Below are 243,793 nucleotides of genomic sequence, written 5' to 3'. Positions count from 1 at the left end.
TCAAGGAGATTACTGTTTATGTTTTCTTCTAGGAGTTTTATGGTTTTAGGTCTTACATTCAAATCTTTAATCCATTTTGAGTTAATTTTTATGTATGGCATAAAATAATGGTCCAGACTCAGTCTCCTGCATGTGGCTGTCCAGTTTTTCAAACACCGTTTATTAAAGAGATTATCCTTTCCCCATTATATATTCTTGACTTCCTTGTCATAAATGGATTGACCATATATATGTGGGTTTATTTATGGATTGTCTATTCAGTTCCATTGATCTATTTTTATGCCAATACCATACTGTTTTGATTATTATAACTGTAATATAGTTTGAAATCAGGGAGCATGGTGCCTCCAGCTTTGTTCCTCTTTCTCAAGACTGATTTGATTATGTGGGTTTTTTTTGTGGTTCTACACAAATTTTAGGATTGTTTGTTCTATTTCTATGAAAAATGCCACTGGAATTTAGGGAAGGATTACATTGAATCTGTAGATTGCTTTGGGTTGTATGTGCATTTTAACAATATTAATTCTTCCAATCTATGAGTATGGAATCTTTTCCCATTTATTTGTGTCATCTTCAATTCCTTTCATCATTGTCTTATAGTTTTCAGGGAACAGGTCTTTCACCTCCTTAGTTAAATTTATTCCTAAGTATTATTTTCAAAAGGTATTTGATTCTTTTTGATGCAATTATAAATGAGATTTTTTCCTTATTAGTTTGTATTTATAACACAGTAAGTATTGGTAGATATCACCCACATAAACAAAAGTGCATTGGAGTTTTCCCAAGATTTGAGAACTGCTAACTTAAGGGAATGCTTACCATATAGGTTGACCTCATTTTCGTTCTTGCAGACAGTTAAATTACCAGCGTATCTTCCTGAACTCCTGGAAGCTTGGTTTTAGGATTTGTTGAACAGGTCTGTTTTGGTTTATTTTGGTCCAGAGGCTTAGTCTTTACTTCTGGGTTTTCCATCGAAGCCTCAGCTGTTCAGTGAACCCCTTTAACATGACTTGATCTCTGGCACGGACCTGCTGCTGAGCTATCTGTTGAGCTCTTTTTTTTTTTAAGATTTTATTTATTTATTTGACAGAGAGAGATCACAAGTAGGCAGAGAGAGAGAGAGAGGGAGAGAGAGAGAGAGAGGAAACAGGCTCCCTGCTGAGCAGAGAGCCCGATATGGGACTCGATTCCAGGACCCTGAGATCATGACCTGAGCCGAAGGCAGCGGCTTAACCCACTGAGCCACCCAGGCGCCCTCTGTTGAGCTCTTTTACCTTCAACTGTTCTTTTCCCACCTGGACTCTTTGGAAGTTGACTGTGCACATGTACAACTCAGGGGTCAGTTAAAAGATTTGAGAAAAATTTATCTGCAGATTCAGAGACTCCTTCACTATGGCTTTCTCTTCTCTCCCATGTTTCTCAGTTTCTAGTCTCTGTAGCCACCCTGCCTCTGTCCTCTGAATTTTCAGCCAAGACTATGGCTTTCTGCTTGAGTTCTATGTCCAGTTCATCAAGCAAATGGAAAGAGCCTCAGTGGTTTCCGAAGCTAAATATGGAGATCATTCAGTGTGTTTCCATTCTTCCAGGGTCCTATCTTCTCCAGTTTTTGCCTGCTTTTGACTGAGTTCCAGTGAATTCAAGCTACCTTTTTTTCTGGTTTTCCAGAGTTATAATTATCAGCAGGAGAGTTAGTATGATGTGAGCTCTTCCGCTGCTAAATGATGTGGAACCCCTGTCTCCTCCCATCTTTGAACCAAGATCAGCAAGGCCATGTCCTCATCTGTAGGAAGATAAGAGTCCATAGCCGGTCCTTGAAAATATGTTCTCCTCCACCTATGTGGTGTTCTAGAAACACTTTCTTCCCCCCAATCCACACAGTGAGTCTAATTTAACATCCTCTTACCTGGATGGTTCTGATGTTGGGCTAAGGGCCATCATCAGACACTCATTTTCTCATAGTCTTCCCCTTCGGTCTCAGCAGCTGGGCATTTGTCCAACATCTTGCACTCACACCTGCATTTTGTGATCAATTTTCATCATTACATATGCCATTTTGAAACACACTTTGTGGGTTTTTTTTTTACCATTTTATATCATTGTAGACTTGCGGCTCTAGTTGACATTAATCATGATCATATTTTTGGTGTTCAGATTGTTGGCACTTGGGCTTTAACCTACATCCTTATTGAGGAAGACGTTTTCCAATAACCCATGATGCCTCCTTTGTGCTCCTTTCCAATCAGTTTATTTCCTGACAGATGAAACTGCTGTTGTACTGGTTCCTGTCACTGTGGACAAGTTTTGCTTGTTAAAAAATTTCATGTGAAGGGAATTGTATAATATGTATACTCATTTGAGTCTGGCTTTTTCCCCTCAGGATGATAATTTTATATCATATCAGTATAGCACAGATCAGTAGTTTGTATATTTTTGTTTTGGGTAGTATGGCATCATGCCAGGTTAAACATTCTCCTGGGCAATTTACAGCAGAGTTAATGATGAATAAAGCTGCAATTGTGTATCTACATTTTCTTGTCTCTTGAAAACACACCTAGGAGTGGAATTGTTAGGTTTTCAGGAACTTACATGTTTAACTTTATAAGAAACTATCAGTTTTCCAAAATGGTTTCAGCATTTCACACTCCTACCAGCAGTGTAGGAGAGTTCCAGTCATTCTGTATCCTGCCAACACTTTCACTACTAGTCCTCCCCCCGCCACAAAGAGACTTTATTCATATGGGTTCTTTTTTCCCCCGGATATCAAACAGTTTTAGTTCCATGGTGTAATTTTTTTAACTTTTAATTTGAAATAATTTCAAACTTAGAGAAAAGTTTCATTAAGGGTTAAGAATTCCCAGGGCAACTGGGTGGCTCAGTCAGTTAAGCATCCAACTTTTAATAACTTTTAATTTCAGCTCAGGTCATGATCTTGGGGTTGTAAGATCAAGACCCACATTGGGCTCCATGCTGGGCATGGAGCCTGCTTAAGATTCCTTCTTCCTCTCCCTCTGCCCATTCCCCCTACTCATGCTCAATTGTTCTCTCTTTCTAAAAAAAAAAAAAAAAAAAAAAAAAAAAAAAAAAAAAAAGAGAGAGAGAGAGAGAGAGAGAAAAGAATTCTTGAATACTTGTTACCCAGATTCACTAATAACAATTTGCTACATTTGGGGTTTTTAAAATTTTTTTATTTGAGTATATTGGTCTTTTTTTTTTTTTTTTTTTTTTTTTTGTAACCACTCAAGGGGTATTTTCTGTGGTTTTCACTTTTCATTTCCCTGATGACTTCTTGTGCTTACTGGCTTTTCACATGTCTTCTTCATGAACTCTCCGATGAAATCTTCTGCTCATTTTTTTGTTGTTTGTATTTTTAATTGATTTTGAGGGATTCCTTCTTTATCTTTACCTTTAAGAAATATTACCTCAGTTACCTCTGAAAGTATTCTTATGTTGTGACAACAGCAAGCTGTCTCAGGCTCCCTTTTGAGTTTTCCTGCACCACACATGGAACTAACGACTCTCTAGGAAATCCTATTACCTTCTGGGATTCATGATGATTCCTGCATAAACTCTTCTAGACTCCAAGACAGGAAGAGACAAGTCCAGCACCTACTATGAACTCAGTTCTAGCCACATTTGAGGGATGGACCTGGCTCTTCCTGTCTTGAAGTCTAAGACAGGTTACACAGCAATCACCATGAGGGTCAGTCCTGGCACCAAAATAGGGGTACTCTGCAAATGGGGACTTCAGAACCCGCAAGCTTTATCCACGCCTCTTATTTTTATAATCCTTTAATTATAAGCATGAACATCTTGCCAATCTTCTAACTAGTCTTCTGTTGACATCTCATTCTCCTATTCTTTGAGTCAATCCCAGATCTTTCGGTGATGCCTTCTGGACCACCGCTCTTCCGCACAGATATTTCATAGGAAAATAACCTTCCTGTATCTTTGGTATGTTTATTTTCAAGACAATTCTAAGTAAATTCTTTTACTTAGAAAGTAAATGACTTTCCCTTGTATCATTTTTCATAGCTTATCAGTGTTCTTTTTTCCATTCCCCAGTATCTCTTATTTGAAAGGTAGTATTGATATCCTCCTCCTTCCCCACTTCTCTTTGATCTTTATTTAAATTCAATTAGTCAACATATAGTGCATCATTAGTTTCTGCTGTTGTGTTCAATAATTGATCAGTTGTATATAATACCCAGTGCTCATCACAACTCATGCTCTCCTTAATGCCCATCACCCAAATACCCCATCCTCCAGCCCCCTCCCCTCTAGGAACCCTCAGTTTGTGTTTTATAGTTAAGAGTCTGTCATGGTTTTTCCTTTCGTCTGATGACTTTCCATTCGGTTTTCCCTCCTTTCCCCTATGATCCTCTGTGCCATTATATTCCACATATGAGTAAAACCATATGATAACTGCCTTCCTCTGATTGACTTATTTTGCTCAGCATAATAACCTCCAGTTGCATACACATCAATGTAAACGGTAAGTATTCATTCTTTCTGATGGCTGAGTAATATTCCATTGTGTATACACACAAACACACACCACCATATCTTCTTTATCCATTCATCTGTCGGTGGACATCTCAGCTCTTTTTACAGTTGGCTATTGTGGATATTACTGCTATAAACAATGGGGTGCAGGTGTCCCTTTGGATCACTACATTTGTATCTTTGGGGTAAATACCCAGGAGTGCGATTGCTGTGTCATAGGGTAGCTCTATTTTCAACTTCTTAAGGAATCTTTAACCATTTCCAGCTTGCATTCCCGCTAACAGTGTAAGAGGGTTCCAATTTCTCTGCATCTTGGCCAACATTTGTGGTTTCCTGACTTGTTAATCTTAGCCATTCTGACTGGTGTGAGGAGGTCTCTCATTGTGGTTTTGATTTGTATCCCTGATGCCAAGTGATATGGAGCATTTTTTCATGTGTCTGTTTGTATGTCTTCTCTGGAGGAATATCTGCTCATGTCTTCTGCCCATTTCTTGACTGGATTATTTGTTTTTTGGGTATGGAGTTTGAAAAATTCTTTATAAGAAATGAACTTATTAAGGTTGGAACATATACAAGCTGAATATTTTACAGCCATATAGCAATTTTGCTTTTAACCATGATAAGGGACAGAATTTTCTAGCGATCATTCAGGTTTTAGAGTAAGAGAAACTGGGGTTCAAGTCCTGGTTCCCCATTTATAACTCGGACCCGCAGCAAGTTATGTAAGATCTGGAGATCATTTCCCCATCTGTAAAATGACAAAAGTTGTCTAAAAATGAAATTATGTATATGTAAAATATTTAGCTCAGAATCTGTGTTTCCAGAACAAAGGTTCTTATTAATATCGTTAAATGACATGGAATATGCTATGAGGAAAAGTGGGACTCAAAACTGCAGCCCAGTGTCCATTTTGTGAAAGAAAAAGTGTGAATATATGCATTTTTGAAACACTGGAAGGAAATACAACAAGTTGATGAAGTTGGAACAAAAAGTTCTTTATAGATCTTGGATACTAGTCCTTCATCTGATGTGTCATTTGCAAATATCTTCTATCACTCTGTAGGTTGCCTTTTGGTTTGTTGACTGTTTCCTTTGCTGTTCAGAAGGTTTTTATCTTGATGAAGTTCCAATAGTTCATTTTTGCTTTTGTTTCCCTTGCCTTTGCAGAAGTGCTTAGCAAGAAGTTGGTGCATCCAAGGTTGAAGAGATTACTGCCTGTGTTACCCTCTAGTATTTTGATGGATTCCTTTCTCACATTGAGGTCTTTCATCCACTTTGAGTTTATTTTTGTGCATGGTGAAAGAAAATGGTCCAGTACCATTCTCCTACATGTGGCTGTCCAGTTTTCCCAACACCATTTATTGAAGAGACTGTCCTCTTTCCATTGCATACTCTGTCCTGCTTTGTCGAAGATTAGTTGACCACAGAGTGAAGGGTCCATTTCTGGGTTCTCTGTTCTGTTCTGATCAATGTGTCTGTTTTTGTGCCAGTACCATACTCTTTTGATGATTACACCACTGTAATATAGCTTGAAGGCTGGCATTGTGACGTCACCAGCTTTGGTTTTCTTTTTCGGTGTTTCTCTGGCTATTCAGGGTCTTCTCTGGTTCCATACAAATTTTAGGATTATTTGTTCCAGCTCTGTAAATAATGTCTATGGTATTTTTATAGGCGTTGCATTGAATATGTAGATTGTTCTGGGTACATAGACATTTTAGCAATATTTATTCTTCCAATCCATGATCATGGAATATTTTTCAATGTCTTTGTGTCTTTCTCAATTTCTTTCATAAATGTTCTATAGTTTTTAGAGTACAGATTCCTTACCTCTTTGGTTAGATTTATTCCTAAGTATCTTATGGCTTTTGGTGCAATTATAAATGGGACCAATTCCTTCATTTCCCTTTCTTCAGTCTCATTATTAAGTTTAAAAGTGCCACTGATTTCTGTGCATTGATTTTATATCCTGTCACATTACTGAATTCCTGTATGAGTACTATCAATTTTGGAGTGGGGGCTTCTTTGTTTTCCAAATAAATATCATGTCATCTGTGAAGAGTGAGTTTGACTTCTTCTTTGCCAATTTGAATGCGTTTGTTGTTGTTTGATTGCCGAGGCTAGGACTTCTAGTACTATGTCAAACAAGTGGTGAGAGTGGGCATCCCTGCCATGTTCATGACCTTGGGGGAAATTTCTGTTTCCCTCAATGAGAATGATATTCATTGTGGACTTTACATAGATGGCTTTTATGATTTTGGTGAGTGTTCCCTCTATCTCTATAGTGTGGAGAGTTTCAACCCAGAAAGGATGCTGTATTTTGTTAAATGCTTTTTCTGCATCAGTTGAGAGGATCATATGGTTCTTATCCTTTCATTTATTAACATCATGTATCACATTGATTGATTCGTGGATCCAGTGAACCACCCTTGCAGCCCAGGAAGAAATTCCACTTGGTCATGGTGAATAATCCTTTTAATGTACTGTTGGATCCTACTGGCTACTATCTTGGTGAGAATTCTGGCATTCATGTTTGTCACGGATATTGGTAATTCTCTTTTATGATGTGGTCTTTGTCTGATTTTCAGCCCTCTATGATCAGTAAACTTGGTGAGAGCCAGTTGTTTGTGCTGGTCTTCTAGGAGAGGGGCTTGCTGTGCTGATTCTCTGGTGCACTTGCCCTAGTGGAAATGGGCCTCCAGTGCGCAGAGGCAGGGCTTGGTGTAAGTGGCTCCGGACTCCACTAGGTGGCACTGTTTTGTCCCAGAAGGCTTTCAGCCCTGATTTGGGGTGGGGTGGGAGGTATCAATATGGCTGTGCCCTACTCTCTAGCCCTGGAACTGAAAGTCCTTTCCCCCATCCTTTAGTGAGCCCTCACAGAAAAGCAGTCACTCTTGCCTCCCAAGTTTTGGTCAGAACTCTGTTCACCCAGCTTGTGACCAAGCATTTTTATCTCAAGCACACAACTGTTTTAAAACTCTAAATTTTATGGACTCTTCTGCACTCTTCCTCTCGGAAGAGGGAAGGAGTCTTGCTACACTTCTGCATTTTGCTGGGCCCCCACTAGAAGAGTGGTCCCCAGACCATGCAGCTGTTTAGTTTATGGCAACACAGAGCAGAAAGCTGGGCCTGGACTCGCTGTTTTCAGCCAGCTTCCCTGCTCTGATGCCTGGAAATTCTGCTGCATTCAGGCATCCCTGTTCTTCTTGTGCCTCCCCCCACCCCGGGGATCCTGAGACCAGGCTGTCCCACCTAGGATTCTGCCCTGCTTTTCCACCTGAACACCTCTAAGCCAGGCGCATCCTCCATTGTAGCAGACTTCTAAAAGTTCCCATTTTGCACTCCTCTGTTTACAATACTTCATGGTAGCCTTCTTAAGCAGGCCCCATCTCTCTGCCATATCTTCAGCTATATCACACTAGATTTAATCTCCTTATCTCCAACCTTCAAATGGTAATCACTTTTCTACTTGTAGACTTGCAACATTTTCTTTCTCATATCTCTGATTTCTCAGGTGTTCAGAATGATTTGATAACTATCTAGTTGTATTCAAGGGAAGAGACCAATTTAGGGTTCCCCTACCCCTCCACCATCTTAACTCCTCACTCCTCTGTTTCTTGTTGGTTCATGTTCTGGAAAATTATGTCTCTAGAAATTTATCCATTTTTTCCTAGGTTGTCCAATTTGTAAGCACATAAGTTTTTGTAATATTCTCTTATAATTCTTTATATTTCTGTGGTGTTTTTATTTCTCATCCTCCATTTCCCATTTTATTGGAGTCCTGTCTTTTTGATGAGTTTAGCTATAAATTTATCAATTTTGTTTATCTTTTCAAGGAACTAGCTCTTGGTTTCATTGAACATTTCTATTCTTGTTTTGTGTGTGTGTGTCTGTGTGTCTGTTTTATTTATTTCTCCTCTAATCTTTATTATTTCCTTCCTTTTACTAGCTTTGAGCTTTGCGTGTTTTTTTTCTAGTTCCTTTTGGTGTATAAGGTTTGTTTTTTTTAAATACCTTTTTTGGTTTTTTTTTTTTAAAAAGATTTTATTTATTTATTTGACAGAGAGAGAGATCACAGGTAGGCAGAGAGTCAGGCAGAGAGAGAGAGGGGAGAAAGCAGGCTCCCTGCTAAGCAGAGAGCCCGATGCGGGGCTCGATCCCAGGACTCTGAGACCATGACCTGAGCCAAAGGCAGAGGCTTAACCCACTGAGCCACCCAGGTGCCCCTAAAATACGTTTTTTTTTTTTTAATTGTGTTGTTAGTCACCATACAATACATCATTAGTTTTTGATGTGGTGTTGTTCCATGATCCATTGTTTGCATGTAACAGCCAGTGCTCCATGCAATATGTGCCCTCCTTAATACCCATCACCAGGCTCACCCATCACCCATCCCCCCCTCCCTTCTAAAACCCTCCAGTTATTTCATAGTCTCTCATGGTTCGTCTCCCACTCCCAATTTCTCCCCCTTCATTTTTCCCTTCTCCTAATGTCCTCCATGCTTGAATATTGTTTCTTGATATAGGCCCGAATCAGTATAAACATTCCTCTTAGAAGTGCTTTTTCTATGTCCTAAAGATTTTGGACTGTTTTCATTTTTATTTGTCTTTATGTATTTTTAAATTTTTTTATATGTCATAACTTGTTTAGTTGTTATTTTTTGGACTATTTTTTGGTCCACTTTTTCTAGTTTTTAAAATTGTAATTGATTTCTGGTTTTATATCATTGGGGTTAGAAAAGATGCTTTAGGTATTTCAGTATTCTTAAATTTCTTTAGACTTGTTTTGTGGCCCAACATGTAATTTATCCTGAAGAATGTTCCATGTGCTTAAAAAATAATGTGTATTCCGCTCTTTGTAGAGGGAATGTTCTATATGTAGCTGTTAGGTCCCGGTCTAATGTGCCATTCAAAGACAGTTTGGTTGTTGATTTTCTGTCTGGATAATCTATCCATTGATGTTAATGGGGTGTAAAAGTCCTTATTATTATTTTGTTACTTTCACTTTCTCCCTTTATGTCTATTAATATTTGCTTTATGTATTTAGGTGCTCCTATGTTTGGTGCATAGATGTTTACAATTGTTATATCCTTTTAATTGATCCTTTTATTGTTATGTAATGGCCTTTTTAATTTCCTGCTACAGTCTATTTAAAGTCTTTTTTGTGTGATATAAGTTACTTTAGCTTTTTTTTTTTTCTCCATTGGTATATTTTCTTCCATCCCTTTGCTTTTAGTCTGTATGTCTGTGACTCTCTTGGAGGCAGCATATAGATGGGTCTGGTTTTTCTACTTATTCAGTCACCCTCTATCTTTTGACTGGAGCATTGAGTTCATCTACATTTGATGTAATTATTGGTAAGTATTGCTAAGTACTTACTGCCATTTTGGAAAATTTTCTCTTGTTGCTTTTGTAGTTCTCTTCTGTTCCTTTCTTCTTTTGATGTCTTCCCCTGTGGTTTGATAGCTTGCTTTCATTTTTGCTTGGATTTAATTTTTTTGTGTGTGTTTACTATAGGTTTTTTATTTGTGGTTATCATTACATTCTCATAACATCCTATGTGTATAGTACTCTATAATAAACTGATGGTTATTTAAGTTTGAAATGATCTAAAAACACTTAATTTTTAATTCCCTCTCCCTGTTTTATGTACATATTTTATAACTTTTTATTTTTTATATCCCTTGACTAATTTTTGTAGATAAAATTTATTTTACTACTTTGTGTTTTAACTTCCACACTGGCTATTTATAAGTGATTAATCTGCCTTTTCCATCTGATTGCTTTTACCTGTGAAATTTTTTCCTTTTATATTTTTCATACTTCGAGGTATGGCCTTTTCTTTCCACTTAAAGAATTCTCCCTTCATTTCTTGTAAGGCTGGTTTAGGTTGAGGAACTCCTTTAATTTTTCTTGTCTGGGAAACTCTCTCTCCTGTTCTAAATGATAGCTATGCTGGCTAGAGTGTTCTTGGTTGTAGGTTTTTTTTTTTTTTTTTATCACTTTGAAGATGCCATGCCATTCCTTTCTGGCCTGCAAAGTTTTGCTGAAAAATCACCTGACAGCCTTACAGGATTTCTTTTGTATATAATTGTCTTCTCTTGCTGCTTTGAAATCTTTATCATTACTTTTGCCATTTTAATTATTATTAAAAGACAAACTTGAGTTTATCTTCCTAGGGACTCTCTAGGCTTCCTGGACCTGGCTGTCTGTTTCCTTCCCCAGCTATTATTTCTTCAAATAAATGTTCTGACTCCTCTCTCTCTCTTCTTCTTGTGGGACCCCTTTCATGTGAATGTTAGGACATTTGATGATGTCACAGAATCCCCTTAGCCTACTCTAACTTTTTTATTCTTTTCCCTTTTCAGCTTGGTTGCTATCTATTACCATTTTCCGGATTGCTGATCCATTTTTTTTTCCTACATTCTTTCATCTGCTATTGGTCCTTCTATGAATTTTTCATTTCATTTACTGAATTCTTCAGCTCTGACTGGTTCTTTTTTAAATTTCCTATCTCTTCATTAAGGTTCTTAGTCCATCCACTCTTTTCTCCAGTCCAATGAGTATCTTTATGGCCATTATTTAGAAGTTATTATCAATATTATCTCTGTTTTATTTAGTTCTTTTACTGTGATTTTGTCTTGTTCTTTCATTTGGGACACATTTCTCTGTCTCCACATTTTCTCCAACTCTGTGCCTCTGTGTATTTGGAAGGTCAGCCTTGTTTCCTGCTCTTCAAAGTAATGGCCTTGTGTAAAAGGTCCTGTGGTGCCCTATAACACAGTCCCACCTGGTCACCAGATTCAGGCTAGACTCTAGGGCGCCCCGTGTCATCTACGTACACTCTCCTTTTGTGACGGAGCCATGAATGTCTCCAGCCCGGCTGTCTGCAATAACTTGCTTTGCTTTGCCTGCTCTGAATGCATTGGGCAGTTTTACTCTCTGGGCTGTTGAGAGGTCTGGCTGTAGTCCCCCCAGGCTCCTTCATGGGCAAGGACGGTAGTCAGCCTAGCTGTCCGCAGTTAGCCTGATACAGCTGCAGGTGCACCAAAGGGCAGAGTGTGCCCCATGAACAGACAGCTGAAAGGTCTGGTTGCTGGAGCTGTGAGTGTGCTGGTGTGGGAGCAGCCATCACATTGCAGGGGCCGGTCCTGGCCAGGGCTGCCTGCCAACTGAGGCAGGGTTGCAGGTTGAACTGGGTGGTTGTACAGGAGATGGCCAGGTGGAAGCATGCTGTGCTAACAAGAGAGATGGACAGTGTTAGAGGTGGCTCCTATAAGCATCTGGCTGTCTGGGCTGGAAAAGAGGAAGAAAAAATGGTGCCCACCAGTACTTTTGTTCCCAGAGGAATTTGCAGATCTCTGACATGCATTCTAAGATTGGTTGATAAATCTCCATCATGGATGCCCTAGGTGCTTATCAAGCTGTTGCTTCCGTGCTGGGTCTTGGGCCATTATTTAGTATGCTGGCTCTTTAAGGACAGGAACTTGGTTTTCTATCACCCTTGGGCTCTTCCAGAGTGAAGCCCCAGTAGTTTCCATAGCCAGACATTATGGGAAGTATGTGGTGTGGGGTCTGGTTGTCTCCTCCATGTTTGTGATGTCCCTCCTCTTCACAGTTAGTTGTGCCAGGGGTCTGGTTCCCAACCATATCTCCACTCCTCTTACCTTTTGTGACATGGCCTTCTTTCTATGACCAGCTGTAGAAGATCTGTTGTGCCAGTCTTCAGGCAATTGTCAGAGTTCGTTTTATACGTGTAGCTGATGACTTGATGTGCCCATGGGATAAGGTGAGCGCAGATCCTTCTCCATCTTCCGAATGTCTGTTTGCTTTGATTCTAATAGTTCAACAGTTAGTAGTTAGGGAGATTTTTTTTTTTTTTTTGCCAGAAAGTAGTGCCATAGCACAAGTTCTTGGTTTCTCCTATGGGAACTGACTTGCTGCTAAGGTTCTGAGTGCACACATTAAAAATGTGTTAGCAGACTGGAGGTAAGTGTGTGTTTAGCACTTGTGGCTTTGGGCGTGGCCTGGTAGGACTATCTTCAAGGGGAGGGTCCCAGAACATGGAATTCCCGCATCAGGGTGACGATCCCTCTGTCTTTGCTGATCCTTCTGACCTCTGACTCATAACAGCGGTCACTGGGGAAAAACAAAAGGAGACAATTGGTGCTTCTTGTTTATGCTGTCAAAGTTAGTGATCAAAGGCTTACCTCTTTGATTTTTGGCTTGTTGCTGTCATGAGCTACTCTACCACCTGGAAGGTGAGTTAGGGCGCTCTCCCAGCTCAGCTGATGAAAGGAAGGACATTTTTCCATTCCTAAAACCACTGAGCCAAGTAGGGCTTGTGCTTAAAACAAAATAAGTTTTAGTAAATTTGCTCCAAAATATTTTATTGATATGTTTTATATAAAAAACAAAATAGAAGTAAGGTATGTGTTACACTGAATAACACACTGAAAGCATGTAGAAGGTTGTAGTTTCTAATTTCTCTAGAAAGTTGACCAGCCATGATTGGAAGAAGGAGAAAGAGTACCTATCATAGTCACCATTTCTGGGGAGTACACTTCAAAGTACAAAAAGCACCATGGTAATTTTTAAGTGCAAAGAAAGCTCATATTAAAATAGACTTTAAAAATTACAAATAAAAATCTGTACATCAAGAATATTTTTCTGGCCTTTCCATGTGCCTAGTACTGTGGAGAACGAAAGGAGGAACCACCAAGAGAGGAACCGTCACATCAGGTGTTACAGGTCTGGCCCATTTCAGCTTGCAGCGCCATCTCCTCTTTTCGCAAGGGGAAAGTGTCGATCAGGTTGAAGAGGGCCGCAGGCATCACCAGGGAGACATAGCGCTCCTTGTCCATGCCATGCTTATCCACGAGCACCATACTGAAGGAATAGAGTGGGATGCGCAGCAACAACCTAGGGCAGACAGAGAGAAGACTGTCAAACCGGACTCCCAAGCGTTCTGTTGGACCAGCCAGAGCCCTGTAGGGACACTGTGGGCAGAGGAAGGCTTACTACTGCACACTTACTCATCTAAAGACCCTTGCTACTCATAGTATGGTGTTTGGACTAACAGCATCACTGGAGAATCCCAGGCTCCACCCCAAATGTGCTGAAATAGATCTGAGTTATTAACATGATTCCCCCAAATGACTGGTATGCGCCTGCAAGGGTAAGTGGTACCGCTTTATACCCATCAGCAAGATCCTGGGCCTCCCTTGGTGTGCTGTGTGCCAACAGTTACTACAGGGTGTGTACAACAGTCCTAATAGGGTTTCTGCGTTAAATTGGAGTCAACCCAAATTTACAGACTAGGTCTGCACAACCAGGTACATACTAGAACTAAGTCCATGGTTAACAGGGGGGTGACTTTGCCCTCTAGGGAATATCTGGCCATGTCTGGACACATTTTTTTGTGGGCACAGTGAAGGGGTACTTCTAGCCTCTAGCGACACAGGGATGCTGCTTAATGTCTTCAGACCCACTGGAAAGCCTCCCCCTCAAAAGAATCAGCCAGCCCCCAAGGTCAATAGTACTAAGGTTGAAAAACTGTGAACTAGGCAAAGGTGATTGAAGTAAGCTTCCAAACATTGTAATTGTGGCCCATTCTGGCTCCTGCAGTAGCCAGCTCAGGACGGCAGTTAGAGGAGATTAAGCTTGGTCTATGCTCCAGGTCCAGTAACTTGGTTCATTCTAATTTGTACCTCAGATAATTCCCTCCCCAAAAAAGTCTGATTTTTTTTCCCCTACTCTATCACGCTAGAATTTATCTTGTGGAAAATAATGATTTTTGTAGCAACCAGAAGCATGTTTAGATGAAATCTGCCAGGGAAAGCAAACAAGTTGATCAGCTGAGCCCACTCAGTCTCTTCTCGGTTTTACTTTTGAATTTACTTAGCTAGCCCTTCTGTGTAAGGCAGACTATACACTGCCATCTGTATTTAAAGTGAAATATTTTTCCTCCCACCCAAAGATCAAGGGGAAAATATTTGCTACTCAAAATCCAAACTGACGATACTTGCTTCTGCCGTTTAAGAGTTTCGGGGAAGATGGGAATAATTTCTGTTTTACCTCAGTGGGAAGCTAAATTGCTAATCTGCTGCTAGTGACTAGAAGGAAAGAAAGACAACAGTTAAATCTCTCCACCAGGTCTCTTGAGACAGGAGAGAGCAGCTCAGGAGGAGCTGACTGAGAAATGCATGAACTGAGTGTTTGAAGTGGGTCAAAATGCAGATAAACTGCTCTGCATCTTTAAAAAGAGGAGTATTTAGGTTTTTCTAGAGGAGAGAGGGATGTCTTAATGCAGAATGGTCCCAGAGAACAAGAGTAAAAAAGAAAGCTGGTCTGGAGAGCGAAAAAGGCCACGTGTTGTGGCGGTTGGAGTCTGTGGGGAAAGGGCAACCACTGAGGAAACGTGGCATTTGATGCTCTAGTGCTTCTGAGGCTATGGTGGCAATCTCCCATGGTGCCACCATGTGCTGCCACACATGCTTTTCATGTGAGCCTTGTGCCTTGATGGACAGAATATAAAGAGGAAAAATGACCATGGGAAGAAATGAGTGTTCAAGTCAGCAAGCGATCAACAGTCACTGGAAATGTATCCCACCATGCCCGAGAGACCACAGAAATCTTGGAGACGGATGATGGGACACCCCACAGGCTGAGGCGTGTTGCCAGCAGTGTGTTGGAGTTACATAAATGCCCATAATGAGCTCTTTCTGGAGAGTCTTCTAGAAAACTCTGTAGACTCAAAATAATAATAATAATAATAATACGGGCTATTCTGTTTCAAGATGGCAATGGAAGATCCTGAAGTCACCTCCTCACCTGGACACAACAACTTTACAACTACATCTGGAACAGTTTCTTCTGAAAAAAAAGAAAAAGAAAAAAACCAAAAAACCTGAGACCAGGCAGAGCGTCTACTGCATTATCAGGAAATGAGAACAAAGCCACATCAAAGCAGGTATGAAAAGACGAAACACAATCTCAGCAAAGTAGCCACATGCCCAGCACAGTGATACCAATCATGAGGGAACTGAAAACCTGGAACTTTTCTTTGAGGATCAGAGTCTCTTCACCCCACGTAGGGAGCGCGTTCCCCCAAATGTCTAGCTTTGAAAACCAATAGGGCTGAAGCATAGGAGACGTGCAAGTCTGTGGTATATGGAGAAATGGTGCTTACAGGGCTCAACCTACAAACTCCCCCAAAGGGCAGCCCAGAAGGAGCCATTTGAAAAGCACCCAGACATCAGGTGAAAGAAGCTCCTTTGATCATTTTTAAGTGAGTGACTGAGCCTCAGGGACAGAGGCTGGTGGGTGCCGTTTTCACACTCCGTCTTGCTAAAGCCAGTGGCAGCCATCTCTTTCTTATTTTATTTTTGGCCTTTGGGCTCCTTCCTCACACTCCAGCCAGCAGGCGCCATCTTGGTGCTATCCTGCCTTCTAAAGCTGGTGGGCGCTGTCTCTCTCCATGCAGCTCTCCCTCTCCCTCTATCCCTCTCCATCCATCCCTTGCTCCCTGTAGTTCACACTCCAGCTCTTTTGTTCCTAACCTGCCCCTCAGGCTCGCTTTCCCCCCAGCTCTGTCCGTCCCGCTTCCCCCCCAGCTCTCACAAGCGCTCCGTCTCTGTCGCACTCATCTTCTCTCCACCTGTCCTTTGCACACTTATTTCCCATTTCTCTCTCCTTTCCCCTCTCCTCTCTGTATGCCTGTCCATCTCCTGCTTTGTCTGTGTCTCTCCTTTTCTCTCCTTTTTATCCTTCTCTTTCTCTCTCCCTCTGTTTCTGTCTCCCTTTCTCTGCATGTGTATCTCTGTGTTGGTGTCTTTCTACCTCTGTATCTCTCTCTTCCCATGTAGGTCCCAGTCTTTGTCTGTGTGCCCCAGCTTCCGCCCCTCTTCCTCCTCTTTCCCCCAGCCCCTCTGACCATCCCCCCGACTCTGTACGTCTCTCTCTCATTCTTCCCCCTCATATCCCTCTCCCCCCTCCATTTGTGTGTGTCTCTCTCTCCCTTGTTCCTCTCTCCCCCTTCCCTCTAACCATCTCCTTATGACTCTTCATGTCTTTGTCTCACTGTGTGTGTCTCTCTCCTTAACACTGCCCCCCCCCCATCTCTCTTTATCCCCGTTGCAGTGAGTACCACACTTGGCTTCACTCAAGCCGATGGGCCCTATCTTCACACACTCCATCTGCCTCCCTACAGCTCTGTAGTATTTTCCAGGAAGGAGTGCACACCTTCCCTGGCTCCCTGATACTTACCGATGATGCTGCCAGGACACTTGTACATCATCTGGCTCTTGAGCCCGTGTTGCTGACACCTACAGGTCCTACAAGCCAGTAACTAACAGGAAAAAGTCCTTAAACAGGAACCACCCCCAGGAGACTGCCATTCGTTCAGACCCAGGAGTTCAGCCTTTCTCTGAAAGAGGCCTATTCGTTTATCACCATAGCTACGGCACGAGGGGCGGACTTCTTAAATTGACCTCTGGGGACTGACTATAAACCCTTCCGAGACCTTGGAGGGGAGACGCTATCTTTGTACTGTGCCTCTGCTGCTCTCCAGAGTGCTAGCTAGCATCTACTGGAGGAGAGCTCACAGATGTCTGCTGCCCCAGTTTTTCATCTGGTAAAATGGATTTTGTGGATGCTACCCAGAGCATACCCCTTGATCACAGGTTCCAGAGGCCAAAAAGACTTGCATTCCGGGCTGCCATCAGACTGTATCAATCAAGAAGACAGTTCTTGGTAAGCTATCCCTGGCCTGGGGCACCTCATGGACAGATTAAAACAGATCCCATCTTCCTGTGAAAAATTCCCATTTGCTCATCCTGGAACCTCCTCCTGAGGGGCAGCCTTCAGCTTCGGCACACAGCTAGGAACCTACGGAGGGGCTCTCAGGAAACATAGTCCCAGGGATGCCATCTTGGTGCTGTCCCTTTGTCTCACTACAGCTCACCCATATGTCCCAGAAAGGAGCTTGTGCACTTGTCTGAGGTCCCAGGTTTTTGACTGCCACCCAGGGGACACCTCCCAATCATGCAGCTCAGATGACCAGTGGAGCTAACACTTACCAGTGGAGCTACAACACTGTATATATGTTTGTAACCTTAACAGCTGCTGGTTGGGGGGCTCGCTTCTAATGAGCCTGAATTGAAGTGCTAAGATTCTTACCTTTGGCACAATCTCAGATATTGGAAGCTACTGACAATAAAATAGTCTGCTTAGAGACTCAGAAAGGTTTGAGAGACCATCAAAAGCTACAGCAACAGATGACCAATAAGGATCATCTCCTATATAAGACCACCATTTCAACAGTGGGAGAAACGGCTGTTTCATCTAATACAACAGAAGAAGATGCTCCAAACAATGTAGCAAGATCAAACCTTGGAAAATAAACCTTAATAAAATGGAGAAAAGTAATTTACCTGATCAAGAATTCAAAGTAATGATCATAAAAATGCTCTCAGAACTTGGAAAAAGAATGGTCTAGTCCACTGAGAACTCCAAAAAAGAAAATATACAAAAGTATCAAACAGAAGTCACAGAGCTGAAGAATTCAACAACAAAATGTGAAAATATATGAATCTTGGAGCATTGAAAAAATGAAATTAAATTAAAAAAATTAGAACCATTATGCAAAAAATTTGTGTGTGTGTGTGTGTGTATGGAATTCAACAAGAAACTAGATGGAGAAATAATCAGTGAACTCAAAGGCAGGGCAGAAGAATTTAAAGTTCTTTTTTCTTTTTGCTGCTCTGAATGTATAAACAATTAAAATAGCTTTCAGAACATATGGAACAATGCCAAGCAGACTAACATTTGCATATATGATTCCATTATTTGTACACAAGAGGTCCCAGAGGGAGGAGAGAGATAAAGAGACTGAAAACTTCCCTGACATGGGAAAGCAACAGACAACCAGATCAAGGAGGCCCAGAGAATTCTAAGTAAGAAGAAACCAGAGATCTACACCAAAACACATTATAACTAAAATGTCAAAAGTTAAGACAAGGAGAGAACCTTAAAAGCAGCAAGAGAATAACAGTTTGTTACCTACAGGAAAACCCCAGAGGACTATCAGCATGTATTTTCAGCAGAAACCTTGCAGGCCAAAGGGAGTGGCATGATACATTGCAAGTGTTCAAAGAAAACAGCTTCCAACCAAGAATAGTCTATTCAAAAAAATTATTCAGAATTGAAGGAGACATAGTTTTGCAGACAAGCTATAGGAGTCCATCAGCACTAAAACAACCTTACAAGAAATGGTAAAGGGACTTCTTTATGCTGAAAAGGATGGGCACTGATGAGTAACAAGAAAACATAAGAAAGTATACATCTCATTGGTAGGGGTAAATATATAGAAAAGCTAGTGGATTCATCACATAAAGGTAGTATAAAAGGTTAAAGCATGTAAGTAGTAAGAACTGTAACTACAGTAAGTTAAGAGATACAAAAGATAAAAAGATGTAGTTGTGACATCAAAAACATAAAATGTATTGATTGGGTAAATACCTAGTAGGGCAATTGCTAGATAAGAGGGTAGCTCTAGGGCGCCTGGGTGGCTCAGTAGGTTGAGCCGCTGCCTTCGGCTCAGGTCATGATCTCAGAGTCCTGGGATCGAGTCCCGCATCGGGCTCTCTGCTCAGCGGGGAGCCTGCTTCCCTCTCTCTCTCTCTCTGCCTGCCTCTCCATCTACTTGTGATTTCTCTCTGTCAAATAAATAAATAAAATCTTTAAAAAAAAAAAAGAGGGTAGCTCTATTTTTAACTTTTTGATACTGTTTTCCACAGTGGTTACACCAGTTTGATTCCCAGCGACAGTGCACAAAGGTTCCCCTTTCTCCACATCCTCATCCATACCTGTTGTCTCTTATGTTGAGATCAGCCATTCTGCCAGGTGTGAGGTGATAGCTTAGTGTGGTTTTGATTTGCATTTCTCTGATGATGAGTGATGTTGGACATCTTCTCATGTGTCTCTTGGCCATCTGTAAGTTTTCTCCAGAAAATGTCTGTTGATGTCTTCTGCCCATTTTAAAATTAGATAATTTGTTGAGTGTTGAGTTGCATAAGTTCTATATGTATTTGAATACTAACTCTTTGTCAGCTATGTCATTTGCAGATATCTTCTCCCATTCAGTAGGCTGCCTTTCAGTTTTGCTGATGGTTTCCTTCACTGTGCAGAAGATTTTTATCTTGACGAGGTCCCAGTAGTTCATTTTTGTTTTTGTTTCCCTTGCTTCAAGAAACATATGTAGGGGCGCCTGGGTGGCCCAGTGGGTTAAAAACCTCTTCCTTCGGCTCAGGTCATGATCTTAGGGCCCTGGGATAGAGCCCCGCATTGGGCTCTCTGCTCAGCAGGGAGCCTGCTTCCCCCTCTCTCTCTGCCTGCCTCTCTGCCTACTTGTGATCTCTGTCAAATAAATAAATAATCTTAAAAAAAAGAAACATATGTAGAAGGAAGTTGCTGTGGCTGATGTCAAAGAGGTTATGGTCTGTGTTCTCTAGGATTGTTATGGGTTCATGAACCTTCAGGCAGACACCTAACGACTGAGCCACCCAGGTGCCCTGCAGTAATTTTTAAGGTATTATTGGATTCAGTATACTTGTATTTTGTTGAGGACATTTGTATCTAAGTTCATCAGAGAAATTGGCATGTACTTGTATTTTTTGTGGTGTCTTTTTCTGGTTTTGGTGTCAAGGTAATGCTGGCCTCATAGAATGAATTTGGAAGTTTTCCTTACTTTTCATTTTTTTTTTTGGAGTGTTTTGAGAAGAACAGGTACTAACTCTTCATTAAATGTTTAGTAGAATTTGCCTTTGAAGATATCTCGCCCTGGAGTTTTGTTTGTTGGCAGGTTTTTGATTCCTGGCTCAATTTCTTTGCTGGTAACCAGTCTATTCAAGTTTTTTCTTTCTTCTTATTTCAGCTTTGGTAGGTTATAGGTTTCTCAGTATTCATCCCTACCTTCTAGGTTGTGTTCCTGGTTTCACTTATCTATTCTATTGGTCTTTTAGTTTCTATACCATTTATTCTGATCTAAATCTTTATTATTTCCTTCCTTCTGCTGGTTTGGGGTTTTGTTTGTTCTTTTTCTAGCTCCTTTAGGTAAAACATTTGGTTTTTTTGAGACTTTTCATGCTTCTTGAGGTAGGCCTGTATTGCTATGAACTTCCCTTATAGAACTGGGTTTACTGCATTTCAAAGGTCTTCAACCATTGTTTTCATTCTCATTTGTTTCTTCTTTGATTTCCTGATTGACCCATTCATTGTTTAATAGCATGTTCTTTAACCTCCATGTATTTGTGGTCTTTCCTGATTTTTTTCTTGTGGTTGACTTCTAGCTTCATAGCATTGTGGCCAGAAAAGATGCATGCATGGTATGACTATCACTTTTTCAATTTGTTAAGGCATGCTTTGTGGCCTAATAGGTGATCTATTCTGGAGAATGTTTCGTGTGACTAGTGGCCTTTTAAAATATATAGTACTTTATGTGTTAGTTTGTTCTCTAGAAAAAAGTCAATAAAATTCTATTTATCAACAAAATAGTTTGAGACCAAAAAAATGAAATATACTAATACTCATAAAATGTAATAAAAACAGTTCTAAGAGGAAAATTGATAGTGATAAATGCCTACCTCAAGTAAGAGAATAAATCAAATAAATAATGTAACTTTACACCTCAACCAGCAAAGGAACAAGTAAAGACCAAAATAGAAGAACGGAAATAAAGTTCAGAGTGAAAATAAATAAAACAGATTAAAAAGACAATGGAAAAGATCAATGAAAGAAGAGCTAGCTTTTTGAAAAGATAGTAATATTGATAAATCTTTAGCTAGATTCACCAAGAATCTAGCTCAAATAAGGGCTCAAATTTGAGGGCTTAAATAAGTAAAATCAGAAATGAAAGAGATGTTACTAACACTGATAACGTAAGAATACAGAAAATCATACAGAAAACCATAGACTATTTATGAACAATTATATGCTAACAAATTAGACAACCCAGAAGAAATGTATATAATTCTAAAAACATAAAACTTTCCCAAACTGAATCATGAATGGAAATATCTGAACACACCAAATTCTAGTAAGGATACTGAATAAGTAATCAAAAAACTTCCAACCAGACAGAAGACCAGGTCCACACATCTTCAATGGTAAATTATAGCAAACAATAGTAACAATCCTTTCCAGATGGTTCCTAAAAATGGAAGAGGAGGGAACACTTCCAAACTTATTTTATGAGGCCAGCATTTCCCTAATACCAAAACCAGATGAAGACATTAGAAGGAAAGCCCAATATCCCTAATGAACATAGTTGCACATATCCTCAAGAAAACACTAGCATGCTGAATTCAACGATACATTAAATGGTTCATTCACCATGATCAAATGGGGCTTCTTTCAGGGATGCAAGGATGGTTCAACATCTGTTAACATGTTACAACACATTTGCAAAATGAAGGATAAAAAGAATAAGCTCATCAATAGATGCAGAAAAACTGTTTGCAAAACTCAATATTGTTTAGGATGAAAACTCTCAACAAAGTACAGAGGAAACAAACCTCAACATAACACAGGGTACATACGTCAAGCTCACACCTAATATCATACTTCGATTGAAAAGCTAAAGGTTTTCCAGTAAGGTCAGGAAGAAGACAAAGATGCCCACTCTCACCACTATTATTTAACAGAGTATTAGAAATCCTACCCACAGCAGTTAGGAATGGAAAATAAATCAAAGGCCTCCAATTGGGAAGGAAATACTACACGTGTCACTATTTGCAGAGGACATATTATATGTAGAAAGAGAAAACCCTTAAAGATTGCACTAATAAAGTGTAAATACCGGAATTCAGTAACATTACAGGATGCAAAAATCTTTTGCACTTCTATACAATAATAATGAAATATCAGAAAGAAAATAAGCACTTTCACAATTGCATGAAAATGAATAAAATACCTAGGAATAAATTCAAAGAGGTATGAGACCTGAACACTGAAATCTATAGGACACCGATGAATGAAATTGAAGAAAATACACAGGAAAAAAATAGACATTCCATGCTCATGAATTGGGATATTATTGAATGTCCATACTACCCAAAGGAATATACAGATTCTTCTAATTGTATTTTTTCACAGAAACAGAACAAAAATATCCTTAAAATTTGTATAGAAGCACAAAAGATGCTGAATAGCTAAAAAGTTTTGAGAAAGAACAACAAAGCTGGAGGCAGTGTGCTCCTTGGTTTCCAAATATATTACAAAGCCATAATAATTGAAACAGTATGGTACTGGCATAAAATCAGACCCATAGGACAGTAGAATACAATAGGGAGCCCAGAAATAAATCCATACACACATGGCCAATTAATTTATGATGAAAGAGCCAATAGCTTCCAATGGGGTAATACAATTTCTTCAATAAATATTATTGGGAAAACTGGGCCACTGTCATACACTGTATACAAAAATAAACTCATAATGCCTTAAAGACTTGAATGGAAGACCTGAAACCCTAACATACAGGAGAATACATAGTCAGTAAATCCATCTTCACCATGATGCTTTTTTTGGATTTGACACAAAAGTAAAGTCGACAAAAGCAAAAACAAACAAGAGGGAATATATCAAATTAAAAAGTTTCTGCAGAGGCCATTATCAACAAAATGAAAAAGCAACGTACTGAAATGGAGAAAATACTTGCAACTCATATCTGAGAAGAGACTAATACCCAAAACATATAAAAAGTACATACAACTCAGTAACAAAACAACAAACACAAAATTAAAAATGGGCAGAGGAATGGCATAGATGTTTTTCCACAGAAGACATACCCACGGCCATCAAATACATGAAAACAATCTCAACATCATTAATCAGCAGGGAAGTGGAAACCAAAACCACAGGGAAGTATTACGTCACTCCTGTTAGCACAGATACTATTGGAAAGATAGTAAGTGACAAATAGTAAGTGTTGGTGGGGTGTCTGGGTCGTACAGTCCATTGAGTATCCAAGTCAGTTTCAGCTCAGGTCGTGATCTCAGGGTCATGAGACTGAGCCCTGACTTATGTTCTGCACTCAGCTGGGAATCTGCTTAATGCTCTCTTTCCCTCCTCTTTTCCCTCTGTCCCCCTCCCCTCCCCATCTCAAATTAATAAATCTTGGAGGAAAAAGCATTAGTGAGGTTCTGGAGAAAAAGGAACATTTGGGCATTGTTGGTGACAATGTATAATGATGCAGCCACTTTGGAAAACAGTATGGATATTTTTCAAAAAATTAGTAACTATATAATGGCCCAATTCCACCTTTAGGGGTTTATCTGAAGAAAACTTTAAAAACTAACTTGAAAAGGTATATGCACCCTCATCTTTACTCCAGCAGTATGTACAAGAGCCAAGATATGGAAACAACATAAGTGTCCATTGATGGGCAAATGGATAAAGGAAATATGGTACACACACACACACACACAAGAAAATGTTGCCGTTTGTGACCATATGGATGGACCTTATGGAGATTATCCTAAGTGAAATAAATCAGAGGACAAATACCATGTGGCGTCACTTTTATGTGGAATCTAAAGCAACAAACAAAAAAAAAACCCTCATAGATACAAAGGACAGACTAGTGGGTGGGTAAGGTGTGAAGGGGGTCAAAAGGTAGAAACTTCTAGATCTAAAATAAGTCATGGGGATTAATGTAAGGCATGGCAGTTATAGTTGATAATACCATATTACGTGTTTGAAAGTAGCTAAGACTAAATCTTAAAATTTCACAAGGAAAAAAATGTAACTACATATGGTGCTGGTTGTTAACTAGACTTAGTCTGATGATCATTTTGCAATATATACAAATATTGAATCATTATGTTGTATACTCATATAGTGTCAATTATATCTCAAAAATAATATGCATATAAAAATAATGGCCTCCTTTTTCCCTATCACCCTTGCAATTGCTGGAAAGTTACTCTAGGGAACATGAGTTTGCCCAGACCTTCAGGTCTCCAAAACATCGGCGCTGGGGGCACCTGGGTGACTCAGTAGATTAAGCATCCAACTCTTGGTTTCGGCTCAGGTCATGATCTTAGGGTCCTGGGATCAAGCCCTGCATCCGGCTCCATGCTCAGTAAGGAGTCTGCTTGAGATTCTGTCCTTCTTCCTCTACCCCTCCACCCCTCTACATGCATGCTCCCACACATATGCACCCTCTAAAATAAATCTTTAAAGAAAAACACATGAGAGTGAGAAACAGGGAGGTGGGAACTTTGCAACACCAGGCATTGCTGCTGCCTGTCAATTGCTTCATGATGGCTTCAGTGCTATTGGAAAGTAGTATTCTACCCAGACAAGAGAATTTTTAGGTTCTCCAGGCATTCTGCATCTCCTCTTCTCTCATGCTTTCTATTCTTAGCCAAATTTGGCTCTTTTCATCTGCACTAGACCCTAGGGTGGAATTCAAAGGGAAAAAGATAAAGCATCTACCTGCCAAGTCCCTTATTCCTGATCGGTCTGATAACGGGAACATGTGTCCTGACACTGACTCCATTAGGTAATACCTGTGACAGATCCTCTCTGCGTGACATCTACCTGGACTATCTCCGGCTCCCCAGTCATGATTAACCCTCTTTTTACAGGCTGCTTTGCAAAATTTCCACTTCAAAGTTGTAAAGCCATGAGGCCCGTGGTTCTCAGGATGTGAGCCCCAGAGCAGCGGCTTCGCCCACGCTTGGGAACATGCTCAAAGTGCCAATCCTCCGGCCCTATCCTAGACCTACTGAAGCAAAGACTCTGGGCATGCGGCCCCATTCTATGCTTTAGCAGAGTTCCAAGTGATTCAGAGGCTGCTTCAATTTGAGAAGCACTACATAATCCATGTATGCACTTTCTTGTTGCTTTGGCCGTCCCCAGCCCACAGAGCTCTAGAGTCATCCTAACGTCTACGACTTAAATCAGATTTTTCTGTTCTTCAAATTCTAGTCGTTTAAAATCACATCAGAATTTTACCGAGATTCCCTCTCTCTGTATATCTGCAATCCACAGAGTAACATCTAGCAGATTCTGTGACAGGTTTGTAAAAAAATCATGAGCACAGGGTGTGAGCCAGTAGTTCTAAATTACCAACAGCTTCCAACACATACTTTGGGATTTTTTGTTATACATTTTCAGATGTCAACATAGTCCTCTCCCTAGGTTGATGGTTTTCAACTTGAAAGAGAACTCCAAGTACACTCTGAGAAGCTCTGCTCACCCCTGGAAATAGTAACTTTAACTTTGTCTTAGTTTTGAGTCATTTGCTCCAGTTACTTAGCTCCAACAGGGTTCCAAGCACTGTGCTAGGTACTGGATAGCAAATGTTGAGGGGATCTTGGGGTGACCTCGTAAGTGTCACCTTTGGAGAGGTGTTAGCTGATGCAGCAGGACAAAAAAAAAAAAAGTATATCCCAAAGGTTCTGAGTATACCCCACCTTCTCCCTCTTTCAGCCAACTAAAGATAATTCAGATATCTTCATTTCTTTTTCCCTCCCTTGCCCTCTGAGTTTTTGATCTTAGTATGGATGGGGTGCTCTTTCTGGGGGGAGAGAGAGAAATCAAACATGGAGGGGGGTTGCCAAAAATCAGATGGAAAACAGACATGTTAAATAATCTGTTGTGTCACTGGCTAAGGATGTATTTCTCTCCTACACTCTCCCAAGGGAACTCTGTGAATCTCTTGGAACATCTAAGCTGGGACTCAAGTCCTCTTTCATTTTCTTCTTCTGGGAATATGGAAAGGCTGCATTGTCCAGCCTGCCTTGAAGTTTGGTTGCAATCATGGGATGGATTCTAGCCAATGGACTTGGAGAGAATAATCTTATGCTTCCATGAGGAAGCATGGAAGAGGGATAGGGTTTGTTGTCCTCTCTCCCAACCCCTTTGCAAAAACCTGGAATTCCTGTGTTCTAAATGTTGACTCTACAGGGTGGTGGGACCATCACCAGCCTTGGCCCCGAAGGACTTTGAAGAGTAGTGACTGTGGACTATGAACACGTAGCCCTCCTTGCACTGTGGGAGAAAAAGGATGGGTGAGAAAGGAAGATTTTGAGCAGTTTTGCTTTAGCCTAATTATCCTTTTCACAGTAGTCAAGAGAGGCAAGTAAATATTTGGGAGTGTTCTGAAATTACCTTTTGGCTGTTGAGTTCTGCTTTTTGAAGGCACCATGACTCCGAGCCTGAGCACCATGATTCTAGCTTTGTTAAGTGTTACCAAAGGAAAATATAGTTGTTAAAATGGGGATATTGATAAGTACCCTGGAAGCACGGAGGTAAAAGAGGCCAAGCCTGGAAAAGCTAACCGGATGCCTGCTCTCCTAATAGCACGAAGGATTGCGTAAGTCCTTTTCATAGCCTTTTCCCTACCCACGCCAACCCCACCCAGCAGAAAGAAAGACAAAGCAAAGACAAAGCATAGCCCCTTGGTTAAAGGGGGAAGAAGACAACACGGGAAATTATCCACCACCTGATAAATACGCACGCGCAGCACCATGCCAGTTAGCATGGTCCTAGAACACTCAGACTACAAGCAACTCAACATTGAAGGTTACATGGAATTAATACTGAGTAGCAAGAAATCAGGGAACATGATCCCAAAAAAAGTACATTGTAAGGGTACAATTTAAGGCCAGGACTTCCACCTACCTGAGCTGCAGGGCTAGGGCTGGAGGCATGATCTTTGCTCCTATCCTGCCGATGAGAGTCGGGAACACACCTACAAGCTCCACCACCGTGATGTGTCGAAGATCCAGGCTACACTGCGCTTGCTGAAAAAAACAAAACAAAACAAAAATGCAACAACAAAGGGAGAAGTGTGAGCATGAAGAAAGACTTCCAGGTCAAACTGCAGAGTGCCAGCAACAACAGTGTTTTGCTCTGGGTAGTTTATTTGCCTGCTCCAAACATTCTTGAAAACAGTGGAGAAATTGGGGTTCAACCAGTGGTTATAAAACCTAAATACCCTCATAGAGAGACCACTTGGAGATGGCTTAGCAATCAGATTTTGAAAACCTAAGCAAGTTGGCAGTCTGTGTTTTTCCAGAAGGGGTGAGACTTTGCATGAGCTGAAGATCCTAGAAGGTATCCAAAACTACCCCCCAGAGAATTCAAATTTGTTTTCAAGGACAGAATAGTATTGCCAGAGTCCCTTATCTGCCCTTGCTTCTCCCCCAATCCCTCGTCCCAAGCTCCTCACACCCAAACACAGTAAGAAAAGACACAGTAATCAAAGGCTTCAGTCTTTGTCTGGTGCCCTAGTTTTGACATCTGGGGACCTATTATGCCTGCTGCCCATAGGACACCCTTTGAGAGCCTGACACTAGAGGCTGGGCATAGGGAGGAGAGAGCTTGCATTTCTGGGTCCCAAGGGACCATAAAAATTGGAGACAGAGTTATTGGAGAAGTACAATTCCTACAGCACAGCAGAGAGGAAGACTGAAATACACCAGCAGTCTTTCTTTTGAGATTTTCTTTGAGAGAGAGCATGTGAGCTCTCTCACAAGTCGGTGGGGGTGGGGAGCAGAGGGAGAAGGAGAAGCAGACTCCTCTGCCGAGCAGGGAGCCCGACATGGGACTTGATCCCAGGACCTCAGGACCATGACCTGAACCTTTAGGCAGACACTGAACTGACTGAGCCCTGCCCCCCACCCAGGCACCCCAGAATGGGACCTGCCTGCTTGTCCAGGAGGTTTGGCCTAAGAGGCAGGCTTCCAGATTGGCATGCATCTAGGGGCCTCCAGAGGTGCCCTCAGGGAGTGGCGACCAGGGGATGCAATCTTCGGGATCTAGCTCTGCCTCATTCTACTTCACGGTTATCTTCCAGAAAGGAGCTTATTTCTTTGTCTGGTAACTTGATTTTTATGGCTGCCACCCGGGAACCCATCCCTATCACCCGACTGTGGTGTCTCGTGGGGCTTCGGCTAGTGGTCCTCCAGGCCAGAACCAAAAGAGAGAGGGTTCCTCACTAGCTACCACCTTAGGGCACAGCAAGGGGTGCCAGACCCAGTAGCTCAGTCATATGTGAAAGAGGCCTGTGAGCTTATCAGCACAGCTGCCTCTCATTAAATACACCTCAAAGGACAGCCTGCAACCCTTCCCTTGGACGGCAGACCCTGTCCCTTCATGCTCTCCCTTGTTCACACTCCAGAGCGACAGCATCTACCAGAGGGGAGCTGTGTAAAAACTGGTGCCCCAGTTTTTAATGTCTGGTGCCTGGATTTTTGTGGCTGCCACTCACAAAATGCCCCGTGATGGCCTGGCTCTGGTGGCTAGAAGGGCCTGCATTCCTGGGTCCTATGGGATGGGAACAGTCAGAGTCCCTGGAAGGCTCCCACCCCCAGGGAACTGGACAGCCAACTGAGGTACAACCCTGGTATGGCTGTGAAAGAAGCCTGTTTGTCCTGGATCTTTGGCCAAACAGGCGGACTTCAGGCTTGGCGCACATCTAGAGGCCTGCAGAGATGCTCAGGGAACACTGGCCAGGGGACACCATCTTTGTTTGCTCTTGCTCTCCCCCCCACCCTCGAGGTTTTCTGGGCTATGCCCAGGCAGCACAATTCACTCACTGCCCCACCCATGATGGGTCGAGACTCACAGCCACTCCTGACCAGGGAGCCTCTTTGGGCAAATCTGCGAGTTGCCATAAGTGAACCCTTCCAGTCCTGCCAAGAGAGGAGCATGAGTCATGGCCCTACCGGCTGTGGAATATGGCTTCTATCCACCTCCCTCTGACAGGGAGGATTGGTAAGAACACCAGGGCACTACCTAACCGGACCACTCCCAAGTTGGGAGGTAGGTGGGCAGAGCTGATTACCACCAGAGTAAACACAGTAGTCCTGTTCGGACATGAACTTGAGGCTTGGCTTGACTGGAGTCAAGACCAGAAATGAAGAGCATTAGCAACCTTGGAGCTGCTGCTCCCACTGAACCCAACAGGGAAACCAAGGCACCACCCACTCATTTGTCACCTGACTGCTGAGGACAGCTTCCCGACTGCCCGACCAGGGTGTCTTCCCACAGCACAAGGGCTGCTAGGTGGCCTGTGTGACAACCCTGCTTAGAGTGGCACTTGAACAGAGGGTAGGGTCCATGACTCTTCCTGTCTGCAGAGCAAAACTGGCAGCGTCACCTGACCGTGACATTCAGTGCCTGCTTTTGCCTCATTCAGGTCCATGAACAGTGAGCTGTGCAGGCCCTGTGTTTCATCCTGCGCCCTGCCCTCGCCAGAGCCAGGAAGCTGTCATAGCTCTACTCCTGCTGAGGATAGTAGCCAGTCCTGACTAATAAGCCTGACCTGAGAATCCAGCCCATCCTACAACTTCACTTAGGTAAGAAAGCAAGCCAGCTGTCCTATCCAGCTCTTCTCAGTAGTGGTCCACACACCCCATCCCCCAACCACCGGCCTTAGAACTCGAACAGTTCTAAGGTCTAAATAGGTCTAAAATATACCCTAAGAGGAGGACCCACATGCCCAAAGACACTACCAGCAGACACAGCCAAAACACCAAAACTGAGCTGGTTGCAGAGGAACTATCTTCCCCAGAGCGAAACTGAAAAGTCTGGAAGAGAACACTTACTCACATGTGTACAGACCAACATAAGGAATCGAGGATCATAAACAATCAGCAAAGGAAACCCATCAATGGCAGTTCCAAAGGGAACTAATAAAGCTCTAATAACTGATGCTAAAGAAATGGAAATCTATGAATGGTCAGAGAATTCAGAATAATTCTAGGTTTAGTGAACTACAAGAATGCATAGACAACAAAATTAGGAAAGCAATGCATGAACAAAACAAGAAGTTCAAAAGTTCAACAAAGAAAGAGCAACAATTAAAAAAAAAAAAAACAGGGACACCTGGGTGGCTCAGTTGATTAAGCATCTGCCTTTGGCTCAGGTCATGATCTCAGGGTCTTGGGATCAAGCGCTGCATCAGGCTCCCTGCTCAATGTGGAGCCTGCTTCTCCCTCACCCTCTGCCATTTCCCCTGTTTTGTGCTCTGTCAAATAAATAAAATCTTTTAAAAAATAAATTGAAAAAAAAATCCTAGAGTTAAAGCGTATAGTAACTCAACTGAAGAATTCCATACAGAGCATCCAAAGCAGTCTTGGCTATGCAGAAGGGAAAAAAAAAATCAGCGACCTGGCAGATGCAGCATTTGAAACTATTCAGAGGATAAAAAAGAATAAGGAATGAAAAAGAAGGAATAAAGCCTAAAGGACTTATGGGACAGAATGGAAAGAAACAATATTCACATTATGGGAATTCCAGAAGGAGGAAAAAAGGGGAAAAAGGGGCAGAAAGTGTACTTAAAACAATAATCACTGAAAATTTCCCAAACCTGGAGAGAGAAATAGAGATTCAGATCAAAGATGCCCAGATGATCTCAAATAGGGCTATACTGAGACACACCACAAGTAAATTGTCAAAAGTCAAAGATCGAACAAGAATTTGAGAAATAGCAAAAGAAGAGAGAAGTTACTTACAAGGGAAGCCCATAAAATAATTAGTGCATTTTTCAACAGAAACTTTTCAGGCCATAAGATAATGGGTTGGCATATTCAAAATGTTGAAAGAAAAAGAAAACTGTCAGCTAAGCAAAATATACCAGGTGAAGGGGTTCTTCAGAAACGGGGAGATTAAGATTTTCCTGATCAAACCAAAGTTGAGGGAATTCATCTCCATTAGACCTGCATTACAAGAAGTGCTAAACAGAGTTCATTAAGTAGAAATAAAATAATACTTAGCTGACATCATAAGAAGGCAATATAAAAGTCACTGTTGATGGTAAAGTATATGATCAAAATTGGATGGTAAGGATGATGCTTAATTCACTTACAACTCTAGTTTTAAAGTTAAAAAATGGAGTAAAAATGACTCAAACTACAATCATCTGTTATTAGTTACACAATATAAAAACATATGAACGAAAACATCAATAACCTAAAATGTGAAAGGGAGGAGAAGTAGAAGTATAAAGCTTAGGAATTCTATTGAAGTTAAGTTGATATTGGTTTAAAATAGAGTGTTACAATTTTAAGATATTTTACTTAAGCCTCATGGTAACCACAAGGGAAAAACCTGTAGTAATTGTACATAAGAACATGATGAAGTCAAAGCATATTGAAACCATAAGACATCAAACACACACTCAAAAAGACAGAAGGTAAAGATATAAGAAACAATAGATCTACGAAACCATAAAGAAAACAAATAACAAAATAGAAGGTACATTCTTCTCAATAATTATTTTAAATGTAAACACATGAAATTCTTTAATCAAAAGAATACGTGAATGGATTTTTTTTTTTAAAAGAGATCTAACTATACGCTGCCTACAAGAGACTCACATTAGCCTTTAACACACAGAGGCTCAGAGTGTGTGGATGAAAAAGAATATTTCGAGTAAATGGGAACCACAAAAAGGAGAAGTAGCTATACTTGTACAATACAAAACACTTTAACCTAAAAATGATAAAAAGAAACAAGGGGCACCTGGATGGCTCAGTTATTTAAGCGTCTGCCTTCAGCTCAAGTCATGATCTCAGGGTAGGGTCCTGGGAATGAGCCCCGTGTTCAGCCCCCTGATCCTCACTGAGTCTGCTTCTCTCTCTCCCTCTCTCCCTGTGCCCCGCCCTGTACTCATATGTGCACTCTGTCTCAAATAAATAAATAAAATCTTAAAAGAGATGAAGATGTTCATTATGTAATGATAAAGGGATCAATACATCGGGAAGATATAAAAATTGAAAACATTGATGTACCCAACATCAGAGCAACTAAATATATAAAGCAAAAGCAGAGCTAAAAGGACAAATAAACAGCAATAACACTTGTGGACTTTAATATCCCTCCATCAACAACGGAGAGATCATACACTCTCCAAAGATAGCCAATAAGGAAACGGTGGATTTGAACAATACTATAGACCAAATGGACCTAAATAACATACAAAGAACTTTCTATTTGAGAACAGCAGAGCACACATTCTTCAAATACTCATGGAACATCTCCTAGGATAGACCATATATTAGGCCACAAACCAAGTCTTAGTTCAGTAAGCATAAAATCCTACCAAGTATCTTCCTTGAATATAATGATATAAAACTAGAAATCCGTAACAAGAGGAAAGTAGAAATGCCCAGATATACGGAAATCAAACACTTCCCTGAACAGCCACTGTATTGGAGAAGAAATCAAAGGGGATATAAAAAAAGTATCTTGAGACAAATGAAAATGAAAACACAACATATCAAAATGTAAGGGATACAGCAAAAGCAGTTCTGAGAAGGAAGTTCATAGCAATAAAAGCCTATATTGGGGTGCCTTGGTAGCTCAGTCATTAAGTGGCTGCCTTCAGCTCAGGTCATGATCCCAGGGTCCCGGGATCAAGGCCCACATCGGGCTCTCTGCTCAGAGGGAAGCCTGTTTGTCCCTCTCCCACTCCCTCTGCTGTATTCCCTCTCACTCTCTCTCTCTCTCTGTCAACTAAATAAAAAAAATTTTTTAAAAGCCTGTATTAAGAAATTTCCCAAATAAACAACCTAATTTTATGCCTTAAGTAACTAGAAAAAGAAAAACAAACTGAGCCAGAAGTTAGTAGAAGGAAGGAAATAAGATTAGGGTAGGAATAAACTAAACATAGAACAGGAAAATGGGAAAAAAATTAACGAAACTAAGAGTTGTTTGTTTGAAAGATAAGCAAAATTGACATAACTAGACTGACTAAAGTAAAAAAGGTTCCAAATCAACAAAATTATGAATGAAAAAGGAGATGTCACAGCTGATATCACAGAAATATAAAGAATCACAAGAGGCTACTATGAACACATACATGCACAAAACTGGACAACCTAGAAGAAATAGAAAACTTCTTAAAAACATAGAAACTACCAATACTAAATTAAGAAAAAGTTAAAAATGTGAATAATCTGGGGTGCCTGGGAGGCTCAATTAGATAAGCATCTGCCTATGGCTCAGGTCATGAAACCAGAGTCCTGGGATTGAGCCCCATGTCGGGCTCCTGCTCAGCAGGAAGTCTGCTTCTCCCTGTGCCTCTCACCCCACTCATGCCCTTTCTCTCAAATAAATAAATAAATAAAATCTTTAAGAAAATGTGAATCGTCTAAATACTAGTAAGGAGACTGAATCAGTAATCTAAAACCTCACAACAAAAAAATGCCCAGGACAAGATGATTTCACTGGTGAGTTTTACCAAATTCATCCTTCTCAAATTCTTCCCAAAAGGTGAAAAGGAGGGAATTCTTCCAAATTCATCTTATGAGGCCACCATTACCCCAAAACCACAGCCAGAAAAGGATAAACCAACATCCCTGATGTTGATATTGGCTCAGTCGGTAGTGTCTGACTTTTGATTTCAGCCCAGGTTGTGACCTCAGGGTCCTGGGATTGAGCCCCACATCGGGCTCTGTGCTCAGTGCGGAGTCCACTTGGTCCTCTTCCTTTGCTCCTCCCTGGCTTGTATTCTTACTCTTTCTCTCAAATAAATAAATAAAATTAAAAAACAAAACAAAACAAAACAGGGACGCCTGGGTGGCTCAGTTGGTTAAGAGGCTGCCTTCGGCTCAGGTCATGATCCCAGCATCCTGGGATCGAGTCCCACGTCGGGCTCCTTGCTCAGCAGGAAGCCTGCTTCTCCCTCTGCCTCTGCCTGCCTCTCTGTCTGCCTGTGCTCACTCTCTCTGACAAATAAATAAATAAAATGTTTAAAACATAAAGCAGAAAATGCTTAGGAATAAACTAACCAAGGAGGTGAAAGATCTCTACTCAGAACTACAAGGCAGTGATGTCAAAGAAAACACAATTAAATGAAAAGGTATCCTGTATTCATAAATTGAAAGAATACTGTTTAACTGCATACTACCAAAAGCCATCTATAGATTCAATGCAATCACTATCAAAATTGCAATGGATTTTTTTTTTTACAGAAGTAAAAAAAAGAAATCCTAAAATTTTTATGGAACCACAGAAGAACACAAATATCCAAAGCAATCCTGAAAAGAACAAAATAGGAATCATTACACTTCCTGATTTCAAGCTATGCTACAAAGCAGCTATAGAATCAAAAGACTGTTCTACTGGCATAAAAAGAGACACACAGATCGATGAAACAGACTTGAGAGTTCAGAAGTAAACCCAAGTATATGCAGACAACTAGTATTTGACAAGGGATGCAGGAATACTCAATGGAGAAAAGACAGTCTCATCAATAAATGGTGCTGGGGAAATTGAATATTCACATGTAAAAAAAAGGAAATTAGACCTGTATCTTATACCCACAAAAATTAACTTGGCATGATAAGAGACTTAAACATCAGACCTGAAACCATGAAATTCTTAGAAGGTAAATTAAGGAAAAAGCCCATTGACAGGAGTCTTGGCATTGATTTGGATATGCACCTAAAGCACAAATAATAAAACAAAATGGGACTAATCAAACTAAAAAGCTTCTGTACAGCAATAGAAACAAAAAATAGTGAAAATAAAACTTACAGAATGGGAAAAATATTTGTAAGCCATATATCTAGTAAGGGTTTATAGTCCAAAATATATAAAGAACTCTTACAGCTCAATAGCAAAACAGAACAATGGAATATTACTCAGGCATCAGAAAGGATGAATATTAACCATTTACACCATTGTGGAGAGAACTGGAGGGTATTATGCTGAGCAAAATAAGTCAAACAGAGGAAGACAATTATTGTGTGGTTTTACTCATACGTGGAATATAGAAAGAACACAGAGGATCATAGGAGAAGGGAAAGAAAACTGAATGGGAAGTCATCAGGGACAAAAACCATGAGAGACTCTTAACTCTAGGAAACAAACTGAGTGTTGCTGGAGGGGAGGTGGGTGGGGGGATGGAGTATCTGGGTGATGGGCATTAATGAGGGCATGTGATGTGACTGATGAGCATTGGGTGTTATATGTAACTGATAAAACATTGAAGACTACATCTGAAAATTATTATATATTATATGTTGGCTAATTGAATTTAAATAATTAAAAAAACTCACAAAAATTCCCACAAATAATCTAATTTAAAAATGGGAAATATCAGAATAGAAATTTCTCCAAAGAAGATACACAAAAAGTCAGCAGGCAAATGAAAAGATGTTCAACGTCACAACTCATCGGGGAAATGCAAATCAAAATCATGAGATAGCCTCATCCTGTTAGAATGCCATCAGCAAAAAGACAAAAGATAACAAGTCCTGGTAAGGATGTGGAGAAAAGGGAACCCTTGTGCGCTGCTGGTGGGAATGTAAATTGGTGCTGTCATTATGGAAAATAATATGGTGGTACCCCCCAGATTAAAAATAGAACCTTCATATGACAGCAATTTCATTTCTGGATAGTTATCCAAAGGAAACAAGAACACTCACTAGAAGAGTGTTCAGTGCAGAGTTGTTTACAAGAGCCAAGACAAAGAAACAACCTCAGTGTCCATTGATGAATGAATGGATTAAGGAAATAGGAGAGGGGCGCCTGGGTGGCTCAGTGGGTTAAGCCTCTACCTTTGGCTCAGGTCATGATCTCAGGGTCCTGAGATCCAGTCCCACATTGGGTTCTCTGCTCGGTGGAAAGCCTGTTCTCCCCACCGCCCGCCTGCCTCTCTGCCTACTTGCGATCTCTCTCTGTCAAATAAATAAGTATTTTAAATAAGTATTTTAAAGAATACTTAAAAAAAAAGAAAATAGGAGATACACACAATGAAATATTACTCAGCCAAAAGAGAATAAAACCTTGTCGTTAGCAACACCATGAATGGACCATGAAGACACTATCTTAAGGGAAATAAGTTAAAGAAAGGCAAATAACATTTGATCTCACTTATATGTGAAATGCCAACAACAACAAAACACCAAATTCTTGGAAAAAGCTATCTTTTGATTTTGGGGAGTTGGGAGGGAGGGGGAATTGGAGAAAGGTGGTCAAAAGGTAGAAACTTCGTTACAAAATAAATATATCCTAAGGATATAATGTGAACCACAATGAGTACAGCTAGCACTGCTGTAGGATATGTATGGAAGTTGTTAGGAGAGAACAACCTGAGAGTTTACATCTCAAGGAAAAAATTTTTTCTTTTTGATTTCCAGTTTTATTGTATATACATGAGCTGATGGATGCCAACTTAACTTACATATATTGTGAAGTGATCACCACAGTAGGTCAAATCATTATGCTGTACACCTTAAACTCATACAATGATGGAGGTCGATTATATCTGAAAATACTTGGAGAGAAAAGACCCAGAGAGAAGCAAATGTGGCAATGGCATATAGTAGATTCTTAATAACTGGGAAGTCAGTTCTATAAAAAAGATACAATGAAATGATGGAGATATGTGACTTACTTGATAAGCAGTTCAAAGTAATGGTCATAAAGATGCTCACTGAACTTGGGGAGAAGAAAGAATGAGCAGAGTAAGAACTTCAAATCATAGATTTAAAAAAATGTAAGAGTAGTTAAAGATCAGACTAGATGACGCAGAAGAAAGGATCAATGAACTTGAACACAGGGCAGTGGAACCCAATCAACAATAAAAAGGAAAAAAAAAGAAAACAGTAAAAATAGCTTAATAGACTTATGGGACATTAACTGGAGTAACATTCACCTTGTAGGGACCTCAGAAGGAGAAGAGAGAGAAAGGGGCAGAAAACTTAATTGGGGAGGGTATGTGTTTTGGTGAGTGCTGTGAAGTGTGTAAACCTGGTGATTCACAGACCTGTACCCCTGGGGATAAAAATATATGTTTATAAAAAATAAAAAGTTTAAAAAAAAATAAATAAATAAATAAATAAATAAATAAAACTGCTGTAGGATCTAAAAAAAAAAAAAAAAAAAGAAAACTTAATTGATGAAGTAATGGCTAAACCCATCTCTAATCTGAAGAAGAACACAGACATCCATCCAGATCCAGGAAACACAGAGAGTTCAAATAAGAGAAACCCAAGGAGAGGCACATATCAAGACACAGCATAATTAAAATTTCAAAGGTTAAAGTCAAGAAGAGAATCTTAAAGCAGCAAAGGAGAACTATCTTTTTAAGTGCAAAGGGAACCCCCATGAGCCCTCTTAAGATTTTTCAGCAGGAACTTTTCAGGCCAGAGGGAGAGGCACAATACATTCAAAGTGCTGGGGAAAAAAACACAAAAAACGAAAACAATGAAAAAAAAAACTCCCAACCAAGAAGACTAACCAGTAAAAGTTATCATGCAGAATACAAAGAGATAAAGATTTTTACAGACAAATAAAAGTTAAAGGAATTCATTACCACTAAACCAACCTTACAAAAAACTGTTAAAGACAATTCTTGAAGCTGAAATGAAAGGGCAGTAATTCATAACAGAAAGACTCACTGGTAAAGGTAAATATATAGTAAAATTGGTGGATTGATCACATAAAGCTAGTATGAAGGTTTAAAGACAAGAGTACTAAAAATACATTAAAGGATAAACAAGATAAAAGATGTCCACTATGGGAGGAGGGGCAAGATGGTGGAGAAGTAGGAGACCCTGTTTCAACTGGTCCCTTAAAGTGAGCTAAATAGCTACCAGAACCCTCTGAACACCCATGAAATCAGGCTGAGATGTAGGATTATACACTGCTGGATCTCTACAGGGGCAGATGGCGACAGTGGACAGGTTAAGCGTACTGGGAACGCACAGACTAATATCAGAGGATAAACAGAAGGGGGAGAGAGCCACCAGAAGTGACCCATGGGAAAGTAATACCCCAATACGCAAGTGCCCTGTGATTGGAGACCAGCATTGACTTGGAGTCTGGTTAAAAGCACTCACAAAGAGCAAAAGATCTTCAGGGGCAACTGATGGAATTTGGTGGTCACGGGCCTGGGCCTAAGCCCATGGACCCAGGACAGCCACAACTGATGACCACCCATGCCAGAGAGAGTGTGGCAGCACAGCCTCCAGTTCCTGGTCCTGGAGCCCCCAGGGTTGCACAGCTTGAGGTAGTCTGGTGGACGCTCTCTAGAACCACAGCCTTTTGTGCTCTGCACACACTGTGCAATTGGAATCTGAACCACACTCCCCACCTGCACCTGAGAGAGCTCCATGCAGGTGCTAGCTGGCAGTCTCTAGGACCGGCCAAGGGTCAGGATGCTCCCAGCCCGGGCCTGAAGGAACTCAGCTCGATCTCTGGAAGGGATCCCTTGGAGGCAGAAGCAGATGTGGGGTAGCCAAGTGAATGAGCACACCTGGCCTGGTCCTCAGACAGCAGTCCCGGAAAGGGCAGCCCCCAGAAGTGGGCTCCCTGGACCATTATCGCTCATGGTTTTGGTACGGGGGTGCAGGGACAGGCAGGCACTTGGGCAACCCCTGAGACGGTGGCTGGGGATGTGCACTGCCTATGGGAGTTGCATGGTTCAGTGGAGACTGCAGAGAGGGATTCTGTGTGCTCTGGACCAACCAGAAGGGAGCTGACTGAGGCTTCTCTGAGACAGAGGTCTGGGTGCAGTTTGCTTTCCTCTAAATCTCTGAAAAGCTGCAAAAAGCACCAAAGAACAAGAACCTCCAGAGAACAAAAGCCTGAAAAACTGATTTCCACCGAGCCCAGCCCCCTGATATGGGGCAGGAGGACTCAACCCAAGCGAGAATGACTGAAAAACAACATGGCAGGCCCCTCCCCCAGAAAGCCAGCAGATAGAAGGAGAGGACACCACCATAGGGTCCCCATAAAACTGTAAAGCCCCAATATCAGAAGAAAACAATATATTAAGCTCCCAGTATTTCCCTAAAACCTATTTCATAGATACAGCTTTTTAAAAAATTCATTCTCACGATTCTTATTCTTTCTTTAACTTACCTACCATTACAACTAGAAGTTTAATACAACATATTCCATAATAACCTTTTAACGTGAACTTTTTTCATATGTATACTTGTATTTTCTTTTTCTTTTCTACTTTTTAAAATATACGTACAGATATAAGCTTCAAGGTAATCCTCTTTCCCTAACCAATACTACCCCTATATATAAACCAGTTTTAATTTCCCTTTATCTCTAGAAAGTTGAGTCCTTCAACAAAGATATCAAGATACACCCAGGAAGAACCAAAATAACCTTCCTCGCCCACATCCAGGATTTATAACCACCCTCCCATCTTCTTCTGTCAGTGTTTTGTGTATTTGTTTTTCTTCTGGTATTATATAAATCTTATTCTTGGGGTTCATTTTGGCGAGTTCTTTTTTTTTCCTTGTCATTTACTTTTGTCAGTCTTTTTGTTTGTCTGTTTTTGTTTATATACCTTATAAATCTTACTTTCGGGGTTCATTCTGGCTGGGTTTTCTTTTTCCCCTATCTTTTTTCTTTCTTTTTGGTGGCAACTTCTGATTGCTTAGAAGCATTCCAGGGTGCACCTTGCAGGATCGTGGTTGATACATTCAACTATACATTCCCTCAACCACCTCTCACCAAAATGACTAGGAGAAGGAACACCCAACAGAGGAAAAATTCAGAGACTGTGCCCTCTCCATCAGAACTACAGGATATGGACATAAACAGTATGTCAGAAAGGGAGTCAGGGTTAACAATTATCCAGGCAATGGCTAGGATGGAGAAAACCATTAGTGACAACATAGAATCTTTAAGGGCAAAAGGGAGACCCGACTTGGCAGAAGTTAAAAATGCTACCAATGAGATCAATTCTAATCTAAATACTCTAACAGCTAGGGTAACCAAGACAGAAGATAGAACTAGTGATCTACAGGACAAAATGGTAGAGAAAAAGGATCAGAAGGAGGCATGGAACAAACATCTTAGAAGCCATGAAAACATGGCTATGAAATAAATGATGCTATGAAATGTTCCAATGTCAGAATTATTGGGATCCCTGATGGGGTGGAGAAAGAGAGAAGACTAGAAGATATAGTTGAACAAATTCTGGATGAACATTTTCCCAGTCTGGGGAAAGGAACAAGCCTTCGGGTCCTAGGGGCAAAAAGAACAGCCATCAAAATCCACAAATCTAGAAAGACCTCAAGGGACTTAATTGTGAGGCTCACAAATCATAGTTTTAGACAGGAGCTGCTGAGGGCAGCTAGGGGTAAGAGTCCTTATGTACAGAAGAAGGTCCATTAGAATAATGCCAGATTTGTCCACAGAAACCTGGCAAGCCAGAAAGGGCTGGCAAGACATATTTCAGGCACTAAATGGGAAGAACATGCAGCCAAGAATACTTTACTCAGCAAGGCTGACATTCAAAATGGATGGAGAGATAAAGAGCTTCTAAGACTGGCAAGGTTTAAGAGTATGTGACTACCAAGCTGGCACTACAACATATATTAAGGGGGGGGGGTATAGAAGAAAAAAGAACCCAAGAGTGACATAGAACAGAAATTGACAGACAATCTATAGAAACAAGGACTTCACAGGCAACATGATGTCAATAAAAACGTATCTTTCTATAATCACTGTCAACGTGAATGGCCTAAACGCTCCCATAAAATGGCATAGAGCTACATACCGGATAAAACAACAGGACCCATCCATATGCTGTCTACAAGAGACCCATTTGGAACCTAAAGATACATCCAGACAGAAAGTGAAGGGATGGAGAAGCATCTTTTATGCCAATGGGCCTCAAAAGAAAGCTGGGGTAGTGATTCTCATATCAAATAAATTAGATTTTAAACTAAAGACTGTAGTCAGATAAAGAAATATACTACCTCATTCTTAAAGGGTCTATCCACCAAGAAGATCTAATAATTTTAAATATTTATGCCCCCAATATGGGAGCAGCCAACTACATAAGCCAACTGTTAATAAAAATAGAGTCCTATTGATATGAATACTTTAATAGTAGGGGAACTTAACATGCCACTCTCAGTAAGAGACAAATCATCCCAGCAGGAAACCAGTAAAGAAACAAGAACTTTGAATGACACGTTGGACCAGATGGACCTCACAGATATATACAGAACATTATACCCTAAAACAGAAAACTCATTCTCCTCAAGGGCACATGCAACTTTCTCCAGAATAGACCATATACTGGGTCAAAAATAAGGGTTCAACCGATACCAAAAGATCGACATTATTCCCTGCATATGCTCAGACCACAATGCTTTGAAACTGGAACTCAACCACAAGAGGTTTGGAAGGAATTCAAACACTTGGAAGCTAAAGACCACCCTGCTTAAAAATGTTTGGATCAACCAGGAAATCAAGGAAGAACTTAAACAATTCATGGAAACCAATGAGAATGAAGATACATCAGTCCAAAACCTTTGAGATACAGCAAAGGCAGACCTAAGGGAGAAATACATAGCCATCCAAGCTTCCCTCAAAAAAACTGAAAAATCCAGAATAAATCAGCTCTCTTTACACCTTAAAGAACTGGAAAAGCAACAACAAATTACGCCAATCCCATGCACAAGAAGGAAAATAATCAAGATTAGAGCAGAGATCAATGAGATAGAAACTAGAGATACAGTAGAACACATCAACAAAACGAGAAGCTGGTTCTTGAAAGAATCATTAAGATTGATAAAACTAATCCAAAAGAAGAGAGAGAGGGCCCAAATTAATAAAATAATGAATGAAAGGGGGAGAGGTCAAGACTAACACCAAGGAAATAGAAAAAATCATCAGAAATTATTATAAACAGTTAAATGCCAATAAGTTAAGCAACCTAGAAGAAAGGTATGCATTCCTGGAAACCTATAAACTGAATTAGGAAGAAATTGACAACCTGAATAGACCAATATCTAGTAATGAGATTGAAGCAGTGATCAAAAACCTCCAAAAAAAAAAAAAAAAAAAAGCACCTGGGACCTGATGGATTCCCTGGGGAATTCTACCAAACATTCAAAGAAATAAGATTTATTCTTCCGAAGATGTTTCAAAGAATTGAAGCAGAAGGAAAACTTCCAGACTCTTTCTATGAAGCCAGCATTACCCTGATCCCCAAACCAGGCAAAGGCCCAAGAAAAAGGAAAATTTCAGAGCAATATCCCTGATAAATATGGATGCTAAGATTCTCAACATGATCCTAGCTAATAGGATCCAACATTACATTAAAAATATTATCTCACAGTACATTAAAAAGATTATCCACCAGGACCAAGGGGATTTATTCCTGGGATGCAAGGTGGTTCAACATTCACAAATCAATCAATGTGATAGAAGAAATCTATAAGAGATGAGTGAAGAACCACATGGTCCTCACAATTGATGCATAAAAAGCATTTGACAAGATACAGCATCCATTCCTGATTAAAATGCTTCAAAGTATAGGGATAGAGGGAACATTCCTCAGCTTCATAAAATCTATCTATGAAAAACCCGCAGCAAATATCCTCAATGGGGAAAAGCTGACAGTCTTCCCTTTGGGATCAGGAACACAAGGATAGTCACTCTTACCACCATTGTTCAACATAGTACTAGAAGTCCTAGCAACAGCAATCAGACAACAAAAAGAAATATAAGGTATTTAAATTGGCAAAGAAGAAGTCAAACTCTTTCTTCGCAGATGACATGATACTTTATATGGAAAACCCAAAGACTTCACCCCCAAACTACTAGAACTCATACAACAATTCAGTAATGTGGCAGGACACAAAATCAATGTAGAGAAATCAGTTGATTTCTTATACACTAACAATGAAAATAAATAAATGGAAATTAGAGAAATCAATTCCATTTATTATATAGCACCAAAAACCATAAGATTCCTGGGAATAAACCTAACCAAAAAGGTAAAGGATCTCTATTTGAGGAACTACAGAACACTCATGAAAGAAATTGAAGATACAAAAAGATGGAAAAGCATTCCATGCTCATGGATTGGAAGAATAAACACTGCTAAAATATCTATACTGCCTATAGCAGTCTATGCTTTCAATGTCATCCCAATCAAAATTCCACAAGAGTTTTTCAAAGTGCTGGGACAAACAATGCTAAACTTTGTATGGAACCAGGAGACCCTGGATTGCTAAGGGAATGTTGAAAAAGAAAAACAAAACTGGGGGCATCACATTGCCTGGTTTCAAGCTTTACTACAAAGCTGTGATCACCAAGACAGCATGGTACCGGTACAAAGACACATAGACCAGTGGAACAGAGTAGAGAGCCCAGATATGGACCCACAATTCTATGGTCAACTAATCTTCGACCAAGCAGGAAAAAATATCCAGTGGGAAAAAGACAGTTTCTTCAATAAATGGTGCCGGGAAAATTGGACAGCTATGTATAGAAGAATGAAACTTGACCATTCTCTTACACCATTCACAAAGATACACTCAAAATGAATAAAAGACCTCAACATGAGGCCTGAATCTATCAAAGTCCTAGAGGAGAACATAGGCAGTAACCTCTTTGACATCAGCCACAGCAACTTCTTTCAAGACATGTCTCCAAAGGCAAAGGAAAAAGAAGTGAAAATAAACTTTTGGGATTTTATCAAGATCAAGAGCTTCTGCACAGCAAAGGAAACAGTCAATAAAACAAAGAGGCAACCCACGGAATGGGAGAAGATATTTGCAAATGACACTACAGACAAAGGGCGGATATCCAAGATCTATAAAGAACTCCTCAAACTCAACACACACAAAACAGATAATCATGTCAAAAAATGGGCAGAAGACATGAACAGACACTTCTCCAAAGAAGACATACAAATGGCTAACAGACACATGAAAAATTGTTCATCATCATTAGCCATCAGGGAGATTCAACTCAAAACCACATTGAGATACCACCTTACACCAGTTAGAATGGCCAAAATCAACAAGACAGTAAACAATATGTGTTGGAGAGGATGTGGAAAAAGGGGATCCCTCTTACACTGTTGGTGGGAATGCAAGTTGGTGAAGCCACTTTGGAAAACAGTGTCGAGATTCCTTAAGAAATTAAATATAGAGCTACCCTATGACTCTGCAATTGCACTACTGGGTATTTACCACAAAGATACAGAGGTAGTGAAAGGAAGGGCCATCTGTACCCCAAAGTTCATAGCAATGACCATAGTTGCCAAACTGTGGAAAGAGCTAAGATGCCCTTCAACAGACAAATGGATAAAGAAGATGCGGTCCATAATATATAATGGAGTTTTATGCCTCCATCAGAAAGGATGAATACCCAACTTTTCTTTCAACATGGATGGGACTGGAGGAGATTATGCTGAGTGAAATAAGTCAAGCAGAGAGAGTCAATTATCATCTGGTTTCACTTACTTCTGGGGCATAAGGAATAGCATGGAGGACATTAGGAGAAGGAAAAGTGAATTGGGGGAAATCGGAGGGGGAGATGAACCATAAGAAACTGTAAACTTTGAGAAACAAACTGAAGGTTTTAGACAGGAGGGGGGGATGGGTGAGCCTGGTGGGTATTAAGGAGGGCATGTCTTTCATGGAGCACTGGGTATGGTACATAAACAATGAATCTTGAAATACCGAAAAATAAGATAAATAAATAAATAAATAAATAATCAGTGGTCTCAGATGCAGGAGAGCCTGAAGGCTACAGGAAACTGAGTCCCTGCCCTTAAAGGGGCAGCATAACAGAAAGCCCTGCTGAGATACAGCACAGATGCAGCAGTTTGAAAAATGTTTGGGCCATATGGAGAAAAGATCTGTTTATTCATCTCAGAGTGTATACTGGAGAGGCAGTGATCTTGGGAGAGATTTCTCTAAGAACAGAAGAGCTATAGGGCCTCTTACTCGACCCCTCCAATGTAGATACATGGACACCAACAGGACCAGTGCAGCACCAGCACTCTTCACCTATCTGGCTAACAGTGGGCCCTGGCACCTTGCTGGCACTCTACACTACCTCCCTCCATTCTCCTCCAATACACCCTTGGCAGGAATCCATCCAAGGTTGCGCTCCAAGTGCAGCAGTGTGTAAGCAACCCCAACAGGGGCTAGCACCTTTCCCAAAGTGTCTCCTGCCCTGGGGAAAGGGGAAAAAACCCACACATATCAATTCGACTTTGGCCCCAGCAGTGAACCGGGAGCAAACTCCTGGTCTGAGTGCAAGAGCCACCCACCAATGAAAGCTTCTGGGGTCCAACGCATGGAAAGGACCCTTCAGTTTGGTGCTACTATACTTCTGGCCCAGCGACAACACAGGGACCAAACCCTGCTCAGAACAGGCAAACAGGTTCTGATGAACAGGATACATTGCTCTTCAGGGCACTACAGAAAGAGAAGGAGATGTATCTGACATTCTTAACACATAAACAGACACAGAAAGTTAGGCAAAATGAGGAGACAGAATATGTCCCAAATTAAAGAATTGGGGGGGGGATCACAGCAAGAGCACTAAAATAAATGGAGATAAGTAATATATCTGATAGAGAATTTTAAGTAATGGTCATAAAGGTACTCACTGGACTTGAGAAAAGAGTGGAGGACCTCAGTAAGACTCTCAACAAAGAGAAGGAAAACATAAAAAAAAAAAGAATCAGAGATGAGGAACTCAACTGAAATTAACAACATGCTTGATGGAATAAATAGACTAGAGGAAGCAGAAAAACAGATCAGCAACCTGGAGGACAGGGTAATGGAAAGCAATCAAGCTGAATGGTAGAGTAAAAAGAATAAAAAATTAAAATATACTAAGGAAACTCAGTGACACCATCAAGCATAATAATATTTGCATTATAGGGATTCCAGAAGAAGAAAGGGGGACAGAAAATTTATTTGAAGAAGTAATAGCTGAAAACTCTCTGAATCTGCAGAAGGAAACAGAAATCCAAATCCAGGAGGCACAGAGAGCACCCCAACAAATTCAGCCCAAGGAAGTCCACACCAAGAAACACAGGAATTAAAATGGCAAAAAGCACTGATAAAGAATTTTAAAAGCAGCAAGAGAAAAGAAAACCATTACATACCAGGAAAACCCTACAAGGCTGGCAGCTGCTTTTTCAGCAGATAACTTGCAGGCCAGAAGGAAGTGGCAGGACATATTCAAAGTGCTGAAGGAGAAAAACCTACAACCAAGGATTTCTGTCCAGTGAGGCTATCATTCAGAATAGAAGGAGAGATAAAGTTCCTGGACAAGCAGAGGTTAAAGGAATTCATCACCACTACATCAGTCTTTTGTAAGAAATGTTACAGAGGAGTGTTGGAGTGAAAAGGAAAGACCATAAGCAGGAATAAGAAAAGTAGGAAGCACAAAAGTATTAAATATATCTATAAAAATCAGTCAAGGGACTCACAAAATAAAAGGATGTAAAGTTTGACACCCCATACCTAAAACTGGGGTTGGGGATGGAGCAGAGTAAACCTTTAGGGCTTTTAGAATGGATTCAAACTTAAGTTAAAGCAAACTTTAACTTAATATGCAGAGATGTTATATATTAAACCCAGTGGCAACCACAAATAACAAAACAGTAATATATATGCAAAAAATAAAGAGAAAGGAATCCAAGGACATCACTAAAGAAAGCCAACATATCATAAGAGAAGAAAGCAAAGAAGAAAGGAACAGAGAAGAATGACAAAAACAGCCATAAAACCAGTAACAAGGTGGCAATAAGTACATCCCTATCAGTATGAACTTTGAATTGTGAATGGACTAACCATTCCAATCAAGACATAGGATGTAAGAATGGATAAAAAAAAATAAAAATCCACCTATGTCCCCCCTACCAGAGACTCATGTCAGACCTAAAGACACATGCAGATTGAAACTGAAGGGATGGAAAAATTTTTGTCATGCAAATGGAAGTAGAAAAAACAAGCCATGGTAGCAATACTTAGGTCAGATAAAACAGACATTAAAACAAAGAATGTAATGAGAGACAAAAAAGGACACTGTATAATTATAAAGGGGATAATCAAGAAGATTTAATAACTGTAAATATTTATGCATCCAAGGTGGGAGCACCCAAATACATAAAGCAGCTAATAAACATAAAGGAAGTAATCGATAGGAATACAGTAATGGTAGGGGGCTTTCACACTCCATTACATCAATGGCTAATTCAATGAGAAAAATCAACAAGGTAAAAGCAGCTTCCAGTGACACACTGGGGGCCATATATACCAACAGATATATTCAGAACATTCCATCCCAAACCAGCAGAACACCCATTCTTTTAAAATGCACATGGTACATTCCTCCAGAGTAGATCACATGTTAGACCACAAAACAAAGTCTTACAGAGATTGTACCGTATATCGGTTTTGACTATAACATTTTGAAACTTAAAATTAACTAAAAGAAAAAAATCTGGAAAGAAACAAATACATGGAGGTTAAATGACATGTTACTAAACAATATATGGGTCAAGGAAGAAATAAAAGAAGAAATTACAAAATAATGGGTGACATATGAAAAGGAAAACACAATGGTCCAATGTCTTTGGGATGCAGCAAAAGCTGTTCTAAGAGGGAAGTATATAGCAGTACAGGCCTACCTCAAGAAGCAAGAAAAATCTCAAACAATTTCACTTACCACTAAAGAACCAGAAAGAAGAAATAAAAAAAAAAAAAAAAAACAGTAGAAGGAAGGAAGTAATGAAGATTAGAGCAAAAACAAATGAAATACAACAACAACAGCAAAAATAGAACAGATCGGTGAAACCAGGAGCTGATTCTTTAAAAAGATCAATAAAATTTATAAATCTTTAGCCAGACTAATCAAAAACAAAAACAAAAATACAAAGGTGAGAGACTCTAAAACAAAATCATGGAGGAGAAATAAGAACCAACACCACAGAAAAACAATCATGAAGAGAATATTATGAAAAACTAAATGCCAACAAATTAGACAACCTAGAAGGAGAAATTCCTAGAAACATGTAACCTCCCAAAAGTGAATCTAAAAGAAACCGAGGGCTTCTAGAGTAGACAGGGGGTTGGGGGGGATGGGGTGGCTGGGTGATGGACATTGGTGGGGGGTATGTGCTATGGTGAGCACTGTGTATTGTTTAAGATTGATGAATCACAAACCTGTACCCCTGAAACAAACACTACACTATATGTTAATTAAAAAATAAAGCAGCAAAAAAAGAAGAAATGTAACATTAAAACAGACAGATCAGCAATAAAACTGAATCGGTAATAAAAGAATTCCTAAGAAACCAAAGTCCAGGACCAGATGGGTTCAGAGGTGAATCCTACCAAGCATTTGAAGAAGAGTTAATACGGGTGGCTCAGTCGGTTAAGCACCTGCCTTTGGCTCAGATCATAATCCCAGGGTCCTGGGATGGAGTCCTGCATCATGATCCTTGTTCAGCAAGAAGCCTGCTGCTTCTCCCTCTGCCTGCCACTCCCTCTGCTGTGCTCTGTCTCTCTCTTGGTCTCAGGTAAAAATAAAATCTTAAAACAGATAAAGAGTTAATACGTGTTCTTCTCAAAATATTCCAAAAATTATAAATGGTGGGAAAGCTTTCAAATGCATTCTATGAGGCCAGCATTACCATGATGCCTAAACCAGATAAAGATACCACAAAAAAAAGAGAACTACGGGCCAGTATTTCTAATGAACATGGATGTAACAATTCTCAACAAAATATTAGCGAATCAAATCCAAGGATACATTAAAAAAAATCATTCACCATGAGCAAGTGAGATTTATTCATGGGATGCAAGGATGGTTCAGTACTCACAAGTCAATGTTATGCATTACGTCAATAAGAGAAAGGACTAAAACCATATGATTATCTCCACAGATGGAGAAAAAACATTTGACAAAGTACAACAGCCACTCATGATAAAAAAAAAAACTCTCAACAAAGTGAGTTTAGTGGGAACCCACCTCAACATAATAAAGGCCATATATGAACACCCCACAGCTAACATCATACTCAATGGTGAAAAATAGAGCATTTCCCCTAAGCTCAGGAACAAAAGAAGTAGGTCTAATAATCACCACTTTTATGAGACATAGTATTAGAAGTCCTAGCCACAGCAATCAGACAACAACAACAAAGTCATCCAAATTGGTATGGAAAAGCTAAAATTTTCACTATTTACAGATGACATGACATTACATATAGAAAACCATAAGGACCCCAACAAAGGCCTAGTAGAACTAATAAATGAAGTCAGTAAGAGCAGAAGATACAAAATCAGTACAGAAACCCTTTGTATTTCTATACACTAATAATCAAGTGGCAGAAAGGGAACTTAAGAAAACAGTCGCATTTATAAATTTAATCAAAACAGTGAAATACCTAGGAATCAACTCAACCAAGGAGGTCAAAGATGTGTATTCCGAAAATTATAGAACACTGATGAAAGAAATTAAAGACGACACAAAGAAATGCAAAAATATTCCATGCTTATGGATTGGGAGAACAATTATTATTAATTTGTCTACACTACCCAAAGCAATCTACAGATTTAGTGCAATTTCTATCAAAACACCAACACCATTTTTCAAAAAACTAAAAGAGACAATCCTAAAATTTATATGGAACCACAAAAGAATGCAAATAGCCAAAGCAAACTTGAAAAAGAACAAAATTAGTGGTATCACAATTCCAGATTTCAAGATAAACTAAAAAGCTGTAGATGGGCACCTGGGCGGCTCAGTTGGCTAAGTGTCTCGTCTTTGGCTCAGGTAATGTTCTCTGGGTCCTGGGATTGAACCCCGCATCGGGCTCTCTGCTCAGAGAGCAGTCTCCTTCTCCCTCTCCCTCTGCTTCTCCCCCTGCTTGTGCTCTCTCTCTGTCAAATAAATAAAATCTTTTTTAAAAAAGCTGTAGTAATCTAAACAGTATGGTACAAGCACAAAAACAGACACATAAATAAATGAAACAGAATAGAGAGCCCAGAAATAAACCCACAATTATATGGTCAATTAATCCTTGACAAAGGAGGCAAGACTATGCAATGGGAAAATAGTCTCTTCAACAAGTGGTGTTGGGAAAACTGGACAGCCACATGCAAAAGAATGAAATTGGACCTCTTTCTTAAACCATATAGGAAAATACATTCAAAATGGATGAAAGACCTAAATGGGAGACCTGAAACCATAAAAATCCTGGAAGAGAACACAGGCAGTAATTTCTCTAACACTGGCCATAACACCATCTTTCTAGATAGGTCTCCCAAGGCAAGGGAAACAAAAGTGAAAATAAACTATTGGGACTACACCAAAATAAAAAAGCTTCTACTGGACAGCAAAGGAAACCATCACCAAAACAAAAAGGCAACCTACAGAACGTCATTGGCAAATGACATAGCCAATACAGGCTCAGTAGTCAAAATATGTAAAGAACTTATAGAACTCGACTCTCAAAAAACCAAATAGTCCAATTAAAATGGGTGGAAGAGATGAACAGAAATTTTTCCAAAGAAGAAATACAGATGGCCAAGAGACACATGAAAAGATGCTCAACATCACTCATCTGGGAAATACAAATTAAAACCACAATGCGATACCACTTTATACTTGTCAGAATGGCTAAAATCAAAAACACAAAAAGGAAAAAGTATTGGTGAGGATGTAGAGAAGAAGGAACCCTTGTGCACTGTTGGTAGTGACGCACACTGGTACAGCCACTGTGGAAAACAGTGTTTTCTCGAAAAGTTAAAAACAGAACTACCATACAATCCAGTAATTCCACTACCAGGTATTTACCTAAGGAATATGAAAATGCTAATTCAAAAGGATATATGCACTCCCATGTCTACTGCAGCATTATATACAATGGCCAAACTCTGGAAGCACACCAGGTGTCCATCAATACATGAATGCAAAGTAAAGATGTGGTACACACACACACGCGCGTGCGTGCGCGCACACACACACACACACACACACACACACACAATGGGATATTACTCAGCCATAAAAAAGAATGAAATCTTGCCATTTGTGACAACATGGATGAACCTAAAGGGTATAATCCTTGAGGTGAAATAAGTCAGAGAGTGACAAATACCATGTGATTTCACTTATATGTGAATTTAAGAACAAAAACAAAGAAAAAAGAGACAAACCAAGAAACAGATGCTTAACTACAGAGAAGTGATGGTTATAGGGCTTGGTGGGAGGCCGGGGGAGGTAGGTGAGTAGGGGGACAGGTAAAATAGTTGATGGGGATTAAAGGAGACCCTTATCTAGATGAGCACTGAGTAATGTATATAATTGTTAAATCACTATTTTGTACACCTAAAACATGACACCATATGCTAATTATACTATAATTAAAAATTTTAAAAAGGAAACAAAAACAAAAACTAGTAAGAATATGTCAAACCAAAAAGCTCTGCACAGCAAAGGAGTCCATCCACAAAATGAACATGGAACTTACTGAATGAGAGAAAATACTTACAAATCATTTATCTGATTGGGGTTAATATCCAAAATATATAAAGAGCTCATACAACTCAATAACAAAACAACAAAAATCCAACTGAAAAATGAGCAGAAGACATGAACAGATGTTTTCCCAAGGAAGTCATCGGATGGCCAACAGGTACATGAAGGTACATGAAGATGCTCAACATCACTGATCATCAGGGAAATGCAAATCAAAACCACAATGAGATAACACCTCACACCTGTCAGAATGGCCAAAATCAAAAATGCAAGAAACAAGTGTTGGCAAGGATGTGGAGGAAGGGGAACCCTTGTGCACTGTTGGTGGGAATGTGGTGCAGGTACTGTGGAAAACAGTAAGGAGGTTCCTCAAAAAGCTAAAAATAGAATTGCCACCTGATCTATCAATTCCAATTCTGGATATTTGTCTGAAGAAAACGAAACCCTATCAAAAGATATCTGCACCTCCATGTTCACCGTAGCATTATTTACAATATCCAAGACCTGGAAACAACGTAATTTTCCATCAATGGATGAGTGGATAAAGAAAATGTGGTATATGCACACAATGGAATATTGCAGAGTCATAGAAAAGAATGAGATCTTCCCATTTCCAACGGCATGGATAGTCATTGAGGTCATTACATTTAGTGAAATAAATCAGACAGAAAAACATAAATACCGTATGATCTTACTTCTATGTGGAATCTCCAAGAACTGAAAAAGACGATAAAAAAATAAAAAGCGATCTCCTGTGTATAGCAAACAGACTGGTGTTTTCATGAGGCGGGGGTGGGAAGATGGGTGAAGTGGGTAAAGAGGGCCGAAAGGTACAAGCTTCAAATTATAAAATAAAAAGTCCCGAGCACATAATGTACAGCAGAGAGACTGTCGTTAATGATACTTTATCATCTATTAGAAAGTAGGAAAGTAGATCTTGAAAGTTCTCATAAAAAAATTTATATCGAGGTTTGGTGACAGATGTTAACTGGGATATTGTGACGATCATTTTGTAATCTATATCAATATTGACTCGTGGTGCCATATAACTAGTTACAGGTCAATGATACTTCAATTTATTTATTTTAAGATTTTTTTTTAAAGATTTTATTTATTTATTTGACAGAGAGAAATCACAAGTAGATGGAGAGGCAGGCAGAGAGAGAGAGGGAAGCGGGCTCCCTGCCGAGCAGAGAGCCCGATGCGGGGCTCGATCCCAGGACCCTGAGATCATGACCTGAGCCGAAGGCAGCGGCTTAACCCACTGAGCCACCCGGGCGCCCCTTATTTTAAGATTTTATTTATTTATTTGACAGACAGAGATCACAAATAGGCAGAGAGGCAGGCAGAGAGAGAGAGAGGAGGAAGCAGGTTCTCTGCTGAGCAGAGAGCCCAATGCGGGGCTCGATCCCAAGACCCTGAGATCATGACCTGAGCACAAGGCAGAGGCTTAACCCTCTGAGCCACCCAGGTGCCCCTTATTTTTTTATTTTAAAGATTTTATCTTAGAGAGAGAGAGAGAGCATGAGCCAGTGAGTGGGAGCAGAGAAGGAGAGAATCTCGGACCCTGTGCTGACTGTGGAGCTCAGTGCAGGGCTCGATCTCAGAACCCGGAGATCATGACCTGAGCTGAAACCAAGAGTCAGACGCCTAACGGACTCAGCCACCCAGGCGCCCCAGTGATACCTCAATTTAAAAAGAGAAAAAAGAAAGTTCCAGCCCTGTGAATCAGCCCTTGGCAAGAGGCTTGGGAATGTGGTCTCCTCAGCCACATGCCAGGAGGTCACATTGGGAAGAGCAATGGCAGTTGGTAACAGCAAAGTAATATAAGATGAATCTGGCCTATTGAGGAAAGAAAATTTAAACTCCTGAGTTACTGTAACACCAAGTATTTTACTACCGTTCCACTGAAGCAGCCCTCCAGAAGGCGATGGAATTGGTAAGGATAGAAATACGTATTTTTATTATTCTAACTGAATGTCCTACGTCAATCAAACCGTCCCTTGAAGGCTCTGGTTAGAACACCAGTGTAAATATGCTGGGTGGGCAGGGGGTCACATATAAACACCTGGATAGCAGGTAGCTTCTCCGACTGAGCTAGGCAAACTGAAGGACTCCATGAAAATCTGCTTTTTGCTCCTTTTCCTACTCCTACTCTTGCATCCCTGCTTTACACGTGCCTTATAATGCAAGCAGCGTAGGTCCTCCTTGTAAAGGACAAGGTGTTAATGACTTCTTTCAAACAGATGACATCTAAGGACCAGGTGAGAATGACCCGAGGAAGTCATCAGATGCACATTCCAGACCGAGGACACTAGGCCTCTTCAAAACCAAACACCTCCCTCGGCCCCCGCCAGCTCTAAGGACTGACATGCGGGTCCTCGTCTTCATTCTAACTGGTTCCCAGATGCCTGAGAGGACATGTACCCCAGACCACGATCCTCAATAACATCGCAGACCTTGAACAAAGGCACTCTCTCCTTCCCTTTCGGAGTTTCCCCGGGCGCTCTCTACCTGAATTCTCTCCACACCTTCCATCAACTCCACTTTCACTGCTGGCTTGCATCTGATTTCTATCCTGGTGCACACAGGGACCCTCGTGGCTAGTCCTCAGGGACCCCATTCTGAGCCTTTGGACTCTGCCTACCAACATCAGCATGATTTAATTTGTAACTTAGCAAGTACCCGAAAAGATGGGATAGACTAGGGCAGGGGACAGCACACATTTTTTGGTAAGGAGCCAGGGAGTGACTATTTTAGGCTTCCCGGGGTTGGATAGTCTCCTTCCTACCTAGTCAGCTGTACTGCTGGAGCGCAAGACCAGCCACAGACCACACGCAAATGAATGTGTAGGGCCGTGTTCCCATCAAATTTCACTTCCAAAAGCACAGAGGATAAGCAACACAGAGGAAAAGCTTGCCAACAGAGGAAAAGCAAGTTGCCTGGGTTATTCATTTTTCTACAAAATGAAGAAGAAATGAGGAAACATATGCTTGTGTAGCCTTCGAGGCCAATCTCCCCCACAGTGGAGTCGTACAGCCCTGGGACACCCGAAGAGAAGTCCCAGCTGGGACAGGGCGATACAGAGATGGAGGGAGGCAGGGAAGGTGGCAGGGATTGGGAGTAAAAATGTAATAAACTGAGTTTCTGTCGAAGGGAAAAAAATAAAAACTTTACATGGTTCTTCTGAGTTTATGGGCACCTTTCGAGTACATGGGGAGAAGGAAGAAAGACTAATCCTTATTCATCGTATAAATGCTGAGATGAGAAGTAAAACTGTAAACTATTAAACCAAAATTGGGTTTGGTTTTTTTTTTTTTTAGATTTTATTGAGAGCGAGCGAGCAAGCTAGTGAGAGCACATGAACAGGGGAAGGGGACGAGGAGGAGAATCCCCAGCAGACCCTGCATGGAGCCCAACTCAGGGTTCAAAGTGGGGCTGGATCTCACAGCCCTGAGATCATGACACGAGCTGAAAGCATCAGACACTCAACGGACTGAGCCACCCAGGTGCCCATCAACCAAGACTGTCTGAACACTTAGTCTTATTTTTGTTCACTGTAGTAAGGAGAGGAGAAGGGAGTTGAGGGAAATTGGAGGGGACGTGAACCATGAGAGACTATGGACTCTGAAAAACAATCTGAGGGTTTTGAAGGGGCGGGGGGGGGTGTGGGAGGTTGGGGTACCAGGTGGTGGGTATTAGAGAGGGCACGGATTGCATGGAGCACTGGGTGTGGTGCAAAAACAATGAATACTATCATGCTGAAAAGAAAAAAAAAAGGTTAATAAAGGGGGAAAAATAGCAAAAAAAAAAAAAAAAAAAGGTGCATCACAGTGCCCACGACCCGGCAGAACATCCTGACTCTTACGCATTCAGTCATGGTCAGCTGCTGTTATCCCAAACCAGCTTCTGGACAAAATCTAACAAGCTCTAGTTTGATCCTTTCTGTTTCTAATTTCTCCCCCAAAAGACTCTGGTTGCCTCGTTTTGTAGTTATAAAATGTACACAGCTCAGAAGGGCACATTTCCTAGAAAAGTGTGCTTCAAACGTTCAGTTGCTCAGGAATCACCCGGAGGTCTTGTTAAAAAGTAAATTAGACCCCATCGGTCTGAGATGGGGGAGACTTTGCATTTCTAACAAGCTCCCAGGTGATGATGATGACCACACTCTGAGAACCACTGTTCTTACAGACAGCTGTCACTCTGAGAGGACCTGGCGGGGCGGAGGAGGGGGGTTGTGGTGAGGGAAGCTCCCTGGGGCAGGATCTGGGGCCTGAAGGCCCCTGGACTCCCCTCATCCCTTGAGCCAGCCTCTTGGGCAAACAACAGAATGACGGCCTCCAGCATAGGCATTTCCCGGACAGGTCCACCAAAGAAGACTCTTCTTTGTCGATTGGGCTTACCGGTCAAGACAAAGAAACCCTATTAGTTGCACAACAACTAGGTTAGCTCTGGGGACTCAATGTTCATCAGGTTATGCCCCAGAGCCAGAAATGAACGGCGGCAGGCCTAAAGCGCCAGTTCCCGGAGGTCCTGGAAAATAGCCAAGGCCCTGAATCTGACCTTGGCCTTTAATGAAATCACCAGGCCCTTCCTGGGAGAGCTCTACCCCCCCCCCCCGCCCCTCCGCACCTGGGCCCGGCTGGCCGTAAGGACTCACCTGCAGCATTCCCAACTGCAGCCTGTAGAGAAGGTTCCGGGCTGTGGGGGCGGACACAATGAGGAGTCTCCTTTTCTCGTAAAACTGATCCAGAAGTGCCGCTGCTGTTCTGACGCCCACGTTGACATTCATGGCTGGGATTAGAAAGGGCCAGATGGATGAGAAACCCCCTACTTATTCTGGCTCAGCATGGCCTGGATGACACCCAGACCATACACAAACGCGCAAGTAAACCCCAATACAAAGTTCCAGTTGTTTTTTTTTTTTTAAAGAATTTGAGAGAGAGCCTGTGCTCATGCCAGTGGGGCGAAGAGGCAAAAGGAGAGGTGGGGGGCGGTGACAGAGAGACTCTCAGGAGGACTTCTCACTGAGCACAGAGTCCGAGGCGGGGCTCGATCCCACGACCATGAGATAATGACCGGTGGTGAAATCAAGAGTAGGCCATGGAACCGACGAGCCACCCAGGCACCCCAGTTGTAAGTGGTTTATTTGGGAGATGGTCCCAAGTAGCACTGGGTTGGGGAATGGGGAGCTATACTGGTTTACTCTTGCTGCTCTCCCAGATCACGATAAATTTAGGGGCTTAACAGGCACAAATTCTCCTACAGCCCCGGCAGTCAGAAGTTTCAAATGGGTTTCACTGGGCCGAAGTCAAAATGTTGCTCCCCACCCCCTGAGGCTCTAGGGAAGAATCTGTTTCCTTGCAGTTTGCAACATTCACAGGTCACCTCCATCTCCCGGGGTGAGGCCTTTCTTGGCATCTTCGAAGTCAGTAGTCTGGCATCTTTGCCTCCCTCTCTCTCTCCCCCTCTGCCTCCCTTTTATAAGGACACTTGTGCAAACACTGGGCCCACCTGGAGAATCCAAGATGGCCTCCGCATCTCAAGATTCTTTCTTAATTTCCTCTGCAAAGTCCCTTTTGCCATGTCAGGTAATATATTCATGGGTTCCAGGGATTAGGATGTGTACATCTTGGCTGGGGGGTGAGGTGGTGGGGGGATGGGCATTACTTTCCCTGCCTCAGGAAGTGAGACAGGGAAAGAAAGAGGTATGTTCTTTCTACTTTAAGATATGAAACTGAAGAACCTTGGGCATTTAGCTGATGGTCTACACGTGTGTGTGTCTCTCTCTCTCTTGCTCAATCCTGCATGGCTGGGTTTAAAGGAAAGCATAAAGATGAGAAAGTACCCCGAAATAAGGAGGAAAGCAGAGTATATAAATAAAAGATATGTCCACAATTTTCTGACTAGTCCCAATTTCACACCATGATCACTACGCAGCCCAATTTATGTTTCCTTGATAATAAGAGTGGACGTGCACTGAGTGCCTGCCCCAGGCCAGGCACTGCTCTATCCCACTGTTCAGTGGATATAACCTCATTTAACCCTTACAACAACTCAAGTAGTAGGTATTATCTTGCTCATTTGGCATTAGGAGGAAAAGTCCCGAATGCCCAAGGTCTGCGTGACTTTCAAACCAGTGCTGCAAAGTGGGAATTATATTGTCCATACGTAGTAGTGTCCTGGCTTTGCGTAAAATAATAATAAAAAAAAGACCCTTCCATTTGTAGAAGGGAAGAACACAGGTACCTAAAGCAGACTCTCCTGATTCACACAGTCGCGAACAGTGGGCCCTGGGCTCCCACCTCCAGCTTCTTCCTTAGAGGACGTGAAAGAGAAACTCAAAGATGGACAGAAGCCAAGGAGGAGGGTGGGTGAGACAGCTGCCCTCGAAATCTGAGGACCGTGTTCACCCGTCCGATGAAGAGGGGTGGCACTGAACCTCTCGATGTGTATGGAGTGAAATCCTCCCTCCCTCTACTGGAATCCAGAACCCAAGGGTCTTTAGGTTCAGCTGCTGGCGGGAGAGAGGGCTGCACGCGTACCTGCACACGTGGGCTCTGTGCCAGACCAGGCCAGGTTGGACTGACAGACTCGGGCAGGGCTGCCCTGCAGCTCATAGCCACCGATGCAGGAGAACTCACAGGTCGCCCCGTAATTGTCGCCATCACTGGAGCACTTCATGTAACCATTCTCCGGGGCGTTGAGTTTGCCACAGCGTCGGACTGTAGGGACACAAGGCCAGGGGGCGCTCAGTGCCGAGCTCCCCTCCACAGAGGCCCAGCCCATACCAGCCTGTGAATGAGTGAGGGGGCATAGGACTCTCTGGCCAGTGGGTGGGCCTTGGAATGGTCACCGTTCATGGCAACGAGACCACTAAAATCAAGCGCACTAGCCTCCTGTGTTACAGAGGAGGCTGAGCCCAGAAGAGTAAAGAGGGTTCGTCATTAGCTGCCCAAACCATGAGGCATAAAATAAATCTTCAAAGTATTTTTTTCAGGGAGAATAAATGTTCTGGAACACCAAGAACATGGACTCCTGGTGGCCCAAATTAGGGGGCTCTCAACTTCCTTTACAGAAGGACTTTCAGGCTTTAGATCACCCAAGCCCATGGAGGAAAATGTTATCAAAATAATATTCTTCTGGGATAGCCAGCTGTGGGCTCATGCGAGACTAGCTTACTGCTCTCTCGGGCCTCAAATAATCGGCCAGCACTGAACCTCATTCGGATTTGTATTGTGAAATTCCGGCTTTAAGATGGCACCCTTCTCCTCGCCTCATCATCAGAGGCTAATCCGAAGCTGGCAAGTATCCCCGTGGAAGTGGGCACTCACAAAGGTTTCCTGCTGGAGGGCCGATTTCGTTTTGCTCTTGTAAAGAGAGGAAAAAGCCAAGAAGCAGTAATCTTACCTCGTACTTTAACTCGAAATTTGCAAGTGCCCTTGTTCTCAGCTCTGTCATAGACTGTGTACTGGATCTTGTGGTCTCCTTCTGGAAAATTCGAGCCTGGGGGGAGGCCTTTTAGAATAACACTTAAAAGGGGAGAAAAAACAGGAACACCAAAGATGGTCATTAAAGGCCTAACAACAATTGGGTCATCATAGGCACTAACTGGATGTGGAGATACTGAGGGGCAGCCTTTAGGTCAGGTTTGACTAGAACAAAGATTTCTTTTTTTTTTTTTAATATTTTATTTATTCATTTATTTGAGAGAGAGAGAGCACAAGCAAGCAGAGAGAGAGAGGAGGAAAAAGGCTCCCCACTGAGCAGAGAGCCCGACGCGGGGCTCGATCCCAGGACCCTGAGACCATGACCTGAGCCGAAGGCAGAGGCTTTAACCCACTGAGCCACCCAGGCGCCCCTAGAACAAAGATTTCTTGAAGAACACAGCTTTTCCTGAGCTTTATTCTGCTTTGGAAGAGCAGTCTAAGACCAGAATATGGAAGTCCCCAATTCCTGGAAAGTATGGATCCATTTTTCTCACTGGAGGATAGAAGAGAAGATGGCAGAGACTGAGAAGCCAGGGCCCCAAGTCTTCTTCCCGTCCCAACTTTGTTCCAAGGAGAACCGTAAACTGCCTCACTTTGGGAAGGATGAACAAATTCTCTGTGAGGAAAACCATTTGAGGGTATAGTCCAAGCAGCCATTGGCGATTTGGGTTTACAGGAGGGTGCTAGAATTAGCTCTAGTTTTTTTTTCTCTCTGGCCCAGTGTGGAGATCTTTCCTGAGCAAAAGGCAAGTTTATTGTGATTCCTTGATTATCCTAATGTAGTAGTAGTAGTATTAGTAATAGTTCTTTGCATGTACATAAACACTATATACACATTTTAGGCATGGTTCTAGGTATTTTACACATACTGGTTTCTTTAATCCTCCACACAATCCCATGAGATAGGAATTATTATTTCCATTTCACAGAGAAATTGAGGCACCAAAAGCTTAGGAAACTTGCCCAAGATCACACGGCTAGGGTGACTAGCATCTTTCTTCTTGGCTGTCTGATGAGAGCACCAGTAGTTTCAGACAGCATGATCGAATACCAGGCTGATGGGTTGGTTTCCCAACAGATACTTAATTTGCCTTCTCACTACAGTTCTTAGCAACGATGAGAATATTTGCTAAGAACGCAAGTGTGCCAGAGCCTTCCACAGAGGTGGTAGGGTGTGTGCTTGTAAGGTATGAACTGAAGCATGGTTAAAATGCAGATAACCCTGAGAGGAATCAGGCTTCAAATATGGGTGGTTGCTGACTTCTCGGAGACTCTGTTTTCATCAGTGGCCTGCACATAACAGCCATGAGGAGTAACTAAGGGAACTCACAGGAAGCACCTGCTTTGGAGACGCACTTGCTCTCCAGAACCTTCCCTCTCAGAAGGGGATCATAGAACAGTAGCTTGTACGAGAGACAGGCCGGAGAAGCAAGGAGCCCAAGTGAGAGCTGAAAAGGTGACGAGACAGCCTTCTCAGAATTCCTCGTTCTGTCTGGAGTGTGTTCCCCGCAGCCTCCTGCTCCAAGCCTCTGCTGGTTCGGGCTATAGAAGTCTAGAAGCAGACAGCTGCTTGGAACGGAAGGCTGGGGGCTACTAAGATAGTCTTTGAAACAGTCACGTTTCTAACCATAACACACAGGCAACCCATAAAGATGCCAAGGTCTATATCCGTGCTAGACAAACACAGTCATCTGGTGACCCATTACTTGGTGTTTATTATGCAGGATTTCAAGAGCAACTGTAGTTGTCAAGATCTCAGAACCTATTATGGGCTAGGGCATAGACCAGGCATTGTTCTAGACCCCAAAGTTCCAAGATCAATAAAAACCAACCCCTGTTTATATCAACTGTGACTTACTCTTTAATCCCAATTGCCTAAAATTTCTCCTTAGAGGTTTGTGACATGTAGATATGACAGCAAGTATATAATTTTCTTAATACTCAAGGAGTAACTTGTAGCTTGTAACTCCTTTAAGCAGTTACAAGGAGGCACACAGTCAGTAAGATTATTTAAGCTAAATGGTGTACTGGGAGAAATGATCAGGATGTAGGAACAAAATGTCTTGCTCGGGGTGAAAGATTCAACATCTTCCCTGTAAAAGATGTTTTCTTATTGCCCATAATTGCCTGGGTTGGATTCTAACAAGGGCTGCCTTGCTGTGTAGTTCAGAGGGGTGGAGAATCAGAGGTATCTTGTCTGCAGGTGCACACTCAGTGGGTTGGTCTGACAGGGCCATGAACTTGAAGGCAGGGATGTGAACATGCCGACATGAAATAGTGGCCTCTAGGGACAATGAAGGCCAAGCAGATCGCTGCAGGGGTACAGGCCCAGGTGCTAGATTAGAACAATATTTAGCCAAACTTTCACAAAGGGAATCATGCATTTTTAAAAGCATTCTGGAGGTATGTCAAACTATTCACCCAGCTATTCGTGGGGCATGGCGTTGGGGTAGAGAAGAAGGTAGAAGCAAGCTTCTCTTTTTTCTTATAAGCTTTCTCTGTAAGTGTTTAATGTAGTCACAAGTTTAAAGATTTATTTATTTACTTTAGAGAGAGTGGGCAGGGGGAGGTGAGGAGGGAGAGAGGGTCTCAGGCAGTCTCCCCACTGAGCACGGAGCATGTGGGCTCGATCCCGTGACCTGAGCCAAAACCAAGAGTTGAATGCTCAGCTGACTGTGCCACCCAGGAACCCCTATTGTAGTCCCAAGTTTAAAAAATAGACTAAAAATCAAGTTTTTTAAAAAGCAGTTGCAAAAAACAAGGGCTAGAAAGGTCTGCCTTAAACCATATTCACAGAACACCAGGGAGGTAGGTGATGGCTTAGTAAGGACTGGGGGCTACAGTAGGAGCACCCTGGGCAGGCAGTGGGGGTGGTTCTATCCCAGAGTGAACCAGTTGGTTTCCTCTTCCTCCTCCCGTCCCTCTTCTTCCCACCACCCCTTCTTCCCTTCTCTCCCTTGACAAATACTGACCGAGTCCCAGCTCTGTGCTCAGCATGGTTCTGGGCATTCAGGGTCTGGCAGTAAACGTGCTATGGTGGAGACAGGCAAGACACGAGGACAGAAGTGAAATATACAGGAGGTCAGGTGCTGAATATGACGAGGGAGAAAAAAGCAGCCCGAATGAGGGACCTGCTGGAGGAGCGCCACAGTGACTCTGTGCGCATCAATGGACCTGCACGGATACACTTTCCCACTCTGGCTCATTAAATGTCTCTCAGAAAAGAAGCAACAGCCTCCTCACTGCCAAGTTGTACTTACTCAGTTAGGATGCCATCCGCTGTGTCTCTTCCTTCCGGGGTGTCCCAGGACACCCGGACCGTCAGCTTATTGGGTTCAGCGATGCGTTCCTTCACACTCGGGCACTTGATTCTAGGAGGTTCCATATCTGAAAATATAACCAGAAGATTCTCACCATCATCAAGAAATATCTTGTCCACGGGGGGTACAACACCCAGCATCTGACATGCCCACAGCTCTAGGCGCTCCCCATTTTTGAAGGGTTTAGTTCACCCCACTGTATTTTTCTTCCCGCCATTCATCCTGCCCCTTCTCTCATCCTGAGTTCAGAAGATGGCTGGAGAACTCCTACATGCACGGCTAAACCTGGCCGTGCAAGGCAGCTTTCGGGGTAATTCATTAGCTCTGGCAACTTCTCCCTGGACTTCTAGACTTCGCTTACTGACTTCACAGCACTTCAGCCCTCCGAGTTAGAAGTCATTCAGGCACAGGGAATCCCTCTTCCTTTAAAGGCAGCATCAGAGATGATCAGAAAAGGGAACCTTAGCTGTCTTCTACTTTGATTCAGCTCAAGGCAACACAACTCTACTGAAGGCTGCCTATCCAAGGCATCATTCCAACTGCTGTGTCATGGACTGCTCAAGCGTTTACGGTCTATTGGGGTGGACTATTGTCACCATACACAAAATATAACATGAGGCAAATGAACAGCATGGCCCCAGGTGAGGTAAAAGTAAATGGGATGGAAGTTTCAAGGAAAAACCCAATGCTCTGTTTTACAGATGTGGAAACTGAGGCTCAGAAAGTTTAAGTGATTTATTTAAGGCCAGGTATGTAGACAGTGATAGTGTGGATTATAACCCAAGCCCAAGCCTTTACTCCTGGAACAAGCTCTCTCTCTCTCTCCTCTGGCGATGTCCATTCCCAACTGCTTGGTATCTTACAACAAACAGTGGTCTGTCTGGATCCACTGTGCCCTCCACCTGCCACAGGACCACACCTATGGTTTTGTTTCTGGGGATAGCAGTTTTGCCTTGGCTCTGGCCCTCCAAAGGGCCCCCGAGTAGCTTCTCGAGTAGTGGCTCTACCTGGTAAAAGATCTTCTGCTTCCTCATTATCAGGGATGGGTTGATAATGAGGGCTAGAAGTAAATGAGATGTCAATCCTCACTGGGTTGGATTTCATTTTGTTATAGCTAAAGTGAAGTCACAAGAAGGCGAGGGAGCTTCAGACTTTTGTAAATTCCACTTGATTCCGAACAGGTAGAGAATGTATTTAAAGATGGCCTAGGAGGCGCCCAGGTGGCCCAGTTTGTTCAACACCTGCCTTCAGCTCAGATCACGATCTCAGAGTCCTGGGATCGAGCCCCCTGTCAGTCTCCCTGCTCAGCGGGGAGTCTGCCTCTCCCTCTACCCCTCCCTCCAACTCATGTGTACTCTCTCCCTCTCTCTCAAATAAATAAATAAATCTTAAAAAAAAAAGATGGCCTAGCAAGTCAACATTTAGATACACATTGCTTTCCATGTAAACTGGTAATTATTTAAATGCCGTTATGCTACAATCTGAATGAAAATAAAAGATCATTTGGTTCTGAATCACAAACAACTTTGAGAGATGAAAACACCACGTAATCTTCATACTTTCTCCTACATCTTGTTGAAAAACTTCTCATTTTATTTAGGGTCTGAAATTTTGAATAATTTGCTAAATGGTTTTGTCTTCAGCTATCCAAATTCAGATGCATTCTATGCCATGCATCGAGAGAGTGTGAATTTACAAACCTTGATACACTAATCCCCAATCGATTCACTACCATATACTATGGCATCTAAGTTAAAATCCATTGTGAGATGTGTCCCAATTTCAGGGGTATTAAAACATACCATGATATGCCTCTCAAAATTGATAAAGTACACACATGTTCTGATGAAATGGAACACGCTTTAAATGCATTCAACGTGTCTATTTTCATTTGCTAAGTTTAAAAAAAAAATCCGGGGCATCTGGGTGGCTCAGTGGGTCAAAGCCTCTGCCTTTGGCTCAGGTCAGGATCCCAGAGTCCTGGGATCGAGCCCCACATCAGGCTCTTTGCTCCCCTGGGAGCTTGCTTCCCCCCGCCCCCGCCTGCCTCTCTGCCTACTTGTGACCTCTCTCTGTCAAATAAACAAAATCTTTAAAAAAAATACAAAATAATCCTTTTGTTTTTGTGACAAGAGGGGACATTAGACATACACATATAATTGAGATGACTGTTTCACAGCTGTGTGTGAATCACAAAGATGAGTATACGACACCTGCCCCCTGCTGGTCAATTCTAGCTGGCTCGCTCATCATGGAAAGCATATATATATATATATATATATATATATATATATATATATTTTATTTTATTTAAAATAAAAGGGGAGAGGTTGAGGGCAGGAGACAGATTTCAATGCAAAATTACAGTCTTCCCATATTTTCTTGGGGTGACATCGTCCAAGCGAAGAGATACTCCTACTCTCTGCGTCATGCAGCTAAACATCTGAATCATGTACTGGGTTTTCTCTATCCAACCACGCGTGCGGACATTGTGAGCTAACATGCTCCAAATCAGGTTATCTGGGTGAAGGCTCTCAGAGCTTCCCAAAGCCAGCTTGGGTCCGCCTAACAATGATCAGCCGAAACTGGCCTAGTTTTTCAGAATCCATGCTCTTCCAAAGTAGAAACAAGGAGAAAAAAAACCCAATCATTAGAAATAACAGCTAAGGGGCGCCTGGGTGGCTCAGTGGGTTAAAGCCTCTGCCTTCGGCTCAGGTCATGATACCAGGGTCCTGGGATCAAGCCCCGCATCGGGCTCTCTGCTCAGCAGGGAGCCTGCTTCCTCCTCTCTCTCTGCCTGCCTCTCTGCCTACTTGTGACCTCTGTCTGTTAAATAAATAAAATCTTTAAAAAAAAAAAAGAAAGAAAGAACAACTAATATATGCTGCACCATCCCGCCTGCCTGCCCCAGGCTGAGTACTCGGCCTGCACTATTTCGTTCTCCCGTCTGCCCATTGATGGAGTGTTGTTAGGACCATCCTCATTTGTACCCTGGGAAGTGTTTCCTCTTGTGGAATTTCTCGTGGTCTGGGATTTTAAGATATGATCACATGTTTTTTTTTAATTTTCGTACTAAGCCGAACACTTCTGTGTGTCTGCCTGCCAATGACCTCATAGTGTCCTCCAACACGGACATTCTTTTCAGGTCACCTGCTACAGCTGTGCCCTGAATCCAAGAAAAGCAGGTTCAGTTGCACCCTCACTTTCAGCCGACGAGACCAGCTGGCCTGCCCTTCTTCAGCAGATGTTCCAGAAACCTAAGCCTATTTTTACCCAGCCATGGCCATCATTGCTTTTTATAAGTGATCATAAATTTCCATCAATGAATTGAATAAAGTTACTATAGAAACATAATTATAATTCCCTGCTGAGTCAGGATGCCCACAGAGCCAGTTATTGTGTAGAAACCCTGGCCTCTGCATTCAGGGGAGACATCTCACCAACTGTGTCCCTCCCCTGTGCTCTAGTCACCTCTCTGCATATGCAATACTGGAAACAAGGGGCGCTTGTGTGGCTCAGTCTGTTAAGCATCTGCCTTCAGCTCTGGTCATGGTCCCCGAGTCCTGGGATCTAGCCCCTTGTGGGCCTCCCTGCTCAGTGGGGAGTCCGCTTCTCCCTCTCCCTCTGCCCCTCATCCCCCCACTCCTGCTTTCTCTCCAATTCTTTATATATAAATATAGATACAGATATCAGAAACAAATATATTTCACTCTATCAACTACTGTTTATCTGGCAAGCTTGGGAATCCTCAAAACATCTCACCAGGTGGGCAGTAGAAATAAGAAAGAAGTTCAAAAGGGTAATGTCCTGGCCAACAGGTAACAAGAAAAAAAATAGCCTTTTAAACTAAGGCTATAAATTAACTGCGTGGTAAAACGTTTCCTCAAAGAGTGGAAGATTTCCACTGGAGATCTGTGTTTGGAGATGACTGCTAGATGTGTGATTAACAGGTGCTTCACAATAGGCCAGTTACTGGTATCTGAGACTGCATGACCTGGGGGTGGGGGGGTGTCTTCTTTCTGCCTCATTCTAAGGCAGGATGCTATTCTTACCCCAAGTCAAGGGCTGCCCCACTCCTCACAAGGCGCAGACTCCATTCAGTGTCCATTTCCTGACTTCCTACATACCCCAAGCAAACTGGCTTTCTACCTGCTGCTACTCTCATTTCTTCTATCCCTTGACCTGTCACGCCAACTTGGTCTCACCCTCTACAGTCAATGGGGCAGGGACTTGGTGGTGGATCCCCCAGTCTCTGATCCCTCTTCTTTAATAGCAAAAGAACTGCCTGGACCTTTCATCTTCCGGAATATAAAGACTACATTTCCCAGCCGCCCTTGAAGTTAGGCGTGGCCATGTGATGCGTTCCACCAATGGGCTGTGAGGAAAAGTGACATGGGCAGTTTCTGGGCTGTGCTGTTAAAAGGGGTGGGCGGAGCATACCCTTTCCTTTTTTCCTGCGTCCTCTAGTCCTCTACCCTGGTTTGAAAGTGGATGTGTGGGAGAGCGAGAGCAGTCATCTTAGCCTGAACAGCAAGTGAGGGATTGGGCCTATGACATGGCCCAGGGCTGCTTAAGCACAAATATTTATATAAGAATAGAACTGCTGGCTCATTTGAAGCATTATGATTTTGGCCTTGTTAATAGTACCTGAACTGGTATATGAACAATCACGCCAGTTTTTTTCAAACTACTCTGTAGAGCATCTTGTATGGCATCTTCAAGATGTATTTCATTAATGACTTCCAAGCACTGATTTTGAACAAAGGATATTGTGGTGAATTTCGTGCAAAGGTGGCTCATAATCCCCTTATATACATGCAGCACCTCCTAACAAGAGGTTGAGTCGAATTTTCATCCCTTTGAATCTGTGCCAGCCTCGTGACTCACTTTGACTAACAGAACATGAAGTAACGCTACGCCCGTCCCCAGTCTGGGCCCTTCAAGAGTCTGGCACCTTCCACTTTTGCTGTCTTCTAAGGAAGACAGCTGACATCTATGGAAATCCAATTATCTTATTGGAGAGGCCATGTGAGGAGAATAAGAAATTATGAAAGGAGAGATAGACTCAGCCAAACCCCAGCCAGCAGAGCCAACTGAGGTTCCAGACTTGTGAATGAAGCCATCTTGGATCCTCTGACCCCAACCATCATCTCAGCCATTAGCATGTGGAACAGAGTTGAGCTGTCTCCACTGAGCTCTGCCCAAATTTCTGACCCAAAAACCAGGAGCAAAAGAACATGGTCATTTGGAGCCACTGGATTTTGGGCTGTCCGTTATACAGCAATAGCTTACTGATACAGATACAAAATAGTTTGAGGTTGGTGACAGAGGAAGCCACTTCATGGGACACAGGAAGACACTGACTGCCAAAGGCAAAACAAACCTGGACGCTGAGAACTTGCCCAACTGTTTGCTTCCCCCAGCCAGAGTATAATCTTTGTGGATGTCTCTGGGAAGTGGTTCCGATTCTTTGGTATCGTGGAAAGTATCAGAAGATTTTCCCCAATGGACGCAAGAGGCAAGCAATGACTTCCACAGTGAAAAGTCACCATCCTCACCAGAGAGACGCCCAACCGAAGAGTGGCTGGTGGTGTGTTTCTATTAGAGATGGCCACCAGAAGGTTACATGTTCACTTTGTACTAAGAAATCAGGCCAGGGAAAAAGTGCACCACTATCTCCATCAGCCCAGCTGTTTCGAAGCTGACATTAGCTTCCTGAAAGTTTGCAGAAGGATGTGTATTTGTTGACCCAGGAGATATTTGGCATAATTTAAGATCCACAACGACACACTGATAGGTTCATTCTTAGCCCCATAATGTTTGTATCTTCAAGGAATCTCTGGAAATAAGGCAGGGCAGCCCAGCAAACTTCCCTGTGCGTCAGCGGGTGAGCCCAGCTGTCAGACAGTTGAGAAGCCAGTAGAACATTCCATCACTGTGCATGCGTATCTGCAATCTCAGAGAATTTTTTATTCCAGAATCTCATCTGTGCTAACTCTCTTGATCTATTCTACTCTGGAGGCAGCACAAAACAAGCAGGGAGCAGTTCCAGAAACCTACTCAGTTTGTATGCGGTCCTTTGTTAATACAGCTAACTGGGGCTCTTTGCATGTCAAAAGACACCCGCTGGGTTCTCATTATCTGTGGTTTTTAGACTTTCTTTAATGTTTTCCTCTTTTGGCCCAGGAACTAGGGTTGGTCTACAGGAGAAATCACGTGTCAACTCAAAATCTGGTTTCTAGATGAGGACTTATAATTCTCACTGTCCATTGTTCTATCTAACTGCCAGTGCAACCCAAAATAACTACAAATGGAAAGAAAGAAAAAACATCCCCTAAAACAATAGCTGTTTCATTCCAAGGCTTTCTTTTTATATATATCAATGGCGGTTGTGGCTCTTCAAATACTTTACCCTCCTGCGACTGCAATACAACTCTTCCCCTGCCCTGACTTCTTTCTATATCTGTTTCGGAAATAACCATGGGTTTGAATCCAGTGCCAGCGTGTGGTCTGCAGGAGAGAATTAATTTTAACTGCTGGCACTTTTGAATTAGCCAGACCACAGGACTGACCGCCTCAGCATCAAAAGAGAGCTGAGGGTTCGCTCTTCCCTCTGGGTCTGGAGGAGAGTTGGGATGATTTTCTCAGCACTCAGCAAAGCTCTGGCCAAGATGCAGTGCTAGAAGTTGTGTGGAAATTTGGGAACTACTCAGCCACCATGTGTCAGCATCTAAAATAGGCTGAGGCTCTGGTTTATGCTCAAGGACCCCCTAGCCTTGCCAACACACCCACAAAGTGATTAAACTAATGTCATGCATTTAAAGCCAAAAGAGTCGAGGACATCCCTGGTGTCACGTTCACTGGGGATGGCCTCCAGCTTATTGTTGTCTTACTGGGAAAGAACTGCCTGCTTGCACTGTCCCTTTGTCTCCTTTTCCTGGGAACTCTATGCGCTCCTGTGGCTCACGGGTCCCCCCTTTTCTCCCTCCCCGACCCCCACTGTAGGCACAAGATCCTCTCCCACCTCTGCAGCATGCCTGAGACTTGCTCTGGCAAACTCTAAGATAAATCCCCGGAAATTGGGGTTCGTTGCTTCGTTCTTTCTCCCTCTGGGAAGGTTCCAGCCCCATCTGGTCCAGCTTAAGCCATGCCTGTTGCTTTTTGAGAACAATCAGCACGTTCTTTCCACGACTGCACACGATCTGGACACCTGAACAGTGTGATCCCAAGAGGAGTCGTTACCAATGCTTGCCTCCAGAAAGATTCCCAAGCATCCCTTCTCCTCCTGTCCACCTCTGCCCTTTCCCACGCGAGAGAGGAGAGCTGAGAAAATCTGAGTGGTGGTTCTGAGGCGCTAGCTTGCACACGCACCAAGTCACGGGGGAGACACTGAAAGTGACATCTGGGAGGGGCCCTTGACCCGAACCTCTGGCCTTGGGCCCCATTCTCCCTGCGCCGCATGAGTAGGACTGCGTGGCCCTCTGCCCACTGAGAACTATGGTGAGTCCAGGCCAGGGGCCAAAGCCTCAGAGAAAAAGTTACTGAGGCCAACAATCCCTTGGTGTTTAGGTTTTCGATAATCAACCCGTTCCTGCCCGCACTGAAAGTCTCAAAATTCTATTTCCCAGACTCCTCCTGCCAGCTGGGTGCCAGGCAGGTTTGCCCACAGGAGGCACCATCCTGGGAACGGAAGGCCATTATGCTTCTGGTGCGAGCTTCTGAGAGGGCTTCCTGGGCTCCCGAGCCATCGGCCAATGTTTGCTTCTCCAGCCCTCAGTCGGCACGGCTTTCTGCTGTAACTCATCTCGGGTAATAGTGTTTTTCCTCTTTTGTTCCTCTGGCTCTTTTTAGATTTTTTTTTTAACCCATTCTCTATAGGAAATTCTCCTCTGTTCGGAGTACCTAGTGTGGTATCTGTTTTCCCAATTACCCACCAAGACAAACTCCTACCTACATCCTAGAGAGAGAGAAGCCTTGAGTAAACCTGAGTCAGCAATCGGAGTTTCTTTGAACGGGTTGCTTGCGTCAAACGGATACTAGGTGAGGTCCAGGCTGTAGCTCGGACAGAACGGGGTTTTCTGTCACACCCTGGGCAAGGTCCCTTGGCTACAGCTCTGTCCCCATGTAACTGCAGAGAGAAAAAGGCTGCCAGGGAGGACCGCAGACAGCAGCGTTCTCACAACGACACCGCTGGGACTGACCTAGAGGAGTTGCTGTTGCCCTAGAGGAGTTCTGCCCCCAGGAGGCATCAATCTCCGTCCCCCACCCCAAAGCATATGCCCCCAAACAATGAGCACTCAGAAAGGAGTCCTTGGGGTAAAGCACATCGGCAGACTGAGCTGAACGGTTCTCAGGAGGATGGTCAGATCCCAGCAGCACAGGAGCCAGCCTCATAGGGCCTGTGGCCTTAGCTTAGTGCCAGAGCTGTCTCTGGATTCAGGGACTTTGGGCCCGAGAGCCTGGAGCCACAGGCTTGGTTCTATGCAACCTTGAGTAAGACAGGTGACCTCTTATCCCTCATCTGTAGACTAGAGGAAGGGAGTAGAATGTTCTGGAAGGCTGGGTCCTGGCAGCTCTAAAAATTTATGAGTAAACTATCCTCTGGCATGGTAGTTCTCAACCACGTGGAGGGAGGTTTGGAAAAATACCAGAGCCCCAGTGATTCAGATTTAAATAGAAGCCAGAGTTGAAAACCACTGTCCTAGAGCAGTCTCCCTCAGTGTTTAAAGGGCACAGGAATCCCCCAGGGAGCTTATTAAAATGTGGATTTTGATCTGCCAGGTTTGGGATGGGTCACACCATGCGATATTTCTAATAAGCCTCCTGCTGGTGCTAATGCTGCTGGTCCAAGGGCACAATTTGGAGAACGAAGGTATTAAAGTTCTGCCCAAATTTGATATTCTAAGGCAGGCTCTCAAACTGCAGAGCATCAGAATCCCCTGGAGGGCCTGAGAAAATGCCAGTTGCTAGACCCCACTTTGGACCTGCTGAATCTGCATTTTCACCAGCGTTTCCAGGTGATTTGATGCACTTTAAAGTTTGAGAAGTACTGTCTTCTATCAGTGGCTCTCTTGAAGCCCTCTCAGAATGCCCAGAATGCGTGGGGGTGGGGTGCTCCTTGAAGCACACAGCCCTGGGCCCCTTCCCCAGAGCCTCTGATTCAGCAGATCTGTAATGAGGCTAAGAATTTGTATTTCTAAAGGGTTCTCAAGGCTGCTGCACGCTCCCAGGACCACACCGTAAGAACCATTTCTCAACAAACCCTGAGTCAGGTAACATTTCCAAATCCCAGCTTAGCGCACAGAGTGCTTGCTGACCACAATCATCGACAACAAATAAACTCCAGCTGTCAGCTGAAAGGCACATAGGTGTTCTCTGCGGGGCGGTCTGGCAAATGTCAATGACTCTGCTCAGTGCCACAGGCAGATCCCTGGACGGAGGCAGCCCTCTGCCAGTCTGCAGAGGCCTCATTAGCAAACCGAGAAAGAAACAAAAGTCAGACGAAGCCACGGGCTATCAGGTCTGCTCCAAGTTACAGACTGATGTTAGGTCTGGGCTAAAGGCCTGAGAAGTAGGAAGGAAGAGAGCTTCAGAAATCAAATCTGGGGGGGGCACCTGGGTGGCTCAGTGGGTTAAGCCTCTGCCTTCGGCTCGGGTCATGATCTCAGGGTCCTGGGATCGAGTCCCATATCGGGCTCTCTGCTCAGCGGGGAGCCTGCTTCCCCCCTTCTCTCTCTCTGCCTCTCTGCCTACTTGTGATTTCTCTGTCAAATGAATAAATAAAATCTTTAAAAAAAAAAAAAGAAATCAAAGCTGGGTCATCCGGGGTGTTGATGCTTCCTTTAAAATCCACTACACACGCACACACACCTTGCTCCTCCCAAAGTATGTGCCCCCTAATGAATGGTATTTTCTTACCAACACAGGAGGCTGGGCGGCCACTCCAGGCCTTGTTGTCCATACACGTGACCGTCCGCTCCCCTTTCAACGTGTACCCTGGCGAGCAGTAGTACTCACACCGGGAGTTAAAGTAGGCGCCATCTACGCACTTAAACCCTCCATTCGCCGGCATGGCCAGGGTGGGACACCGCTTTTCTGAAAAAGAGAAAACCGGATACTCAGAGCTTCTTAGTTTTTGTCCGTAGTCTTTCAGAGTCCAGAAATGCTGAAAACACAGTGAGTGCCAAGTCAACTGAAAGACAATGGACAGAATCCGAGATACAAAGGGGTGGCTGCGTGCCACACAGAAGGGGCCCACTGTTTCCTATGGGACCTGCTTGGTTTGGCATCCCAGCTGAGCCACTGTTTTAGGTTGGGTCCCTCAGAAGCAGACCCTGAGATGTGGATTTGTGTGCAAGTGATTTAGTTAGAAAGGGCTCCCAAGGGAGACCAGTGAGGGATGAAGAAGATAGGACAGGGGAGGGAAGGTGCCCCGGCAGGGGAAGTCCCAGAGTTTGGCCTGCCTCCAGGCAAGGAAACTAGGCTTCCCTAACCCTTTACCAGTCAATCCTGGGCAGCTACGGGCCCAGTGGGGATGCTCTCTCTCTGCCTCAAAAAAGGCCCAGTCCTGTAGGAGCAGGGCCTCAGAGTCTACTATATATTCACAGTTACTGTGCATAGTACACATGGGCTGAGACACATGGCTGCCGTATCGGCCCCCCGTCAGTAGACTTGTTGCAAAAACTGGACACAGGGCAGATGCTTGGCATACAATACGTGCTCAATAAATGGTGTCTGTTTTGAATCACAATGGCATCTCATAGGTGCTTCAACAATGCTGGGCCTCTTGGAGTGGCCTGAATGAGAGGTGATTTTTCCTCAAGCTGGATGTCCACCCCTGAAATGCTCTCCTAGTCTTCTTTGTCCTCCGAGGCACAGTTGCTTTCCCAGGTTAGTGTTCTGCAGTCACTCGCCCTGCCTCCTGAAGCTCCATCCCTCGGGAGAACACTACCAGACTGTCCCTAGGGACACAAGTTGGTGACTTCTCCCTTCCTGGTGCTTCTGGTGCGATGTGTGTCTCTCCCCTGCTCTCTGCTGCTACTCGGAGACCTTTGACAGCAGAGCATGTGTGTGTTTTGTTTCTAGATCCCCAGTACACTTCCAGGGGCTGGCTAGCATGTCCTGAACAAACACAACCTTTGTACTCGCCCCGTTGCCCAAACAGTCCATCACACTTTCTGGTCTGAAAGGTGTCATCACTCTTCCAACCACATCTTCCAAACCCACTGGCATCTGCCCACTGTGTGTGTGTGGGGGGGGTGTTCTCATCAGAGACCATGCAACCTTCAGCTTTTTAACAACAACAAAAAAAGCCTAATCTCAGAGCACAAGAACTTCGGTCCTGATTGGGCCGGGCTACTCACGCTTGCAGATGACCTTGTCGGACCACCGCTTGTTTGACTGGCACACCAGCTGGGGAGAGCCGTGCAGCTCGTAGCCCTTCCGGCAGCGAATGTCGCACCTAGTCCCCAGGGCTGTTTTGTAGTATCCTCCTTGAGGGGCCCTGCAGTACACATCCCCATACTTCACCTTGATGGGGGAGCACCATGGGGTATCTGCAGGTGGCAGAAACAAAGGTGGGGAGAGATAGGACAGCACAACTTTAGAAAATGGGTCTCCTCTTTCTCCAAGTCCCTGGCTGGCTTTGCCCCAGGTTTTGGAATCTTTTAAGGAGTGTTTAAGGTGGGGACACCTGGGTGGCTCAGTTGGTGAAGGGTCTGCCTTGGGCTCAGGTCATGACCCCAGAGTCCTGGGATCAAGCCCTACACTGGGCTCCCGGCTCAGCAGGGAGCCTGCTTCTCCCTCTCCCTCTGCCCCTCTGCTCATGTTCCCTCTCTCTCTATCTCTCTCAAATAAATAAATAAAATCTTTTAAAAAGGAGTCTTTAAGGTGTCTCTGGGTGGGGAGGTTATGATTATACGACTAGGTATCAGACATATCTGACTACAGACCCAGGTTCTTCCATTACTAACTGTGTGGTCTTGGACAAGTTACTTAACCTTTCTGGGTCAATACCTATACTTCTGTCACAGGGGCACTAAGAAGAACAAACAGAACCCATTAATGCATATTAAGCACCTAGCACAGCACCCAGCACATAGCACTTACTCAATAAATGCTTGCTCCTTTTCCTTTACCCCTGAAGGAGGTAACAGAATTCTTTGGAGGGCAACTGGTATCATTGTGAATCCTAACCCCAAACATCTGTGCATAGTGGCAGGGGAGTCAATAATTGGGTAGAGTTTTCCCAAATCTGCATGCATATTCTCTGTAAAAATTTGAAATACTATTTTACTTCCTGTGAATGAAGCTGCGATTTCTAGGGTTTTGCCGTGGGATAGCATTTTGGCTTAAAATCACAGAACACTTGCTCCTCAGAGGGAAGCAACCCCCTTTTCAGATGTCCCCAGTGATGCCCCCTCTTTAGGAACATGGCAAAGTTCCCAAATGGCAGAATACCGGGGTGACTTGATTTGGGGCTAGGAGTTGCCCAGAGCACAGATAGGATCACACTGATAAATCAGAACCTCTCTCTGGTGCCTTTGGAAGGTGCTCGCTGAAAGCTGTAACATTGTTAGGGCAAGGCTAGCTCCCCGGTGGGCAAGTTTCCACAGTGCCCACCGCACAATCGATGGGGACCAGGGCCAGGCTCCCTCAAGCCAGCCGGTGGCGGTCTCACGGATGCCAGGTGTAGGAGCCCCCCTCCCTCCAGCTGCCTGGCTCTCCCCGCCTCTCGGGCCCCTGAGCTGTCCGCGAGCAGGGTGCGTGCGCCATCATGTGGCCGAAAAGGAGGACACCTTGTCTGACTGTCCAGGGAATTTTCTGACGGTGTGTTTCTGACTGCTTCTCAGTCCTGAAGACCAGGACCCATGCCCAGGGCTTGTGCACAGACGGCTTTTTCACTTTTGCGCCTTCACAACTCCTTTGGCTAATACTTTCATCCTATAATATTTGTGGAGACTGTGGCCACACGGGGCCTACAGTCAGGACTCAAGCACAGAAGGCGTGTCCTGTGGGCTCGACCCTGTGGGAGCAGACTTAGAGGAGTTTGCCCCAGGCCTGCAGACCTTCCTTGAACCAAGTTTCATTCCTCTGGATTTTACACACACAGTCTGTGCTAACAGTTTTACATGAGAACCATCTGGACCCCAAAGTCAAGTACAAAACAGCATACATGTCTCCATTATTTTCTTTAAGTATAAAAGAATCTTGAACCAGTTTTAAATACCCTGGTTCCTTCTTTGGTGATGGCTCCAGGTAAGCCATGAAAGTAGATTTCAAGATCACAGGTAAATGAGAAGCCCTTGGGGTGTGTTTGCTTAGCATGCCAAGCTGTGGATATTTCTTCTGTCACCAAAAGATCTTAAGATAAAGTTTGGAAAAATCCACAGATGCCTACTACTCAAACAGAAGTGAGATCTGGACCCTACTGACTTCTGTGACTACTGGAAGTGAGGTATATTTCTCTCTCCCTCTCTCCTTCTCTCTGCCTTTCTTTTCCAACTGTAATAGGCAAGATCACCTACAAGGAAACTCCATTATACACCAGTTGTTTGGGGTCTCAGAGAAGCATTTTTTTATAGTTCGGCAGAGGACTTCCGTGGTATTAAAAAAATCTTTAAAATCACCTGTATCTTCCCCACCCCTCCTCCTTAACCTCCCCACTGCCTCGTTTCCTCTTACTTTCCCTGCGTGTCTTGTTCTTCTAGAACAAGCAAGGCTTCTGTGCCTCCTCCTTTTGCTGGCTGGGTCCCCCTTCCTGCCTCTCTCTCCAGAGAAAGTTAAGCCCCTGCTGGGGGTGGGGGAAGGGTGGCGAGGGAGGGGTGAATACCGGGGACAAAGAGAGAGGGAGGAGGAAAACGTACTGAGCTGGCAGGGTATGGTGCATGCAAGACCAGGCAGAGGCAAAAGCCCCGGGGGGCATCCGTTCCAACTCTGTCATCTCCTAGCAGCCCTGAACAAGTCACTCAATCTTTCAGGGAATCAGATTCCTCATCTAGAAGTGACAGGAGTGGATTAAGTTCTTTTCGTTCAAAGTGCCATCATCCGGCTTGAAAGCTGTAGGATTCAAACTCTGCCTTACCCCTTGCCAACCCCTACGCTTGCCTGTCTCCTTCCTCCCTCTTCTGGCTGATAACGGAGTAGACTCTGGTAACCCTTCCAGCCCAGGGCAAATCCTTTGTGCATTCTGTGTCCTGATCACAACTCCACCGATGGAAACCCGGGAAGCGTGTCCAATTTTCAGCCTGTCCTTCACTCGCATGTTGAAAATGCTCACATTCTCCAGCTCCTGGACTTTTTCAGGAGGGACACGATTCTCGAAGAAGCTACCAGGAAGCAGCATACCTTCCCTTGAGCACACATGTTACGGTTGGCTTTTCCACACATGTACCCAGGACAAATATTGAAGGCTGGCATTTCCGGGAGAGGATGACCTGGGTATACATGTATCACGAGTTCATCTAGTTCGAGATATTTTCAATGCAATTGAAAATTGCAGGAATATGTCCCATATTCTGAGTCCTCAAATCCTCCCGGAAGTGTTGACTGTACCTCCAAAGGGTGCGCCATTGTCAACATGTGGGAAAAAAATCTTGTTCTCATTTACTCGCAAAAGGAATTCCTTTTGGATTGCTTTCCAAGAGAAATCTCTAGAAGATATTTTGACAGTTTAACAGCCCTGCAGTAATAATAATTAAAATGGTAGTGAGTGACTTGAATCGGAAGTGCACCAAAGCACCATGAGTTGAAGTGCAGGAGCAAAACATTTACCACAGAGGTTCAGCGAAAGAAAGCTCTTACACTGCTTCCGTTAAGACAGGGTTTATTTTGGAAGAAATCTAAACTGATTATTCGGGAAAGTTTTTTCGGCCCCCTAGGCTGAAGTGGTAAGCACCCCAGTTAACTGGAGCTCCTGGGATAGACAGTGTCTTACAGCAGACAAGTGAGGAGCCACTAGCAAACTCTGGCCATTGAGTTAAAACAGCTGGATTTCAGACCTCAATGCAATATGGCTAGCTGTGTGACTCTGGGCAAGTCACCTACCCTCTCTGATCAGTGGTTCCTTCATCTGCATAAGAAATAATGATATATATTCCACATGCCTTCCCCCTTCCCTCAGTTGGTGTGATCATATGATGGCATTCCATGCAAGAGAATCGAAAAAGCAATGCCTGCCACATTCTGGGGCCACCGGAAACACTGATTCCCTCTCACTTTCTTCTTCTCTTTAACTCAAGAACACTTATTGAGTAAGTGCCCTGTGCCAGACACCATGCAGGGACCCGAGGAGCTAGAGCTAAATTAAACCCTCTGCTTACAATGGTTTGCATCAAAGTATTAAAACTTAAAAAAAGAAAACTGGGGTGCCTAGCTGGCTCAGTCAGAAGACGGTATAATTCCTGATCTCGGGGTTGTGAGTGTGAGCCCCTGGTTGGGTACAGAGGTTACTAAACAACAGCAACAACAACAACAAAAACAAACAATTGAAAAAAACTGACAATAAAAACAATTTCCTAAGACAGTTTTATTCCTAAAACTCTAGGACAGGCACTAGCTATCTGGTCTACCTCCCACACTCACACTGCTGTGAGGTGAGGGCTAACATTAGGAACAATGAGCTGAGGGCACTAGACAACTTCTACTGTACAAGTGAATGTCCATATGTGCATGCATGTGTTTTAGGAAGATTTTTCAACAAGGAACTCACAGAAAAAAAATTTTTAAGCCCTCAGTTAGGGCACCTGGGTGGCTCAGTCGGTTAAGCGTCTGCCTTCGGCTCAGGTCATAACGGGATCCCAGGATGGAGCCCCGCACTGGGCTCCCGGCTCAGTGGGGAGTCTTCTTCTCCCTCTCCCTCTGCCCCTCCTCCCTGCTCGTGCTCTCTCTTGCTAGCTCTCTCTCAAGTAAGTAAATAAAAAATTTTTTTAAAAAATTCCCAGTTAATTAAGAAGCATGCGGAATCACAATATCTCCTTCCTCCAAACATCTAATTAATAAGCTTGTCCTTTACTTGATTGGTTAATTCCTGAGGCAATTAATGTAGAGGTTGTGTGTAAGAATGAGGGTCTGTCTGCATTCACAGAGTATACGAAAATGTGGAATATGGTGGGAAATACACCTGGACATAGGCACCAGTCATTATATTAGATTGTTTACATCAATCCAATGGACTCTAATGCTATTTCCTAATGGAAAACAGCTAATGGACTCTCTATGACCAAAGGCTGACCAGTACTATCCCGACTCTCCCACAGCTTAGACATGTCGCCACAGAACAGGGCAGTGTCCTCTTGCTAGACTGTGGGCAAGTTTCCTGGGCGAGACGCCACAACAGAACTTTATTAACCAATTCTTCCTCAGTTTCAATCTGAATTTACCTTCCCTTTACCAAGGGCTCCTTAAGCTTCAAAGAAACGACTCACCAGTAGAAACACTTGTGGACATACTTACCTGAGCCTGTACAGAAGCTTCTTGATTAGGCTTTTTATACCTGGTGGGGGGGTGGATGGCCGGATGTGTGTAGAGATGGAGTTCTTTATCATGAGTTTAAAGCTTCACTGGACAACACACTTTACTTAATCATTTCAGGAGTCAAGCTGGACTCAGAGCACCGTGAAATGAGCTTATGAAAATCAAGTTTTCTCATTCCCCATTCATCTCAGTACATTAGCAGCATGGGGTCCAGATCTGACCTTGGGTGGTCTACTCTGGACCATTCTAGCTGTAATGTATGAATCAGGCAGAATTCATGGCTTGATTTTCACTTTCATCAGCTAGAGCTTGGCTTTGCAGAGGTGAAGACAGTAAAGAAACTTAGGAGAATAAAATGACCACCGGGTGCTGAAGGACAGCACTTCAGAAAATTCTAAATGCTTTTTCTTTTTTCCTTTTTATTTTTTTTAAATGGGAGCATAAGCTTATTTATTTTTCAATATATTTCGCACTTAAATGTGTTGGTTGTCTGGTCACTTTATTATAGTTTGCTCTGCAAGGCAAAAAGGAAAGTTCTCCTGGCACCAGCAAGTCCCTCATTAGCACACAAGCAAAGCATTCACCTTTATATCTAGCGTGTGAATACCCGACTTCATCATCTTCTAGCGGTGAGTCTCCAGATCCTACAATAAAAAAGAACAGAAACTGCAGCAAGAAAAGCCACCTGATATGGACGACTATTTTGAAGCATTGCTTTGGCACAGTCATGCGAGAGGGGCAATTAGAACGCAGAGCCGAGAGTGAAAGCTTCCATGGCCATTCATGAAGGGACAGGGGACCTCTCAGAGTGAACCTGGCTGGGTGGAGATTGCCAGAGCCAATCAAAATGAGTCTCCAACTGTTTTTGGAATCACCGTGTGCCAACTGAAATTCTGGACTCAGAATAGAAAGTCAGCTTCACTCTGAGAAGACGCCAACGTATATGACTCTCACGCCAGGGGACACGCAGTAAAATGTGTGTGACTCAGACATGGCCTACATTTTCTCCAGCAGTCAGAGAAAACTCAGTCGAACTGAGTGTTTGTGGTATCTGAAAGTCCATCTGTCTTGTGAAATGAATTTAGGTGGAGGATAAGGAGGAAAATCAAATCTCTTATCTTAATGGCAGAAGAACTACAAGGCTACTTTGGTATACTTGTAGGAAATGAAGGCCGAAATCAACAATCTGGATGTTTATTTAGAGCCTCTCACCACAGCATCGCTGAAGTAAAGTTTCTTAATGAATCTTGCTGTCCTTGAAAACCACAGCCTCCAAGAGAAAATCTGTATTTAATTTTAAGATTTAAACTCATTTGGAAGTTGGAACTGAATCATGTTTAGAATATTAAATATTGGATTCCAGTAAGTGGTAGGTTCTTCGTCTTTAAAGTAGTACCAGGGCCCAAACTTCAAAACTGGAGTCTTAAATTTACATATCATATCTTTCCCTGTAGACTTCCTGGTCTGATAACTGACCACGGAGTTGGCACCATCTTGGTCCCATGTTTACCTACAGGGGCCTGCAAGCATAACAGACAAGCGCAAGGAGGGCATTCTCTACTATGAGATTTTTTCAAATCCCCATACAGGAGAAGGAAAGGAGTAATGGTCCTTGCTCCACATGTATTCCGGATGAGAGATAGAGTGGAAATTCAAAGTCGGAACTTGAGGAAGCCTGGACCATGTCCATTTGAAAAAGGCCCCAACTCCCCAACCAGACAAGCCCAGTTCCATGGTCTCCTTTGCTCCAGGGTTCTTCACTAGCTCTCTGGCCATCAAGACAGGTACAAAGTTACACAAACTGTTCCTTTCTCAATATCAAAAAGTGAACATGAAAACCAGTATTACCCTTCAGGAAAGCAATCTAACAAAATAAATCAAAAGCCCATGTTCAAACCCCATTATCCAGTCATTCCACTCTTGGGAATCTATCCCAAGGAAAGAATATTAAATATTGGAAAAAAATTTACACACCAAGACTTTCTTGCGATATCACTTATAATAGCAGAAGATTACACACAGACCAAGTAGTCAATCACATGGTTAAATAAACCATAGTACATTCATTGGATTCATTGGATTGTAATGTCATGTAGCCATTAAAAATAATGTTTATAAAAAGATACAATAGTGTGGAAAAAACTTATGTTATCACATTAAGTGAACAATGTGTCACAGCAAAATTATACGAATGGTGTGATTTATAACAATGTAAAACAATCAAATTCAAAATAATGTATCAAAGAGCCTATGATAATTGGATGTTTTTCTTCCTTCTCATTTAAATTTTCTACTATAAACATGTATTACTTTCACAATGGAAAATAAACTTTATTATGCATGTAACTCAAAGAAATTTAGTTTCTAAAATACATTCTGAATATATTAAAAGTGTTTCAGAATCTGCTGTCCCACCCCTCCCACCCTGTCTCCATTTCTCTCCACATTCAGAGCTGGACTGGAATTCTCTAAGAACTGTTGCATTCTTCATCTCCGTATGGCCTATCTCCCAGTAAGGGTCAAGGGATCTAGCTCATTAAGAGCACTTCCCTTTTCCCCCCTGTCATCCTGGCCTCCAGACAATCTATCTAGGCAGTAAGAGACTCTGGACTTATTCCTGATTCAAAGCAAAGAGGACAACTGTCACAGGTTGGATTCTTTGGAAAGTAGCTTTGGGGATGGAGTTTGGGGCACAGGAAATTTATTAGGGATCATCAACACCTGTGAAAGGGATATGAAGGAAGCAAGTTTGGAGAGAAGAGGTCAAGTTTTGATGGCAGCCCAATGACAGCCTTTCAAGCTGGGCGGAAATGGTAGGGCCTGTGTTGGAAGGATGTGAACATGGGTCAAGCATTTCCAACAACGGAGGCTGTCTCTGAAGGGGCTGAAAGCTGATGACTGGCCAAGACCAGCACTGCCTCCAGCTGAGACCACTGGTCCTTCCTTGAAGGAACGTCTGATCCAGGCATCTCTGGGACCACCATGACACTCACTCATGGATAAACAGCTCGAGATGTGTAATTGCAAGGGGGCGGGGGTACCTTCCATAGAGAAGGGAAGGGACCTATTGGAGAGGCGGGTGTACAGCCCCATCCTGCTGGTCCATCAGCATTCTAAGACACCTTCTTCATATATTATTTACTATAGGGAAAATTTAATAGGGGAATGAGCAAACAAATTATCCTCTATCAACAAGCTATTATATATTCACTAATCAAGTTTGGAATAGGGAAATGTACATGAAATACAACTAAGCAGAAAAGCAAATATTGTAAACTACATACAGAATGAAGTATAAAGCTACACACACGTGCACGCGCACACACACATAATATAACACTGACACACATATGTCAAACTGGAATACAATAAGGCAGGATTGTTATCAGCAGGGGGAATGGTCCATAAATATGCTAGGATTAAATGGATATGCACATACAAAAAAAAAATAAGTCCTATTTCGCACCATACCAAAAAAATAATTTCCAGAGAGTTTATAGGCCCACGTTTGAAAGCCAAACATTTGGGGGGAAATTCAGACCATCTGCATGGTCACGAGTTAGGGAAAGACTATTAAATCAAACATACAAACCGTCACTTATAAAGGAAAATACTGCTACACTTCACACTAAAATGTAAAACTTTGGTGCAATAAGAAACACATAAGCAACGTTTAAAGACACGTGCCAGGCTGGGAGAAAATATTTGCCATGCAGATGACAGAAATACTAACCAGGATAAATAAAGGAAAGAGTCCCCTGGGCGGGGGGGAAGGATACATACGCACAAAGCTCCTGGATTTGGAGCCACAACATGTTAATATCAAAGAATCCTCAACCTCGCTGGTCATCAGGGCGCAATAGAACAAGATTCCAATTCACACTCATCAGATCGGCACAAACCTCACCGGCAAGGATTTTGTGACAGTGGAATTCTCAAGATCAGCCAGTGGAGTAGAGCTGGTACAGTGAGGTTGAAGATATCCTGGGTACTGCACGTGAAACTACCCTTCAAATCAGCCCTCCCACTTTTATTTTATTTTATTTTAAAAAATATTTTATTTATTTATTTGACACAGAGAGAGAGAGAGAGAGAACACAAGTAGGCAGAATGGCAGGCAAGGGAAGAGGGAGAAGCAGGCTCTCCACTGAGCAGAGAGCCCGATGCAGGCTCGATCCCAGGACACTGGGACAATGACCTGAGCCAAAGGAAGAGCCACCCAGGCGTCCCAGCCCTCCCACTGTTAGACGATGGCCTCAGGAACTCCCACATAATGCAAAGACAGTCATGCGCTAGAATGCTCAGGGCAGCACTGCCTCTAGTAACAACAACTATATAAACCCATTTCTAGAAGGAAACGGGGAGGTGAGGGGGTGGGTGTTCAAATGATAGACAGCTGTCACCGCTCAAATGGCTGAATTCCATCTACATGAAACAAGGTGGAATCACATACACAATCATGGACAGAGAATAAAAGCAAGTTGCATAATAAATAGTGTGACGTCAATTATGTCACATCTTAAAATGCAAAAATCACTAATATATGTTTCCCATAGATATGCAGGAAACTGACAATGGGTTGGAAAAATATACACCAACTTCAGATTAGTGGTTTCCTCTGGGCAGAGAGGATGCTATACATGCTATACATGGGGGCCACTGACATCTTATATCTTAGCAAAAAAAAAAAAAACAAACCTGAAGAAAATATGAATATCAGTTGAGTCTACAGGGTGAATCATTTACTTATACTTGAATTACTTCCTTATTTAAAAAAAGCAAGAGAGGAAAGGAGGGAGAAAAGGAAAGAAATGGGGAAGATGGCTGGAACAACATACCAGAAGCCTCCATGCTCGAGCAGAACTCATGGGTGAAAATTTCCCCCTTTATTCTCTGCTTTTCAGGTTTTCTCCATTGAGCCTATCATTACTTTGAAATTTCTAAAAACGTACTGAACAATTGTGAAAGACTGCACCTGGCGGACTGTGGTATTTAATATTTCTGGTTCATTCCCCACCGCCAAGTCTTCACATCCCAAAGCCTTGATGCGCGTCTAAAAGGACTGCCACACAAGCAAGTGTAGGACCAGTTGCCAGAAGCTGAACTTCTACACTCTGGGTAGATCCCCTTCACCTGCGCCCGCGTAACTCCCACTGTGAGCTCCAACCCTGCTCCTTGCCTCCAGGGCCGTTAGGAGTACGCTCCGTGTGTGGTCACACCACGAGCTCAAGTCAAAAGCACGAGCTCCACTCAAGTGTCATGGGGAAAGTGGGAGATGTTTGGCCAAGAGAGGAAACCTCTAGGTTACACTGTGACGAGGGTCTTTATAATGAGCCAGAAGGGGAGACAAGCATTCTCACTGTTGCTTTTACTAAACTTAGAGACTGCGAGGCAGACAATGCAGATCACCTCAATTCAGAATCTTGGCAGAGGTTACCCTGATGAGCAAATTGATTAGCCGCAGCTCACAGACACGGGTCCACCCACCTCCGCTTAGATCCCAACCCACTAGCATGGCTTTCCCTAGCACTGACAGCCCAACAGCAAATGGCCTTCTCGTGGTCCAACGGCAGGCATGCCAAGGAAGGTGGGACCCCCAAAGCAAGACCAATCTGGGTGTACCAAAAGCTGTGGATTGGCGGCCTGGCAGCCATTCTCTTTTCTCTTGCTAAAAGACCAGCAATGTCCTATTCGGCAGCAATGTGCCCTTCCCTAGGAGATGAGTGACCATGACTTTAAACCACAAATCGCCAATGACCGTTGCCAGGGTAGGCATGAAGCTCAGGATTGGCCAGTGACAAGAAAGAAGTCCAATTTGGGGGGAATATGGGAAAGATTTTCTCTCTGATGAAAAGAGAAAACTGCCCAGGGAGAAAACTCTTCTTCCCTCTTTCCTCGATTCCTGCTTTGAAGCTACTGTGTAAAGGTAAATGCCAGAAGCTATGGCAGCCCTTTTGCAACCATGAGATAAGACGTTGGGACTTCTAAAGATTTTCAGCTGTGGACCACACCGTGGAAGGATAACAAGAACTTGGGGTCTGTGATATACCTTATTGGGCTACTAAATCAGGCTCAGACATCTTACCTCCAGACTTCTTGTTAGGTCAACAAGAAATGTCCTTTTGATTTAGGCTTTTGTAAAGAATGTTGCTTATTACTTGTAACTGATTGTATCCAAACCGATACACAAATGAATGGGAAATTAACTGCCTATTACTGACAGGGGATAAAAGAGGGAAAAAGAAAATAAATGAATACTAGCCATCCCTCTCTGAAAGTGTCCAGTTTATATTCAGCCTAAACTCACGCACTGACTTCTATAAAAAATAATAACCAGTCTACAAAATGGACATAGGGAAGGATGCCATCAGACTAAAGACTAACTTACGTGTAGCAGATTTTACTTACTAAAGTTTAATAAGTACTAAAAGAGATTCATACATATCGGGGATGTTCCACAGGTTTGCAGTGAAAAGAAAGGAAGGAAGAAAAAGAGAGGGTGGTGGGGAGGACAGAGGAAGGGTCCTTAACATGTTCTTCTTGATTTATGAAAAGTCTATCCCTCTAGAATTCTGGTTAACTAAGGTCTCATTATGACAACCATTAATCAGTCCTCATATGGTTCGGATTACCACTCTTTGGAAAGAATGCTTCAGTGCTTCTTCCACACAAACACAAATTCAACATTGGCTCAGAAATCAGAAACTCGGTGCCATGAAGGCTTCTGTCCCTCAGCCCTACCTGGAGCCAGTTCCATTTATAATTCTGCTCTCCTTGCAGAAACTTCATCTACGTCAACAGATTTCCAAAGAAACAGCCACTCCTCTCCTCCAAAGTTCAAATATGGGTCTTTCTGGTCAACTGAAACCCACCTTATCATTCTGAACGTCCACGTATCATTGGGGCACCAAATCGCTCTTAAGAAATATCTATTATATGTATTAGAATTACATCAGGAACTTCAGTTTTAGAAGGCTAGGAGAATACTTCTTCCGTCACCCAAACGTGTTCTCAAGGTGGGTGGGGGGAAGCATTGGAGACTAATGAAAATACAGCCAATTTCCTAAAACTCTATATTTCTTTATTGATTGTGACACATGATCCAAATGGACAGATCTGCCGGTTCTATGTTATATTTTTAACTCAAAGGGCTGGGCTTATTTTTTAGTTATTTTGAAGAGAGCTCTGCATTCTTAGTTTTTGGTAGGAAATTTCTATTTTTCCCTTCATCCTCATTATTCTAAATATACTCTTATTATTATCAAAAGTCATTGTGTTAAATAGCAAACTGCATCATCAATTTTATCCCAAAAGCCAATAGAAAAATAAAATTCCCTTTACAGTAGAGATTCTTAATCTGAGTCCCCAGCATCCTAGAGGATCAGCGGAAAGGCTCTGTGCGCAAAGTGCATGAACCCCTGTAATCGGGTATGCCTTTTGCTACATAAATACACTTTCCAGGGGAAAAAGCTGCTAACCTTCAGTAGATTTTTTTAAAGTTTATTTTCTTTTATAAGATTTTATTTTATTTATTTGACAGGCAGAGATCCCAAGTAGGCAGAGAGGCTGGCAGAGAGAGAGGGGGAAGCAGGCTCCCCGCTGAGCAGAGAACCCAACTCGGGGCTCGATCCCAGGACTCTGGGATCATGACCCGAGCTGAAGGCAGAGGCTTTAACCCACTGAGCCACCCAGGTGCCCCCCCTTCAGTAGATTTTTTTTTAAAGCCCTTCATTAGATTTTTAATAAGGGTCTGTGATCCAGAAAGTATTAAGAACCACAGTTTTATATCATTCTTTTTTTAAAATTTTTTAAATTATTATGTTCAATTAGCCAACATTCTTTATTTTAAAGGATGTTTGAATGTTTACTGAGGACACATGCAGTATCTCCTTGATATCTGACTCATTTCGGTACAGAAGAGGAGAGAAAAATATATTTAAAGCAGAGATAAATGTTTGCCTTTACTAGATCTTATTGTTTTTTCCCTAGATTTTGATGTCGATAGAAGGTTTCTGCAATGATGGAAATGTTTTCTATTTGTGCTGGCCAACAGGGTAGCCCCTAGCCATATGTGGTCAATTAAGCGCTTGAAATATATGGCTAGTACAACAGGAAAACAGAGTGGGTTTATGTCATTTCATTTAAATTTGAATAGCCACATGTGGCTAGTAGCTACCATACTAGACAGCATAGTAGTCTAGACTTAATTCAAGAAGAAAACTATGAAGATAAATTATGTCTCTAAATAGCACAGTGGTGAGAACCACATCTAATATGTCTTGTATATCTAACATAGGATTCAGGATTGGTAGTCAACAAATGTTGGAAGGAAAGAGAAAAATTCCCTTAAGTTTCTTATGACACATAAATCATGTGTCCTTATGCTCCTGTGTCTGCAATGGTTTATCCTGCTTGGTGCAGCTTCAGTACATGAAGATGAAATGTGACAATCCTGGCGAGATCTGGATGTTTAGAAAAACGTATTTTAAGATTGTATTTATTTTGGGGTGCCTGGGTGGCTCAGTGAGTTAAAGCCTCTGTCTTCGGCTCAGGTCATGATCTTAGGGTCCAGGGATCGAGCCCCGCATTGGGCTCTCTGCTTAGTGGGGAACCTTACTTCCCCCTCTCTCTCCGCCTGCCTCCCTGCCTACTTGTGATTTCTGTCTGTAAGATAAATAAACAAAATCTTAAAAAAAAAGTCTCCATGATTGGGCACCTGGGTGCCTCACTGGGTTAAAGCCTCTGCCTTCAGCTCAGGTCATGATCACAGGGTCCTGGGGATCAAGTCCCGCGTCGGGCTCTCTGCTCAGCAGGGAGCCTGCTTCCCTTCCTCTCTCTCTGCCTGCTCTACTTGTGATCTCTGTCTCTGTCAACAAATAAATAAATAAAATCTTTTTTAAAAATTTATTTATTTTATTTTATTTTTCAGGCGGGGGAGGGGCAGAGGGAGAGGGAAAGAGAATCTGAATCTCCACACTGGGCATAGAACCCAATGCAGGGCTCAATCTCATGACCCTGGATCAAGACCTGAGCCAAAACCAAGAGCTGGATGTTTAACTGACTGTGCCACCCAGGCACCCCAGAAAAATGTATTGTGACTATTGGAAGCCATAGGGTATTTGTGGGAACCAGATAATTTAGTGCTAGCAAATGATTTGCCAAAGGGTTTACACTGCAGTCATAATAAAGTATAAAGGACATTTGGATGGCTTATGAACAAAGATCAAATCCGGGGCACTGCCAGGAAAACACAGTCTAAAGATGAAGCCAAAGATATGACTGTCAAATTCTTGGTTAAATCAAGATGGCGACTCAGAATCCCTTCAGTGATACAATAGGCCCCTGAAAGAGATTAAGGATGTGTCTCATAGATCCTCTCAATCAAACAGAAAAGAATCTATATCTCTAAAATGTATGGGTATGGCTTTTGTCTAGTTGAAGGAACTCCAAGAAGATTCACAGGAGACCCACAGCGTTCTTAATAAGTTACACATGCAGAAATACCCCTGGCATGACTGTAAAAACATTACAGTCAAGAAGCAGGCTCACAAGACTGCTTAGCTGTCAACAGGTGTGACCTTTCATGAGAAAAGAGAGCATGCTCAGAGGGTGGAATCAAAAGCCAAGAGGGTAGGAAAAATCGTAAAGAATCTTCTTTATGCCTGGGTGGCTCAATCGGTTGAGCGTCTGCCTGTGGCTCAGGTCATGATCCCAGGCTCCTGGGATCAAGCCCAAGTGGGGCTCCCTGCTCAGCGGGGAGCCTGCTTCTCCCTCTGCTTGCTGCTCCCCCTGCTTGTGTGCTCTCTCTTGCTCTTGCTCGCTCTCTCTCAAATAAATAAATAAAATCCTAAAAAAAAAAAAAAGAAAGAAAGAAAAGAATTCTTTCTAGACTGTGAGGCATGACCAAGTAACTACCAAAATTTGGGCAGATTTCAGAATTTCTATAGAATAGTGACTACTGTGTGCCCCCAATTTAACCTCATTTTTTAAAATGATGGGGGCAGGAGGGCAATCCTGCAGAATACAAGTTTTTGAGTATCTTCTGGCTAGACTTGACCTGAGACCGGTCTCACTTGGCTCTCGTTTGCTCCTCTCCATCACTTATAGGTTTTCCCTGAGAACAGTCTGTCAACAAGCCACAGGCTCAGCTTCCCGGGAACCAAGTTAAGACAGCCATTGAATCTCCCTAAAACTCAAACACCCCAATTGGCCATGCCTCATAGGGTTGCTGGAAAGGCTAAATGTCATATGTATATGTTTTCAAAATACCATACTAAATTAAAATAGTTTCTACCATCCTTGGTTTGTTTTAGAGGCTTCTTATTTGATGGTTCATAATCACATCTTCTATTTAATTAGGCTTCTAGTGCCCTGAGACACTGTGCATGTCAATGAGCTTCTGGTAAAACTATTAAAATGTGACAAACTTTTATCTGGCCTGATAAGTTTTTCAAGAATTTTTTTTTATTTATATATATATTTTTTTGGTATTTCAGAGTACTATTTATTTTTACATGATTTTTACAAGTACCTTTTTTTTTTTAATGCATTAAGCATTGTCAGGAGCGTTAGTGCTACCAAAGTTTTCTCTGTGTGTTTTCAAATTCCTCCATCTAAACCATCTTGTATGGGTGTGTGTGTGTGTGTGTGTGTGTGTGTAAATACCAGGAAAGGTCATGTACTCAACCCTCTGTAGTAAAATAAACTATTGTCAAATTTAGTCAATGGATTCAGATGATCAGATGATAAAATTTATTTAGGAAAAGGTGACTTTCAGGTTCAATATGTTACCATAGCATATCCTTTGAGGCTGGAAAATCTCTGTGTTCCCCTATATGCCTTCATAATCTCAAGATCTTTACAAAGTGGGAACCTACAGAAAGTTATTTTATTGCTGTGAAGTATTATTCCCAAGTCTCTCATTTTGTGGCTCTTGGTAGCACATGTATGAGTGTTCAAACATTTTGGGGGACCCCGAAGGAGGTGAGACAGAAGGGAAAGTGGTAACCCTTTTCTCCTCCATGGGTAACTTTACAAATGTTTCTTAACACTGAGGAGGGGCAGGAGTGAGTCCCACGTGCCTGACCGGCAGGCAAGATCTGCTCTGTTAGGTCTTGGCAAAGTTCTGAGACAGACGAGCAATGTCCAGACGCTGTGTATAAATGTGTGTGTTTAAAGGAGCACAGCAGAGACAACACTTTAGCTCTACAAGACCATCGGCTTCAACTTCAAGATGCAGGCCCAGAAAAAGTACACAAAGGGCCAGAAACTATAAATGAGCCACTTGTCCTTGGAAGCCTTACTGCTCTAAATCAATGGCAGGCTAACAGATGAAAGCCCAAAGCTAAGAAAAAGGGTGCGGGTAGGGGTGGGAGGGAGCAAGTACACCAGGAGGAGACGTGCTCCAAGTGGAACACATGGATTCCAGAAAGATCGATCTAAACCTTTTGCGAATCATGAGGAATAGATGGAAGGAAATGTTTGTTACCAGTGTCTTTCTTGGGGGAGCACATTTATCAAAATGTTCAGAAGTGACAAGTTTATAGTACATCTCAGACATTCACTTCACCATATGCCCCCTCTTTTTCTTTCTCCATCATCATCCCAAGCCCCTCACATGTACCAACAATCAACTAGAGTTGCGTGTTGCAAACTTTCAACCCAATTTAATGGGTCATATGGTACTTTTGTAGGGAAATAGAATTGAAAATGTCAAGATTTTCAAGTGTCCATGGATAGATAATGGTTAAAAGAAGGTGTGGTGTGGCTGTGGGTGTGTTTATATATATATATAGATAGATAGAGAGAGAGAGAGAGAGGAAGAGAAGATATGGTATATATGTATGTATATGGCATATAAAGAAAATGTGGGGGCACCTGGGTGGCTCAGTGGGTTAAAGCCTCTGCCTTCCGCTCAGGTCATGATCCCAGGGTCCTGGGATCAAGCCCCGCGTCAGGCTCTCTGCTCAGCAGGGAGCCTGCTTCCTCCTCTCTCTCTGCTTGCCTCTCTGCCTACATGTGATCTCTGTCAAATAAATAAATAAAATCTTAAAAAAAAGAAAATGTGGTACATATATATGTACACATTATATATTATATTATATATGTAATTCTATATTACAGACTAATATCGCACCTTGCCATAAAGGATGAGGTCTTGCCGTTTGCAACAACATGCATAGACCTAGACAACATTATGTTAAATGGAGTAAGTCAGATAGAGACAAATACCACAGATCTCATTTATATGCACAATCAAAAAATTAAAACAAACAAAAAGCAGAAATAGACCCATAAATGCAGAGACTAAACTGATTGTTGCCAGAAGGGGGGATGAGCAAAATGCGTGAAGGGGAGTGGGAGGTACAGGCTTGCAGGCTTCTAGTTAAATCAATATGTCATACGGATGACAGGCCAGCATAGAGAGCATAGGGAATACAGTCAATGGTGTTGTAATTAACATTGGTGACAGGTGGCAGTTACCTCTGTGCTGAGCACAGATTCACGTATAGACGCGTATGGACTCGTCTAATGACTACATCCTGGCCTTGAGACTAATGTAATGTTGCGTGTTAACAATACTTCAATTTTAAAAAAGAAAATATCACACCTTGTTACATATATTAAAGATGAATACTACTTTGTGCAACTTTGTTTCAGTTACATGGGTGTGTATGTGGTAGGGTGTCCCTGGTTTGCAAGAGATAGTCCCATTTCGCGTCTGTTGTCCCAGCATTATCAACAGCACTGCTTTTCACACTCAGAAGTGGACAATTAATAACACATTCACCCTAATGATAGGCCACTGTAGAATATATGTCTTCCTATGCATAGAACATATGCCTTTTGGAAAAACAGTGATTCTGAATATTTTGAAAACGCATAAAGAATGGCCTTGTCCTGTTCATTCTGTGTGTCTTCCCTCCAAATGAAGGCAGCCATCTAAGAAAGGCTTCTAACAGTGACAGAAGCCGCTGCTTTCCCCCTGATTTGTTCGGGACACAAATGTCCCATGCCATGAGAAGTCAAGCAGGTCCTGAGTTTCTTCAACCTCCCGTCGCCATCCTGGCTGGCCGCATGCAATTGGAAGAGCCCTGGGATCAAGTTCTAGCTCCTCTACTACCTGTATGTTCTCGACTGGGGAAGCCACTTTCCTTCCCTGAGCCTCAGTTTGCTCATCTGTAAAAGGGAGCGACTGTACAGTACACTACGTGCTTTCGAATTAGGTTCACCTTCAACCTGGACTTGGGCTCGCTGTAGTCCAGCAAATCAGCTTGCCCTTCTCCTTCCCCTCCAACTAGTCATAACCAATCAGTCTGGCACAGCAGTAAACTTCACCAGCCTCTCTCTCTCACTGGCATTGCCTCTTCAGATCCTCGGCGCCACCCCAAGAAGGAGTGACGACCCAGGGACTAGGACGTAAAGCTGGCAGGGCAGCAGCTCTTTGCCACCTTGCTCTTGACTGTAGTCTGCGCTCCGGGAATGAAGTGAGTGTCGATTTTAAGAGGAAAAAGGACTGAACTCTTCTGACCTTAAGTCTTGTGCAATTTCACAACCACTGGTCTCTGGTGTTCATGCCTCCTTCACACAGCCAGCCTGAAAAGCCCTTCCTCTCCTTAGTCCCTTGCCTGTTTTCAAAGCTATTTCAAAGCCTGGTTCCTCTAGTTTGTCTTTTCTAATCTTTACTATTTTTTAAAAATATTTTATTTATTTATTTGACACGGGGGGCGGGTCACAAATAGGCAGAGAAGCAGGCTAAGAGAGGGAGGGAAGCAGGCTCCCTGCTGAGCAGAGAGCCCGATGCAGGGCTCAATCCCAGGAACCTGAGATCATGATCTGAGCTGAAGGCAGAGGCTTTAACCCACTGAGCTACTACTATTTTTTTAAGATTTTATTTATTTGAGAAAGAGAGAAAACGTGAGAAAGAGAGAGTGTGAGCAGCAGCGGGGAGGGGTGGGGGGAGGGGAGCGGTACAGAGGGAGAAGCAGGTTCCCCGCTGAGCAGGGAGTCTGATGTGGGACTCGATCCCAGGACCCCAGGATCGTGCCCTAAGCCAAAGGCAGATGGTTAACCAACTGAGCCACCCAGGCGCCCCTCTAATCTTTACTTTAAATCCTCTTCACACTGATATGTTCTGTTTACATTTTTCAGTTAGGGCTGATCTTATATTGCTTTGGATTTTCTGAAGTCATTTCAGATGTGTGTCCCCACACCACCCATGTGGTTCGTCTGTCTTCCCAGCTAAATATCAGACTCCTCAAGGAATATGGTGGGGTTTCATTTCCTCTTTCTGCCCCAGTGAAATTAACAAAGTACCCCTCCACCAAGAGGCCCTAGAAAGGGTTCTTCCCCTCAAGCCTTTATAGACTACTGATCTGTTCGAGCTGTCCCACCAGTGTCAAATGAGACACCCACCTCCCCTTAGTGAAGGCTGTACTTACAGAAACAGATACTGTATTTAAGATTCAAGAAAGCTGCCCAAATACAGTGGCAACTGGTACATCATTCTTGGCACTAAACCAGTGGTATAGTTTACAAAATTCTGGCACATCATGGCAAAACTGAGAATAGCAGGCTTCAGGGAAGATACTACAAAAATAAAATAAAAGTGTAGCAATGTGTACTGAGCATGCTAGATGGGGCGCCTGGTGGGGGGCACAGTCATTTGGGCATCCAACTCTTGGTTTCTGCTCAGGTCATGATCTCAGGGTCCTGGCATCAAACCCAGTGCTCAGTGCAGAGTCTGCTTCAGACCCCCTCTCTCCCTCTCCTTCCACCCCTCCCCTCCCTGCTCCGTCTCTCAAATAAACAAGTAAAACCTTTAAAAAAGATAAATGCACAGTTAGTGATATTTTAATATAGATTAAATGGCAGATAGAGAAAGACAGAAGGAGGGAGGAGGTTGAAGAAAGACACTTTCGGCAAACAGCCCTGACATGAACAGCGGGAGAATGTCTACAAGGGACATGCCACAGCCTGCTCAGCTAAAACCTGAGGCTTTGTCCTTCGGCAACATTCTCTGGTTCCCTGGCAGAGGATGGAGCTCAAGCACCCCAGGATGAAAACCTGGACTAAGTCTGAAGCCTTCATGCATGATTTATTTAACCAGCTCTGCCCGTGACAGGAGGTAGAATGGCTTCCTTTGGGGTAGCTTCTCTCCTTGATTGTGCAAGCATCCATTTTTTGTCCAGTGCCCTTGAACTGACAGTCACACACTGGCTGTTGTCAGTTACTATTATCTTCACTGGGAGACCCGCGCTCTAGGGAAAAAAGGAAGGCGGAGCTGAGCCAACAGCCATTTTGGTTTTCAGAATTATCATCTTCAGGCTTTGCATAATACTCATTGGGGGAGGCTAAGCCCAAGGACACGAAGCCCGGTGCTACCCCCTGTCTAGGTGTGAGGGGCATCTATGGCATCCTTCTGGGTGAAATGAGCCTCCTCCCTTTGAAGAATTACATCATTGTCCATGCCACCCACGTGGTTCTCATGCAGATGGCTTTATCCTAGCCCCTGACCACAGGGACAATCAGATCCTCCAGAGGATCCTCCTCTGGAGGAAAAAAAAAAAAAAGAAAAAAGAAGGAAGATATGAGCCCTGTAGTTGTCAATGACAAATGTTAAGTCTCAAAGAAAATGCCAGTCCGTGAGAATGAAAAGACCAGAGAAAAGCAGAGACAAAGGGGAAAGAGGGAGATAAAGAGAGAGTCCACGGTGTTTGAGTATTTGAGTCCTTAGCTCCGGTATTCTTGAGCCCACCAGCACACCCCTGCCTTTACATGAAACGATAAAATCTCCTTTTTGCCATGGCTAGTTCAAGACGGGTTTCTGTTACTTGCCAGCAAAAGTTCTGACTTAAACAGTAGGCCATCTATTCATATCTGAGTGAAATGAATGGCCAACCTATGGCATGACATCTGGTCTGGAATAAGAAATCGGTCTCGGCATATCACCTCCAATTCCTTATTTCAAAACAATACCATAGCTCAGTTTTAAAACACGTGTGTGGGCGCCTGGGGGGCTCAGTCGGTTAACTGTCTGCCTTCAGCTCAGGTCATGGGTCCCGCATCAGGCTCTCTGCTCAGTGGAGAGTCTGTTTCTCCCTCTCCCTCTGCTGCACTTGTGCGCGTGCACTCTCTCTCGCTTGTGTGCACGTGCTCTCTCTCTCTCTCTTTCTCTCTCTCTCTCTCTATATATATATAATAAAACACATATGTGCAGGGCGCCTGGGAGACTCAGTCAGTGGAGCATCCAATTCTTGATCTTTGCTCAGGTCTTGATCTCAGGGTCATGAGTTCAAGCCCCATGTTGGGCTCCATGCCCCAAAACAAAACACATGAGTGCTGTTGAACAAATTTACTGGGACCAGCTTATTTTGAATAAAATACCTTAGATCACAGGGCACCTGGGTGGCTCATTGGGTTAAAGCCTCTGTCTTCAGCTCAGGTCATGATCCTGGGGCCCTGGGATCCAGCCCCATCATCAGGCTCTCTGCTTGGCAGGGAGCCTGCTTCCCCCGCTCTCTCTGCCTACTTGTGATCTCTGTCTGTCAAATAAATAAACAAAATATTTTTTTAAAAAACCTTAGATCAGGATAGGTTTTAAAAAAGTAAATACTAATAACACACTCTACACAGAAAAGGATTATGAAGCTTTTGTTTCTGTTATATATATATATGCATATATTATATATATAACATTTCATGGATTCTAGGAAGCACATTTTTTAAAATTAATTTCTGTAAACTCATGGTGATGACCTTTATAATCTATGGGAGGGCATCACTGAATCAGCATCACTTTTTTTTCATGGTACCCAAAATAATGGTGCCTCTGGCAGCTGAAAGAGTCTTAGATTGGATGACTTACAGTGTGCATGTATGTGTGTGTTCTAGATTGTGATGTAAAATATATTTTCTTCGGTAGGTAGCAAAGAATTTGAAAATAACCATATTACAGAACTTATCTAGGGATCCCAAACTGATGACAGAGTAAGCTTTGCTAAACAGATCAACTAAGGCATTTGTCCACTCTCATACTTACCTAATGCCTTAACACAACCAGTTACAGAAAGGGTTCCCAAAATGGCTTCCTTCTCGTTGTAGAAACCCTGTGATCTTCAGAGAGAAATTTCTGGTAGCAGAACAGGCAAGTGGGGGCAATATTTTGGATCAATGGACTTCTGGCATCATTTAACAAATACCACATGTAGCTTCCTGCTCAAAGAGATGCACAGGGTGGCTTCCAACCCCACCAAGATTTCAGGCACTGGTGAGAGGGGAACCCAAAGTGCTGCCCACTGACAGATGGCAGTGTCTCAAAAGCACAATTGTAAGTCAGTTGCTTGTAACTTGTACTTGGTGTCCCCTTGGAAACCGTATTATAAATGGTTATCAGATCCCCCGAAGAGTCCACAAGAGAAATTTTGAATCATCATGTAGTGGAACTTCAGATGTTCCTGGGGTGACTCAGTACTCACTACAAAGAGAGGACATTCTCCTCCCTCCAGCGCCTGCAACATCCCACATCTGCTGCTCCCTACCACCCTGGGACACGGCATTCAGGCTCGTTCTATTTCCAGTACAATCATCCTGCTAGTTGGCAGTCTTGATCCGCTGACCTAGGGTCTAGCATAGAGACTCCTACTGATGTGGATATTTCTCCGTGTGTCCTGGTTTCTCTTACTGAGAATCCCCTGGTCCAAGAATTCAAAGTTCATAAATTCCAGATGCAAACACCAATTCCCATTTTTATGTCTTGGCTGTTATCAAGGATGCTGCAACTTGTCAATACAGGAGGCTGCTGGCAAGTTGGCCCCTTCCCAGCCCCTTGCTGGAGAAGGGCCTGCAGTGACAAGCTCCTTTTGTCCTTCCTCCAGCAACTTAAGTCATCAGTGAGCTCCAGGGTCAAGGCAAGACAGTGTGCAGGGAGGGCACTGGTAGAGCTGGTCAAGTCCCCATCTGCAGGAATAAGACCAGTGCTCAGAAACCATGGGCCAGTGAAGGAAGTACACACCCTCATATCTTTCTGAGCTATTTTCCACCACTCTGATGAACAGATACAAGTCCAGTGTAAGAAGGAAATGGCCAAATGAAAGTTAAATGAAATGAAGGAGCAGTGATTTCTCTAACCTTTTATCACACGGGGCAGCTCTGTGTAGTACCACCTTATTCTGCCTATTGGTCAAAGCAGACACCAGGGAGTCCTAACATAGGTGTTTATGACTTGTAAGGAGGAATAAGAACCTACTCTTCAGGGCGCCTGGGTGGCTCAGTGGGTTGAGCCGCTGCCTTCGGCTCAGGTCATGATCTCAAGGTCCTGGGATCGAGTCCCGCGTTGGGCTCTCTGCTCAGCAGGGAGTCTGCTTCCTCCTCTCTCTCTCTCTCTGCCTGCCTCTCTGCCTACTTGTGATCTCTCTCTGTCAAATAAATAAATAAAATCTTTAAAAAAAAAAAAAAAGAACCTACTCTTCAGCGGACAGACTCTACCCCACGCACTGCCCTGGATGACATACAGGAAGTATTTTATTCAATCTGTGTATTCACGTGAAGCGTATCCAAAGGGAATGGAAAATGGAAACACACTATTTTGCATCCCTTACAAAACCTGTCAGTAAACTGTTTTAGTGGTATTGGTCTTTGAAAGTTTTTCCTAGATGTATGGTAGTCACGTCCCATTCAAATTATATACAGCATAATCAAATTGGGTATGGAATCTTTTTCTTCATTAAGGATGCATTGGGGAAGCCAGGCGTGGGCATTTTTAGAACACGGAGGCAGATGTCTCCTAGAACTGCCACTCTTCAATGAGTTGCTGAGCAAGGAAATGCAAATGAAAACCAAAGGCAGGCAAGATATGGGAAACATCTTAGCACATCAGCAAAGGCAACTCTTTGTTTTATTGTAAAATCCTGAACAAGTGATGGGGTAGCCATCTCCCCTGAGAATTCCCTAGTATGTGAACTTGAGAAGGTGTAAGTGTCCTTAGACCCGTCAAACTACTAGATTGTGCTGGTCTAATTCCATAAAACACAGTTAAAGTAACTATAGGTTGGAAAGGGAATCAATTTCAAAGTCAAGCAAGTAGGACTTTATTTCAGGCAGTTTTGGGAGGCCTTGGGGCCTGACCATGCTCATATAAAAATCAACTAAAAATTTTGAATTTTCTGGTTTACTTTTTGAAATCCATCTTGAGTTTGCAAAAAAGAAGGAACAGTCAGAAGCCAAAACCTTTGCAAGGGCAGGAACCTGGTCAGACAAGCATAGGCTGAGTATCACCTCTCATCTCAAGGACAAGTATCAAAATTGTGGTTTGATTTCCGTGGATGAGGCCCACTCAAGATTGGCAGTTTCAGAGGAGACCTCCCTTCTCCCCTCATCACACACACAGAACCGATATACCAAAGGTCTACACACTCAGTGTAAAGAGTAAGCTAGAAAGAAATCTATTCCATGTACCAGGCCTAGAAAGAAAAGTTCTTGTCTTATACTCTGGCACTGACTGGAAGATGAAAAAACCCTCCCAGGAGAATATAACTACACTATTGTAAGTATTTATAATGATATTATTATTGCTATTATAGGATTACTAAGGTCTCATTAATAATAGTAGTTAAAACCACAGTGATGCAACCAGTTTGGGAAAAGATTAAACATCGAGGAAGATCAAGTGTTGACAAGGATGTGAAGCAGTAGAAACATTCTGGTGGTCGAATTTTTCATTGGTACTATGCCTTTAGGAAATGATTTGGCATTATTGCACAAACTCAAAGTTATGTGTGTACGGTGATCCACCAATTCCGCTCCTAGGTATTCATTCCAAAAAAATTCCTGCACATTCTTCCAGGGAAATGCACAAGAACCTTCCGCACAGCACTGTTGGTGGCAACATAAAACTATCAAGAACCCAAACTCATGCCAAGATACCACAAATTAATTATGGCACATTGATGCAATGAGATTCTATATCGTAATCAGGAGGAACAAACTGAAACAACATGCAGTAATATAAACAAATCTCAAGAATCTAATGTTGAGTGAGAAAAGCACGTTGCAGAAGAACACATGGAGGATGAGCTCATTCATACAAAAGTCCAAAAAAGTGTGCAAAAGTGAATAATATATTGTTAGAGATAGATACATATTCACGGGTGCCTGGGTGGCTCAGTCATTAAGTGTCTGCCTTTGGCTCAGGTCATGATCTCAGGGACCGGGGATGGAGCCCTGCGTCAGGCTCCCTTCTCGGCAGGGAGAATGCTTCTCCCTCTCCCCTTCCCCTGCTTGTGTTCCCTCTCTTGCCGTCTCTCACTCTGTCAAATAAATAAATAAAATCTTTAAAAATAAATAAATAGGGACGTCTGGGTGGCCTAGTTGGTTAAGCAGCTGCCTTCGGCTCAGGTCATGATCCCAGCGTCCTAGGATGGAGTCCGACATTGGACTCCTTTCTTGGCAGGGAGCCTGCTTCTCCCTCTGCCTCTGCCTGCCACTCTGCTTGCCTGTGCTCGCTCTCTCTCTCTCTCTGACAAATAAATAAATAAGTAAATAGAATCTTTAAAAATAAATAAACAAACAAACACACATATTCAGTAATAGCATAAAGAAACCCAGAGGAATAACTAACGACTAACCTGAAGTTTGGGTATCAGTTACCTCTGAGGTGATAGAAGGGATAAATTTGGGGGGGCGAGCAAGCGAGGACTTCAAGGTAACCCTATGTTCTTTTTGGGTAATATTCTTTTTATTAAACTGGCTGGTAAGTACAGAGCTATCTATTGCTGTTGTTGTTGTTGTTATGAGCCCCTATTATATATTCTTTTGTTCTACTCAATGTTTAATTAAACTTTTTTTTTAACCAGAGAAATTATAATGTCTTTGATGCAAAAAGTTTGTTAGGTTGGTTTTTCATTTGTTTGCAATTAGAAGAACTTGTTTATCCTCAAAGTTCTTAAGAATGACCATTTGGGCTTCAAGTAAAAGGCATGCTTTGCCAATGAAATTAGAGAGTCTTAAATCTGGAAATGCTCTCGGAAGATAATCTGATGCAGACGTTGGCTTCCAGGACAGAGTGTCCCAATGAAGACTCAGATTTGGAGACCGTGCCATCCCCAACCTACTCTCGAGCAGCTTTCAACATGTTACCTCTCAGATGGTCTGCAGTCCTTCCTTAATGTCTACCTAAATACTTTTTTGCTTTATTTTTTTAAAAGATTTTATTTACTTATTTATGTGACAGAGGGTGAGCGAGCATAAGCAGGGGGAGTAGCAGGCAGAGGGAGAGGGTGTGGGAGAGGCAGGATCTCCACAGAGAAGAGGGTGCCCGATGCGGGATTTGATCCCAGGACCTTGGGGATCATGACCTGAGCCAAAGGCAGTCACTTAACCAACTGAGCCCCCCCAGGAGCCCCACTTTCTTATCTTAACATGTATGCCAGTATCCTACCATTGCCACTACCAATGCTCAGGAGAAACTTTCTGTGTGGCCAGTACATCTGGAAAAGGGCTGAGAAGAGTGTTATCAGAGTGGACAGAAAAGGCCTCTTGGGGCTCAGGCTACAAAACTGGGCCAACTGGAAGCAAGGTCATGTCCATGAAGTCACTTAAGCAGACAATGGAACTTCCCATCTCTGCAGCAAGAAGTTGGGGACTGCCCAGGGGAGAAGGACTTTGGAAGTGCTGCTCGCCATGGCAAGATGAGAAGGGATTTGAAGTCTGGGAAAGAACAAACGAGGCAAGGCTTATAAATTAAATCTATAAAATATATTTTCCTGAAGAGATTGGAAAAACTTTAAAAGATCAGTAATATCTGGTATTGCTCAGAGTGTGGGGAAATAGAAACGTTGCTTATAGATGTACAATGCGGAAGAGTCTTTCAGGAAGGCAAAGTGACAATACACATGAAGATCCTTAGAAATACACACGAAATGGGGCTCTTGGGTGGCTCAGTGGGTTAAGCCTCTGCCTTTGGCTCAGGTCATGATCTCAGGGTCCTGGGATAGAGCCCTGCATCGGGCTCTCTGCTCAGCAGGGAGCCTGCTTCCCACTCTCTCTGCCTGTCTCTCTGGCTACTTGTGATCTCTCTCTCTCTGTCAAATAAATAATTAAAATCTTTAAAAAATACACATGAACCATACAAGTATCGAACCATTATGCTATATACTGGAAATTAATATAATGTTACATCGATTACACCTCAACTAAAAAATATATATATCAAAAAGGAAAAACTACACAAGAACCTTGAGCCAGCCACTTCCAAATTCATCCTAAGGAAGCAATCAGACAAGTGTGCACAAACAAGGATGTCCATTGTGATGGTGTTTATACTAACAAAAAGTTGAACATACTCTAATGTCCATCAAGAGGACACTAGTTAGGGGCGCCTGGGTGGCACAGTCAGTTATGCGTCTGACTCTTGGTTTCGGCTCAGGTCATGATCTCAGGGTCATGACATTGAGCCCCGTGTCGGGCTCTGAACTGGGTGTGGGGCCTGCTTGAGATTCTCTTTCTGGCTCTCTCTCTTCTTCTCAAAAAAAAAAAAAAAAAAAGAGGGGACTAGTTAAATAAATTGTGATATGGCTATTAAAATAATGATACAAATAATAATTGAAATGATAATGGTATGCAGACTAAACCACAGGGGTGCTAAGATCTATATGTCTAATGTGGGGAAATCAGATTTCTAAACTTTAAAACACTAGATAGATAGAGACATGGATAGATTTGGAATGAAGCATATATAATAAATATTCATTGTTGTAGGATCCAATCAGTACCACATGGTTATTCACCATAAAAATGCTTTCAACTCTTCAGCATGTTTGAAATTGTTGCCAACACTCCATTGGCAAGAATATTAATTAGAATGGAGAGGGGACCACCACAAATTTCAAGTTTACAAAGAGCAGATTACCCAAACATGGATGGATAAATAACATTGCTTTCATTGCCTGAATGTATGTATAGAATAGAGTCTAGAAAGACAAACACCAATAGTAAAAGTGGTTATTTATCTCTGGGTAGTAGATCACAGGTGGTTTAATTTTTATATTTTATGCTTTTCAGTCTTTTGGGATTTTTTCAAAGGCCTTCTGTGACTTTCACAATTATTCAATAGCTATTTGCAAAAAAGCAAATAGAAAAAAAAACATAAATGTCATGTCTCAAGGATGGAAAGCAGGAAGGGAGAGTTTGGGAGGTTTCAGGACCCGCCTCTAAATGCAGTCTTGCCCTCTCAGGAATCTGGAAGCTTCCACCGTGGCCTGCTACTCCCAGAGTTAGGTGGAAGAGTTGCTAATTAGTGACCAGGAAGGGCCACCTCTTGTCCATCCTATTATGATACAAAATGCCCAGATTCCATATATTTTAGTGTAAAGGAGGAATTTTAAGGTGACAAAAAGATAAAGATGAATTTTGCACTACTTGAGAAGCTGAGGAAACATTAATGGGTTAACTGACGAAAAGGAGATTTTCTCAACTCCTGCTGTGCTTTGGGCACCACTGAGGAGATGGACCGCCATCAGACTAGGGAAAAAGCACAAGACAGAAAGAGGGCTTGAAACAGGAGTAGGGAGCCCCCTGCGGGCTGCCTCACCAAGCTCAACTTCCCAGATCCAGGCAGCCTGCCCCTGGGGACCTAAAAGAACATGGAGGGCAGACTGTGGACCGATTCCTCACAGTCACTGAACAATGACAGGGAAGCAAAGAAGCGTCAAAGACTAAGGACGGGCAATTTTCAAACCAGTCAAACTATGGGGTGTGGAAAAAGACAGACATGAAAACTTTCAATTCTAGCCTCTGTTGCGTTTAAGAACATCTTATTAAACAGAAAAACCAGGATATTGTTTTTAAACAGTGATAATTTGGAATCCGCATTGGTTCACAAAGAATAAATCAGGCCAAATTAACCTCACTTCCTTGGTTTACTCCAGAGAATGCCCCTCTGACCCAGCACACAGCATGCACAGGAAGAGCCACACTCCCTCATTTGCTATCCCTGTGACTAGATGGTAATACCTTAAGCTGATAGGAATACCCTAAAAATATACTGATTTATATACCATGATTGCGAAAGCAGTGACTTTTCAACTTCTTTTTTATCACAACCCACAGTAAGAAATAAATTGTATCTTGTGACTCAGTAAACACATACATTTATATGATCAAAAAATAAATGTCACACACCAATACTTAAGGTGTCATGCCCTCTCATAGTTTCTATTTCATTTTCGTTTCAAAATGGTGTTGGTCTTGACTCACTCACTGGAGTTCATAACCCACTAATGGGTGATGCTCTTCTGGGAGACACGCTGTAGGGCTTTGTGGAGTTCTAGGAGTGGAAGAAGAATTAAGAAGAATAGTTTTCAGAAGACACAAAGCTGGATAGGACAGGTTCTTGATTTTGTTCCTCCCAAAGCAGACCCTGAGACAAGGACTTGGGTGCAGGTCAGTCACTTGGGAGGTGAGAAAGAAAGAAAGGGAGAGAAAAGTCCACAAAGTTGTGCTAATGATCAGGCTGCTTCTGAGGAAAACCAGACTCATTCCCACTGGGGAAGCTCTGGGGACCGAAGTTGGAAGCTAGGGCATTTATCCACTGACTCCTGCCCCTCCTTGGCTGAGGAGGGGCCTCATGGGTGTTCTATCTTCTACCCTTCCAGAACTTTCTGCCAAGCAAGCTCCCACAGCAGTTGAAAGCCTGTAGACAAAACCTCTGAGGCACAGTGACATGTGAGGTAAGAAGCTGTCATCTTGAGTGGTAACGGTCTACCTGGGCGGCGGGAGAAAGCAGAGGCGGGCCAAGGGGAGATGGGGGCAGGACATCAGCAGCATTGGCTATGGCAGGCAAAAATGACAGATGAAGAAATCATCAGAGGCAGTAGCTGTTTGGAAACCTACAAGGAGAAACTGACTAGAGATTATAAGCCTGAAGTCTTATACTTCTCTTCCCAGACTAAGCCGTACAAACTCAGTGTGGTGGGATCTGCCCTGGCAAACTGGGTCTAGTTGTCCACACTGTGAACTCACAGGGGAAGCACGTCCTAAAAAGGAGAAAGCAAAAGTGACCAGCAAGAGGGCAGAGGCTACACTCCAGAAGACTAGTTTATTCTAGACTGAACCAACTCCACCAGGAGTACCAGACCGTTCAGGCCAATTCCTGGGGCCACACTTTGTGAATGACACAGATATGCTGGCAGATGTTAGAAAGAAAAACCAAAAAGCGGCCAATGGGCTCTAGCTTCAGTAACAAGTAAATAAGGAAACAAATAGTCTGTTGAATTGTCGGGAAACTTCTGATTTATAGTCTGAAGAACATTAGACTACAGGTAAACAGAATCCCTGTGTTCCAATTTCTCGTGGCTGAAACTATAGAGAGACGTGGTCTCTATACTCCCCAAAGTGAAAAATAGGGACAATGTCTGGAAGTTTGCCCAGAGGCTGATTTCAACTCAATTTGGGGGAAATTTTTCTAAGGCTTTGAGATCTATCTTGAGACACCATCAAAGCTCACAGAGCAGGGGAAGTGAGCTGGGGAACCCTGCCCCGGGAACAAGGGTGGAGACCTAAGGTCCTTTCCAAGGTTAAGATTCTGTGGTTCAATAAAATTGTAATACCAAATAACGTCTCGCACACAGACCCTGGGTTGACTTGTACGCGGTTGCAAAGCAAACTGGGGAGAGGGGGTGGGCAGAACAGTGAAGGAAGGGACAAAAGACAACTCTAAACATGAGAGAGAAATAATAAAAAGGCGGAGTGTTGAACACCTCCAAAAGATCACTTTGTCAGCCCTGGGGAGGGGGGAAGGATCTATGGCTTTCAATCTACTGTTGGGTACAAACTTGGGCTCCTGCCCCTTCCTCTGCTATAAAAGGAAAGGTGGGGGACAGAGAGAGAGAGAGGCCTTAAAGAAGAATCACTTCCTCTGACTCAGATTCAATGCAAAAAGAGAAAAGAGGGGGTCCCTGGGTGGCTCAGTGGGTTGAGCCTCTGCCTTCGGGTCAGATCATGATCTCAGGGTTCTGGGATGGAGCCCCGCATTGGGCTCTCTGCTCAGCAGGGAGCCTGCTTCCCTTCCTCTCTCTCTACCTGCCTCTCTGCCTATTTGTGACCTCTGTCAAATAAATAAATAAAAATCTTTTAAAAAGATAGAGAGAGAAAAGAGGTTTCGTGCCATCATTTAGAAAAGAAGCTACAAACCTCCTCACACATACTGTTGGAACCCTGGAGCACTGACATGCAGGGAAATTCTAAATCCAGATGGGCCCTGGCTTGTTCGAAAGCGCACACAGCAAATACTAAATAAGTAAGTGCCCCGGGGTGGAGGCCAAGCTCATGGCATGATTATCACTGATTTTCGGCAAATGCCTGCTTTGAAGCAGGATCCTGCAACACTGATGGTACAAAGATTAGGCAGGTGCTGGGAAGCCAGCATACCTGGAGAGCAGAATCAAAGATCTTGAAGAGGAAAATGAATTTTTAAGATGGATGAGAGAGATGACTTGTGGCATCATAAAGGGCATTCATAGAATATTAGGTTCTGAGGCCTAAGAAAAAAAATCAGGGGCCACTCCAGGTGCCACTTGTTTCGTCTTCCACATTTTCCCCAGCCAGTCCACCGTGAGAGTCATTGCTCTTCCATATACTTTTTATCAGTGTTTTGTTTCCAGAAACATGCATAGACCTATGAGCTGTCACGAACTGAGCAGTAAAAGCACTCAGCTCAAGAAATGAACTGCAACCAGACTCGCACATCTGTCCTGACTTCTAACCTCATCTCGAGTTGATTTCCTTGCACATTCTTTTTTTTTTTATTATTAAAATATAATGTATTATTTGTTTCAAGGGTACAGGTCTGTGATTCATCAGTCTTCCACAATTCGCAGCGTTCCCCATAGCATATACCCTCCCCGATGTCCATCACCCAGCCACACTATCCCTACCACCCCAAACCCCAGCAACCCTAAGTTTATTTTGTGGGATTAAGTCTCTTATGGTTTGTCTCCCTCTCTGGTTTCATCTTGTTTCATTTTTCCCTCCCTTCCCCTATGATCCTTTGTCTTGTTTCTCAAATTCCTTCTATCAGTGAGATCATATGATAATTGTCTTTCTATGATTGATTTATTTTGCTTAGCATAATATCCTCTAGTTCCATCCACGGCATTGCAAATGGCAAGATTTCGGGGTTTTGATGGCTGCATAGTATTCCATTGTATGTATATACCACATCTTCTTTATCCATTCATCTGTTGATGGACATCTAGTCTCTTTCCATAGTTTGGCTACTGTGGACATTTCTGCTATAAACATTGGGGTGCAGGTGCCCCTTCGGATCACTACATTTTTATCTTTAGGGTAAATACCCAGTAGTGCAATTGCTGGGTCATAGGGTAGCTCTATTTTCAACTTTTTGAGGAACCTCCATGCTGTTTTCCAGAGTGGCTTTACCAGCTTGATTCCCACCAACAGTGTAGGAGGGTTCCCCTTTCTCTGCATCCTTTTTGCACATTCTTGAAAGGTACAGAAAAAAAGGTGAAAATGGTTGAACCATTCAGCATGGTCTTTTCAGAGGTGAGGTTCTACAAATAGCACAGTGCCTTTCTAGAAGCCTGGGAATAAAAAAAAAAAAAAAAACAGAGTGGGATGCTAGGAAACCTCATCCAGCTCTGCTGCCAACTGGCCGTGCGACCGAGGCTGGCCTCACCATCTGGGAGCCTGGGTGTCTTCCCGTTTAAACATGGAGTTGGTGTATTCTTTTGAAGATTGTTAAACACAGCCATTGCATCAGAGGGAAAGGCTGAGTTCAAGAGCATGAGCAGAAGGGCACAGATGAGGAGGAAGATGAGCTTGAAAGACGACAGAGTGGCTAGAGAGAATGAGAGGAGGTCTCAGATATCCAGGTTGGGTGTTCTAGTTGAAAGCAACAAGACTCCATTTTACAGCCCATCCTGATTTATATTCCCAAAGTGTTTTTATGAGCTAATGATGAATTACACGTCAACAGTGTTGTTTCACAAGAGAAGACTTCAAAAGAGCCTATTCAATGGGGGGATTTGGCTTTTGTTGATATTTTGAGCAGAACTTGGATGTTAATGCAAACTGTTGTTTCCTGAGCCCCGGCTCTCACTGGAATTCAGCTGCAGTCAAGTTCAGATATCTGCTCAAAATCACGATGCATGGTTGCTTTCCCTGGGATATGAAATAGCTTGTATAGAGTGGGGAGCAGAGCCAACCCCCTGAGCCACAGTGGCCCTGCGCATGACCTGCACGGCTCCTAGGTCTGTGGCAGAAAGCAGTCAGCGGACAGTATGTGGCACACACTTCCTCACAGGTTCAGTCTTCGCTACATAAATGGATATAATTTCAGTTATGTATGAAAGCTGTTTCATTTGATATGAAAACAGTCTTAAAGTAAGAAATTGAAAAGTTTATCAGACGCCTCATTTGCTTAAAAGGTCATGTTTTACTGAATCTATTAATTTCATAATTTCCAGTCCAATTTTGGACTGATGATAGGATTGGTCATTTGCTACTAATATGAGTTCTCTAATAAAGCAAAAGAAGGATAAATAGCATTTGATGCGTAACTGTTCTGCATGGTTCAGTTCCTTTAATCATTAACAGATATTTATTGGCATTATGTCATGAAAAAAAAAAAAAACTTTATATGGAACTGGGTTCACTCAAGGAACAAAAATAAATGATACCTGTGTCACAGATAGGTATGTTATCCTTTCGAACTCTTGGGGTGACCCCATAAGCATTCCTATTTTTAAAATTGTGATTGTTTCCTAGTCTCATCCTAGTAGATATATCTTTGGAAAGCAAAAAAAAAAATGTTTTCCAACAGAAAGCATTCCCAGCATTTCTCAAAATTGTGATATTTATAAAATACCATGCAAATGCAAAAAGCATGTTTGCACTGGAACAAAGTCAAGTCAGAAATTATTTATCAAGGTCTAACAGTATACTTGGTATCACAGTCAAGGAAATGTAAGAAAGAGAGAAAAGAAGAAACAAAAGAAACAAAAACAGGAGGAAGGAAATCACCTACTTGGCCACCGCGAAGAAGATCATGTAACATTAGAAAAACAGCTCACAAGATTCTAGGTCTGGGTAAGATGGGGTTAAGTACACCCCACCTTGACCTTCCTACAGAATGCAACTAAAAAACCCGAACAGAGTACACTGAACAGTGATTTGAGGACTCTGAAAAGTAAACATTAACAGGCAGACTGGAGAAGACAGAATCCGAAGTACTACCAAATCAGTAGTGATGTTCCCCTGGGCTAAACTCAGGTTAGCCCAGGCACAGAAGTGGACACTGGCTGCAGACAGAGTTCCAGAAGAAGCCCTGTAGCTGTGGCTCATGGAGGGGGAAAGGACACTCCTGGTATTCACAGGGAGTGGAAAATCTCCCAGTTTTCTTTTGCTGGTTTTCTTTGTTCTCTTGTGTCCCAGACCCCAGGTAACCTTGCGGTGGTAATGGGCAGGAATGATAGCACATAGCAGCGGGTCTGCAGGCACGTAAAACTCTGAGTCTTCCCCCTTGCCTGGTCAGCTTTTTTCAATCCCTCTTCCTGTTGTTTGGGGACTTACAGGACAAAATCAAAAGGCCCAGCATTGAAGGCAACAGAGTTCAAGAAGGAGAAGAGAAAGAGTGCAGTGGGATGCAGTTAAAGTGGTACTTAGAGGTAAATTCATAGCATCAGATGCTTCTGTTGGAGAAGAGGGAACAGGGCACCAGGGTGGCTCAGTCGGTTTAGTGTCTGACTCTTGGTTTCAGCTCAGGTCATGATCTCGGGGTCATGGGATCAAGTCCCTCATCAAGCTCTGTGCTCAGTGAGTCTACTTGAGAGTCTCTCTTTTGTGCCCCCTACCAAATAAATAAATAAATCTTTGAAAAGAGAGGTCTTTAAAAAAAAAGGGGGAAAGAAAAGAGGAAAGTTATCAAAACAATAACCTAAGCTTCCACCTAACAAATTAGATAAAGAGAAGATAATAAAACCAAAGCAAGAAGGAAATAATAAACATAAAAGCAGAAATCAATGAAACAACACAATAGAGAACATAATAGAAAAAAAAAAGTCAACCCAAAAGCTGGCTCTTTGAAAATATTTATATAATTGATAAAACTCTAGCAAGACTGGCAAAGAAAAACAAAGAGAAGAAACAAGTTACCAATCTCAGGAGCAGAGAAAGGGTATCACTTTAGACACTACATACAACTCTACATATAACTTTGACAGCTTAGACGAAGTGGACCAATTCCTCAAAACACAAACTACCAAAACTCACACAGGATGAAATTAATAATCCAAATAATGCCATAAATACTGAAGAGAGTGGACTTGTAGTTAAAATCTGCTGGCCCAGATGACTTCACTGGTGAATTCTACCAAATATTTAAAGAAGATATAACATCATATTGTACAGAATCTCTTCCAGAAAGAAGTGGAGAAAATATGTCTCAGTTCATTTTATGAGGCCAGCCTAACTCTGATGCCAAAACCAGACAAAGAAACTACAGGAAAATAAAAATACAGGACAATACCTGTCACGAACATAGATGTAAAAGTCACCAGTTAAATAATTACTAGATAAAAGTTAGCAACATATAAAAAAAATTTACCAACATCAAGTGATATATATCCTGGGAATATAAGTCTGGCTTAGTATTTAAACACTCAATCAATAAAAAAAATCAATGTAATCTACTGCATTAACAGACTAAAAAATAAAGTTCACATGAGCATATCAAATGATTATTTTTAAAAAGCATTTGATAAAATGTAACATCCATTCATGTCCAAAGTTCACAGAAAGAAACTTTGTCAAGAGGATGTATAAAAAGCTTAGTTAGCATTATGCTCCATGGGAAAGATGGAGTGTTTTCTCCCAATGATTGGGAATAATGTGAAGACATCTACCCTCTTCAGTCTTATTCAACATTATGCTGATAGTCCTAGCCAATGCAATATGACAAGAAGAAAGAAAGGCATGCAGATTGGAAAGGAAGAGGTACACCTGCCCCCTTTGCAGATGGCATTATTATCTACTTAGAAAGTCCTAAATAATGAATGAACTATCTCCTGAGGTTAGCAAGGTTTCAAGATACACAGTCAAAATAGAAAATTCAATTTCACTTGTACATGGAATTTAAGAAACAAAACAAATGGAAAAAAAGACAAAAAAAAACTCTTGACTACAGAGAACAAAGTAGTGGTTATCAGAGGGGAGGTGAGTGGGGGGATAGATGAAATAGGTAAAAGGGATCAAAAGCACTTACTAGCGGCACCTGGGTGGCTCAGTCAGTTAAGCCTCTGCCTTTGGCTCAGGTCCTGGTCCCAGGATACTGGGATCGAGCCCCTTATTGGGATCTCCACTCAGCAGGGAGCCTGCTTCCCCCATCTGACCTGCCTCTCTGTTTATTTATGATCTCTGTCTGTCAAATAAATAAATGTTTTTAAAAAGAACACTTACTGGGGCACCTGGGTGTCTCAGTGGGTTAAAGCCTCTGCTTTGGCTCAGGTCGTGATCCCAGGGTCCTGGGATTGAGCCCCACATCAGGCTACTCTGTTCAGCATGGAGCCTGCTTCCCTTCTTCTCTTTCTGCCTGCCTCTCTGCCTACCTGTGATCTCTGTCTGTCAGATAAATAAATAAAATCTTAAAAAAAAAAACATTACTAATGTATGAAATTGTTGGATCATATCACACACCTGAGACTAATATAACATTGTATGTTAATTATACCACAACTTAAAAAAAACACACAAAAATTGATAGTATTTTTATCTGCTAGCAAAGAATCTTTAGAAAGTGATTTTTAAAAATACCATTTCCAATAGCTCCAGGAAATGAAATACTGAAGTATAAATCTAACATATACCCAATCTGTATTCTGAAAACTCCACAATGCTAATGAAAGAAATAAAAAAAATGACCTACATAAATGGAGAGATATACTGTATTTGTGGACTGGAGGTTTCAAAATAAGAAAGATATCAGTTCTCCTCACACTGATTGGTAAATTTAACATCATTCCAATCAGAATCCCAGCAGGCTCTTTTGGTAGATATAGAGAAGATGATTCCAAAATTTATATGGAGTTTATAGCCAGGACAATTTTGGAAAAGAATAAAGTTAGAGGAAGCACACTCTCCAATTTTAAGACTATTTACAAAGCTACAGTAAATCAAAATAATGTGACACTGGCAAATGCAAGACATCGAGATCGATGGATCAAAACAAAGAACCCAGAAACAGACCAGCAATAAGCAAACCCGCCAATAAATTTTTGAAAAGGCACAAAGGCAGTTCGGGGAGTTTACTGTGTCAAGCATACATCAATAAAGCTGTTAAAAAACAACAACAACCCTGTGTGTTCCTCTCACAATATTTTTTTTTAATGTTAGGAATTCCAGGAATTTTAAATGCATGGAGAGGGGCCTTTGGGATTCACAGAAATGGAAAATCAGTTGGGATACTGCAGCTGTTCATCCAAGCCTCTTTTTCCAAATTTAGACACTAAATGAAAAATGTTCTGTGACTTCCTCCTCACATAATCAGTGTCCTTACTAAGCATTCAGCGTTGAATTTAACATTAGGTCCTAGAGAAAATGATAAAATATGAGAATTCAAACTAATACATCTCAAGCTTGACCACTGTTTACAAATGCAATCAAAGAAAAAAAAAATCAAGGTCAAAGTAAATCTCTTAGGTATTGATGGTACTGAGAAACACTAAAGCCCTTTGCTGTAGAGCATACATGATGCAAGTTCCTTGAAATGAAAGGACATTAGGACACTTGAGGGTAGAAGAAGCAGACAGTGGGAGGTTTTTTTAGGGAGCCCTACAAACCATACTGGTTTGGAAAAGCATGATGGGAGGCACCCTCGTCCACTCGAGCTTACAGTAAATGATCAGCCTCAAATTGCTAGTGGCCAGTGGTTACCGAGCAGTCATAGCCAACAATTTGCGGGTGTCTGTCACATAAGGTCCAATGAGGGAGATTGAGAACTGGCTAGTCAGCCCTCTCCAAGGAACAAAAATGTGTGCAAGTTATTTTTTGGGGAATTATGACCATGCCCTATATTTGCACTGTACATTACAAATCACTTCCCTAGGGGAGCAGGTGGCAGTTTACATTTGGCAAAAGAAAGCGGAAGTTCAGCTGGCCAACTTCATCCAGCTAGTAGGTGGGTAATGATGTTGGCTATATTTTCATATACCTTCTCTGGTGAAGTGTCTGTTAAAATATTTTGCCTACTCATGGGGCACCTGGGTAGTACAGTCAGTTAAGCGTTAGATTTTGGTTTTGGCTCGGGTGGTGGGATTGAGCCCCATGTTGGGCTCTGTGCTCGGTGTAGAGTCTGCTTCAGATTCTCTCTCCCTTGCCTTCTCCCTCTGCTCTTCCTGCTCATGCTCTCTCTCAAATAAATAAATAAATAAATCTTTAAAAAATATTTTTGCCTACCCTTTACAGTGGATTACTTGTTTTCTTATCCTTTGGGGTTTAGAGATCTCTTCATATATTTTGGATAAAAGTGCTTTGTCAGGACTATATGGCATTTGTAAATAACTTTTTTCCAGTCTGTGGTTTATCTCCTCTTCCTTCTCTTTTTTACGACTTTTTTTTTAAGATTTTATAATGCAATTAATGAATCATTGAACACTACATCAAAAATTAATGATGTACCATATGCTCTTTCACTCATTGAATATGATAAAAAATAAAGTACGCTAGTTAAGATTTTATTTATTTATTTGACAGAGAGGGAGAGCAGCACAGGGAGAGAGAGAAGCAGACTCCCCACTGAGCAATGAGCCCGATGTGGGGCTTGATCCCAGGACCCTGGGATCATGACCTGAGTCAAAGGCAGACGCTTCACCGACTGAGCCACCCAGGTGCCCCCTCTTCATTATCTTAACTGTTTTTAAATTTTAAGTTTGGATGAAGTGATTTTTTTAAATCTTTTATAGATCACGCTTTTGGTGTCATATCTAAGAAAATCTAACTCAAACTCACAAAGATTTTTCTCCCATATTATCACCAACAAGTTTTAGAGGTTTTATAATTATGTCTATGATCTATTTTGAGTTACCTTTTCTTCGAGTCTTTGCCATTGATGAAAATGAGAGAAAATGAGAGAAGCCTGGAGGAGCAAAGGATGGAGGTGGGGCTAGTATCAGGAAATACTGGCAAGTGAACCTTGGATACTCCTCAGACACAGATGTATTCAATTCCATGTCCTTGCAGTGGATCGGGGCAGGCCACATTCTGTAACTGAACAGGCTGACATGCAGAGAGCTCACCTAAGATCCCAGCATTTCACCAGAAGGCACCTGGAAAACACCCTGGGAAATTAAACTCACATCTCCAGCATGTTCTTCCAAACCAAACTGACCGATTCTGCCCACCCTGCACATGACGATACCCCCTTTTCCATTTCAGTAAGCAAAGTCTACCCACTCTCACCACCACCTGGGCCTGCCTTGTGGTTTGCTTTAACAAGTAGAATGTGACAAGAGCGACACCATGACAGTTCTGTACTGGGGCCTTAAGAGTCACAGTGGCTCTGGATTTCACTCCTCAAGAAGAGGGGAGTGGGGGTGGGAGGTTGGGTGAGCCTGGTGGTGGGTATTATGGAGGGCATGTATTGCATGGAGCACTGGGTGTGGTGCATAAACAATGAATTCTGGAACGCTGAAAAGAAATTTAAAAAAAAAATAAATTTTTTTAAAAAGTAGAAAAATCCCGAGGGCCAAAGGTAAACTTACATCTAAAGGAGCAGGAGAAAGAACAGCAAATAAAACCTAAACCAAGCAGGCAAAGAGAAATTTTTCTATTTTTAAAAGATTTTATTTATTTATTTCAGAGAGAGAGAGATAAAGAGAGAGAACAAGGAAGGAGCAGAGGGAGACAGAGAGGAAGACAATCTCCAGTAGATTCTGACTGAGCACAGAGCCTGATGTGGGACGTGGTGATGGGCATTAAGCAGGGCTTGTGATGTGATGAGCAATGGGTATTATATGCAGCTAATGAATCACTGAACACTACATCTGTACTTAATGATGTAGTATCTTGGCTCATTTAATTTAAATAAAAATGTGATTTAAAAAAAAAGAAGCTATCTGCATGGAAAGAAAAGAGGAAGGCAACACGAAGAGACAGAGAAGATGTAGAGCACAGGAGACTGCAAAAAGGTAGAAAGGGAGGCCCAGCCATCTCGGCCATCCCAGTCATCCGAGAGGAAGTGCCAGGCACATGAGTGGAGATATCTTGGGTGGTTGAGCAGAGAGGGGCCATCCCCACTAAGCCCTGCCCAAATTGCAGAATCACAAGCAAGTAAGTGGTCGGGGGTTGTTTTAAGCCACTAAGGTTCAGGATGGTTTCTTACACAGCCAACGATGACTGAAACACTCCCCAGGCTTCTTCATGAAGTCTGACTTATGGTTCAATGACTGACCTAGACAGTTTCGCTTGACAGGAATGAATTCAACAGTAGAGAGAACTTTGAGTCAGAACCTAAAATCTTGGGTTAAGTTCCAGCTTCGACATTGTTCATGTGAGTTTCCCCAAAAGAAGACTCTAAGAGAAGGTACGAGTAGCTCATGGGAGGAGATCCCAGGAAGCACCATGATGGGCTGGGGAAGGGAGGGAAGGCAGTAAGGGTACCACCGGCTGGGCCACTGCTGTGGGCAACCAGAGCTCCATTTTACTGGGGACTCTTCCTCCCTGTCTTGCACCCAAACACCTTCTCTCCCCATTCAGCCTCCTCTTAACTATCTATTCTAACTTTATTTCCTCTAGAAAAAAGAAATACAAGTGGAAAGGCAGGGAGCTGGTGAGAGAGCGATCCCACCACAGAGCAGCTCACAGAGACAGTCTTGCTTCTACAGCTGCCTCTCCTGAGAGACTATTCCTTCCTGTGTTGAAACTCTTCCACACAAAACCTCAAAGGGGAGACACTGGGCAGAGTGGATGGCGCCCACAGTCTCCAGGCACTCCGCCTTTCATCAGCAAAGACAAGACAGCATGTGGTGTGGGAAATTTTCAGGGCGGGCATATTTTACACAGCTAACAAAAAGCAGCTTGAAAGGAGGACTTTATAAAGGACGGCATTACTCTCGTTCGAGGGAAAAAGAATATATTTTTGTCAGGTTTTTTTCTCCTTCTATTTTTTCATATTATGAAGAACCACAGCGTGGCCGTGCCCCCCTTCCACCTAAAGCTGGAAGACAGGAGAAACAGGGAGACGACAGGCGCCTGATTCTGAGGTCAGCCCAAAGCAGGGGCCCTCAACAAACCGCAACTCCTGTCCCCACCAAGGGGGATCCCCAAGGCCCTGGAGGCTGATGGCACACATTTGAGGCTGACATACAATAAGATGTCAGCCTTTAACATGAAACCAGACAGCGGCGTGAAAGCAATGGCAGAAGGTCCTGCAAAGGCTCAGCGGGCCTCCTCAGAGGTCAACTGAAACACACACAAAATCCAAGAAGGGAGGCAGGCTGTGGCAAGGCCTTCAGCAGAAGGCCCCAGAATGTGGTGCTGGCCGAGGTCATATGGCCTGACAGTGAGGTGACTGTGTTTCTTTACAATTCTGGGCAGAAGGTAAACCAAGCCAAGAACCCGCCCACCACGTCAGCTCTTGCGGCCTCACCTCTGTATAAACAAGAAGAGGAAAGGTCTGGGCAAGAGAACTTTGCGTCCCCATCCCCTGGCCTGGTTCCTGCCTCAGTGTCACTGGCATTTTCAAACTCAGAGACAACACAGCATTTATAAACTCTTCGACAGCAAAGAATGAAAAGCATCCACCCAACCACCTGCCCTGACAATATGCAAAGAAGAAAGCTCTGGAAGGTGAGGTGGTGGGCTGAGCACTGAGAAGGAATAGCCAGCTGCCCTGCACTGAGAGGTGCTGCCTGGGGAGAGGCCATCCCCTCAGATCTGAAGGCTTCCCGGGGCATTCCTGTGGAGAGAAGAGTCACTCGCTATGACCTGAGTCAAAGGCACCAGCAAAAGCCAACTGGACTTGACTGGTCTAGAAAGGTGGGGTGGGATTTGCCTGAGGAAATTTTTCAGGAGGGGGAAAAAAAGAGTATCCTAGAAGGGGCAGTTGTGCAGAGAGGAGAGAAATAGATCTCAAGGGCTGTTCCCAGCTTTCTTCACATTTTAATACACAAAAACACATTTTAAAGAACACATGTTCGCACCAGCCAAAAGTTGGTGGCTTCAACTGAAAGAAACTTCTATTAAGTAAGTATGCATACAACTGCTTAGTGGGACAGATGTGGGACAGATGTTGCTACCCAAAAGTTTGTGGGTTTTTCTTCCTTCTTTTCCCCCTGAGTTTGCAGTGGGCACTTCCACCAGCTCCAAGAAATTCAATGTCGGGGTGCCTGGGTGGCTCAGTGGGTTAAAGCCTCTGCCTTCGGCTCAGGTCATGGTCCCAGGGTCCTGGGATCCCCCCACATCGGGCTCTCTGCTCAGCAGGAAGCCTGCTTCCTCCTCTCTCTCTCTGCCTGCCTCTCTGCCTACTTGTGATCTCTGTCAGTCAAATAAATAAATAAAATCTTTAAAAAAAAAAAAGAAATTCAATGTCATCTTCTCAAACGTCCTATCATGGAACCAAAAACACAGTTTCCTTTAAAAACAACAAGTGTGGCACGCCTGGGTGGCTCAGTGGGTTAAAGCCTCTGCCTTCGGCTCAGGTCATGATCCCAAGGTCCTGGGATGGAGCCCTGAGTTGGGTTCTCTGCTCGGCAGGGAGCCTGCTTCCTCCTCTCTCTCTGCCTGCTTCTCTGCCTACTTGTGATCTCTGTCTGTCAGATAAATAAATTTTTTTTAAAAATGAGGAAGTGGTGATGCAACATGGGGGCTTAAGTGGGTAGGAGAAGAATAAATGAAACAAGATGGGATTGGGAGGGAGACCAACCATAAGTGACTCTTAATCTCACAAAACAAACTGAGGGTTGCTGGGGGGAGGGGGTTTGGGAGAAGGGGGTGGGATTGTGGACATTGGGGAGGGTATGTGCTTTGGTGAGTGCTGTGAAGTGTGTAAACCTGGTGATTCACAGACCTGTACCCCTGGGGATAAAAATATATGTTTATAAAAAATTAAAAATTAAAAAAAAATGTGATGACACAAACCAATGGAAAGATATGGCAACTATGAACTCGAATCATTAATATTGTGAAACTATCCACACTACCCAAAGCAATCTACAGATTTAATGTAATCCCTATCAAAACATCAATAGCATTTTTCATAGAACTAGAACAAACAATCCTGAAATCGCTATGGGACCGCAAAAGACCCCGAATAGCTAAAGCACTCTTGAAAAAGAAGAACAAAGCTGGAGGTATCACAATCCCAGATTCCAAGCTATACTACAAAGCTGTAATCATCAAAACACTATAGTACCGGCACAAAATCAGACACATAGATCAAAGGAACAGAATAGAGAACCCAGAAACAAACCCACACTTCTATGGTCAATTAATCTATGACAAAGGAGGCAACAGTATACAACAGGGAAAAGACAGTCTCTTCAATAAATGGTATTTAAGAAATATAGGCCCACACATGCAAAAGAATGAAACAGGACAACTTTCTAACACCACACACAAAAATAAACCCAAAATGGAGGAAAGCCCTAAATGGGAGACCTGAAACCATAAAAATCCTAGACAAGAACACAAGCAGTAACTTCTTTGACATTGGCTGTAGCAACTTCTTTCTAGCTATGTATCCTGAGGCAAGGGAGACAAAAGCAAAAATAAACCATTGAGACTATATCAAAATAAAATGCTTCTGCCCAGTGGAAAAAAACAATCAATGAAACGAAAAATTAGCCAACTGATTAGGAGAAGATATTTGCAAATGACCTATATAAGGTATTAATATCCAAAAATATGTAAAAAAAACCACTTATACAACTCAACACACGCATACAAAAAAATAAGAATCTGATTAAAATGGGTAGAGGACCTAAACAGATAATTTTCCAAAGACACAAGATGGCCAGCAGACCCATGAAAAGATGCTCACCATCACTCATCATCGGGAAAATACAAATCAAAACCGCAGTGAGATCTTACTTTGCAGCTGTCAGAGGGCTAGAATCAAAAAGACAAGAGATAACAGGTGCTGGTGAGGATGTAGAGAAAAAGGCACTGTTGGTGGGAAAGAAAGTGGTGTAGCCACTGTGGAAAATACTATGGAGGGTCTTTAAAAAAAATTAAAAATCGAATTACCATATGATCTAGTAATCCCACCACTGGGTATTTACCCAAAGAAAACAAAAATACCAACTGGAAAAGGTATCTGCATGCCCACCATTGTACCAGCATTATCTACAGTAGCCAAGATATGGAAGAAACCCACATGCCCATGGATACACAAATGGATAAAGACAATCACACACACACACACACACACACACAGTGGCATACTACTCAGCCATAAAAAAGAATGAGCTCTTGCCATTTGTGACAACAGGGATGGACCTACAGGATACTATGCTAAATAAAACAAGTCAGACAGAGAAAGACAAATACCATAAGATCTCACTCATATGTCAAATCTAAAAACAAAAACAACAAAAAACAAATGAACAAACAAAAACAACCTAAATGGATCCTTAACTATAGAGAACTGGGTGGCTGCCAGAGGGGAGGGGGTGGGGAGCTGGGTGAAAGGGAGAAACTTCCAATTATAAAAGAATTACAAAAAAAAAAAAGAATTACATCACAGAGATGAAAAGTAAGGTACAGGGAATACAGACAATAATACTGTATTAACATTGGTGACAGATGGTGACTACACTTACCGTGGTGGGCACTAAGTCACATTTAGAATTGTTGAATCATTATGTTGTACACGTGTAACTAATATAACACTGTATGCTAATTGTACTTTAATAAAAAATAAATAAAAATCATAAAACCAAATGTGAAACCCTAGTCTAGTGAGATGCCATGAGAAAACAATTTGGAAATGAACCGCACGGGTGGATCTGACACTTGCACAAAGCATCAGCATCACCAAGAAGTTTTGTTAAAACACAGACTGCTGGGTCCCCCTTCCCTCACAGCCAGGTTCAGTAGCTTTGGGATGCGGTGGCCTGAGAATTTACAGATCAAAGAAGTTCCCAGGTGGTGCTGCCCCTGCTGGTCGGTGGTCTTCCCCTAGCCTCCCTGGTCCTTTCCCTGAAGACTTAATGAGCACCTGGGGGTGCTCAGTGGGTTAAGCCTATGCCTTCGGCTTAGGTCATGATCTCAGGGTCATGGAATTGAGCTCAACATGGGGCTCTCTGCTCAGTGGGGAGCCTGCTTCCCCCTCTCTGCCTGCTTGTGATCTCTGTCTGTCAAATAAATAAATTTAAAAAAAAAAGACTTAATGAGGTCATTAGCATATCAATGACCCTGAGCAGTCCTGCAAGAAAGAAGCCTCCTTAACCCAGCAGTTTCCCAGCTACACTGCTTTCTGCTGCCCCTAGAATATATCTATGAACTTCCCCGGGAAGCAGTGCTTCAAGGAAGCCACTTATAGAAATGTTCTACTACGGATGGTCCTGACCAGCAGAAAGACTAACCGCTCCTAAGAGAACAGCACCTTGTAAAAGATACATTGTCCAAGTCAAGCCCCCAGCACCCAGGTTAGGGGCCTGGGGAGAGTTGCAGGCCATGCCACATAGCAAGGTCCTGGCAGGGCAGCAGATCCAGAAAGATGCTGAGAAATGCACGCAGCCTCAAGGAAGTCTGCCAGCAGCTAGCAAAGGCCTCCAGCTTTGAATTAGGATACCAGACCTTGGCCGAGAATTGGCAAGAATAGACCCTCGTTTCTAGAGGGCCTGGAAGGTGACCAAGCCTCAAACACGCCTCAAACAAGCCTCAAACAGATAACGAGACACCCTGTTCTCTGTCACATGAATTCACAGCAACAGTGTATGGTGCTAGTTACAGCCTATATCTCTTAAAAGACCCTCGACCAAAGGCGAAGTTGAGCCTCACTGGGAATGAGCAGCAGCCCGAAATACCTAGGAGTATGTTAAAAGGTAAATTCTGATTTCTTAGGTCTGAGGTGGGTTTTGAGATTGTAGAGTTCTCCAAAGCTCCCGGACGATGCTTGGTTCACGGTCCATACCCTAGTTCAGGAGTGGCAGATTTTTTCTGTAAAGGGCCAGACAATAAATACTTTCGGCTTTGCAGGCCACATGGTCTGGGTCATGACTGCTCAACCCTGCCGTGGTATCACCAAGTGGCCACAGACAAGTACCCAAACGGGTGAGCCAGGCTGGGACCCAGTGACACAGATATCTGAATCTCATAGAATCTCCCGTGTTAGAAAATATTCTCCTTCTGACTTCAACCATTTTAAAACTGAAAAACCATTCTTACCTCACTGGTCATACAAAACCAGGCAGCCGGCCCCATCTGGCCTGCCCGGACTGACTTTGGAGATCCCTGCCCTAGATTCCTAGTCCCCAGCCCAGATCTGCCAAAGCAGAATATCAACCCTAACGTCCCCTGCCCCCCCCCGCCCTGGAAAAGTGGGAGGCTCCCTTTTTATTGCTGTTACCAGTTCAGTCTTCCTGACTTGCCCAATTCGTGGGGCTACAGGGAGGACGGGGGGGGGGGTGTGCTGAGGGCGAGGAGCAGCGTGTACTCTTCTGACTTCCCACTGGTGTTGTCCTCCCGCCAACAGGGCTGCCTCCTCCCTCACCCCAGGGCATCAGTTTCTAGGACAAGGATGTGTAGTCCCCGAGGTGCCAGTTCTCAGTCACAGGATGATGTCTCGCTGGTGGGACAGGGGAGGCCCAGACCGTCCTCCTCTGGCTTTCTTAAGGAGCTGAAATTATTTCTAAAGGACAAATTCACTGCAGAGCACAGCCACACGCAGTCCCTGTCACCCATCACCGAAAGACGGCTTTGCTGCCGATGCCGCTGGAGGTTCAGCCAGGAGAGAGGGCTTAAAAGGACACAGAGTCGAGGTCCCTCTCGGGGCTGGGTTTGTTTTGGAGTTGGAAGAGGGAGTAGAGACCTAAAGGCTGGGCTGGCTTATCTCAGGAATGTCGGGAACTTCGGAAAGGAAGTCTAGTGACAAGATGAAAGCAAAGCCCACAGGAAAGGGGGAAGGAGGGATGGAGAGCTGTTGTGTGGCGCATAGAAACAGGCCAGCCGCCCTGGTCTGCCAAACGGCTAAACTCATTCATCACACCGGTACTTCTGAAATTTCACCGTGAATAATGATCAGGGGAGGGGTCTTATTCGAAAGCACATGCTGCTCCATGGGGCCCAAGCCTCCACTAGTCTCACTTGCTCCCAGGGAATCCCAGGATTCCTGCACGCCAGGATGCTGTCCATATGCCAGTACCCTTTCTTGCTTTGTTCTTTTAAGCAGTCACAAGCCGTGAAATACTATGGTGGATTCCACATGGGCTGAGCCACTGAGAGCAAGGACCAACACACGGGTAAGGTTGTTCAGGGACTGGCCTACATCATCACACCCCCCAAAAGAGGGAGCAGGGTCTCCAATCATCCTGCCCGCCAGTCTTCAGCCCTGAGTCCTGGGTCGGCCTCCATCCTTTTCCTAATGAGCCCAGAGTCTTGTCTCCTGACCAAGCCCAGTACCCCATACCCGCACAAGGCGTTTCCTTCTCATTTTTCCTTCTAACGCACCCAAGGGTGCCTGATAACCAGCAGTGGACCTGCAGCCAGCAGTGAAAGGGTGGTAGGCAGCCGTAGGTGACTCTCACCAGTCTCCTTTCGTAGCTGGCAGAACAGACGCTGCTTTCTCACTCTGTCCTTGAGTAGAAGCCATTAATGACCTGAGCTAAAATGATAGCACTTAATCAAAATGACAGATAATATCAAGAGTCGTTGAGGTGTGCAGGAGCTGGAACCACCACATGCCGCTGGTACGAATGGACAAGGGTACAGTTGCTTTGGAAAATCATCTAGGTATCTAGCCAAGAGAAATGAAACCATATGCCCACAAACTTACGGGACTGTTTACTGCATTACTCATAAAACGTGGAAACACAAATGTCTATCAGCTGCTGAATGGATAAAATGTGGTATACCCACGCAGTAGAATAGACTTCAACCGTACAAAGGAATCAAGTAGTGAGTGATACCTGCCTCAACACGGATGGGCTTTGAAAACATGACTCTCCGTGAAAGTTGCCAGGCACAAAAGGACAAATATTGCACGATTCCCCTTCTACAGAATGTAACAAGTGGGTAAATGTGTAGTGACAGAGAACAGGCCAACGGTTGCCTAGAGATCGGGTGTCAGGGGTGGGGAATGATGGCTAAGGGGCACAGGGTTTCTTTTGGGGAGAATGAAAACATTCTAAAATTGTGCTGATGGATACACAACTCTGTGAACACACTGAAAATCACCGCATTCGTTTCCATGGGCGAATGGTCTGGGATATGAATTCGATCTCATTAAGAATATGGTGACCTGGGGAGCCTGGGTGGCTCGGTGGGTTAAAGCCTCTGCCTTCAGCTCAGGTCATGATCCCAGGGTCCCGGGATCGAGCCCTGCATCGGGCACTCTGCTCTGCAGGGAGCCTGCTTCCTCCTCTCTCTGCCTGCCTCTCTGCTTACTTGTGATTTCTCTCTGTCAAATAAATAAATAAATAATAAAATCTTTAAAAAAAAAAAAAAGAATATGGTGACCTATCAGTTGGGGAGCTCAAAGCAAGTGGTGGAGAGAGGGAGCATCTGGGACTCCCAGCCCTCGAGGAACACGCAAGCAGCCCCAGGCGTGAGAGCCTGCCGTGGCAGCCAAGTGCCGAAATACACGGGGACCGGCCCAGCAAGCGCAGGCCGTGTGACTGGCTCCGGCCTGCCCCTCTCCCCCGGGGCCCGGCAGGTGCCTCACACAGGGTGGCCACTCGAAGACTGAATTCAGGGCAAGGCCAGAGCAGCAGCGGGGCACAGTGATGGGAGCTCTGGAGCCACCACTTAGCTCTAAACCCAGCTGTGCTTCTCATGCCCTAGGTCACCCTAGACAAACGCCCTCCAGCTCGCTGGGCCTCAGAGGCTCATCCCTAAGACACAAGGAGCTACGTCTCAGGCCCTCCCAGTCGGATATCCCATGGTTCCAGAGACCAGGTGGCCCACGCAGGGGAGCCTGGATGTGGATGAGAAACTCCTCTGAGAATCTCCACAGAGCCTGAAAGCTCAGCTCTGGCCGGAGGCATTCTTCCCGGCAGCTCTCGAGCCACGAACACGCTGAGAGCCACCATGAGGACACGAAGGGGACAAGAGACCCCAGGACCTGCTCACATAGCCGGAGGCTTCAGATCCATGAGTAACTAATGGAGAAAGAGTATGTTTCCACCCCTTGGAAAGCTAGATGGGAATCTAAGTGGAAACAGGATTTCAACACTGGGTATTTAAAGGACTCGGAGCTTTTGTCTGACGAATGCTGAGTCAGTGGCAACAAGTCTGTCAGAGTTCCTATATGGAACGGCCAATCTGGGGGCAGAGTCACAGAAGGTGGGGGACGTGGCCACGCCACCACTTCCTCACCACTCCACAGTGGGCCTGCCAAACCCTGGCTCAGTCTTTGCCCTGTGGCCCTAAATTAGCCAGTATTTTTGAACATTCCTGGATCCCTGGATCTGGCACGGTCACTCAGCTCAGCCACCCACACAGTAAGTGGCCGGCCAGAGTCATCAGTCAGAGGGTCCCGGGATGCAGTCGGTGTTGGACAGACAGATGCTCACAAGGCACAACTGGGAAGATGCTGCCGACAGCCAGCAATGGGACATGAGAAATCAGCGGCCGGTCCCCTGGAACCCAACACGTGACAGGTCACTGCAAGAACAAGCGGGGCAGGAGAAAGCTCACAATGCTATTTCCAGGCCAAGGCAGAAAATCTGCCCCCAAGTCTGTGTTCGGATTTGTCTGACTATTACTCATAAAAAAGTTCTAAAACCATGATACTCAATTTACAACCCCAAACCTCTGGGATAATCCAAGCCATTAGGTCCAAGCCCATTTATCCTCTCCCTGGAGAACAATGCAGAAAGAGACATCCAGTATGAGCTAAGGATTACGGGCGAGTGAATCATGCATCTCCGGAATGAAAACTCCAGAGGTTTCTGGGTCGAGCGCGCCATGCGGATCGTAAGGTCCAGGTGAAACCAATTATCATCTGGAAAACTTGGGAGCTCAGCAATGCTACCAATGGCTTCTCTCTTGCACAAGCTTTAGCCTTAAACCTTGATCTGCAAATCCTGCCTCTGGGTCTCCCAGGAGTTTCTGAGTCTCCCAGAATAGTGTCCCAGGGGGATGTGACATCCAACAGCCCCAGCCATTAACTATGCCTTGGCTCGTCGCCCGTCCAGAGGGGGTCTCCTGTTCAGGACAGTGCAAATTTCCTCTGATGTTTTGCTGTCGTGCATTCCTTTTTCTCTGGGAATTAGCATCTTGGAAATTCCAGTGAAATCCTACAGGGATATTTGAAACAGAACCCTTGTTCTCCGCCACGATAAATTATTTTAGCCGGTTCTTTAAGCCACGAATACGGACTAAAGATCCTCCTCCAGGTCGCAGACTCTGGGCTAAGCGAGGGGTACAACGAGTTGCCAACCCAGGCCCGAAGGCAATTACCATCTATGATTATGCCTGCTTTGTTGGGTGTTGATTTTTAGGCGAGGAGGAGAAGATGTACCCCTGGTCGCGACCTGAGGGACCCCCGGCTCAGCGGTTCCATCGCAGTTTTCCTACTCTGACAATTTCATCTTACTAGGCACGTGCAATGTTGTGTCCATTAAGGGCAGCTTGCTCATGCAATTCATGAAGAGCTTCTAGTTGAGTAGTGGTTCTGAATTGGGAGAAGGGCCTTCTCCCCAGAAAAAGAACACCCACGCGGATTTTTCTTTCCAATTTCCAGATGTTCATAGGGAAGTGCCCGGACCTCTGCTAACCTTTCTTGGGCCTGGGGGCCACTGTCACGGGCCTCAGCCATCCACGAACATCATTCTCCAACGTCCAGGCCCAGTGCTCCTGCAATGTCAGGTCTCTGGGCTCCCAGAGCCTGTCGACCCGCCGGTGCTACATCATTTCCCCCCATAGATAAGCCCCTGTCTCTTTCCCATAAGAGAGAAAACACCAAGAGAAGGAATTCCCCACTTTCTTCACCCCACTGTCCCAAGCACACCATCATTCTGTGTCCGCTTGAAAAAGTCTCTGGGTAGAGCCCCGTTTTCATTAAAAAAGGCAGAAAAAGTTTCCATTACAGAACTACTTTCAAATATCCAAGAGAAAAGAACTGGGGCTTAAAAGGCTCCCATAAACAATGGCCCATAAAAGCTGACAGTCGAGAACTCACGCAAGGGCCAACCTAAGGAAGGGGCCGGCGTGAGCGACTCCCCAGGACCTGGAACTCGTTCACACCGCTCGGCTGGAAGTGAGTCTGTAACCTGGGTATTCATCATAACTTGGCTGCCACAAGTTCATACTATGGGATAGCCTGGCAAAAGGAATCTTTCTTCTGTTTAAACTCAATCTTCACTTTCAATTACCCATTTTAGCCGTGTTCTCTGAAAGGGGAATTGATGGAGCGCACACATTTGCGTTCACTAAGGAAAGCGTTCAACCACTATAGCAAAGCAGCCAAGAAAAAGAATAAATGTACGCTCCAGCTTGTGGCTGCAGTAAGTCTCTTGCCTTACAGCCCCCAACAGAGAAGGTTATTGCTTAAGCAGAGGGTGTTCAGGGACTGAAAAAGCAACCTCTATGGCCAGCGAGCCACAGTCGCTCTGCATGGAGATTCATGGTGGCACAGAGCCCTGTTGACCCGTGCATGATTCTCTCAGCTCCTTTCTTTCCAGTGGCCCATCAGCCACATTACAGGGCCAGTAACTTCACCAGCACAAACACCCTCTTGGCTCCAGGTGCTCGGCTAGGCCCCAGAATACAAAGAAAGGGAAGACGTGGTAGCACCCACCTTCCAGAAGTCAGAATCTAGAAGTATACAGGAGTGTGTAAATTATTGTACCGTACGACACATGTCATAAACACTGCAAGAGAAACATGGAGTGCCGTGGGTGTTTAACAGAAGGCAGAAGCTTCCCATTTAAGGGATCAAGGAAACGTTTCATCCAAAAGAGGGTGACACTGGAGGATGGGAGGAATTTGGGCCGGCAGGTGGCTGGGGTTCAGGGGGATGGAGGGAGGGAGGAATTCCAGGTGCAGGAAGCAGCAATCGCCAAGAAGAGGGAAAATGTGGTTCAAGCTCTGTGAAAACAGGTAGTCTGTTTGGCCACATTTTAGGAAACCAGGAGAGAAAGACCGAAAATTTAGGCTGGAAGCAATTGTATAGTCCGCTGAAAACAACTGAGAACTTTCTAGTTAACGTGACAGAGTACAGGCAGCTGCCACTCTCAGTGTTTGAGTAGGTGTAAAAGTAGTTGTACTTAAAGACCAGTATCAGTTATGATCCCAGAGTCCTGGGATCGAGCCCCACATCGGGCTCTCTGCTCAGCAGGGAGCCTGCTTCCCCCCCCCCGCGCCCCCCCCCACCTGCCTCTCTGCCTGCTTGTGATCTCTGTCAGATAAATAAATAAAATCTTCTAAAAAAAAAAAAGACCAGTATCTGGCCAGAGAAAGTAGAATGAATTAGAATGAGGGAGACTGTAAGCGAGAATGGTACGGTAACCATGGAAAAGAGAGGGCCTATATTTCAGTTATGGTGTAAAAACTGATGAGATCGGAAGGTCTGAAGACAGTGCTTGAAGGACAGTTTCTAGTGAGTCTTTGAGCTCACAAAGCTGTGACTGGACTGCAAGTTTCTCGGTGAAGAAAATGCTCGATGAAAATGTCCTGCTCTCCCCAGACTCCCTGCTTTTTAATTCCCCCTTTTTAATGAAGAGGAACTTTGTCAGATCCTTACACCTTTTAACTCCAAAGAGAAATTTCTAGCTTAGCCTGCCCCCAGAGAGACTTTAATTGTAGATTGTGGGGCAGGTGTTCACTTCCTAATACTTATCTATGAAGGTGGCACTTCGGAGGACGGCTCTGGCTCATGTGGTCTGGCTGGGCTTTGAACAAACCTCACTGGGTTTTCCTGACTGGTGAAACCACCCCTGCTCACCGGTTTTCTCCCAGGATAAGATTCACGGAGCCTTTCTTGGGGCCCACTTTGCTCATTCTTCATCTTCAGCTTTGCTTCCAGGATGAGGTAGCGTGAACCTCCGAACTCTCAGGTGTAAATGAGGTTTTAAGAGTTGATTTAAGCACAGAAGAAAAATGGAAATGCAGATCAAAACCACAATGAGCTGTCACCTCACACCTGTTAGAATAGCTATCATCAAAAAGACAAGAAGTAACAAGCGTGGGCCAGGAGGTGGGGACCAGGGAACCCTCTGCGCTGTGTTGGTGGGAATGCAGACTGGGGCACCACTGTGGAAAACAGTATGGAGGTGCCCCCAAAAGTTAAAAACAGAGCTACCATATGATCCAGCATTCATTCCACTTCTGGGTGTTTATCCGAAGAAAATGAAAACATTAACTCAAAAAGATATCTGCACCCCCATGTTCTTTGCAGCATTATTTATAATAGCCAAGATATGGAAGCAACCCGTGTCCACTGATAGATGAATGGTTAAAGAAGATGTGGTGTAGATACACACACACACACACACACACACAACAATACTATTCAGGCATAAAAAAAGGAATCTTGCCATTAGCAATGGACAACATGGAACTTTGAGGACATTATGCTAAGTGAAGTAAGTCAGATAGAAAGATAAATCACCATCTGACTTCCCTTGTATGTACAATTTGAAATACAAAACAAAAAACCCCAAGCTCGTAGATACAGAGAACAGACTGGTGGTTACAGAGCTGCGGGTACGGGAATGGGAAAAATGGGCAAAGGGGGTCAAAACGTACAAACTTCCAGTTACAAAATAAATAAGCCATGCGGATGTACTAATGTACACCATGGTGATTACAGTTAATTAATACTGTATTAGATATTTGAAAGTTACTCAGAGTAAATCTTCCAAGTCTTCAACACAAGAAAAAAAAATTGTAACTACATATGGTGACTGATGGTAACTAGACTTCTGGTGGTGCTCATTTCACAAAGTATACAAATAGCAAGTCACTGTGTTATACACCTGAAACTAACATGTAATGTCAACTATACCTTAAAAAAAAAAAAAAAAGCTCCAAAAAGACCAGAATAAAAACTTTTATCTCTTATAGCCATACAAACACAATCAAACACAGACAACTTTGCTACAAACTTTCTATACATTTCATGTGGATTTTTGTAGACACCGTGTCTTTGCTGGGCTGCAAAGAATGAATCCGATGCCAGAAAAGCTGCATCAAATTCAAAGATGGAAGAACTCCAGAGACCTTCTAGGAGTGGGAATGATTTATTCTCACTCTGACAGATTTGCTATTAAATCTCAGATAGTTGATAGTTATATAATGGTGGTGGTTGTGATGGGGCCCTTCGTCCCCGCCTCCCTCTTTTAGAGGTTCCTGATTCCAGGCCTCTTACCTTCCCTCTTACTGGAGACATAATGTCCAGTTGCTAAGGTAGTTCCTCTGAAATGATCTGCAAACCCTCTCTGTCACCCAGCACTTAGGGTGAATTCTGCTGATGGGATTTGCCCTGGGACCCACTGGCCTAGAGTCTCCCCTCCCCAGGCTTCCCAAGCCCCAGCAGAGCACATTTCCTGAGAGACCTCACTGAGAGGGGCCAAAGAGGAGGCAGCCTGCTGGCTGGCTGAATTAGCCAGGGGCAGTTCCCCAGAGACAGAGAGGCGTGCCCAAACTGGCACACCCATTTTCCTGTGGATGCCTGGGCCCTGGCAGCAAGCTACACTATATTAGGGTAGAAGCTGGGAGAAAGGAGAGCAGAGGGATTTCAGATGGAAAAAGAGAAGAGGCCCCTTGGCTGAGAAAGGCTCCAGCAGACTTACAGGCAGCTCAGAGATGCCTGGGACTTCAGCATGAAAGGCTGTCTCCAGCTTCTCAACTTCTCTCTTGCTCCCTGTCCAGTACTGACCTCCCCTTCCCCTCTTGGTTCACGGTAACCCAACTCCTAAACAGCAGTGGGCAGCATGGGAATGGTACTTGCCTGGGGCAGAGGATGAAGTCTCCTTTCTACTTTGCCTGGAATCAGTTCCCACCAAACAGCTCAAAACCCAGTTGCTGTATATATCACTTTACACACTTGTTTGAGTCATTCATTCATTTAGGGCTGTGCGGAGTATTTCCAGCAGCCTTCTCTACCTCTTCGTACCCCACTACCTGGGAACCCTCCACCGCCACCGGTCACCCAGAACTTGGTAGGTTCATTCCTTGGACTCCCGATTTAAACTGCCCATAGTGTTGAGCGCAAAGTCAAATGTCTGCACGCCCTCAAGTCCACACCACCCACCTTCCCATTAGCACTAAATTAAACTGCACCCCCGGATTTCTTTTCCATTGCTGGGGGACAGGGGTGCATCCATGTTGTCCTGCTCTCCTGAAGCCCCTGCTGACCAAAGACTCCCAGATGAGGGAGTCAGCTGAAGCTTTTTTAAAGGGCAAATCTAGAGATTTTGTGAACACCAAATCGGAAGATTTTGTCAACACCAAGAGAGTCCCGAATAACTACCTGGGGCCCCTTAGATGCTAGAGACCACGCCCCCGAGCAACAAGAAGCCACACCCCCTGCCTCGCCGAGCCGCGGGCGTGTAGTCCCGGTTCCTGGGGGCTAACCGAGCGCCTGCCACAAGTGACCACTCTCTGCCGGCACCTCTCTCCCAGAGGCGCAGACTTTCTCGGAATCCCCAGCAGGGGGGGTTTGGGGGATGCGGGAGAGGCCCCAGCCTGTGCCGTCCCAGGGAGCTGCTCGCCCGCAGCGCTTGCCCTGCAGCCCCCAGGGGTGGCCCGGCCCCTCCAAGGGGAGCGGGTAGGGGCTTCTTCCAGGACAAGCTGCGGGCCCGCCCCCCGCCCTCCGGGCCTCGGCGGTGCGCCGAGGTGTCGGCGGGACACCGTGTCAGGCACAACTCCAGGTGGGGAGAAACTAGCCCGCCGCCAAACTTCCCTTCGTGGTCTCGGGCGCTAACGTGGGTCCGCTCAGGCACCCGGCAGCGCAGACCACAGGGTCCGCGGCTCGTGGCGCCCGGCGTGGGGCCGACAGCCGGCTCTCCCCTCCCGGTGCCCAGACGCGAGCCCGCTACGCGCCGTCCCCTCCCTGAGGCCGCCAAAGCCAAGTCCCGGGCAGACAAAGGGCTCCCGGCCGGGGACACTGCCCCGCCTCCGGTCCTACCTGGGAAGGCGCGGCTCGGTGGGACCCGCAGCAGCAGCAGCAGCAGCAGCGCGGCCCGGAGTGCGGGGCTCCCCATGGCGCGCACGGCGCTCGCTCGGCTGGGCTCGGCTCCGGCTCGGCTGCGCCGCGCGCCTTCAGGGGGCGGAGGAGACAGACGGGGCCGAGGGGCTGCGCGGCGAGCGGGTGAAGCCCAGCTGGAAAACTCCTCCCTCTCGCCCTCCCTCCGGCTCGCCTGGGGCCTGCCCTCCTTCCGCCGCCTCCCCCGGACGCTGGCGCGGTCTGGGGCTCCGACCTAGCCCCTCCTTTGCTGCCAGCCCTTCTTCTGGAAGCGGGGCTGGCCCCCCAGGGCCGGAGAGCTCCAGGAACGTGCCCTAGCACGTCGGATGACCCCAAACACTTTCCTGCTCTCTGATTCCGCGCACCCCGAATACACACACGGGTGCTCAACCTTCTCCCAGATCCCGGATCCCCCACGCTGTCATCTGTGCTGAGAGCCGCGTGAGCCATTCTGTGTGAAGGGACAACCGATCGGGTCCACAATGGCCCCTGCGGCCTGGCTATTAACGGCCACGTTCACCGACCTGACCCTCACGACCCCGTCTCGGGTTCGGTACTATTATGCCCATTTTACCCAAGAAGACACCGGTGCTTGGAAACTTGCCCAGTTCACCGTTATGGGCACAGAGGGGATTTGAAGTTAGGTGTGCGGCTCTGAGGACACCAACGTCCATACTACAGCTTTTTTGTTTCTCTCTTGTAAGGGAATGAATCAAGGGCTGGAAGGGGAGCCTGCTGAACTGTGGTTTGGAATGGGGTTTGGAATGGGGCTTGAGGTTCTCTTTCCAGGTCGGCTGATGGACAGGCACAAGGCACAGAAAATTCCCCATGTCTCACCCCAAGTCTTGGGAATGCAGCTGTTGCAGTTTTCTGCAGCCCAGTTTCACCATTTCCTGGGTTGTTCTCCACCACCTCCAAGGACATCAGGACAAGCCCAAAGCCTCCAACCTGTGGCCTGCCATCAGGATAGGGTTTCAAGGCTGCCTGCAGGAGGGATCTGGTTTCTTCTTTGAGTCTTTCCCAAATGTTTTTGTTTTGTTTTTGTTGCGTTGTGAACCCACAAGGCAGCACCTGGCTTGTTTCCTGCCCCAAGGGGGTCTTAGCTAAGGCAAATTGCAATCAGGGCTGCTGCATCAGGTTGTGCACTGTGCAAAGGTGCCTGGAGGAAGAAGGATGTGGAGCGGAAATCCAGCCACCTCTGGGTCAAGGAGCCCTGCACCTAGGCAAGGTCACATACATTGAGGAGGGGCAACTTTCTCCTTGGCGACTAGTCTCATCCACTAGCTAGGCTAAAAGCCCTGGGAACATCCATCCAGAAGGGTTTCAAATTCTTTTATCCCAGTTCTCACAAAAGCCCCTGGACTTGAGCTTCCATCTTAGTGGGGGTAGGTGCTTTTCTCCATCTCCAATGAGATTCTCCACAGCTGCTCCCTGCTCAGGAAGCCAACAACCCTTCAATAACACCCTGAGTCACAAGAAAATGAGGGAGAGCCACCTCACCTGTGGACTCTGTCAGACCAGACTCACCTGGGCCTCCGAGTGGTTCTCAACCCTGGCCAGCCACAAAGGGCCAGGGGGAGGGGTGGGCACTTCATGAAAACATCACATCAGGGCTGGACCCCAGACCAATGAAACTAGAATCTTTAGGGAGGTGGCCTGGAGTTTGGCCAGATGCATATTTTTCTTCCCCCAAGTTCAGTGGGGCAGGTTTTTAAAATGGGCTAAATTCTGGACCAGCATTTCAACCTAGGCACCACTGACATTTGGGGCCTGACACCATTTTGCGGGGGAGAGCGGCTGCCTGCGCACCAGATGCCAGGGAAACACCTCCTCTTCCAAGTCATGACAATGAAAAACTGCCAGACGTCACGTGTGCCCCAGGGGAAAGTTTGCCCCCAGGGGAGAACAACTGTTCCGGGCTCATGAACAGAGGTGAATATGTACCCCAAATTCCAGGTCCAGGTTAGCCTGCCCGGTGGCCTTCCTTCACCACACCACTTCTGAAGCGAGCTCTCCTCACAGAAACCAGCCTAAGTTCTATTACAGGGCTGAGAAGGAACCCCTGGCTCTCTCCTAGCACCGGAGTCTGGCTGAATTACAGCAAACACCACTCTGTGTTGAAGAGTTTTCCTCTCTGCGTGTATAAGGCTAAGCAAAATGAGCTGTCAGAGAAAAACAAATACCATATGATTTTACTCACATGTGGAATTTAAGAAACAAAACAAATGAACAAAGGAAAAAAAAAGAGACAAACCAAAAAACAGACTCTGAACTATAGAGAACAAACAGATGGTCACCAGAGGGGACAAGGGTAGGGGGACAGGAGAAATAGGTGACAGGGACCCAAGAGCACGCTTGCCATGATGAGCACTAATGTAGAAAAGTGTTGAATCACTACATCGTACACCTGAAACTAATACAACACTGTATGTTAAGTATGCTGAAATTAAAATTAATAAAAGATTATACCAAGTTTTATGGTAAAAAAAAATTTTTCTCTTTGCTGCCCTAAAGCAAACTCCAATCAGATTTTATTATTCTTACTATTACTACTATTATTATTTTTTAAAGAAGGCTCCACACCCAATGTGGGGCTTGAACCCATGAACCGGAGATCAAGATTTGCACGCTCTACTGACTAAGCCAGGCACCCCAACACTGCTACTATTATTCCAGGTTTCTCTCTCTCTGACAGACGAGATGGGGGCAGAGGAAGGGAAGGGAAAGAGGTTATCAGTTCCTCCCACAATATCTTGCTAGACAATAGGACAGTTTTGTAGAATAAATCTGGCAAACAACTGAACCCAGAAGATGGGGTACTGAGTCCATGGAAACAGGAAGAGGAGTCACTCAAGGGGTGCCACAGAGCTCTGATCTCATTCCTGTCCCACTGGACATAACAACTGAGGAACTGAACAAAAGGACACGGTTGGTGTAAGACACCAAGACAGGCAGGCAAGAAGCAGGTTCCAAACATCTCTATGGGCAGGAATGCTGTATAGACGCTGAACGGCAAAGAAGGATCAGTACGACATGCTGCATTAGACCTCAAAAACCAAGCACACAGATACAGAGGAGGTGAAAATGGCTTCAAGGGAAAACCCGTGAGAGCACAATCTAGCTGCTTCCAAAGGAAGAAAGAAAGATTTCCCGGGCCCCTCAGGGCCATGCTGACAGCACCTCTTCTGTCCACCGAAGCATTCCTGAAGGCTGGGCAAAGTGCCAGAGGAGAGGAGAAGAGAACACAAACATCAAAGCCTGGTGGGGGGTGTGGAGGTGTCTTTCCACTCTGTGCAGTGGCGAGGAGCTTGGCTTAACCACCACATTCTCCTGAGTCAACGCAGGATGACCCACAGCGGAGAAAGAAGAGGATTCCAGAACTCACCCCCACTTTCTGCCTTGCGTTTGTCAGCTGAGACCAGTGAAGGAGAACCTTCCGGCCACCTCCCTCCCTACTGAAGGACAGATTCCCTGTGGACGGACGTCACTCAAGGTCCTTCCCTGCCTGTGCCCCTGCCATTTCCCCCACACCTCCTTGTCCTCCTAGGCTTTCCAACCAGTTCTTCTCTTCTCTTTCCACCTCTTTTCCAAGTAAAGGGCCTGCAGTTTGAGGGGAAAGCTGGTGGCCCACTGCACCTCAGGAAATGGACTGACGTTTCCCAACGTCGAGGAGCCACTCTGAAGTGAAGCAGCCTGCGTCGATGCTTCCCAGACCATCTGTAGTAAAGGACCATTATTTTAAGATGTCCAATCCAAAAACCAAAACAATAACAAAATAAAATAAAACAAAATGTCCAGGGGCACCTAGATGGCTCAGTTGGTTAAGTGTCTGTATTTAGCTCAGGTGATGGTCCCAGGGTCCTGGGATCTAGTCCCGCATCAGGCCCCCTGCTCAGTGGGGAGCCTGCTTCTCCCTCTCCCTCTGCCCCCTCCCATAAGCTCTGCGCACTCTTTCTCTCAAATAAGTGGATAAAAAAAATCTTTAAAAAGATTTCAAGGGGCACCTGGGTGGCTCAGTGGGTTAAAGCCTCTGCCCTCGGCTCAGGTCATGATCTCAGGGTCATGGGATCGAGCCCCGAACTGGGCTCTCTGCTCAGCGGGGAGACTGCTTCCCTTCCTCTCTCTCTCTGCCTGCCTACTTTTCTGCCTACTTGTGATCTCTGTCTGTCAAATAAATAAATAAAATCTTTTTAAAAAATTTAGAATCCATCATTGATCAATGCTTTTGTAAAATCACTAAACAGGGCTCACTAGAAAAACAAAATGGAAAAAAAAAAAAAAAGCCAGAGAGCAGCATGGCTCTGGGAAGCACACTTCGAGTAGCACAGGGACAGTGGATTTAGCTTTCATGCTCCTGTACGAACTACAGACTACAGTAGACACTCCAGGTTTGTGGGAACTCGAGACAAGGACAAGGAGATTTGATCTCAATCTCTTGAAAATCCTGCTAAAGGAATGCCAGAAAAAGAAGGCGCGTTGGGCTTTTACTGACCACTAACTATTAAATATCTGGAGGGGAGAGGGTTAAAGTAAGAATGTTCCAGATCAAGATCAAAAAGCAAAGGCCCGTCCAAGAATAGTATCTGTTTACAATACCCTGGCTTCAAGAGATTTCTTCTCTTTCTAAGATAAATATCCAGAACGAAACAACGCAGGCTCTAGAGTATGAAAAATGTCTGCAGCATAAGGGAAATGGAATATGTCTGTTCGAAAGATTCAAAGGAAATAATTTCTTTTATAAAAATAATAAGCTACCAAGAAAGGGAAAAGCAACTTTAGAATATATTTATTTGGCGTATTCAGTAACAGATTCGAGGGAAATGCTTTTAGAAAGTAGAAACAGGAGGTCATACCGCGAATTGAGAAATAAAAGAAGGCAGAGATTTACAAAGGTAATTAACGGCTTTTGGGTTCACTTGCCACATGCTAGGAAGTGATCATTCCTGCCCTGCGAACCAGAAAAAGCTGGCCAAGTGGAAAAATCAGTCCCTTTTCTCGGACCCAACGAAGCACTGGATTTTCAGGGCAAATCGTCACCTTTTGCTATGCAGAAAGACCGGCATAGCCATACAGTGCTGGCGGAGATGGGCTTACCTGGAGCAGGAGACACTCGGGAGCCATAAATTGGTAGGAACACATAAATGGCAATTTAGAAAAATTGCTGTAAGTTGAGTGCGGCCTGTCAGGAGCGTGAGAAACTCCTGGGGCTGAGGCACAGCACAGACTCCCATGGTGCTATGGCCTTTACCTCCACGAAGCCTACCAGGTTTTCATGATGAAGATCCAAGACAGACCCCGCCTGCTCTGGCACGCGGACCAGGAGAGCAATCCTTCTGAAATAGGCCCAGAGACTTCTCCACACGAATGGGCCTCTCCCCGAGGGGAGGGGCTTCACCAGAGCCTTATCTCACTTCGGGGAAGGGAATTCCCAGAAGAACCTCATTTGGGGAACTGCTTCCGTGGTCTGGAGTTGGGGGTGGGGGTTCTGCCAGCCACGGCCACTCCAAATCTGGGTCATAGGTGTGGGTACAGGAGTCAGATCGGGTCAGGAGTAGAACTTTATCCCCAGCCTCCGTGATTAGAGGGGCAAGCACAGGTGCAGGCAGGCCAACCAAGCTTGCGCAAAAAAATGTTCAAACAAAGCCGGATGGAAAGAATCCATCTTTGGTTAGGCACCATATGAACTGGACCTAGGAAATGCTAGCTCTGAGTGGGGCTCGGAAAGCTGAAAGACCCCACTATGCAGGACACCCTGCCACTGGGGCCATAGGCCCCGGGACATATAGCAATACTCAAGGTGGCAGCGGCAGATGAGGAAGCATCTTGAAGTCTCGGCAACCTCCTCTGGGTGAAGCAAAACCTGACCCTTAAAATTCTGTAGTAAGTCTCTACCGCCTCTTCGGGATTCTCACTCCGCTTTCCAGAAACTTTGGCCTGCTACTGGCACTACTGGAGACTGAAGGCTTGACCACAGGTCACCAAGTTCCCATGGAATCTGAGCTGCCTGTCACAAACGGAGTGTTGTCCAGCTGGCCAAGCCATGCAGTTGGGTGTGCGGAGCAGCACTCCCTCACCAAACAGAAGGCCCATGAGATGCATCAGGTAGAGGCCCAAAGTTCCATGGCTCCTACTTGCACTACATGACCTTCTCTCTTCTGGTCTCCATCTTGGGCCTGATGGAACATTCCCTAGGACTGGGTGACTGAGGAAGAAAAGCCTCAGAGAGTGGTGCCTCAGGGCCACCTGAGATGGCAGAGCAGCGCGTCACGCACCGCAGCCCTACTCTCTGACAGCTTTGAGAGGCCTCGTGGAGGGGAGACTTAGAAGGCGGGACTTTGACTAGTTTACCTGATTGTGTGGATAGACAGTCACAAGGGATATGGATTTTCCTCCCCTGGCCACAGGTTTCTGCCCAGATCACCAGCCTACAGCCCCACAGAATCCCTTCTGTGCCATCCTGGTATTTCGCAGTTATAGCCTCCCGTCGGGATACTGCCTTCATGGCGAAGGGAGTGAGGCCATGGGCGTGCGTGCATGGAATTCACTGGTCTTACCAGGTCCCCATGAGCCTGTAGCAGCTTGCTAGAGGGACAGCACCCTTTCGAAGACACCAGCTAAGTGCGCTGCAGGGTTGGCTGAAGTCCTTCTGGATGCGTACATGCTTCGAGTTGGCCTCCAGTCTACCATGCTGTGACTCCCATTACCAATACTCACCATCCGTGAGTCCAGGGGTGAAAACAGGAAGGCCACTACTCTGCGCTACCTCTGGTGATCCATTAGCAACACGTTACTTCTCATCCTTGTGATGGTGTGTAGGCTCTGCGGGTCTCGAGGTCTCAGTTCCAGAGAGAGGAATGCTCCCACCAGGGGGTCCAACCATGACCCCACTGAAGAAGAAGTAGAGACCGCTGCCTGGGCACTCTGGGTGCCTTGTGCCACTGAATGAAGAGCAGAGAAGGGGCTGACTACCTGGCTCAGTGATCGATCCTGACCGCCACGGAGAAGCCGGGTTGCTACGACCACACAGTGGGCATGAGGAGAACATTTAGAAAGCAGGGAATCCTCCAGGTGCTTTGGCTATGCCCGTGTCCTATGATTAAAGCCTACAGAGAACTACAACAACTCAATGCAGGCCGGGCTGCTAGTATCCCAGAATCTTCTCGAATGAAAGCTTGTGTCACTCCATCCACCAAGCAAAGAGCCACGACCAGCCACTGAGGTAAACTGCTGACAGCAAAAAGAATACACAAGGCTAGCAGGTAGGAAGAAGACAGCTATGAAGGTCAGCGAGGACCCTGTGACCATGGCAGAGACAAGGACCATAAGAGTGATGAATATTTCTCCCTTACTTGAATATTGATGTCTCTACATACGTTAACTGGATATTTTTGTTTTTTCTTTTCCATCCCCTTCTCATCTCATGTAAGCTGTATTAGTACTAAACTTGAACTCAGGAGCTCAGGATTTAAGTTATACGGTATCAGTGGAAGAATGTGAACCAGGTTGGAGAAGGATCCACATCACCCAAGGAAAAAAATGGACAAAAAATGCATTCTCTTCCGGGGGAAAAAGTTACCATTTTTTTTTTTTTTTTAGTTGTATAATGCTACGCAGAAGTAGGACTTCGATACGGTCCTTCTGCAGAGATTAAGTTACCTTGAGGAGATGTGTACGGACGCTAAGTTGACTGGGGGTGGATTTTATTGGCTTTGTCATGAGTCAACTTGGCCAGGCTGAGCTACAGTTCCCAGAATTCACTCTCTTGTTTGTTTCCAGTTAGGGTCTGTCACAGGGGACATTCTTGGGGAATCTGGAGGCCGGAAGGGGAGCAGTGGCCATTTCATGGTTCCCACCTTGCCGGTTTGCTGACTTACCTCACTGGCGTGAAGCAGCTGGGCCTGCGAGCGCCCTGCCCCTCCCCCATCCTCCCTCAGACGGAGCCGAGTTCTAGGCCACGTGTTACGTGCTTAGCTCTTGACAGAGAGCACCGCTTCTGCTGGATACCCTCATCACCAAGGTCAGAGGCAACAGGAGCTGACATAGGTCATGGCCCTTCCCTATGGGGTTCCAGCTCAAGCTTGTGGGGTCCAATCTACCATAGTCTCCCCACTCTACTTCACAGCTTGCCTTCTCTACCACCTCCCCTGTGAACCTCAAGCTCCAGCATCAGACTCAGAGACAACAGCCATACAGACACTGCTTAGCAAGCGCCTGCGATTGCAGAAGAGCAGTTCCTGTACCCCATCCATACCGGTCGTATGCAACACAGCTCCCCTACTGACTCTGCTTCTCTGCCTGGACTCACCCTGCCACAGGTACGGAGCCAGTGCAGAGGGTAAATACGGTGGGTTTTGACCATGCTAAGCCCGGGGGGAAGGCCCACGTGGAGATGGCTACTGCTAAGACCACCAGAGATTCAGTAGGAGACATGAGGATGTGCTTGCCTGGAGGTAGAAGCTGAAGATACATACCTTGAGAACACTGGAGATAAAAAAGCAAGAACAGGAAAATGAGGATATACAAGCGGAACAGGGGCAAGGGAAGAAAGCCATAGCAAACATCAGCTCACAGGTCCTGACAGGGGTCATCTGAGTCTCAGAGGGGAAGGCCTTTGTTCTCGCCCTCTTGCTAGATAGGACCTGTGGAAATATACCCAAAGGAACCCGCCCCAGGACTAGAAGCTGACAGAAAATGCAAGCAAGTGAGGAAACATCAGTTAGGTCTCGTGGCATCACCTCTTTCCTATATGGCATTGAGCCCCATGACCTCAAAGCCCTCTCCCTGGGTCGGAATGTGGTTTGTGGCATTGCTTTCCCTTCGGAGCAGAGAAGCAGGGGGCCAGCACACTTCTGAGGCTGGAAGACTCGCAGGTAGTAATGAGGAAACAATCAACTTCTGTCCCAGAGGCTTTGCACCTGAAAAGGAGAGTTAATGTGTTTTGCATAAAGACCATCCTCGAGGACAGGCTTCCAACCATGATGATACCGATTTCCCAAAGAGGACCCCAGCCCTTGGCCCAGTGGGGTCTGTGCAGGATTCCGTAGAAGTAGTTCGGACCCCTTCACCCTTTATTCTCACCAAGATTCTCAGGCTGCCAACCTTGACGGGGGTACAACGGACCCCTGGCGGAAGGCTGTAGCACTCCACTGCTTCCCCTCTCTCCTCAATCCCTGAACATCCTGTGGACGCTGGCACCTCCTGGGGCCTCCGTCTTTTAGAATGCTGATTCATCCCAAAGCATCTGCGGAGGTAATGGCCTTGACATATGTTTCCAGTCCAAGAAGGATGCGTTGGAGGAGAGGGAAAGTTTTCATTTTCTCTCTTATAATCAACCCAAAGGTCAGCATAGGACATAGACTGGAAAATTAGTCTTTGAGACTCCAGAAGAGCTGCCAGCCACAAGAAGAGCTGACACACGCCCCTGTCTCTGTATGGACGGGACTGGCTGCCTCTCCCTGTGCTTGTACCCATGCCCTTTCTCCTTGTTTTCCTCAAGACCTCTCGTGGATCCTGAGGGTTTCTGGCTCGTTGTGAGGTCCTCAGGGAAGCCAGAGCACATGCAGAAACCCTGCTGCTTGGCCAGAGCTCTGAGGGCTCCAGCCAAGTAGAAAAGCAAGCCAAGTTTAGAAACAATGAGTTAATAGTCCTTCCTGGGTTGCATCATACTATTAGTGATAACTAATCAAATGCTTCATTTAGTCAAATCCTGTTGGACTTTTTGTTCTGAGCGCTTTTCAAGGATGAGCCTCCCTCTGACCCTGGTGAATAGCCAAAGAAAAGTTGATGCATGGAAAAGTTACAAGATTTGCTCAAAGGCCCACAAGAGTTGAACACGCCCAAGCTAAAAAGAGATTCTGAGCTATCCACATTGGGATTCTACATGAATATTTTTTAGGTGGCTATTTGCAGCTTTCCCACATTGCTTGGGTCCTTCCCTCTCTTTGCTGGAGTGGGTCCTATTTCTGTTGGTTTGGAACATATATGATACAGGTGGGAACTTCTCTCACGTGCCTCATGCTCCTTCTCTTTAAAAGGAGAATGCATCCGTGATGGGTCTCTTGAGCCTCTGATCTGGTACAAGGAAATTGAATGCTTCACACACCTTATTCTCAAATGTGTGCTGTTGCACGATGGTCCTATTATAACATTTTCCTTCAATTCTTTCTCTTTCAAAAAAGTTGTCTAAACTCTGCCTCTGTCAACCTGTGTCAATTGGGGTCCCACATTGTTCCTCCAAATTAACTCCTGCTGTCATTACCACCATGTTGTTTGTCTCAATAGACCTGTTTTAGTCATCTTCATACACGTCTCAAAGGCATTCAGTACTAATGACTCCTTGCCCGCCCCAGTAACACTACTACTATTCAGCTTTAAGGACACCACACCATCATACTTCCACCAAGTCTGGATGCTCCTTAGCTTCTCGCTACCCATCAACCTCTGGGCAACCACTGAATGTAATGTTCTATGAGAATCTCTATACTCTTTCCCTAAGGGATCTCATCCACACTTAGAACTTTAATTGCCAGCTAAATACCAAGAACTCATAAATCTATAACTTTAGGCTCCTCTATGTGTTCCTGACCCCGCTACATGACTCCTCTTGATTGTTCAAAGACATCTCCAACACTACACGTACTGAACAGAATCGAGACCTCTAACCTGCAAAGCTGCTTGTCTCTAGTATTTTCTGTCTCTGTGACAGGCACCACTATTCATCCTTGACTCCTTCCTTCCACTCCACCCTACCCATAAGTCCTGTTGATTTCCTCCCCATCATGGCACTTGAATCCAGCCACGCTGGTTCATCTTCATGCCATCCACCTGACCTATGCTACATTCCATCACTTCTCAACTGAACTCCCATCAGTGACTTCCTACGAGGTCTCCTGAATCCACTCCTGTCTTTCCTACAACCTCAATACGCTCTCCACTTGCCATAGTCAGAACAAATGGTCAATCAACAGCTTAAACCCTGAAGGACCACTGGTCCATGTAGATGAACAAGCGTTCTGCACACAGCATACAAGGCTCTGCTGATCTGGAGTCCGTCTTAATGCTCACCGCCCTTGCCGTCACTCTCAGGACTGAAGTCACACTGACCTTTCACAGTCTGTGCTCTGCCCCTTTCTATCTCAGGGCCTTTGCACATACTTTTTTCCTTCTGCTTGCTTTTCCTACTCCTTATTCTAGGTAACATTCCCTTATTCTCAGGTCATATCTTAAGCAGAACTTCAGGAAGCTTTCCCAGGCTCCCCAGTGGATAAATGGAAGTCTGCTTGTTTTATGTGCTGTGTTTTTATCAAGATGGCTGTGATAATACCACCTCCATCCCTCGTGTTCTTCACAATGGGACATTGAACACTCCTCCCACCAAGGAAGCTCTATATGTGCTGTCTTTTATCAAGGGTCTGTGGGTCTGTGGCTATGCCAGAAATGAGCAAGCCTAGGTCATATGAAGGGATACAGCATTGTCTGTTTTTCCATTTTATTTATTTATTTATTTTTGGAGATACTCATTCTTAGAAGCCGGCAACTGCGCTGTGCAGAAGCCACATGAAGAGTTCACATACAGGCATACCCCCTGACAGCTCAGATGAGACCTCAGCCAACAGCTAGTGCCAACTGCTGGACAGAGGAGTGAGGAAGCCTTCAAAATGACTCTGACCTGTATTTCACCTGCTCGAGAGGCAAATCCTCCTTGCTCTAAGCCAGTCATGCCAGCCTCCCAGGGACCCATTTAGGGGGATGTGTGTGACACAGCAGGACATTAAGTTGGGAGGGGACACCAGAAGGATTTCTTTACTTCTTCTTATAAATCATGTTCCCCAAGAAGCAGGCTCTGAGATAACAGTGAATGTGTAGGAGGTTCATAAAGGCGTGTACTTAGGGTCCGCACCTGTGCAATGAAAGAGGCGACAACAAGAGGGGGCAGAGGGAGATGTGCAGCTGTGATACGGTCTCAGCGAAGACCTCAGCCAACACAACAAAGACCTGAAGATGGTCCCATAGAGTTTTCTGAGTTGGGGTGAGGAGGCTGTCATTTTTAAACACGTGTGACAAATGGTTATTGAATATTGGCTACCCCCAGGAAGGGAAGGTGAACTTGGATAAGGCAGTTCTCATCTGCAGAAACCATTTCCGAAAAGGGCTGCCAGCTGCAGGCTCTGCCGGAAACACTCCCAGCAGCTGGGAGAAGTCCTCGGCTCCTGAAGAGGGTTACAGGCAGCACATCACAGCATCCACTATATTCCTACAAGAATCATACAGACAAGAGAAGTTTTTTTCTTTCTGCTGATGGCATGTATGGATGCGATGCCTGGAATGTCTCAGCCATTTCACGAGAGCCAACATATGAATGAAGAGAACTGCAGGCAAAACAGAACCAGAGCCCCGATCCATGGGGCTCGGGGCCTACTTGTACTTCTGACCTGCTTGATACAGGTGGTAATAAATGTCCTTATCATTGGCATCGGTTGAGCTCTAGGGCTTTCTCTTACCTGCATCTCAAGCATCCTAGCCAAGGACAGGTAGTTCAGGCAACAGATGATAAGACTTGGGAAGCATATAAAGAATGGGGAAGAAGGCATAGGTACAAGAAACATTACAAAGAAAGCATCAGCAAAACCTAAATCCTGGCAGCATATGGGGTAGTAGGGTGGCTTCTTTTTTATAGTAGCCACAATCTTGTTTTTGGAATGGCCAAATAAATTAGATGGGACCAATATTCCATCTGTGATAGCTATGTTTTGTGATAGACCAACACCTCTTTCTTTCTAGGAAACTGTATTTCCCTTTTGTCAAAAACCTAGTGGGATGAGAAATCCAAATGGCTCCCTTTCCAGCTATGGACACCCAAGGGGTTTCAGGAGGAAACATCCAGCTGATTCTTCCTTATTTCCCCCATGCAGTGTAAGGCAGGCACCATGTCTTGGTTATTTGGACCCCGAATCTAGAACAGGTGACAGAAAAATGACAAAATGGTTGGGTTTTTATTTTTTTAACGCAACAGCAGCACATTGACTATTCTCATAGTGCCCATTTCCCTGTACAACCCACCCCCATCCAAAGCCACCCTCCTTTGGCGTCTTTCCAAATCCTTTTCTTCTTCGTTCCTGTAAATATTGTGCACTCCTGAAACCCTACTCATTTCCCACCAATATCCAGTCTCTCTTACACACTAGTGCCCCAAGCTTTAGTTAGGCACTTGGATTCCCAATTCAGTATGATATTTCCTCCCTTGCCATTTGGTGTGGTCATGAGACTAAGTTTTGTCCCTTAGAGGTAAGTGGAAGTAATGTATGTGACTTCCAACTTGTCTTCCACCAATAAGTTCATGTGCTCCCTTAAGCCTTTCCCTTTAATCTTGGCTGGGAAATGAGAAGTAGGCAGCTAGCTCCTATGAAGTAAATGGAAGCCCCACACTGAGGACTGTATAGCCTTTTTCTCGAGCTTGGACTGCACGTTTCAGAACTGTGATCTGGGAGGGAAATAAACACCTTGAATAAGCTACTAAAGAGTTTTCTGTTGCAGCATCGTATGTGCCCTGAGTGATCCAACTTACAGTAAGCTTGTAATTTGTGATCAAACAACCTTCTCTGATATGCCTAGGAAATTAATAATATGTGTTCATAATATGGAAATATTAGTAAGACTCATGCTTTCATGGGGCTTCCCAGCCCACATATTGATGGACATGAAATATTTAAACATTTCTGCAGCCAAGAGACGCTGCTGCAGACACTGGAGTATTTATAGCATAAGACAGGAAGAATCATGGTATTTGTGTTTCCGTAAGACTAAGGAACCATTTTCATCTTGGATCCAATCTAGACATTACTTTTCCTGCCAAAGCTGAACTTGGATAAAATTCTCTCTTTCACCAATGTGGAGCAGAAGCCATAGGAAGAGAAAACTTGAGTTTCCACTGAACACAGAATGGAGCCACAGCACAGAGAATGTGATCTTCTTTCCAGAGTTGTATGGTAAAAGCAATGGGCTTCTTTGCAGAGTATTGGAAGGGATGGACGGTATCTCAGGACTTTAGGTAAACTTTGGGCAATTACTCAATGTAGACATAATTTTCTGTAAACTTTCTGAAAGTTTATGACACAGACATTTATTAACTACCAAATAGCTATGTTCTCCCCTATATTTCCTAGCCTTCTTGCAATTAGGTGGAACCATGGGACTGATTCTGGCTATGAGAAATGTGATCCATCAATCCTAGGCTTTAGCATTTAAGAGCCACCAAGTATAGTTAAAAATCTTCCCACAAAGAAAATTCCAGGCCCAGCTGACATTATTGCTAAACTATAACTAACATTTAAGGAAGAAATAATACCAATTCCCATAAACGCAGAGAAAATTGAAGGCATAGGTACAAGAAACAAGAGGAAAAGATACGCCCCAATTCATTCTATGAGGCCAACACTACTCTGACAGTGAAACCAAAGATATCACCAAAAAAAAAAAAAAAGAAAGATAAAAAGAAAAAGAAAAAAAAAGAAAAGAAAAAAACTATGAAATAATTTCCCTTATAAACACAGATGTAAAATTTCTTTAAAATTTAGCAAATTGAACACTGTATAATATAAAAAGTACAATATATCATGACCAAATGGAATTTATCCTAGGAATAGAAATTAGTTTTAACATTCACAATTCAATGACTATTTTCACCACATTAAGAGACCATAAAAGAAAAACTATATGATAATCTCAACACAGCAGTAAAAGCATTTGACAAAATTCAACATCCATTCCCAGTTTTAAAAAATTCAGCAAACTGAGACTAGAAGGAAACTTCTTCAAACTAATAAAGAGCATTTACAAAGGAACTGTAGCTAATATCATACTTGGTGGTACATGACTGAATGTTTTCCCCCTAAGATCATGGTGTCCACTCTTGCCATTTAACTGAATATTCAATATCGCATTCAAAGAGCTAGCCAGTGCAATCAGGCAAGAAAAGGTAATAAAATATTCAGACCAGGAAGAAAAAAGCAAAATTTTGTACTCAAAGATTAAATGATTGTCAACATAGAAAATCAAATGGAATTCATAAAAAGCTATTAGAACTAATAAGTAAGTTCTCTGTACTATATACTAGATAAACAACTGAAATTTTAAATATAGTACCATTTGCCATAGCATTAAAAATATGAAAGATTTGGGGATAAGTCTCACAAAAGCTGTGTAAGGTCTAAATACCAAGACAACAATATTACTGAGAGAGAGAAATTAAAGTTCATGGATCAGAAGCCAAACTGATCTATACATTAAACTCAGTCTAAATCCTAATCTCAGTAGACTTTTAAAATAAAAATTAACAGTCTGATTCTAAAATGAATATGGAAGGCAAAGAAACTAGACAAGCAAAAACAACTTTGAAAAAGAACAAATTTAAAGAACTAACACTCCTTGACTTCAAGATGTTTTAAACATCTACATTAATGAAGATAATGTGGTATTGACATAAAGGTAGACAGACAGATCAATGGAATAGAAAGTCTAGAAATAGGCCTGCACATATAAGGTCAATTGATTTCTGACAGAGGTGCAAAGGCAATGCAGTGGAGAAAGGATAGTCTTCTTGACAAATGGTGCTGGGACAATGAAACATTCATATGTCAATAAAAAAGAACTTTAACCCACACCTCATACCAAAGACAAACATTAATTCAAAAAGAATTGTAGTCCTGAATGTAAAACATAAAATTACAAAATATCTAGAAGAAAACAGGAGGAAAATCTTTGTGAGCTTGAGGTGGGCAAACATTTCTTAGATATAACACCCAAAGCACAACTCATAAAAAAAGAAAAATGTTGTTAAATAGAATTTCATCAATATTGAAAGCTTTTGCTCTTTAAAAGACAGCATTAGAAAAACCACAGATGGAGAGAAAACATCACATATTCAACATATAAAAGGAGCTCTCAAAACTCAATATTAAGAAAATAAACAATCCCCTGAATTCATAAAAGAGAGTTCATCAAAGTAGATATATGGTTTCAAATTAAAATGAAAATGAGGGGCGCCTGGGTGGGTCAGTTGATTAAGCACCCGACTTTTGCTTTCAGCTCAGGTTGTGATCTTGGGGTCGTGAAATCAAGCCCTGTGTCAGGGCCCACGCCCAGCACAGAGTCTGCTTGGTATTCTCTCTCTCCCTCTGCCTGTCCCCCCCACCCCCCATCGACTCAAGTACGCTCACTCACTGTACTCATATAAATAAATGAAATCTTTAAAAACATTAAACCAAAATGAGATCACTACTTTTCAGAAAGACTCAAATTTAAAACACTGCCATATATACCAAGTGTTGGCACAGATGTGGAGAGACTGAAACTCATTCATTGCTGGTGGAAATGTAAAATGTTATAACCACTTCGGAAAATAGTTTAGCGGTTTCTTAAAAAGTTAACAATACACCTGCCATAAGACCCAGCCAATTCACTCAGAATAATCACGCTGAGTGAATTCAGCTGGACAAAAAAAGAGTACCTAATGCGTTATTCCATTTACACAAATATTAGAAGATGCAAACTAATCTATAGGAACAGAAAACCTATTAGTGATGGGGGGCATAGATGGAGAAGGGTGGCAAGGAAAGGTCACAAACGGGCATAAGGAAGCTTTAGGAAAGAATGGGTTCATTACATTGAGTATGGATGTAAATACACGTACACCCACATATGTCAAAACTTGTCACATTGTACATTTTAAATATATGCAGTTTAGTTCAATTATACTGCAGTAAAGCAATGTTTTGAAAAGTGCTATGATTAAGGGTGTGGCCCTCAATAAAATCTCTCCCTTATGTAAAATTACTTAGGGAAAAGATCTGATTAAGAGTTTGGTCTTCTCTGTCCTCTAATCCCTTAACATCCAATCAAGAGAAAGATAAAGATAGGGAAGTTAGAAAACAGCAAAAAAATGTGCCAGATCTGTTAATTATGTCCCCAGAAGAACTGTGGGTGTGACTGCAAGACAGAAGTAATTACAATCATATGTTAAGAAATCTAATAAGTTTTTACTAAGTTTACTTTTTAAGTATATAATTCAATAATGTTTAGTATATTCACAAAGTTGTATAACTATCACAATGATCTAATTCCATAACCTTTTCATCACTCCAAAAAGAAACATCACGCCAATTAGCAGTTACTCCCCACTCTGCCTCCTCCCAGCCCTTAGGAACCATGAATCTGTGATGTTTTGTATCTGACTTCTATCACCTAGCATAATGTTTTAAAGGTTCATCTGCACTGTAGCATGTGTGACCCCTTCATTCTTTTAAATAATATCTGGTTATATGGCTATACCACATTTTATTTTTCTATTTACCTATTGTTAAGTCTATTAAGGTTTTTTCAAAGATTTTATTTGTTTATTTGAGAGAAAGGGAGAATGGGGGGAGGGGCAGAGGTAGAGAGAGAGAGACAGAAACTCTCAAGCAGACTCCCCACTGAGCACGGAGCCCGACATGGGGCTCGATCTCATGACTCTGAAATCATGATCTGAGCCAAAACTGAGAGTCAGAGGCTCAACCGACTGAGCCACCCAGAAGCAACAAGTCATTCAGTTTGTGAGAGTCTTATTCTGCTCAGGAAGCCACAAGCCTGGGCAATACCAAACAAAACAAGCCTTTGAGTAGTTAAGACTTAAAACCAATCTTCTAATTTTAATTTTAATCCGCGATATTCTAAGGGCAACTGAAAGAGCTATACAGACTTAAAGAGGGCATATGTATATCTTAAAGATACGGCAAGGAAAAACCTCCAAAGAGCAGGTCCAGAAACCATAAAGAACAGTGGACAGTGGCATTACTGCAAGAGAGAAAACCAGGTCCTGATCCAGAATGTTCTTCACTCTCAGCATAGGGCCTCCAATCATCTGCAAAGCAGAGTTTTTAAATTGCCACATTTCAGCAACTTCTGTGTGTCTCCCTTTTGCCCCTTTCCAAATAGGAGTGTTGATTTTTGCCATTACACATTAGGTGTATGTTGGAAGGTAAGCTGGATAATTTTTCGTTTTTGTTAGTCTTTCAGACCAAGTAGAACCAAGGCTGGTCCAGATGTAGATACCATGCATCACCCAGAGATGCAGGACTATGAGCTAGATTCGTTGATTAGATGGGACTTTAGTGGCTCCCTGGGAGAATGATGGAATATGTTCTGTGTGTGGGAATGTTTTAGATCAGGTTTCGTAGGAGTGTAAGATTCTTGTTCAAGTGATTTGTTGGGGGTATGTTCTTAGGATAAAGAAATTTAGGGAAAGAAGATAGAGCATGAGGAAATCCAAGCAAATGAGTAGTGTTAGGTATAGAATCGATTCGGTCCAATACTAGGGGATACTTCTGGAGCACTACAATTAGTCCCACACTGAGACCAGAGAGATGGCCTTTGGAACCCTTTGTCATTCAATCATTGGCTGAGGTCCACTCCCCAGAGATAGAGGTATCACCTTCTCTCTGAAGAGGCTTGCTTTTGGCCAAGGGCAACTTTCTAAAAGAGGAGAAGCTGTGAGCCATTGGCCAACACCTTCAGCTGCTGGGGATGTGTGCATCTGCCTAAAGGAAGAGATCAGGGTGGGGCACCATTAGGGTCCACTGCAGGCAAGAGGAAAGCATCTGGGTAATAAAGGGAAGTGTGAGCTGTGAGTGATTACACGGAGCAGAGCCACCCCAATCACCCACCTTGCTGACTCACCTTGGACTTACAATCTGAGCTCCAAATAATCCTTTGTTATGTTAAGCCGCTGGTTCTGTTAGTTGCTTATCACAGTAGAAATGAGTTTGTCCACTAGAGTTCAATTGGGAAAGCAGAACCACCCTATGTGATATGGAATTAGGAATTTACAACAAGGACGAGACCTTAGATAATGTGGGAGCTGGCGAGGTGCTGCATGGGAAGCTGTTGTCTCTGCACAGGGTGATGAGCCTGAGGTCACTATGGGTATTAGGGCTAGAAGAAAGAGACACTGAACCTGAAGTGGAAGAGACCAAGGACTGCTGGAAGCCACAGAACAAAGTAGAAAGCATCTCTTACCATTTTTAGTTTTGACGATGTGGGTAACCTGCAGAAGCCAGCATCTTTTCTCATGGAGCTGCATGTGGCCCAGAATTTGAAGCTGAAGGAGAGCAGGCAGGAGCTGAAGAGTCTGCAGGCCCGGAATCTCCTGTCCCAAGCCACCCTAACAGTGGCAACGCACGTGCTCCCGGTGTTGCCCAGTGCCTTACACTGACCTTCAGGGAATAATGACCATTGCTTCGTCTTTACCTTCTCAAATCTGTTGTGGTCCATCAGAAACCAAAACTACATCAGGGACAAAATTCTGGAAAACACAGTTCCAGTTTAGCTAAGTTGACATGCTACAAAGCCAACACATGTGGCCTCACTTAATACAGACCCCAGTGGAGGTGGCAATGTGACACCCAGAATAGGACTTGTCACCAGAACTTGACTAACAACGTAACAACAGAACAACATAAACCAAAACGGGACCAAAACAAAGACCATTTTCTTAGTCACACCTGGCAAAGGATATTCATCAATTCTTCAGAGAGAAAATAATAAAAATTACTGTAGGAAATGAAAGGCAGGAAATAAAAATTACTGTAGGAAATGAAATGAATGCTATATTCTACATAATCCACAGTGGTTAAAAGCACAAGTTTTGTAAAGTCAGGAACCCATTTACAAGTTGTGTGTTCTTATGTTAATTATCTTCTCTGTGACTCATGTGTACATCTGAAAATGGGGATAATAAAACGTTTTTTATGGGCTTGTTGGTAAGATTAAATGAGTTAAATAAAGAGAAAGCACTTAGAACAGTGTGTGGTGTGTAGGCGCTTTTCAAATATTAATGTTATAATTATTGTAGAACATCATGCTTTGCCTTTACGATAAAATTTATACATTTATGATTCTTAGTAAATTTCCAGGTTGTCCTCATGGAGTTCTGGGTGAAATGTTTCTTCCAAGGGTTATGTATTTCTGCCTTATAGTTGTAGGAAAGGGTCTGGTGTCCAGAATGGGGAAAACCAAGTGTGGGTCTCTCTTGCTGAACACTTCCCATTCAAGAAAGTTTCTGATACAATATATACCTCCTTGACATGAGTTATTCTCATTTCTCTATACTTATATGTCTCATCAACACAGGGCTTCAGGCCTAGAAAAATGACTCATTCATGTTCTATGAATAATCAAAGAGAAAGCAAAAAACTGTCCACTTCTTAGGAAACTCTTCTAAAGTCCGTGCTGTGTGTTCAATGAAGATTTCTCTGGTAAATAAAGATATTCAAGTAAGTTGCAACTGTGGTTTATCAGAGTCAGTTCTAGATCTGGGATGATATCTAGATCATCACTAGAATGTGTGTCTGTGTGTGTGTGTAAGAGAGGCTGTTACCAAATCTGAGTTTGTATTTAGTAGATTTTCATAGCCAATTTGGTTGATTGTATTTTGTTAAAATGCTATTTTAAAACACTGGATACATTCTTGGGGGTAAGCCTGGGGAGCCATGATCATGCAAGACTACACTGGTTAAGGAAGTTTATAACAGAACCATCTCCCCTTTTTAAAATGAGATATGGCTGAGCCCTTCCAATTTCTGTTATTCAAAACAAAAAAGAAGTCTTCAATGACATGTAGAAAAATCACGAAGTTGTATCCTATGGAGTCTCATGTCTGAGTTCTTTCCAGGGTCTCTAGAGTAGTGAGTTGACTCTTGTATGGCAACTGTTGGTCATGGAAGATTCTATCGCATGGTTCACAAAAGGGGTTCAATCTGCCCTCTTGTCTCTCTTGTGGGAGCCGTAAGGAAAAATGTTACCCCAAGATCCTCTCTCTTTCTGGTCATGCTGTTCAACTTCAACTAGATCAATGTAGATCTTTTAAACTGAAAGATCATTGTGGCAGGCTTCTGTTTAATAACAGAAACCTGGGTACAGAATAAAGGACTATATTTTATGCTCTCTTTTGTTGTGATCAAGTTTTAACCAATAGGATTTGGTGGAAGTGGTGTATGCGACTTTGGGGAAATTTCTTTAAAGGAGCTGACTCAGTTTTGGGAGACAGCCCTTTTGCTTTCCTTCCAATCGCTTTCCTAGACTGCATACATAATGGCTGGAGTGTCGGCAGCTACCTTGCAACAGAAAAACAGAAGCCACATGGTGAGAATGGCTGAGCACAAAAGATGATCCTAGATCCCTGATGACTTTGTGCAGTTGTCACACGAATAGTAGTCTGACCATCTGTGAGCTTGTTTTATGCAAGAAAACAAACCATTGTGTTTTTAGCCAACGTATTCAGGTTTCTACTTCTAGCTGTTAAATGCAGTTCTTGAATACAATTAGGAAATCTTAGAAGGCTGTTGGGAATATGCCCCCTTTTTACCTCTTGGCTCAGGCTTTCACCCGGATATTCCCTGTGGATCCTCCCTTGGGTCCTAATCTAGTTTTCCGACAACAGACTGGTGAAAACTGACTAAATTCAAATGGCCACTGAATGCCCCCCAATATGATTGCCTCATCCCTTCCCACAGGAAGACTTTTCCCTCTGGGTTCCTTCAGGCATTGAGCAATATCTTTGATTTAAGCCAGTAGACCCGGACAGAGATGAGTTGCTGGTTCTAGAGCAGTCCTGGTTTCATGAATGAGGATGATTCCAGATCATCCAACTAACGTTTGGATACCTCATCAGTGAAAACTGGAAAGCTGATCCATTTAGCTATGCCATCCACTGTGTCCATTTAGGTACTCTGAAAAGCAGATGCCAGTATGGAATTAAATGTGCAAGAGATTTACTGGGGGTAACACCTGTGAAGAATAAAGGGTAAAGGTTGGAAACCCACAGATTTGCCAGTAATAAGTGACAGACTTGGTTTTGGGGCGGGGGGGGTAAATCCCAGCTTTGATAGTCAAAGGCTGAAGTTCTGCTTTGAAGTGAATGTTGATTTATAGCCAGATATGTAATCAGAAATCAGAGGAAATCAGAGATTTCCCTGGAAATCGGAGAAACACAGAAATACTGAGATAAATTCTCCATACCTCCTCAGTGGACGGCCAAATAAAAACACTGGGGAGGCCCAAAAGATCCTGGAGAAAAGTGAAAGCCCAGGGAAACATGAGAACTGGCTATGCATTCCTTAACCACACATAGTTCATCCAGCAGAGGGTGGAAGCATTGTGGACTCAGTTGTTAGAACACAACTGCAGCCGAATTAATTGGCCAACTGCCAAGCTATTCAGACCCAGAGTGAACCTTTAGAAAGTGGGGCTAAAGTATAAAAATAAGACCTAAACATCTGAAGAGATGTCACCAGCTGCATACTGGGAGTTAGAGGGGGATGATGTGGGTTGGGGTTGGGTTAAAACAGATTCTACAGCTTACATTCAGACAAGTTACTAAACACCAGACAAAGCAACCAGACAAAGAAACTCTCAGGAAAATAAAACAAGTCAGGGTTATTATAACATATTATATAAAATATTGTCTAAAATGTCTACTTTTAAACCAAAATTTACCAGACATACAAAGAAACTAGAAAGTGTAACTTAAACTCAGGAAACGAGTAGCCAGTTAGAAACTGTGAAGGGACACAGATGTTGGATTTACCAGAGAATGTCTTTGAAGGGGGGGGGGATATTATAAATTTGTTCAAGAAGTGACAGAAACTCTATTTGATAAATTAAAAGAAAATATGTCAATAAAGAGTTAACAAAGAGGGAGTCTCAATAGAGAAAAAATGATAAAAAAAAGAACCAAATGAAAATTCTAGAGTTGAAAAGTATGAGAACTGAAATGAGAAATATAATAAAGCCATTCAAAATATTGGTTTGGTCAATTTCTTTGAGCTCTATTTTTTTTTTGGCAGCTGTAGAGGATAAATTTTTAGCCTTCCTATTCAAATATGGAGTATTTCTAAAAGCAGAGAAAATTGTTTTCAAATGTTGTTATATTTCACTGGTTTTTTTTCTAAAAATTTCTGAGGTGGTAAATAACTAATTATAGAAATATAAACACAATTTTCTTACATGGTCAATTAATCTGTGACAAAGGAGGCAAGAATATACAATAGGGAAAAGACAGTCTCTTCAATAAACGGTGTGAGAAACTGGGCAGCTACATGGAAAAGTATGAAACTGGACCATTTTCTAACACCATAAACAAAAATAAACTCAAAATGGATTAAAGACCTAAATGTGAAACCTAAAACCATAAAAATCCTAGACAAGAGCACAAGCAGTAATTTCTGTGGCATCGGTCGTAGCAATGTTTTTCTGGATTCTTCTAAGGCAAGGGAAACAAAAGCAAAAATAAACTACGGGGACCACATCAAAATAAAACACTTTTACACAGTCGAGGAAATCATCAATAAAATGAAAAGTTGACCTACTGAATGGGAGAAGATATTTGCAAATTATATAGCTGCTAAGGGGTTAATATCCAAAATATATAAAGAACTCCTACAACTCAACACCAAAAAAGCAAAAACAAAAACAAATAATCTGAGTTAAAAATGGGCAGAGGACCTGAATAGACATTTCTCCAAAGAAGACATCCAGATGGCCAACAGACACATGAGAAGACACTCAACATTACTCATCACTAGGGAAATACAAATCAAAACCACAATGAGATACCTCCTTACACTTGTCAGAATGGCTAAAATTAATGATGTAAGAAACAACACGTGTTAGCCAGGATGCAGAGAAAGGGGGACCCTCTTCCACTGCTGGTAGGAATGCAAACTGGTGCAGCCTCTCTGGAAAACAGTATGGAAGTTCCTCAAGAAATTAACAGTAGAAGTATCATATGACCCAATCATTCCACTGCTTGGTGTTTACCCACAGAAAACAAAAACACTAATTTGAAAAGACACATCCACCCCTATGTTTACAGCAGCATTATTTACAATAGCCAAGCCATGGAAGCAACCCAAGTATCTACCGATAGACAAATAGATAATGAAATGTGGCATGTACGCACAATGGAATATTATTCAGCCATAGAAAGGACAAGAGTGTGCCATTTGCAACAACATGGATGGACCTATTGCGCATTATGCTAAGTGGAATAATTCAGGTAGAGAAAGACAAATACTGTATCATTTCACTCATAGATGGAATCTAAACAAAACAAAACAAATGAATAAATGAACAAAACGCAGAAACCGACCTATAAATACAGAGAGCCAACAGACGGTTGCTAGAGGGGAGGGGGCCGGGGGACGCATAAAATGGGTGAAGGGGAGTGGGAGATGCAGGCTTCCCATTGCGAAATGAGTAGGTCACAACCATAAAAGGCACAGTATAGGGAATATAGCCAATGATATGGTAATAGCACTGTATGGTGACAGACGTCACCTGTAGTGAGCATAGCATAGGATATAGAGAACTCGGATCTGTATCTTGTACACCCGAAACTAATGTAACACTGTATGTCATTTAAAAAATTAAAAAAAATTTTAATTAAAAAAAATTAAAAAAAAAAAAAAAAGAATGGTCAGGACGTGCCAACTTCTCTAACGTTTGCCCCTGTTTCCAACTCAGGGCTCACCAGAGAAAGGCAAATTCGCTCTTCAGTACAACCACTAGGATGTCCCTCTTTCTTGTTAGCCTGCCTCCAGCTTCCCCAGGCCAAGGACTTCTCTAACTGGAGCATACCTGAAGCCTTCCATCTGTTTCCACCACTAAGCTTTCCCATTGCTTACCTACCTGGGAGTGTCTGCCAAACGCAAGTGACAGTGGCTGACCCTCTTGCTACAGAGAGCTGCAAACAGTTTCTCTTTGTTCGGAAATAAACACAGAAACAATTTTCCAACTCCACTGAGCCTCGCACCAACAAAAGAACATTCCCTGTAGGAGATCGTGAGAGGTCAGATTTTTACCCTAAGATTTAGAGGGTTTGGCACACTCTGTGGTCATCAGTAAAGTCATTTATATTGTTTCAAGAAACTTGGACATGGCAGGTAGTTGCTTAAAGGAAAGTGCCCTTGTGTTACGAAACCAGATTGCTTCTGCCTCTTCAGCGATGCTCAGATAGTTCAAGCTCAAATTCAAACATAACATGCTTCTCTGTGTTATTTGGGTTTCATTTCTCTTTCAAGCTTTGCCATTTCAATCCCTTCAAGGGATTGAAAATATCTTTTTTTTTTAAAGATTTTATTTATTTATTCGACAGAGAGAGATCACAAGTAGGCAGAGAGACAGGCAGAGAGAGAGGAGGAAGCAGGCTCCCTGCTGAGCAGAGAGCCCGATGTGGGACTCGATCCCAGGACCCTGGGATCATGACCCGAGCCGAAGGCAGCGGCTTAATCCACTGAGCCACCTAGGCGCCCCTCAAGGCAACTCTTTAATGTCTGCCAGGGTTTATGAAATGTCGCATTTCCTTCAACCCCCCCCCCCCCCCAATTTTCTCTCTCATGAGGACTGCCCTCAGGATTGGACACCAACCCTGAGACAAGTGCTCTGCTGGGCTCCCTATGAGAGTGTAAGAGGGAAAGCATGGGGAATCGGAGGGAACAAGGGACACAGACACTTGCAAACCACACAGCCGCTGCCTAGTGGACATCAATTTTGTCCGTCTACACATGTATCTTCTTTCCCTTTTCTTCTTCCTTCACCCACACGCTGAGCCTGAGGTCTCACATTTCAATCCCCAATGAAAGCAAATTTTGCTGGTTTTTTAAAGGTGAAATCCTACCCCTACGAAGTCATAACCCTACAAGGTTGTTCTGACACTGACCTCATGCTGAAGCCTGGGCTGGGGCCTCTTGGGGGACTCGCTCTCCTGACTCCTGAAAACACTTACATGGAAGGACTGATTGCAGGAGCCATCCCTTTACTAATGATTATGAGAGAAAGGAAAAACACTGTCCAGTTATGTCCCTCCATTCAGCTTTTCAGGAAGGAGGTAGCATAGAATCCTTTGCGAGTCATCAGGTCCTGGAAACAAAATTTGCTTTCAAATCAATACAAATGCTGTCTGTTCCGTGTGTGTGCAAGAGGTGCCCATTATTCTTTTTGTTTGATATGTAGGCTTTTCTCAGAAAAAAGCGGATCAAGTCCTCTCTCAGGAGATCACAGACAATCTCTATTCTTCCATTTCCTCCCCTTTCCACGTCTTCATACGCATACAAATGTTGCAGGCATCCCTGTCACACGAGCCAAAAAATCATTTCTCTAGTGGCGAAGTGGAGAGGGTGGAAGGTATGGGACATTCCGTGTGTGATTTCTTCTTGGAGCCCTTCTAGAATGCCATCACATGGACCCCACCCAATCTATCACTTGTGCGAAGATAGACAGTACACGCTAGAGTTATGGATCATACTTTCACATACGGTCGTAAGAAATGTGTAGAGAATGGGTTCTTTCAAGTGCACGTGGTAGGGAGGGAAGAAAACAGTCTGAAGAACAGAGATGACCAAACCTACAGGACAAGTTCATTCCCTGGAGTACACGGGAAACGATCATGGGTGACGTCAGCAGGCCTTTGTGATCAAAAGCAAGAATGGGGTGGGAAAAAAGTGACTTCTAGATACGACACCTAGACACCTAGAGTGTTACAGCAAGACCAGCTCCTGGGTTCTTGAAGGTCACATGCAAAAGACCTACTGGGAGAGAGAAGGAAAAGAAAAAGGTCCGAGAGTCGTGCCAAGATGTGTCATTGCTGCTGAAGCTAGCATGTACTTACATTGGCAAAGGGGAATTTGGAATTCAGTTCAACTCCTTTATGTGTTTTCTAGTCTTTTTCAGAACACACACTTAACGCTTTGGAAACTTGACTGTTCTATGCTGATTGGACGGTCTTAAAATGAGTTCTAAACTACAGAAAGTAGAACATTATCCATCGTCCTTCACTTAGATGGATGCACATGCACATGCACATGCCCTCCATTGGCCTGTAGAGGAAGTACATCCAACTGTGGCAGTTTCTCTGTGTTCTTGGAATCATAATTGGCCTCCATTTTCAATTTCCCTTGAAGGTGGAGCCATACCCTTGAATGCCAATGGAATGTAGGCAGAGGGGAGATGTACAGCTTCCAGGCCTGGAGGACACTAAGGCATAAAGGTCAGACCAAAGCCACCAAATGATAAGAGCTAAGGTCCCTGAATTACTGGGTGAAGCAAGGCCATCTGCTTACCCTTGTATTACCATTGGTGTATTTTGACACGACCAAGATATAGACACTTACTGCATGAAATGGTTCAGACTTAGGGAGTGTTTGTTAAAGCAGTTAAACTACCTAGACTGATACAACCAGTACCTTTCACAGAAAATAATGTGGACATTTCTGATGCCATTATTATAGCAGCTGGCTTATGAGAAATAACATTCTGAAGTTTTGTAGTAATTTGTGAGTTGAAATCAGTTATTTTCCACTTGATGCAGGACAAATGCTTACAGAGCCATGTTAAAAGACATATCTGGGCCCTAGTCTTGACCCAGTGAATGAGAACCAGGGAAGGCATAGGCAGTTATTATTTTAAAAAACTTCTCTTTTACACAGGCCCTTGGCTAAGAACCATGCATCTGTGATAAGCCAAATTTTACCTTTAGATTAGGCTAAACTGTCAGGCCTCATTGCCTTGGTACATACAATTTGGCTGAATAAAGTTTTTTTTTTTGAATAAAAATTTTTTAAAGCATATTTCCGTTGTATCTAAAAAATTAACATGTAACAGAAAAGACCTTTTTCGGGTGTACAGTTCTATAAATTTTATTTTCAGGTAACACCACTCAAATCAGGACACAGAAGCAAAAAATACCCTCATACTACCTTTTTGTAGTCACCCGCTCTTCCTCTCACCCCAAAGCCTTGTAACCACTGATCTGTTCAACATTAGTTTTGTCTTTTCAAGAATGTCCTAGCAATGAAATCCTACATCAGTAACCAGTTGAGACTGGTGTCTTTCACTCGGCATAATGCTTTTGCGATTCACTTGTCTTTGGTGTGTATCCAGAACTTTTTTTTAAAGATTTTATTTATTTGACAGAGAGAGATCACAAGTAGGCAGAGAGGCAGGCAGAGAGAGAGGGGAAGGGAAGCAGGCTCCCTGCTGAGCAGAGAGCAGGATGCAGGGCTTGATCCCAGAAACCTGGGGTCAGCACCTGAGCTGAAGGCAGGGGCTTAGCCCACTGAGCCACCCAGGTGCCCCTATCTATAACTTTTTAATGCGAAGTAGTAGCCCATCATAGGGACCTACTACAGTTTGCTTTCCATTCACCACAGAAGGGATCTGCGTGTAGTTTCCAGGCTTCGGAAAGCGTGAAGAGAGCTGTTACAAAGCGTGTACCAGTGTCTATGTCATCCTAAATTTCCCTTCCTCTAGGGCAAGGTTTCTCAACTGCAGTACTGCTGACATTTTGGGGCCAGGAATTCATTTGTTTGGGGGGCTTCCCTGTGCACAGTAGGAAGCTTGGCAGCATCCCCAGACTTCTACCTAGATGTCTGTAGCACCTCTACTTCTCACCCCCACCCTCATTGTGACAAATACAACATGTCTCCAAATATCGCCCCCTCACCCCCCACCTGGTGGAGAACAACTATCTTAGGGAACAAAACCCTCCATGATTACTTTAGTGTGGGATTGCTAGTGACGACGATCAGTTTTTGTCTGAAAATGCCTTTGTTCGCCTTCATTTCTGCAACAAATTTTCTCTGGACATAGAATTCTCATTTGACAGTTGTTTTCTTTCAGTGCTTTAAAAAAAAAAATCAGTATACTCTAGATTTTGTCGTTTCTGTTGAGAAGTCAGTTACGAGTCGTAAGTGTTCTTTTTGAGGTAATCTCTTTCTGATCACTTTCACTATTCTTATCTGTAGTGGTATTGTGGGTGAAATGAACCCTTAAGATTGACTTCTGATGATGAAAGTGATGAGGACACACACACACCCAGGAGGTATGGAAGGTTTATTACACATATCACGAGGCTTATGGGGTAGAGCAGGGCTGGCTTCCTAAGCTGGTCTGAGAATGGTTTGCGAAAGCAGGGAAAGAAGACTGGCTTGAAATTTTTGTGGTCGTCGGGGAGTGGGGCTGGAGTAAGTGTTCCAGCTTACAGGCCAAGGTTCGAACTTTCATCTGCTGCCAAAGACAAGAGCACCTGGGTTTTTCTTCTTTTTAAGACTGTGTTTCTAAGTAATCTCTACACCCACCATGGGGCTCTAACCCATGATCCTGATCAAGAGTCGCAACTATACTGACTGAGCCAGCCAGGTGCCCCAGTACCTGGGCTTTCTTACCAGCTTGCCCAAATGTGGGACAGAATGGAAGAGGGAGAGGTGGGCTTAAAAACTGTCCAAAGCAGGGGAGGGGGCAGTCTTGTGGGAGTGAACCCTTACCCTGTGGACTCTGACCCTATCTCTGGGTACACAGGGACAGAAAGGAGTGGAGGCCAGGAGAACTGGCTGGTGCCAGAAAACCCGCCCCCAAACGCAATGGAATTGGGTCCAGGAAGCAATTTACTCCCTCTGTGCTTCAGGCTCCAAGCCCACAATGCTCACAAAGAGGTCTGGGTAATTCACACCAGCAACCACACACACATGTTCACAGCGGGCTCTACCTCTGAGTATAAGACTAAAGATGCATTCATTCCTTCTCTTATTCTTGGGTGCACATTAGAAAAAAAAATAGGAGTCATGGTCTATTACAAGTGTTAAAGGGTTTTGTTTTTTTGTTTGTTTGTTTTAATGAACTGCACTGGTGTGGGTTTATATTTTTCCGGCTTGAAGTCTGTAGTGCCTCTTGAATTTTAGAGCTAATATCTTTCTGCCTTGGTAAGTTCTCAGAAATTCTTTCGTTAAATAGTACTTCTGTCCTATTCTCTCTTCTCCTTTGGGGATTCCAAATACACATACCTTCAACCTTTTCATAGGACCATAAATATCTCACAGACTCTCTTCTACACTTTGCTTCCTTTAGTCTCTTTGTGCTTCAGTCTGAATATTTCCCTCAGGCCGAGCTTTCAGTTCACCAGTTTTTTCTGCCAATCTATTAAGCCCATATAATTATGACTTGATTTCACTGCTTGTATTTAGCTCTCAAATTCACATTTAGTCTTTTTTTAAAGATTTATTTATTTTAGAGAAAGAGAGACTACAAGCAGAAGGAGGGACAGAGAGAGAGAGAGAGGGAGAGAGAGAAACTCTCAAGCCGACTCCATGCCCAGCACAGAGCCCAATGTGGGACTCAGTCTCACCACCCTGAGATCAGGACCTGAGCAAAAATCAAGAGGCAGCCCACCTAACCGACTGAGCCACCCAGATACCCCCATGTAATCCTTTTCAAAATAGTTCCCTTTTCTACCCAAATCCCCAATCTTCTGCATTATTTCCTCGGAAAATGTTAAACTAGGAAAATGTTAAGACCTCTTGCTGAAAAGCAGCCCCATATGCAAAGTCCATCTATTCAGGCTTCCTTCCTCCCAAATTTTGGCCCTGTAATATTTTGATAGCACTCTGATACTTTCAAGTGCTTCAAATACATATCTATGTCCAACTTTTCTCTTTATTCCCAGTGCTAGGATGGTTTGAGCCACTTACTAGGAATTGCCAGAGGACTAGAGACTTGCTTTAAATCCTGTGATTATTTTACAAGACATGTGTCCCAGTTTGTAAAAACTTAGTGTCATGAAAAAAACACGATGAAAGAACTCCTCAAGATTAAGAGAGACTTAAAGGACAACCTAATACAACAGAGGGAGCTTGAGTGATTCTCGATTTAAGTGAACTGGCTTATCCAAGGTATTTGGGAAAGAACACGGGAAATTTGAATAAGAGACTGAGTGGAAAGTAGCTGATATTAGAAAATTATTGATAACTTTGTTAAACAAAAACGCTTACCTTGCAGTTACAAAAATGTCAGTTTTAGAAATGCATACTGATGTATTTAGGGTTGGAATGTCAGAATGTCTGAGTAGAACACGGAGCAAACACAGCAAAGTGTAATTGACTTAAATCTATGTGACAGGTTCATAGGTTTTTATTATATTGATTTTCCTACTTTCCTACGTATTTGAAATGTCTCCCAGTAAATTAAAAAAAAGAGAGATTAATGTTAATAACAAGATCTCATAATTAAACTCTCTAGATTTAATTTCTAGTACCTAATAATGAGGAAAATCAACTTTTAAATCCCCAAAGCAGTAAATTAAGTAATTATAATAATTAAGAAGTTAATGTAAATCTGATGCCAAGTTGGGAAATAAACATCTGAACATATGAAAACAAACATTCCTATGGACAGAATTTTAATGATTTTTAAACAATTGACAGACTAAGACTTTTCATAGAAAACCCTTCTGTTATAATAACCTTCATGCCTACAAGGAAAGTTCTGTAAAATCTTAGTAAGTGTGCTACTATTTTGACAGTTCTAAACAAATTACTCATTAAGACTGTGAGGAAGTTTGACAGGTTTTCTAGAACATAAAAAAAAAATCATTTTCACCTGGGGTCAGATGTTTACCAGCAACTGAGCCAGATAATACTTTTCTTAAGTAAAAATAAAAAGGTATCACTGTCATTTGTACATTTTTTAAAAGTAATTTCTACACATGATGGGCTTGAACTCACAACCCTGAGATCAAGAGTCGTCTATTCTTCCGAGTGAGCCAGCCAGGCACCCCCATCTCTGTATTTCCTAGTTAGGTACAGCTCTCTAGTCTACTGCTAAGCTTACTTAAGATACCCCACCTATCATAATATACATGTATGATACATGCTAGATGAATGTAGAATCGAGAGGAACTATCTGGGAATGCAGCCTGGCCTGGGCAGGTACGTTTCCCTGCTGTAGTTTAAGTAATTTGAGGGTTACGATGACATTTCCTGATATCTTCAGTAGTTAGGATTGTGTAGTGACAAGATGCCAAAGTATCATCTGTCACAATTGTTGGAGGAACTGTTGATCAAAAAGCCCATCAGTCCCTTGTCTCTTAACTTTAATGTAGCTTCTTCCAGCAAAGACATCTCACTTCACTGCATTCAATATGGTTCCACTCCCTCATGCCCCCAACTCCCCATACTCGAGAAGGCCTAAAGTACATAGGTGTGCAACAAAAAAATGATGTTAGTAGAATGATCAGGTCACTCTTCCAGTTAATGCTTTAGCTCTCATTTGCTGCTTAAAATCTGATATCAAACTAGGGAAGATTACAGTTCAGATAAATCCAGGGCCTAATTAATTCTTTTAACATATTTTCCATGTGGACAAATTTCTCTTGCCAAAACACTGTCCTCTGTTTAGAAGAGAGGCTGCAAATTGCTTCTTGTGGGCCAAATTCGGCCTACAGCTCTGGCTTGGCTACCCCTAACTTATACACGCTCATGCATGGACATACATGCACACTGAGTTGTCCAGATTAAAAACCCAGATTGCCACCTTCTTTTTAAGATGCTGAGGATCTGGGAGTGCTGGGCCCAGCCTTGAGAGACAGTGGTTAGCCGCTGGAACAGAGTGGCAGAAGCCCCAATACGCATTCCGGGTTAGCCTTTGAAAATACCTCAGTAACACAATCCCTGGTTTAAGTGCATTGTTTGTTTAATTCGATAAAATATCCCCTTCGCTCCTGAGACGAAGACTTCCTAACCTTCTGATTTGTCTCCTCTTTTGACTTCTTCTTATTCTTATAAGGTAAAAAAGTAAACCACGTTTTAAAGTTCTGTGTAAAAAAGATACTCAAAGATTTTTAAAGAACTACTATCAGATTAAAAATCTTTAAACCATGTGTCCTGGCAAAAGGAAATTTTGAGTATGGAAATGTTTTCAGTTTCAATAGCCTCACAAAATCAGAGCAGGCAGAAAAATGCTTAACTGAAAGTCAGAAGCATGATAAAGAAATCAGTCTAGCTCTCTCCCCAAATAATTACTCCGAGTTTCATCTCTGATTCCACTGCCACTTGGGTCCCTGACAGTAGAAGCCTGTGACAGTGGCTTGGGCTTCATTGTTGTTGCCAGCCCTGATGATTTTAAAACTGTTTGGCCTAATTTTCCCCTTTTGGATGCTCCGGGTGGTGTTCGCTACTCCTGCTGGAAGAGATTCTCTTCTGCTCATGGAAAGACTTTCTTTTCCCTCTACAGATTTATAATAGCCTATGGGTAGAATTATACTGCAATACACCATATGGGAAATACGTTAAAAAACTGAGTTCAGGCTTACAGTAAATGTGTACAAATTTCTAAGAAACAAATCCTTATCCAAACTCTACAATTGCACATGTGATCACTTATTTGATAATCATTTGACATTGACCATGTGCCCACTGGGTCTGGGACCCTGGGAAAAATAACCCCGCTACAATTCCCGCTTTGATGAAAGAAATTTCAACATCACAAAATATCTCCACTGAAGATACTTTGTCATTGAAGAGCCAGGATTTAGCAAGAGCCGTTCCAGTTTAGGAACTGTATTCTTCCATAGTAAGAATACAAGAGAGGAGAGACCATAAACAGTTGAGGATTTTTTGTGGGATCAGTAGCTCTGAAACTAACATGCTACTGTGGGTTGAAAGGTCTCCTGGAAAAGACACTGAAGACCTAAGTCCCAGGACCTCAGAATGTGATATTATTTGGAAACAGAGTCTCCAAGGAAGTAATCAAATTAAAATAAGGTCATTACAGTGAGTTCTACACTACTCTCCTTGTAAAAAAGCGAAATCTGGAAACAGAGATAGACATGCGCAGAAGACAATGTGAAGACACTGAAGAAGGCCATGTGAGGACCAAGGACTGGAGTGACGTATCTACAAGACATAGAACGTCTGAGGTGACCAGAAGTTAGGAGAAAGGGAACGTGTCCCGCAAACACCTTAATTTCAGATATCTGGCCTCCAGAGCTCCGAGACAATATATTTCCATGGTTTTAAGCTCCCCAGTTTATGGTACTTTGTTACAGAAGCCCTAGGAAAATAACACAAGCACCTTTTCAGAACTGGAGGGCCTTAGTGCCTACCAATTTTTTCCTTTTTCTTTAATGTTTTGACATGGATTTGCATGCTGTTTTAGGATACCTTAAAAATTCTACCTCTACGAACTTTTTCTAAATTAATATTCATTTAACGCTTGGTCCATAGTAATCTGAACATTGTCAATGACCCCCTAATGTTCAAGTCAACAGATTCTATTTTCAGGTCCCCCAAAAGGTCAGTAAAAATGGCCAGAGGAAATTTATATAAAGGAGAGGGGATTTCATGGAAAAGATCATGAAGTTGAATAGTTTGGGGATTAAGACATATCATTTCATTTTCTAATAAAGCTAAGGTTATTGGTAAATATGATTCCTTTTATTTTTGAAGCTAGCCTAAATTGATCATTCTATTCCATTCTATCAGTGATCTTTCCTGGCTTCTTTCTAAGAGTTCTCAAATATGTGAGCTTTGCTTTCTGTTTAAGTTTAGTGCCCACTAATCTCCTTTCCATCCAGTTAGGAAACCTGGGCTCGTAAGTTGCCCTAAGAGCTCCACTGACAATGCAGTCATTTTTCCATTTGCTTCCTTGTACTCCCCTGGAACCAGGACTCTGGTCTTGGTTTCTGGCATGATATCTGGCACATAGGAACTGCTCGGTTAGTATTTCTTAAAAGTAAAAGCCAGATATGAAGCCATGTTTAAGCAACAAATATAACACAAACATTTACAGTCCACGGGCAGACAACTGGTAGAGTGTTTTCATGCAGTTTTTCAAAAAGCATTTACTCGTACCACTGAAACTGACTCTTGGTGTTGATAATCTCTACCAACTCCTTTTTACAAATCTGAACTGTTTTGAGGCCTCTGAGAAAGCAGGGGTACCCTGTCTGCTGGTTATGCTGGTCTCACGCCCACCTCTTCCAAGTGCTCTGACTCAACCCTTTCTTTGGTCTGTAACCTGTCCCATTCTTTTCAGTCATCAGCCAAACATCTGGTATGGTGGGTAGGCTCTAAGATGGTGCCCACGACCTCTGCCTCCTGGTCTTCATTCCGCCATTCTGAGTATGAGTAGACCCTATGACTTGCTTCTAACCAACAGAACGTGTCAAAGGGGACAAGACACCACTTCAATGATTATGTTACCTAAGACTGTGACCCCTGTCTTGCTAGCAACCTCTATTAACTCTCTTCCTGGCTCTGATGGAGGAAGCCGCCATACCGAAAGGCCTTTTGTCAGAGTAAGAGTGTTGTTAGTTCCTATCACTACATAACAAATTACCGTAAACTTAGTGGATTAAAACTACATATATTTATTATTTCGTAATTTTCATGGGTCAGGAGCCTGGGCAGTGCTGAGCTATGTCCTCTGCTCAGGACCCCACCCCACAAGGCTGCAGTCCAGATGTCAGCCAGGGTTCTGGTTTATTCTGAAGCTTGGGCTCCTCTTCCAGCCTCATGGGTTATTTGCAGAATTCAGTGCCCTGCAGTTAGAGGACAGAGGCTCTCACGGCCTAGAGGCTTCCCACCCTTCCCTGGTACACAGCCCTCTCGGTAATAGAGCAGTTTGCGTCTTCAAAGCCGACAGGAAAGCATCGCGGCTACTTTGAATTGCTCTGACTTCTTCCATGTCTGACCTCTAGAGAGTTTCTGAAAGGGCTCACTTGATTAGGTCAGACCCATCTAGGATTATTTCCCTTTTGCTTGAAGTTAACTGATTAGGAATTTTAATTACATCTGCAAAACACCTCAGCTTTCCCATATAATGGAACCTAAGCAATGGAAAGGTATTTCATCGTCTTCACTGTTCCTGCCCACACTCAAGGGGAACGGAGGATTCCGGGCCAGCGCACCCGCTGACGGAAACCGTGGGGGCCATCTTAGAATTTTACCTACCACAACTGGCATGTCTTAGTGCTATATGTGAGCTTTATTGCCACTTGGCTCTTCTAGTTTACATTTTTGTGAAGTATTTTTTTGGCGATACTGTACTAGTGAGTGCTATAGTGGCAATAGCAAAATTGAATTCCCCTATATGTAATATTTACACAGAAAACTATTCTGTAAGATCTCAAGATCATGTCTACTCTAGACTAACACCCTTTTGCGTGAAACACAAGAATGGAGCTTCTTTTCCTGTCTTCCAGTGGGGCAATGGTCACTACGATTAAAGGATAAAATGTGTTCGTCAGGAGCCAGAATGGTGAAAGCGAAGGTGGTTTGCTCCACCGGATTGAGTAGTATCAGTGAGCACAGGACAGCAATGTTTCTGTCCGAGGAGACATAACCGCTTTACCCTTCTCCTTCCCTGTGGCAGAGCACTGCGTGCTGGAGCCCACCTTGCTACAGACAGCTGGAGCCAGTCAGCCTGGCTGTGTGTGGTGGTACTACGGTGGCGAGCTACGGCAGGTGAAACACTCCAGATCACAGCACAGAATCTGCCGTTTCTGTGCCATGCCGCCTCCCTAAAGAAGAGTGGGAGGCAAAGAAATTTTGACACTTTCTCTGTGAAGCTGTACTGTTTACACAGTGGCCCTGATATCTTCTTTACTCAGAGGCAAATGAAGTTTGTGTCTCACAATATTTTAACCATAAACAGATTTTTTCGGCCCCCATTTTGTCAACTGATGGGAGGATTCCAAGTACCTCTACATTTTATTCATACTCATACATTTAAACAGTGGAAACGACCAGATATAGTTTATTAAAATATGTTCATTGAAACAATTTTGACTCGGTTTTTAAAAATTGCAAATACATTAAAAACTGTTACAGTGTCATAAGATTGTAAATATTGCCTTATGAAATTATAAAGAATTTGTTTAGCAAAAACTATGAGATATTTTAATTTAAACTTCACATATAAAAATATATGTTCTTTTGCAACACTGAACAGTTAAGGCCACAACACTTGAAGGAGAGTTTCAGATACACATATTTTGAAATTGCTTGTCAAAAATATTAGCATAAATAAATATCAAAACTGGTCGTAACAGTCAAACCAAATAAAACATATTATTAAACTAACATCTTTAAAAGTTTGTTATCAGAAACTTTCCTTCAGAAGTCATAATGTTTTTCAAGTATAAATTACAATGTGCTTGGTGACCACGGAAACAGATATATATTTATAGTATTGTACAAGATTTTGACCTTCTCTCCATATTTGGGGGTGAAGTATCCTGATGATTTTGCCCCATGTGGTTCTGGTTGGCATCTTTCTTACTGCTTTTAAAAGCTATTTGATCTCCTATTGGTTTTATCTCTGGGAGTGGCTCATTATTACTCTGCATACTTTTTTGACTCGTCAATGACATCCTTTTAAAGAGGAAAATCTAGAAAAAAACCCACACACACAAAGAATTCATTTCAGTAAGTGAATAGTCACTTAATAGTATTTTAGGGGGTATAATTTTCGACTAGTATTAACATTATTTCATCACATCTTTATGGGGCACCATGTGTACAAAGGTACATTCTCAGTGTCCATCGGCCTCTTCTTTTACCAACGGCAATCATGACTCCTCCCTGAATTAAGACCTTTCAGGGTTTAACGTTCATCATCTGTGCCTTGGTAATACATTATCATTTTTCTTCAAAGAGAAAATTCAGTATTTCACTTTGTTGTGTTGTTAAAGAGGACAAAGACGAAAACTAGGATGTTCTGGAGGGGGAGAGACCCTCCATTCCCATAGATCAGAACTTTCGGCAAAATGTTAGCGCTGCCAAATGATGGCTTTGGGAGCCCCCAAGGGTCTGGAGGCAGGTGAATATATGGATCTGTTGCTCAGGAGAGGCCAGGGCTATAAATGGGCAGACAGCAGCCAGACAGAGGAAAGCAGACGTCATAACCCACAGAGTGCAGGCAGGCAGAAAGGAGAACAGAAGGAGAGAAACTAAAGAGCCAAGTGTGAGATGCAGTCAGAAGAGGAGGAGCCAAGTACTGGAGACAGAACTTTGTGGAAACGAGCTCAGGAAAGAGGTACCTCAGAACTGAAGGAGGAAAGTGTATCAAGAAGGGAGTGCCAAATACGGCACATAGAGGAGAAACTGGGGAAGCTGATGATGGAAAAGAGCCCCATGGGATTTAAGCCTTTTGAGGATGTAGCCAGAGAAAATAAGATCCCTGAAGAGTGACAACATACATACAAGTTTTGACAAGATGCCAAAAACAAACAAACAAACAAAAAACCAGGTGAGGACTTGACTCCTTTGGAAACCAAAATGATGTGAATAATAGCTAGCCTTTAGTCTTAAAGAATGGAGGAACTTAAGTGAAAAGTGGCGACCTGAAAAATCGGAGGCTAGAGAAAGGGTCTGTGGGCTAAAATGGGGGAACTCCTGCTTTGTTTCTGCTGTTGTGGAGGAATCCATATCTTGAAAAATTCCGCTACTACAAAATACCAAGAAATGCTCAGTAAGTACAAAAACACTATTTTATAATGTGTAAGTAAGTTCACAAAAACAAAATGAAGGGAAATAAATCCCTGTGGGCAAAAAAAAAAGTAGGGAACAGGTAACCTCAGAGGTGAGGGAGCAATGGAATGACATTTATTGATCTCACAACTTAGACTCATTTTGTTAATGTATATTTATTTGTTTTTTTAAAAAAGATTTTATTTATTTGATAGAGAGAGATCACAAGTAGGCAGAGAAGCAGGCAGAGGGGCGGTGGGGGGGGGGGGTGTTGAAGCAGGTTCCCGGCTGAGCAGATAATGTGGGGCTCGATCCCAGGACCCTGAGATCATGACCTGAGCCGAAGGCAGGGGCTTAACCCACTGAGCCACCCAGGTGCCCTGTTAATGCATATTTAATCTCACAAAATAGAGAGGCTTGGAACTGAGACCCTTCCACAAAGTGGGGACCTCGAAGAACTATGCCCTTAATGTAAGTTCATCTACAAACACTGGGAGATGATAAAATAACATGCTCTCCTGGTCTAGACTTTGAGTGAAGGATAACCACATTTTCCTAGTGGAAGGTTGGGGTTCCCATTTACTTTACCGGTGTAGGTGGGAAAGCCCTAACTGAGAAATTAACTGAAAGTGGTCCTGGAATGGTAACACCCAGAGAAGCTAATAGAGGCTAATACAAATTCTCTACAGATGGATTTGCCTTAATGTAAGCCTTAAAGGAGTTCCACAAAAATCCAAGTTGAACATGAACTCACAATCCAAATTTCAAAACACATAAGGAAACAAGAGAGTACTAGCAAGTCAACCAGAGCAACAAACAGATTTTGATTCCTAAGGGATGTCTGACATTGAAGTAACTAAATATACAATATAAAATAAGTATGCTTAACTATTTAAAGAACCAGAATAAAAAAACATGAGCACAAAAAAATAGTTTTTAAATGATTGATTTGAAAAAGAATCAAAATAAAATTACATGTGAAAAATATAAACACAATAGGTAGGTTGAAAAGATTAGTCTCAGCTGTAAAGAAACTATGGAATCAAAGAGCTCTGAAGTATGAGAGCTCTGAAATCCCCCAATTACTTAGACAAGGACACCAGGAAAGTAACATTAAAAGACACAGATAAAAGAATGAAAAGTTTTGTGTCAGAATTCCAAAGAGAAGAGAGGAAATATTCAAATTATAATGGATGAGAATTTTCTTAAACTGATAAATGACATGAATCCTCAGATTCAAAAGTCATAATGAATTAGAAGAAGGTTAAAGCAAAAAATTCCCACCTTGGCATCTCATAGTGAACCGAAGTACATCAAAATAAACTAAAAAAAAAAAAAAACAAAACCAGTGAGGGAGAAAGGATAGATTATATATAAAGTTATCAGCAATTATACTAAAGCAAATTTCTTAATAGGAACAATGGGAGCATATATCAAAAGAAAGTATTTGCCAACCAGCCATATGATCATTCATTTGCAAGTAAACAGAAACTTATAAAGTTAACTATAAGAAGAAATCTATGACAGGAACTTCCAAAGGATTTCTTCAGGGAGAAGAAAAAGGATCCCAAGAAGGATACCTGAGATGTAAAACAGAATGGTGAGTAAGAAAGTGGTATAACAAATAATAGTAACATTTGATTGGTGAGGCTAAAAAATTAAAATACTAGATAAAATAACATGTAAAATGGGAAGGAAGGAGTGATAGGAGAGAAAACTCTTCTAAGATCTTGGTATTATTTGGGGAAAAGACAGGAGCATTAACTAGCTTTAGATTTAAGGTACATATATTAAAAATATTTAAAGACAAAATCTAGCTTATAGGCCATTTACAAGAGACTCATCTAAAACACAAGTAAAAGAATGAAAAAGAGTATCAAAGTGCTAGTCAAAGGAATGCTAGTACAGCTCTATTAATAACAGATAAACTTTGGCATTTTTTTAAAGATAAGGAAGAATACAAATAGTAAAGATGACAGACTTAAATATAACTGCATTAATAATCAGATTAAATGTAAATGGGCTAAATGCTCCAATTAAAAGGCAGAGATTTTCAGGAAATCAAATGCATTTCAAATATAAAATCACAAATGAGTTAAAAGTAAAAGGATTAATAAAGATACAACATGATAACTCTAATCAAAAGAAAGCTAGAGTGGCTATGTAATATCAGACCAACCAGATTTCAGAGCAAATATTATCAGGGATAAAGAAGTCCTTTCATGATAAAGGGGTCAATTAATTAAGAGAATATAACAATCCTAAATGTTCTAGAACCTAATAATAAGAGCTTTAAAATACATGAAGCAAAAACTAATAGAAGTGCAAGAAGAAATAGATAAATCCACAGTGGTATTTAGGGATTTAAATGCCCCTTCCTCAATAATAGATATTACAAGTAGACAGAAAATCAGGAAGGATAGGAAATACTTAACACTATCCACCAACTTGAAGTAACTACATTGATAAGACAATCCACCCAACAACAGCATGCTTCTCAACCTACTCAAGTGCACATGTAATACTAACCAAGACAGCCTGATTCTGGGTCATAAAACTGATCTCAAAAAATTTAAAAGGACTCAAGTCATACTAAGTATGTTCTCTAATCACAATGTAATTAAATTAGAAATTAGTATCAGAAACCTCAATGGAAAATAACCAAATATGTTGAAATTAAGTAACCCATGACTCAAAGAAGTAGTGAAAAAATATTTTGAACCGAATGAAAATGAAAACAATATATTCAAGTACTTCAGAGAAAATTTATAGCACAAAAAGCCTCCTTAAGAAATAAGAAAAGTCTCAAATCAGTGACCTCAACTTCCATATTAAGAAACCAGAAAAAGAAGAGCAAATCAACCCAAAGAAAGTAGAAGAAAAGAAAATATAAAGATTAGAGTGTACATAAAACATAAAACAATACAGAAAAGTAAATGAAACCAAAAACTAGTTCTTTGGAAAGATCAATAAAATTGACAAACTTCTAATTACAGAATAAAAAAACAGAAGACATAAAAAAATCTGACAAAATCTGTGTAAGACTTGTACACTAAAAACTATAAAACACTGTGAAGAAAAATATAAAACATCCATAGATGGATATAAAACATCCATAGATGGGGAAGTATTTTCATGAGTTAGGAGACTTAATATTGTTAAGATCTTAACTCTTCTCAAATCCATCTGTAGGTTCCAAGCCATCCCAATCAACATCCCAGCAGGCATTTTTTCTCCGGTAATTGACAAACTGATCCTAAAATTTCATATGGAAATGCAAAGGGCCTAGAAGAGCCAAAATGAGTTTGAAAAAAAACAAAGGTGAAGGAGTAACACTTCCTGATTTCAAGACTTATTATGAAGCTACAGTAATCAAGACAGTATGGGACTGGCACAAGATAAACAGATCAAAGAAACAGAATTCAGACTCCAGAAATGTGCCCACACATGGAAAAGTTAATTGATATCTGTGAGGACAATTCAGTAGAAAAAAGATAATCTTTTTTCAACACATAGTGCTAGAATGATCAGATGCCCATAAGTTGGAAAAAAACAGAACTTTAATTCATACCATCACCATATAAAAAATTGACTCAGAATAGTACTCAGCAAGAGAAAGGAATGAACTATTGATACATGTGTGGATGGATTTCAAAACAATAAAGCTGAACTAAGGAAGCCAAACAAGTACATAGTATAGGATTTCATTTCTTTTTTTAAAAAATTTATTTATTTGATAGACAGAGATCACAAGTAGGCAGGCAGAGAGGGGGAAGTAGGCTCCCCGCTGAGCAGAGAGCCCGATGTGGGACTCGATCCCAGGACCCTGGGATCATGACCTGAGCCGAAGGCAGCAGCTCAACCCACTGAGCCACCCAGGCGCCCCTAGAATTTCATTTCTATAAAAATCTAGAACTTACAAAACAATGTACAATGATAGAAGGAAGATCAGTGGTTTGGATAGACAGGGATCACAAAGAGGCACAAAGAACCCTCTGCCAATAACAGCACCAGTTTTCTGATTTCATAGGTGTATGCACATGTCAAAAGTAATCCAATTATATACTTTAAGTATGTGTCATCTAGCATATGTCAATTATACCTCAATACAGCTCTTTTTTAAAAGCAGGGGAGTCATTATTGGGTGACCTGAGAGAGACTGTCTCAGTTTTTAAGCTTTGGAAAAAACAGACAATGACAGGAGACCACAGGTATAATCTACCTCCAATTTTCCTCACAACATAGAGTCTGGCTAACTGTGTACTTGAAGTGAGCATGCTCATTTGTAACTTGCAATGGGGAACAAAGCATACCATCAGAGAAAAGGCAGTAACTAGGAAAGGCAAGAATTCACAAGCATACTTTTTTGGTGGAGATACTCTCATCTCCGCGTCTTTTATTTGTGGTAGTGACAGTGAACAGGAAATCTATTGACTGAACTGGCATTGGAACTACCCAGGGGATCTGCCATGTTGCAGCTAGTTTCTGAGGGAAGGCTCTCGAACTTTAACCTCTGTATCTGCAGTCTCTGGCCTTGTGCCTGGCACATTAAGAGATAACCAATTAGTATATGCTAAATAAATACACAAATAAACTACCTCTATAACATAAAGAAATTATTTTTAATAGCTGAAAAGTTTACTACCCTTTTTATTAGCTACCTTAGGTGGAAATGAAGCCAATAACACATTAACACAATTTTCTTAGTGGCTAACTGTGGATCCAAATAACCGGCAGTGGCTACAGTGGAGAAAAGTAGTATCTGGGAATTTTTAGATACAACATTCACCTACTAAAAGATCTCTGCCATCAGTTAAGATCATAGGTCCTAACCTGCCGATCTGAAACATCTAAAATCACCAAAACAAAACTCAGAGGTGAATTCTGTTCTGTAGCTGCCAAGAGTACAGTTCCTTCTTTTCCTTTTTTGGATTATCTTTGCAATGTCTGTCTAAATATTCTTTTGATATGAGTCAATGCATCTTTTACTTTCCAAGCTTTAAAAGGTTTTGATTTGTTTGGCTTAGATGGTATAAAAAGGTTAGAGACACTCTAGATTTAAAAAGGTCATGTGGAATTGACTAAAAGAAAATCTCACCTAAACCATCTATGTCCTTTTTAAAATATGTAGAATAACAGTATATTCTTTAAGTAGAAATACATTTGTTGTTACTTGACTTTTTAAATATGATTTTCATTACTTTTTATTTCTTTTAACCAAGGACATGTACATTTACTGAAGTATATTCTTCCATTATGTATCAATGAGAATTTGAGCAGAATCCCAGTTAAAGATTACATCCTTGAGCCTGGCGCCTGCAGCCCACTGTCCGCTGGCCTGACCTCCCATCTGTCCCGCCCACTTGTGCCAGTGCTCAGGCCCGCTGCCTGGCCTGCTCAGGAGCAGGCCACTCCGCCTCCCACATGGCATTTCTCCCCTGGCTCCGCCCCCTCTCCTAGTCTTGTGTATCCAAATCTTCCCACTGGTGGGCAATGCCATGCTGAAGACTGGACAGCCTGAAAAAGTCCCGAAACTCAATCGTATATTCTAGAACACAGGTTTTCATTTGGTCTGAGATGTGTTTCGAATATTTTCTTCTGATGCTTCACTTCACTTTTCCTCCTAGGTTCTTCTCTCTCCTGACTCCTTTACTTTTCATCTCTCTCCCTCAAATCTGACTTTCTTTTCCAGAGTCTTTCCCTAAGCTCTTATAATTGGAAAAAAGTCTTCACAGGATCACTATGTAGTAGAGTATCTGTTAAATGTTCCTTTCTACTAGACAGAGAATGTTCCTAACACTTCACGACACACATTAAAATTCTAAGGAGAGTAATTCTGAGAGTATCCTTTGAGCCAGGTCACAGCTATCTCTAAATATAAGGCAATTTTTATACAGTAAGAATACTCACAAAGTAATTTTTAGTAAAAGATAAACAATAACCCGGGACCTGTACCAAAATTTTAGCTTGAAAACGTCTGTGGCAAGAGACAGGCTGTTTACTACTCTAAGGGCTGCTCCTGGTTTTACCCTCCTCCTCACCTCTTTCTTACCTCCTTACGTTTTATAGTTCGTTATCAACCAAAAGTATTTCCTAGGCATTTACCATGTCCCGTGTACCAGGGACTGTGCTACATGCTAAGGATCCATTGGAAAGCAAAACAGAAAATGGTTTCTGGCCCACAGAGCGGAAGGCCAGTGGAGAGAGAGCGAGTCATAAAGCAAATAAATGTACACTTCACTGTGAAATTGCCAATTACGATAAATACAAAGAATGATGAGAAAAGGGGATTACGTGAGAGAACAGTAATGGGACATAATTTATCGAAATGCGGCTGGTCACAGACGTCCTCTATGTAGAAATAACTACTTGAAGCCCAAACCCAAAGGCCAAACAGGAATTAATAAGGCCTTTCATGGATCTTTTCTTCCACATTTCCTCCGAACGCTTCTACCTGCAAATGTGCTCTCATGATTACAGAAAGTTCTCTGGCCAGTGGAAAGAGTAACTTTCAAGAAGAAGAACCATATCTCTCAGACTATTAACTCCAAAACAGGTATTCGGCAGGAGAGGCTGACGTAGCCTGTGGTCACATTTCCTAAGCATGAACATCCTTATTTTTTGCATTTATCCTATTTCTTGGTTTTGCCTTACTTTCTTCTAGACTCTCATAATGATTACACTCATAATTTAAGCAAGAAAGTTCTTTTGTGTATCTTTTCCTGTAAGCTGACTCTCTATGAATGGGATCATTGAAAGAAACGTGTTATTAAACTTTGGCAGGGTCACCTGACTCCATCTAAAACCCAGCAAATAAACAGCTACGTTAAAACACGAAACAACACTTGAAGTTCGTCACATGTTCTGGAGCCATAAAAGCTCATATTAAGGAGTTAAATTATGTGGATCACTATATAAAAGGTAAAAGGAGCAATTCAATACTTAACACCAAATGAAAAATAAATTTCACTCACCTTCTTTGATTTTTTGATGTCTTTACTTGGTGTTGTTGATTCACTGTCTTCCAGGACTTCAGAAGATCTGCTCTTTGCACGATCATGCATGTTTCCTACAATAGAATATATTTAGAATTATGTTTTCCTAAGTAATGAGAAAAAGAAAAGTCCTGATGCCTTCAGTGCAACTCTATCAAGCCTGACTTAGGGGGATTACTAAAGAGAGTGTACCACTACCACTGGAGCAGTAGACAAGGTCTATATGGCCTACTTCCTAGAAGGTTGAGTTAAGGCAAAAAGCCCAGAATGACCTGACCAAAGTTGGAGATGTTTGCATGACCAGTACCCAAATTTATAGCTACAAAGCTAACAGTGAGAGTTAGGAAAGACTTCCATAAAATAGAAATTACTCTTTTTAGTTAACCTAGTTATAATTAAATTCTTTGTACTCATATGGACATGGTGTTTCAAATCGACCCAGTTATATAGCTGAATAATCACCTTTAAAGTATACTCATGAAGCATATGCATTCTTATAATTTTATATTATCAACTACTTAAATCTTACTTTTAATTAGTTGCTAATAATACATACAATATTTTAACATTTTGCTTCAAATATTCTAAAACGTACTACTCTGCTGAAGTTAGAAGGAAAAAAGTTTGAAGGAACTACTCTTCCTCCTGCCCAAGTTCAGATCAGATATCCACTACTATGAATGGTCATTTTTAATGACACAGCAAAAAGCACACTTTGATGTGATGGTGTGGAAACATAATATAAGGGTTGCACAATAAAACCCAGATGATTTGGCTGTAGAAAATGTAGGTCTCAAGGGTAATCACTGTCCCCTCAATTCTGTGGCAGCTGTTCTCTGACACCAACAGGAAGGCCTGGGAAAGGACCTGCCTTAAATGTCCATGACAAGATGAAAGACCCAAGTCTGAGCCCTGGGGGAAATAATGGGCTGGCCAGCCGTGGCTCCAGGCCAGCCTGGTCTTTAGCAACGGGGTCTGGCAGTGCCTACCAGAGATATAAATTAAGATGTGGAACAACAGCCCAACTTAATACTACTGGTTGAAAAGTGTAAAAAAAAAAAAAAAAAAAGGTAGTGAAAAGGCTGTCCTGAACCACTTAACACTGATATGTGAGTCGCCGTGAGTGACGATTAATGAGAACAAGTACACCTGGGTCACGTATTTCATTGCTTGCTATGAGGCTCATGTGTAAAAAGCAAGAAATAAAATACACATGTGTAAGCTCTAATGCCTCAACCACTGCACATGTGTGCACATGTATGTATACATATGCATGCATGCATGTGTGTATGTTAAGGTAGCTGGCCTTTTGAAGTCAAATGTGTTCACACCTTTTGGATTTTCATTGTATTCACAAATAGCCCGTTCTTCATGGTTGGTTTTCTTGTCCTATAAATGATAAAGAAGCAATATAATAAAAAACATAATTGTGATGGGCTGGAAAACATCATCTAGGTTTTAGGCAAGGGCTCTCGAGTTAGCTTCTAGCTAACAACATAAACATGAGACAACTGCCTCATTTTGCTGGGCTTTTGCCTCAGATGCTAACTGATTGCTAACGTCCCTTCTAGTTTCAAGTTTTTTGATTCCAAAAAGTTGAATGATTCAAGAATTCTACTCAAAGAAGATTCAGGAACATTAGCTGGTATATGAATTGGCTCGCGAACTGGAGATTCGGTTATTCTATGTTAAAGAATTTCAGGGACCACCCAAAACTGGAACTCATAAATATTCCTTATATATCTTTCCCTCCCTCTGAAAGAAAACAGTAACTGCTAGAAGCTTTTTTCCCCCCTTCAGTGTGAGGAAGGAGTCTTGAGAAAGGAATTAAGGAAGAAAATGACCTCGACAGCACAGCCCCATTTTGTAAATGAAAAATACATGCACATGAAACAACACAGGTTTACAAGTACACATTCAAATAAAAGGACGAGCATGTTTCAGCGGTTGTCTGTGTTATGGAAAAGGAGAACTAAAAGGGAATCAATTTAAATAAGGAGGACCTGCACAGACCAAAGATGCGAGTAATTCATCAACAAGAAGGTATGATTAACTCAGTACTCTGTGCAAGAGGTACAAAAAGTGAAAATGGAAACAAATTGACATGGCGTCATTCAGTTTGGGTTTCCGAATTCCCTACCTGTGAAATTAACCCAGAGCAGCATTAGCAAATGAATGATTTCAAACCTACCAACTGTCTCCTAGCAGTGTCCCTCTTGGACAAAACTGCCAGATGGAAGAGATGTTTCGGCCATTCCTAGCGCCACTTTTAGGATGACTTCCTTCAGTTACAGCTCCTCCTTTCCCTCCTACAATTCCTTTCTTCTGCACTGCATTTACGCAGCACTGAGCACAGCCTCAAACACTGCTGTGAACAGCTTTCAGTTGTCTACATACATGTAAATATACGCATGTATGTGTGCGCACACACGGCCCATTTCTGCCACCAGTAGAGGGCTCCTAACTTTGTAATTTCATCATTTTAAGGACCCAGTGCTGAACTTCTCGGTTAATTTCTCAACAGTATATTGTACTGACCCATATCAGTTCATTTCCACCCAAGCGGAAAACAAAATGCTACCAAGAAGTGTGGAAAGGGTGTGAGAAACAAAGTGTGCCTGATTCAAAGATCTGCTAAAGCTTTTCCTACAGCACAAGAACCAAGTTTTTCAGAGAAGTATTTCTGCTCCCAAAGGAAACTCCAGTCTGCTCTCTGCAGAAACCACGGAACCCATATGCTTGCTCTTAGGCAGGGTCTCAGGATTTAAGTGCATATCATCATACCTTTTCAATGGTGTCAATCAATACCTTTTCAACTGAGTTGTCCTTGGCTTCATCCGTTGGTATGTTCTTCTTGCCTTCCGGATAGTCATTAATTTCCTCATCCACGTCCTCGAATTCATCTTCTGAAAATTCGTGATCCTGTGTCAAAATTGATAATCAGAGAAGTAAGATTTTCTTTTTTTAAAAAGAAAAACAGATTTGATATTGTGGTCATAAATAATTTATACCATCTCAAAGAACACAGAGAATAAGAATTCAAATACTGAAAGCAAAGAAAATGCTGCATAACCTATCATGCATATCCAGTTACTATATTAAACAAGGTTTTTCGGCATGTTGATCTATTTCACCATTTTCAATGACTAGGATTCCCAAAATTCTATTAGCGTCTACTACAAGGTTAAAATGGGAAAAAATAAAACCTAAATATGCTTTCTGAGCTGTCTCAAAAGAATGCTTTTAAACTTTAGAGAAGTTAAAAAGCTTTCTACTGTAGCATTATAATATAATCATATCTATATATTACATTCATTTTCCAAAACACAGGGATTTAAAATCACTTCAGAAGTACAATTCACTGATATTCACAACAGAGAGTTAGGTATAATTACTTACATTCCAGAAAGAAGATAAAGGGGCATAGGCATTTTAAATGGTTTGCTCTTGGTTATTTAAAGCAGAGGGAGAAACAGAGGCAGAACTTAGTCTACCTGGCTCCTGTCCAACTAATCCAAAGTCTGTCTCTCTCTGGATTTGATAGAGTAAATCATGTAATACTAAGTCTAGGTGGAAAATATTAGTTATATTCTTTATTCTATACTGAGATTTTTTTTTGCAGTTTCATATTTTGGGTGGAATATTGCTTATTTTTTGTCATTAAGAGATCAGGCTCCTTATTGGACTTTTTTCTTATGCTTTTCATTTATGCACTTCACTAATGGCCCCCAAAATAGGCAAGGCAATAAGTAATTAGTGCCCCTTACGCCCCTGAAGAATGTTTTTACAAAATTCACCTCGGCCATGTTTACCTCAGACGATATACACACTTTATATTCCTTCAACACAGTAACTAGCTTCTCGTGGTCACCTTCCTAGTTGCTGTTTGGTTAAGGATGAGCTGGACACCGGAAAGAATCTTTAGTGGGTGCTTTGAAAGTAACACCTCTCATATTTAACTCACCTTTCTTCTGGCAAAAATGCCAAATGTGAGAGTTCAGGCTAGGGAGAGGATAAATATAAATGTTTATATTTCACACCTCAGTAACAGACATAAGTGGCATCCTCAGGCCAACAGCGCTAAGGGTGTGGCCCTTACAGCATTGTCACTAAGGACAAGCAATCCGGAAGGGAAGCATGGAAGCCTGGAAATTTAAGAGTTTCGGCAGTTAGGCAGCTATGCTGGGAGGGGTTGACTTAGGTTAAGCAAAGGTCACAAGGGGTACACGTGGGAGGGGAAGGCAAGAGAGGAAGACAGGGGACCAGGGTAGATAGCTGTATTGAAGGACATGCTGCACTTTCAGGTTGGATAGGGTTAACTACGAGGTAGCTACCATTCACCAGTAATTTCTAAAGCTTTCTTTTTTTTTCCTGTGTAACTTCCCCTCTAAGTGACTTACATTGTATATTATGCCTGGCCAGAAGCACATTCGAGAAGGTAAAACGATCAGAGACTACTTTGGAGGGAAATGGGAAGCAAGATTACTAGATTTAAGATTTATGGCTGATAGACAGATGTATTCATGTATATAAAACAAAGGCCAGTGGGAAAGAACAGTGTTCCCGAGACGGAGAATTTCAGACTCCGTGCATCTCTCTCCCACAGGGAGGGATCGGTGAGCTATGTTCCAGCAAAGTCCTCCTCTCTTGAAGAATTCTGCTAGTTTAGCACCTGAGTCAACTCCAATCATGCTAGTTAACGAAGATATTAATGTAACCATAGAACAATATCATGCTATTATAAAAAGGAACATGAGGTTTTATCTTATTTTAGAAATAAGCAAAACACTCATCTCTTTTTATAATGAACTGTAAATTTACTCACAACTTTATGAAAATCTGTAACAAAGAATAACTGCTGGAATGGTATCATTTTCTAAATTTGAGAAAGCTCTTAGAAAACATTTTCACTAGAAATCACATCAACTGTAGAACTTTGCACTTAAGCACATTGAGAATTAATCTACTCACATCTGGACTACGACTTTAAATCACAGTACTTACCTTCAAACCGAAACAATTTAGGAGACATTGGCAAAATACTGTTATTTTACAAAGAGAAAGGGCAAAGTTTAAATACAATCTTGTCACCAGAACTACATAAGACATTAAGTAGTCTAGAATAGTCAGCGGAAACCCATCTCGTGTTGGGGCCACAGTAACGAAGTGAACGGGCCTGGTTCTCACAAAGGGACCACTGTCTCACCGGTCAGGCACAGGACAGGTTGCTGCAGTCTTGGGTCTGCCCCAGGGCCACATTTCTTATGGGGAAATACCAAGAAACCCCGAAGTTCCTCACGATGTTTCAGGTTGCTTAAAACCACGACTACACTGCATACTTGAAAAACTAAAGGAGGTCCCAGCAGTTGGCAGAGTGGTCACCCTGGGGGGACAGGAAATGCTTTGAAGGGGAGCCCCTGGGAAGCACTTTCCCTTGATCTGGGTGTTGACTGTACAGGCATGCTCACTTTGTGGAAAATGCACTGAGCTCTACACGCATGAGAGAGGCTCTTTTCTAGATGTTACTAATCTCAGTAAAGAGTTTTAAACAAGTTTTTTAAAGGGGCTATAAAGTGTAAAATTTTGTGCTACGGTTCTCGATTTATGAGAACCATATGTACGCCATGTCGTACAGGGTAGACGGTGTTTTCCAAATAGGTTAATAAAACATTAAACTACAGCTACATAACACCAAGTAGGGAAGAGATATATTTAAAATCTCAGTTTCAAGGTTTCTTAGGACAAGAAGGGCTAACATGGAAGCTTACTTTTATACTACACTAGAGCTCACAAAGGCAGGAGGAGAGAGCAGGAAGGCATTCGGTACAAAGACCTAAGTACTGCTTTCCAAGCTTTGGACCATCAATCACGGCCTAAGAAGCGTCACCTTACAGTCTTTCTATAAAACGGGAAAGTGACACCAGCAATACCTACCTTGGAGGGTTTGTATCAAAATTAAAAAGATTATTTACAGAGAAAATAGCACAAGCAATGAGCATCTGCATATAAATATAAGTGATTTTAAGACTCCCTAGTGTACACTGAGGACCATCAAAAACAAAAGCAAAACAAAAACCAAGATGCTTGGATACCGTTTTGCCATAATGTCCCAGATCTTACCACTACAAAATAGTTGATTTAAAAGTGTTCGCTTGGGGCGCCTGGGTGGCTCAGTGGGTTAAAGCCTCTGCCTCTGCCTCAGGTTGATTCCAGGGTCCTGGGATCAAGCCCCACATCGGGTTCTCTGCTCAGCAGGGAGCCTGCTTCCTCCTCTCTCTCTCTGCCTGCCTCTCTGCCTACTTGTGATCTCTGTCAAATAAATAAATAAAATCTTAAAAAAAAAAGTGTTCGCTTATTTGTTCTACCCTCTTGTGCAGCTCCCTTTACTCTCTGCCAGGAGCCCCGCAGCTAGACCAAGCAAGGGAAGAGGGCAGGACCCGTTGGGAGCAGTCTAGGACGACAGGCAAGTGGAGGGGGAGGGGTGCCTTGGTGGGACTGTGAGCAAGTGCTGCCTCAGGTCCAAGTCATGTCCGGAAAACAGTTACAGTGTAAAGTTCCTCGGTATTTCAGTGCTGGATTCAAACATTACCAAAATCACTCTGTAACCAAACAAAGTGAGTCTGCAAGCCAGATTGTACCTAAGGGCTCCCAGCGTGACCTCCAAACTATTGCCTTCGAATGTCACTACTTTATAATCTCTAAACTTCTCCTTTCTGTGTGCCAATCCCTTAGTTCATTCCTAATCTGGTATTTTTGCCACCAAATCTGTTCCAGTATGACTCTGATAAACAGGCCTGTGAAAGTGGCCGTAATGCTGAGGATACAGAACTTCTTGCTGGTAGGCAGTTTTACTCTTTACATGTGAGTTATTTTTAAATCTATTTTGATAAAAACGTTAGGACACAGGGAAATCTGTTGTCTCATACCATCAGCTTTTCATCACACTTCAACCATCGAGGGGCAGTACTGGACCCACATATGGTGTGCAGACTTTCACTCTATCCCATATTTAAGGGGTTTATCATTATTGTTACTTCGTTTGCACAGATCTACCTCCATAAGCCAATGTTGGGTGGGGGGCTAGCAGCTATGTTGGATTTAAAAAGAAGTCAGGTAGACAAAACTAAACCCATGCACATTTGTCAGTGACCTGGAGATGATGGAGGGTAGTTCTGCACCTGACTTGATGTGGTCAGAGGAGATAATTAGAGGGACACGGGCTACCATTTGATGAGGACCCCTAACATGTTTCATGTGTGAACTAATTTAACTATCCAAAGACCCCTCCCTTTATAAAAAGAAATCAGTAAGACTCAGGTTAAAAAAGGAAAAGTGTTTCCAGGTGTCCACACAGCTAATCCATGAAGGGCTGGGGTCTGACTCCTGGCTCTGCTCACATATGTGCAGACGGGAAGAGCTGCCCTCAGAGCTGTCCCTCACACCCCCACACTGAGACCAAGAGCACTGCAGGCTCTTCCTGTTGAGCAGCTCACTTCATCCTGTGCTTATGTGCCCTTGCATATAGTAGCAGCAAGTGCAAGTCTAAGGTGTTTTTCTCTAGGGCACCGGAGTCCCTGACTCTAAGGCGGCCTTCCTGCAGCTCCCTCTTTGCTGGCAACGTGGGCTCCAGCCCTCTCTGCAGCCCGCCACCATGCATTCCTGGGCTTGGGCAGCACCCCTCTTTTCTAGAAAGTGTCCCAACCCTGCCCTCCTTCTCTGACTTCCCTTTCTCAACCTCCCATTACCTATTGAGGTTTCCTCAAACTTTGTCTTCGGTTCTCTTGTTCTCGTACTATGAATGCTGCCTCTCGCTCCACTCCATGGTTTCAACGACCCGTAAAAGCTGGTGATTCCCAGCCATCTCCCCTGAGCTCCAGCCCAGACACGATCTGTCTGCTGCACGGGTCCCGGATCAACAAGCGTCCAGTAGCCTCCTACACCTGCCCCTACTCCTCCATTCTCACCCTTCCAGTGGCGCCCCTTCCACCTGTTCTTCACACAGAAACGAGAAAAGCTCGGCCTTTTCCCTCCCTCCAGGTGGCATCTCTTTACAAAGCCTTCCGATTCTATCCCCAAAGCTCTCTTGGTAACAGAGGTCCCTGACTCTCTGTCCACACTGTCCTAGTCTCCTCTCCTGTCTCTGTCTGCTCTCCTCGAGCTGCCTCCTAACCCCTGGCTCAGGTCCCATTCCTCTACAACCCACCAGACCATTACTAAAGCCCAAGTGTGATCACCTTCCTCTTGCTGTTCAATGTCTTTCAGAAACACATAAGGCCCTCCGCCTCTCTATGCAGAACCAAAAGATCCTCTAAGTTGCAATCACACTGAAACGGTCTCAGGGCTGCCGTCAACCGGGAAAGCCTTCTGGCCCTGCCCCAGCTGCCTCTGTGGCTAGCTTTGACTTCTCACAACTCAGCTGACATTTCCCTGTGGCTCCCTGGAAGCCCTTCCTTGGCCCTTCTCCGAGTGCCACTCCTGAAACGCTCTCTGGTATGTGTGAAGCTTCTGGTCAGCCTATAGAAACAGCCGTGAGTTCCCTGAGATCAGGAGCTGTATCTCACTCTCGCCGTACTCAGGGCATAAAACCACCATCTTCTTAATTAAGGGACTTCATGAAGGAACGCCATGGATTTGTTTTCAGATCCTATTTTTATCTTTGGGTAGCCCTGGCTAAAAAGAACCTGGGAGGCGAGGGGAAATCAGGTAACAGAAGGGCACTGTTAAGCCACAGTTAAAGACAGGGTCACAGGAACTCTTTTGACCTGGTGTTCAAGTCATCTGTACCTACCTGATGTCCCTGACAGGTAAAAGGGCCACAGGAGGTTGCGTGTAAGCAGCGCTCATTTCCTGAGCTCTCGCTGGGTGCTTGGTACATGCTTATTTGTTGAATGAAGAGTATGTACCAAATATTAACTTACAGGTCAGGTGCAATGGAAAGAACGAAGGAAGAAGGAAGTACGGCGCCTTCCGCTATGGTAGCAATTCATCTTGAATACACACGTGTATAGCAAGTTTACCTCTATAATGAAGTAACAGAAAACATTTCATTGCACTCACCTCAAGAGCTGTTTCTGTGGTACTCCTTTGTCGCTTACCTGAAAATAGTTTTCTGCCAGAGTCCTCATTTGAAACTAGAACTCAATAGATTCTACACACACACTGCACACTGGCCTCAGTAATAGCCAGTGAGAAACTACCATCAAAGCCCAATCAACCAGCAGATGGGGACAATAAAGAAGGAGCCAGTTACTCAGTTCTGTTTAATCAAGTGCTAATTTGCATCTCAAAAGGAGGAACAGGGTGCCTGCCGGAGCTACTGCTTCCAAAAGAGCACAGGGCACTTTTGTTGGCCAGGGAAATGGGAAGAAATGGGAAGGGAATGCTGTTTAAAAGTGGTTCTCTACACCAATTCTAATACTGAGATGGGCACACGTTTGGAACGCCATTTCAGTACTGCTGGCTAGTTGAGGTCTCCCCTCTGACATAAGTAACCTGAGGGTAAGAGTTTCTTTTCTCCCTGAAGGCTTTTCCTTTATGAACTTAATTCTGTCACTCATCTCAGTTAATCACTTTAAGTCAGCTTTTTAAATAACCATGTTGGGCCCCAGCATTAACAACACAGAGCTGTACACACTAGATCAAAGTACCAATTACATTCCACTGACACTCACTGAATGTGGCAGAATTTGGTAGAACCCTGCAATGCCAAATTAGCGTGTTTGGTTAGTTAGGGGAATGACCAGAGATCCCTGCAGCTGAAACAAAATCTACAGTTGCTCCTAAGAGTTTCTTCTCTTTGTATTCTAGTCTCTCCCCCCATATTCTTTCTCACAGAGAATCAAGTGTGCAAAGGATCCGGCAACACAAAATTCACAGGAAGTTTGCCATTGAGATCCTCCTTGCTCCAAGTATAAGAAATCCCTCATGCTCAAGATATGGAAGGGACTGGGGCGGGAAATCGGTTGAAAAGGGAGCTACAAATAAAGAACAATCAGACGATCTAGCTGTATGATAAATACTGAAAATTGCAAGGTTAGATGGAATATATGCGAATAGAAATCTAGCGTCTCTAAAATTCAATACCTGTTGTTAGTTTCTCTTTCCACAAACAACTACTGACAGTATACATTTACATTTTATTTTACTTGAAACATTCTGAGAAGCAATAAACAGAATTACAGAGTAGTCAAAGGACACACTGAGGGTACGTAATAGACACTGGGAATGAGGATTCCGATAGTACAGTTAAAGCTCAGAAGTTATAGTTCAGAAATACAGAATGACAGAAGACAAGAGACATTAGAGCGCTTCGTAACTTTTTAAGAGGAAAGAACAATATATAATTTATAGAAAACTCCTTTAATTTTAAAGTGCAATTTTTCTTCCTTAAAAAGCTTTTGTGCAAATGACAAACACGATGGGAGTACATCAGCCCATTAGAATGAAGGAATCGGAGTTAGGAGGGACTATAGTTCTATCATCTAATCCGCCTCATTTTACACATGAGGAAACTGAACCCCAGTGAGGCATTCTGCCTGGCCAATAAGCACTTAGAAGTTTTACATGCTTCCTGAATATATATTCAAGTTCACCTCTATTTCATGGGATACACTGCCATTGGCCCAGGCAGGAACTAAAAGACATCACATTAAGATCTAAGCTCTGAATCCAGCTGACACTTGTAGATTGTTGCAAAAAGGGCACATAAAAGGTTTTTTTTTTTTTTAAAGCACTTTTTAAAAAAAATGTGAATTCTTCACTTCAGCTTTACAATACCATCCACCTTATAAAATTATTCCATATAGTAGGCAAATTGTAATCAGAGACCAAAAAGAACTCATAAGAAATGCTTTTCTAGCCCTTTAGGATCCGTGTCATCTTTAAGGGACCAGTTTATATGCATAAATGCAACATTCTTATACTATACTCCTATTTCCTAAATCTGTCTTTACTGGGGAATATATCATGTTAATTATCTGCTATGACCTTTTCATATTTCCTAGTATCAGATTTATAATTTGGAGGGAAAACATAACCAAATATTAAAGAGGAGCCAAATTTGCCAGTGCTGCGTGTTGTCTTTATCGATCGTTACTGCACCACACATACAGGAACCATGACAAAAAAGCAATTTAATAAAACGTATTAAATGCCTATTATGTGTAAGATGCTCAAACTGTTGGCTGACCAACAGTTTTAAATTTAAAGTTTGTTAAATTTAAAATTCAAATTTTTAAAAATCTAAAAAGTTTAACAAACTTTCAAACTTCAAGCTTATTACTTCAATTCTAAATAATGTGGTAATACATTATTCCAGAATTTTTTGGAACCCGGTGGCCCATTTTCTAAAAGTTGTTTGGACCGCACTGGCATTTTGAACCTCTGTACCTCCTGTTCTTTCCCTTCCCCCTCTGTGTTAGTGAGAAACTTTGGGGGGTGCGCCTTATCTCTACCGGATTTCACAGATCCTCTGACTTTGCCTGCTTTGTTGCACTCTTCTCCTCCCCCCAGCCGTCCCTGCTTTCCACTCTGGGCATCTCCTGTCTCCTTGTATTTCCCCTCTTCTTCCTCAGTATCCTCCTCTTCCCTCTCCCTCATTCCCCACTCTGCTTCTTCCCCCTCCCCTTCCTCCTCTCCTTCCTGGTCCCCCTCCCCTTCTTTCTTCTCCTCCTCTTCTTCCTCCTCTTCCCCCTCTCCTTCCCATTCCTCCTCTTCCTCCCCTACCTCCTCTTCTCCCTCTCCTTCCTCTTCTCCCTCCCCCTCTCCTTCTTCCCCCTCTTCCTCTTCCTCCCCTGCTCCCCCCTCTTCCTCTTCCTCCCCTCCTCCCCCCTCTTCCTCCCCTCCTCCCCCCTCTTCCTCTTCCTCCCCTGCTTCCCCCTCTTCCTCTTCCTCCCCTCCTCCCCCCTCTTCTTCCTCCTCCCCTGCTCCCCCCTCTTCCTCTTCCTCCCCTCCTCCCCCCTCTTCCTCTTCCTCCCCTGCTTCCCCCTCTTCCTCTTCCTCCCCTCCTCCCCCCTCTTCTTCCTCCTCCCCTGCTTCCCCCTCTTCCTCCCCTGCACCCCCCTCTTCCTCCCCTCCTCCCCCCTCTTCCTCTTCCTCCCCTGCTTCCCCCTCTTCCTCTTCCTCCCCTCCTCCCCCCTCTTCTTCCTCCTCCCCTGCTTCCCCCTCTTCCTCTTCCTCCCCTGCACCCCCCTCTTCCTCTTCCTCCCCTCCTCCCCCCTCTTCCTCTTCCTCTCCTGCTTCCCCGTCTTCCTCCCCTCCTCCTCCCTCTTCTTCCTCTTCCCCTGCTCCCCCCTCTTCCTCTTCCTCCCCTGCACTCCCCTCTTCCTCTTCCTCCCCTGCTTCCCCCTCTTCCTCTTCCTCCCCTCCTCCCCCCTCTTCTTCCTCCTCCCCTGCTTCCCCCTCTTCCTCTTCCTCCCCTGCACCCCCCTCTTCCTCTTCCTCCCCTCCTCCCCCCTCTTCCTCTTCCTCCCCTGCTTCCCCGTCTTCCTCCCCTCCTCCTCCCTCTTCTTCCTCCTCCCCTGCTCCCCCCTCTTCCTCTTCCTCCCCTGCACTCCCCTCTTCCTCTTCCTCCCCTGCTTCCCCCTTTTCCTCTTCCTCCCCTCCTCCCCCCTCTTCTTCCTCCTCCCCTGCACCCCCCTCTTCCTCTTCCCCCCCTGCTTCCCCCTCTTCCTCTTCCTCCCCTGCTCCCCCCTCTTCTTCCTCCCCTCCTCCCCCCTCTTCCTCTTCCTCTCCTTTTCCCCCCTCCCTTGCTCCCCCCTCTTCTTCCTCCTCCCCCGCTTCCCCTTCTTCCTCCTCCCCTGCTTCTTCTTCCCCCTCTCCTTCACTTTCTCCTTCTTTCCCTTCCTCCTCTGCTTCCTCCTCTCCTTTCTCTGCTTCTCCCTCTCCTTCCTCCTCGCCCTCACCTCTCTTTGTCCCTTCCCCCTCTCCTCCCTCCCCCACTTCCCCCTCTCCTTCCTCTTCTGCTCCCTCCTCCCCTTTCTCTGCTTCCCCCTCTCCTCCCTCCTCCGTTTCCCCCTCTCCTTCCTCTCCTGCACCCTCTTCTTCTTCCTCTCCTTCCTCCACTTCCCCCTCTCCCTCCTCTTCCTCTCCTTCTTCCCCCTCTCCTTGTCCTTCCGCCTCTTTCCTTTCCCCCTCTTCCTTGCCCTCTTCCTCCTCTTCCTCATCTTCCTCCCCTCTGCCCTCTCCCTCCCCTTCCTTCTCACCTCTGTGCTCCTCCCCTTCCCCTTCCTCCATCCTTTCCTTTCTTCCTTCCTGATGGCCTCGTTCCTGTTCCCCCTCCCTTCGCTCCTGGGCCTCCTCCTCTTCTGGGTCTTTCTCTCCCTTACCCAAGACCTCCATCTCTCCTCCTCCCTTGTCTTTCCCCTCCCCGCCCCCCTCACTCTGCCTCTGTTCCGCTCCTGAACTTCCCTCCCTCCGGACTCGCTCACCTCCACCTCCTGCCTTGCCCTTGCCTCCACTCACCTCCGCTCTGTCTGTCAGGTCATCGGACAGGATCTCTATCTCCTCCTGCTTTCGTGCGGGCACTTGCACATGTTTCCCACTCGCCTCTACCTCTGGCTCCTCTACTCCACTTCCTTCTGAATCCTCTGCTCCTTCCTGCTCTTCAGGGATCTCTGACAAGTGGTCACATTTAAAATCGTATTTTGCCAGGAATTTGGACAGTTTGTGTTCAGTCTCCTCCTCCTGTCCTTGTTCGATAAATTTGCGACTATACCACAAGTTTGGGTCCACTTCCACTTCGTCATCCTCTTTCTCTCCACTACTAAATTCTACTGACTCAGGCTGCTCGAAGCCGTCCGTGGTGCCTTGCTGACTTGCACTTTCGCCTTCCAAGAAACTGTCTGGCTCGTCTAGAGAGTCTCTCTCGCTGTCAAAAATCATATCTCGCTTGTTCCTCTTAGCATCCTCAACAAAATCTTTACTGTCTTCATCATCAATATTTATGTCTCTATTTGGTAAGTTGTCAAAGAACATATTAATATCTCTTAAATTCTCTTCGATTTGTCTCCTAGCCTTCAGACCTGCCATTTCGGCCAGCTCAGTTTCCTTCTCAGAGACTATTTCTTCTGCATCTGGATCCTTCTGCCACTGGCCTGCATCGCTTGCCTTTGCTATGGCCTTACTGTCAGGTGGATAAAGACCATGCTTACTCTCACATCTGAACAGCCCTCTTTGCACACCCTCTGCACGGGTGTCAGCTCGAGGCCCAGGCTGGCCTGGGTCACTACCTATGTCCTCATCTGAAAATGCTTCCGTAGTCATAGCTGCTTGCATCACGTACATTCCTTTTGCCAAAAGTTGTTTATAGACTCTCCCTTCATTCACTGTTTTGGACATCTCTTCACTTGCAAATCCTTTACTATCATCGTTTTCAGAGTGAGCTGTATGCTGCTTCAGTTGCTCAATTGTTTCTTGTTTCTGTAAATTTTTGAAGTAATCGTCATACTACTATTAGTTGACAAAGGGGACTTATCTACTTCAAAACACTGCCCAGATTTTGCATTACTCTAAGTTTCGCTAGCAGAATAAAAATGTCCAATTTTCCCAGACATTTTGCTCAGACTGGCCTCTTGTTGGCGAGGACCGCCACTACTCTCTGAGTCTGCGGCACATGGGACTCCGCCGTGGCACACAGGTAAGCATCTCACTCGCACGCACTCACTACCTACCCTCATGTTGTCTCTATTCACACAAGTCAACTCATGTCAGGATGTCTTCACCCCTTAATTGGAATCAAGTCTCAAAGAGAATACATGTCCATACAGATTGTGCAAAATATCGATAAAAAAAAAAATGTACACTTCTCATATGAAATCAGGTTCGGTTTCTTTTTTTCCTACCTTCCCTGTTATTTTAATTGTTAGACTTTGATTGCTCTTTGAATTCCGTGAAATTCACAGAATTAAAGAAAATTAATGAAAATATGAAATTGTTTAATATTGGAAAAAATAAATATGCCTTCTTATGCCTAGAAGGAAAATCTGAGATGAAAACTACAAAACTTTTAATCAGTATACTAAAAAATACGTTTCTTTTCAAAACAAATCTTTGAGTTTTCAAATTTTTGACCCTCTTCCTTTTATCTATTGTATTCTTTAATTATAATAACTTACATACATGAAACTAACCACTATGTGGAAAAAATACCTACGGTAAAATGTATGACTTTTATAAAAACTACGAAATTAAAGACTGCGATTTGAATGATACATTACGAATATGAAATTCATTTCCTGCTGGACAAAATAAGGCAAAAATCAAATCATTGACCTAAATTCTGTAAGCTAATGAACTGAAATATTTGATAAATTTGGGTCTCTGGAGAGTAAAATCTCACTAAATCAAGTGCTACAAATTGTCATGAGTGCTAGGCTTAGGAAGAAGTCATTTTTTGCTCCCCCCAAAATTAAAACAGCACAAGTTAAACATTAATATATGGAAATACTACAATAAATCATTTTTTTAATTCACTAAAATAGGTCTGGTTGAGCCTCTACTTAAAAGGACTATGTCAAGTATAAAATATCAGTTTAAAAGGAAGTGCTTTCCTTCTGCTTGTTCTAGGTCCTACTTTTTAAAAAGTCACAATTCTTTCAAGAGCCCTAAAGAGAGGCAGAGGCCCAGCTGCCAGAAATGATTTCTAAGTATATGTGCCTTCACTTCCCTAGCATAATCAAACAGCATAGAAGAGGCAGAGCCCTGAGTCTAAGAGAAGAGGAAGGAGAGACAGAGGAACAGATGTCTGCTTGGAAGTGCAGTCAGTCAGTAAAGTCAGTCAACCTTCGCTGAGCTTCCCCCCTGGGTTAGGAGAAGAGTTCTCCCATATTCAAAATGAATGCAGTTACTCACCACGCCTCTGCCTCTCAGTAAAACAGAGGTAAGACTTAAAAAAGACTGGCACAAATTTTTAAAAGTCAGCAAGATCCTCTTGCATTTCAGTGACTTTGACTTTGAAGATTTTTTAGTTTAATAATGTGACAAAGGCACTGGAAATATAAATTAAATATTGTCTATAAGCCTTCTTCCTTCAATTTCTATTTCTCCAATTTACTTTTCTAATCTTCAAACCCCTCCTTTCTTTCACCCCACTGGTCCTTAAAGCCAGGAGAAGCAAAGGATTTCAGGTCAGGCCTTTGTCTCTCCAGGGTTGTGAAAACCACCAACTATTCCTTTCTCCTGCTACTCATTTGTTATTCATTAAAAACCTCTCTTTATCACCCATGCATGGTTTCTGATTGATTTCCAAATGTTTAATTTTGTTTTTATGCTATCAATTCCATGACAGATTAAAGCCTATTCCGCACACTGGAAAAGCAATGATCAAATATTTTGACTAAAACCACCAAATTTTAGAGCTCAAGAAGATGTTAATATCATCTTTGAGAACAACACAGTAACTCAACCAAAGTCATGCTTAGCCCAAGTCTGAGAACCATTCTGATAAACAGTAGTAGCTTCTTCCAACGCTTTTGAACTGCCATAATAATCCTTTGCTTTGGTGGTAAGAAAATGTGACTACTACGACTTGTTAGTGACAACAAAAAGCAAATTTCAGCAATGAAATCCTGCCATATATCTGAAATACATACCAACAGAACAAACCCAAATTGAGGCCATCTACAATGTATTCCTCTTTCAAAATCTAAAGTAAACGAATACTTATCTTTCACGTATTCTTTTCAGAAAGCTTTCAAGAAAAAAATATAAATTGTTCTTACCCACCACAGTGAAAAGAACTCTCTATATTATACCTTTTGTTTCTGAATTGGTGATAATTTTAATGACTTCTCATTGGAATTCAGGCTCATCATATGTGTCTGCAAGAAATAAAAAATATGTTCTAAAAAGAATAAAGAGTATATACAAGATTATATATTTACGTATTCTTATGTAACAGTTCAGACAGTAATATAATCTACACTCAACTGCATACTAATGATACGAAGATCATAATTAATTGTACTGTATGTCATCTATACTTCAATAAAATAATAAACATATAGCATATAAAAATAAACGAAATGGAAGCAAACCCTTTTTAATGCAAGGAACATCACATGTATTCAACACACAAACATGAATACACGATGAACTAAAATCCAAACATATCCATATCGATAAATGAACAAACCAATACCATATTTAAGACATCAGTAGTTTCTCCAAGGCTTTCTGAATCTCCGGCTGAAGAATTGTCTGCTTCTTTCCCTTTGGCCATTTTATCATGAAAATAATCTGATTAAAAGGGAAAAGAGAAAACCAGCTTTCAGTGGAAAATTGAAAGACACCTGGACAATAAGTTATTCTCTAATATAAAGTGAAGGCATAATTTTACTGAAGTCCTTTAACCTCATGTTAAGGGAACTGAACAGAATTCATTCACAGTGATAAGAGGTTTTAAAGTCTCTTTCTGAAAGTTTAAAGACTTCAGTGCTGGTGAGATAGGAACTGCTTCGTTCATATGAACAGGCAAACCTTTGGGAGAACTACTACCCAGGTATCAACCACTGTAACAGTGAGTCCCCAAAAAGGGCCCTGGTGACACACATCCTCCCGAAATGGGGCCCCTTATGTCGTTCCTTTCCACATTTTACCAGGTAGTTCTATATGGCCAACAAAACAAAGCAGCCATAATTGTGATGTTACCACAGTTTGTATGTCTGTCTTTCTTGCATCACTTTCTCTGGGGGGAAGCCATGCTAGGAGCATTCCTAAGGAGAAGCCCACGTGCTGAGGAAGTAAAACCTCCTGCCAATGGCCATGCGGGGCAGCACAGAAGAGCATCCTATAGCCCCAGTGGAGCCTTCGGGTGACTCCAGCCCCAACTGACAGCATGATTGCACCTGCATGAAATGTTCTGGGCCAGAACCCCTCAGCTAGGCTGCTCCTCAATTCTTGACCCTCACAAACTCTGTGAGATGAGTTTTAAGGCCACTTGTTACGTGAAAAATCAGATAACTAGTACAAGCACCTAGAAATGTTCATGGAAAACTACAAGGTTATTATGTCATCGAGCAGGTAACTAAAACTTAACGAGCTCTCCTTGATCTTACATTTTTCTCAATTACTACAACCCCGTTTAGCACCCATATATTTGAGAGGAGCTCCTAAACGAAGTCCTTGCTAAAAATGCCAGTCCCCACTGATCTTGCCGTTGTAAATTCATTCAGTGCAAAGGAGCAAATAATCCATTTGTGCTTATTTCGTGTGCGGCGCTATGTGCAAGATAATCAACTTAATTAACGGCTCACTCTGAATGAGCTTATCATCTAAAGGGAATATAAAATATAGGATACACTGGCATGAAAAATCACATCCAAATGCTGCGAATCAGGAAATGTTTCACTAAAGAGGTGTGTGGAAGAGTGAGTAAAATCCTGGGAGGTGGAGGTGGACAGAGAAGAAAGTGAAGCCCCATGCTAACAGAAGCAGCAGCAATGGCTTGTACTAAAGGCTGGCCATGTGCTGGGAATACATGCTTTCGCACATGTCACGTGACCTCCATGACAACAAGAGAGGTAAGCAGAGTGTCCCCATACTTCATAAAGGAATAAATGAAGTGCCAAGTGTCGGTCTCGACACTTGACTTGACTTTACAGCCTTTTCTACCAAGTCTGACTGTGAAGACCTCTGTTTGATCAAAATTAAGAGTTGGGAAACTTTCCCTGTAAGAGGCCATCTAGTAAATATTTCAGGCTTTGTGGCCACACAGTCTCCGTCCTAATGACTCAAACTCTGCTGTTGTCGTGTAAGAGCAGCCAAAGGCACTACATAAAGGAATGGCCTGATGGGGCTCCAATAAAACTTTGTATACAAAAACAAGTGGCTGGCTAGACGTGGCTCACTTTACAGACTGGTGACCTGCATTAAGGTTATAAGAAAAAGATTACTATCAAAACCACAATGAGATATCACCTCACACCAGTCAGAATGGCTAAAATCAACAAGTCAGGAAATGACAGATGCTGGCGAGGATGCGGAGAAAGGGGAACCCTCTTACACTGTTGGTGGGAATGCAAGCTGGTGCAGCCACTCTGGAAAACAGCATGGAGGTTCCTCAGAATGTTGAAAACAGAACTGCCCTATGACCCAGCAATTGCACTATTGGGTATTTACCCTAAAGATACAAATGTAGTGATCCAAAGGGGCACATGCACCCGAATGTTTATAGCAGCAATGTCCACAATAGCCAAACTATGGAAAGAACCTAGATGTCCATCAACAGATGAATGGATCAAGAAGATGTGGTATATATACACAATGGAATACTATGCAGCCATCAAAAGAAATGAAATCTTGCCATTTGTGACAACATGGATGGAACTAGAGTGTATAATGCTTAGCGAAATAAGTCAAGCAGACAAAGACAACTATCATATGATCTCCCTGATATGAGGAAGTGGTGATGCAACATGGGGGCTTAAGTGGGTAGGAGAATAATCAATGAAACAAGATGGGATTGGGACAGAGACAAACCATAAGTGACTCAATCTCACAAAACAAACTGATGGTTGCTGGGGGGAGGGGGTTTGGGAGAAGGGGGTGGGATTATGGACATTGGGGAGGGTATGTGCTTTGGTGAGTGCTGTGAAGTGTGTAAACCTGGTGATTCACAGACCTGTACCCCTGCGGATAAAAATATGTTTATAAAAAATAAAAAATTAAAAAAAAAAGAAAAAGATTACTGAGAGATGGAGCTACAAAAGCAGGTGGCAGTTACATGGGGAAACTCACATTTATCTTCACAAATATTATGGATATCAGAAGCCACTGGAGCAGAGGAGAACTAAAACTGTGCCTGAGGAAGATTAATGTAGAAAGTTCTAAATGGGATAGACTGGAGAGGGCAGAGAATGGAGGTTTGGAAAAACTGATAGATCATTGAAGCTCACGGGCCTTGCCTTATACTTGACTAAGGAAACAGAAGTCATCAGACCTGATCTGCCTTAACTTCCCCCCAAGAAATGTACACATTTACTTCCATTTTCCTGTTGAAATACAGGATGTGTCTTTCCTCTTACCAAAGACTGCTCTGTATGCCAGCACCACTATGATGTTCATGTTCATTCTCTCTCTCTCTCTCTCTCTCTCTCTCTCTCTCTCTCGGGCTATCGGTCAGTCTGGGACTACTGGCTCACATCCATTAGCATACAAAAATGCTCTACTATTTCTCATTGACCCTGCATCTCCCTCGAGCTGCCAGCCCTTTTCTCTGCTCCTCTTAATGACCAAAATTGGCAAAGGAATTTTCTACATTCATGCCTCAACTCTTTGCCCTCTGGCTTCTGCTCTTATCTCTTATCTCCCCCTGAAGCTACTCTTGTCAAGATCAAGGACACTCTCCACAAAGCCAAATCCATGGGATGCTTCTTTGAGCTTCCTCCTTGACCTCTGACCAGTACTTGGAATTCAGGACCCTACTCTCTCCTGGTTCCCTTCCTCTTACCCTTCTAGCTGGTGGGGCCGAGGAAAGTTTCTTTGCCACCAGCTCTTCCTCCCCTACCCTCAAAATGTTAGATGTTCTTCAGGTCAAACCCTGGGCTCTCTTCTCGTGCTACTCTGCTATCTAACAGGTGCTTTCACCAAGTCCCACAGACTGTAAATACCAATTCTGTGTTGTCGGGTTCCAAATGTATCTCCCTGGTTCAGACCTCTCTTCTGAACTTTAGGCTGGCATCTTCAACTGCCTCCTCCATATTTCTGCTTCGATGTTTCGCAGCAAGCTTGATTTTTTTTTTCCCTCAAGCTTGTCAACCATGCTTTTGCCTAGGAATCATTCTGGATTCTTCCCTTTCCTTCACCTCCATGTGTAAATTCAGCTAGTTCTAGGTCTCAAATGCACTTCCAATCTGCCCCCTTCTCTCCATCTTCACAGCAACCTGGACCACACATCATCCTCTCTTGCAATGGTCAGCTCTTGAGTATGCTTCCTACCTTTAGTCCTTCCTCCCTACAATCCACACAGAGGCAAAAGTGAGCATCTTAAAAAGTAAACTGGACTGGAGGACATCACTCCACTGATTAAAAACCTTTAAAGACTTTGTATTGCACTTAAGAAAAACACTCAAACAGGCTTCTCACGGCCTATAAAATCATGAATACTTTTTTCACTCTTCTCTCCAACATCTTGTCTAGCCTTTTCCTGCACTCTCTAGCTCCAACAGTCTTCTTTCCTTTTCTTATAAACTGCCTCCAAACCTTTGCCTCTATTACTTTCTTTGCCTAGAATGCACATAACCTCTCTCTTCATGTGGCTTTCTTATCCTTTATGTTTTAGCTTAAATGTCACCTTCTCAGCAAGGTCTTCCCTGACCTTCCTCCCTCCACGATAAACACTGAAGTCTGCAAGTAATTTAGAAGAGGTCCTGTTATATGTTAGATATAACTTGCAGCATACTTTTAAGACAGTTTCAGCGAACAGTCACAAAAAGATAAGAAATAGCTTTTCCTTTGGCTCTAGCTATAAAACTCTGTATATGTTCATATTCAGATCTCTTGAAGTGGGAAACAACTTCCTCCAAACCACAAACTTCTCTTTTCCTTGTACAAACTGTTGTCAGACTCCACTTTTTCCATGTACAGGCCTGAAAGGTGTCAGTGACGCTTACCTCAAAGCAAAGCATAAAAAAGTTCTCTGTGAGATGCAAGGAACTGGCTCATTATCAGGGGCGCCTGGGCGGCTCCGTCGGTTAAGTCTCTGACTCTTGGTTTTGGCTCAGGTCATGACCTCAGGGTCCTGGGATCAGCATGGATCATATTTGAGATCCTCTCCCCCTACCCCTCCCCACACTCGCACACACACACACACTCTCTCTCTCTCTCAAAATAAATAAAATAAACGTTTGGAAAAAATACAGTAAGAAACTGGCTCATGATCAAGGTTCTAGTTGTAGATAATATTCTATTCCCACGGTGCACAACTCTTGCTTTTACTACTTCAACTTTTGATCCCAAAATACTAAAATTTATCTGTGCCATGGTTCTTAATCACAGGTACCCGGATCATCTTAATTCCAAACCTACTGTTTATTCTAATCTCTTGACCCTGGCTTCTTGTCCTGCCCCTACTATTCAAGCATGTGTCCTGCAATAATACATACACACTCCTAAGATACACAAATGCCTGTAAACAAAATTCTTTCCAAGAGGTGTATAATAATTGAAGAGCTGGGATTACAATTTAAAATACAATGTGTATCTATAAGGCAGTGAGGTAGAAGTGTTAATAATAACCAACTATAAAGAGCTTCCTAGAAGTGCTAGGCTCAATGGTAAGTATTTTATATACCTTATCTCATTTAACCTCAATCACTCTAAAGGAGTATTACTATACCCACTTTAAAGATAGGAAAACTAAGGGTTAGAGGAATTAAGTAACTTTCCCAAAGTCACTGACACAGTTAATAAATGTCAGGGATGGCATCTTACCCCAGCTCTACTTAACTCCATGCCCCATGCTCTTTTTTTCTTTTTTGTCTTCTTTTTCTTGAGAGAGAGAGCACGTGTGTGCACGCATGCATACAGGTGAGGGCAGGAGAGGGTTAGGATCAGAGGGAGAGGGAAAAAATCTTAAGAGGGCTCCATGCTGGGCAGAGCTCAATCCCACAACCCCAAGATCATGAGCTGAGCTGAAATCAAGAGTTAGAAGCTTAACCAACTGAGCCACCCAGGTGCCCCCATGTCCCATGTTCTTGACCACTATGGTATACTGCTTAAATTCAAGACTTCACATAGGTCCAGAAGATCCACATTCAAATCTGACTCTCTTCATTTATAGGCTGAGTGACCTTGGCCAAGTCACTCAGTCTTTTCAAGCCTTGCTTCTCTCATCTACCAAAATGAAGAGTTTAGAACTCCCACGGATTTCACAGAGTTGCTTCAGGTTTAAAGGAGATAAGGTAAGAGAAGGTATTACATATTCTATGCATTGCTCTATAAAAATATGCCGCTATTATTATTATGGGGTTTTTAGGGTCACTAGTGATGCTTTATATTTGTAAGAGTAATCTGGACTGGAACTCGAACGAGAGATGTCAGCCTCCAACTAGGAAGAAAACAATTTAATTTGCAAGAGCATCCTAACATAAATATGACACTAATAGGCATAAAAGGGACCCTTTGCCTGTGAGCAGACAGGATATCAGCTGTTACCTGGTTCCACTAGTTGCACGGGGTCCTCCTTTTCAAGTATCATTTTCCCTGGCCAATTACCTGCAGACATATAGAAAGGAACTGGGGTGGGGGAAAAGCTAACAGGTGGCACAGAAGTTCCTTCAATTGGAGGTAGTGTTCGTGTCATTTGAAAAGCATCAGGCGATCTCTCCTTAAAATAAACAGGTTAAATAAACTGTTACATGATATTATATGTTTAGTATTGACAGAAACTACCCCCCAGCTACTAAAAATATTTAAGAGACTTCAAAGTTGCCCACTGTCCCACATTCATCTTTAAATTATCACCAAGGACTCAAAAATGTTTTGTTCTGTCATCTCTGTATCTAAGTTGCTCTAAATTGTTAATTTAGAAGCCCGTTTTTCACACGATGGATAAAAGTGTATGTATATTCTCTCTGCTTTCCTTAGGAAACAAAAAATTAGTCACAAGACCTAAAAAACAATAACTACAAAATACTGCTATTTCTCAGTCTTTCCATATGTACTTTTTCATAACCAAAAGCCAAACTTAACCTTTTTACTACCAAGGGAATATGTTTTGGAACTTCAAGTAACTTTTTAAAAAAGGGATGTCTCCTTTAAATATTATTTGGCATTTTCTTTTTGTTTTTTTAAATACAAGTGCCATCGAAACAATAATTCTAAAGCAGAATGAGAACCTCTAAATTTAAGCGAGAAAGAACATTCCCTATCTTGAACTGCAGTCCTTATTTCTGTTTCCCACATTTCATTGTTTATAGTGTAGAACCTTCCACGGCTCACGAGGTGTAACTAAAAGATAAAAAGCAAAGTAAAAGTCAATCCATATAGAGTTGAGAAAATAATTCAGCATTCAACCTGAAGTATGAAGATAGGCCTCTAAAAGGATGCTTTGTATCTTTGCTTTGTATCCACTCTCTATTAACTCAAGGTTATCCATGATTATTTGAATTTTCTCACTTGTGTGTTGAACAGCTTAACTCTGAATTTGCTTTAAGTTTGTAAGCCTCCAACTCTAACCATTTTATTTAGTCAATCTATCTTAAAAGACCCTTTTTGGTTTAAAAAGAAAATGAATTTTTTCCCATTCTGTTTGCAGGGCCATGATATAGAACTGGCCACAAGCCTATACCCTCTCTCTTCGCCGCACACGTGCTGGTAGAGTTCTGTGCAGTACACTGCCTGGGCTCAGATCGCTGAGGAGCAGAGAAGGCGCTGCAGGAAAGTAAGAATCGTTGCTTTCTTCTAACTCCAATTCTTCTGTCCCGCCGGGTCGCGGAGTGGCAAAAACAAGTGTGTGGCATCCACCACAAGCCACCTGTAGCATTAAACCACAGATTGATTAATCAACATTGGTTTCAAACACAAATAGGTTTTTAACAGTTTTCAGCTACAAAACATTTACTTAGTGGTAAACTTCCTAGGTAGTCAGCCATCTCCTCTCCTCCCAAATACATACACACACACACACAGACACACACACACTAATGTGTCTTCTTTAAACACTACAATTGAAAATTAGAACAAGTTTACACACCATTTTCCTTCCAATTCTGTTTCTCCTCATAAAAGTTGAGAAAATGCTATTTTAATCTGAGAGTAACATGAACACCTTGAAAAAATCACCCAGAGAAGTTCTACTTGGAAAAAAAGTGATCCAAGAGGAAATCAACCTCTTGGGATAATTATATCTCCAAACCTTTTTCTTTACATGAACACTTTTGAAGTTCAATGCTTTAAAGTTCTTAGAGCAAAATGTAACCATGCATGATGGTGGAACATGAAAATTAAACCAATATTCAAAGAATTTTGAGAAATAACTGATTTTCAATAAAATGCCTAAAAAACCATTGTGTAGTATTTGTAATACACAGATTTTTTAAAGCAACCTTATAGTGTTCTTCACAGTGATTATAAGAACGCATACTCTGGACCTTTCCTTCATAACATTGTGAAATTATTATTACTATTTTAAATAAGCCTCAGTAATATCTAATTCAACAAATATTTATAGGTGATTGTCAGATACTCTGCTGGCTGCTGTAGGAGACAACAAGCTTTCAGGCATGGCACATTTCTGGTTCTCAAGAGACACAGGGGAGCAAAGCAGGAGAGTCAAGATTAGGGTGAAAAGGACAATGTTCAAAGGAGAATTAGGAAAGGGACAGATTTTCTGAGTGGCATGATGTCTGACATTTGGCTTTTAGGAAATGAGTATACTCATTAGATATAGGCATGATATTCTTTCACACAAACATAAAAGTACCTATTTTCTATGAAATACTGCACGACTCAAATATAGGAATATGACAATGTAAACAGGGAAATGTTATGTCCTTACCAATTGAACTATAAATCTCAAAAAATTGGAGCACAAAGTGGGAATGAACTGATTGGTAAAATTCTCCAGTCCAAGTCCCAATTTTCCATGTCGACCATCCCCAAAAGTATACATGAGACCTAAATCTAAAATGCAAAAAAAAAAAAAAGAGAGAATTATAAAGACTTACTTGTATGGACCTATTTGTATATAAATATATCTACTTATTTCTTACGTTGCAATTATAATTTCCCCCTCAAATGCTGCACCAAGTTTACTCTGATCCATTGATATTTCCACACTCTCTATGGTCTCTGTGGTCCTGCACGAAACACTAGGCAATAGATACTCTGAGAATAAATCACTAAGCCGTTGGTGGTTTGTGAATTTGAAGCCCAGTCGTGTGAGGACTGTGTGGAACAGCAGCAACCCAGCATGAGCTATCTCTAGATACGCACCATCTTCTCCGGGGGAAGGAGATTTTTGGAGTCTGACCCCCTATGTCCCAATACAATCTAGTGGAAAAACACTCAGATCTCTCAACCTTGGCACCCTGGACATTTAATGCCAGGTAACTCTCGGTTGTGTGGGTCTGTCCTGTGCCCTGCAGGATGTTCAGCAGCATCCTTGGCTCCTACCTACTAAATGTCCATAAAACACCCTACCTCTGCAGTTGGGACAATCAAAATACGTCTCCACTGTTGTGTATCTTGGGGCAACAAGATGGCCACTGGTGGAAAACTAGTGGCTTAGATCAATCCAACTGTCTTTTCACTAAGTCAGCCCTGGGGCTGTGGAAGCTGCTCAGGGAAGTGCCATAAATCGACCCCAGTGACTAGCCCCCATAGTAATGGCAAGGCCTCTACGGCCCACAATAATGTAAGGGGTCTTCCTGCTGCTCCCCAGTTCACCCCTCTGCCCACTGCCAGAGCAACTATTCCAAACCTTCAGTACTCTTCTCAGGCCCTCCTTCACCCCCACTCTCTCAATTGGCGGAAAGTGCCATGGAAGCAGAAGGAAGGAAAGGGGGCCAGGATGGTTGCCGAAGAGGCGGAGTTTCCTTCTGGTCTGGGGATTAGGGGAGGCTTTTAAACAGACCTGAAGGATGATTAAGGTTTTAGCTGCAGGAAAACACATACAAATGCTTTGAATCAAGAGAGAACATAACACAGTTAAGAAACTGAAAGGCAACCAGTGTGCTTGGAGCACAAAGGGGACAGTGGTATGAGAGGAGTCTGAAGAGGTAGGAAAGAACCATACCACAGAGGACCCTGTTGGTTCATATTAAGAATTTAAGAATTTCTGAACTCTATCTTAATGGCAATACATTGAATGAATGGTTTTAAACCAGGAAATGGTAAGATCACATCTGGGAACTTCTAGTTTAAGATGGTAAAGTAATCTCATACTAATAAAATCCAAGAGAACCAAAGGAAAAATGCTGAGAAATAATAACATAATTCAGTAAGTGTCAAGCTCAGAAATTAATACAGAGGGGTGAATGGGTGACGTGGTCGGATAAGTGTTTGAGTCTTGGTTTCAGCTCAGGTTGTGAACTCAAAGTTAGATGAGATTAATCCCTGTGTTGGGCTCTGTGCTCGGCATGGAGTCTGCTTTAGATTCTCTCTCCCTCTGCCCCTCCTGCTTATGCACTTGTCCCCTCTCACTCACTGCTCTTTTTCAAATAAAGAAATCTTTAAAAAAAACTAATAGGTAAAAAGATCCCCTATTAATAAACAATAACCATATTTAAACCCCAAATTTAGACTCTTATAATTCTTATCATCAACTACATATTTCCCTTCTTTATATACATTCCTTATCATTCTTTTCTCTTCTTCTTCCTCTTTTGACCCTTGATTTCTTTACCCGAAGTGCTAATTTGTAGGCTTTGTGTTTTAACTTGATTATCTTTACCAGAAAAGATAAACTCTGATCCAAGCTACCTGATTGCACTTCCAACTTGAAAACTTTTGTAAACCACAAGTCACTGGCTACATAATGCAGAACTGGTAAGAACTTACAGATAACTCACTACACACCTCTCATTAGTCCTGGAAAAAAAATTCATAACACCTTTCTCCTGAGAAAGCTTTATGAGCAAAAAGCAAGCAAAAGCAATGTTCAATTGTTTGTACTATAAGTTCTTTCATCAGGGGAAATAGTAGTATGAAAGTTTAACCAAATAATCTAATTGTGTGTTAGATGAGCCATAAAAAGTATGTATTTCCCATCAAAGGCAATTTAGAGTTGATGAAAAATAGCAGTTTAAGGACAGTGAATTGACATTAGGACTTTGCAGTAAGGGATATAGATCAACAATTCTTCTGGGACTATGAATGAATAATAATTCTCTACATTCTATATAGTTCTATTTCATGCTATATTAACATGGACATTGACACTTGAAAATGGGCAGGTAGTTCTCTCTGAAAGGCTCTTTAGGGAAGGAGGAACAGTGTATGGTAGTATACATTGTATTTGTGGATTACTCGTTGTCCCAACTAGATACCATTAGATGAGTTCCATTTAGCAGTAGCTTTTTTAGAAAGAAGGAAACAAATGAAGAAATATAAGTATATAGTTTATTTCAAAATACTCTATGATCTCTACCTTTTTAATGCTTTACTTCATTTGCAGATAGAAATAGTGAATTACAGGGGCTTTTGTTCCAAAGCAATCACAACTGTGGAGTCTAACAATTACCTACAGGGAAGAGAGTTATTTCTAGAGTAGAATCTTCACTGAGTCCGTAGGTTGAGAAGTAGGCCCAAAGCAGTGTCTCCCTGGATAAAGGAGAAAGTACAGAGCAAAGGGTCTAGGGGAGCCAGGTATCTGCCTAGTGCCCTTTGAGGTGCCTTTCTATCCCTGCGGAGGAAGTAGCGAAGAGTCACTCCTGAAAACGCCTCCTAGTGGCAAAAGCTTCACAGGCATTAACTCAGCCTGTACATAGCTGGGTCAGACTGAATATGGACAACATTTTAAAGTTCTTCTCCGAGTTAAGAGCCTTCAAACTGTTGCAGTTTCAAAAAGATTCCAGCCTTCTGCCAAAGTATAATATGATATTACCTCTGACAACACTGACTTGTTTTGAGGTTCTAATCTTTAGATCATTTATACTGATTTGAAATTGAACTAAAATGTTAAAAAAGAGTTTACAATTTTACACTTTGGCATATTAAACAAGAACTTCCATTTTCTCAGTCACTGATTCCTTTGCTTACGCTAGATACATTCATTCCACACAGTTTGTATTTTGTAGTAAAACATACCCCATTCTAGATATATGTAACAGAAATTCTCATCTATACCTGTTATCAGAGCTGTGTGATTTTCTCCACAGGAAATAGAACTTATTTTCTGATCCGTAATATGCTCAATGACTTTGGGTACTGAAGTTTCAAAAAGAAAGGTACCAAGACCCAGCTGACCAAACTGTCCGAGCCCAAAGGTATACACCGCTCTCTCTGAAAGGGAATGAGCAAATATAAGAAAAAGATTGCAGGGAAGCAGAAACTGTCACCATCATATCTAGAAAACTGTGACATTCAAACTTTCTTAATGAAAGTTAGGTGCCTCTGAAATACCCATGTAAGAATACTGAATACTTAGGTATACATTCTCAATGATGGAGGAGAAGAAAAAAGCTATGGCATGGGCCTGATTTTACCTTTTACATATAACCATAAAAAGAGTTGTTAAAGACACATCAGTCAGTGAAATACCTAACATGTCCCTATAAATTACCACTTAGCTCTTTAAAAATAGCATCAGTTGTCATTAAGCTAATTCCTTTCATTACCTTAAAAAAGTGGGGGGGGAGGGGACAGTGGGGCACCTGGGTGGCTCAGTCGTTAAGCATCTGCCCCTCAGGTCATGATCCCAGAGTCTTAGGATCCAGGATCCCTGTTCAGTGGGAAGCCTGCTTCTCCTTCTCTTACTTCCCCTGCTTGTGTTCCCTCTCTCGCTGTCTGTGTCAAATAAATGAATAAAATCTAAAACAAACAAACAGAGTAGTGTTTCCTACAGAAAAACTCCTACTTCTCAAAAATAGTTTAACAGAACAATCTATTTTGTAAAACAATTTCAGAGGAGAATTTGCATGAGAATTGAAACTTACTATAGATATGCTTGATTAACTCACAGGTAAAGCTCTTTTACTAGGAAGTGCAGTAATAATGAAAGGGGGACAAAAGCTTTTCCTTTATATTAACGTTTTTTAAGTGACTCCAAAGGACCTCCAATAACTTATTAAACATTAGCTCACATGTTCTCGAGAGATGGAAAAGCACAAAAACAGGATAAGTGAGTGGTGATGAAAGGATCCCTTTACAGAACTCTGGCTGGCCCTGAGTCAGGAAGCATGATCTCTTCTCCAAAGCCCCACACATCACCTTTCCATGCTACAGAAGGAAGAGGAAGAGCTTTGGTTTCAGGGAGGAGTCCACACCTCCATTATTACTAGAGGGGGAAAGCAGGCCAGTTACCTAAACTCTCTGATGTTATAATTCCTAACAGGGTTGCTGGGAGGCTTATATGAAAAAACATTCAGGCAAATTTTAACACACACTAGGAAATTTTTTTATAAGATTTTATTTATTTATTTGACAGAGAAAGATCACAAGTAGGCAGAGAGGCAGGCAGAGAGAGAGGGGGGAAGCAGGCTCCCCGCTGAGCAGAGAGCCTGATGCGGGACTCGATCCCAAGACCCTGAGATCATGACCTGAGCCGAAGGCAGCAGCTTAACCCACTGAGCCACCCAGGTGCCCCAGGACATTTTGTTTTAAGAACATTTTTCTAAAAACTAACTAATCAACTCATCTCATTTCTGACAGTGGAGGATCCTGAGGAAAACATAACTATCTACTGTTATATGGTTTTACATTCTTCCTGTCTAATAACACTTCACAAATAAGCCAGAGAGCTCATACCTCTTAAAGAAAATAGGCTGTGTCAAGGATATGAAGCCACACTGAGGCTATGGCAAAACATCCTTATTTTAATGTAAAAATTAGTATAATAACCGTATGGCATGTCACCAGTTCCGAATGTCGGATTAAAAGTAGAATGCTGGGTAAATGTTGTTTCGTCTTATGGTGTCGCTTATCTCTCGAATTCTCCCCTCGTGGTCCAGTAGCTGTTTGTCCCTCTTTTGCTCAGCTTCTTTATTCTCTGTCATTTGGTCTTCTATATCACTAATTCTTTCTTCTGCCTCATTTATCCTAGCATGAGGGTTTCTGGGGGGAGGGGGTTTGGGAGAAGGGGGTGGGATTATGGACATTGGGGAGGGTATGTGATTTGGTGAGTGCTGTGAAGTGTGTAAACCTGGTGTTTCACAGACCTGTACCCCTGGGGATAAAAATATATGTTTATAATAAATAAATAAATAAATAAAAAGAGTAACAGCCAAAAAAAAAAAAAATGTTTTCTTGTTTTACAAAAAAAAAAAAAAAAAAAAAAAGAATGCTGGGTAAATGAAAACAAGTGTCCATCTCTAGCTGGCCAATAACCACTTTAGGTTACGTGGGCTATCTGAGATGAGCCTGTGAAATGAGGCCATATAGGCAGCCTGAATCACGTGATAAAAGCTTTGTTCCTTACCCTGTTGGGTTTGCTTTCAGGTACTGGGCTGACACTTCTAAAAAATTTTTAAATTATTTTTATTATCATATAATGTATTATTTGCCCCAGGGATACAGGTCTGTGAATCGTCAGGCTTACACATTTCACAGCACTCACCATATCACATGCCCTCCCCAATGTCCATAACCCAACCACACTCTCCATACCCCCCTCCCCCCAGCAACCCTCAGTTTGTCAGATTATGAGTCTCATGGTTTGTCTCCTCTTTTTTTTTTTTTAATGACCTAACATTCTTTTTTTTTAAACATGTAACAACTAATATAATTTTTGGTCTCATCACCTTTGTAACATTTAACAATGTAATTCGATGCTAACAAATGATACCCTATTAGGAAAACAGGTTTTAGTAGGTGGCTTCATATGAATACTACTCTAGTTTCTCAGAATACATTTGATTTCATGAACAGTAAATTGTTGCCCTGTAGAGATCATGAGTTTGTCCAAATATAATCTAGAGGGGCGCCTGGGTGGCTCAGTGGGTTAAAGCCTCTGCCTTTAGCTCAGGTCATGATCCCAAGGTCCTGAGATCGAGCCCCACATCGGGCTCTCTGCTCAGCAGGGAGACTGCTTTCCCCCCACCTCTCTCTGCCTACTTGTGATCTCTGTCAAATAAAATCTTTAAAAATATATATAATCTAGAAAAGCTAAGTTCTTATTTTTCCTTGGGATCCAGATTTCACTGTGGACCCTATCTTACAACCAGGACTTTCTTGGCTTTTGCTAACGCTGACAAAGACATACATCTATCACTCTGCCTCACTTACCCTTTCTCAGCAGTCCACTGTTTCCCTGATTCAAAGGAGAAACTAATCATAGCATCGCCACAACCAGTAGTTTAATTTTCTCACCTCTTATGGTCACATGGAGTATTACATTTTAAATAAATTCACTGGCAATGAACTAATTTAAATTATCTTTGAAGTATTTTAATGAATGGTACCCAGAAATATTTTAAGATCAGAGTTATAGACAAAAGGAAAAACAATGCTAGGGAAGGCCACCCCATAAAATCATCTAATTCAAACCCTTTCCTTTGGTGAAGAGAAATCTCTAGAACAGATGGTTAGCTATTCTTTCTTTAAGGTCTTCAAAGTATCCTATAACTCTTAGGTATTCCGTTTAGTACTTAGTCAAACTAATAATCAGTATGTGCTTCAGGTCCACTTCTTCATCAGTTAGGACTAACTATTATATCCATACTGTACTCCAGAACACAGCTTTCTCACCAGGGCTGGCTCATAATAAAGCTCTCACAGGTCCATGGGGAAATGTGAAAAATAGGCAAAGCAGTAAACTTTCCATAGAGATAAGTGAATATAATTTAAGAGGGTGTCTTTTACAATAAAATTGAGAGCTCCTTAATTTTTATTTTGAAATGCCCCTTTATTTATGATATAACGGTGAAAAGGTTGCGTTTGGCCTGCAATACCCTCATTTAGTCAAATGCAAATCAGAAGATCACAACCATCTGCTGGTCTTCATATTTGTGTCACAAGATTAAAAATCTTAAAATACAATAACTTTACTAGTCTGTGAGATCCCAAAGTCTGCAAAAATCTAGAGAGAATAATTTCTGGCAACATAGTTTTTAACCTCAAAATTAAGTCCACAGAAAGCTAAACGTCTATAATATTGCAAAAAACCCCCACACTTCTGTGTATTTTAAACTTCTAAGCATAATTAAAAGTAACATGGATTATCTGGGTGCTCATTTTATGTAACAATACTTTAAACTATATAGTTGAGATGTTATTTTTATATAATCGACATTTGTGTTCTTTAGAATAACCTTCAGTCACCTAATAAATGTTTGTTTAAACTAGAGAAATTATAGAACACATAAAGAATAAGTTGAACTTCTGCCTACCGAATGCATTTTCAGATAATTTATAAAGATTAATTTCTAAGTTTAATTCCTAAAATAAATCTTCTTAAAAATATATGAAAATCCATTTTGTTAACAGAAATTCAAAGAAATCTTAAACCTCAGAATTATTTCCAAATATAGAATGGAGGCCTTGGAAAAAAATTATTTCTAACTTGGAAACAGAGTTCATCTGGGAATTGTAATTCTGGGAAATCACCACTTAAAAAGCATGACTTGGACTAGAACAAAAAGTCAAGGAAAAGCGATGTAAGAGAGGAAAATCGAAAGATAAAATATCGCACAATCACCTAGCAACATTAAGCATATCATCTGAGAACTGGATATTATTCAAAATTTGCCTGCAACACTGCTAACTTTTGGTTACTGAAGATTAAGTGGTGACTTCAGAAACTTGTTAATTTCTTTTGGACCAAAAAAAATATAACAATTCACTAGCTGTATTCCATGTATGCTACTCAAATTAATGCCGAACAAATCTAAAGGCAGCAATTCAGTAAGCATGTTATCAAGTAGTGTGTATATCTTACCATATTGACTAGAATCCTGAAAAATGAAATGTCATACCAAATATAACATTCAGAAGTCAAAATTGACATTGCTAATAAGTGTCTAACTTTCTTTTATTATTTGTAATTTAAAATCTTAACACTTTTTGCTAAATTACTATAATAGAACATAAAAATGCAAAATAGATTACCAAGTTTTATATTCTGAACATTAGAAAGAGAAGAATTATCAATGATACATAGAAAATAGCATGAACAGGGGAAAGAAGGTATTTCAGGAAAAATTATACCAATTTTAGAGAAATATAGAATACACACACACACACACACACACACACACACGAGGAAAACAGTCTATCCTTGAAAACAAGCTAAGAACAATTATCAGCTGCCAAGAAACATGTGAAGATCATGAAAATGTCCATTATGTTGGCAAAAACAATTCCACAAGATTCATTTTTTTCTACTTACAGTTTTCTTCAATAGGCCAAAGATGTGTAGAAACTATGGAAATCAAAGCTAGAGATTTTAATGAAAAGAGATGCAAGGCCAGTTTGTAAGCTCCTAGAAGCACAGACTAGGATGGTGGCGCCAGGGGCTGGGAGGGGGAAAGGGGTGCCCCTAATCAATGAGTATAAGGTTTCAGCTTTGCAAGGTAAGGTCTAGAGGTCTGCTGTACAACACTGTGCCTATAGATAACAATACTGTATTAAAGACTTAAAAATCTGTGAGGAGATTGGATCAGATGTTAAGTATTTTATCCCAAAAGAAGAAAATGAATGTAATTTTTTTTTATTAGCCACCCCAGAAAGCAGGGCATGGAGCAGCAGGAGCCACACATACCTGTGAGAACCACGGTGTGCCCTCCACCACAAGCTACTTGGACCACCTTCTCAGGAATTCCAGGCACCGGCTGGGGCATTCTGTGATTGACCAGCAGCTGATTGGGAAGACCTAACTTCCCAGACTCTGGTTCTCCAAATGTGTACAGTTCTCCCTCCGCTGTTGAAGGAAAAGAACAATGATCAAGGACGGCATAATTATGGACAAAATACTAGTGTTTGGGGTACACATTCTCATGTTCAATAAAATATTTAGAAAATGACAACTTGATCAGTTTACACTTAAGATATTTTTACTGGATGGTAAGGAAATCAAGCTAAGATTTTCTTTTCTCCTTGATTATGCTAATCCAATTTCTTTATGAATTCACGACCATCGCTACTAATGAAGTAGAAAATGATTTTAGCTGTTTCACATAGAAACCATCTTACTTCTACTTCCTTTTACAGTAAAGCAAAAATGACTAGACATTAAGCCTCCATTAGGACATGGATTTTGTCTTGTTCACTTGGGTATTCCAAGAACCTAGCAATGTCTGGTATATGAAATATTCAATGAATGCTTGTGAAATAAAAAATTGCTTTTATGAAACTGGTTTTAAGGAAATGCATTTCTGTGTGAATATGTTGACTGAGCCTTAAAATAGCAGATTTTGTACAATTTAATGGCACTTCCTCCAGATTCTCTTTTATCAAGGAACTCGTGACGTTTAATCACTGTCTTGTCCATACCAACACTACTAACTTGCTCTCTTATTATACTTATCACACTATGACTTGAGCTTCTTGAAAGCAGGAACTTCTTAGAATTCATTTCTATGAACTGAATGGAGTTCTATAAGCAAGAATTTAAAAACCTTTGTAGACATATAACCTAATCTGACACAGAACCTGTTGCCATTCATGTCAGGAGAGAGGTAACACAGTAAATCTGGTTGTTTATTATGTATTTGTTATTTGCATGTCTCTAAGAGAACGATGATTGGTCACTGACCAACCCCTGGGAATGTGGCCCTTGGAGTGTTATGTTAGTGACTGATGATTTTGTTTTGTAACCCAAACAGCAAATTATGCCAACTGGGGTTCGTTCTTAGGGTTGCTTTGAACAACCATCAACACTGATGATGAACACTTGATGTATCAATGTTAAGGGATCAGAGTTTCAGTCACGGTGAGTAGTTGCTAGCAGGGTGTCCCTACATAATCAGCACTCCCACACAGAAGCCAAAGACCCTGAAAAGAGTGGGCTTCTCTGGGCAGGGACATGGGGCACACATCCCTGTAGTTCAAAGCATGTCTTGTGCCGCAAAGAGTAAGGACTAGGAAGTGTATGTGAGACTACCCTGGAGGACACAGATCTCCTTCCAGCCGTTTTTGCTCTGTATCCTTTGCTGTGATAAATCTTAGCTGTGAGTAGAACTCAAGCTATTGCAGCTTGAGAGTTCTCCTAGCAAAACAGAACTTAGGGAAGTTGTGGGACATTCAACACACATAGTATGCACCACTGAAAACTTGGTCAAATACTACAAACCCAGCTCTACTGATTTTCTGGAGTGATCTGCACAGAAAATGAAATTTTTTGAACTACAGCTTTCTAAAAAGTATTTAGCACCAGCACAGAAATGCTCTTCTGGCTCCCTTCCTCTTTTTCCCATGCCTCTTGCCTCTGATATGAAAGGAGTTAGTAGGCCAGATGAGTTTCTCTCCACTTTTGTATATAAATTCCTGCCGCTCCTCACACCTTAACATGGGTGAATTGTATGGTATGTGAGCTATATATGTCAATAAAGCTGGTCTTGTGTATGTTTTTTTTAATTTTTAATATTAGTTTCAGGTGTACTATATGGTGAGTCAACACTTCCATGCACCACCAGGTACTCGTCACGACAAGTGCCCTCCTTAATCCCCTTCACCTAGTTCACCCACCCCACCTACCTGCCCCCAACCATCAGATTATTCTCTACAGTTAAGAGTCTGATTCTTGGGCGCCTGGGTGGCTCAGTGGGTTAAGCCGCTGCCTTCGGCTCAGGTCATGGTCTCAGGGTCCTGGGATCGAGTCCCGCATCGGGCTCTCTGCTCAGCAGGGAGCCTGCTTCCCTCTCTCTCTCTCTGCCTGCCTCTCCGACTACTTGTGATTTCTCTCTGTCAAATAAATAAAATCTTTTAAAAAAAAGAGTCTGATTCTTAATTTCTCTTTTTCCCCCTTTGCTCGTTTGTCTTCTTTCTTAAATTCCACCCCATAAAGCTGTTTTTTTTAAAGGCATAAATATAAACAAAACAAAAAAGGCCCATGTAATGCCTGTTGGCTACAATGAGCAATTCCTTGTTTTCCTACTGGCTGAAAGCAGAGTTTAGTCATAAAATTGAATTTGTCAGTTTTGTTAAAATCTAAATAAGACAATGCTCTTGCTTGGGATTTTTGTGTTTTTCCGTTTGTGTTTTTTGTTTGTCTCATAAACAAAGTGAGCACTACACCAACCCCAGGAGCCAGAAAGTTGCCAGTTAGTTGGTAGGTAGCACTGCCCCAAGGAACACAGTTAATTGTTCATTCACTTATTCCCTCATTTGACGATATTTATTATTAGTTTGTCCAAGATACAAGCTGATAGAGCAGCAAACAATGGCAGCTGAGTCAGAGTTTGCCCTCTCTTGGTACCATGGTGCTACCAATTCACCAGTAAATCTGAGGGCCACTGGAATGGGTCAGTCAGCACTTTCTAAATCTGAATCTGAGAAGCACAGAATGGAAAACAAAGACTTAGAGATATCTAAAAGGGGCCAGAAAACTATTTCCTCAGGTGTTTTTGCTGTTAAAAAAAAACCACCAATCGAACGATCACACTTCTACCACTCTCTATGTAGACACAGACTCAAATAAACATTTCAAATATTTAACTAAGGCAGATAAAGGTTGCCAGGGAGCCCCAGAAAGGGAGAGATTGGGGATGCTAAGCAAAGTTTGGCAAAGGAAATCCTGTCTCATACTGAGCAATCTTCCCTTTCCACCTACTCTACATCCCTGCTCTCACCATGAAAGTGTATGACTCCCTTACTGAACCGATAAAAGCAAATTAGCAGGACAAAAGTAGACAAGGTCTAAGTACAGAGGCAAGTGCACCCAAGGGAAAGTGGCCCATAGATCTCATTTCCAATGTCAAGCAATCCAAGAAGTTGAGAACCAAGGTTTAGAAGTTTCTAACACACACATTTTGCTTTTCTAATATTCACAAAAAAAGTTAACGTCTCAGAGAAAGTAAACTCTCATTAAAATGCAGAAAACACTGTGACCCAAAATGGACCACTATTATTTCATGACAGACTGCCATGGCATTATTTCCACAGTATGGTAGAGAATTAGATTTTATTATCAATTGAGTAAACACTTAGAAATAGGAGGTAACATGATGAATCCAAAATGTTCTGTCTTACTTGTTACAAAAGCTGAGTGATAATATCCACAGGAGATCCAGGAGATAGGTTTCCCAACAGTCACTTGTTGAGGGACACACACATTAGTTATATTTTTTAAACCAATTTGCCCTTCGGAATTGTCACCCCACATAAAAAGCTCTCCATCCTCTACAAAGAAAACATAAGGAGGAAAACAAGGTTTTAGGAGGTAGCAAGGCTATCGAGTTATTATATTTCCAACACAGCACTTATTCTTTAATTCAGAAAAACTATGTGTCTTGATAGAAAAGTGCTACTAAGACATTCATACCAGCTAGCTGCATAAGAGTTCAATTTTAACAGGAAAGGCTTCTAGGATAATAAAGGACAGAGGATAACATGATGTAAATCGTGTCCATATTTTTATCTCAACAGCAAAGACAGAATCTTCTTTCCTTTTCTTAGTTTACCATCTCCGAACAGCAAATGTTTCTTCCTCTCAAGCACTCAGACTGCAAACGAACTGAACAACAGCATAAGCAGCCCTGGACCTTTCCTGGGCAAGTCCCTGGTCAACACGGCCTGGAGGACCTTACTCTTAAGAACACTATATAAACGTTTTAATGTTTTGAAGAAAAACAAAAAAGAAAAAGAAATGCAGTTCAGGGTGGTTTTGTTTTTTGTTTTGTTTTGTTTTGTTTTACAATTTATCCTTGAAAACACACACTGCAGCTTCAGAGATTAGGGAGCCACCTGAGCACACAGAGCATCTCCAGAATGCAGCAGCTTGTGCTCTTTCTGATTAGGGTTTCAAGGGAAGGAGAAATGAAACTAGGCAAAATATTTTAGGAAGGAAATTATCAAGACTTAGGTCTTTTAATTCATTTAAATTTTTTAAAACTTTGAAGTGGTTTAATAATAAGCCAAATTAAAGGAAAATGGAAAATCAGAACCATAAGGACATCGAGAGGCTAAGTGGACAGTGGACGGTACTGCGGGCACCGTGCTGCCATGCGACTCCAGCCCTCCTGGCACCTGGAGTGGCACCAGGGGCCACTCAGCTCCCCTACTGGAGCGGAGAAGCCCACTGTAGCTCCTTCACAGACACCGTGGGTACCTTGGCTCCCATGTTAAAGACATTTCTCATATGGGCTTAGAGAGGGAGAGCAGAGAGATGCAATGACCAATACAGACTGTGTAATTTATTTTGTTTTTTAAAGTGTATTTATTTAAGTAAACTCTATGCCCAAGGTGGGGCTCAAACTCACAACCCAAGATCAGCCACGTGCTCTTCCAATTGAGCCAGCCAGGCACCCCCCCAGACCATATTCTGATAACACATATCCAACCGATTTCTCTGTTTCTGATAGCAACTTATTAGAGCTGCAAATATAATGTCCAGAACACAGGATGAATATTTAGTATCTACAGGAGTAGATGGAAGCATGGCAGCTACGTGTGTTTATGTCTAAACCTAGGTAAGCACAAAACTGGACTATATGTCATGATTCAAAGTTCAATTTTTATGTCTTCTGAAAACACATGGTTAAGGAAAGAAAACGAAACAGACCGCTGGGGTCAGGTGACTCAGTTGACTTATCCTGGTCTAACGGAAAGGGACGATTCCCAGCCTGATGTGGAACAAATTCTCACCAGTTAGTGCAGCTGAAGTGTTGGATCCAGCAGAGAGCTGTTTAATCTTATGCTGGGAAGTAAAAAAACTAATTAGATGAAAAGAGTTTCTCTCGTCAGTGTCACCAAGTCCCAGCTGTCCTTCATTATTTCCTCCAGCTGCATATACTTTGCCTCCTTCTGCACATGGAAAAGGAAAGAAACATCCATATACTACAGTCACCATCTTTACGAGACAGGCCAGTTTCCAGATATTTCCTCTATTAACAGTGAAGGAAGCCGAAAGCTGACATTATCCCACCATTTGGTGAACAACTCCAATTCGTTGTCAAAAATCAAGCAAAACAAGCAAGGTTATACATTTTTGTGAGATTTTCTAAATTGGTCTAGAGCTTAAGTAGCAACTAAAATGCACAGAACGTGCAGAATGTATTTCCTCGCTAATGCAGCGTTTATTAAATCAGAGCAAAAAGAGAAAAGTAGTTTCCAAATTAGTTTATAATCCAAATCAAACTATTTTAAAAGAGATGTGGTTCATTAATTTTAACTTCCATACCCATTAAAGTTGAGATATAATATGTAATGAGTAAAATGAGGCAAATCCAGAAAGAATATAATTAGAAACATGAAAATTCTATATGTATTTTAATTTTCTAGCTAAACAAGAAGGCAATATAGTATTGTGTTTTAGGAGAAAGGACTGAAGAGCCAGATTTCCTGGGTGCAAATGCTGGCCTGCCATTCGTGAGGTGTGTGACCTAGGCAAGCTGTGCGTCACAGTGGCTCTCATATTCCTCATCTGCAAAATGGGGATAAGAATAGTGCCTACTTCACAGAGTTGTTTATGAAGATCACATTAGTCTACAGCCATACCACCCTGAATGCGCCTGATCTCGTATGAAGATCACATTAGCTGACATTTATAAAATTCTTAGAACGGCATATGTTTGTTGTACACACTATATAAATGTGTGCTAATTACTTTATTAATTAAATATGAAGTATATCATGCCTAGATAATAAAAATTGTCAGTAAGCTCAAAAGTAATGAAGATTTTTAAAAACATACACATATTAAAACTTAGTTTTAGGGACGCCTGGGTGGCTCAGTTGGTTGGACGACTGCCTTCGGCTCAGGTCATGATCCCGGAGTCCCGAGATCGAGTCCCGCATCAGGCTCCCAGCTCCATGGGGAGTCGGCTTCGCTCTCTGACCTTCTCCTTGCTCATGCTCTCTCTCACTTTCTCTCTCTCAAATAAATAAATAAAATCTTAAAAAAAAAACTTAGTTTTATCTGTCATACAGATGCACACAAAGGTAAAGCCTCACTAAATTATAGGGGAAACTGTGAGCAAAACCAGCCTGAGTCAGTAAAAATTTAAGATATTATTTTAGAAAAGATGAAATCTAATTGAGGAACCAAGACCAGCTTTCCAATGGAACATACGACAAGGCCATGGAATTTAACACATATTGGGTGAACCAGAGTTGGTGGAATGCTAAAGCAGTTCAGAGGATGACATGAGTCAAAGTTGAAGAGCCACAGAAAGCTCCGTGGAAGAAGACTTAATACTGGATCTTAAAAGACAAGAATCTGAATAAGAGAAAGACATTTTAGCAAGGCAAACGTATGAATGAGGGGAAAGGGCCAAGGAGGAGCCAGAGACGATGAGAATAACCTGAACACAGAAGAGGCTATGGGGGTGGGCGGCAGGAGGTGGGGGGAAGGAGGTAGGAAAGGTAGCTCAGTGATCAGCGCCTGGATGGCCACTTGTTCCAGGAGCATTTGTTGAAAAGACTACTTTTTCTCCATTGAATTGCCTTGGCACTTTTACCAAACATTAGTTGGGCATATATGTGTGGGTCTACTTCTGGACTCTCTTTTGTTCTGATAATCTCTGTCTCTCTTTTTGCCAGTAGCCCAATGTCTTGATTACTGTGGCTTTAGAGGTCTTGAAATCAGTAGTGGTGGTCCTCTGCTTTTGTTTTTTATAAAAACTGTTTTGGCTATTCTGGGTCTTGTCCTTTTCCATACAAACTTTAAAAACACCTTTTGAGTTTCTACACACAGACGTATACAGCCCATTTGGATTTTAATTGGAACTATGTTCACATCAATAGCCTTTTGGGGGTAGGTCCCACTCACCCTCAGAAAAGAGGAAAGCGCAAGACCAGGAGCGGGCGGCCCCTGAGGTGTACACATAGGTAAGGATGGGCTGCCCCTTGACATAATCCAAGATTTTCTGCAGGCATGTAACATTTATCTATGTATTTTCTTTTAAAAATTTTTAATGATTTTATTTATTTATTTGAGAGAGAGAGAGAGCATGCGCCAGCATGAGAGGAGAGAGATCAGCGGGAGGGCTCAGCAGGGAGTCTGATGTGGGACTCGATTCCAGGACTCCAGGATCATGACCTGAGCCGAAGGCAGTCGCTTAACCTACTGAGCCACCCAGACGCCCCTATCTATGTATTTTCAAAGGCAAACAAGTGTGCTAACCATTTATATTTTAAAAAATCCTAATCTTATTATTGCCAAGGTACCATTTCTATTAATTTTACAAAACCATACTGGAGATCTGTTCTCAAGTTGGGAAGGAAGTCACACAGATTGAATACTATACCTGTTGAAACTAGGGTGTGGTTCCGTCCACAGGCAGCAAATTTCACTTTTTCAGGTTTTAAAGCTAAAAATATTTTAAAAATGACAAAAGATTTTATGTTTACAACAGTGATAAATAACACAGGTCAAATGGTAACTAACCAGTAGAAATGAGATTTTAAACCCAAGCCTGTCTGACTCCAAAGTTCTTAATTAATAAGCCAGAAGTTTTTAGAACTAGCTGTGCATCATAATGACCAGTGGAGCTTTGAGAAAAGTACAGATAGCTCAGCCCTACCCCTGGAGAATCTGAGTCAGCAGGTCTGAGGTGTTTTTAAAATGTTTTTAAAAGTGTTTTTAAAATGTCCACCGGTAATGATTATGTACTGAGATTCATGGCACTGTTACACTGCCTCCTCACCAAACTAATCACCTAGTCCCTAATCTGCTATCGCCGTTGTCAAGCTCACCTTCTATCTCACACAGCGAAACACTACAAGTCCAAGAGTCACAGGTATAACCTATGGTAAAGCTCTTCACTCATTCATTTACATGTTCAAAAGAGATTTAAAGAACACTGCCTAAGTGCTTACCATAGAGGCTGCAAAAATCACTAAGACACAGTCTCTGGTGTCAAAGATCTCACAGTCTAGACAATCCTGTTACTTCATCTATTAGATATTTGAGAGTAAAGATCATGTGAATAAACCCAGGGTTTAAAAAAAAAAAAAAACCCAGGGTTTAGTAGATTGTGCTCAATAAATACTTTTTGACCAAGTGGAATACTTTGAAAATTCCATAACATTATCTATAAATAGCATGGATATGCTAAACTACACTGACATTTTGAGCTGAAATTACAAATTTGGCTAGGAAGATTAAGAATATTGCTCTTGTCACATCCCAAGGAATCTCCATCACCTGTTCACAGGTTACAGCAAAATAGAAGCTTTACACATAATGCCAGGAAAGCTTTGTAAAGGTATTATATATCCCATATTTTCTGGGAGAGTCCTGATTTAAAATATTTTGTCCTGTACTTTTAAGGACACTACTAATCAACCCCTAGTCCAAATGTCTCAGTCAGTACATCTACTCACTATATACAGCAGGGTCAAGTATAATTCATAAAGCCAACAGCTACCTAGAACCATGATGCCAACAACTCTAACAAGTAAGACAAAGCTCAAAATTCTTATATATTGTATTGGTTATTCTTTGTATATACAATAACAGTAATATTTAAGCAGGTTAACAAACAGGCAAAATAAAAGGATATTCAAATGTAATACTGAAGAATCATCACTTCCTTTGTGTTCTTTGGGTTTAAAAGCAATGTGATTTTTAGACCCTAACACATAAAAGTAGTTCTGATTATCATATAAAAAATAAAGTCAGACACCAATAATAGCCAAGTAAATAATGGAAAATAAAGAACTAAGGGCTTTATTATTCCTAATATATTAAAGAACATCACAATCAATACAAAGTACTTTATGAGGTTTAAGTATTTAAAGCAATAAAGAAGAAAAGACCCCCAAACCTTTGACACACGTTGGCTTGTTAATAGTTGACTTTGATCCTAATCCTAACTGGCCCCAGTTGTTACTGCCAAACATGTAAAGTTTATTATTTCCTGGTGGGAAGGAAAAAGACATAAGAAATCGAAGCATTTTCAACATAAAGTGATGTGAGATCAAGTCATCACAAAGCAATAAAAAAGGCTACACTTAAAAGTTGTATTGCTTTCCCGTGTTCAAACAGGTTACCTTGCCCAGGTTAAAATGAATTATTTTAACTGTCCATTACAGGTTACCAGATTCTGTTAGGTATAAAAAGTTTCTAAGATTATGCAGTAATCAGTTTGATTATATAGATATATTAAATTTATTCCAAGAAAGTAGCATTTATACAAAATCCTATTTAAATATGCTAAGGGGATTTAAAATTTAAAACACTCCCTTGATGCATCACATTGTCAAGAAACCTCTGATGAAAGAAAGAAAAAACATTATTCTGGTAAAGGAAAGTATATTCAACATGTTTGAAACACAGCACATCTATAATATCTAGGATTCTTTCAGGATTACCATCCTCACTTAGGATTTCAGTACTAACCTGTAACAATAGCAGTATGTTCATCTCCACATGAAAGAAATGTAGGTATGTCATTTTTAAACCAAAATTTGCTGGGAATATTTTCAGCAAATTTAGTTTTTCCAAATGTAAACACAGCACCCGAACCTGCAAATATATGACAGTTTCTATTTTACAACTTTTACTATGTTGTCTGTTACCAAAATTTTTTTTCAGTAATTTATCTGTACAGATTCCTTGTCTCATGGCAGCTCTGCTCCACTCCAGCACTGTTTACATCCTCCTTCTACCTTAATTCAGTCTTACTGCTCAGACTTTATTCTGGTTTTATTTATGAAATCTACTAAATAAGTATTATTCATTTACTGGAGGAAAGTAGGGAAAAAAAAAAAAAAAGGTAAGGCAGTCCTCCGTTACTGAAAGTCTGTTTCCCCCGATGGACCATCTGCTCCCTGGAATGAGCTGATTGATAACAATCCTGCCCTATTAACACTGGTTTACAACACCTCATGGTCTAGCCTGACTGAAGGCTTTTCTCCACACATGGGACTAGGACAGTATTGAGTTTCATTTTTAGCATCATGTCCATAGAGTATGTTGAGATTTAACACTCTTAAGTCATTAAACACTACCTGATATGAGTAGTAGTCACAAACTATTTTGGTCCAGTACCATTTTAGAGAAAGATCAAAAATCCCTACCAGTTCTCAATAACATTTTAAACACACACACACACACACACACACACGCACGCACGCATGCACGCACGCACGCACACGAGGCCAGATCCAACTTTTGAGATAATCTCAAGGAGAATAATCACACAGAAAGAAACTAATGGGTGCCATAAAGCAAATATAGGGAACATAAGTATTAATAATAAATGATAATGTACAAGGGACTAGCCACTATGAAAAACCCTTTGAGAACAATTGTGAGGTGTGTCAATTGAAACCAATTACTTAGATTGGATAGGCCAGGTTCTAGAACACACTTTGGGTATTTCTAGAATGAATAATTTCGTTTTGTTCTATTCTGGCTTCCCAGTTAGCCTGCCCTGATACCCTCACCCCAAGCCAAGGTTTGGTGGCTTGCTCTGTCCCCTAGTAGTTATTATCTATTGTGAAATGGTACTATCATTATGCTTACTTTCTAGTATTTCTCACTAGATTGTGAACTCCAGGAGGTCAGGAATCTAATCATGTTAGAGACAAGAACATGGCAGAAAACACTACACACACACACTTGATACTGCTGTAATCCAGTACTTTTTTTTTTTTAAATTTTTGGTCTTGACCCATTAGTGGGTGAGAAAATCAATTTAGTAAGTCACGACTATCATTTTCAAAGGAATGTACTATACGACAGACCTGAGAGCAATCAAGTGGTTAGAGTAAGCACCAGTTCATGAAACTTGTTACACTATACGTGTGGTACAGCGTCACAATGTCAAACGTATTTCTGCAGCTCAGGGTTAAAGTTTTACAAGAGCGCTCGTTAATGGCTCCCACCGCCCCTTCTCTCTAAGTCGATTTCCCCTCTCGTCTGTTACCCCACGCCCCCTAGTCACCCACTCTTTACTGCAATCAATACATAACTGGGTCTTGGGGACCTCGAAGGGGGTACTTTGGGAAAGTTTATAGGGAGGTAAAAACTGCCCCTGCGTTCGAGAAACTCATCGAAAGCTTATTTCAAAAGAAAGAGAAAAAAAAAAAAAAACACAAGCACCCCTTCCCCGTGCTCCCCCTGCCCTTCCTTTCTGCTCCTCTCAGACTATCGCCCAGACGCGGCCCGATCTCCAGACCCCCTCCGGCGGCCGTTGCTTGGGCCTTTCCCTAGATGGGGCGGCCCGGAGGCGGGACCTGGCCGCCTGCCCGCCCGCGGACCCTCCCTCCCGGCCCGCCACCAACCCCGCGGACGCGACTCACCGGGCACCACCTCCTCGGGTTCCCCCATGCCAAGGGGGATGCGGGGAGCCTGCGCCTGACCCGGAAAGGTGGCGGGGGCGACTCGGTGGGGCCTATGGCAGGGCCTCAGTCCCGACGCGGGCCGCGGAAGCCCCCCGGGCCCCCATAGCGACACCCCGGACATCGGCTACTACCGCGTCCCCGGAAGTCAACAAACAGCCGCTAGGGGCAACGGAGGCGGAACGTTGGGGCGCGAGGCGGGGCCGACGACGGGGGAGAGGAGCAGTGGGCCGGGCGGCCGGCACGGCGCGGGCGCAAGCGCAGACGCAGCGGGCGGGGCGGTAGAGGCCGCGCGCCCTCTGGTGGCCGGGAGGAGAGGGGCGGCCACGCCGCGCGCAGGGATGCTTCTGAGGCTGCACGCTGATCGTGGTGGTTTATCTAGGCCTGGCAGGGACCTCGTAAGCGTAATGACAAACGTCACAAATATCACATACTCTGTCACTCAGACTATGTGACATAGGCAAACTTCGACACATAACCGTAACAATACTAGTAATAAGTGACCATCTCTAACTATAAATGAAATAGGGACTCTGCTAAATATCCAAAACGCATTTGTATTCCCAGCATGTAACCGGAGACCTTCCGTATAGTAGATGCTCATTAAATCTTTCTCGAATGAATGAATCCTACCGCGATCCTGTAAGGTGGTTCATGTTACTCCCTCGTGGATGTGTTGATTATACAAAGGAGGAGAGCTAGGGTCTAGCTTAGCTAGCCCAGCCTGTCCTTTGGACCTCTCCCTCTGTCCTCCCTGAGAAGGCTGAGGTGTGCCACCCACTACTGACAGGAAATGCACAAAGAGATTCACAAACAGCAGACCACCATTGCTTTAGAATTCGTCCAGAGATATTTTTCTACAAACTTTAGTCTCCCATACACCATAAAACACAGAGGCAAAAAGCCATCTTCCAGGATGAGGAAATGTATGTACATGTGGTAGTTGTGGGCACCAGCTAGAAGCCGGATTCAGGGACCTTGTGTGGAGAAGAGTGTATTATTGACTTTCTAAGGGAGTTTGGTTAAAACCAGAAGGAGAGATTAAATGAGGCAATACACAAATAATCATTTACTTACAAAGCAAAGTCGGAGGTAGTAAGAAAGTGTTTAATGGGGAGCACTGGCCTGATGTGAGAGGTTAAGAAATGCTTATCTGAAGAAACATCATTAAATCTAAGAACTGGAAGGAGAAGCTGGGAGAGGTGAGAGCTCTGGGCAGAAAGTAAATCGTGGGCAAAGGCTCATAAAGAACAGAGCTCTTTGCAGGAGCTCAAAGAGGTGACACTAGCTCATGGCAAAGTGGCGGAGTTGTGGACCTGTGAAGGACTGAGATTCCACCCTAAGGACAGTGGGGAGCCATTGAGAGGTTTCAGGTAGTGGAGTGACAGGATCAGCTACGTGTATTCCTGGAATCATCCTGCCTGGCTGATGTGTGGAGAATAATTTGGAGGAAGGAGGAGGGTTCAGAGGCTACTGCAGATATAACGACAACCAGTCAGTATGGCTTAGAACATAGTGTATTGGGGGCGCCTGGGTGGCTCAATGGGTTAAAGCCTCTGCCTTCAGCTCAGGTCATGATCTCAGGGTCCTGGGATCGAGCCCCACGTTGGGCTCTCAACTCAGTGGGGAGCCTGCTTCCTCCTCTCTCTCTGCCTGCCTCTCAGCCTACTTGTGGTCTCTGTCTGTCAAATAAATAAATTAATTAATAAAAATCTTTAAAAAAAAAAAAAGAATATAGTGTATTGGCCGATCTGGAGGAGGCCAACCTAAAAATGTCTTAGGAAGCAGAATCACCAGGAATTGGTAACCGACTACGGACTCTTGGGCAGTGCAGGACACTGTGGGAAAAGAAGAATTTTTAAAGACTTCCTTTAGTTATGGTATGCTTTAGGGTTTCTTTTTTGAGATTTTATGTATTTATTTATTTAAGATAGAGAGAGCTAGAGAGCAGGAACAGGAGAGGAGAGGGAGAGAGAGAGAGAAGTAGGCTCCTTCCTGAGCAGGGAGCCCCATGTGGGGCTCGTTCCCAGGATCCCAGGATCATGACCTTAGCTGAAGGCAGATGCTTAACCCACTGAGCCACCTGGGTGCCCCAAGTTAGTTTGTTTGTTTTATTTCAAAAAGAGAAAGCATATTTTGCTGCTGAGCGCTCCAGAAGGTACTTATGCAGCTCTACTCCAGGGTTTCCAACGTAAGCAAATGGGGGACGGCTGGTGCCACTCACTAAGATCAGGAACACCATGGAAAGGGAAGGAAGGGTGGAGTTAGGTAGGCAGGGGGAAGAAAACATTACAGTTCAGCCTCAAGCCCACTAAGGCATCAAAGTGGAAGTGCTGAGTGGAGCAGCCAATTGGCAAGTAGGAGCCGCAGGTGGAGGGACATATTTGGGGGTGCCTGGGTCTAGGTGCCCTCAGGTAACCCTTCTAGGTGAAAGACTGGAAAGTGACTATAGAATGAAAAGGGAAGAGAGACTGGGATGGGTCGTGCTAAAGGTCAACACTTAATGGCCCAGCAAGAGATGATGAAGCTGAAAAGCAGAGAGTAGCCACAGAGGGAGAGTTCCCAGATTAGGGGTTCAATGGAAGGGTGTGGTCATTTGTGTCACGTGATGCTGAGAAATGTAAGATGGAAACTGCCCCTTGAATTTCACGATGAAAAGATCATTTATAGTGCTGAAAAGAGGTGTTCGGTAGAGTGATGGAAGAAGAAACATTACTTGAGTAGAAAGTGGGAGAAACTGAGAGCAACAAGTGAGGGTGAACCCTTCAGACTTCGGAGACTGAAATGGGATAGGAGGGGACAGGAGATAGTATTTGGAAGGGGAAGGGACATGGACGGAGGGCTTCTGCTAAGTTTGGAGAGACTTGAGGGGCACCTGGGTGGCTCAGTGGGTTAAGCCTCTGCCTTCAGCTCAGGTCATGATCTCAGGATCCTGGGATCCAGCCCCACTTCGGGGTCTCTGCTCAGTAGGGAGCCTGCTTCCCCCCCACCTCTGCCTGCCTCTCTGCCTACTTGTGATCTCTGTCTGTCAAATAAATAAATAAATAAATAAATAAATAAAATCTTTTAAAAAAGGTTTGGGGAGACTTGAGAATGGTGAGGGGCAAAACATGTAGGAGAGAAAACAGATTTAGGAGAATGAAGGAATAACCAATCCTCTAAGGGTGGAAGAGATGGCATCCAGATCTGTGGAGAGATTAGTCTTAGCTAGAAGCGGAGACACTACTTTTAGCATAACAAGAAGAAAGTAAGAAAACCTCCTTGCACATTATACCCATGATATATATATATATATATATATATATATATATATACACACACACACACACACACACACACACACACATACAGGTCATATATATCTATATATCATATATACATAAAACTGATATATATGATACAGATGCATATTGCATATGTCATATAACATATGATAATACTATTGTCTATCCCAGAAGCTGAGGGACTAGATCATGCCCGTGGAGCTTACAGCATGGTACCTGGGCTAGAGGGTGTCACTCAACGGTGACGAATAAGGTGCTCACGAATAAGGCAGAGTCAGCTCTGCTCACTGTATCCATGTAACCCAGGCTATGCTTCATTGCAAGCGACACTCAAATCTCAGTGGCTTAACACAAACCGAAGCATTCTTTCCCTCACTCATGCTACATGTCCAATGTGGGTCAGCGGGGGGATCTGCTTTACCTGATCACTCCGGGGCCAGGACCACTGATGGAGGTCTGACGATCTTGTAACTGTACTGTTTGTGACTCCTGACCTCTTTGGTGGCTGCAGCAGGTCGGGGGGGGGGGGGGGTGGGGAATGAAATATTTCCGGCTAGAGGTAACATGTTTCTGCTTCTTACCACCCCGTGGCCAGATCCAGTGCTCTGGGCCCCCGTGCACTGCAGGCAGGCGGGGAAAGGTGGGAGCATTCCTGACAGTCCGTAAGAAGTACATGTCTCCACCACATCCCCGTAGCCAGATGGTCTCAACCTGCAGAGTCACGTTCCTCGTGTTGGAGAAGGCAGAGAGTGCTAAGGGATAATTTCATGACTCTTGGCTGCAGTGCTGTGCTCTCACCGTGAGTGCTCCCCTTCCTAGCTGGCCAAGCTCAGGAAATCATGTTGATATAGAGAAGTCATCACATGTCTGACAACCTGCACAATTCTGGGCAATTTCCCCCATTAATTCTAGTTGTTATTCAATTCTGGAGCATTCTGTGTCAACTTAAAAATAGAAGCATGTACAAACAAGGAAGACATTTGGTGGATTATGCTTCCTCACTGAACTAGTTCCTTTCTTGGCAGCAGTCAACAAAACTTCCAAGGCTTGCATTTTGAATTACATTACAATGCAATTGCCAACACCATTTCTTTCTTGGCAATCAGAAAAACAGGTGTATCTCCACTTGGAAAGCCCTACTACCAAATCTTGTAGACATCCAGACTCACAAATGAGATTCTTTTTTAAAAAAAATAGATTTAGGATTTATTTATCTGAGAGAGAGCGCACGTGCACACTGGGGGGCCGGGGGTTGGCGGAATGAGAGAGAATCTTAGCAGACTCTGTGCTGAGCACAGAGCCAGATGCGGGGCTCTATCTCACAACCCGAAGATCAATAAATCCAATTCTAGTAGCTTCTTTGATTTCTGAACTTTTGTGGTACAGTGCCAGGATATATGAACTGAGGACATACAGGTCCAAAGCTGGGGAGTTTCATTTATAAGAAAGTAGCAGAAATTAGGTGGGGACTACTACGCCATTACCCTAAGGAAGAAAATTTTCACTTTTCTTAATCATTTAATCCAGTATTTAAAAATCTTGAACACACATACAGATCATATAGTGGTCTTGTTAAAATTCAGATCTGATTTAGCAGATCTCGGGTGGGCCCTATGAATTTGCATTTTTAACAAACTCCCAGCTGATGCTGATCCTCCTGGTCCATGGATCATACTTCATGTAGCAGGAGTTTAACTCCCAGAAAAGCCTAAGAAGTACTTTAGAGAAACAATAAACGAACAGGCTGGCAAATGTGACTATAGATAATTGTCGGATAAAGGATCTCGTATTCAGAATACGTATAGAATACTAATGAGTCAAGAAGAAAAAGACAAAAATGAAAGACATACAAAATAATCAAAGGATATTGCATTCACAGAGATAAAAATCCAAATGGCCAATAAACATGTAAAAAGATCATTAACCTTAATGGAAATAACAAAAATGCAAAATAAGTAATCATGAGAAACACATTATTGGCAAAAATAATATTGTTGACTTTAAGTGTGCTTGAGTATTTAGGGATACAGGAAGCTTGCTAGTGAGAATGCAAATTATTACAATCCCATTATTTAAATAATTTGCTAAAATGAAATAAAAGTGAACAGGTAACTGTGCCCAAAGAGGCGTTCATGAAGTTGTTCACAGCAGCATTGTTTATCCTCGAAAAAAGTGGAAATAACCTACATGTCCATCACTAGAGGAGTGAAAAGACTGTTTATTCACATAGGGATGAATATTGTTTAGCAGTTGTAACAAATGAAACAGTTCTACATGTATAAACATGAAGGAGTTTTAAAAATGTAATGTTGAGAAAAATAAAATTACAAAGTGATATGCACTATACGATGCTATTTTATTGAAAATAATTGAAACATGAAAAACAGAATATTTGTAGGGGCACCTGGGTGGCTCAGTCAGTTAAGTGTCTGCCTTTGGCTCAGGTCATGATCCCTGGGTCCCAGGATCAAGCCCAATGTTGGGCTCCCTGCTCAGTGGGGAGCCTGCTTCCCCCTCTCCCTCTGCTGCTCCCCCTGCATGTGCTCTTTCTCACAAATAAATAAAATCTTTTAAAAAAATAAGAAACAAAACTATTTTTTCTTTTTAAGTCAACTTGATTGGACAACCAAAATAAAATAAATGCACCCGTTGAAGTGTATACTTTGGTGAGCTTTGACAGAGGTTTATACCAGTATACCGTGTGACTACCACCCTAAGCCAGGTAAATATTTCCCCCTTCCATTCCCATCTCCTGGGAAAAAAAACTCATTCTGATTTTTCATCAGTCATAGATTAGTACTGTCTTTTGTATAATTTCTTTCATGTCTAGTTTCTTTCACTCAGCATAGTGTTTTTTTTTAAAAGATTTTTAAAAATCTCTGAGCAGAGAGCCTGAGGTGGAGTTCGATTCCAGGACCCTGAGACCTGAGCCGAAGGCAGAGGCTTAACCAACTGAGCCACCCAGGCGCCCCGAGCATAGTGTTTTTAAAAATGATTTCATGTTGCTGGGTTTATCAGTAATTTGTTCCTTTTTACGGATCTACCTTAATTTATTTATCCATTTACCTGTTGATGGACCATTAGGTCCTTTCCAGTTTAGTATAGTCATAAATAAAGCAGCTATGGCTATTCATGGGTGTGTGTGTGTGTGTGTGTACAAATCTCAAACTTCTTCTTTGGGTAGATACTTAGTATTTGCTGCCAGTTTTATGTTTTGCAAATATTTTTTCTCAGCCTATGGCTTGCTTTTTCCAAATCTTGAAGAGGAGAAAAAGGAAAAAATAAATAAAAAGAACCTAACCAAAAAAAATTTCAATGCACAAAAATGGGGAGTATGTACAAAAAGAATTAAACTTTAAACATTTGAACAATGAACTCTAGTATTAAAAGTGCAAATTAAATCATAAAACTTATTTATCTTCTCTACTGAACTGGAAAAGATTAAAAAGATTGCCAGGATATAGTTAGTAGGCAAATAAGCACATTCCTTCAGTTTGTGGGAATTTTAAAAATATATATGATCTTTTCAAAAGGTCATTTGGCAATATAAATTACAATAGTTTAAGAAAGGCATATCATTCTTACTCATTCTAACCATTTCTGTAGATGAGTTCTTTCAGAAATTTTTCTTGCAGAAATATAGAAATTTGCACCAAGACCATGGGCAAGGATGTGACTGTAGCATTGTTTGTTACAGTAAAAAAGGAAAAATAAAGAATCTAAATGACTTCAATAAGCAACTGAATGAATACACTATTGGGCCTCCATACAATGGGTTACCATGCAATCACGTATAATAGTTTTATGTGAACTTAAATGGAAAAATACTTAAGATAGAATTTTAAGTGATAAAAACGCATTGCAAAATAATATGCAGAGTATTATCCCATTTCATAAAAAGTAAATTACCATATGTGCATACATGAATAGGTGTGATAAACACATAGGTAAAATCTGGAGGAACATTTACTATACTGTTTAATAGTACATCCCTCTCGGGTGTGGAATTAGAGAGGACTTCGAATTTCTAAGTCATACATATCTGTATGGGTTTAATTTTCTTTTTACAATTAACACCATTTGCTTTTTCAATCAAAAGTGTTCAAAACGAAAAATAAGAAATCAAACAACTAACAGAAGTTAGTCAACAAAAATAGTTCACATTTCATGAGCATTTACTGTGTAGCAGGCGCAGTTCTAAATTCTTTACATACATTAACTGAGTGAATCCTCACAAAACTCTCTTGGGTATATTTTACTGAATCTCCTCATTTTACAGGTAAAGACACTGAACAGAGAGGTTAAGTAACTAGCTCTAGGTCAAACAGTAAGAGGTGGAGCCAAGATTTGAACCCATATCTGTCTGGCTACAGAACCCTAGCTCTCAGGACCATATTATCTGCCTATTGAGGAAAAATTAAAATATGTTAGGAATGAAAAAATAAGTTACAAGATCTTAGTTCATACCAATTCTGAACAAACTGGCCATTCACTGATTATTGTACAAATTTTGGCATGAAGTAGTAATGATTATGTCCTTTTATTGGTTTTATTGCATGGGAGGCCTTTTAACCTACATTATCCCTTTAAATATATGTTCAGAAAGATGTGGCTTCAAAATATATCTGCAAGCCTAGCATAATACTCTCTAGGTCCATCCACGTTGTCACAAATGGCAAGATCCCATCCTTTCTATGGCTGCATAATATTCGTGTGTGTGTGTGTGTGTGAGAGAGAGAGAGAGAGAGAGAGAGAGAGATTTCTTTATCCATTTATCTATCTATGAACACTTAGGTTGCTTCTAAATCTTGGCTACTGTAAATAATGTTGCAATAATCATAGGGGTATATATATCTTTTTGAATCAGTGTTTTCATGTTCTTTGGGTAAATACCCAGTAATGAAATTATTGGATCATATGATATTTCTATTATTTTTCAGATTTTCTATCAATATATTTATTTATCAAAGCATCAAGTGATTTCAAAATCTTCCTAAAATCCAAATTTTAACATTTTTTAGGTATTTCTATTTCTATTTTTAATTTTCAGACTAAGAAGGATAAATATCAATGATTTCAGTGATATTTGAGATCTAAAAAACAAAACAGGGGCGCCTGGGTGGCTCCGTGGGTTAAAGCCTCTGCCTTTGGCTTGGGTCATGATCCCAGGGTCCTGGGATGGAGCCCCATATCGGGCTCTCTGCTCAGCAGGGAGCCTGCTTCCTCTTCTCTGCCTGCCTCTCTGCCTACTTGTGATCGCTGTCTGTCAAATAAACAAAATTTAAAAAACAACAACAACAAATGAATAAACAAACTAAAAAGCAGAATCAGACCTATAAATACAGCGAACAGACTGATGGTTGCCAGAGCGACGAGGGATGGGGGATGGGCAAAATAGGTGAAGGGAAGTGGGAGGTACAACCTTCCAGTCATGGAATGAGTAAGTCATGGACATGAAAGGTACAGCATAGGAGCAGAGGGAGTATAGTCAATGACATTGTAATAACGTTGTATGTGACAGATAGTAGCTACACTTGTGATGAGCATAGAATAAAGTATGAACTTGTCAAAATTTCAAATACCTGAAACTGATGAGCATAGAATAAAGTATGAACTTGTCAAAATTTCAAATACCTGAAACTAATGTAACATGTGTGTCAACTATGCTCAAATAAAAGAATATATATATGTATGTATGTATATATGCAAGCTCATTATGTCTAATCACCTCCACTATCACTTCATCACCTCCCTGTCCCAAAACACCTGGACCATTGCCATCACTTCTTTTTCTTTTTTTAATTTTAATTTATTTTTTAAAATTTCTTTTCAGTGTTCCAGAATTCATTGTGTATGCACCACACCCAGTGCTCCATGCAATATGTGCCCTCCACAATATCCAACACCAGGCTCACCCAAACTCCCACCCCCAAAACCCCTCCAAAACCCTCAGATTGTTTCTCAGAGTCCACAGTCTCTCATGGTTCATCTCCCCTTCCAATTTCCCCCAACTCCCTTCTCTTCTCCATCTCCCCATGTCCTCCGTGCTATTCCTTATGCTCCACAAATAAGCGAAACCATATGATAATTGACTTTCTCTGCTTGACTGATTTCACTCAGCATAATCACTTCCAGTCCCGCCCATGTTGATACAAAAGCTGGGTATTCATTCTTTTTTTTTTTTTAAGATTTTATTTGTTTATTTGACAGACAGAGATCACAAGTAGTCAGAGAGGCAGTCAGAGAGAGAGGAAGGGAAGCAGGCTCCCTGCTGAGCAGAGAGCCCAATGTGGGGCATGATCCCAGGACTCTGGGATCATGAACTGAGCCAAAAGCAGAGGCTTTAACCCACTGAGCCACCCAGGTGCCCCGGGGTGTCCCTGTCTCCATCCTAATAGTCCTCACAACCCAGGAGTCAGATGGATTCTTTTAAGAGCATGACATACCTTCCTCTTCCTCAAGACGCTCTTATGGCTTCCTTGCTCACTGAAAATAAAAGCCATAACAGTATTCCAAAATATCTGACTCTTCACCTCACTGACCTCATCTCTCACCCCAAACCTGCAGCAAGGAATTTTTATTTATTTATTTATTTTTAATTTTACTTTTATTTTTTCAGTGTTCCAAGATTCATTGTTTATGCACCACACCCAGTGCTCCATGCAATCTGTGCCCTCCTTAATACCCACCACCAGGCTCACCCATCCCCCCACCCCCTTCCCCTCCAAAACCCTCAGTTTGTTTCTCAGAGTGCACAGTTTTTCATGGTTTATCTCCCCCCTCCGATTTCCCCCAATTCACTTATCCTTTCTTTCTCCTAATGTTCTCCGTGTTATTCCTTATGCTCCACAAGTAAGTGAAACCATATGATAATTGACTCTCTCTGCTTGACTGATTTCACTCAGCATAATCTCCTCCAGTCCCGTCCATGTTAATACAAAAGTTGGGTATTCATCCTTTCTGATGGAGGCATAATATTCTATTGCATATGTGGACCATAACCTCTTTTTTTTTTTTAAAGATTTTTAGAATTCATTTATTCAACAGAGAGAGAGATCACAAGTAGGCAGAAAGGCAGGCAGAGAAAGAGGGGGAATCAGGCTCCCCGCTGAGCAGAGTGTCTGATGCGGGGCTCGATCCCAGGACCCTAAGATCATGAACTGAGCTGAAGGCAGAGGCTTAAACCATTGAGCCACCCAGGCACCCCTAGACCATAACCTCTTTATCCACTCATCTGTTGAAGGGCATCTTGGCTCTTTCCACAAGTTGGTGACTGTGACCATTGCTGCTATGAACATTGGGGTACAGATGGCCCTTCTTTTCACTACACCTGTATCTTTGGGGTAAATACCCAGTAGTGCATTTGCAGGGTCATAAGGTAGCTCTATTTTTAATTTTTAAATCACGTTACAGATGTTAATGATCTGTAAGTGATTCTATTAGCAAATACTGAACCAGAAATCAAACTTAGTTTTATTTGACACTGACAATTGAACTCCTGTATTACACCATGCTCTAATAAAATTATATATTTTTTGCAGTAAAATAACCATTATTTTTGCTAGACAGCCAGATGAGACATATTCCCTTCTTTGGAGAAATGTCTTCTGCTTAAGTCTAACATCACTGAAATTGTTGAGAATGTGCTTTGACCATCTTGGAAGAAACTCCGGAGCTTGAGGTATGCTTCTGTAAAAAGTTACAGAAATGTAAATCCTTAATCTTTGCATTTGTATTGGGGTTTAGAAAGCAGATTTGTCTTGATATATAATCTGAAACTTAAGTTGATGTAAAGTATAAAAAATTTTCAGGAAGAAAAATATCCTTTGGGGCGACAAAAAGAGTGTGAGTATTAAGAAATGGGCATGATGATCTCAGGTGGCTCACAGACTAACTCAGGAGCCGGTTCCTAAAGAACTATAAGGCATATAGGACAGTAGTTGTATGGCAAGGTGCTTTCCTAGTTGATGACTTTGAAGGATCATGTAACGTGATGACAATGGTTTATATTATTATATTCTTATTTTTGCCAGATATTGGTCTAAACACTCTATGTATTAATTATTTAAATCTGCATATTGTAGGAGAGAAAACTGAGGCACAGAAAGGTTAAATTATCCAACATCTCTCAGCTAAAATGGGGTAACTGAGGTTTGAACACATGCAACCTGGTTCCAGAATCCACGCTCCCAACAACTACACTATAGTACCTTTTGAAAGAGCAGAGAGCAGTGGTCTTCGGATTTTTTGGCTCACCCATCATTTACAACCAACAAGAAGGCAGAAGGGACAAGAGCTCATTGATGGGACCCAGGCAAATCAGTTCTCCTGGGTCTATACCTAGATTATCAGCTGGTGTAGAGGATCAGCGAGTAGTTTGAGGGATGAGGCTCAGAAAAAATAAAGACAAATATCGACGAAAACTACCCAGTAGAAACCATACATGTGCATTTACATATTTACCTGCACGTACTACTGTACGAATATATTACGTATATTATGAAACATGCACACAAAGATTTCAGATAATCTGACAAAAATTAAAATAACGAAAAGTTCTTCTTTAAAAAAAAATAACTAAAAGTTCTAACGTTGGCTTTGCTCCACCAAAATGGATTGTCCTGAGTACCTCCTGGGGGGGGCCTTGCCTCAATTTTGAGAACAGGTTTGACAGCATGGCCCTGAACTGTGGATTTACCACTTGTTATGTGAGTAATCTGGGAGAGTTGCTTACTCTGCCCCTGATTTTTCACCTGTTAAATCAGGAGAATAACTACAAATTGATAAGACTGTACAGTTTAAATGAGATTATGTGTACAAAATCTGTGGTGCCTGGCTTTTCAGTAGGTTCTTCACATATTGTTTACTTTTTCCCATAGCTGTAATTCCTAGTTTTTGTTTCACGGTCCATGTTTTTAGAATTTCATTACTTTGTACATATCCTTCTAATGAAGCTGAAGGCAGCCCTGCAGTTAGGCTTGGTGCATCTAGATGGAGCTAGATTAATAGCTTTTTCATGCTGCATCGCTCCAAACAGGGTGCAGCTGTGTCTCTCTGACAGCGAAGAAAACCGTAGAGACGTGTGGAAGAACCCATGTGCGTTTTCCTTTGTGTAAAACACCACAGGACTTGAGAGAGAGGGAGGGAGGAATTAATGGCTGTCCAGACACTTAAAAATGAATGGCCCAGCTCTTCAGCAATTGTATGTCTGTGAACAGAAGCTTCATTTTACATCAACTGTTAGCCATTGCCCATTATGATTAGGGGTCAGGTTTGAAGACTTTAAGTGGATTTTGAGCTATATTTATTTATGCCTTTCCATGGGCGACTTTTTCCTAACAGACTCCCTTGGCTACATTCAGACTCATTTATCACTCTTCACTGAAAATTTCACCCTTGATCCCAACTCTGGGCTTTTGCTCCTTCTTCATCCTCCTGTCAGAATGCTAAGTCTGTTGGGTTTCTTTGGCACAAAGTTAACCAGAAAATGAAGGCATATCAGTCAGGTTTCTGACAAACAGAAGACACCCTCTTATTAGAATAATTGGAGAAGGGTTTATTTACAAAGGACCTAATTTAAAAGTGTTGGGAGGGGGTTGGGGCAACCGCAAGGCATAGGGCAAGGACCCAGGGCAGACAGCTTTGGCCCCAAAAGACGAAGAGATGGTGAGCTTATCAGAACTTGGAAGGAGAGAGAGAGTTGTGTAGAGTGGGCCACCTTGGGAGGAATAGTGAATTTCTCCTGAGGAACTGCCAACCCAAGGTGACCTCCTGAGAAACCAGAAGGATAAATCTTTTGGCTTCACATCCCTCCCTTCCTGTATCATCCAGCTGAGGTTTTAATGGCCAAATCCAACCAGAAGCTAGAAGACAAGAGAGCTCTTTGATATAGCCCATGCAAACCAACTTTCTTTGTTGACATCTAGCACTTGAGGCTATCAACTAAAGCAGAGAATCAGTGAGAAGGTTGGGGAATGGGGCTTGTTTAAAAATAAAAAGGCATAGATCAAGGAAAGCTACACAGCGGGAGCAATCTGGCTAGGTAGGACATCACTGCTAGACAAAGCCACTGCTTTCACCATGCTTCTACTCTCATTGTCCATTTGTCTTTTGGTCACATTCTCAAGAGCGAAGACTTGAGTGGAAGCATCCAGTTGGCTGGGGCTAGTTCACCTACTAGTTCACCCTCTTTGTCAAGGGGAGAGAATAAAAGGCAATATTGCTTCCTTTGGCTTCCTTGATGGGCTGCTGCTTTCTTCTAAAACTCACACATTTTGGGATTTCTAGAAATTTGGCAAGAGCTCAAAACCAAGACAGTTCTGTCTCCTCTTTAAAAAAGACAAATCTCGGGGTGCCTGGGTGGCTCAGAGGGTTAAGCCTCTGCCTTCGGCTCAGGTCATGATCTCAGGGTCCTGGGATTGAGCCCCGTATCGGGCTCTCTGCTCAGCATGGAGTCTGCTTCTCCCTCTCTCTGTCTATTTGTGATTTCTGTCAAATAAATAAATAAATAAATAAATAAAATCTTTAAAAAAAAAAGACAAATCCCCATTACCAAATGACATCCTAGATATCCTTCATTAATCCGCAACAGTAAAGCTATCAGCAAGAGTACACAGATTTGGTTTTGATTTCTAGTTTGCTGCTTGGTCTCTTTCTCTCTCTCATTTTCTTCCTTCCCACATTTCCCCATCTTGGGAAGTTCCTTTTATGTCTCTAGATCTTTAATTAAGAGAGTGGCGATTAGATTTTTTTAAAAGATTTTATTTATTTATTTATTTGACAGACAGAGATCTCAAGTAGGCAGAGAGGCAGGCAGAGAGAGAGGAAGCAGGCTCCCTGCTGAGCAGAGAGCCCGATGCGGGACTTGATCCCAGGACCCTGGGATCATGACCTGAGCCGAAGGCAGAGGCTTTAACCCACTGAGCCACCCAGGCACCCCAAGCAATAAGATTTTTAAGTCTAATTGGGGGTTCAAATTCTGGGCAATCAAAAGTATATATGTATTAGCCCACCCAATAAAATGTCCTAATCAGTGTTTTCCTGATAGAACACCTAAATCGCTTGGGCTGTTGATACCTAAACTTCATTGAACATATATTTCTCTCAATACAATGCTGGTGTTTTGTTTTGTTTTGTTTTGTTTTGTTTTGTTTTGTTTTGTTTTGTTTTTTTAGCAGCAATTCATACAGGAAACACGTCTCTATGTTTAATCTTGTCCCTTCCATGTCCCTAATCATCTGGCCAAACCATTAACAAATGCTTGTGAATTCCTATAGATCTATGCCTCAGGGCTTCTCTCCCTCCAGGCTGAATGTCTGTCAAGGTACTCTACTTGAAGTTTTGCCCACTAGAAGCATTTCCCTTCTTTACTCCTTGGACTCAATATAGTTACCCAATCTACAGTGAATTTTGAACTGTTGGATCCAGACCAACCCCAGATTACATCTGTGATCCTTGATCAAGCATCCTTTTACTCTATTCTCATACACACTTTACAGAGTACTTCCTTCACTATAAACTCTAAATCCAGCACTTCTTTGGGCTTCCTTGGCTTCTGACTTTATCATTGCGATCCCCTTCCCAGAATTATGATGAGATCTGACAATCTTGGGAATTGGTGGGGGAGGATGAAGAGAACTGTCTTCATCTTACAAGGTAACTCCCTTTGGTTAAAAAAAAAATCTTCAACCAAGGGAAGAACAGGGTCATTAGACAAGGTAGGAGAGATTTCTTGAGCTGGCAAGGGAGCATCAATGAGAATGAAGGGTTCGGCATGCTTAGGGTTCTCTAAATCCTCTCATATATTTCCATGTGAATTTTCCAGCTTTCAGTCTAACCCAGATAACGCCACAATATGCACCTTTGAAACCAGGGCTGTGAATACCACTGATATTGTAATTCATCAGCACACAGGATCAAAGCAAAGTCTGAGTTTATCTTTGACCTTCTCAGATCTGCTGAGGCAGATGACTTTTTTCACCTTTACGGTATTCACTATAAGAAGCTGCCATCTCATTGGCTGTCACTGAACTCCTCAATACCCTTCACATGCTTCTCCTTAAATTGTACTCTCAGCCAGCATTCCAAGTGACCATAAACAATTTTTTAATCGGCTGTATTGCCACTGTATTTATTTCTTTTTTTTTTAAGATTTTTATTTATTTATTTGACAGAGATCACAAGTAGGCAGAGAGGCAGGCAGAGAAAGAGGAGGAAGCAGGCTCCCTGCTAAGCAGAGAGCCCGATGCGGGACTCGATCCCAGGACCCTGGGATCATGACCTGAGCCGAAGGCAGAGGCTTTAACCCACTGAGCCACCCAGGCGTCCCTGCCACTGTATTTCTAAGGGGAGGTTTGTTTTTTTTGTTTTGTTTTGTTTTGTTTTTAAGATTTTATTTATTTATTTGACAGAGAGAGATCACAAGTAGGCAGAGAGGCAGGCAGAGAGAGAGGGAAGAAGCAGGCTCCCCGCTGAGCAGAGAGCCCGACGCGGGACTCGATCCCAGGACCCTGGGATCATGACCTGAGCTGCAGGCAGAGGCTCTAACCCACTGAGCCACCCAGGTGCCCTCTAAGGGGAGGTTTTAAAGTCAGTCAACCAATACTGATTTTATCACTTTTCCCTGAGGGTCAGTTGTCTGTGACTCACTTTGTGGAACCATTTTCTGAATCAGCCAGAGTTCTTGTAGGGGAGTAGAGAAGAGGGTTAGTAGGAAATCATCAGGGAACCCAGAGAATTAACAGATGGTCTGGAGAGGAATATCCTGAGAAAAGGGGAAGATGAGGGAGACAAGGCAGCCAGAGACTGGGGAAGGATGTTGCTGCTGACTTCGCTGTAGTCCACAGCCATCCCTGGGCCTAGTCACCATGGCAAGAGGGTGTTAGCCACTGGACACAGCCAGAAATGCTGGTAGATCATAGCATCGTAAATCTTATCTCCCTGGCTCTTTTTCTTTACTCTTTCAAGACTCAAAGCCGCAGGTGAGAATGTCTACTGGATTTTTTTTATTTATTTGACAGAGATCACAAGTAGGCAGAGAGGCAGGCAGAGAGAGAGGAGGAAGCAGGCTCCCTGCTAAGCAGAGAGCCCGATGCGGGGCTCCATCCCAGGACCCTGAGATCATGACCTGAGCTGAAGGCAGATGCTTAAACGACTGAGCCACCCAGGTAAAAACTACCAGGTGTTTTTGTGCACAATGCGTCATAAGAGCAGGACACTGGATACAGAGGATAAATAATCCAGGTAACCTTAGATTAGGTAGGGGGCAAAGAGTAAATGCACTATTGAGTTTAGAAGTAACTGTTTGATCAACTTAAAGTGAAAGCTATTTGCTAGTTTTCCTATTGTAATTCCAAATGGGACACTATTTTGAAGTCGCTAGGTGTAACTGCCACACCTAGAAGGCCACCTACTTCTTGGTGTTTGGGGAAGCCTGGAAATTTTAGTATGATTCTACAAATGACTAAGACATAGTGAAGAATCCAAAGAATTGGGTTTCCATTAGAGGCTCTGGACATATTCACCACCCAGGATTCAGGGTTGTTTTGGAACCCAACACATATAAAAGTGTTTAACCATTTTGAAATTGATCACAATTTTCAGAACATTTTGTGCTGTTTTTTCTTTTTCATCCCAACACTACCCTTTCATTTAACAAAGTAATATTGGCACCTGACACTCTTCCTTAACTCTACTAAGTAGTATAATTAAAAGTTATTTACGTTCAATTATTTGCTTATCTGCTTCTTTGATTGTGCTTTCTCTTTTCATCAATACCAATTTTAGCTTCATTTAATCAAAGTGGTGAAATAATTAGATAGATAAGAGATTTAAAGTAAAACTGATGTATCAACCTTGATAAGACCCTAAGGCCTCCTGGAATATTAACTTGCTTTATCACTGTTCTCCCTAAGGTTCACCTTGATTTTTATACACCTCTTAACTTGGATGGCAGTTGCTGGGGAATCTAATAAAATCAACATGAAATATCAAAAGGCAAGTACAGTTAGAATGCTTCAATATCTAATGTCATAGGAGGAATTCCACAAATATTATGATTTGCTGATATATGTAGAAGCTTCAAAGACCATGAGAAACTGGGTCAAACTGGCCGTTTAGGACTACTCATTAGAAAAAAGGAAAGGTTTTAGGCTATGCAGTTATTAAACATTTAATGTAAGCATAATATCTTCCTTACTAGATCCTTGAGAGGTCTGAGATCATGGAGAGTTAGACATAGATGGACCCTGAATATCTTAATCCAATTCTTTTCTCCAGAGGACCAGGGAAATACAGCGACTTTCTCAAAGTTGGGTAATGGAGGGAGAATGAGAAAAAGCAAGTGAGAGAGCGAGAAATACAAAGTGGCTTCTCAACTGTTAAGGAAAGCTCTTTCCATTACTGATTGACAATAAAGGAGGGGTTTTCTCTGCCCAGCATTTGAAATGCCCTCTAATTCTCATTGTGTGAATTTTAGTGGAGTCTTAGCGTAAAAGTCTTCCCTCCCTCCCTCCACCCCCTGCAAAGCCAGGTCATGGACACATAATCAATCCAGCAGACAGGGACGCCTGGGTGGCTTAGTGGGTTAGAGCCTCTGCCTTCGGCTCAGGTCATGATCTCAGGGTCCTGGGATGGAGCCCCGCATCGGGCTCTCTCTCAATCCTGGGATTGAGCCCCACATCAGGCTCCCTGCTCCATGAGGAGTCAGCTTCTCCCTTTCAACCTGCCCCTCCCCCCTGCTCATTCTTTCTCTCTCTCTCTCAAATAAAATAAAATAAAATAAAATAACATGAAACACCTGGTAGTGATATAAACTAACTCACACAAGACATGAGATGTGAATGGAACATTCATTGCCAAAAAAGGGCTTGTGGGTGGGGGAAGAGTCAGTCATATCATCTGAAACTGAAGGTGATTATGAAGTGTTATTCTCATATGAATTTCACAAAATGTATTGCTGATGTCTCCAGACTTTTTGCATTCAGCTGATTAGGGACACCTATTTTGGAAAATTTACTGGACTGTTTTCATGTCCCTCACTGCTTTGAACAAACAGGCAACAACTATAAATTTTAACTGGCAAAAAGAGTAGTGGCTGTGGTATCAAAAAGACTTTATGATCTGTTTTTATTACACTGTTTCATTAAACTGGAAAGCAACACTGGCTGCTGGCGTTTTCAGAGCCCTTTGTATTTTCAAAGCACTTAATCATTAATTATTTTATCTTATTTCCATCTCAAATGGGATAGGTTGGTTAGCATGGCAGGGTTCCAGAAGGAAAATACTATGAGGTAATAAAAGACTCTGAATATGGAAAGTTAGTGAAGTTCTGAGGGAGAACAAAGTCCCTGGTTTTCCCATCATTTAGGGGGAAGAGAAACAAGAGAGAAGAAAACATATCATAGGTCCTCACTGAGAAACACTGGTTTTATTTCTTCTTGATTTTCATTAGTTTAGAGGACAATGGTGGGGAAAAAAAGCAGGACGCGCCTCTCTTTTATTTCTAGGAGAATGACTATAATAAACCAACAACTGGGAGGGGGTGTGGGCTCTCACTGCATGGTCTGATGCCCGTAACTACTAAAAGCTAACATTTATTGAACACCAAGCAAAGTAGACTACTGCAATATAGTATGCATAAAGTAGCATATGGAGTATATCCATCAGTCACTATATCCATCAATCATGTTTCATCTTCACAACAAAGTCATGATATAATACCACCAGTTAACAGAGGATGAAACATGTTTAGTGAGGCTGAGTAATTTGCTCACAATAAAAAGCTCAACTGTAACTGACTCTGAAATCTCTGGATTAAATCTCTTTATATGACTTCCCAGATGATTTGCTCATTTCTTAATGGTAATACACTGGGGAACTATAGAGGTTGACCTGGGAATTCATGAACTCCTTGGTTCTTTGGAAGAAATGATGTTGAATTCCAGTTGAAGAATTCTGGAAGATGGAATTGATCATGGTGGGTGCCTAATCCCCTGTCCCAGACTCCAAACAGTCAACAAAGCTCCAGGGAAAGGGCTTGTTCTCTGTCACTTTAGGGACAAGATACTCATAGTTTATCATCTGGGCCCTGGTTAGGTCCCATCTTTATAGGTCACAAAATCGTTACCAGTAGAGCAGGCTTAAAAGATGAAGGCTGTGTTTAATAGTCACTTAAGGTGAGGGCAGAGCTTAGAAGATGTGGTCAAATAAAACAGTTGTGAGGAGATGAACAGGACTTCACAGGTAGTGTCTGGAGAGAGGCAGCAACCACAGAGAGAATTTCATCAAGACCCACAAAGGGGTGGGGAAGGCATTCACCAATCAAATGGTGAATTTTGAGGACATCCAGAAATTGTGTCTTGGGCTCAAGGTGAGAATATTGCTATGGTAATTACTTTTGGGACAGTGCTTCTAGACCAAGTGCTGGGCAGCAGGAAGAACTGCCCATAGCCTCGCAGGGCCCCCACAGCACTCAGACTCTACAAGTATCTGGCCATCCTGGGGAGCATCAGGTATGATTGTTGAGGCCTTTGGTGGACTTTGAATCTCTGTGATGTCCCTGTTTGCTTAATGCCTGATAGCCTTTGGTCTGCTAATAAATCTCCTTTATGCACAAATTGACCTCTGTGCTTTGGAGGGGAGGAATTGGAATCAGCCTATTGGGAAAGAGATGGCTCTAGGATTCTGGGTGGGAGCTTACGCAAATAAAAGGGCACCCATAATAGATAACCTCACCTTTTACATCTCATCTGTCTCTGGCACTAAGGTTGGATCATTAACCATATTTATTTGCCCTTTTCCTACCTCATAAATTGTGTGTGCATTTCCTAATATTGCCTTCTAAAGCCAGAATTTACCAGATCACAAAACAAAGAACACCAGGTAGGAAAACTTGAGATTTCTGTCCCTATCTAAGCTCTGAAAAATTCGAGGTCCTGCTTAAAATCACCAACTGCCAGAGTAAATGATTAACAGATGAGTGACTTCAGTGGAAATGTGATTTTATGACAAGAGAGAAAAGAGATTACACTTGAATTTGATAATCAGCATTTCACGCTCTGGTTCAGAATTTGGGTTTTCATGTAGGACTCTGTCTACCTTCTTCACATGCCTCAATTGAAAGGATATGGTGGGAAAAGAAGTGGAGAGGGGATGAGAGATAATCTTCACTGATTTCACAATTTCCCCTAGGGCCTGCATGTTTGAACAAATACTTAGCAGTGATGCAGCAAGAAAACACCCCTGAATCAATATTTTGAAAAAGTCCTATTACTATCTGTTAATTAAAAGGTAATTTTCAAATTCTCTGTAAAGCAGGAGCTCTGTGGGTGATATATATATACGAGAGAGAAAAACAGTAGCCAGTGGATGGGTGATTTATTTTACAATCATAATTCTAATTTATTTTCTATTGTCAATTCCAATGCATATCCAAGCCACATTAAAATACATTCAATACAATAGAACACAGATTTACAGTTTGAAAAGCATCCCAGGGACACTAACATACAAGGATTTTTTGGATTCTTCAGCAAATTGAATGTGACCCAGGACATAGAGGGCTTTTACAGAAAGGGAAAACGAATTCCTGTATGTCCACCCCCCAAAACCCTCAACCTAAATTTCATACCTCAGAAAAAATTTAACTCAGAATGGATCATAGATCGAAATGTAATTTGGAAAGTTATAAAACTTTTAGAAGACAGGAGAAAATCATTGTGACCTTGGCTTAGGCAAAGAGCTCATGGATATAGCATTGACAGCATAGTCCATAAAAAGAAAAAAAAAAGAGTGCAACTTGATCAAAATTTAAAACTTTTGCTCTGCAAAAAACATTATCATGAAAATGAGAAGATAAGCTGCAGACTGAAAGAAAATATTTGCAAACTGCATATCCAATAAAGATCTTGTATCAAGAATATATAAAGAACAACTCAAAACTAAGCGGTAAGAAAACAAATGACTCAATTAAAAAATTAAATAGGCTTGCTGTATGAAATGTACGAAAGTAATAGTTCTCATCACAAAGAGAAAAAATTTTCCCTTTTTATTATTTTTAATGTATGTATATGAGAAGATGGATGTTAGCTACACCTATTGTGGTGATCATTTCCCAACACATACAAATCAAACCATCATGCTGTATGCCTTAAACATGTGCAGTGATGTATGTTAATTATTTCTCAATAAGAATAGACAAAAAATAAAGTAGGCAAAAGATTTGACAGATACTTCATCAAAGAAGATATATGGATGGTAAATAAACACATGGAAAAGATGCTTAACATCATTAGCCTTTAGGAAAATGCAAACTTAAACCACAGTTAGAAACTACTACACACCTATCTAAATGGTAACAGTGAAAAATCTGATAGTACCAAGTGCTGACAAGGACACAGAGCAACTGGAGCTCTCATGCATTACTAGGGAAACTGAAAAATGGTATAGCCACTCTGAAAAATACCTGGGCAGTTTCTTTAAAAGTTAAATGTATGCCTACCACATAATCTAGCCACTCTATTCCTAAATATTTACCCTAGAGAAATAAAACCTATATTCATACAAAAACCTATATACAAATGCTGCAACAACTCTATTTATAAGTTTTAAAACTAGGAAACAATCCAAATATGTTTTAATGAATAAACAAACTATGGCACACACACACACACACACACACACACACACACACAC

At 42.4% G+C, this 243,793-nt stretch overlaps 2 protein-coding genes across 6 annotated transcripts; both read right to left on the bottom strand.

Moving 5' to 3' along the window:
• Positions 1 to 12,872: 12,872 nt before the first annotated feature.
• SRPX (sushi repeat containing protein X-linked) lies at positions 12,873 to 130,668 on the bottom strand. 2 transcript variants are annotated; one of them, XM_082717900.1, is made up of 10 exons: positions 130,394 to 130,598; positions 79,677 to 79,736; positions 73,983 to 74,174; positions 72,538 to 72,714; positions 62,560 to 62,686; positions 59,220 to 59,341; positions 58,355 to 58,534; positions 56,470 to 56,603; positions 27,192 to 27,313; positions 12,873 to 13,421 (listed from the first exon to the last, which is right to left on the bottom strand). In XM_082717900.1, the coding sequence occupies exons 1-10, from the start codon at positions 130,467 to 130,469 to the stop codon at positions 13,238 to 13,240; spliced, it is 1,374 nt and encodes a 457-aa protein (XP_082574026.1). In that variant the 5' UTR covers positions 130,470 to 130,598; the 3' UTR covers positions 12,873 to 13,237. The 2 variants fall into 2 exon arrangements, with proteins under 2 accessions (XP_082574026.1, XP_082574027.1); XM_082717901.1 differs by lacking the exon at positions 79,677 to 79,736 and having other exon boundaries at positions 130,394 to 130,668.
• RPGR (retinitis pigmentosa GTPase regulator) lies at positions 74,150 to 222,144 on the bottom strand. 4 transcript variants are annotated; one of them, XM_082717894.1, is made up of 19 exons: positions 221,778 to 222,129; positions 219,871 to 219,996; positions 219,296 to 219,388; positions 217,775 to 217,837; positions 215,172 to 215,330; positions 213,558 to 213,707; positions 210,130 to 210,288; positions 204,561 to 204,716; positions 201,271 to 201,395; positions 200,062 to 200,247; positions 198,927 to 199,098; positions 192,913 to 193,010; positions 192,527 to 192,592; positions 189,237 to 190,193; positions 178,584 to 178,697; positions 177,107 to 177,164; positions 175,755 to 175,849; positions 79,677 to 79,736; positions 74,150 to 74,174 (listed from the first exon to the last, which is right to left on the bottom strand). In XM_082717894.1, the coding sequence occupies exons 1-18, from the start codon at positions 221,938 to 221,940 to the stop codon at positions 79,716 to 79,718; spliced, it is 2,961 nt and encodes a 986-aa protein (XP_082574020.1). In that variant the 5' UTR covers positions 221,941 to 222,129; the 3' UTR covers positions 74,150 to 74,174; positions 79,677 to 79,715. The 4 variants fall into 4 exon arrangements, with proteins under 4 accessions (XP_082574020.1, XP_082574019.1, XP_082574017.1 ...); XM_082717893.1 differs by lacking the exons at positions 74,150 to 74,174; positions 79,677 to 79,736 and adding an exon at positions 135,230 to 139,365 and having other exon boundaries at positions 221,778 to 222,144; XM_082717891.1 differs by lacking the exons at positions 74,150 to 74,174; positions 79,677 to 79,736 and adding an exon at positions 167,037 to 167,699 and having other exon boundaries at positions 221,778 to 222,144.
• Between the last annotated feature and the right edge of the window lie 21,649 nt (positions 222,145 to 243,793).

This window comes from Mustela nivalis (assembly GCF_964662115.1).
Source record: "Mustela nivalis genome assembly, chromosome: X".
Classification (NCBI taxonomy): Eukaryota; Metazoa; Chordata; class Mammalia; order Carnivora; family Mustelidae; genus Mustela; species Mustela nivalis.
The sequence above is the reverse complement of the archived record's forward strand: the minus strand, read 5'-3'. Positions and strand labels throughout refer to the sequence as shown.

Bases quoted from the DNA above. Each gene is read 5' to 3' on its own strand.
- RPGR (XM_082717891.1), bottom strand. From the start codon at position 221,940: ATGTCCGGGGTGTCGCTATGGGGGCCCGGGGGGCTTCCGCGGCCCGCG. The intron at 193,011-198,926 runs GTAACAGCTGAT...CCTTTTAATCAG, and splicing joins CGTGCAACTAGTGGAACCAG to ATTATTTTCATGATAAAATG. The intron at 175,850-177,106 runs GTGTGAACACAT...ATTCTATTGTAG, and splicing joins ATACAATGAAAATCCAAAAG to GAAACATGCATGATCGTGCA.
- SRPX (XM_082717900.1), bottom strand. From the start codon at position 130,469: ATGGGGAGCCCCGCACTCCGGGCCGCGCTGCTGCTGCTGCTGCTGCTG. The intron at 79,737-130,393 runs GTAGGACCGGAG...TTTTTATTGTAG, and splicing joins ACCGAGCCGCGCCTTCCCAG to GATCTGGAGACTCACCGCTA. The intron at 74,175-79,676 runs GTGAATGCTTTG...TGCCACCTGCAG, and splicing joins TTCACACGCTAGATATAAAG to ATACCCCATGGTGCTCCCCC.